General features: G+C 42.3%; 9 protein-coding genes, 2 long non-coding RNA genes and 81 other non-coding genes across 97 annotated transcripts; 4 read left to right on the top strand and 88 right to left on the bottom strand.

Annotated features, from left to right (window-relative positions):
- Window positions 1-1,480: 1,480 nt before the first annotated feature.
- LOC142970119 (plakophilin-3-like) lies at window positions 1,481-30,550 on the bottom strand. Its single transcript, XM_076110285.1, has 13 exons — window positions 30,223-30,550; window positions 21,902-21,990; window positions 18,867-19,495; window positions 18,424-18,547; window positions 17,999-18,203; window positions 17,661-17,820; window positions 16,256-16,364; window positions 13,669-13,833; window positions 10,044-10,223; window positions 9,711-9,864; window positions 8,848-9,043; window positions 8,381-8,468; window positions 1,481-2,287 (listed from the first exon to the last, which is right to left on the bottom strand). Exons 1-13 carry the CDS (start codon window positions 30,425-30,427, stop codon window positions 2,246-2,248), a joined length of 2,346 nt encoding a protein of 781 aa, XP_075966400.1. The 5' UTR covers window positions 30,428-30,550; the 3' UTR covers window positions 1,481-2,245.
- Window positions 30,551-36,453: 5,903 nt separating this feature from the next.
- LOC142969924 (CD81 protein-like) lies at window positions 36,454-61,737 on the bottom strand. Its single transcript, XM_076110037.1, has 8 exons — window positions 60,910-61,737; window positions 53,492-53,606; window positions 44,751-44,848; window positions 44,078-44,152; window positions 43,124-43,246; window positions 41,513-41,611; window positions 39,526-39,609; window positions 36,454-38,980 (listed from the first exon to the last, which is right to left on the bottom strand). Exons 1-8 carry the CDS (start codon window positions 60,973-60,975, stop codon window positions 38,918-38,920), a joined length of 723 nt encoding a protein of 240 aa, XP_075966152.1. The 5' UTR covers window positions 60,976-61,737; the 3' UTR covers window positions 36,454-38,917.
- Window positions 61,738-64,372: 2,635 nt separating this feature from the next.
- On the top strand, window positions 64,373-72,807 carry LOC142970082 (uncharacterized). Its single transcript, XR_012959166.1, has 3 exons — window positions 64,373-64,651; window positions 70,040-70,187; window positions 72,312-72,807. It is a non-coding gene; the product is annotated as an uncharacterized LOC142970082 (long non-coding RNA).
- LOC142970080 (tryptophan 5-hydroxylase 1-like) lies at window positions 66,468-74,153 on the bottom strand. Its single transcript, XM_076110244.1, has 9 exons — window positions 73,984-74,153; window positions 73,732-73,832; window positions 73,536-73,603; window positions 71,402-71,598; window positions 70,271-70,406; window positions 70,031-70,157; window positions 68,535-68,630; window positions 67,811-67,944; window positions 66,468-67,140 (listed from the first exon to the last, which is right to left on the bottom strand). The coding sequence occupies exons 2-9, from the start codon at window positions 73,828-73,830 to the stop codon at window positions 66,966-66,968; spliced, it is 1,032 nt and encodes a 343-aa protein (XP_075966359.1). The 5' UTR covers window positions 73,831-73,832; window positions 73,984-74,153; the 3' UTR covers window positions 66,468-66,965.
- Window positions 74,154-75,573: 1,420 nt separating this feature from the next.
- LOC142970081 (uncharacterized) lies at window positions 75,574-81,283 on the bottom strand. The gene is made up of 3 exons (XR_012959165.1): window positions 81,146-81,283; window positions 80,926-81,038; window positions 75,574-77,063 (listed from the first exon to the last, which is right to left on the bottom strand). It is a non-coding gene; the product is annotated as an uncharacterized LOC142970081 (long non-coding RNA).
- A 10,914-nt stretch (window positions 81,284-92,197) lies between these two features.
- On the top strand, window positions 92,198-115,052 carry LOC142969777 (AP-2 complex subunit alpha-2-like). 4 transcript variants are annotated; one of them, XM_076109782.1, is made up of 24 exons: window positions 92,200-92,426; window positions 93,501-93,569; window positions 95,988-96,130; window positions 96,288-96,481; window positions 97,485-97,614; window positions 98,245-98,346; window positions 98,435-98,543; window positions 99,704-99,854; window positions 100,139-100,307; window positions 101,369-101,506; window positions 101,596-101,778; window positions 102,096-102,193; window positions 102,662-102,893; window positions 104,223-104,393; window positions 104,716-104,805; window positions 105,305-105,438; window positions 106,833-106,915; window positions 107,117-107,205; window positions 107,363-107,487; window positions 107,708-107,824; window positions 108,705-108,774; window positions 109,620-109,754; window positions 109,992-110,085; window positions 113,464-115,052. In XM_076109782.1, exons 1-23 carry the CDS (start codon window positions 92,360-92,362, stop codon window positions 110,067-110,069), a joined length of 2,877 nt encoding a protein of 958 aa, XP_075965897.1. In that variant the 5' UTR covers window positions 92,200-92,359; the 3' UTR covers window positions 110,070-110,085; window positions 113,464-115,052. The 4 variants fall into 4 exon arrangements, with proteins under 4 accessions (XP_075965899.1, XP_075965897.1, XP_075965896.1 ...); XM_076109781.1 differs by lacking the exon at window positions 113,464-115,052 and having other exon boundaries at window positions 109,992-113,398; XM_076109783.1 differs by lacking the exons at window positions 104,716-104,805; window positions 113,464-115,052 and having other exon boundaries at window positions 92,201-92,426; window positions 109,992-113,398.
- A 593-nt stretch (window positions 115,053-115,645) lies between these two features.
- On the bottom strand, window positions 115,646-120,615 carry LOC142969778 (protein C19orf12 homolog). Of its 3 annotated transcripts, none has more exons than XM_076109787.1 (3): window positions 120,473-120,615; window positions 118,781-118,848; window positions 115,646-118,477 (listed from the first exon to the last, which is right to left on the bottom strand). In XM_076109787.1, the coding sequence occupies exons 1-3, from the start codon at window positions 120,568-120,570 to the stop codon at window positions 118,215-118,217; spliced, it is 429 nt and encodes a 142-aa protein (XP_075965902.1). In that variant the 5' UTR covers window positions 120,571-120,615; the 3' UTR covers window positions 115,646-118,214. The 3 variants fall into 3 exon arrangements, with proteins under 3 accessions (XP_075965902.1, XP_075965901.1, XP_075965900.1); XM_076109786.1 differs by having other exon boundaries at window positions 118,781-118,990; window positions 120,350-120,479; XM_076109785.1 differs by lacking the exon at window positions 120,473-120,615 and having other exon boundaries at window positions 118,781-119,504.
- Window positions 120,616-124,501: 3,886 nt separating this feature from the next.
- On the bottom strand, window positions 124,502-128,088 carry LOC142969973 (protein C19orf12 homolog). Its single transcript, XM_076110110.1, has 3 exons — window positions 127,956-128,088; window positions 125,766-125,975; window positions 124,502-125,450 (listed from the first exon to the last, which is right to left on the bottom strand). The coding sequence occupies exons 2-3, from the start codon at window positions 125,923-125,925 to the stop codon at window positions 125,185-125,187; spliced, it is 426 nt and encodes a 141-aa protein (XP_075966225.1). The 5' UTR covers window positions 125,926-125,975; window positions 127,956-128,088; the 3' UTR covers window positions 124,502-125,184.
- Window positions 128,089-128,824: 736 nt separating this feature from the next.
- Window positions 128,825-131,958, top strand: LOC142969910 (tumor protein p53-inducible nuclear protein 2). The gene is made up of 4 exons (XM_076110019.1): window positions 128,825-128,983; window positions 130,102-130,245; window positions 130,376-130,529; window positions 131,010-131,958. Exons 2-4 carry the CDS (start codon window positions 130,122-130,124, stop codon window positions 131,236-131,238), a joined length of 507 nt encoding a protein of 168 aa, XP_075966134.1. The 5' UTR covers window positions 128,825-128,983; window positions 130,102-130,121; the 3' UTR covers window positions 131,239-131,958.
- Window positions 131,811-136,100, bottom strand: LOC142969909 (uncharacterized protein F13E9.13, mitochondrial). The gene is made up of 6 exons (XM_076110018.1): window positions 136,018-136,100; window positions 135,590-135,672; window positions 135,317-135,497; window positions 135,028-135,178; window positions 134,151-134,278; window positions 131,811-132,234 (listed from the first exon to the last, which is right to left on the bottom strand). Exons 1-6 carry the CDS (start codon window positions 136,088-136,090, stop codon window positions 132,050-132,052), a joined length of 801 nt encoding a protein of 266 aa, XP_075966133.1. The 5' UTR covers window positions 136,091-136,100; the 3' UTR covers window positions 131,811-132,049.
- Window positions 136,101-136,918: 818 nt separating this feature from the next.
- On the top strand, window positions 136,919-144,460 carry ccne1 (cyclin E1). Its single transcript, XM_076110017.1, has 12 exons — window positions 136,919-137,053; window positions 137,607-137,658; window positions 137,884-137,971; window positions 138,298-138,360; window positions 138,693-138,859; window positions 139,231-139,366; window positions 140,092-140,238; window positions 140,455-140,550; window positions 140,663-140,797; window positions 142,115-142,226; window positions 142,326-142,483; window positions 143,236-144,460. The coding sequence occupies exons 2-12, from the start codon at window positions 137,645-137,647 to the stop codon at window positions 143,422-143,424; spliced, it is 1,305 nt and encodes a 434-aa protein (XP_075966132.1). The 5' UTR covers window positions 136,919-137,053; window positions 137,607-137,644; the 3' UTR covers window positions 143,425-144,460.
- Window positions 144,461-146,167: 1,707 nt separating this feature from the next.
- On the bottom strand, window positions 146,168-146,308 carry LOC142970189 (U4 spliceosomal RNA). Its single transcript, XR_012959208.1, has one exon. It is a non-coding gene; the product is annotated as a U4 spliceosomal RNA (small nuclear RNA).
- Window positions 146,309-146,700: 392 nt separating this feature from the next.
- LOC142970232 (U4 spliceosomal RNA) lies at window positions 146,701-146,841 on the bottom strand. The gene has a single exon (XR_012959249.1). It is a non-coding gene; the product is annotated as a U4 spliceosomal RNA (small nuclear RNA).
- Window positions 146,842-147,233: 392 nt separating this feature from the next.
- Window positions 147,234-147,374, bottom strand: LOC142970234 (U4 spliceosomal RNA). The gene has a single exon (XR_012959250.1). It is a non-coding gene; the product is annotated as a U4 spliceosomal RNA (small nuclear RNA).
- A 392-nt stretch (window positions 147,375-147,766) lies between these two features.
- Window positions 147,767-147,907, bottom strand: LOC142970200 (U4 spliceosomal RNA). The gene has a single exon (XR_012959219.1). It is a non-coding gene; the product is annotated as a U4 spliceosomal RNA (small nuclear RNA).
- A 392-nt stretch (window positions 147,908-148,299) lies between these two features.
- LOC142970201 (U4 spliceosomal RNA) lies at window positions 148,300-148,440 on the bottom strand. The gene has a single exon (XR_012959220.1). It is a non-coding gene; the product is annotated as a U4 spliceosomal RNA (small nuclear RNA).
- Window positions 148,441-148,832: 392 nt separating this feature from the next.
- LOC142970195 (U4 spliceosomal RNA) lies at window positions 148,833-148,973 on the bottom strand. The gene has a single exon (XR_012959214.1). It is a non-coding gene; the product is annotated as a U4 spliceosomal RNA (small nuclear RNA).
- Window positions 148,974-149,365: 392 nt separating this feature from the next.
- LOC142970196 (U4 spliceosomal RNA) lies at window positions 149,366-149,506 on the bottom strand. The gene has a single exon (XR_012959215.1). It is a non-coding gene; the product is annotated as a U4 spliceosomal RNA (small nuclear RNA).
- Window positions 149,507-149,898: 392 nt separating this feature from the next.
- LOC142970174 (U4 spliceosomal RNA) lies at window positions 149,899-150,039 on the bottom strand. The gene has a single exon (XR_012959193.1). It is a non-coding gene; the product is annotated as a U4 spliceosomal RNA (small nuclear RNA).
- A 392-nt stretch (window positions 150,040-150,431) lies between these two features.
- Window positions 150,432-150,572, bottom strand: LOC142970163 (U4 spliceosomal RNA). Its single transcript, XR_012959183.1, has one exon. It is a non-coding gene; the product is annotated as a U4 spliceosomal RNA (small nuclear RNA).
- Window positions 150,573-150,964: 392 nt separating this feature from the next.
- Window positions 150,965-151,105, bottom strand: LOC142970203 (U4 spliceosomal RNA). The gene has a single exon (XR_012959222.1). It is a non-coding gene; the product is annotated as a U4 spliceosomal RNA (small nuclear RNA).
- A 392-nt stretch (window positions 151,106-151,497) lies between these two features.
- Window positions 151,498-151,638, bottom strand: LOC142970168 (U4 spliceosomal RNA). The gene has a single exon (XR_012959188.1). It is a non-coding gene; the product is annotated as a U4 spliceosomal RNA (small nuclear RNA).
- A 392-nt stretch (window positions 151,639-152,030) lies between these two features.
- LOC142970171 (U4 spliceosomal RNA) lies at window positions 152,031-152,171 on the bottom strand. The gene has a single exon (XR_012959190.1). It is a non-coding gene; the product is annotated as a U4 spliceosomal RNA (small nuclear RNA).
- Window positions 152,172-152,563: 392 nt separating this feature from the next.
- LOC142970204 (U4 spliceosomal RNA) lies at window positions 152,564-152,704 on the bottom strand. Its single transcript, XR_012959223.1, has one exon. It is a non-coding gene; the product is annotated as a U4 spliceosomal RNA (small nuclear RNA).
- Window positions 152,705-153,096: 392 nt separating this feature from the next.
- On the bottom strand, window positions 153,097-153,237 carry LOC142970205 (U4 spliceosomal RNA). Its single transcript, XR_012959224.1, has one exon. It is a non-coding gene; the product is annotated as a U4 spliceosomal RNA (small nuclear RNA).
- Window positions 153,238-153,629: 392 nt separating this feature from the next.
- LOC142970206 (U4 spliceosomal RNA) lies at window positions 153,630-153,770 on the bottom strand. Its single transcript, XR_012959225.1, has one exon. It is a non-coding gene; the product is annotated as a U4 spliceosomal RNA (small nuclear RNA).
- Window positions 153,771-154,162: 392 nt separating this feature from the next.
- LOC142970207 (U4 spliceosomal RNA) lies at window positions 154,163-154,303 on the bottom strand. The gene has a single exon (XR_012959226.1). It is a non-coding gene; the product is annotated as a U4 spliceosomal RNA (small nuclear RNA).
- A 392-nt stretch (window positions 154,304-154,695) lies between these two features.
- On the bottom strand, window positions 154,696-154,836 carry LOC142970208 (U4 spliceosomal RNA). Its single transcript, XR_012959227.1, has one exon. It is a non-coding gene; the product is annotated as a U4 spliceosomal RNA (small nuclear RNA).
- Window positions 154,837-155,228: 392 nt separating this feature from the next.
- LOC142970209 (U4 spliceosomal RNA) lies at window positions 155,229-155,369 on the bottom strand. Its single transcript, XR_012959228.1, has one exon. It is a non-coding gene; the product is annotated as a U4 spliceosomal RNA (small nuclear RNA).
- Window positions 155,370-155,761: 392 nt separating this feature from the next.
- On the bottom strand, window positions 155,762-155,902 carry LOC142970197 (U4 spliceosomal RNA). Its single transcript, XR_012959216.1, has one exon. It is a non-coding gene; the product is annotated as a U4 spliceosomal RNA (small nuclear RNA).
- Window positions 155,903-156,294: 392 nt separating this feature from the next.
- Window positions 156,295-156,435, bottom strand: LOC142970198 (U4 spliceosomal RNA). The gene has a single exon (XR_012959217.1). It is a non-coding gene; the product is annotated as a U4 spliceosomal RNA (small nuclear RNA).
- Window positions 156,436-156,827: 392 nt separating this feature from the next.
- LOC142970176 (U4 spliceosomal RNA) lies at window positions 156,828-156,968 on the bottom strand. Its single transcript, XR_012959195.1, has one exon. It is a non-coding gene; the product is annotated as a U4 spliceosomal RNA (small nuclear RNA).
- A 392-nt stretch (window positions 156,969-157,360) lies between these two features.
- On the bottom strand, window positions 157,361-157,501 carry LOC142970175 (U4 spliceosomal RNA). The gene has a single exon (XR_012959194.1). It is a non-coding gene; the product is annotated as a U4 spliceosomal RNA (small nuclear RNA).
- A 392-nt stretch (window positions 157,502-157,893) lies between these two features.
- Window positions 157,894-158,034, bottom strand: LOC142970210 (U4 spliceosomal RNA). Its single transcript, XR_012959229.1, has one exon. It is a non-coding gene; the product is annotated as a U4 spliceosomal RNA (small nuclear RNA).
- Window positions 158,035-158,426: 392 nt separating this feature from the next.
- Window positions 158,427-158,567, bottom strand: LOC142970169 (U4 spliceosomal RNA). Its single transcript, XR_012959189.1, has one exon. It is a non-coding gene; the product is annotated as a U4 spliceosomal RNA (small nuclear RNA).
- Window positions 158,568-158,959: 392 nt separating this feature from the next.
- On the bottom strand, window positions 158,960-159,100 carry LOC142970172 (U4 spliceosomal RNA). Its single transcript, XR_012959191.1, has one exon. It is a non-coding gene; the product is annotated as a U4 spliceosomal RNA (small nuclear RNA).
- A 392-nt stretch (window positions 159,101-159,492) lies between these two features.
- LOC142970211 (U4 spliceosomal RNA) lies at window positions 159,493-159,633 on the bottom strand. Its single transcript, XR_012959230.1, has one exon. It is a non-coding gene; the product is annotated as a U4 spliceosomal RNA (small nuclear RNA).
- Window positions 159,634-160,025: 392 nt separating this feature from the next.
- LOC142970212 (U4 spliceosomal RNA) lies at window positions 160,026-160,166 on the bottom strand. The gene has a single exon (XR_012959231.1). It is a non-coding gene; the product is annotated as a U4 spliceosomal RNA (small nuclear RNA).
- Window positions 160,167-160,558: 392 nt separating this feature from the next.
- Window positions 160,559-160,699, bottom strand: LOC142970214 (U4 spliceosomal RNA). Its single transcript, XR_012959233.1, has one exon. It is a non-coding gene; the product is annotated as a U4 spliceosomal RNA (small nuclear RNA).
- A 392-nt stretch (window positions 160,700-161,091) lies between these two features.
- Window positions 161,092-161,232, bottom strand: LOC142970199 (U4 spliceosomal RNA). Its single transcript, XR_012959218.1, has one exon. It is a non-coding gene; the product is annotated as a U4 spliceosomal RNA (small nuclear RNA).
- Window positions 161,233-161,624: 392 nt separating this feature from the next.
- Window positions 161,625-161,765, bottom strand: LOC142970215 (U4 spliceosomal RNA). Its single transcript, XR_012959234.1, has one exon. It is a non-coding gene; the product is annotated as a U4 spliceosomal RNA (small nuclear RNA).
- Window positions 161,766-162,157: 392 nt separating this feature from the next.
- On the bottom strand, window positions 162,158-162,298 carry LOC142970217 (U4 spliceosomal RNA). The gene has a single exon (XR_012959235.1). It is a non-coding gene; the product is annotated as a U4 spliceosomal RNA (small nuclear RNA).
- Window positions 162,299-162,690: 392 nt separating this feature from the next.
- LOC142970243 (U4 spliceosomal RNA) lies at window positions 162,691-162,831 on the bottom strand. Its single transcript, XR_012959259.1, has one exon. It is a non-coding gene; the product is annotated as a U4 spliceosomal RNA (small nuclear RNA).
- Window positions 162,832-163,223: 392 nt separating this feature from the next.
- LOC142970190 (U4 spliceosomal RNA) lies at window positions 163,224-163,364 on the bottom strand. The gene has a single exon (XR_012959209.1). It is a non-coding gene; the product is annotated as a U4 spliceosomal RNA (small nuclear RNA).
- A 392-nt stretch (window positions 163,365-163,756) lies between these two features.
- LOC142970235 (U4 spliceosomal RNA) lies at window positions 163,757-163,897 on the bottom strand. Its single transcript, XR_012959251.1, has one exon. It is a non-coding gene; the product is annotated as a U4 spliceosomal RNA (small nuclear RNA).
- A 392-nt stretch (window positions 163,898-164,289) lies between these two features.
- LOC142970218 (U4 spliceosomal RNA) lies at window positions 164,290-164,430 on the bottom strand. The gene has a single exon (XR_012959236.1). It is a non-coding gene; the product is annotated as a U4 spliceosomal RNA (small nuclear RNA).
- A 392-nt stretch (window positions 164,431-164,822) lies between these two features.
- Window positions 164,823-164,963, bottom strand: LOC142970236 (U4 spliceosomal RNA). Its single transcript, XR_012959252.1, has one exon. It is a non-coding gene; the product is annotated as a U4 spliceosomal RNA (small nuclear RNA).
- Window positions 164,964-165,355: 392 nt separating this feature from the next.
- Window positions 165,356-165,496, bottom strand: LOC142970219 (U4 spliceosomal RNA). The gene has a single exon (XR_012959237.1). It is a non-coding gene; the product is annotated as a U4 spliceosomal RNA (small nuclear RNA).
- A 392-nt stretch (window positions 165,497-165,888) lies between these two features.
- Window positions 165,889-166,029, bottom strand: LOC142970220 (U4 spliceosomal RNA). Its single transcript, XR_012959238.1, has one exon. It is a non-coding gene; the product is annotated as a U4 spliceosomal RNA (small nuclear RNA).
- Window positions 166,030-166,421: 392 nt separating this feature from the next.
- On the bottom strand, window positions 166,422-166,562 carry LOC142970158 (U4 spliceosomal RNA). Its single transcript, XR_012959178.1, has one exon. It is a non-coding gene; the product is annotated as a U4 spliceosomal RNA (small nuclear RNA).
- A 392-nt stretch (window positions 166,563-166,954) lies between these two features.
- On the bottom strand, window positions 166,955-167,095 carry LOC142970191 (U4 spliceosomal RNA). Its single transcript, XR_012959210.1, has one exon. It is a non-coding gene; the product is annotated as a U4 spliceosomal RNA (small nuclear RNA).
- A 392-nt stretch (window positions 167,096-167,487) lies between these two features.
- On the bottom strand, window positions 167,488-167,628 carry LOC142970237 (U4 spliceosomal RNA). The gene has a single exon (XR_012959253.1). It is a non-coding gene; the product is annotated as a U4 spliceosomal RNA (small nuclear RNA).
- Window positions 167,629-168,020: 392 nt separating this feature from the next.
- LOC142970239 (U4 spliceosomal RNA) lies at window positions 168,021-168,161 on the bottom strand. The gene has a single exon (XR_012959255.1). It is a non-coding gene; the product is annotated as a U4 spliceosomal RNA (small nuclear RNA).
- A 392-nt stretch (window positions 168,162-168,553) lies between these two features.
- Window positions 168,554-168,694, bottom strand: LOC142970221 (U4 spliceosomal RNA). The gene has a single exon (XR_012959239.1). It is a non-coding gene; the product is annotated as a U4 spliceosomal RNA (small nuclear RNA).
- A 392-nt stretch (window positions 168,695-169,086) lies between these two features.
- On the bottom strand, window positions 169,087-169,227 carry LOC142970223 (U4 spliceosomal RNA). Its single transcript, XR_012959240.1, has one exon. It is a non-coding gene; the product is annotated as a U4 spliceosomal RNA (small nuclear RNA).
- Window positions 169,228-169,619: 392 nt separating this feature from the next.
- LOC142970224 (U4 spliceosomal RNA) lies at window positions 169,620-169,760 on the bottom strand. Its single transcript, XR_012959241.1, has one exon. It is a non-coding gene; the product is annotated as a U4 spliceosomal RNA (small nuclear RNA).
- Window positions 169,761-170,152: 392 nt separating this feature from the next.
- On the bottom strand, window positions 170,153-170,293 carry LOC142970225 (U4 spliceosomal RNA). The gene has a single exon (XR_012959242.1). It is a non-coding gene; the product is annotated as a U4 spliceosomal RNA (small nuclear RNA).
- Window positions 170,294-170,685: 392 nt separating this feature from the next.
- LOC142970227 (U4 spliceosomal RNA) lies at window positions 170,686-170,826 on the bottom strand. Its single transcript, XR_012959244.1, has one exon. It is a non-coding gene; the product is annotated as a U4 spliceosomal RNA (small nuclear RNA).
- A 392-nt stretch (window positions 170,827-171,218) lies between these two features.
- Window positions 171,219-171,359, bottom strand: LOC142970178 (U4 spliceosomal RNA). The gene has a single exon (XR_012959197.1). It is a non-coding gene; the product is annotated as a U4 spliceosomal RNA (small nuclear RNA).
- Window positions 171,360-171,751: 392 nt separating this feature from the next.
- On the bottom strand, window positions 171,752-171,892 carry LOC142970179 (U4 spliceosomal RNA). The gene has a single exon (XR_012959198.1). It is a non-coding gene; the product is annotated as a U4 spliceosomal RNA (small nuclear RNA).
- Window positions 171,893-172,284: 392 nt separating this feature from the next.
- LOC142970202 (U4 spliceosomal RNA) lies at window positions 172,285-172,425 on the bottom strand. Its single transcript, XR_012959221.1, has one exon. It is a non-coding gene; the product is annotated as a U4 spliceosomal RNA (small nuclear RNA).
- Window positions 172,426-172,817: 392 nt separating this feature from the next.
- LOC142970157 (U4 spliceosomal RNA) lies at window positions 172,818-172,958 on the bottom strand. Its single transcript, XR_012959177.1, has one exon. It is a non-coding gene; the product is annotated as a U4 spliceosomal RNA (small nuclear RNA).
- A 392-nt stretch (window positions 172,959-173,350) lies between these two features.
- Window positions 173,351-173,491, bottom strand: LOC142970161 (U4 spliceosomal RNA). Its single transcript, XR_012959181.1, has one exon. It is a non-coding gene; the product is annotated as a U4 spliceosomal RNA (small nuclear RNA).
- Window positions 173,492-173,883: 392 nt separating this feature from the next.
- Window positions 173,884-174,024, bottom strand: LOC142970182 (U4 spliceosomal RNA). Its single transcript, XR_012959201.1, has one exon. It is a non-coding gene; the product is annotated as a U4 spliceosomal RNA (small nuclear RNA).
- A 392-nt stretch (window positions 174,025-174,416) lies between these two features.
- On the bottom strand, window positions 174,417-174,557 carry LOC142970180 (U4 spliceosomal RNA). Its single transcript, XR_012959199.1, has one exon. It is a non-coding gene; the product is annotated as a U4 spliceosomal RNA (small nuclear RNA).
- A 392-nt stretch (window positions 174,558-174,949) lies between these two features.
- LOC142970162 (U4 spliceosomal RNA) lies at window positions 174,950-175,090 on the bottom strand. The gene has a single exon (XR_012959182.1). It is a non-coding gene; the product is annotated as a U4 spliceosomal RNA (small nuclear RNA).
- Window positions 175,091-175,482: 392 nt separating this feature from the next.
- Window positions 175,483-175,623, bottom strand: LOC142970187 (U4 spliceosomal RNA). The gene has a single exon (XR_012959206.1). It is a non-coding gene; the product is annotated as a U4 spliceosomal RNA (small nuclear RNA).
- A 392-nt stretch (window positions 175,624-176,015) lies between these two features.
- LOC142970164 (U4 spliceosomal RNA) lies at window positions 176,016-176,156 on the bottom strand. Its single transcript, XR_012959184.1, has one exon. It is a non-coding gene; the product is annotated as a U4 spliceosomal RNA (small nuclear RNA).
- A 392-nt stretch (window positions 176,157-176,548) lies between these two features.
- LOC142970183 (U4 spliceosomal RNA) lies at window positions 176,549-176,689 on the bottom strand. The gene has a single exon (XR_012959202.1). It is a non-coding gene; the product is annotated as a U4 spliceosomal RNA (small nuclear RNA).
- Window positions 176,690-177,081: 392 nt separating this feature from the next.
- Window positions 177,082-177,222, bottom strand: LOC142970181 (U4 spliceosomal RNA). The gene has a single exon (XR_012959200.1). It is a non-coding gene; the product is annotated as a U4 spliceosomal RNA (small nuclear RNA).
- A 392-nt stretch (window positions 177,223-177,614) lies between these two features.
- LOC142970165 (U4 spliceosomal RNA) lies at window positions 177,615-177,755 on the bottom strand. Its single transcript, XR_012959185.1, has one exon. It is a non-coding gene; the product is annotated as a U4 spliceosomal RNA (small nuclear RNA).
- Window positions 177,756-178,147: 392 nt separating this feature from the next.
- On the bottom strand, window positions 178,148-178,288 carry LOC142970188 (U4 spliceosomal RNA). Its single transcript, XR_012959207.1, has one exon. It is a non-coding gene; the product is annotated as a U4 spliceosomal RNA (small nuclear RNA).
- A 392-nt stretch (window positions 178,289-178,680) lies between these two features.
- Window positions 178,681-178,821, bottom strand: LOC142970240 (U4 spliceosomal RNA). The gene has a single exon (XR_012959256.1). It is a non-coding gene; the product is annotated as a U4 spliceosomal RNA (small nuclear RNA).
- Window positions 178,822-179,213: 392 nt separating this feature from the next.
- LOC142970166 (U4 spliceosomal RNA) lies at window positions 179,214-179,354 on the bottom strand. Its single transcript, XR_012959186.1, has one exon. It is a non-coding gene; the product is annotated as a U4 spliceosomal RNA (small nuclear RNA).
- A 392-nt stretch (window positions 179,355-179,746) lies between these two features.
- LOC142970241 (U4 spliceosomal RNA) lies at window positions 179,747-179,887 on the bottom strand. The gene has a single exon (XR_012959257.1). It is a non-coding gene; the product is annotated as a U4 spliceosomal RNA (small nuclear RNA).
- A 392-nt stretch (window positions 179,888-180,279) lies between these two features.
- Window positions 180,280-180,420, bottom strand: LOC142970213 (U4 spliceosomal RNA). The gene has a single exon (XR_012959232.1). It is a non-coding gene; the product is annotated as a U4 spliceosomal RNA (small nuclear RNA).
- Window positions 180,421-180,812: 392 nt separating this feature from the next.
- LOC142970228 (U4 spliceosomal RNA) lies at window positions 180,813-180,953 on the bottom strand. Its single transcript, XR_012959245.1, has one exon. It is a non-coding gene; the product is annotated as a U4 spliceosomal RNA (small nuclear RNA).
- Window positions 180,954-181,345: 392 nt separating this feature from the next.
- On the bottom strand, window positions 181,346-181,486 carry LOC142970226 (U4 spliceosomal RNA). Its single transcript, XR_012959243.1, has one exon. It is a non-coding gene; the product is annotated as a U4 spliceosomal RNA (small nuclear RNA).
- A 392-nt stretch (window positions 181,487-181,878) lies between these two features.
- On the bottom strand, window positions 181,879-182,019 carry LOC142970229 (U4 spliceosomal RNA). The gene has a single exon (XR_012959246.1). It is a non-coding gene; the product is annotated as a U4 spliceosomal RNA (small nuclear RNA).
- A 392-nt stretch (window positions 182,020-182,411) lies between these two features.
- LOC142970186 (U4 spliceosomal RNA) lies at window positions 182,412-182,552 on the bottom strand. The gene has a single exon (XR_012959205.1). It is a non-coding gene; the product is annotated as a U4 spliceosomal RNA (small nuclear RNA).
- Window positions 182,553-182,944: 392 nt separating this feature from the next.
- On the bottom strand, window positions 182,945-183,085 carry LOC142970173 (U4 spliceosomal RNA). The gene has a single exon (XR_012959192.1). It is a non-coding gene; the product is annotated as a U4 spliceosomal RNA (small nuclear RNA).
- A 392-nt stretch (window positions 183,086-183,477) lies between these two features.
- Window positions 183,478-183,618, bottom strand: LOC142970185 (U4 spliceosomal RNA). Its single transcript, XR_012959204.1, has one exon. It is a non-coding gene; the product is annotated as a U4 spliceosomal RNA (small nuclear RNA).
- A 392-nt stretch (window positions 183,619-184,010) lies between these two features.
- LOC142970160 (U4 spliceosomal RNA) lies at window positions 184,011-184,151 on the bottom strand. The gene has a single exon (XR_012959180.1). It is a non-coding gene; the product is annotated as a U4 spliceosomal RNA (small nuclear RNA).
- A 392-nt stretch (window positions 184,152-184,543) lies between these two features.
- Window positions 184,544-184,684, bottom strand: LOC142970184 (U4 spliceosomal RNA). Its single transcript, XR_012959203.1, has one exon. It is a non-coding gene; the product is annotated as a U4 spliceosomal RNA (small nuclear RNA).
- Window positions 184,685-185,076: 392 nt separating this feature from the next.
- Window positions 185,077-185,217, bottom strand: LOC142970242 (U4 spliceosomal RNA). The gene has a single exon (XR_012959258.1). It is a non-coding gene; the product is annotated as a U4 spliceosomal RNA (small nuclear RNA).
- A 392-nt stretch (window positions 185,218-185,609) lies between these two features.
- LOC142970230 (U4 spliceosomal RNA) lies at window positions 185,610-185,750 on the bottom strand. The gene has a single exon (XR_012959247.1). It is a non-coding gene; the product is annotated as a U4 spliceosomal RNA (small nuclear RNA).
- A 392-nt stretch (window positions 185,751-186,142) lies between these two features.
- On the bottom strand, window positions 186,143-186,283 carry LOC142970159 (U4 spliceosomal RNA). The gene has a single exon (XR_012959179.1). It is a non-coding gene; the product is annotated as a U4 spliceosomal RNA (small nuclear RNA).
- Window positions 186,284-186,675: 392 nt separating this feature from the next.
- LOC142970238 (U4 spliceosomal RNA) lies at window positions 186,676-186,816 on the bottom strand. Its single transcript, XR_012959254.1, has one exon. It is a non-coding gene; the product is annotated as a U4 spliceosomal RNA (small nuclear RNA).
- A 392-nt stretch (window positions 186,817-187,208) lies between these two features.
- Window positions 187,209-187,349, bottom strand: LOC142970177 (U4 spliceosomal RNA). The gene has a single exon (XR_012959196.1). It is a non-coding gene; the product is annotated as a U4 spliceosomal RNA (small nuclear RNA).
- A 392-nt stretch (window positions 187,350-187,741) lies between these two features.
- LOC142970167 (U4 spliceosomal RNA) lies at window positions 187,742-187,882 on the bottom strand. The gene has a single exon (XR_012959187.1). It is a non-coding gene; the product is annotated as a U4 spliceosomal RNA (small nuclear RNA).
- A 392-nt stretch (window positions 187,883-188,274) lies between these two features.
- Window positions 188,275-188,415, bottom strand: LOC142970231 (U4 spliceosomal RNA). Its single transcript, XR_012959248.1, has one exon. It is a non-coding gene; the product is annotated as a U4 spliceosomal RNA (small nuclear RNA).
- A 341-nt stretch (window positions 188,416-188,756) lies between these two features.
- Window positions 188,757-188,894, bottom strand: LOC142970192 (U4 spliceosomal RNA). The gene has a single exon (XR_012959211.1). It is a non-coding gene; the product is annotated as a U4 spliceosomal RNA (small nuclear RNA).
- Window positions 188,895-279,729: the final 90,835 nt, after the last annotated feature.

Genomic DNA, 279,729 nt, shown 5'->3' on the forward strand with positions numbered 1-279,729 from the left:
TTTATTGTCTATTTCACTCTAAAAGGGATCATAGTTTACTAAATGAACATCATACTGTATTGAATAAGACTTGAAACTAGTGATTGAGACCATAAACTCATGTTTACAATGTTAACTAAGGTAATAAATCAAGTGAGAAGTAGAGTCATTTTCTCATAGACTTCTATACAATCAGACTTATTTTTGCAACCGGAGGAGTCGCCCCCTGCTGGTCAGCAGAGAGACTGCGAGTTTTAAGACACTTCTGCATTGGCTTCACTCGGCAGAAACGGGTTGAAGCCCTGGTCTCCACTTTTTCCCAGTACACATCTAGGCCTTTGATTCCCCGGTCAGGCTGGGCCCCTCCCTTCCTCCATCTGCTAGTTAAGTGCCGCTGCTGGTCTGCAGTTTCCTCCAGCAGGTCCGAAGGTTACAGCGCTCTCCCCCACACGTCCTTCTAGAGAAATCCCCTTGCTGGCTCCTACTGGCCTCTCAGCAGACATTATTGTGAGGCTTCTCCTTATAATTTAACATTGTTTGACTAGATGAATTATATATGACAGAAGAAGAGTCTCTGATTTATTTCTTAAATGACACACTATTTTCTTTGATCCTATTCCATTGCACATACAGTATATTTTCTAGGTTATGATTTACCTCACTGTGAGCCTCAAAGTACCACACAGTGAAGACAGGCTAAATGCCTTGTTTTGGTTAATTTGCATTTTGACTCCACTTGTAGTGCTTTGGTGGTATTTCTGCGGTCAAATGCTGAACAAGCAGTTGTTTGGCCAATCATTTGTATGTCTGGTAAAGTGTAGTTGACGCTCCTGTCTTAGACTGTCATGGTGGCCCCTCATGCTGTCGTCCCAGTTATTCTTTTATCAAATGATAATCAAATGCATTAGTTCCAGTGCATAAGAGCATTCACAGGAAAGATAGAAGTAACAAATAGGCAGATAAACAAAATGCGAAACCTCAAATGAACAAAAGGTTCTCCCTACAATATTCAGAGCATTCGCAGCAAACAATTATTTGCTAAGTAAAGCTATAGTGGAGTAATGTCTAGCTGAGCAGAGAATGAAGTCACTCTCCCTCTGTGTGTGTTATCTGAGCTTCTTTGTTGTCATAGCGGGTCCAGCCGCGCTTGCATTTTAATGCATGCTATCGCGGCTAGCTAGCTAGCTAGCTCACGGCCACCGCTCCGCACTGCGCTCATGCTGCGGTTACGACTGATAACGCCGTCCCGACCGGCAGTGTCGTTCAAGAAGCGCAGCGCCCACCCTCCGGTTCCCCCACAGTTAAACACTGTTAGCTCTGTCAGTACTGTTGCTGTCGTTTGCACCGTTTGCTGCGAGCCGCCGGCTCAGCCGTTGCCATGTTGAGAGCCGTGTGGAGGCAATAGATATGCTCAACATTTTTTATTTTGCACCTTTTAAATGAAACCTGGAGCTGCTTCCTGTTCCTTTTTCAATGAAAATGGCTACACAACTGTAACGTCTGAAAGAAAAACAGGTCTGAACTTCTTTGTTTAAAAAAGACTCACAAACAGCCACACTAGCTTCTCTGTGAAGCTGTATTTAGGTACATTGGTGCTTTGAGCTAAATGCCAACGTCATTATGCAGACATGCTCACAGTGACAATGCTAACATACAGATGTTTAGCAGAAAAAAAGTTTACAACGTTCATTATCTCAGCTTAGCGAGTTAGTATGCTAACATTAGCTATTTAGCGCTAAACACAAAGTACAGCTGAGGGAGATGGGAAATAGTTTTTTATCTAGAAAGATACCATCCCTAGTATCTGCTAGCCTTCTCTAACCATTTACAAAAGCACATTTTGTCTGTCTCTCTTTCTCTCTCTAATGTGGACATCATTTATATAAATCAGCTATCAGCAACATTAATTCAAAGTAATTGGAATCTGTGTCAAAAAAAACATATCAGTCAAACCCTAATACACACAAAGAGTAGTAGTTTTGGGGGTGAAGTCCACTGTGTGGGTGGACACAATGAAGTTCTCGTCATCACAGGCTATCTGCTGCAAGCTAAGCTAAGTTAAACACACAGCCACCTGAAAGAGGACAAAAGTTTGAAGTCCATCGCTCCATTGGCTCTGGTCCATTGCTTTTCTCTCTTCCCGTAGGTCCATTACAGTTAAATCAGCTCTGCTCATTAAATCTGACTGTTGTTTCCCATCTTTTCCTCGTGGCAACCGTGACGCTGAGGCCAAAAACTCGGAATGAATCACATCACGTGCTGCAGCCTAGACGGTGACATCTGTGAAGTCTTGTCTGGCAAATCCTTTCTGAAAAACATGGACACAATGCAAACAAGATAAGATATATTGTCTTTATTATTTATCAAATAAATGGGGAAACACATTTTGATGCAACACACCAACCTACTTAATCGTGTATATTCTTGTCTGCCACCCAATTGTTTTTCATATTAAACAGAGTTTTTTGGTAATTTTCTGTTTAATCTACAGCTTGTTATTGGTTTGAAATTTTCATGTCTGCATTTTTAGTTTTTTTTAGATGAGGAAATATTTGGTCAGGAATGGGAAAGGATCCGCCTTCTGGGGACCATGGATAGCCACAAAAAGCAGCTGATTTCATGGCATGTTTGTACTGTGACTGTGTACTGTGACGGTGAAGACTTTTGTGAGAACTGCATGAGATTGGCTCGAGGACAGACATAACGGGATATCTACCAAATGTAATAACTTCACCATGGCCACCTGGCTGTCCGATAAACATGGCTTTGGTTTTGCTGTGTCAGGTTCAGTGTGTGGTGGTGGTGGTGGGGGGTTATACAGGGGAAACAAAACAGTGTTAAGGGACTGCCAAGTCCACATAACCAAACTCTCCTTTTATTCATCCCAGAAGGCACGAAATAGACAAAAGCAAAACATCTCGGGCCAGATCCTCAGCATTCCTGCTGCGAGTGGTCACTCAACAACTAAAGCTCTTCAAAACTCAGGCCAGGCAGCAGCAGTTGATGTCTTCAGGAGATAAAGCAGGGATCCTCACAAGAATGTAGAGAGAAGGAATGGGGTCACCGTGTTAGACCGCTTTCATCTTTCAAATTATGTAAGTGTAGTTTTGATAGAGTCAGGTTTTCTTTATGAGTTATTGCCATTTACAAAATACAAACCCTTAACATTTGAGGCATTAGAGGAATAAAGTGTTATCTAATTTAATCAGTGTGGCATTCCACAGCAGATTGGTAAAACACCCTCCATAAAAGGGGCCGCTCCTCTTGTTCTTGCCAAGGCCGCTGTAATCTTGTTAGCCACTCACTTTGGATCTTTATCAACTTCATGAACTTGTGAAAAAAACAGCTAGTGCTTAGTTGTAACATATTGTCTGATTTTTGAGTTCATTCCCAATTTAAATAATTGCAAACATTGCCAGGGGTTACATCCATACATGGTCTTTCAAAATGAATTGTTCACAAGAACAACATCTTAGTTAGAAAAACAATGAATTGGTTAGGTTGAGGTTTCTGTTGAAATAAGAACATTTATTATGCTAGGTTAGGTGCGCAATTTAAGTTAATTAAGTATTGCAATGTTATGTAACGTTACGTAACCCACATAATGTTACATAACATTACATAACATAACTTAAAATAAGTCAACACTTGACTTTTGCTTTCACACGGAACAGTGGTCTCCTGGGTGAAAGTCCTGTGTTTTTTGATCTATCCATCCCCAAACTCCTCCCTTCACGTACTTATACTACGTCACCTGACCTCCTCCTTTATTACCGCCATTAATATGGCCACGTAGAGCGTCAGTTTGACATAAAGGGCCACTGGTGCTGTATATTATTTTCAAAATATTCACAAACAAATGATTATCTATCTGCTGGATGTGTAAATAAACCACTGTTTGCTAATATATATATATATATATAAATGTCCTATTTACTTCATATGGTGTTAATATGTCAGTGTTGCGTTTGCAGTTTGTTGTGCTGCCAAATAAATCAGGTATTTTGTTTTAAATCTTGGGATTAGAGAAAAAATTTTCATCCCTCAAATGTGTAGCTTATTTTGAGGAAGTACTTAGAATTATAAATCAAGCATGAAAAACTATTGGTCTTTGGAGGATTGTCAAACTAACAAGAAAACATCCTTCTTCCCCAAGTATCCTGACATGTCTGACAGATTTTTCATCATTTCACGAGATACTTTCGAGTATCAGTGGCTATCACTGTATTCTCTCAATCTTTTGACAGAAATGATGAATCAAAGAATTTAAAACCGAATGTTTGGAGTAAAAAAGATGCATCACCAGTCACCACCACTGACTTCCCAATGTGTGGGACGGCAGATTGAGAGAAGAACTTTAGTAACTCCACAATCTAATTACCGTCAGCTGGAGAGAAAATATTTTCATTTGCAGAGCCAAGTATCCACAGATAAGTATCCACAGATAAGCCACGGCCAGAGGCTAAAAACAGGCTTTCAGGACAAAGAAAAGGGGGGAAGAAGAGGGCCAATGGGAAGAAAGGAGTGGAGGTCAAATGGGATATAAAACAGATGTGTGCAGACGTACACGAAGAAAACCATCTGGTGGAGACAAAAGTTTAGAGCACAATGTCAGCCAACACCCACACATTCTGCTCTCCATTTTAACTTCACCCTAATGAATTCATTCACATAAACACCAGCGTAAAATACCACATTAACATTGTTTTTGATACTGCGAGTTAAATGTAACACTTTTAAAGGGCTCGGTCCCACTGCAAACAGAACTCAGTACATCTGTGGGGGGGATTAGGGTTGTTGGTAACAATAACCATTTTATACAACAGCCATCATTCAGATATATATATATACCGAAATCAATGCAATATGTAAATTTACAATTTACACACAAATGTGTGAATTCCACTAGACTCCTGTGTGTTTGCAGGAGTTTTTCCCAAGGGCGTAGGTTTGCATAGGGTCCATAGGGACTAGTCAAGACCAAAGTTTGGGAAAGACACAATTGTCCCCACCAATATTTTGTTAATTTGAATTGCCTGTTAGAAAAAAATAAGCAGACACTCAGATCAGATTTTATCGAGCTGTATTCACTGTGTCTAGCAAGCCACACGTCGCTGTTTACTACAGCTGTACACACACACATTTATACACATAGTTTGGTCTGGTCTCTATTGATATGAGGTATCGTAGAGCTCTGGGTGAACACAGACGGCTACAGTATTTATTTCCTGATTCAACAACGGCAGGACGTCACTGATAACAGGGGGAGCAACTCAACGCTGATAGGCTATCGCGCCGGGGCGTAACGCAAATATTTCGCAGAAGTTGAAAAATTTCAACTCGCGCGTCGGGGCGATTAGGCGTTTGACGCGGATTCGCGTCCATCGCGCCGCAAATTCGCGTCCATCGCGACACGCCATCGCAGATTCGCGCCGCGACAGTCTCATCGCGTCTGTGCATAGACTTTGTATGTAATCTACTCGCGCGAATAATTCGCGACGCGTTCGGTGTGAATGCAGCATAAGGCTTGCTGTGGCTTGCTCCCATGCTTTAGCTGTCTAAACTACTACTGTGATATTGCTATGCTAGCTGTCAATTCTGATTTTGTGAGATTAAAAAATTATAAAATGTACCAATTGATTTGATCAAATTCTGTGAAGATCAGTCATCCAAAATATTCGTACGTTTGTTATTGTTTTGATATTAGAAGTCGAATAGATAGCCAGAAAAGACAAGCGCTCCCTCTGAGGACACTTTTTGCTATCTTGCACAGAAAAGTCTTGATGACAATCTTTAAAACTTTAACGGGAAAAAGGTGTTATGGATAAACAAGGTAAGAAGACATCAGTGGTGTGACGATACATTGTCTATTTAAAGCCCTGTTCAACCACAAAGTCAATAAGACAGCCCTAAACTTCGCTAGGCCTCTTCAAGGCTGATATAAAACAAATGGGTGTATACAGTTAACTAAGCCGAAAACTTTTGCCAGCAAAAATAGAAAATACCACAAACTAACATTATCACCTGAAGTATCAGTACCAAAGCATGCAGGGGTTCAAGTGTTTACACTCTCAGATACTAGCAAATAGACCCAGAACCGTAACATTACTATGTGCTTTCATTTATGTCATGATATATTTCTAAAGCAGTGTTTCCATTCTATTTGCAAGTTTATTTCAAGCAAACTTTGAAATGTCGCTAAAAAGGAATGTGAATTAGTCCCGTTTCCTTCAACTGCGTGGTTTCAGAGGTTGTTGCTTTAGGCTACGCATGGCTGTAATCCACCAGTTAACAAGGTAGAAGAAGAAGTAGAAGCTGGTAACCCGAGACAAAACAAGTCGCCATGGCCATCTAACCAATGTACGAGAGAAAGATTTATTGAATTTTGCCATTTCCATAGAGCTTTTCTATACATTGAAATTTGCATTAAACTATATCAATGGAAACATGGCTTGTATTAACTGATACAACATAACCATTGTTACCAACCACAGAATGGCAACAAATGACTCTTGACTCAAATGATGAGTTTATCTTCTTTCTAACAATCACCAACTCTGGTTTGGTCGAAACAAACCCTTTTAACGCTGTGCTGGATGTGAAAATATGCGGCTGAGCAGCTGTCATTCTTCAGAGACAGACGATTAGATTAGCAAAACATCGCCCAAAAACCTAACCGGCGATGTCCTCAGCCAATCGCCCATTTCTTCGTCTAATCCCCCAACCCTATCACCAACCATGCACAAACAGGACCACTACCAGAGCCATGTTGAGTGAATGTCCTTGAAGCCTCTATTACAACACTGGGGGGAAACTATTTTAATGAAGACTTTTGTAATCTGGTTTCTGAGCCTCAACTGATGTTTACCCAGAGCCACTCAATGAGGTGGCTCTGGGTCAGAGGGAGTTGACAGCACTGTAGAGCTCCCTGAAAGCAATTAGTGGCTTCCTCCAACGCTCAGGACCAAAGCCAAAGGCCTTTCAGTTACTGTAATCTGTCTCTTCTTATGATGGATGTACTTAAGAATGTGGTCCTTCTCTCAAAACACTGTAGAAGAGAAGACCACAGTGAAATCACCGGTGCGAGTAACCAGAAGCGCTGAGAGAAATAACAGCCCCCGCTGCAGGAACTCTTCAGCTGTTTACACTTTAAACAAACTGTGGTGCATTTAGGAGCTTCCAAGTTAGCTCAGCTGTGCTCCATTCCTGTGGTTGCTCCGCTGTCAGAAAGAGACAAAACACTTACTTCCAGCGCTAAAAAATTAACGACGATGTGAGGTCACATGGATCCGTAGGTGCTCTACGTAAGAAGCCATTATTTCAACCTCAATTTTTCCCTTTTCCAACTAGGACACAGATGTTCACCGTCTTTTAGTTTAAGTAGTATATTTTAAAGTTTTGCTTGCATCAACCCCCCGTTTCCAGATGAGGGACCTCATGAACTCACTCATTACATTACATTACATTACAGTCATTTAGCAGACACTTTTATCCAAAGCGACTTACAATAAGTGTATTCAACATCGGTTTTCGAGAGAACAACTAGTCACCAGAAGTAATAAGTGCATGTCCCTACCTCAAACAAGCATCTAAGAGCATAAACCAGAGCCAACGTACAGTGCAGAAACAAAGGAATGCAATAAGTGCCACAAGCTAATATAAAAACAATAAGTGCAATAAGCTAGTATGAATACAGTAGATGCTAGGTAAGTGCTAAGCGGAAGGGTAGGCCTTCTTGAAGAGGTGAGTTTTCAGCCTGCGCCGAAAGATGGGCAGCGACTCTGCCGTCCTGACGTCAGTGGGGAGTTCATTCCACCACTGTGGGGCCAGGACAGAAAACAGCCGCGACCGGGTCACTCCACACTACAGCCCATTACCAAGCAGCAGATAAAGTTAGCAACCAGCTAGCTGGGTGAGCATAGTTGGAGCATTTAGCAGCTAAAGCGCCAGATATTTCCCACAGGAGTTGGTGGAGACCAAAAGATGAACTACATCAAACAAACCATTCATACCTCTGTACTGTGTGTATCTTGTAGCACGTATCACTGTTTTTTAGACAAGACTACAGTAAATTCTAGTTTTGGTCTGAGCTGTACACAGGCCTGTAAACTCAAGAGAGAAGAGAGGGGTGACCGTAACTGTAAGTATCTTCGGTGACTAACAAAACAAGTCATTTGAAGACATCCCTTTGGGATCTGTGAATTTCCGGAGAGCATTTTATTGAGCAAACAAATAATCAACAAACTTTCTAATCGTTTTGTCTTTTGGCCTAAAGCAAGATTTCAAGTTCTTGTTTTTGCTGCGTAGCCATGTCCCTCTCCCTGACATGTCTGCAGCTAAGTATTCAAAATATTGATGATTTTGTACTGTGTATGTTGGCATCAGCAACAGTGGGTCTCACCAGTTTGTAGTCTCTGTGCAGTTTGTTGTACTGAAACATGTTGCAGAGGACAGTTGAGGCTGCTCTGGCAGCTTTTAGACTCCCAGAACTAAAACAAGACACAGTGGAAGATGGTTAGAAACAAGCAGGAAATACCAAAGCCGAGGCAGGGTGGAGTAATAAACACTCTAGGAAGATATGCGAATTAGCAAAATGTTGTATTTTTCCATGGCCAATGGCCAGAGGGGAGAGCAGTGACAGCTACAGAATGTGGAAAGTCATTGACAGCAAACAGAGGTCACAACTTACAAACTGAAAGATTGTATGGCCTAAAAAATATTGACCAATTATAAAGAGTGTGAAGTAAAGCTTTTTCCACTTTTCATAGAGTTAACATTCATGGTGAGTTAATAACTTTTACTCATCCTGCTTTCCATTCAGCTTTGTTTTCTCACTCGTCAACACTGATATGCAGAAGTCAGTCTTACCTGTTGTCATGGATTGTCTTGATGCCGATCAGTTTCGGCAGGCCGTTGAAGTACGAGATGTCGCGGGCTGCCAAGGAACTGCTGGTGACCAGGTGATTGAGGGCTCCGCAGAGGTTGACCACCACCTCGCAGGACGGCATTTTCTGAAGGCCATCACTGGGCAGCTTGGACACCAGAACGTTCACCATGTTCTTAGCTGTGAGGACAAAGATTGAGGGTGGTTGTCTCACAGGACGGTTTTCAGATAAAACCTCTGACCTTTGAAAGGTCCTCCTCTGTCGGTTTGGTTCGTTCAGATGGCACTCTTTCCTTTTGTAACGTTTAACATTTGGAAAGAGCCATTATGCTGTTACGTTTGCATTCCACTAGGGAGATTATCATTTCAACACCTACAGTACTGTGTTGGCTACACATTATACAAAGAAGGAGTTCTAACTAGTATTAGCTGTGTCCCTTTGATGGGTCCAGCCACCGGGCCTAAGTTGACTCTCAGCCGGACATAAGTTGACTCCCTACTGGATCTAAGTTGACTCCCAGCCGGGCCTAAATGGACTCCCTGACCCTGCAGGGCCAAAGGAACTTAGTAATTTTGAATGTATTTATTGGGATGCTTTTCAAATTTAAATGTGTTAATTTGTCGGTGGACGAGCTATTCCTATTTCAGTGACAATCCGCTCCCCTGAGTTTTGCTCAGCAGCACTCAAATAGCAAATAGCTTACCAGTTTAGATATCCAATACTCACAAGATACACTAGTGATCTGTCTCCATAGAACTGAAGTGTAATTATGAACCACACACGCAGACAGAGTTTCCAGCCCAAAGAGGGCAGAAACACCTTCAGTAATCCTTGGCTGTGTCTTACCCATGTAGTCTTTGCTGGCGGAGTGTCTGGCCAGATTTCTCAGCAGGCCGGTCAGGGGCCTCAGCTCCATGTCACTGTTGGTGTCCAACAGATCCAGCAGGATGGGCAGCATCCTCTCCTGCTCCACCACCACACCGCTCAGCACTGAGGCCCACTGGCAGAGAGGGGCAAAAGATCACACGAGTCTGTATTGAGTTCTGTTGATTGTTTGCTGTCATTTTGGTTTTCTTAAGGAAGAATCCAATTTAAAAAAATCTGACAATGTTATGATTTTAATTGTGGAATGTGAATATACATGCGTAGTTCACATTTCTGTGGCGTGTGAGATCCTACCCTGGCCTCTCCTGCAGTGATGTTCTGCAGGGCTCCTATGGCCGCCTCGCGGCAGTTGGAGCTGCTGTCGCTGTTCTGCAGAACAAGCTTGTACAGCGCCACCACATTAGGGTGCCACAGCCACTCAGCCCCCTTAGGCTGACGGGACACCTCGGACAGTATGGACAGATTCTGGTTACGCTGTGGGGGAGGAGGTGAAGGAGAGATCAATATTATTCACCACTCTCACCGAGTTAAATCTTTTAACCAACCAACAGTCCTGATCAACACAACCAAATATTCATTGATTTTCAGAATTGTACAGATTGTTTTTTATGACACAATACAAATTTGACAAAATTTGCTGCAAGCAAAACCATAGAAATGGTAATTTTTTGTCTAGATCTGTGCAAAAAGGATTGATTGAAGGTATCGTTTGACTGGAGAAGTTTCGATACTACTAGCTACTGAGCTATTTCGGTTGATACCTCAAAGGTATCGCGTACAGATACCCAGCCCTTGATGCACAACACAAGGGTTACGCTAATGTTAGCTGATGTTTCCAACTGACTCATTTTAAAATGAGAATCTTGTAAAATTGGCCTTAAATATGCACTCAATCGCTACATACAGGACATCGTGCTAATGCTAAAGCTACATGCCCCATGCAAAAAGTCACCATCCTCAACAGTTGCTGACTCATGTAGAAGCCTTTGTAAAACAAATAATAAGAGCACTGTTCTTGTATTGCTATCCTAGTATACTAAGCATGATAAGGCACCATGACAACCCTGTTTGGCTGCATAGCTTATATACTTGGACAAAAGAGACTGAGGTGACATTTATTCATCACATTTCAAACCGTAGGTTTCAATGAGAATGTTAGCACATGAACAGACAAACATACTGCTTTCTCTTGTGCTTTTGGTTTTGGGAAAGCTTAACAAGACACCGCCCTCCGAACTCTTTAAATGCAGAGTATCACTCTCAGTACAGCCCCCATGCGCATTGCGTCAGTTTGTGGGGGGAAATAAAAAGCTTGGCAGGCCAGCAGTGCCAGTTACCGTTGCTAAGCTATGATAGTACAATCACTGCTCCGGGGAGGGGCTTAGCACACGGTACATTTGCCCATTGGGTTTTCAAGATATTCTGTCTCGGACTAAAGGCAGGTCACAGCAGTCTAGTCAGGAGTTAAGATATCTGTGACTATACAGATCACTGTCCTCAGGTCCCGCTAAAGATATAAATCCTCCCTGTTCAGCCTCTATGTAAACTGGCTAATGATCTGCTCTAAACAACATGGAAAAGCATGTCTTATATTTAAACAGGTACTCTAAGGGTGACTATGAGAACATACACGTGACAGTGTGCCTCTCCATACTCCATACATACTCTCCGCAAGCATCCGCTGCTTGCCGTTGAAATGAGTAATGTGATCTGCCGATTGTGTGTGTCACACTGGAAACTGATCCTCCCTGGGGATCCGAGGCCACTTCTAGAGTTTCTATCTGCTGGGCCACTCATTATCTGGAGATTAATGAGATACCTGAGAGAGCCTTGACCTGCTGGATGTCACCGGCTTGACTGTTTCAGGCTCCAAAAGTGGAATATCTTTAAAATCACTTGTACGAAAATGACTCAATGTCTCATAATGATGGTGCATCTGACAAAGAGCGCGTGAGGTGAGGTAAGATGCATATGCACGGGCAGTGTGGTCTGTATCTGGCTACATCGTTTGAACAAGACAGGCAGTTAAATGACCTGGATACACACAATCCCAGATCCCCAGTGGCAAAATAAGTCGGTCTGACATGTAAACATTGAGTATGTTGTTGAGCGTGCGGGATAAAAAATGGTTGTGTGGATGCTGTCTGTAGGACACGAAAGAGAATGAGATCGGTAAAGAATCAGCAGAAAACAGTAAAGCAGTCATAAAGATGTTTTCAATATATATTATTCATAGATTACAGCCCTCATTAACATGTATAACTTTTTCGTTTTTTTTTATTTTGATGGAAAGCATTGGCCAATCACAAGCAGACAGCAGGATTAGCAGTGACATCCCTTAGAGCAGGGGTCACCAACCTTTTTTAAACTGAGAGCTACTTCAAGGGTACCGAGTAGTACGAAGGGCTACTTATTTGATACAAACTTCCTGAATAACAAAGTTGCACATATCACCTTAATAATAATAATATATGTGAAGAGACAGTTTGATCACATGCCAGTTAATTATTCCTCACAATAATTATTAAGAATTATTTCCACAACAATGATGGTATAGCTACACATACATATTTAAACATGCAACTTTTATTTCTGTTAATCTGTTTCAACATTTGAAAGTCAGAGGTATCACATCTCTGATATTTTTGTATCATCACATGATCAAAGCCGGTTACTTTTGCACATAGCGCCTGCTGGTGAATGATCCAGTGGTAATGTAGACATTTTGCGAAGTCTGGGTCACCTTTGCATTGCGCAATGAAGCCTGCATGCCGGCCCGTCATCGCGGGAGCCCCGTTTGTTATCACCGACACCAGATTTTCCAACGGTACCTTTTTCTCCACGAAGAAACTAGTAACCAGTCTCGTCTATAGCGGAGCGGGGGATCCAACCCTCCGAGGCGCGCGAGCGTCTCCTCGCGCCCGCGTTCAAACCTCTAGTCTGGGCCTTTTCGGTCGGATTGCGTTGCCTCGCCTCTACCCCCGCCACCCCTGAGTTGTTGCCCCGCGGACTGTTCTGAGGATTTACGGACCTGATGAAGGGGTGCACTCACGGCGCGCGTCTGGCGCCAACGGGAAGCGCCCGCCATTCGGAACCTGAAAACCTAGTGCGGTGCGGCGGCCTCGTCCTGGCTGTCCGCCGTGCGCCTCCGGGTACCCAACTCTCTTATGACAAGAAATATTGTCATTTTAAAATCTACACTAATGCAAGCATTTTTGATTAAAAAAGAACAGCAACTACAATTGTAGATGGAGATCCATGGTGACAAGTGCTATTTTTAGAACATGCCTTGCGGGCGACTCACGTGGTCCCTGCGGGCGACAGGGTGCCCGCGGGCACCGTGTTGGCTACCTCTGCCTTAGAGGGATGTGGTGGGTGTGGCAGACATGCTAGTAGGCTGACATATTATCCAACACGTTTCTGATTATATCAGCGTTGGATCTAAAAAGTTGATGCATTTGGGACAAACTTATAATCATGTTGATGGGTTAGTAATGCAAGTACAAAATTAAATCAATACATAAATATATAAAATGTAAAAAAACAGAAGCAAGACAACCCTTTTGGTAAAATCACATAATGTTGGATTTGCATGCATTTAACTACTTTAGCATCACTGACTGAATATAACCAATCTGATCATTTCTATAAAAAATTCTAGTGACATGAATTGCCATTAACTCTTTTCTTAGAGTTAATTGATTATTAAAGACTTTTGATGCAGTATTAATAGATGTTTTTGTGGCCACTAAGGGAAACGGAACAACATTGACATATTATCACCTTCTAAAGTTGTTACGTAGAACATCAACAGCACACGGTTGTCTATTATTTACCCATCTTGCTGCAGACACAGAGCATCATCAGCATTGAATTTGTGTTTCCGGTGTGTAATTTCATGACGTTTGATGAATCTTACCTCTGTGTTTTTTTTGTTGTACAGAGTGAAGCAGCCGATGGCCTCGCCCTTCCCAGAGGCAGAGGCTCTCGTTGGGCCCTCCAGACGGAGTCGGACTGAGGGAGGAAGCTCCGTGTACAGCTGGTAGGACAGATTCCTCATCACACACAGTGAATTCTCCAAACCCTAAACATGAAGACAGACGGAGAGAAGAGACGAACGGGGGCAGAAGTGGAAAATAAATAACCAACCGACCTGAGTGGACGCTGAAACATGTAAACTGCACAACTGGTAGAATAAGCTCAGAAGCTCATACTCAGGAATTGAAACATCTGTTTTGAAGTGGGGTTGTATGAGGTACTCATGCATAATCAGTGTACTTCCTACAGTAGATGCGGTCGGCACGCCCCCAGTTCAGAGAGACAGAAAGGAGTACCAGCACGGGAGCAAAGCAATCGAAGCGAATCAACATCAGTTGGAGTGTACACTATATTTAGAACATTTTCACAGCTTTACCTTGCCGTCAGACAGCTGTACAGTCTATGTTTTCGATGGGGAACTGTAACCGTGGTTTTCACCCTGTTTCCAGTTAGTGAAAGTCAACCGTAACATTTTGTTCGCCTAAGAACGTCTTGTTCAGCGCTCAATAGTAGTTCCACCCTCTCGTGTCACTTCTGGATAAATAACAAAATGGCGACAGCATAAATGCCAAACTCGAGTCTTCAAAACCGTAGTCCACAAAACACTGTGACTACTTCCACTTCTTATCGTGAATACTAGACTACATTAACCTTTTCCTGCTTCTCAACATTGTTCAGATTTTGGTGAAGAATTGAGATGAAGTGGGACATTTCCAGAACAGCCACCTTGTTTTCTCCCTTTTAAAACCAAGGACATCCCCCATGGAATGTTCGTCCAATCAGATGCAAGGGTTCATGTTGATGTTTAATAGAAGCAGTGCGTTTATCAATCATCTGCACGGTGGTTAAAAGTTTATCCAAGTATTTCCCAAGAAATTGTGGGTCTGTTTCCAGTTCACAGTGCTCCTTAGTCAACGCCTGATGAAACGAGCCAAACCACAATGAGTGGGGAAGAATGTAAGAGGAACAGTCGGTGACAAGTCACGCAAGGACTTACTGTGTAGTCAGAATCAGAATCCCCTTTATTGGCAAAGTACATGTGCAAATACAAAGAATTGTCTCTGTGCTGTAGAGCTCCATTGTCCAAAAACTATTAAAAACATTCAGTGAGCCACAACCTTGCACTGTGTGCATAACTACACACATTGTAGTTTATATTGACTCAACCTCACATATACCGTCCTCACTACAGCTGCAAATGTGGATTAAACTTGTTTTCTCCCGATTTAGAAACAGTTGCTAAAAACAACATTTTCAAGCGGTTTTAGGAAATTACTGAGAATTACTGAAAATATATTGGTGAGCTTTTAAAGATTCACATCCTCAGTAGTGTAGTATCTGTAGTATCAGTATCAGGCAGATCCCTACATATTTTAATGAATCGGTATCGGCTAAAATAAAGTGGATCAAATTGCGTTCCTTTGATCTCTGAGCTCTGCTATTCTGTCCACTGTGAGTGGAGGTGAAGTTTTTCTGAGTGCTCCGGTACGACTAACTCTGAGTTCAGACACAGAGGTTGGCAAATTACACGGATCCACTAAACTCCGACACTACAAGGAGCGGTCTCCAAAAGATTCCGATAGCAGCTCCTTGTTTTTAGGTGTCGCTGACGGTGGCAGGTCGTATCAGCTGACGCTAATCAACATTGATTCTGTGAGTAACTTGATGACGGGACAAAATGAAACCGGTCTGTTGGGGTTAAAGTGCTTTCTGCAGCCGGAGTCTTTACTTGACCAAAGATTGTTTGTGAGGGAAGTTCCCCCACTCTGTAACACCACTGCACCATGTGAGTGGACTGAGTGGACTTTCTGTCTGTCTTCTGAGACGTCATCTCGCAAGATGATTGAACCACGTCAATTTCTGGAGTTGCATTCTCCCAGTAAATCTTTCAAAAATACTATATTGACAATTTAAGGTGATCAACTTTATAGTACTGAACCGGGACCTTGCGTATTTGGATCTAGTAAGTACGGTTTGTCAAATTTATTAGTGGTAGCTATTATATCACTGTGTCAGAAACATATGTAGTCAACATTTATCTGTATCTGATTGGACTCGGCAGGTTGCCAATATTGAAGGACTTGGATCGGGATCCCTTGTAGGAACCAATGGGCTTGGGGTTGAGTCCAATGGACAAGGTAGGGTAGTCAGAAAGTGTTGAGAACATAATTAAACTTCACATTGTTGGTTTTGGTCTTGGGTCCTTCGTTGACAATAAGAAAAGCATATAAAAACATATTCCTTATTCTTTAACATAAATACGTTATTAAATATCCTAAGATGCCGTAAAGTCTTTCATTTGGTGTAATCTTGGCTTTTTGGTCTCCAGCTCTGGTGGCTGGTGCTCATAGCTACTGATGTTTTGAAGGGTGCCGTAGCCATAACGACCATTGTGATTTTCTAATCAGACATTGTTATTTACGGTGTGTGAAAATGTCACAGGCTATAGCGGTGCACGTCGGGGTTACCTTGTCGTCTGCCCTCTCCTCTTGTTGAATGTAGGACACCAGGGAGTCCACCAGGCCTCGCATGTCTCTCATCTTCTGCCTCGTCCTCTCATTCACTGAGCTCAGGTTCCTATGCACACAAACACACAGATAGAGACATAAACCCACGAGGCTATCCGAACGTAACACAGTAAAGCTGTCTTACTGGAATTCATCTCGGAGGGATTTTATGAATCTCTTCTAAGACCCTTCAGTAGTACCTTCACCACTTTGAAAATAAAAGGTACTTTTTGGATCTTACTGCACTTGCATGTAATTCTATCTCTTTCTATCTCTAAATTCAGAGACTGCATTCAGTGAAGTCAGCACAAAGCGACCCTCTATTCAAATGTACCTTTGAGGGGAGGCGCTTTAATGAATCAAGGACTGGTCCAATAAATTATGCTGCCGTTTTGTTCCCAATAGAAGCAACCCATTGCTGCCCCTATTCTCAACTGTGATTTGTGCCTCTGCCTAGCCAGCAACTCCATAGCAACGGCAGTCGAGGTTCATGGATTCTAGTATTTAGTGCCATTCAGCAGACCAAACTGAGGGAAACAACATGGAGGAGCATTAGAACATTGGTTTTTGGAGTATCATTGTTACTCTTCAATCTACACTAGCAGATCCTCAGACTTTTCATCTAGCTCCATCGTCACGTCAAGATTTTAATTTCTCAATACTTTGATTGATGACAAATAACTGCTAAACATGACTCTCCCATCAGCCTCTGAAGGTGGCGGACTACGCCATCGGGAAGTTAGGAAAGACCTACGAATAATTCCAAGCTGAACCGGCCAGGGGTTATAGATTTTTTATTTTTTTATTTCTGAAGTCAGTTGTTAGTGTATGGTCCTCGCAGACAGCACAGAGCCTGTCAGACTGGGCCAGTCTAACACTTTTAATATTTAGGGGGGATACGAGCGGTTCCTCCCAGTTTGGATCGAGCCTCGTTTTTGTTGTAATCTAATTGCCGTTTTCATCCTGAACGTGACAAACTGTGAGTACTAGTGTTTCGGCCCGCCTCAGCTTGTCTGACCGGTCTTGTTTTGATTTAGAGCAGTGATGACGTGTTTGTACAAACTGAGGAGGCAGGTGTCAGCAAGACATCCTAGAGTTTTCCCGAAGGTCTTCAGCATCATCTACCACAAAAACTGTATTAGTGCTAAAATGACTGCCAAAAGATTTGCGTCTCGCATAAAAGGCTTGTCCCTCTCAAAGTCCCGGTGCGTCTCTGAGCCTTGGCTGTATTTTGTGTACAGTGCTAATTGGCAAATTGGACAAATTGAAACTTTTGGTATGATGACACTGTCTAACCCATAGTGTTGAATCAGAGCCAGTGTTAGACACCAGGTACTGGGTTGAGCAGGCTCTCCCGTGGAGTCACCTGAGGCAGCCACTGGTGTTGTAGAAGATGTCTCTCTCAGGTGGACTCAGTGGGACGCTGCTGCACAGAGGAATCAGTACTTTCTCCGTCAGCTCTGACAAAGCTTCTTTGGACAGCTTCTCCTTCAGGTTGTCTCTGGAGGACAGATTCCACAGGACACCTGCAGTCAAAAACAAACTGGTTTTTATTCAGCTGTCTAAATACCTGAGTATTTTGAACCAGTAATATATGGATAGAGAGGACTCAGTTGCGACGCCTGGATTACAGGTGTACATCAATGCACGGACATAAGGTCATATCGGGGTTCGAACCAGTCTGAGGTCAAAGACCAGTACTACCTGTGATGGTCTTCCGAAGCTCCTCGTCAGGTTTGTCGAGGATGCTGACGAGGCGCATCACTCCACCGGCGTCTATGAGTGCCGCCTTGTTGTCAGTGTTCTCGTAGATGAGGTTCCGCGCGGCGCCGGTGGCAAAACACTGCACTTCTTGGTTGTCACTGGAGAAGAGCTGAACTAGAGCTGGAACGCCATGCAGAACACGGACCTGAAAGAGAGAGAGAGAGAGAGAGAGAGAGAGAGAGAGAGAGAGAGAGAGAGAGCATCAGGAACAACACACACCAAATACACACATATGGAGATGAGGTGCTGGTAATGGACACCAGGCAGACTAAATGAAAAAAGAGCAAACGGACAATTAAACACATAAATAAATTGCAGCAAATGAGGGAAATATGACCAAACGCGTCAACGTGCAACCGTGTTACCTGGTTTTTGGCTTCGTTGCAATGGTAACACTTGTGTTGTATGTATGCAGCTCCCAGAACTTGCAAGGCAGCATCTGACTCGGACAGATATCTGACAGCTGTAGCCATGTCCAGACCCAGCATACTGCACACACACACACACACACACACAAACATACACGTAATAAGTTGTATGATCATTTTCAGCATTGATTAATCTGTTGATTATATCTTTCCAATTATCAACTCATAATTTTGTCCATAAAATAAATCAGATAAACATAAACGTTTTTTCAAAATGTCATAATGGAGTGAGACTCCTTCAACCTGTCACCACCTCTGCATGGTAACAGTCTTATGTGGAAACAGCATACATACATTTGACAGGGCTACGATTGAAGACGACCCGAGCCAGAGGTAGCCCAGATGTTTACCAAGGTAAATTAATGAATAATGGGCCTCACCCTTCCAGTGGGTCATTGCTGTGTATCGATGCTCCGTCCAAGATATCCACTCCTTTCCCGACGCTCCTCAAACTGCGGAGTGAGGCGGCCCGGTGGAGGGTGGCCTGGCACTGCCCTGTCCCCATGCCGTGGCTGGCCCTGGACACGTGCTGCTGCCACTGTGTCCCCCAGCCGTCCCCTGCCATGGGGACCCCCCTGCCGGTCCCCACCCAGCCCTCCTGGCCGAAGGCAGAGCCCTGCTGCTGCTGCTGGTAGTGCTGCTGTCGGTTGGTGATGCGACTGATGGTGCGATGGGAGGGGCCCTTATAGGTGTACTGACACGGCTGCTCCTCCTCCTGCCAGTAGCCTCTTTCCTGGGCCAGTGTCCCGCTGAGGCTGCGCCTTAGGGAGCCGAGGGGAGGCACAGTTATCACGTAGGAGGCGTTCTCTGGAGGAGGCAACACAGTGATAGGAAGTGCCTCCTGGTCTGCTTGGCACAGTGACTTGGTGAGTCTGTTTCTGCTGTGTGACTGGTGGGAGGACTGGAAGCTGCTCTGGACCATGCTGGTTTGTTTATGGCCCGCCTTGGAACTGGTTTCCACAGCAGAGCGAGAGGAGAAACCAGAGGAGCGAAGTGGTACTGTGGGCTTCTGCAAGGTGGAAATAAAAGGGTTAGCAGACACACTGCAGCAGGGAAAGATGAATACCTTTTTCCCCGAATTTCTGATATAAAAAGACAAATTGGCATATAACTTCCCCTGTACTGCAAAAAGTAGTATAGAGAAGCTTTCACAGTACAAACAAGAAGAAAAAAATGTACCACTAGTATTTTCTTTTCTTAAAGGTGCTCAATATGGAATACGGAGAATATCTATTGCCTCCACACGGCTCTAAACGTGGACAAGGCTGAGCAGCTAGCAGCTAACGGTGCTAACTACGGCAACAGTGCTGACAGAGCTAACACTGTTAACCTGAGGGGGGAACCGTAGGGTGGGGACGGCATTATCAGCTGTAACCACATGAGAACAGCGTAGCGCCGCGGCCGTAAGCTAGCTAGTGGGGCACAACAGAGAGACTGACACGCCGGTCCCGGCTGCGTACACAAAGCACAAACTCAGATTAAAACACACACAGAGGGAGAACGACTTCCTCATCTGCTCAGGTAGACATCACTCCACTATGTCTTTATGTAGCACATAGTAGTTTGCTGCTATATTAGCACCCTTAATAGTTTTTTACAGGAAACCGTGCTTGAGGCTAGTGAAACTGTCCAGGACAGCACACAGGTGTTGTGAGACATTCCACAGTAAACAGCTCTTCCTTCTCTTCTTCATCAAAGCTTGGCTACTGTAAGCTGCAGGAAGCTCACTGCTGCCTCTGCATTGTGAGAGCGGCCTGTTAAAAGCCAAGAGACCAGCATCCTGTGTATACTTTACATTGTTCTGGATTTGGTCAGCCGGGTTAGACAATTAGAACAGAGAGGAAACGTTATTCATACACATTACTGGCGCATTGCATTCCAGTGTGTGTGTGTGTGTGTGTGTGATTAACAATATCCTACTCTTTTAGAGAAATGTTAATGTTTTAGATAGCTATAGTTAAAGTACTATTACGAATTACAACTTTGGTCTTATTTCATAGTAAACTGTAAACAAGCTGACAGTTTATCCAGATTGTAAACCACTTTATTTGGAGATAAAAATGAAGGTAATACACTGTTGTTAAGAATCCCTCTTTGCACAGGAAACCCTTCAGGAGACCTGCACTCAGTACAGTAGGTCAAAGTTTAAACCAGCCTGTAAACTGTTGGATGGTGTTTACAACAGACGGTTATTCATTTTGTCATTTTTCTCAACTCATTTTATCTACCCTGGGTGTGTCTGATAGTCTGACCGCTTGTGTTCTGTCAGACATAGCGATGCAGCTGCCCTCCCATATCTCAGCCAGGGTCACAGCTATCACCGAGGTCATGTCAGGATAGTCAGACTCACCAGGATGTAGACTGGGCTGTTTTTTCAGACAGAATTCTCCCCCACTCACTTTATCTGTTTGTTACCTTTTTGCAAGGGCACCAAAGAGTATAGAGGCAAAGAGACGAAACTCTGATGCTTTTTTGACAACTACATTTATATCTGGTTCTGCTGGCTTCCTGCTAGCTGTGTGCAGCTGTAATAATGTACATAAGCACATCCATGGGCTGTATGCTGTAAAGCCTGTGCCATGGTGTATGTAATAACGTCTCTGTTCCCAAACAACCTGCTATCGGCTAGAAGCTAGTAGCGTGTTCTTCCATGTATGTCCATTGCTCACTTTATGCTCCTCTGGGAAAAAGTAAAGTAAGTAGACAAATACGTAAGTTAATAGTTACAACAGTATGCATATATATATAATATTTAGACGTTTTACTGGCGTACTTTGATAATATGGTCGCTTTCCGTGCAAAATGGTGTAGCTCTGCTGCTTCACTTATGATCAATGTCTTGAATAGTACAAAAATACAAGACGCCGCCCAAGATGATTGTGTATCTGTGAAGAAATATAAACAACCCAGAGCGTTGTTTTCTTCCTTAATGTGGAATTTTGATGGGATCACCCAGACCTTTCTTCAGCACTGGTATAGAGATAAAGCAAAGTGACAAAGAGACAGTCATGCATTCAGTACTTGACATTTTTCGATACCTAATGCTACAAACACATAACAATTAAGCTGAGGGCATTGGGAGGGGGGGAGGACTATTTTCTTAAATCCTGGCTACGGACCAGATCTAACTTGGGTAGTTCAATCTCAAAACCAGGTTGCTTGTGTTGTGTATCTTTGGACTGCATGAGTAAACTCCACAAAGAAAACCATCAGTCAAACTTACAAGTCTCTGGCTGGGAGACTACAATGACTTCTCACAAGTCCACACAGAATATAATACCTAAACCATCCACCAGTTATTGTAGTAATATCAAAGAGCCATCCTTACAGGACACTGTAAGTGTAAAGTTTTAAGTTGTTGTGTTAATATGTTCTTGCATATTTTCAGTGTAAAGCAGTGGCAGGCGGTACTCACAGACATGACGTGGCTGGGTGTGTGTATCATGGATCTGGAACTGAAACCAAGGGTGTGGGAAAAGCTCTTGGCCTCAGGATGGTTGTAGTCTAGAAAAAGGAAAGAAAGAAATATTAGTGTTTTTGATCATTAATGAACTATTAATGATAGGAAGACGTAGAAGATTATTACTTGCAAGACTTCATACTCTCTTTCCAGCTGATGTTACCAGTTGGAAGGAAAACTTGCTTTTTTTTGGTTTCGGCTGGGAACCAACTTTTCCAAATTTATTTTTGATCAAAATTCTCATAACGTTTCAAAATTAGGTGTGCAAACCGTAACGGAACTCGTTGAATGTTGGTGGAAAAGGGATGTGATAGTTTGATCCAAACCCACATTTAAGTCTTTGTATATAACAGTGATTGGGCAGAACTACTGTAAAACCAATGAATTCCCTGAACTTCACAGATGATAATAATGTACACAGACATCAAGGGACCTTAATAGAGATTGCAGAATGTGTGAACACTCTCAGACTCATGAGCACATTATACTGTCAAACAATATACACGAGTGAGCTGCTATGAGTTGAGCAGAGAGAGGAAGGCAGGCGCTGCCTGAAGTTAACGGCTTGGAGAAAGAAACAACACACACCATCCAGTCCAGCAGGACGGAAGGAAAGGAGGGAGGAGATGCTTCTGGGAGGGGGTCTGGCCCTGCATGCCTGAACATAAGCATCATCGGGTCAGGGGTGAGGGAAGCTCAGACACAACCACCGCAGTAAGGAGAACACAGACACAGTTTATGTAATCCGGTTCTTTTATTACACAGCAACAGAACCACAGGGATGGCAGTGCACCTTTACATATATGGAAGATTTAATTTGCACAAAGTAAGCCAATTAGATTCAATGTATCAATATTTAACGGAACACTCCTCCATTTTTCAAATCTTATCCTCAGCCCTAACAAGAGCTATGGGCCCCGTAATTATAATTTTTTTTTTTTAGCTAGTAGTGATCCACGGGTCGACCCGTGGGTTCTGGGAAACTAAGAAAATACCACGAGTTTGGGAGGGCAGATCAAAAAGTGACAAAGCAGCGCCCCGAGTAAGTTAGAAACATTGCGTGCAATAGTCCACCTTCTCTTCCCTTCTCTCTTTCAAACACACACACACACACACACTCTGGACAGCTCCCGAGTTGTAGCTGCAGCAGAATTAGCATCAGAGCCGCAGCGCTCAGTCCTCGTCTCGGTCCGCTAATACAATGCATCAATTTGGCACTTGACGGGTCGGGTAGTTAATTGACATATATTGATTTTTAGGCGAAAAAAACAATCTAATCTGGCAACTCTGCTAGTGGATACGTTTGGACATGCATGATGATGGCGGACAGATCAAGTGTCTTCACGTGGAGATAGTCTCACTTCCTAACGTTTGTATAGCCTGCGTTGCTTAGTAGATCTCATTGACGTGATGTGATTACAAATGAAAAATGTGTGTCAAATTGAAAAATAAAACACGATACACTTTTTCAGATTCCACATATTGGAAATACAGCGTACATGCAATATACTGCTATATATGACATTTAGAGCATTAATATAGCAGCAAACAACCATTTGCTATGTAAAGATATAGTGGGGTAATGTCTACCTGAGCAGAGAATGAAGTCACTATCCCTCCCCTGTGTGTGTTGTAATCAGAGCCACCTGAGTGTGCCCCACTGGCTGGCTCGCGGCCGCCGCTCTGCACTGCTCTCATATGACGGTCACGGCTGATAACGCCGTCTCGACCGACAGCATATCATCCAACCTCCGGTTCCCCCTCAGGTGAACACTGTTTGCTCTGCCAGCACGTTTGTCATAGTTTGTACCATTAGCGCTGTTAGTAACGTTTGCTAGGAGCCGCCAGCACAGGCGTGGCCATGTTGAGAGCCGCTGAGAGGCAATCGAAGTGCTCCCAATCTTGTACAATGGACCTTTAAATTACCCCATCCATTTCTGTGTAGAGTCCCCTTATTACCCTGCCTTCAAACTTGACTGTCTTCTGATTTCAGACGTGGTCTCACAACACGCCATACAAACTCCTTCTGCTCAAGCATAACATGAGCTTTTCTGTGTATGTTTCTGACCTAGCTATCTATCTTGGTCATGATCCAGGAGAGTGGGAGTGTCTCCAGTGGTGGATCTATTGGAACCCCTTGCAAATATCCAGACTTCTCTGTCAGGGTGTCTGGCGTTGTCTTCAATCTACCCTACATGTGTCTTTTAGCTCTTCGTTGAAGGTTTGTGAATGACATATCCACTGTATTACTGCTTCAAATACTGAGAGACGTACCACTAAGTCAAATGGGTAGGTAACAAAAACCACACTCGCATGCCATGAGAAATCCAGATTATGGGAGTGCTGCTATCTTTAGTATGTTTTTAATCAACTCCTCTCTCAAAGTTTTATGACGCTGTTTAAGCCCAGATGGCTTCTACAAAACAAGAAGCCTCTCAGTGATTTATCTATGTGTTGCGTATGGAATGTGTGCAGCTCCTCTCATTCGCCAGTATTGGGTCATTGTATCCAGCCGAGCCTTTCTCAACCCTGTGTTCTCTCAATCCGTCCTTCGTCGCAAACTCATCTTCCGCTGTCCCATGACATCCAAAAAAACAACCTCCAACACCTTGGTCTCCAACACTCTAAACTCCACCCACAATAACCAGAGTCTTATAACTGCACGCAACATTAGTTACTCTCAACAATGCAAAAGCGTGGGGTGTAACACGCAACATACTGACAACCCTTAAGGCTAAAAGATTTGGGGTCATATGAGATTTGCAAGCATTTTAATTGTCACTCAACGGCTCTCAACATGGCAACGCCTGAGCCTGAGGCTTGTAGTAACGATGCTAACGGCGCAGTACAAACTATGGCAAACAGAGCTAACAAAGTTTACCAGAGGGGGGGAGCCGGAGGTTGGGCGCTACGCTTCTGCGACTGCACTGTCGGTCGGGACGCCGCGATTAGCTGTAACCGCACAACATCAACACACACAGAGGGAGAGTGACCTCATTCTCTGCTCAGGACATTAGGGGTTTTGCTGCTTAATTAATGCTCTAAATGTCGAATAGCTCCTTTAAGCAGAACAGTTGAGACAGGGTTGTGTATAGAATTGACTCTTGTCATTTCGTTGGATGGAAGGTTGGACCTTGGCCTTGGTGGTTAGGATGGTTACTATGTGCCCTTTGCTTGTTATCTCAATCAACTGTGAATCTAACTTTATTCACAACAGTTGAGAATATGGATGTTTTCACAAGCTGTCAAACTTGGTAGTTTTTATTACCTCAGGTTGTGAAATAAAATCTCCTGACTATCTTTTGGATGTGGTTACAAGAACAATCTAGGTGAAAAAAGACACGGCTCTGAGTTTCTGACAGTATATCCAACACGTTTTATCTTAGGTCTCAGGACAATAAAAGGCCAGAGGTGCTTTAACCGTTATCCAAACCGCTTATCCTGTTCAGGGTCGCGGGGCGCTGGAGCCGATCCCAGCTGACATTGGGCGAAGGTAGGGTAAACCCTGGACAGGTCGCCAGTTCATCGCAGGGCACATATAGAGACAGACAAACATTCATGCCCACATTCACACCTACGGGCAATTTCGAGTCTCCAAATAACCTAAGCTGCATGTCTTTGGACTGTGGGAGGAAGCCAGAGAACTCGGAGGGAACCCACGCTGCAACGGGGACAACATTCTGTCCACACAGAAGGACCACCCGGGATCGGGGATTGAACCCGGGTCCCTCTTGCTGTGAGGTGACAGTGCTAGCCACTACACCACCGTGCAGCCCCCCGTTATTGTGTTATCAAAATGTAAGTACATCCAATTTTCCCTGATGTTTAGCCCTTGAGTTTTTCTGACCCAGTGATAAATATGAGACAATGACAGCAGGCCTGACCCCACCGGCCAAAGTGCACGCTGGTCTAGAATAGACTCTGATAACGGGCTGTGAAGAGGAGATTGGAAAGGAATGTTCCACACACTGGGTGGTCAATGAGTTTAGGAGGGGTGATGAACCAGACAGCAGCTAACTTTTTTTAAAATTACAATTTAAAGAGTAGAGTTCATTCACACTCACCCACACTAGCGTCTCATGTGACTGCACTCATTTCCTTCTAAGTTTAGCATTATTCTGCTCAGCTCACCCTCTCCATCTGTTTCCTTCGCTTTCTTTTTTTTTGTTTTTTGCAGCTGGACTGTTCAGACTACAATGTGTCAACTTCATCCAACTTTTTTTCTCTTTCAGTGGCATCCAACTTGAAATGTCACACAAAAGAAATTCCAAACTAAGGTCACAACAGGTAATGTGCTGATTTCCTGACAGAATTTTACTTATTTGGACTATAGAAAAAAATAAACTAAAATATGCTTACCTAACTTCAAACCTCACCTCTTTACCGTAAAACACATTTAAAGTCAAGCTCACATTTCAATGCTCCTTACTTTTTGTGTTAGGAAATCTAAATTAAAGTAATGCTGCAGTTATTGTGCATGTTTATCAATTTTAAAAGCAGGATTTTTTGGCATATTTGAGGAAACAGCATCTCAGCCTCGAAACGCCGACTGGGCGTTTCCCATCCAGGCGCAGCAGATGACATGGAGTGGATGCCTAATGTTTGATTGAATCCATATTATAGTTATGAGCATTTTAATTTCATTATAATAATGACATCCATCAATCAATCAGTCTCTAACTTTTAGCGACATGGGAGGTGTGTGTGGAGCCACAGTCCTCCGTAGTTCCGTATTGCACTACATTCTAAACCCGCCCACTTTTGGGGGTCCAATAAAATGCTAATTATATCATTTAAATTCCGCTTGTAACTGTACACCGCTCAAATATTGTCTTTCACTTGGAAATACGTCACAGTACAGAAGCTAAAGACGCTTTGACTTCACTTTCCAAAGCTGCTGAGGGCCATTGTTGAGCGCCTGCACACTCGTCATTATACAAAAGATGGAGTGTAGCTTCCGTTAACTTTTTATAGGTCTAGATCGGGTGATGGTTAATCACCAGGCGGTCAAAACTGACAGCAACATGTGACCAAAGTAGCCGATGATGTCTGGCGTTTAACAATGCGTCTAACATGTTGGGCCTTCATCCAATCATAATCAACCAGTGTGAAGGCAATTTCAAATTAAATCAGAGCGGTCTGACTTTCAGCCCGACATCCAGCCGGCCACAGCTTCACCCCGTCTTGTTAACCGAGCTTTGTGGGTGGGACTTTTTGCCGTGGCATCAACATTAATATCTATACAATGTGTTGTGATTGCATCAATTACTAGAGCACAAAGTTGTTTACAAGAACATTAAGTTCTTTATTGATCTAGCCTCTTAAATTAGCTTTTTAAAGTGCACCAGATGGATGCATTTAACTTCTACAGAAAATGTACAGAATTTTCTTTAATTTTCTTAATTTTCTAAGGGATTTTTTTTTTCTTTTGTGAAATTTCAGTTTGACTTTTAAAAGTTAAATGTGTTTTTTTCACACAAATCTAAACATGTATTGTTTTTTTCACATATCTTCTTTATGTGAATGTAGCAGACATTTTGTCATCAATCACAGCGAATCAATTCCACAATAAATTCCATCAAAACTTGGTTATTATTGTGAGGTAGTGAAGTGCAGGCTTTTAAAGTAATTCCAGAGATGAACAACCACTGGCCGTCTAGAGTTGTGTGAAAACACATCGAACATCTAAACATATATTGCATGCCTTCAAAAATGGTCAGCGAGTTAAGTTATGTGTAAGTTATGCATGTTGTGTCGTTTCAAACTACTGGCGCTGTCCTTTAAACATCTTTAGGCTGTGTGTGTTGGAGGCAACGAGTCATTTGGTGTAAAACTCTACATTACAGAAAGAAAATAATATCAAATTGTAAAACTGTGTAATTTTTTGGTTTTGCCTTTTTTTCCACCTAAAACTGCGATTGCGTAATATTTCTAATGAAAAAGGGATCGGTGTTGGCTTGGAGTTATGCCGTTAGTCATTTTACTAGTGAAAGAACGCCTCACTCAAGCTTACATGCAGCTTTCAAAACAACATCCTGACCCCCGTGTTGGGTCAAACTGAGGTGCGGCCGTCTTATCAGACAGGAGAGGGAGTAGCAGTCCATTTCTCCTTCCTCTCCCTCACTTGTGGTGGTTGAGGTGGTTCTGTGTGCTCAATATTCACTTCTTAATTAATGGAGCAGCTGTTCTCATTCTACGTGTGAACAGTCATAACTATGAGACCATCCTGACCGGACCTGCGATGTCATAATTAAAGTTTCCATAGAGAGGGGAAAAAACAGGAAATGAGCAGGAAGGAACACACTCATGGTGCGGATCTCATAGTGCACAAATAACCAACCTGTGTAGCAGATGAACTACACACAACTATATATAAACAGCTATTCTGCCCTCTTTTACATACATTCTGGGTAAAACTGTGACATTTTATACATTTATAAATGTGTCATCTCCTATCAAAAAACTACGAAATGACTTTTTAAAGTAAAATGACAAGAATAAACTGAGTGGTCTTTCCACTAGAGTCCTGTAACATCAATCCTCTGGAGACTTTTGGAACAAACTGGACCACCATAATAACCGTGTGCATGCTTAGCTTTTAACACAGCGATGCTAACAGCTCTCTTGCTGCGCCCCTGTCATATTATCAGAGCCAAAGCTGGAGCCCAACACAGTCCTGAGGTCTCTATTTCATTCAAAATTCCACACCATGACGAGATCCTTCGTGACTGCATGCATAATAATGTTGCAGCGGTGCGCGTATAATCTCTCCAGACAGTTGGGTACGTGACATTCGATTTTGGTATGCGGCTCTGCGTGTCCTCAGAAACAAAATAATTAGCTGTTGGCTTAATTTGTCCCAATGACGTCTACATCTTCGAAAATTCAGGAGATACAATTCTTCAAAGCAACAGAAGCATTACATTTTCCCATAATGCAACTGTATGGCATCCCTCATTTGACCCTCCCTGCCTCCTAAATGCCCACTTCCATCATGCTTTCTTTCACCTCCGGTCTGTAATGCAGATCTTCTGTCAAACACGAGCTGAGTTGACCCCTGATGACGTCGTCGGGGTTGGAAAACTAAAGGTAGAGCATTGCTGACTTAGTGACTTTTTTCTTAGTCTTTGTTATCGACCGGGCGCCAACAATTCAGAGGCTTATCTTTTAGAGTAAGGCCGTTTAATGGTTACATTTACCCCCAAAATCCTTCCTGCCTCTGGAGCCAAACCCAGAAGCTCCCTCTTGTGTGTTCAAAGGGTGTACAGTTACACTATAGGAAAGTGATACGGTTAACCCTCAGAGTACTCAGATCAAAGAAAAACAGCATATATTATACGCTGGCCTAAAACAGATACCTGCTGATTCATCTCTAACTTACACAGAAAGTCACATCATTGTCACAACATTGTGAAGTAACGCTATAATGTAAAACACTGTAAACCCATGGACGCTCTTACTGGAATAAATAGGAACAACAGCCAGAGTATTAAACAATCAAATCAAGTTTGATTCAATAAATACAATACAATAAACTCAGGTGTTGGTTAAGCAAGAAAACGCACTATGGGGATAGTTACAGGAGCATTGTGGTAAATACGGTATCATAAAAGTGTTACAGAGCCAACGGTTCACCAAACACACAATTCAATCTGCAAAGGGTCTAACAATTCACTGGTTTCAGTTGGTTTGACCATCTATCTGTGAAATCACTCGCCTGTGCCCTGGTTTTTAAGTTAAAGTGTTTCTCATTGGAAAACAAATGTTGGACTTCAATATCGTTTATATTAATAACAACCGCTCATGTGACTATTTAATTCACACGGGAGCCATTAAGTGATCGGACGTTTGCTGGAGGAGATGGTGGAGACTAAAAACGGAGCTAAAAAGGAGACCGGACGTTAGACTTTACACCCATCAGGTGGCCAGACATTTCCAAAACCTAATGTTATTGGCTGATATTAAGTCACTGTTGTGTTTTCAACTTGTTCCATCGCCTAAGTGGTAAAACAAAAGACCATAGCAGCTGTAATTCTTCATTCTTAATTCTTCATCAACAGTCCAAATGTTGGTCTATCTGTGTGAGTACAGCTGCACCTTACATCACTCTGCTTTTTAATTCCTTATCAGTGCGTTTTCTACTAGTGAGCCTGCCCATGTTATTGCATAATATGTATGTCTGGCAGCAGCAGTAGGTGCTTCAACCTGCTGTATGTTGGCTGGAAAACAACATCTTATGAGGACTTTTTTTTTTTGAACGCGATGCGATGGCTCACCTGTTGATCCGATCAGCGCGTCGTCCAGACGGGGCAGGGAGGAGGACCTCTTCTCCGCCAGCCGCATCCGGACCTGCTCCCGGACCCTCCTGGCTTTGGCCACCGGGTCCGGAGACGGGCCGTCCGAGGGAACCACGTAAGTGGTGCAGGAGGTTTTGGGCTGAAGAGCGGACAGAAAACAGCCCTCCGCCACCGCCACACTCATTTTCAGTGTTTCAGTGTTTCAGTGTAAAAAAACAAGGTCACACTCGGGACAAGAAAAGTAAATGTAGAGGGGGCACGAGGTCCTGCAGCGGGGAGGGGGGGGCGCCTCGAACCGGTGTGAGGCTCCGCTGTCTGCGCGTCTGCTGCGAAATGGAGACCGGTCAGCGACTGTCTGGAGGCGGGACGTTCAGGGAGTGGGGTGTCTGGGGGGGGGGGGCAACAGCCACCCACCTAGTGACTGTCAGGACGAGCGCGTCTCCGAGAAATGACGTTCACGACTGACTTGCGACAGCAGATGAAATGTCACGCTGCCCGGTTTACGGTTTTCTTTTCAATTAACACCGGCTACTGATGAAATGTTGTTTATCGCCACATGCAACACAGGCAGGTCTTATTGCTGGTGGCGAGTTGCAAAAATAACCAACTGCAAAATGTTCTCTCGTATTTTATTTGTTTGTTTGCAACATTCTATCTGCTTGTAGCTGATGTAAGCGAACACGTGTCGCAATATATCAATATGAAAGATGTTTGAATTAATGGAACCGTTCTAAAAAAAAATGAGACGGTTGCACAGCCTTTTTTAAATATATTTTTTAAAACCATATTGAAGTTTGTAGCGCGTGTGTTGACGCTGGCCATGGATGAGTGATCAAAAACACCTCATATGAACTCAGGTTCTTTGCAAAGTAAACAAACTCTAAGCTGACTTGCCACATACACTTTCCCAGAGAGGAGGGCTGTTGCAGAAGTGCACGGTGGGTACGGCTTACCGGCAGGTCTGATGAAATCCAGATGATTGGAAGTGAATGGCCCTGGTGTCCTCACCTGACATTTTATTTTCTTCTTTATCATCTGTCAGCCTGAATCTGACTGCGAAGGCCTCCTGTGTAGGATGTGTGACTTTGGTGACTCCCAGTGGTGTGAGCAACAAACACAAAGTGGCAGACAATGCAAATAATAATAATAAAAACAATGTGTAGGGCCTATTTAGGATGATTTAAGTCAGACATTGATAGCCTAAAACTCTAGAGTGGAGACGGTCTATTCTGTAGAGATTCTCTGAGGTGACGTGAAAGCCAGAGGATCACGAGGAGTGCAAGAGGAGTGTCTAAAATTGGAAAGAGTGAATCCGCAGGTGAGCAAGCGTGTGCTGTGTAAACTCATCGGCACTCTTGTTTGAATCTCCAGTGATCTCAGGCAGAAAAAACGCGCGCTCACTGTGACCAGATGTAATAAATGTGTCATCAAATGTTAGTAAACCTCCATATTACGTCACACGTGTGCATATGTTGCGCAATACCTTAAAAATAATCATTCCTATCCCAACCGAAATGATGACTGGAGCCGTCGGGAGGGACAGGGTGGAGTCAAGTTCAGCTGAAACAATAAAAATAAAATATTCCTCTCAATACTCATGAGAAGCAGAGGAACATGTTTCCATGTAAACACAAAATGCTACTGGTGAGGTGAGGTTGTCATTCACCTCTGGATCCAACGCTTACATAATGTCCTTTTTTGGCCAACATTTCAAATGAATGACAGTTTTGCTAGAATAAGCGCAGCTTTCTTTGTTGATCAGGATTGGGTTAAGGGCTCAGGAATGTGGAAATAAGCTCACCACCCCGGAAGCTGACATGAGAGTTGTTGGGGGTTTGGTCTGAGGAACTAAGTCTGGGTCTGAGGAGCAACAATAAGTCAGGGGGAAGAGAGCCTCTTCCCTGGGAAACAACCCTGAGACCCAGAGGCTTTCACAAACCTATACAGAGAAAACCACTGACCCACATTGTGGGTGTGGATGCACTGAGGTCTGAGGACAAGCTATGAAAAAAATGTAAAAGTAAATTCATTCCAGCTGAATTTCCCCCCCTAATTGGATCATTTTGGGGTTAATCACAGGCTATTGTATTTTAATCGTCAGGATCCCACAGAATTGCAGCTTTAATGTACGGCTGTGCTCTCATGTTGTTTACTTGTCGTGCGTCCAAGAAGGTTAAGAGTATTTCTGAGTAAACAGTTTTAAACATCAGCCCCCCCCCCCCCCCCCAGCTATATCTTTATTCATTTTTCAAATGACTCCCGATAACAAAGAAACAAACGCGTCCTCATCCAGAATAACATCAAAGTCACAGAGATTACATTAACATGGGATCTTCCTTTTTTTGTCAGGCATTTTAAAGATTATAACAAATTGCCAACAACAATAATAATAATAAATAAGACATAAATTGATAAAAAAATACATTTATTTTCGAAAAACGGTTCCCAAATCGTTATATTAATTTCATACGTTCCTTATTTTTACACTGGGTTTGGGACCAACCTCTTCGATAAGCTTCCCTAAATCCTCACCCAGAGGAAAATGCCCGTAAGTGCTGACAGATTTGGTAAGATGGCCGTACCTGTCAAAGATATACGAACTCCCAGCATCACGGCTTATATTGACCCGTTGATTGGAAGCAACGCTCCCAAGATGTTTGAACCTTGGTCGTTCATTGGCAGCCATGGGGATGGCCCATGTGCTATAAGAACAGCGCTGGGATTGGTAACTTGTGGTCTTTCAGAAGTTGCCTCCAGGATTTCTTTGTGTCGGTTGGAAGAAACGCTGAGTAAGCAGAACAACCGTGCTTTCAAACGAAAGAGCTATATGGTTGAAGGAGAAATGGAGAAGAAACTGGCAGAACTGAAATTTGAGGAGGAGGCTGAGCTCAAACGGAAGAAGTGGAGGAAGCAGCGGGAGAAGGTGCAGCAGAGACGGAGAGAGCTGGAGAACAAGGCACAGAGGAAGAAAGTAAAGTTGAAAAGGAAGGAGATCGTCGCCTGTCTGATCAAACGGGTTCCTGAGGCCAAGGCCGGGAAGAAAAGGAGGAATCTAAAGCCTGGAGATATCGTGGTCAGGATGGATCCTACTGGCCCACAAGGGTCCGTGCCACTCGGACGAGTCATGGAGGCTTCCGTGATCAGACTTGTGCATTCAGCACGTGTAAAGTATTATGTCCTTGAAAGGCCGGTGAATGTGCCTCAGAAGCGGGTCGTCACTCAATCAAAACATCGGCGGTTCAATGCCCGGCTCCTCTAGCCCCTGTCGATGTGTCCTTGGGCAAGACACTTAATCACAAGTAACTTCCGAAGGCTGTGGCATCGGTGTGTGAATGGGTGTGAATGCTTCGATAGTCCTTGTGAGTAAAGGAAGTCCATTTAATATCATTTGCCTGCTCTATGAAACTTCAGGGTAGCAGGTCTCCCCAAGTATCCTGTGTAAATGGAACTGAAATGTGTTGTATTATTTTGATTATGGCACCTTAAATTGTAATTCCTAGAATTTTATTGTTGGCTGGTCATTACTATTTGGGGCTGGTATGTAGGAGCCATTTCTGGAGAGTGTGTGTAAGGACATAATTGGTCCAGTAGGTGTCCCCCTTGTGCTTAGAGCACCAGGATGTATCTGGATGATAGAACCCAATACTACCAAAGTGGATTTGGGGCACTTAAGACCTCCACTATCATAAGAGAGGTACAAGAGGGACAAACGCAGTCAATTATTCCAAAGAAATCGTACAATCTGTAACCGCCGTATGACAGCAGTGCAGAGCAGCGGCCGTGAGCTAACCGGTGGGGCACGCTCACATGCACCGAAAGCACACGCGGCCCGGCCGGATATGTTAACGAAGCAAGGAGAAGGTGGGAACACAACACACTGAGAGTGAAAAAAGGAGTTACAGCAATCCTATATATTTATAACAAGCATGATGTATGAAGCATGTGTAACGCAAGTTTACTTTGTTTTTTACGTTCAAATTCATGCGTTACTCTCAACCCGGCATGTACAAAATGAACATTGTGCAGGTTCTGATCTCCATCCAACACCCATCACATGCCACATGTGATGTGACTTGTATTTGCACTGTTGGAGTCAACAAAGGAACGGTTTCCAGGGTGTGTAGCTTCAAAGGCATAACTAGCGCCAGATGTGTTGTAGAAGCTCACCTGGATCCCATTGTCCATGGTTCTGAAAAGACAGAACGCCCTCTGATTCATCCGATCATTGTTTGATGTCGAGCTCTATCAATAATGTGTTACTTCACTTAACTATGAATTATGAAAAGATCACATATAGCTAGTGTTTCGTGATGTTAGGTGTCGTTACAGAAATCATTCTACATTTTGGGAAATTTTCTTTCCTGCCTAGAATTACATGAGAAGATTGATAGCACCTACATGTCTGTTGGCTAAATATTACGACAGCCAGGTGACAGTTAGCTTAGCATAAAGAGCGGAAACAGTTAACCTGGATCAGTCCAAAGATCAATAAACGACATATAACGTGTTATTGGTAAGCTTTAGGGTACATTTCTTTTACCTTTGAAAAAAAAAAAAAAAAAAGTTTTATCTCAATCATCTCTTTTGCACAACATCTGTTTAATCAAGATAATAATAGAATATTAATTTATCTAATAACATTAAATGATGAAACTAGAATTGTTGGCGAGCGTCAATTTCACTCACAATGGTCATTGATTAAGGCTAAATGACAAAATGCGTTTCAAAATCCATCACTAACGCAGACAGAACAGAAAACAGTCTTCTTCCTAACTGTCTCTGTCCACACTCCCTCTTGTGCACCAGGTGACAAATATTTGTGTATATATATATATATAGTAAGTACAGTGACAAGAGATTTGAGAGAGCAAATTGTGAGCACTACTCCGTGTGCAGGTCGACATTTGAGTGTGGATCTGCACTGTGGCTTGAAGTTCTGTAAGATAACTGACACCAAATACAGCTCTCTGTCTCCATCTGGTGGTTAAAAAACGCCACTGCCGCCGCTAAAAGGATGACCCTTCACTTCCTGGTCAAATTGAGCAGGTGACACGGCTCTGAGGAAGTTTGTGCTCAGGGCCCTCCGACTGACCGGTACACGATTCCTCTTGCTGATCAAATCATCACATTTCACTCACAGTTCTGTCCCGGTACACGCATGTATTTCTACTGTGATCTGCGCATGTGCACTCGTAAACGTTGATTCACAGACCGAGTAGTGCTTAAACTTTGTTTTGTGCTCTTTCAAATCTTCTGTCATCACTATACTCCCATAGAAGCTTCTTGTCCTGTCAGAATAAAGCTATGAGAAGCGTACACGCCAAAGTCACCCACGTCTGAATCACTTTAACAGATAGATGAAGCAAGCAGTGTTTTGTATTCCTTGTCTGGAGAAAGGGCTCTACTTTGTATGGAGGACTTTGTCTGACAGTAAAAAAAAAAGCCTACTCAAGTTTAAATGATTAGCCCTATCCACATTATACTAGTATTACCTGGGGATATATAGTTTGTATTCATTGTAGAGGTCGGCTTCTTATGAATTCTATGAGAATCTGCCCTGTCTGTAATCTGTCATGTAAATAATTCCACCATATTTCACCAAACACAGAGGTCATGTGATACCATTAGTCCAGTGTGCATCTTGGTTTGGTAGAAGTTTTGACGCCATCTTTGGTGCAAATTCAGGAGGCTAAAATTGTCCTATATAATATAATATAATATAATAGGAATTGTCATAGTATATATAAATATAATATAGCATTATATTTGTGATATAAGCAGATGTTATGCAGAGCCTTTGTAAAATGCAGACGCCACTTATCCCATGCGAATGGGTCACATGTAACACAGACATGGGGGGTCATTTCTAAATCCAATAAAGTCCCGTTAATACTAGTCTGGAGATAACAGGGCTATGGTCTATGATGGCATCTACATCTTTGCCCCAACTGAACAGTTTTGAGAGTCAGTGTTTTAATTCAGTTAAATCCCTAATAATAAATTAACAAAACCTTTAGAAATATTACTCTCATTCACCCTAAGATGCAAGAACAGGCCTCGTTAGTCGCCTTGTTACAGACATCACTGGCTCCGGTGATCCTCGGCGAGGATGGCCGGTTTCCATTTCTTTTATCATCATCCTTGTAATTTAAGTCGCAGTTCCTACTTTTCACGATAAGAAATCCTAAAAACAAAAGACAAGACCACCAGTTTTATTTGTAAAATACATTTAATCCCTTTATATTTGGGCAAACCGAAGTCTACAAGAGTAGAAAGGGGCTGAGATCCAAGTGGCAGTGGGTCCCGAGTGTCAGTTCCCAAAATTCTAAAAAAAAGGGCGGCAACACGGACAGCAGTCGGAGAAACACAGCTAGCGCCCTCGTTATTGGGGAACACCGCACTGGTGGCTGTTGTCATAATTCTTTACTTTATTTCCAATGATTCCTGGGGGAGAAGCTAGCTGATGCTTTGAAAGGTTTGACTTCTTCTCAGTCACCACTGCCACAAAATATCTCCCTTTCTTTCTCGACTCCTTTGACGACGTACCAAACACTGATATCACAATACAAGAAGAAGAAAAAAAGGCATACATTGTCTTTCTACAGCCTTCATGATTTTTGTTAGTACGTCAGAACTGTAAATATTACAAGACACTATTTATTTTACTGTTTCTCGGTTTAAGTATGAAATGTTAACGAGACATGTTTTTTTTAAATTTAGTCGACCGACAAAAAGCTGCGATGATACGTGAGGTTACACGAGACGATCTGACTTAATGTGCGGTGTGGCAGACCTCAGGACAACAATATTTTGCGGTGGAGTAAAAAAAAAAAAAAAATTAAAAAAAAGAAGCACTACTGGACTAGATAAACGGCACGTTCGGTTGACCGGGTGGGAGCGATCCGATTGGCTGAACTTCAGCAGGCAGGTGAGACCGACCTGTGGTCGGTGGTCAGTATCATCAATGCAATCAGCCTGCGACAGTCACAGAAACAGAATCAAGTGACCACTTGTGAAATTAAATGCAATCCAATACGAGATAATTAATCACGAGATACCACGGATAGGTTTTGCATTTTAAGGGGAGCTACACGCTGGAACTACTTCTTCTCCGAATGTTGTGACTTCCAGGAGTCTCCGTTCTTCGCCTTGCAACAGTTACCACCACGAGCGGGGACGAGGAGGGATAGTACAACGACACAAGCAGGTCAGATGAGACGGGACTAGTCAGGACTAGACTTAACCAGATCGAGGCAAACCCAGATTTTCAGAGCGCCAAACCAAGGCTCTTTCTGCGGTAGCGCTGGCTACGAGCTGGAGTCTCACCGTGCGCTTCCTCTACGAGCATGTAGTCAATTAAGTTCCTACAGAGCTGAGCAACCTGGGACAGGTGGCTGATGTGTCGACGGTCAACAAGATTGTTGGGAAAAAAAACACGCGGCCAATACATGGATGCATCAGGAGCACCGCTAGATGTGAGGCAACCTGCTTCAAGTGAAGATGTTACAGGTCATATTTCAATCCGAGTCCTCTGATTTAAGAGATTATAGTGTTAAGCAAATTGCCTCCACAAAGAAGTGCAGAGTTGTATAAAACTTATAAGGTTTTTTTTCCTCTTTTTGATTAATCATAGTTATTTAATGAAGATTGCACCAAAGGGGCGGGTTTCCAGAAATATTTCTACTCCTGTTGTCGGGAGAAAATCGTACAAAAAGATAACACTCAGAAGGAATGGCCTTTTGTTTACCACACAGTTGAAACTTTTTGACTAAATTTGTGATGCAGGTGGTGATTCCTAAGTCTGGGACCAGGCTAGGTCAAACTTTCCTTCAAGGTTTTCATACAACTGAGCACTTGAGACAATTTTGGACACAATGAACAACAAACGGCCGAAGACAAATGGTCAACAAAAACCTCCACGGGGCCAAAACGACAGACATCGGGTCACTTTGACTTTGGTTCCAGCTTCCAAGAAATAACTGAGACTCCTTCTTTAGTCAGTTCCTGCAGACATCACACAGCGGCGTGGGTGTGAAGCAGGACAACGGTCTTGTAGGACAGGGGCTGCGTGTGTGTTCGCCTCTCGTGTGGCGCGGCGAGGCCGACACTAGCGCTTCACTGGTGCCGGTCACGCGCGCCATCATCTGATTTAGTCTAGAGCAAGACGGACAAGCAGAGAGAGCAGGAAGGATACAGGAGAAGGATCTACTGCAATGCAATTTGCATGCTTCGGCAGTCATAAAGCACTGTTAATATATATATTTATATACAGTTTATACATAAAACAGTGAAAAAACATCCATTAAATCCAAGAATATAAGACCATGTTCATAGGCGGAGGAAGCAGTAAAACCACTAATGCGTCACTAAAGGATTAGAGCACCAGCGGACGTCATTCATGTGCGACAGTGTGATATAATATCTACATATCGGGGTTAGGATAGCACTGGTCAAATATGCATAACAGCATCTGTCACTAACAAAAAAAAAAAAAAAAAAAAAAAAGACAGTGTAATTAAAATGCTCAATGGAGGATGGTCTACGTTGTCTTCTCAAAGAGCCGACTAAATCCAGCAAGCAATATATGTAACGTTTCCTGCTTTTATAAAAGAAAATGAAAAAGAGCGAGACGGGAGACGCTGCGTGCTCGTCCGTCCTTCGGCGGCCCGTTGCTTTAGTACACCGGGCTGTTGCGGATCCCGCAGCACAACACCATGCTGAAGATCATCTCGAAGATCTAGGACGACGAAACACGGGACAGAAGTGCCGATTAGAAACCACCGTCCTCAATTAAAACAATGTCACAGTGTTTTAAAGACTACAGTGCCCAGCTGTTTAAGAGCCTTTTTAAAAAACATGGAACACTATATGTTTTACCCTTTTAGTAGGAACCAATTAGCACGAGTCCCTTTAGCAGCGTAGCGCAGTCAGAGTATGAAAGGATGGACTAACACATTGTTGGGTTTGATCTTGTGCGATTTGTTGACAGCAGTATAGATTTCAAAGAAGTCGCATCCTTTAATCCAGACCAAGTAGTTTAAAATGTCCAATAGACAGACAAAGAGAAACAGAGAAACTTACCTTACATTCAGGAATATGAACATGCTCAAAGTCTAAACACTAGCAGTCATACAAATAAAACATGGTCTGATCAATAAATGTGTCTTGGCCACAGCTGTCAGCCTCGACGTAGCTGCAGCTACTGAACTTGTGTTATGGTGGTTACGTTATGGCTCCTTCTGTATGCTTTTGGATTCATGGAATAAGTACACCGTGTCTTACCATAATAATTGCGACCACCAGGGCGGCGATACCAATCAGGTAGATCTTATCTGTGAACAACTCATTGATCCTCTTGTGGCAATCCTGCAAAGGAGAACCGAGAAAACACGACATTTATAAACGCTTCAAAGCAGCAATCATTTATTGATTGCCTCCTGTACTGATTTTGAGGTCAAGATGACATTTTACTTTAGCCTATTAGTATTTAAGTACTATTTCATAGTTGTACCAGTGACCAGTTAGCCCTCGAATTTGTTCGTCATTCCAGCCATTCCACTTTAAACTAATGCTGCAAAGTGTGTGAAATCAATGGTTGCAGCCTTCTATAAACCTATCCCTTGTATTTAGTCACACAGTCAAAAAATAAACGTTTTTCAGTCCATGTTTTCTGTCACCCGATTACTTTTGGTGTAAAGGCCAGTGCTTTTATTTTGTAAAGATATTGGCTACACGCGCTGGAAAAACACAAGTTCCAAATAACGGAACACAAGACAGCCCTGGCACACCGGGGAGTCTTGGATGGGACTCCGGTTCATTTCAGTAATGTTGATGTGCTGCCAAGAAATCAAGTTTAAGGCCCCCGTGCAGCACAAGTGGTGAATACAGATAACTTTCCCCCCGCATATCTTTCCAAGAAGACGTTGCACTGAAGCAGCCCTCGGTGATTCTCCACACCGCAGAGTTCTGTTGGAACTCTATACTCCCATTGGTTTAGCCATCAACAGACGACGACGTCATGTCAGTGTTTCTCAACCTTTTTCAGGCCCCCCCCCCCCCCCAGAGCTTCCTCACAGCAGAGTAACAGAAAACACCAAAGAAATAGTTAGATATTATGGCAAAATACGCTCATTCACCTTCTACATGACAAGATTGATACCGCTCTCATATCTGAGTATGAAGCTGGAGCCAGAAGAATATATAACACACAGTCTTTTCTTTTAAATTCTGTACGACCCTTTTCAGTTGGGAGTTCTGTATTAACAGAGTCAGTCGAGGGCTTTGCTGTCCGTGACGTAAGCTCTGTCGTGTGTGTGTGTGTGTGTGCGTGTGTGTTATTTTGTGTGATTCAACAAATGGGTTGATGGGAGAACTTCACTCTTTGTCTCCGACCCGTCAGTGGAACATTACAAATGTTCATTCAGTCACTCTCTCTGTGCCGACAATGCATTATAAACATGCTGACAATGCGATACAATCTGCTTTATAGCGCTGTATAAATATAATATATAAGTACTCATGAATATTCATGTTTCATAACAATAATCACAACACATAATAAAGCATTTTAGAATGACTTATTGTCACTCTATTATATTTTTTGCAAGAATCATAGTGTATTGTAATTCTCATAGTTGTAATACATTACAATCTTCTTCACAATGCACTTTAATCACTGCAGTGATGCATTATGATGTGATTATAAGTTACTATAAGGGTCATCGTTTGCTTTAAGTTAAACAAATATTAAATATCTATGCAACTAACAAATTGTAGTGTAATAATTTGTACTTTACTTGCAGCAAAGAATAACCACTTACAGTAACTTGTAATCACATTATAATGCATTATAACAGTGATTATAATGCATTATAATGTATTACAACTATGGGAATAATAACACACTCTGATCCTTGCTAAAAGAAAAGGTCAGTGACCAGCGATCATGAAGTCTTTTGATACGTGATATAAGTCATTATAAAATGCTTCATAATGTGTTTATGATTAAAGCATTATGAATATTTATGTGTGTTTATAACTATACAGAGCTATCAGACGATCATGGAGTATTTATAGTACCGTCTAAAATGCATTATAGACAGAGGCGTGTTACATTTCATTCTTCTCCAACGCTCCATTACATCTTGATGACATGAATAATAAATGAATAATGAATAATGATTCGTGTTAACTTTGACTATTTGATCTAACTCAGAATATCTTGTGACGGTCGGAGCGTGACAGTGTTGACGTGGACGATCACACTTACAACTGACGTCCCAGAGGTGGGGCAGATGTCAGTCAGGCCGAACTTGTCCGACAGCTGCGTCAGGATGGCGCTCGCGTAGCCTTTACCGCAGCAGCTCAGCTGAAACACACAAAGCAACACAGTGACGATCCCTGTCCTCTACACGGTGCCCTCTTACTCAGTTTAAAGCACTTCACATTGTCAGGTTTGTCTTTTAATAACTTCTATTATGATTATCAATAAGCTCCTCAGGTGGGGGAAACTGGTTTGCAGAAGTTCTCCCTATTTTCAATTCCTCTTTCAAATGTTTCTTGCGAGGATATAACTAAGTCTCCGATATAATGTAACAATAGTTTCGGTTTATGTTAGTTCAGCTGTTTTTATGAGAAGTAGGGCTGGGTGTCGGTATTCCATATATATATTTTATTTTTGGTGTCAACAGAAATAACCCAGCACCAAGTAGTATCCAGACTTCTCCATTCAAACGATACCCATATTTCAATCTTTTTGTACCCAGATCTAGAAAAAAAAAAAAAAAAAAAAAAAAGACTTATTCGTATGGTTTGGCTCACGGTCCATGCAGATTGTGGTGTGTTGAAGTGGGGCACGGCGTATTTGACGGAGCTTGGCGGTTCAACGTGCCAGGATTCCACCGGAATGTTGGAAAGCACGGCTTTACTACACGCCTGTGGCGTCTGATGGAAATAAATGCGGCGGCGGTGGCGGCGGCAATCAACGCAACTGAATGGTTCCATTCACGGGACGGGTATCGAATGAAGTAGTATGAAAATAAAGTACTCTATTGGTATCAATATCTCTTTATGGGTACAGGTATTGTCATTTTTTTAAACAACACCCAGCCCCGGTCATGTGGAACGGCAGATATCTCAAAAAACTACATTACCCATGTATTAACAAAACAAGATGGCCTAGTTTAAATGAATAAAAAGATAACCCCCGAATCTGAGAGTGAATTGATTTAAGCCGCAAACATACGATCTGGGGCTTTTTTTCTCCCGCAGTGCATTTTGGGATTCTTGCTTGACTTTTCACCTTACATTATTTTTAATGAGCTATTTTCTAACAGATCTTTTGTGCTGATAAACCTGAGTTTTTATCTCCATAACAGTGGAAGCGCTCCAACTGTGAGTCAACGAATGTCATCGGTCTCAACATCATCCGTTAAATCACGGAACACGCACCTCGTCGTGTATTCCACAACGTCACGTCAGTGGAGAGTTAGGCTGCTAACTCTCATAGATATCCTTTATCATTATTTCAGTGAGTGAATATGTGCTGAATCAACGTTTGAGTGGAACATTCCATTCAGGATGAATTAAGTTCTATCTCAACAGTAACAAGGAAGCCACTCAAAGATGATTCTTTGACCTTTAGATATTTATCATGTTAGTAACTTTCAAAAGTTGAATGCTAAACATAAATAGGTTCACAAAAAAGTTGAAAGGATTCAAATTAAATTGCCGACAAATCATTTTTCGACTCTCCGATGTCCTTTGTTAGGACAAGTTCATCTTATGTTTCTCCTAGTTAAAAATACACACAAAAAGTAACACATTTACAGTACAATTGACTTGAACACAAAATGATACATTTGAGAGTGCATGTTCGTACCGTCTCGTGGAAGACCTTGAGCACGGTGGCGGCGGCCTTTCTCTTGCTCAGTTCGGTGGTCAGGCTCTCTGAGACGGCCTTTTCGTACACGGAGTCATAGTAGCTGATCATCTCCTCCGACACCTAAAACAGGAAACAGAGGTTTCTCCGGGCTCAGCCTCAAACTTAAAAAAGCGTCCCGGGACAGAGACACTAAAAACAATAAGCATCGCATGACATGAAAGGGCATTCGTACTGAGAACCACTGCGTTTTAAAACAGGCGGCAACCTCCGGGTCTGACAAGTGAAGAAGTGTCTGAAACCTGCATTCTTTATAGTAGCCCAATAGTCGACGCCTATGATTATAGTCTATGTTTAGAAGTCTATGAGAAAATGACTCTACTTCTCTCTTGATTTATTCCCTCAGTGAACATAATAATAATAATAATAATAATAATAATAATAATAGTAGTCCGTGTTTCCGTCTTCCATGTTGAACCCTTTCACGGTGCGTTTTCAGCTCATGAAGGTTCATTGTAACATTCTGGTCGTGAGCAGTGTTCGGTTGTACTTAGCTCCAACCTCTCCCGTCACTTCTGTTTGCTTTTTACATTCAAAGCTTATATTGAGGTATTAGAAATAAGCTTTCAATATCTGTTTGTCATATCTTATGACGTCGTCACCTTAAAGAAACAGGTTTAAAAAATAGATTTTGTGTTATTGTGGTTGTATAATACAGGTGCACGCCTCCCTGTGGGTGCGGCGTTTTTTTAAATTCATGTCTATTCTTCCTGTTTAAAGCCGACCTGTATTTTTGCACAGTTGCAGATAAAGATCCGGCTGCACTAATATTATTAGTATTAAACTATTTGTAGAATGAGATTCCAGTGGTGACTGCCTTTTGGATCGTTTCTGACTCATGTGAGAAATTGCAGAGTATTGTATCCTGTATCCTGTGTGTGTTTGCAGTCTTACGGTGTCTTTGTGCATGAAGCCCCAGATTCCGGCTGCCACTTCGCAGGCGAACAGGATGACCAGGCAGGCGAAGAACTGCGGGACAGAAGAGAAACGTCACATTACCGGAGGGATTTAGCAAACAACGGTTTTACTTTTGAAACAAGAGATGAAATAGGGCCCCGTGGAGTTTTCACAATCAGCGTTACTCACCAGAACACACTGTGTGAATCCCTCAGCTCTAACAATCATGTTGAGTGCATTTCCATCCTCACAGAACATTTGCACAGACGCTTTTTCTAAAGTAAAGTATTTTAAGATCCAGCATTGTTTACATTAATGTTAACTGGCTTGCAGTCTTCTTCTTCCCTGCTCTTGCTGACACACTGCAGCATATCTTGGCATGTTTGCCGCCACCTGTTGATCAGTGGAACAGCGTGAAACCATTGGTAGGGCCGAGTACGGCGTCAACCGCATGCGCACGGGTGTACATGCGTGTCAACAACAAAAACTGGGACCCACCTAAAATGTCAAGAGAATTTTTATTTCTTTACAGAGCGCCAAATCATAACAGAGGTTACCTCACGACACTTTTCAAAAAAGAGCAGGTCTAGACTCTTTAGAAAAAAAGAAACAGCTCCATGCCGCTGCTTGAGATCTAAAACTCCACAGGGAACCTTTAAATGTGACTCACAGTTCCCAAAAGACACTGGGACTCTTGGATGGCGCCGTAGCATCCGAGGAAACCGACCACCATCATCACGGCGCCGACGGCGATCAGGATGTGGACACCTGGACAGAAAGACAGACTGATTAATATCCGTCGGCATCACACACACACACACACATTAACAGGTTTGAAATAAGAGGGCTGACAGGAATGCTGCGGTGACAACCCGGCGTTCTTGACGAGCTTTCAAAGTCCCTCCTCTTCTCAGAGGCAAAGAAGTTACTGCAGACAGCAGTCACAAGAATGGAAACCACTAAAAGGCTTTCAAACCGCTGTGGAAGTATTTCTTAATACCTCTGTGCATGCAATAGCGTCTGACGGGCAGCAGACGGCACAATCTTGTTTCGGTGCCAGTAGTTTAAAGTGAGTCATGTTCCAGTTATGTTCACAGGAAGAGTATTTGTTTTTTTTGCTGGCTCCCTAATTCAACCTGTTATTTTTTATTCATCCTGGACATAAAACAGGTGCTGCACTTGTTTCTTTTTTTTTTATTACTCTCCTCACCCAGAGCGTGTTTCCTGTGTTAGGCTGTCAGATGCTTGCAGGTTAATATTGGACTTATTCATACAAATATGTATTTTTTCTGAATGTCTTCCATATCAATTGCTTTGGAAAAGCCTGTGAGGAAAAGAAAAAAATCACTTTAATCAGCAGAAAATCACTTCGGTCTTGTTTTTTCCTTTAAAGACCAACCTTTTTTTTGGGGCGGGTTTCAGTCCAATACATATAAAAGACCTTCCTGTGTTGTAGATGGTTGAATGTCTTTTTCCATACAGTCGTTTTAGTTTCCATTCACTGTGGTTTACATGAAAAAAAAAAACCCTACGTGCAGGCAGAGATTTGTTTTGGGTGAGGTCATTTATCATGGTGATTACATCTGGTTTTAACCGTGTGGTAATGCTGCTGGAAGTGCGGACGCATTTCAGAAGGAAACTGTTAATTGGTGGTGTGTTCGTGTGCAGATGAAAGGCCCGGAAAGGTCAGATATTAGTTGATTAGTTGATGCTTTCACAGACCAAAGAAAGCAAACATGAACATGGTGAAAAGGAAAATGAATTTGAGGGCTCCTTGTTTTAAAATGGTGTCACTCGTCTTCACCACATCACACGCCCCCTGCCGCTTTTAAACAAGCAGCAACTGCTTCCAAATGAATCCCGTTAACTACTAATTAACTCAAGCAGCTGCCGTCAACACAGTACACGGACACAACAGCTAGCCTAACAGCTAACTCGAGAGCCAGTGTTAAAAGCAGCAACTAGCTGGTTAACTGTGGTGTTCGCTGTCTTGATTTTCACTGTTTTGATTGTGAAGATGTTCCTCAGAGAAAGACGCACAGATCTGTGCCCCCCCCCCCCCCCCCCCCCCCCCCCCACCCACCCCAGCCAGACCTTTCAGGTCTACGTCCACGTCGTGCTCGTGTTGGGCGTATCGGGGAGTGCAGCTCTTTGTGCGCTCAGCCCCACCATCATTACTCCTGCTTGTCAGCTCTCACACATAATTTGATTCTGGACCACTAACTGCTCCCATACACCCCCCCCCCCCAATCCCCCAACTCTTTCTCTACCCACAGAGCCACTCACACACACAAAGGCTAATTTGTAAATCGATATCTTGGAGACCGACCAAGTGCTTCCCCTCCATCTCTTACATTGTGGCCGTCCAGTCTGACACGCCCCCCCCCTCCCCTCCCTGGGTGCCGCTCGGCCCTCCCGGTCGCTCCCTCTCTTCGCCACCGCCCATCTGTCCTTTCTATTTAATGCATCTGCTCGTTCGAAATGATGCTCTCAATAATTCCATTTACTTAAAATGTCTTTTCCTGTCTGCCTTGATTTAATCTTCCCGTGGATCCTCTTCCATTATGCTCTCTCTCTCTCTGCTTCCATTCACCATCCAAACTGAGTCCGCCTTGTTCGGTCCGTAGAGGAGCTGACGGGCTACGTGACTCTCAGCGTTGCAGCACGGCCATGAGATGTGGAAAGATCATCTCAAATATATCCTAGTCTTGACCATTTTCAGCGACTTCGTTTCACATGTTTTGGATCTGCCCCAGCCTTCCTGGGAGACAATGTTTGGATCTCTAATCCACACTAATTATGCGTTTTCTTTGTTTTAAAATAGGCGTGCCTCCTGCGCATTTAGGCAGTAGCAGCATTGTAAAATGCAGAATGTATTTGCCCAACAGCTGCTGGCGAAGACGACATGGTCAGCAGCGGCTGTGATTCGTTGTCGTTTGTTGAATTAGCCGCTGGTAATCATGGCTGACGTCGTTTTGTTTTCTTCTGGAAGGTGATAGGGTGTGACAAATCAGGGAAAGGCACGCTGTGACGGTAGACGTATGTATATGTATATAAGAAGTATGGGCAAGTTAACGCGTTAACGCATTCATTAATTAACACCGACAATTATTTTATCGCACGTTAACGCATTTTTTAAATTTATTATAATTTTTTTTTTTTTTATTGAAAGACAAGAGACAATACATAGACATAACAACAAGAGGATGACAAGAACAGTGGGATAAAAGCCAGCAAACATCCTATAGTCAGTTGTGTATGTATGTGTGTGTGTGTGTGTGTGTGTGTGTGTGTGAGAATGTCCTTGAGCCTTTTGAGATGGGAAAAAAATTTATAATAATAATAATAATAATAATTAAAAAAAAAAAAAAAAAAAAAAACAGGTAAGTATTTTTAATTTAATATTATTGTAACAGACTATTATTGTCTCATGTTTATCGTTTTGTATTGGAGATATGATGTCCCTTCAGGGTTGCCGTAGAGAAAAGGCGACTTCCACTTCTGGTCGAGGGGGGCAGAAATAAAGAGAGAAGCTGCACCAGCTGTTGCTCTCCCTGGAGACTACTGGACATCGCTGCGGTAAAGTCAGCAGACACTCAGATCTCCGTGGTCAACTCAGCAGACACTTACATGTTAGTGCACCTATATGCTGAAATTCCCGGTAAACGCATTTAAACGGCACAGATCGGGAGCGAGCGAAGGACTTTCAAAGTTAGTGGAAAGATTAACATGAGACAACATCCGGTTTCTTCAGACGAATAAGATGCCAACAAAGTATGAATTATATTCACATTAAGTATAAAACATGCTACCTGCATCTCGTGAACCAAATGTTATTGCCCTTTTGTTCATATAGCAGTACTTTTAAAATAAAAGTGCGCAATACACTACTTTTTAATTCATTATTGAACTTTGCCATAACAATGAGATTAATCGCAAAAAAATCTATGCGATTAATCGCGATTAAATATTTTAATCGTTGCCCAGCACTAATAAGAAGTAGACGTAGCCATCGTGGTGTCACCCATTTGTTTGTGGATTGCCGCTTTGAAGCCTCGAGTTCGGCGCTTTGGAATACAACCGTCGCCATCTTGGCTTTTTTGCATCCGATGAACATCAATTACTATATTCGGAATGCGAAAGAGTGACGTAGAGACACCGTATACGGCTCTAGTAGTGGCAGCGTCCTGTCAATCCCAATAAGCACGCCCTAAAGCATACTCCTCTTTATGGTCTATTTGACTCCAAATGGAACATAATTTACTAAATGCTGTATTCAAGAAGACCCGAAACTAGAGATTGAGACCGTAAACTCATGTTTACAATGTTTACTGAGGTAATAAATCAAGTGAGAAGTAGAGTAATTTTCTCATAGACTTCTATACAATCAGACTTATTTTTACAACTGGAGTTGCGCCCTGTTGGTCAGCAGAGATAATGCAAGTTTAAAGACACTTCTGCATCTGCTTCACTCGGTAGGACCAGAGGTTGCCGCCTGGTTGTGACTCAAAAGACCGAGTCAAGACGTTGGCGTCTCCGTCTCGGCCCCGTCCAGACTATAACGCAACACGGGATTTTAAACTAAAAACGGCAACCGCAGCATTTTTGAAACGTCTCCGTTTTCTCAACTTGTCATGACCATTGGAGTAGTGTGGACGCGTAGACATAAACATAGCAAAAGTTATGAGTTTCAGTGCAGATGTGGCCTTAGTGAGACATCTGGTATCACTATCGATGTGCAACCTATTTGCCCTGCCCTATTTGGTGTTGATGGTAATTGGTGACCTAATATTCATTATGCGATTGCGTTCACAACACATCTGGCCTCATTCTGTTAAACTGGAAGGAGTCTAGACCTCCATGTCATGCCAGATGACTTAAAGATGTACTGTTTTGCTTAAAGCTGGTTAAAATGCGGGAGAGTAAGTCGAGATTTCACCGAGGTATGGGGGCCATTTTTTAAATATTATTTGTAAGCATGATGAACAATACTAGAAAGTAGGTTACACATCTGGATTATTTGTCTTCTGTGTCCGTAAATGGATTATTACGGTAGCTGTAGCTCGATCTGAATAATGTTTACTGTATATTGTTTGTCCATTTGTTTAATTGCTTTAGAATTAATTTTTCATCACCACATGAGGATGACGGGGAGGGCTGTGTTGGGATTGTTTTTTGTGTTATCTGTTAAATACCAATAAAGAAAATGGAGAGGGAATTAACAATATATACTTGAATCTAATACTTCTATTATTATTTAATTATTTGTAGAGCTATTATTGTTATTATAGAATTCTATGGGAAAGAAACGATTAAGATTAACATTAAATAAATGCTTCCATGTACGTTCCTGAAATTCAGCCCATTGTGTTTCATCCGCTCACTGCTCCAAACAACATGTAGACCAGGTGGGGTTTCCCTTAAATGATGGAAGCTAACGGAACAACGCACCTCCAAATATTTTATCCAGATGCGTTCAGTTGCTGCGGCGGAGTCATCCGACTATTGTTTCTTATACAATGCCAGCCTTCCTTTCTGCTGTTGGTAGTTTATTATTAATACTGTAATCCAGCCATGTAAGGACACCAGAAGGTCTTGACTTCAGACTGGTGCCAACGCTGTGGAAAAGAACCTTTTTAAGATGGAACTTCACGGAGGACACCGAAAGACTCGTCAACCTGCAGACTAAACTGTAAACGCTCGCACACAGCTACTTTGTTTTATTCAGTTTTTATCTGTCTTTCAAGTTTTTATTTTTATTTTTTTACTTTACTCTCTTGTCTTCCAGAGGACCTAACAGACGTGCAGTTACACGTCCGTGATGACAGATATGGTGGTTTGTTTGTAGTATGCACCGCTCTATCTGAGATCACCATCCAGCGGCATTCCGACTTCAAATGTAACACAATAAAACACAGCGACCCTACAGCTTAAGAGACCAACAATATCATCTATACACACGATTGTATCTGTGGTTGTTTATCAAAGTTTGTAGCTTCTTGCTCGTCAATAATATGTGCGGTCAGTTGGTTTTTTGTTTCTCCTTACATTATAATAAGACCATTTGTTCTCATTTTACCCACAGATGGTGATCCTCTAGTCCTAGAAATGTGAATCTGTGGTTTAATGTTGGGAAGAACAACCTATGACAATGAACACGTGGAGCACAACTCTTGATCATGAGCGGAATATACAGTTGAATACTTTAATCTGAAGTTTCAGTACCTTCCTGTACGAGTCTATTACACCCCCCCCCCCCCCCCCAAAAGAGCCCCGCCCACATGTGAAGAGGGAAAGCTCCTCTGACTCTGGTTCTATTTTTGGTGAGGTGGTACCAAACGCTGCAGATCTGGTGCAGCTGTGGGACTTCCCAACAGTGAGTCACGCTGGTTTCATGTTCTGGGAATATCAGTTGTCCCGGCGATATTAAAAACGTGTCAGCCAGTTCAATGCGTTTGCTGCTGAATAAGAAAGTGAGAAGTGGTTGAAGTGATAACTTCCTGAAGCTCCTCCAGCCTCGGCCACTGTATGCAGTATGTGAGCCCAGAACCCAAAACCACATGTGATCATCTGTCATGAACTTAATGTACGTTTTAACGGTTATAACCACTCTGTTACTTATAAGAGTTACAAGCTCCAGTCTTGTGACTTATTTAGTTTATGAAATTAAATTGTTTTATTTGTTGAATGACTTTAAAGGGCAGCACCGTACACAACTAAGACAGGTATGGTAGGCCCAAGTTAAACCATGAAAATAGTCTTTCATCTGTAGGGCTGACACGAACACAAAATAACTAATTCAGACGAATTAATGTGAACACATCCCGCGTGGCCGACAGGGCTTGGTGTGTGTTTTTAGACGCATAACAGAGAGTCATAAGTCTGCTCTCTGATAAAAAATTCAGCTGCAGTTCAGCTCCTTTTCTGTTCAGTTGAGATAGTTTAGAGAAAAAGTGATCCGTCAAACTCACGGTGCGGTTAGTGCTGTAGAGAGGTGAGAGGCAGCCCCCGCCATCGGGCTATTGTGTCTGCGTCTGCGAGCGGGTGTGGGTGAGAGAAAGGAGAGAAGCAGATGTGGGGACTCCATATTGAAACGTTCCTGGCAGCAGGGGACGAAGAGGGGAGAGGGAGAAAAAGGGCAGACGGAGATAGACTGAGGGAGGGAGGGGAAGGACTAAAGGAAAAAATAAGGAGAAGTGAGACAGCGCGACTCGGACACTAACCACAACCAGATGGGCTTGTAAGAGGGGGGTGGGAGGGGGCGGAAAGAAACCAGGCGGAGTGAGGGAGAGGAAAACTTTCACAGAGGAGGGAGGAAGAGGGTGGGGCCGGTGAGGAGGAGGAGGAGAAGAAGAAGGGAGGGCCAGTGAGGAATTTTTTCCGAGACCGACGAGGCTTTCGCTCCCTTCCTCGGGAATGAGAGGGAGGCTTTATGTAACGGGGAGGACGCAATCATTGAGGCTGGAGAAGAGAAAGTCCCTAATGTAGTTCCTCTCTGATTTTTTTTTTGTTGCATCGAACAACCACAGCTATGCTGCCTCGGAGGACGGCGACGAAAACAATGACTCAAACACACCCTCCATTTTCTTCTGCTTCTGGTAGCTGTGTTTCAGAAGGAGACGGGCGAGCGCACACTTGTATTTAGTAATAACCCCGTCATCCTATCATCCTCCCTTTTAATCTCTCCTCTTCCTCGCGAGGCAGATGACTAATGCTGGTTCAAGCTGGTTCAACTTTTAACAGAGTCAGATGACGAGCCGCGTGTCCTCAGTTAGTAATGGTCACAAGTCGCTGGTGAAACTGGGCGAGGCGGGGTGGCGGCGACTCATCGTCCTGACGCATTTTAACACTAGTTTAATAATGTAGGTCCACTTTGTACGTCCCAAGCTGCACGTTATGTGCGAAGCTGTGATTGACGGGACTCTGCTCAGCTGAAACAATCGATCAATCAACACAAAATATGTCTGATGTGAGAATTTTACGCATTTCTTTATTTTATATCGCGGGATACTTGTAGGCAAAGCAGGTAAATAATGAATAAAAAAAATATTTGATAAATAATTTTAATAATTTGTTAGAACTGTTCAGTTCAGACGGAACAATATCTATTAGAAATTATTTGATTTTGTGATCCTAAAATGTTGTGGATCAGAACAACCGATAGTAACATAGATGGCAAACAAACCTTACTAGAAAACTAAAACTTTTTTCCATCATGGCCGCCCGACTTTTCACCACACAGAAAGAAAAACATTGTAAAAAGGTACAGGAAAAAAAACAACACGCAAATCTGAGCGAGATGTAAGTTGTTTCTTATTTTGCCTAAATTTCCTTCTCTGCATTTTCTGGTTCAGACGCGGAGTTTTAAACCCGTTTGGCTCCATTTTGTCAAAGAACACGAGCGATTTAGATTACAACCAATGGGGAGCATATTTCTACTCTATTTAACATTTCAGGGTAGCCTATTTCGTTTTGTTTTGTGCTGCAATAAACCATGACAGCCTACAGTTTGTCAACTTAAATTAAATGGTGATTTTTTTTTTTCCATTGCTCAGATTAATCGACTAATCCCTAAAATAGTTGATAGATTAATCGATAGAAAGTTAGGCGGTAGCGGCAGCCCTATTCATTTATGTGTTAAAGTCCTACACTCCATCTCTAACCTTTTAATAATTAATATCATATTCATCTTAATCATGGCGCTCTAAAGGAGATCCACCTATTGTGGCCATTAATAGTCAGATACATTATCACATGCTTTTCTTCTAATGACATTCTTTTTCTTTAAGCAGCATAGTGAAAGGGAAACCTGCTGAAACTCTTTTTATTTGACTTTGACAGAAATCGACGATCAAATCACGCTACAATAAATATTAAATGTAAACTTATATTTTGAAAATTCAGGCCAATGTCACATCCTGTGGTCTGAACTACCTAATATGGGCGTGTAGTGTATTTTGTGCTATATTGAGCATAGCTCCAATTGTTTTACCTTTTCAGTAAAGTAGACAGACATAAACATAGAATGGGTTGTTCGTGCAATACGAGTTTTTGTTTTCAGACGGCTTCCTGTCTCCATGCTGTTGTTTTTTTTAACAGATTGGATAATTCAGACTTTATGGCTTTTTCTTTGAGCTCGTAAAGCGGTCTTTCCACAACCAGAGCAGAATGAGTCTAATGAGAATAAATAAAAGACTAAAAAGCATAGGGGAGCATTTCCATTTGAATGAGTGACATGTAACATGGGTCTTGTTGGCAGACAAAGGACAGTGTCATTGTGTGGAAATAACAGAAATGAGCAGAATCACAGACACATTCTGCATGTGGCAACAGATGTTTTTTTTTACTGAGGCGTGTCCAAAGGTTTGAGCAAGAGGTTTCCCACCAGACAGAGACAGATGAGGTACGTACTGATGTAGAAGGTGCTGGGGGCGGGGTCTCCATCAAGCTCCAGCTCCAGCAGGTTGCTGGTCTGGGGGTCGTGTCTCAACCACAGGGCCACGCCCAGGATGACACCTCCCGCGAGCTGCAACACAACACAGACACATCCTGGCTTCAGTTCACTACATTGTGCTGCTTACATTGTTAGAATCAGCTTTTTCTCATTTTCACACTTGAGTTCTTGCAAAAGCAGTCATGATCGACTGGGGCTCCAGTCGAACTATTCCACTGGTAGCATTCCCAGTTTCTCTCTTCTTGACTGGCTCAGTCGGTCTCTCTCTCCCTCAGTGTCTGAGGTGGACCCTCTCGTTGTCTCTCTCCCTCTCTCTCTCCTTATTCTGTCCCTATTAACATTTGTGGGGGGGGGGGGGGGGGGGGCTTCTTGGCTTTGGTAGTAATCAACGTCAAAATATTCAAACCTTCGGCAGGAGATGGGTGCGATCCCCCGGTCACTGGCGGGGAGTCGCCATGACCAGAAAGATCACCACCGACCCTTTTTTTCTAAAATGTGTTTTTGTACTTCCTCTTCTAACCGACTTCCCGGGGGAAAGTCCTGCACATACTGAAATGTGTCCCCGAGTAGCTGCAATGTATTGTTCTTCAGGGGCGGTTTACATTGACAGACGTCTGCCGGAGCCCTCTTGTTTGGCCCGGGACAAAGACGTCCTAAATATAACTATATATAACATACACCTCAGCAGGCACACAGGAACAACCAGTAAAATAAACCACAGACGGACGTGATAGAACCCCCCCCCCCCTCTGGTCCACATGGGTTTTTATAAATACTTCGATACGTTCAAAATAGAGAATGTGGCCAAAGAGAATATCTAAATAAAACTAGTTTCTGTGAATAGATTTGAACCAAAACAACCTCAGCCCCCCTCCTCCTCCTCTCTTAGTGAGGTCCATTCCTGAGCGAAGGCCAGCTGCTGCCAAGCAACCAGATCAACACCATAACTGGCAGGAGTGCAGCAATTCCACACCCACACACCCCCACACACACCCACACACACACACACACACACACACTAACTTCAAGAGAATCCCGCCCCCCCAGCAAATTACTCGTTACTGAAATGTCTGACGGTTTCAACAGATTTCTGAGAGGCTTTCATTTACAGCGTTTCTATGAAGTGATGAGTAGAGGGGGGGCCCGACAGAACATGTTTAGTACCAGGATGTTTATGCTTTGCCTGAGACACGACCGAGGCTGGAGCAGCTCCAACTACCGCTAACTGAGGTCAGGAACAGTGCTGGTCCCAGGTCAGCCACGACCTTGAGGACACGCTAAGGGGTGTGACTCGGTAACTCATCTACTAGCTGGTGGTTTAGGAGGAAGTAATAAACGAGGCATTTGGGCAAAAAAAAAAAATACGGTATCTGGGATGTTTGAGTCAGAGGAACTGGCGGCTTTTTGAGAAGATCAACCACAGATCTCAAACTGTTTCAGACCAAATGTAGAGAATCGCTGAAACTTGAGGGATGTTCTGCTGGAGTAGTTAGAAGACTCAAGATTTTAAAAGAGGAGCCAAAGAGGTCCTCTACCGGCCACTTATGACTGAGTGGTTAAGTACAGCTGAAACGTAGCCTCGCAGCTAACTGTGCTAACAGTGTCAACGACGGCAACGGCGCTGAAAGAGCCAACGGTGTTAACCTGGGAAGGTGAACCTGAGGGGGGGGGGGGGGGGGACGACTGTGCTTCCGCAACATGGCGGTGATTAGCTAACCAGTGGGCCACGCTAACATGTGCTAACATGCAGCAAAAAAAAGGCGTGCACGGCCGACCCGGCTACGTAAACAAGGCACAGAGAAGCTCGGATTACAACGCACTCAAGAAACAGATGCCCCTCCATTATATTTTTACAGAGACAATAGTTGTTTGATGCTATATTCATGCTCTGAATATCAAACCTAGCATGTTTAACGTCATTTTTGAAGCAGGGACATCGTGGCTACGGCTTCTCAAATGTGAATATTTGGTGGGTTTTCTCAGACTATGATAGCAGTCTGAACACCACAAGGTTTTCCGTTTGGTTTAGTGTTGGCCAGACAAAACCAGTCAAATGAATCTTTAACTTAGTGTGTGTTTGGGCTCTTTTCTTTTTTTGGGCAAATGAATTACACTCAAAATACGAGTGTAGGGATTTCAGATTCCTAAAAGGTCCTAACAGCTGTGACTGTATCCTCACACTTAAAGAGAAACTCTGAAGGTGCTTCAGGTATCATCCAGTGTGAGATCAGCACAGATCAGCCCCCCCCCCCCCCCCCCCCGGTGTCAATTTCTGCCTGATGCCCCCACGAGTACAGGGGGGTTGTAGAATGCTGGGCATGCTGGAGGTCTGCTGTTCCCATAAGTCTGCTATATCACCACACTGATGCTCTCCCCCATTCCTCCCCCCTGTAGCCTCTTAACCCTCTCAGTGTCTTGTGTGATTTATGGAAACAGGAGGTCCACCCCCCCCCTTTTTTTTATTTTTTTAAAGAGACAGACTCCGTGGGACCGCACACCGCAGTTGAAAGTGTTTCTTCACATCCACCGGACTCGTCCACTCTGACGGAACCCTCTCTCTCAAGAGCTCTTTAGAAGCAGTCAATAAAAAACTAAAAGGGTTAAAGTGGAGTACGTGTTGAAAAGAAAGGAGGAGACACCGTGATGCATTAACGGTCACGTTAAAAGTCACTTCTCAGGAGTGTTGCCAACACTTCTTTATCGGTGGCTAGTTCGAGTCAGGAGGACTCGGACCCGTGTCGCAAATTGCAAGCTTCTCAACTCCCGCTGAAGACCTTCAACACTGACGACTAAAAGTGTGTGTGAGTGTGTGTGTGGCTGCGACATTACCATATGTACGACGTAAAAACCATCACGCTGCCCACGCATGTGTGCATTTGACTGATCGGTGCAGCTAGACTGGAGTCGTGTGCCGGACTGAGTCTTTGTGGAACAAGAACCTCTTTTAACATTAACACCACTAGAAGGTCGGGTCCACTTTCTCATCAGAAGTCGTCGATGACCAACACGAAAGGCTGGTTCTTTGTTTCTTTGGCCTTCTTAAGCAGAAAACAAACCCAGAGTAAGGGTGCTTCCATTAAAGAAAGCCTTTTAAATGTTACATTGCTTGTCATATTGTGACTTGGCAATTCATGAAAAGTAACAGAAATCCTTTTAAAGACAACTTTAAGGTGTTCAATTTGGGAACACAATTTGGTGAGGTGTTTTTTTTTTTTTTTTTGGTCAGTAACTTCCAAAATAGTCTTTAAAACCCAACAAGAAAAATAATTGTAATAAGATTGTGGATTGTGATCCTGCCTGAAAAATAAATAAATCATGATTTGATATTTTTGCCATATCGCCCACCCCTAGCCTCTAAGGACCCTCGTTTTAATAACCGATACTAGCGTATTAAATTTACGAAAGGTCTCAATAGCAAAGGTAACAGAAGCTAGAGGTCAATCTACTGACACTTTACACACAGGCCTTTAAGATGCAAATTAAGGAAATGAGTCCAAAAAAATACATCTTTGAAGGGGACATTTGTTGTTCTAACATGGACATGGTACCTGAACGCATCGTGTGTTGACGCAGACAGCTGGAGCTGCTGACTGAAGGCCTGTTATCTGTGTGAGATAGTGGTAGAACTGTGGCTTAATCATTAGCTCTCTGGTCCCTGAACAGTTAGACTGAGGGAAAGTGCAGCCCACTGCTTCCTTCTTCAACACCAGCACTTTAGTTGTCATTCATAATGGATGACGGCAATCAGCTGTGGACGATAGTCGCAGGTAACAGCATTTCCTATTGGGGTTTCCTGGGCCTTAAAGAGTTGGCGTGTGAAAAAACCACCAACATGAAAAAAACAAGTGTTGTTCAAGCTAAACGTATCACATCTCTATTCAGATTTCGCCATACTGACCTGACCATGACAGTTCATTGTAACATGGTAGAGCTATGTTGCCTTCAGGTGCCCGCTGGAAATATCAGAATTACAAGGTTTAATGTATTTAAACATTATAAACATTGCAAATAATACATGTATAATACATGTTATAGAAATGTATTTATTTTTGATCTGGAAAGGCCATATAAATGTGGAGACATTTCGAAAAAAAAGTAAAGCACAAGACAAATAAATGTGACATTTAACAAAAGCAAACAAGGATAAATCAACAATAAAAAATGTGATGAAACATGACAAAACTCTGCCTTTCAATTTGATAAAATCCTAAATCCGACACCGAGTCGAATAATTTATTATTCAATTGACAGAATATTAATCTGCAACATTTTCTCTAAAGGAGAGCTCTGTAGAAGTGACCCGGTGGCTCTCCAAACCTGTGACTCATCACTACTTTCCATAGAAAATGAATGCTGTATTTGACAGAGTCTACTGCTGCGTGAAACAATGACACAGCAAAGGTTATGCACGTCTAACTGGACAAAGAAACGCAAATATCTCAAGAAGCATTACAGGGGGGGGGGGGGGGGGGGGTACAATTGCACTTCTTTTTTTTTACGTGGAACCAATGTTGACTGCAACACTTTAAAACTTTCACCACTAGCTTGCTTACGGTCTGCAACATGTCGGCCTGTACTGCACCTACTTAACATCCTCTGTTGTGTCTCCATTTCTCTCTGCAAAGAGGCTGGAAGTGTGACCTTTATCAGAGTGATTGATGAGTGGGCGACACCCCCCGCTTTAATCTGAAAGTTGCTATGGAAGAGTGTATATTTAAAACGAATAGAAACGACCAACAAAGACATCGTCTGCTCTTATAATCACCTTCTGTTCACCCTCCTCATTTCTGCTCGTCCTACAGATTACTTTATCTTTTCCTCCCCTGAAATTCTTTGTCTTGTCATACTATTGTCACGTTGTGTGTAAAAGGGTTTGTTGACTGCCATGAAATTTCGTTCAGATATCATGGTCCCCAGAAGATGAACCCGACTGATTTTGGTGGCATTTTTGGCTTGACAACTATCAGATATTTCCATGAAATATGGTAAACACATTCTGGTGCCCTTGATGAACATCTTCATATTGTCTTTGATTCTTTAACTTATCTAGAGCCACGCACGAGGTCAATGGACTCTAAGGCCTTGTTTAAAGCGGCAGTAGTCCCTCTCATTTATTTTAATGTAGCCAGTCAGTCTGGGTGCCAACACAGGCTGGCAAAAAAAAGTAGAAACTACTGGTTAAACCTTTGCTGCAATGCAATGTGACGCCATCCAGCAAGCCGCTGCGTTAGCCAATGACATTTTTGGATGGGCCTTCTAATTACAGAAGTAAATACTGTTCCTTTAACGGTTTCCGACTGGTAGAGTATCATACCCTGGCAACTAGTGCGTCTGGTTGATTGTGACACTTTTTAAAGATTTTTTCTTTCTTCAAATGGCACACATATTGCGAAAATGAAACATGGTATCTGTGATGTTTGGTCCTTGCTGTGGGTTTAGTAGAACAAAACGTCCATTCACTGACAGTTTAGTTCTATTTGAGGCGATGCCATCTTGTTTGGATGATCTAGCTCGATGAATATTCATTCAACGTGAGTCGATTGGAGGGAGAGAGAGGAAGACATTGACTGCTGGTCAGATTGACTTTAAATGAGAGAGAGCGGCGCACTGCGCTGTCAATTCTTTCTAGGGAACATAGAAACGGTGATCTCAGGCTTCTTGGATTTTTTCCCCAGCTCCCATCTTGCCTACAATGTTTACAGCTTCTTGCTATAACATTAGACAGTGACTGCATGTGTGACTGCATGTGCACTGTAAACACATTCTACACAGCTGGAAAATGTAACCAACACAGAACGCTTTCTGAAAGCCTAAATAAAAACCCACAAAAAACAAATATTTTATTCGCAGGAGACGCATTTATTTACAATTTTTTTTAAATTCTGAACACGACTGATTTTTTTCTTTGACTTTTTGTATTCTATACTAAAATATCTAAACTACCGTAGACGCCACGTCGACGGCCTGTTGCGATTGGTCCAGACTCCACACGTGTCTTTTACTTTGTCTGAGTGGGGAAACAGCGTTTTAGTCTTTATTGTGCATCGTAAATATGAATTCTAATTATTAAAATGTAAAAATGTAAAAATTTGTTCTCCCAGTCATTTAGGATGGGCCGGCTGTACAAGTGGGCGGGCCTAGACCCGTAAGGCCCGCCCACATTCTTGGTCGATCGTGAAAGTGAACCACGTATTTCTACCGTTTACCGTCTGACAAAAAATATGGTTACCGTAAAATTCAGTGTCAGGGTATTATAAACTGTTAAAGGCATTCATTTGCTACTTCGCCTCGAGATCATGTTTTACTGTCTCAACAACAACACGCCCCCACCCATGCACCACCCTTGTCTTCCGTCCGACACCCTGCTTAAGATCGTTTACTTCGGCTTCGTCCCGATTGACACGAGTTGGATCAACCAATCAGGTTGCTTGACACTCGGCTCCACGCAGATTTACAAAATAAAATAAAAAAAATTAATATATATATATTCGTTTATATTTATATAGTGGCACTCTTTGATTTGTAAGGACAAAAAGAAAAGAAAAAGTAGAGCGGATGAAGGGAAGGAGCCTACAGCAGCTCTCACACGGGAAGAGCGAAAGCTAAACACACGCACATTTTTTCCACGAGCCATCACCCAAACACGGGGCCTGGACTCAGGAAATGGAAACCACCACGAGAGACACCCCCCCCCCCCCCCCCCAACCCTACAGAAATTGGGTGGAGGATGTAATCCAAACAAAGCCATTCTCCAAACCCGAGCGAGGCAGTCTTCACCGCAGACCCACTAACTAAAAGACGTTTCTACCGTCTTATTATCGGCCCATATTGTTATTAGAGCCTCCGTCAGGGATTCTAAAAGGTTCAACCGTGAGTTTGATTTCACAACAAACAAACTATCGCGTGAACTTATCCTTTTTGGGGCTAAACGCACTATTTTTCTCCCGTTTGCTTTTTTTTCTTAATGCTGATTTAACACGTGAGGCGGCTCTACCTCGGCACGTTAGGGTTTTGCTGTATAAACTATGATATTCACCAGCTCGTGGATGTTTATTATAGTTATGTAAATTAACCACACACACGCCTTTTCTACCTATTTATTTTGGCCAACCATCATTTCGCCATAGTTTCCCCTAGTGGCGAAGGAAAAAAGAAGCCCTCACGCGGTTATTCATGCGGTAGAACGGTTGAACGTACTAAATCCACGAGATGGAACGTTAACGTGGATGTTATCCCGGTGTCGTTCATTCATACAACGGGCCGGCAGCCTAAACAAACCAATACAGACCGCTGAGCGCAGAGAGAAGGAGGCGGAGGCACCGAAATGAACGCCTAATGTGTTAAAATAAAAATGAAACCAAGGCTTGCTGCTCACCCAGAAGATGAAGTTGAAGAAGAAAAGCAGGTACTTGATACATTTGGTGCAGCCTTCGACTCCCATGTTGGTCCGTTTAGTCAAATGTATTCGGAGAACGAGTTTATACGGGACGGTGGCAGTGTAGTGGGCGGAGTGTCTCACGACGTGTGTAACAGGGACTGAGTCTCGACTGGGAATCCTGACTTCAGCTCGAAGACCGAGGCAACACCCAACTCCTCCTCCCTCCCTCACTCACACACAATCAGTCCAGTCCATAACGCAGTGGACTTCCGGTAAACGCCTTCAAAATAACACATCGATTTGCTAACACGCTTCGACACTTTTGCAGGGAGAGGTCTGCTTTGCTTCTGTAAATGAATGGTTTCTAATCAGGACATTTAGAAACCGTTAAAAAAAAAAAATAAAAAAAAAACTTCTGTCAGGTTGGTAAGGAAGACTATTCACACCAAAAGATGTGGAGAAAAAAAAATTAACTGAGTTTACACACGCTGTAAACTCATTGCTATATTACTTATAACGGCGCCCTCAGCAGCATTATGGAGGTAGGTGGTAAATGTTGGTTCCCATGCAAACAAGACAAAGAAGAACTGAGTATCGGGCATCAATAATACCTCATACATGGACCCGATCGTACATGGCTTTGTGAGCTGTAAATGTATTTGATAAAACATCGATGAAATGCCCTCCCCTCACACTCCTGACCCTACTCACCACGTTTATGATTTAATATTTGATAATGTATACTTTGTCTTATTATTGAACAACTTGCCAACTCTATAATTTCAAAATCACAAATGTGCACCAATTACACAGAGTGTCTCATCATTTCAAGTATTGATTGTAAAAAGAAATGTTATTATGAGACATCAGCAGAATATTTAATTGGCTTATAAACCTCAGGGATCACTATACGTGTAGTCTGATGTGTACTTTCAGCAAACTCTGGCTTCTCAGTCAACTGGTACAAATCCTAAATCTTAAGTTTTTGTCTCAATATTGCTGTTTGAAATGCTGAGATCAGAAAACTTCCAGCATCCAATATTAAGAGATTTCAAAAGTAAAGACTTTTGAACTTTACACCATTATGGCAGCCTTTCAAGAGGACCCAGAGAAAAGGAGCAAATTACCACTTTTGTTCCATCTTGGCTGCATCTCAAATGTAAAAATTAAAATACTCCCAAATATCCTTTACACTATTTGATATGACCCCCGTTTCACTACCAGCACAGTGGTTCAATAAACTAGGCAATGTCTTTACATAATTATATTGGAAAAAAGAAAGAAATAATAATTAAATTGATTAGAGAGCAACCATTGTTTTCTTTCTATACTATGCAACACTGGGCAAATGTAACCACATAACTCATATGTTTGGACACATGGAGATCATATCCATTACCGAAAGATCTATCATTCATCAACTCCTGAATTAAGACCATGCCGCTCTATCAAAACCCAACAAACGTCACTCTTCAACATACACCTCTGTATACCATTTTCTCTGACATCCCATACTCCCCTCTAACATCAGCCCAGGTTCAAAACAAATCACTTTATATCAGCCATTTTTCCGGAGCAGCATGGCGACTACAGAATCTCTTTCAGGATGGCTGCTTCATGACCTTTAACCAACTATCTCATAAATTACTACTCGTCTGATAATATGTATCACACATACAGTCTTATTGGTTGGGGTTCATTAGGTGGCTGTCCTACAGTTTATTCTAGAGTCTGCTTGCCATTTTAGCAATCATTACCATCAGTTCGGTCCAATGGGACCATCTCACTAACAAAAGCAACAATAAATCATCTTATTTCATTGGTTTACAGTTGAACAATGACTCACTCACCAAACTCTCAGCTCTGGTCCCTGGTTTGCAAATAGATTGCTGCATGGACTACATTTTCTCTTCATTATAACAATACAATCTACAAGGTTAAGTAGTACTCAACATTGTGGGATGTCAGGGTTAAAGGTTATCTGATGGCCCAGAGAGCCGCCCGTCACCTACATTTGATGGGAACAAAACTTTGCACTCTGTCAAAGTTATTTCAGTTTCACTATTACTTTTACTTTCTATGTCACTTCAGGATGTCTTGGAATGTAGATTATAACTTTCAGATATGTATGGTGTGTTGAAATAATTTTAAAGTATGATTAAAAAAAGGATATTAACAGTTGGGGCATTTTATATTTTCCATATATTTCTATATGAGCCTGTATTTTCCCAAAGTTAGAAACTGACATTCACTCATAGGACTGGGTCTTGATTTAATGACTTGTTGTTATCGCCTTCAGCAGACTTATCTTCTAGAAACACAACAGATGTGAAGGAGAGTATATAAAACAGATTGCTCTGTCACAGGGCCCAGAGACAGTCATTAAATAGAACATATATACAACTTGTAATATAATATAATTACAGTAAAACTTTATTTCATGATTCCGTGACGTTTGTGAGGAAAAAGGTCCACTGTGTAAGAGCCATTTTGTTGTTTTTGTTTTCGTACAACCTCCCACCACATGGGGGCGTAGTGCCGGTGTGATCCTGGCCACAGGTAATATAATCAGTGGGTTCATTGGGCACAGGTTGTTGCTAATAGGTGGAAGCAAACAGTTTTTGACCGTGAAGATTTAACAAATGCAAATGTTATGATTTATTGGTATGAGGAGAAAATGGATAACTGAAGAGAAAGTGGTGAACTCTGATTATGTGAGGAATAAAATGCCTATATTCGAAACTGGACTTTGTTATTTATGGCACGCGTCAGAACAAGCATTACAGCAACCGTAGTGACTTTTTTATTGGGAAGCAACGGTCACTACACATTGTTAATGTGAATGCATGGCTACAATGTTGTTACTTTGCAGCAATCATTCAGGTCAGGATGATAAAAGCACTCTACTGGGCATACATCATAGAGATCTGGACAAAGCAACTTAAAGCCTGTGTTGCTTTGCACAGATTGACTTTTTGTTGTTAATGGGAAAGATGAGAAATAGGCTTTTCACACAGAAGACAGAAAACCACCATTGTTTATGACTGATATGTCACCCGTTCATCTGTAAATACTTTAAATCACATATCAATACAATTTAATGTCTATTCGGCCATTAAAGATAATGCTCGCTTTATTACATATTGGTTGCTGGTCATTCTAATTAGGCCCACTTACTTGCAACTGAGTGTCTGCGGTGTTAGCTTACCTGTGCTGAGCCTGTGCTTGATATCAGTAACATACATTCAATGTGCCCTCTTTCAACCATTTCTCATGCGTAAACGAGCTTGTTGAATTGCATTCACATGTTATCTACAAGTATGTTAATTGTTACAAGCAGTTACTGTGCCTTGGCCTGCTAATATCAGTTGGATACAAACACCATAGGCACGGATCTTCATTGTAAATTGCTGCCTACTGTAACCAAGTGGAACTGACGGGGTGAAACTATTGGGTCCGCCGTACCGGTAATGGGGTGCACGGGCCCTGATTAGCTAAAAAGATGCACCTGCTGGCAAATCGGGGGCTTTGTCGTTCTCTCCGGTGTCACGAGCGGGTGTGCTGAGTCTGCTCGCTGTCTTCGCCGCCACGAGTGGGGGTGCCGAGTCCAACTACTTGCTCTCCCGCAACAAGCGGAGACGTAGCGTGAGGCTGCATGAGAAGGTGCGTCGGTAGCGCAGTGTCTGGGAGGCATCCGTTACGGAGAGGACAGCGTGTGTTTGGGGGATGGCTGATTCGGGTAAATATATTTAGAGTGGAAGGGTTTTTCTTTATGTATGTCGTATGCTGGGGGGAATTGGGTATAATTCAGAAAGATGTAATGTTGTATTTGTGTTTTTTTTTTTGAGCTTCCTGAGCAGTGCACCCAATGGTAGCTGGGGGGGAATCCAAGTGGGGGTGGCTGGGTTGCTGAACATTCGGTGGGTTGAATTACAATCTTCTTGGGTTTGTTTTCTGTTTATTGGCAGTTGTTTGTGATTACTTATGTTTTCATTTATTTTCTAGTTAGTGAGACGCTGCCTTGGTCTTTTGTTTTGTTTCTGTTGCTTTAAATTGTTTGTGATGCCGATCTGAGCACATGGTCTGTGAACTCCTCCTGCCCACTAAACCAGCTGTCACTGGTTGCTCCACACAGTTAGATTTGTACCAATAAAAGAGTTATATTTTCATAGCACTGCTTCCTGTGTGTACGTGCCTTTACGGTGTTTGAACCGGGTTTCTGTGGTAACGGGGTGCTACACTACTTTGATAAAGGAGTGGTACCTCTGCTCTTCAGCTGTCGAAGGGATAATTGAGTGTGGATAGTTGGCACCATAGTGGTATCACGGTTCCACCTTGTGGCAAAGTTGTGCATTGTAGTAAATCAAAATCCGACCGCGTGACAAGACTTAATCCAGTCCTCCATTTTCCTAAGTGTAATAGTCTTGTAATCAGTACACCAGGTCTAAGATTAGGAGTCATTTTGATCCGATGCTGCACAAACCACACACACGCACACCAGTCAGACAAAAATGGAAGTGAGGAAAGCAAGCAGATGACTAAAATCAATATGGGAACGCACAGACAGGCTTGTCTCATGTTTCATCCTCTTCTCATCTGATTCAAGGGCAACGTTTTAGCCCAAACACAAGAGACGTGAGGCTGTCGGTTTTATGTGTATACGGGCCTTTAGACACGCACCCTGTGTGACTGCAAGGTTACCGGTTTGAACGCAGCTCGGGAGCATCGGTGTGTTGTCTGAATCCTCCGGTTTCTCCTAACTGAACTCTGTTCGCACACTCTGACACTTGTGCTTTAAAAGTTGTTTGACGCGTGCTCCACACCCGTTTAACAAACGACGTTGTAATCCATTGTCGTCAACAACGCCTCATAGTGCTCCATTAACAGAGGAAAGGTACAAATGAGCAGCGGCCAGCAGAAACACCAAGGATCCATCTTTACAGTGTGAATTGGAGACATTAACCTTCACATTGTGGCAACAAAGTTGGGATTTTGGTGTTATATTTATAGTGCTGGGCAAGTTAACGTGTTAACGCATTCATTAATTAATGCCGACAATTATATCATCGTGCGTTAACGCAGTTTTTTTAAATATTATTAATTAAGCAGACATTTTTAACACAAGAACCGGGCAGTGAGCGGTGAACAGCTGTGTTTGTGTGGCGTCACTTCCTGCTGCTGCTGCCGCCCCCCCCACCCCCCGGGTGACACGCCCGGTCCGGAACCGCCCTTCACTCCGTCACCGTCGGTCCCTCCTGTCTCTCACACACACACACGCGCGCGATCGTCTTGTTACAGGATCAAACGTGACAATATCAAAATACATATTAATACATATAAGCACGTGAGAACAAACTGCTCTTAACTGCAACTCTTTATTAGCATAACTTCCTCATGCAGGTTACTGCCATGGTACAGACCCCCTCCAGGTTCCCTTGCTTCACCTACATTCCCCTGGGTCCTAAGTTCCTCCAAGTACAGCTTCTTATCACCCTCTATGTACCAACGTACATTTATAACAAATACCACACATATTACGGTAATCAGCGTTGCATACATGTCTGACCAAAATACCAAAAAAAAGCAAAAAAGAAATGATTCATTTAAATAATTTTTTTAAGAGTTTTTAAAGTTGTTTTGTTTGTAATATGTATAATAAGCATATCATTTAGTTATCGCTACTGAGAATTTAACAAACATAAAAAAAAGAAGAAAAAAACATGATGTAGATTTCAAATTGCATTTATTAAACATGAAAGTAAAGTTGTGAACACCGGCTGAATATCTATTATCAGAATCATATCTGTATTTTAACTGCTACTGTGTGAAGGGAATACTGCTGTTAAAAATAACCTTATTTGTTTAAAGTGTTTGCAAACCAAATGTTATTGCACTTTTGTTCATATAACAGTACTTTTAAAATAAAAGTGCGCAATATACTACTTTTGAACTTTGCGCATAACAATGCGATTAATCGCAAAAAAATCATGCGATTAAAAATTTGAATCGTTGCCCAGCACTAATTTTTAACTTTATTGTACATTTATACAAATTCAGACTCGTAGGTGTTTGTTGAGTCGGTTCAGGGCGTCTTCTACAATGTCCAGCTCATGCCGGATGTCTTTCAGCATGCTATTGATGCTGTTGGTGTCCTTCAGGACATCCACACTCTGGGTGTAGGGGTCGTAGCGTACTGTGAATGGCCGCCAAATGGTCTTAGCAAACTCCCTGCAGACACACAAAAAGTCAGTAACATCAATAGCCCAGTTCAACCTTTGACATCTCTGAAACATTGCAGCTACAAAATCATTCAACCAAAGTTTTGTGTGTGGTCATTTAAAAACAATTCATAAACATGATCTCAAAAAGAACAGTGAAATTCCAGGATCCATCACCAAAGTGTAAACGACTTTAGGACTTTAACACACTCGGAAGTTTAACTGACTTGGATATACTGTATATACATGCTGGTGTAATGACAGAAGTGACCCTTTGCTATGCCCCGCCCCTTGCTACTACTCTGCCAAGCTACCATCGAGCCCACACTGTCACTAACTGCACTCCCTGCATAAATATATGATAAAAAGTGAAAGCAGCATGTATACAGTCAGTATACCTTCACTAGCTTGTGTAACATATATATGCTAACACTAGTTACTAGACATTTTAGAAACGTATCTTCTTCCAACCTCTCTGGGTAACTAGTAGAACTATTACACGTTTAACCATGACCAGCTCCAAGTCCACATAACCAGCCTGCAAATAAAGCAAATCTGAAATTGCATGAGTCTATGGAGCGGCGCTGGCTAGTTGTTAAATGCTAACAGTGATGTTGTAAAACCTCAAAATCAGGGAGTTGACCAGAGCTACATTATTAAGGGAGGAGACTTCTACTGACCTCATTTTGTTCTTGGCGTCCTCAAAACTCTCAGAAACAAAGTACACGTCCTGAAACGTAGTTATCATGCACTCCTGATTACAGGTCACCACGGGGTCAAAGGGAAGGATATGGGCCTTGTCAGACAAAGCATGCTGAAAGAAAACAGAGACATTGTGTGGTCACATTCACATACCGAGAGAATGCCCCTCATGACCTGGTTGGTCAAGTAACATGGTTTTGGCTGACTGCATGTCAATGCAATTACAGAATTAAAGTAACCTGGATTGCCACATAGGAGAAATGTAAAGTGTTTTTTTTTTTTTTATTCTCATAAGTGGTAGTGAAAGCTAGATAAGAATTTCCTCTGAAAACCTTTTGCTGAATATGAGCTGATGCTACAGAAATGTGATTGGTTTAGGTCAGTATTGGTTTATTCATTTAAATCACGAGACAAATTCAGATGTACAATTAATGTGGCTATATCAACAATCAACGGGTTTGCGGTAAACAAATGAACTGTCATGGGAAAATAAAATGTTTCTCGGCCCAGGAGATACGATCCAAGATCTCAAGGCATTTATAAATGTCAACAAACTTCATTGAAATATTTAATTCATGACATATGTAGGAAAACCTGAGAAGGATCAATTGGCAGCTACTCATACAGAAGTTCACAGTGTAAGCAACAAGTGCAGCAGATGCACATGCACTGTGTAAAGCTAGACAGCAGGTCGAGTGTTACCTTGAGTTCACTGATGGAGGACAGGAGTCCAGCTCCATAGGCCCTTAGCCTGCCATCCTGCTTACATAGGCCAAACTCCACTGTGAAGAAATAACACTAGAACAAAACAGGTTTTCATTTGTACATCATCCTTTTCAAACACAGTATGAGAATGTAAGTAATAGATGTCACTAACTGAGTTAGGTGTGAGTTTGTGCCTATGGTAGGGGTGTTATTGTCTTCATCAATACTGCGTTGTCTCGGTTCTTTTTCAGGTGTATTGATAAAGGATTCACTTCATCAATACACCTGAACCTTTGGTTTTATTGCATTTACAGTACAAGTGTATTGTGTGCACAGTGTTTGTGTGTGTGTAGTTGGAGGATCTCAGCTCCGACACAGAGAGCAGAGGAGATGCTGCAGCATGAAGATATTCTTAAAAATAATTAAGAACCGGGGCCCGTTTAATACCGTGTTTTGGTACCCATCCCATTACACAGTTCTATATCATTATAGCAAATTATACTTGACAAAGTTCATATCGACACCAAAAAGAAAAAAAGTGTAATGACAAAATACCCATCGACCTCTTTAGTTTTAGTCTCCTCGTTGGTTCCTTTTGGTTGTGTGTTCCTTAAGCTTTGTTAAAACTCGCACGAGGCACCGTGGTGCGAGCCCCCACAGAGCTACCTCCTGTTTCTAAAGCAACTAATAACTAATTAGCCGTCTTTGGAAAGTCCTCGTGTTGATAGTGCTTTTATCAAATAATTATTCGTGTCAGTCCTGTCTGAAAAAGCCCTGAGCGGGTTTCCAAATATTCAGAGGTGCGCGACCAAGTGCAGTGACAACTTCGCTCGATGTGCAAGCTGTGATGACGTCGTCATTAGGGGTCGTTGGCATGCCGCACTTTTTCCGTCCTCAAATCCTTTGTTGTCCATGTAGATGCGCAGAACGCACGCCCCAAAGCGCTCTCCTATTATTCAGGGTGCGACGGCTGCACACCGAGATAACAATAGTTAAAACGTTGTCATGTGACGAGAAACAACCAACCACAGCTGGCAAATATCTTTTCTTTCTTCCATAAATATCAGTCCGAGATGTTTCAGTGCAGGGCTACCCAGAGCTTTACGATCTAGTTTACTTGCTTCACCCTTTCTGTCCAAGGACGTCACAACAACCAAACTGACGCAGTAAAGCTAACATGATCCAGATTTACAGTACTGGAAATCCATTTATCTTTGTTTTGACTTTGTTTAGTGTAGTCAGTGAGGCTTACTGCTCAAGTACCGCAACTTCAACGTCGTCGTCATCATCGTAGCACGCAAGTTTTGGTTGCTTAGGAAGGGCAGGTGGGACATGAGCGCGACTCCCCAAGCACCTTGGGTACAAGCTGAGAGTGGCACGGTTTTTAGACGCAACATGCGAGAGGACCCTTAGCCTAAATGAATGTAAGGCTATGTAATGTCACCAAAAGAGACCTGAGTAAATGTGTGAGTGATGTGTGTGTATTTTCTCACTGTGGCCAGTTTCTGCACAGCATCATCTGAAGCTCCCAGCGATGCTAAACCAATTTCTTGAGAGAACTGGGCGAAGCTGGGCTCAGCGAGCAGAGGAACGTGACCCAGCAGCTCATGGCATGTGTCTCTACATCCAAACATGAAAAGGCAAATGCAGGTATTGCTTCACTGAAGCGCTTAAAAAAAACAAAAACAGTAGTATGAAGTGAATGCCTTTTGTGCGTACACGTGTGTACTCACGGTTCAGGTGTGTACAAAGGCTCGGAGCTGTGGCGGACATACTGAGTGCAGTGGAACACTCTGAAGGCCAGGCCCGCAAGGAAGTCCCTGGGGGAGAGGTACCCAGCTACTGGCCGAATGATGAAGCCTGAGTGCTCTACACACACACACACACACACACACACACACACACACACACTGCATGTTAGTTTCTTTGGTAGAGAGAAGTTCCGTTGAAAACTGTCGACAGCGAAGTCTATAAATTACCAAGATAACTAGGATCAATTGGCCCTTAATCAAGAACCGTGAACAGATTTACACTTAAGTGACACATACAGTACAAGTGATTTAAAGGTCATATTGATAACATTATTACGTCGATGAATAATAATAGGCGATGTAACCTCTCTATGGTGAGAAACTTTAGCCTTTTCCTTGGAAAAGTTTGGCAGAAAATAATGTACTTTTTAAGATTGTAAATAAAATAAACTATAAGGCACGGTAGAAAAAAAGATCATATTCATGTTTTGTCTTTCAATCTTTCAATCTCTTGAAGATTTTGAGGAGCTGGCATCTTCTTGTCATTAGATAAACTGATGTGTAAGCACTCGGCCCTGGCAAATGCTGAAACACACTTGTCCACAACTTTGTCCACACTGAAATGCGACCCACCTGATCGGAAAGAGATCGGATATAAGAAGCGGCTGTAAAAGGCTGGATAAACAGTCTGTCATCATTTTCTGTCGTCTTCCTCCCTGCGGTATTAGTAAACCTGTTTTATTGAAGAATAGTCGCTAAGAAAGCTCCGCTTATTCGTTTTTCCCCCTATAAAATCCCTAAAAATCTTTTAATTTGAAGCAGCAAAATTGGGAAATGTTGAGGTTTTATCGGCCGTAAACAGGCCTCAGCTGGGCTCCAGCCCCAGTTTATTTGATTTGGCGGGAGGACGATGTGAGACCTGCGTTTGATAAATTGTCCGGATTGTTCCCACACGCTGTGCACACCTCACTCAGTTTTTGAACTCCATGCGAGCCAGACCACCTCAGTGCGTTTGTCTGACCGAGCAAACAGACTTGACGGTCAATGTGTCCGTCGGGCGTGATCGGGTCGCATTGAAGAGACAAGTGTAACCTCGGGATTCAAACAGTTTACCCTTGAGGAAGTGCGAGACGTCCTCCAGCTGGGGGATGTTGTCTTCGCTGTAGTTGCAGTGTTTGGTCAGCAGGGGGAGGTTCTTCAGGTGCTCCTTGCAGGCGTGGCTCGGGTACAGCTTGTTGAGCTCCCTGAACACCACTCCCCAGGTACGCACCTCCTCTGTTGTGAAGTCGATACGAAGAATAGGATCGCCACTGACCAAACACGAAGAGGTAGTTAGCTTATTGACATCATAAAATAGAACTTTGACAAATCGAACATAAAGATGGGAGAAACAATGTGAATTACTTTACACCATCATTTTGTGGTACAGTATTAGCATATCTCGACAAGCGTTACTGTGATTTAACTCTTAACTTCTTAACAGTGCGTTTCTTTCATCTAGTTGGTCAGATTAACACCATTACTTCTTTATTAGTATTATTTTACCATTTTCCAACTGAGAAAACTAGTTCGATAATTCATTCCAGAATTATTTCCGATCATCGGTGACATTAAAAAAGCAACTTCAAAACACATCTTCATCCTTCAAATGTAGTTTACAATCAGGGCCGGAACCAGGGCAACCATTTAACCAGCGGCAGCGGTTGTATGATGATGCATTTAACTGGTTCCCACTTGACTCTGAGGCATTTCCATCGGTTACTTTTTGTTTTTAAACTCATTTTTGTCAACAATTCTTCATATTATTCCATTTCGCTTATTATACTTAGACACACTAAATGACCTTTCTTTGTTATTTTTTCTGATTTCTAAAGAAATTGGGGGAAAGCCTTTTCAAAAATCACACATTACTATTAGCCTTCTTATTTTCCTGACTTCAAGACTTTTTGGCTTGTTTACCCAAATACGTGTGACATCATTTTATTTGGTCTGGCAGTTGTTAATTAATTTTATTTCTTGTCAGTTTTGTGCAGATGATGCTGATAAAAGAGATGTAGCAGATGTGGCATTGACTGCTATTGTCCATGATCCCCCTCCAAGACGAGATGGCACAAATCCTTTCTCTCCTCGAAAGACCTGGAGAAAGTTATTCATGCTTTTATCACCTCTAGACTGGACTATTGTAATCCTGTGTATGCTGGAATCAGCAAAAATCTTTTATCACGCCTTCAGTTGGTGCAGAACTCTGCAGCAAGACTTATTGTAAGAGCCATTTTGTTGTTTTTGTTTTTGTACAACCTCCCACCACATGGGGGCGTAGTGCCGGTGTGATCCTGGCCACAGGTAATATAATCAGTGGGTTCATTGGACACAGGTTGTTGCTAATAGGTGGAAGCAAACAGTTTTTGACCGTGAAGATTTAACATGCAGATTTAACGAACGCAAATGTTATGATTTATTGGTATGAGGAGAAAATGGATAACTGAAGAGAAAGTGGTGAACTCTGATTATGTGAGGAATAAAATGCCTATATTCGAAACTGGACTTTGTTATTTATGGCACGCGTCAGAACAAGCATTACAGCAACCGTAGTGACTTTTTTATTGGGAAGCAACGGTCACTACACTTATAACTGGTGAACACATTTCACCGATCTTAAAATCCCTTCATTGGCTACCAGTCGAGTACAGAATTAATTAAAAAATTTGGAGCCGCCCCAGTCTATCTGGTGGACCTGCTGCAGCCCTATACCCCACCTCGCTCACTAAGGCCTATACCCCACCTTGCTCACTAAGGTCTCTCGACCAACAGCTTTTAGAATGAAAATGACAACCCGGGCCGACCGATCTTTCTCTGTTGCTGCCCGTAAGCTCTGGAACAACGGTCCCCTTCATATTCGGTTGTCATCCACCTTACCAATGTTTAAAAGCTGTTTAAAAACCTATTTCTTTTCCCTGGCCTATCACCTTTGATCTTAACTTGGCACTTTTGTGTGATTTGTGTTAGTTTGTTTTGATTTTAAGGTTACTTTTAGTAATCCAGTCTTTTTGAATGTATGACTGCTTATCTATGTGCAGCACTTTGGGCGACCTTTGTTGTGTGTTAAAATGTGCTGTACAAATACATTTTGATTGATTGATTCCAGAGGGTTTCACCCTTAAATTTTGAAACATGTCCCCTAAATCAATTTTATACATCAAAGCAAAACGAAACAATTTGCATCAGTCAAAGAAACAGTGGAACTCACAATTTGTAGCTCATAGCCAAATCAGCAAAATACTTTCTTCTTTTACGGTAGATGTTGTCTTTAAATCCCTGCAAAAAAAAAAAAGAAAGAAGGAAAAGACAGACTCGCAATGTCAGTTTTCACAATTCCCCTTATTATAAAAGTAAAGAATGAATCAGAGCTGCTCTGTAACTGTGTAAGCTGTGTATGTCCTTACGGGATGGTCGGCATCTAGTTCAGAGCCATACATCAAAACCCTGTTCGCAGACTGATCCAAATCAGAGATCTTCTTAGGGAACCAGGGCACATCAGGCATAACTGTAACACAATTCAGGTTCAGTTCAATTAGAGGTCTGCTTGCATCTCATTACATTAATGTCTGCGCTTGTTGACAGGCCTTGGTTATGGTATTTACTGCTATTTAAGCATGAAAAGATAAATTCTCTTATTGTAAATCATGTGGGCCTACTGTCGTCAGGTAGAGTGGAGTTCTCAAATGGAGTAATCTCAACAACATCGGTGTGTGTCCTTAACAGCTGAGTCAGCTCCTTGAGCTGTTCATTGTCAGTGTCGCAATCCACAAAGATCTCAAAGTCTGAATTCCTCCGCTTGGACTTGCGGGACTCGATATGAACGAGGTTGATGTGTTTTTCCTGCACACACATGCAAGATGAACAGAACATGTGGAATAAGCTTCCGTGCATGATCAGACTCATCCAGGTTAGATCACTACAACAAACAAAAATTAAACAATTTGAATTTAAAGATAACAGCATGCGTTTTTAAAAAACTTTCAAAATAAAACACCCACCTGAAAAAGCCGAAGTGCCCTGACTAGACCACCGACTTCATTTTTCAGTGAGAATATGATGGTTGCAACTCCTTTCGCAGAGCTGGTGGGCCTTCCAGTGGAGATGCTCCTGTTGTCCTGCTTCTCACCAAATTTACCAAACGCAACCTCAAAGGAAATAAGACATATGCATCAGTGATTTTCCTACAGTCTGAAAAAAACCCCATCTTCAACGCTTACTGAGCTACAGATCAGATCACTCAGCAGCAAGACTGTAAATGTATGCTAGCATGGGTTCGCAAAGAGTCAGTGAGTTTCCGGAGATTTTCCAATGTGAGTTAAGTGGGGACTGCCCATTGTTCTGAAAATACACACTCTCCCTGCTACAAACAGAAGCACATGGCAAATGATTATGCAGAATGAGGACATCGGAATGATATACGTTAGGTTTCGGGTAAAAATATCAGGGTATGCCTACCAGAGGCAGAGTAGGGCGGGTCATGGCTTCGCAATGGTTGGAGGAAAACAAATATTGCCACTGCAACAGCCTTTGGCGTAATAATTAGCCATGCGCTGTTGTTTGTTGCAGGGAGAGTTTGTTTTTGTGGCATTGGGCCTTCCGAACAAAGGTTTGTTAACTTTGGGATAACGGGCTGTAGGACAAATGGACTTTCCGATGGGATCGGTGTTCAGGAATAATGGTTCAGGAATAATGGGCTGTCGGAATAATGGCATGGCACCAGTTAAGCTGGGGAATTCTGCTCAAATATGAAAATCCTACGCTGTTGTCCGGTTTGGATGTTCGTAACATCTTGGTCGCCTTAAAAATGTCTTGTTCAGCGTTCCGTTGAACTCTTGTGTCACTTCTCTTTCAAAAAAACAAGATGGCAACGACCAAAAAGCAAGATTGTGACGGCCAAAAGCCAAGATGCCCAAACTCAAGGCATCAAAACGTTAGTTAACATACCTATGGTTGTCTTGACGGTGACTACATCCGCTTCTCATATACGGTCTGTGACTACGTCTTGATTAGCTTTGTTGCAAGTTGTAGTGAAATGAATCAACACAGAAAAAAAATGGCTGAAATGATCCCTTAAAGTCCAACTGAATTTAAAGGTGCAATCAGAGCAATAATATAGCAGCCAACAACTACTTGCTATTTAAAGCGTAGGAACACTCTTTTAGTGCATGTCAGTGTGTCCCACTGGTTAGGTCCCGGCTGCCTCTGCACTGCTCCCATGCGGCGGTCACAGCTGTTAACGCCACCCCGACCGTATGTACACTCAAAGAAATCATTATACCTAAAACATTGACTTTAAGTATTTCAATTACATATACAATTTCCATTTAATTGTATTACATAAGTTCAATGTAAAGGGTCCCATTAAACACTATGCTTTTCTATCACGTTGAGTCAGTCTGATTAAATTGACTAATCCTAATGTGATTTTATTAAATAAAATGAATGCAAACTTTTACATAAACCTTATGTATTAATTCAAGTATTTGTAATAAATCACTAAATGCATACAAGAACAGTTCTGAAGGCTTTATTGCCGGATACATTCAAATTGATAAAATGCACTATGACATGCGTAGACCAACAACTGAAAATGCAAATGTTTAAAATGCATTATGACATGGTGTTGGGAAAAATCGAAATAACTAATTATTGTGCAATAATAATTAGTGAATGTTACACATTTAACATAGGCTCATGTCCTCTGTAAGTGTTTAGAGCTCTGTGCTCAAATGGTTTCATGTGAACTTTCTGTAACACCAGTCTCAGCAAATGTTTAGGCTATTAAGAAAAAGTTGACGGTCGAAAGGACATTTCAAGCTGTTTACCCTACATCAGCCATAATAAATGTGTAGAGGCGTCAAAACTTACGCCTGGCTGATTTGCAACCATGACTTCCTGATTACGATAAAGTGACCCTAAGACTTGAACAAATTGTTCAAGTGATGTTCCAGACTTTGTGATAATTACACTGCGTGAACGTGTTTGTGTGTTTTCCTTAGTGACAAATGCCTTATTATAAATTACCCTGTGCCAATCCTACATGTGTTTACAAGTATACCAGAGGCTCAGAGTCAGAACTCCGAGCGGTCTTGATGTACATTCTGTATGTGAATCAACCCTGTCTCCTTCTTGCAAGAATAAATGTCCTGTGATTAATGATTTTTACATCGGCTCAAGTGAATTTTTCTAACACATGGGTAGACCAACAACTGAAAATGCAAAATGCAAAAGTTTAAAATGCAACACCGTAAACTTTTGGAAACATGTATAACACAAACTAGTCACAAGTGGCTTCATTACAGTCTTTAACAGTTGAACAAACTGTCAATGTCCAACAGGCCAACATGTGGCTAGCTCTGTCCTCAATGAAGCATCTTCATTTTAAGTGCTTGGACCTTCGGGGACAGTTTCTTGTCATCCAAGTTCATCAACACTTTCTGGAAGAACTCAAATGTAAATTTGAGTTCCTTAGGACAGCTCAGGTTGAGTGTGTAAATCAGGCCAAAAAGCATGGCACATCCAAAGGCAATGCTTCTCGGATTGCTTAGCAGCTCCACACCCTCGATCACCACTCCAACATCCTCTGGCTCGTCCTCTTTATCAGCACCTTCTTTGCGAATCACGTAAAGCCCCACGGTGGTCTGTGCAATCTCTCTTTCAGAGCATTGCTGTCCTCATTGAGGTAGACTCTCAGACTTCTAATGACACAGTCCCTCTCGAGTTCAATGTCCTCACTCTGCAAAAGAAGGCATAATAAAAATGACGAGTCTCCACTTTAAGACATTTTCCTGGACATTGTTCATAAGCCTCTTATTCTCACCCAAGGGGTTACTTTATTGACACGACAGGAGGCATTTGTCATTATGACACGTTCTGGCAAATTAAAAAGTAACCTACACTTGAAACCTTTATCAACGGCGTCACAGTGCTAAATCCAACTTGTATTTCATTAATAATAAGCTATATGAAAAAGTGATTAACATATTATTTTATGTCATGTCGAGCTGAGGCCAGTGTTGCTTCGAATACCGTTTCCCCAACAATATGAGTTACCCCAATACCTAAACTAACCCCCGAGGGCAGTGGGGGGCGCTGCCATTTTAACAGAAGGGAAACACTATTCGACAGCAGAATACACCGGCAACATGGAGATGAAATTTCAGTAGAGGTGGGGAAGAGGCTCACGGCGCACGTTGCCTTTGTTTACAAGTGTTTTTTGAAGACGAGACATTTTTCCATCAGCCTATGGCAAGCCATTTTAATATTTATTAGCTAGACTGGATATGCATTGCAGATACCCGTAATAAGATTCTTCCTAGTCAAAAAGAACATTTCCGATATCCACAACGCCATTCTTCCTAGTGTTACGACCGGCTCGGGAGTCGCAACATATAGGAGGGACACAACACCAAGTTAGGTTAAAAACAACCACAGCTGCCAGTTTATTTACAGGACACAAGTACACTGTAGTGTGCAAATCCCACTGCAGACCAGGGTCTGGTGCCAGGCAGATGAGAGAGAGCGAGGGCGGAGCAAGGAGGCGCTTATATAGATAAACCACATCCTCATCCAGGTGCCCTCAATCACTCGTTAGGGAGCTGCACCTATAGAAGTCAAAAGACACAGAATACACACACATGCACACAGACACACCCAAGCACAAACATTCACAGCAGGACATAGAACCATACGTAACACTCCCTTAAGATGACAGACATAAGGGTGTCATCCAAAACCATGCTGTTTTAACAGAATAAACCCTCTTACGCATGAGGATACCAACCTCCCAGTAAAAGTGGCATGAGTAGTACCACTCTCATCCTTAGGCAACACTGCTGCCATACACTTGGCCAAAGGAGGGCCAGCCTTCTGGGCTGCTCTCAGCTGTTCCTTGCCAACCTTCAACTGTGTGTCAGGCCCAGCAGGCACAGTGACAGGACAGGTCAATTTAACTTCAGTAGACTCATTTCCAACAGAGTTAGTGGACAGCTTATCTAGAGGCAACTCAGAAGTTACAGAAGGATCAGGATCAGCCTCTAGACTGTCAACAGGTGGAGCCACTTCAGATAAAACAAATCTCTACAGGTAGCACACCCAAAAATGGGCTCCCCTTAAGTAAGCCAAACCACTAACACAAAGTAACACTACCACACAGAAATAGTGCTACCAAACAGCACAGCTTATCTACACAAAATCAGAGTGTAATTGAAATGCACCAATCACTAGGCTGTGATTGGTGCTGTGACTAGGCTGTCAAAGGAAGATTTCCTGGGCCGGCTTCAATCGAGATGGTCAGGAGGGAGAGGGAAGTATCAGAGGATTATTTTTGATGAGACGCTCTGGGATTTATACTGCCTACTGTCACTGTTTGGAATCAGATATGCTAAAAATCTTTAGCAGAACTAAATGAAAAGACTGTGGCTGTACTTTTTCTCACATAGTGAAGCAACAGCTCAAACAATGTGTCATTTTCTCAAACACTTCTCCTTGAAGGGTAACAAGCTCAGCTAAGATCATGAACAAATATTGTACCTACATAACATTAGCATGTTAATATTGTCATTGTGGGCTTGTTAGCATGCTGACTTTAGCATTTAGCTCACAGCACCACTGTGCCTAAGTACAGCCTCACAGAGCCACTAATATGTCTGTAAAGGCCTACTCTGGTTTAAATAGCTTCTATATCAGCATCTTCACCAGACGTCCTCACAACCAATGGCAACTTTCAGTGAGTGTGATGTTGTTACAGCACCACAATAAGGAAAGGTTTGATGGTCAGAGTGGTGGACAGGTTTAAACTGGAGGTTGGGGTTTATTGCTCCTCATTTCCTACAAACAGTCAACATCAGGTTGCTTTAATAATCACAATGACCACGATCATTCTCTAACCTTAAGCTACTTAACTATTTCAGGCCACACAGTATAGAAATAGTGTTAACAATACTCTTACCCCTACGATACACTGAAATTCTAAACACTACTTTTCTACCTCGACTGAGAAGAAAGTAGGTTCCACAAAATGTAGTCCCGGCAAGAAGCATGCGACTACCTGAACACGAAGCTCACACAGAAAATAGAAAAGCATGAGCACTGGCTTACTAAGCCAGCCAGACGAATCAGGGTTCAAAGAAGAACAAAACTACAGCCTAGCATTTAACCAAAACTAGTGCGCACAACAATATTTCTCCACCCTTACTACTCACAAAACGTTCAGCATGTGTGAAGAACAAAGGCCAGCAAATGCCACCACATACTATCCTGAGGAATGAACATTTCAAACTGACCTATTCTTGAACTTACCTGGTTTCCTCTCTACCTAAGAAACTGTAGTTCTATCTGGCTAAACCTCAACTAGTCTTCGTCGGCTTTCCCGGGCACGCCAGGGGCCACCCCACGGTTACCGCACCAAAAACAATAAAGTGGTGCTTGTCTCTCCAACACCCGCAGGCTTTCTTAACCAGGCAAGCTCAAAAAGAGAAAAACTAAAAACTCTACCTTAAGTGGTGACATCAGCCTGAACCTACTAACTAAGTCTAAGAGTAAAAAATTACCTAAGGCTAACTGAGCTTCGGACGAGCCCCCATTATCTTACGACCGGCTCGGGAGTCGCAACATATAGGAGGACACAGCAGGACATAGAACCATACGTAACACTAGGACTTTAGCCATTGATCTATTGGGCTTTCAAGTTCAGATATATAACATTTGGATATACTACAAAACTCAAATAATATCCAGTTGTTACTTTTAATTTAAGATATCCATAATGTAATTTTGAATTGTAAAAATATATTATGACTATTAAAAATGTCATTACAGATATTCACAATTGACATTATGACTAGTCGATATCTACAATAAAATAAGCCATTTTATTCCAAAAGGGTTCACTTCAGTTAGGACTAGTAACAACTGGATTGTAGATATTTGAAATGTGAGGTTTTCCAAGTAAGACTATCAAAAAATGCAATAATGGATATCTGAAAATAAAAAGCCAAAAACACATGAATGGCAAAAGTGAGGTAATTTTTCCTAGGAAGAACGTAATTGTGGATATCTGAAATGTTCTTTTTGACTAGAAAATAATTAAATTCTGCAATATATAGATTCAGTCTAGCTATTAAATATTAAAACAATTTGCTTGAGTGAGAGAGAAGTCAGCAGTAACATTATAGCGTTGAACATAGCAGTGCAGTGGGTATAGTTTATTTGTCAGTTAATAAATGATACTCAAGCCCCCCTGTTTAAGTTATCAGATTTGAGAAACAAAAGACATATTGCCTGCTTGCTTGATGTGTATTACCTGCTAGGAGTCTGTCATAAAAGCCCTTTAGACATTACACTTGTCCCTGGGCAAAATTTGTCTTTTTTCACACTAGTAACTTAAAATGTAGAATATCTCCAGTTTTAGGTCAGGGCTTCTTAAACCCCACTCCAGAGTAATTGTACAGATTTGTAAAAAATAATTGTGGAACTGCATATAAAAAAATTCTAAGTTTTCAAAGATATGGGAACCGTGTTAAAACCAGTGTTACAAGGATTTTATTTTGTCAAAAGATTTTACTTGGCTAAACAACGCAACCATTCAATGCACTTGCCTTAGCTGTCGGAGCCATGAGGAGTCGGATCTTCCTTCCAGCAGCTCCTCCTCTATTGCTGACCACCGTCATTATGTTGCCTGTGTATTTGCCAAGCTGTGCCAGGAACGTGGCTTGAAGCGGCAAAGTGGTTATACTCATGAATTCTGCATTTATCTGAAAATTTGAATTGTTTTAGCTTGCAATGTTTAAGCAATTCATCATATGTTATGTTACTCACCTAAATTGAGAGCTTGCCTAGACAAGATGTGAGCTACTTTGTTGATTTGGCCCCATAGTGTTGTACCTGAAAGTAATGGGAAAATATTACAAGGTTAGTTTTCAACCAGGATGAGAAATAACCAGCTGCAGAGGGGTGTCTGTCTGATCTTGCATTGTACATATTTTATTGTATATTATTCCATATTTATTTGTCATTTGTTGTCAATACACCAAATCACATTCCCTGCACATGAAACCCTAACATTCATTGGCAATTAATCGGATTATGATCTTAAGTTAACATGACATTTATTTTATTTATATTTTCAGGCCACCACAGTATAACGAGCAGTTTAGCTAGTGCCGAGCTCGAGCAGCAGGTGCCAGCTGGTTAAGATGTAGCTAGGTAGCCTGTGTTAGCAAATGACCCAGCCTGAGCGGCATTAGCATAACCGGCGGTAGCCTAACCATTAGTAGCAGAGGGGCGTTCCGCCTCGGGGCATCGTGAAACGAAGCCTAGTATCAGACGGTTGCGACAATCCCCGCAGTGCACTACAACCAGTGTTGTTACCTTTCAGGCGGTCAAGCGAGTCAGCACGTAAAACTGTGTTTCTAGCTAGTGCTGAGCCAGATAGCAAGTGCTGGCGAACCATGGTGAGACTAGCCACATGGTGGAAGTTAGCTATTGACGCACGCAGCCTGAGCGGCAGCAGCATGGCATGCAGAGTGGTCTCTACCGTAGGTCTGCTTCGGAAGCAACGTTGCGATGAAGCGAGACGTATTTCACTATCAGCGCAACTATGCTAACCGGCGCCAAAGCCGCTAGCTCGTGCTAAATCACATAGCAGGCCATTCTGCATTCTCGGACACGTGCTAACCTAAATTCACCAACCTCTCAAATATAATTGCCAAAAGAGCCATATCCGTCTTCGTAAAACAAATACTTCTAAAATAACATATTACTTATAATGGCAAATGATTGGACTTACCTTATGACTTGGTCCTGCTCAGTCGGTCAGAATCTGATTAAAATGCCAAGTCCACGCTCAGAGTTCACGTGTCACGTCGGTGAAGTGACGTTTCCTTACGCAGAGCGTCACTTTATGATTCAGTCAAGTAAAATGTACTTGATTTGACTACATTCAGGTTATACTAAAGCATATTTACATAATGTTTAAGTGTTTGAATGAATAAATGTTTGATTTCAGTTACATTTTACTTAAAAATATTATTTAATGTTTATGAGGGCCAAGAATCGTTTTTTAGTTGTTTTTTTCAGCTAACGGTGAATGCAAGCCGCCGGCTCAGCCTTCACCATGTTGAGAGCCATTGAGAGGCAATATCATTTTTTTTTTATTATACTATATTGATCCCTTTAAGGGGGAAATTTGTCTCTGCATTTGACCCATCCCTGTATATAGGGAGCAGTGGGCTGCCAATGACAGGCGCCCGAGGAGCCTGGGGTTCAGTGTATTGCTCAGGTACACTTCGACACGTGACACGTTCCAGTCGAGGATCGAACCTTTGACCTTGCAGTCTGAACACAGTCGAGAGGTTTATTTTGAAGCCTGGGATCTTAGTTCATCACTGGAGAGGGGCTGTGAATATTCACTCTGTAGATATAATTCACCAGACAACCCTCTTAACCCAGTGAGCAACCTTGTATATAAGTATGGTTAAACAGCTTGTTTTGTCTGCTACAGCATACATATCTCTGTAAATCACCAACAAACAAATTCATGAACCAAAAGAGAGAATTTTAAATTTTTTTGCATTGATTTTAATTATTTTTGATAAGGCGTACATCTTAAAGATTTAAACCACAACACATTAGCTTTCCTGCTAAAGTCTTCTTCTTATCTAACTTACAAACATGGACACTCTTGTCCTGCACATGATAGCTTGTTGATCAAGGCAACAAACATTCCCCGGGGAAATGTATACTGCCAATGCCAGTTTGCGGGCTGAGTGGCTAATTAGATGGTCAGCTGCAGCACATCAAACATCATGTAAACATATTGCAAATGTAATCTGAGTCTGGTTAGAGAGCTGCTGTGGTCCAAACTCTTCAGCACTAACAACACTTTGCCCATGACATGTCAGCTACAACGTAACTTTAAAAAACAAATCTGTCTCTCTTTCCCTACGGTGTGACTCCGGCACTCTTGTCAAACACAGATATTGAAATGAAAAAGGCACTTCTGATATTTCCTCAAATACCTTTTTTCTTCCTTTTAATAATCAAAAACCATTACCAATAATACCAGTGATATAAAAACACGTTGACATTATTTTTGTCTTCAAAAAGCGACTTAATTTCTGTTTTCACTTCAGAGAAATAATAATATAACAATAAATATTAATTTGACAATTTTGATGGGCCACCACAGAGCCATGCCAGCTCTAGTCGTCAACTAACCAATCAGGAGGTCACCTCAAAGTAACATCTACTTAAAACCGCTACTGGAAAAAAACAGAACACAAGCATTATCAGGGCTACTTACTTCATTGTTGAGCTGCTTCTCCTCATAAGCAGGATTAACCGAGTCAAAAGACCCTTCTCTGCGTGACTCGTGTTCTTCGGAATTCGTGGCGTACATGCCTGTCTCCAGATCAGTAGTAGAACTGCAATTCTGTTGCTTGGTCAATTTGTGTATTCTGCCCAAGCTACAGCTCAGCTTGAAACTGGATGCGTTCTCTGAAAGGAAGACGTCTCTTTTAGCAGCAGAAGGCTTTCCAGATCAGCTCCAGTGTGAGTTTCCAGCCGTACTGTATCACGGAGTAAAATGCTGTGGTGTTTATGAGGCTGTAGTGGAGGGGAGGGAGCAGCAATTTATTTCAGCAGGAGGGAGATTAGTACAGGTCGTTATTGACTTCAGGGCGGACCCATCACATGGCCTGACACACACACACACACACACACACACACACACACACACACACACACACACACACACACACACACACAAACACACACACACACACACAAACACTGTGGGTTCTGAAGAGTGAAGCCAATGCGAAAGTGTCTTAAACTTGCATTCTCTCTACTGGCCATCAGATGGCGACTCCTCTGGTTGCAAAAAGAAGTCTGATTGTTTAGAAGTCTATGAGAAAATGACTCTACTTCTCTCTTGATTTATTATCTCAGTAAACATTGTAAACATGAGTTTATGGTCTCAGTAACTAGTTTCAAGTCTTCTTCAATACAGCATGATGTTCATTTAGTAAATTATGGTCCATTTAGAGTCAAATAGACCATAAAGCAGGGTATGCTTTAGGGCGGGTCTACTGTGATTGACAGGTCACTACCAAAGGCATATACGGCTACTCTGCCAGTGCCTCACTCAGCAACAGTCCAAATATGGTCACTTCCGTTAACTGGTTGCAAAAAACCAAGATGGCGGCGGCCAAAATGCCAAACTTAAGGCTTCACAACTGCAGTCCACAAATCAATGGGTGTCGTCACGACGACTATACGTCCACTTCTTATTTACTGTCCACGCTGCTACATTATGAGGCTGTGAAGCAGTTATTGAATTATAAGTTAGTAGAATAAGAATCTTTATATACACACACAACACTTTTCCTTTTTCCAAAGTTACGAGCTCCCAAGGAAAGAGATAAACTCAACCACCGAGGGAGGAATGTAAAAGAAGCTCCGGTCGGTCCGGTCACAGCAGAGAGTGGCGTCTCCAAATATGTGGTTCAAGGTTTAGGGTTTATTTGAAAGTGAGAAACTCTTGACCCTTCATGAATGACAAATGATGATGAATGATGAATAAAAGTTGTTCTAATTGATGCCCTATGAAGGAATTTTATTTTACAAACCATTAATGATATCATTAGTTAGAAAATATGAGACCTTTGTAAAGGATGACTTATTAGACGTTAGACTTATTATTGTTCCAATCATTAGTTTTGCCTAATGTTTTTTTATGTGTGGCATAATTTCAGGTTGCTGTCTCGATGAACTAGGCAGGAAGGCTGAGAGACCAAACCTTGCTTGCACATTGTCACTTATAGTTGCATCGTCAATTTTTGCATTTCACTTACATGTAAAGTTTTGCAAAGTTGTAGGCAACATCGAGGATTGTTGAGTGTGATTGTACATTCTGTTGGTCAATGTTGGTCAATTCCTTAAAAAGGGAAGTGATTTTTGTCCCCATGCCCATATCCATACTGATGGAAACTGTGTGTCGCTTCACTTAATAAGTTCTCTATAGAGATGCACCGATCTAAGCCGGACGGTTTTCAGCTGATCGGCCACAACCGGCGACCGATCGGTCTCATATTTCCAATTTTTAGTCGCATTATAGTTTTACTTTGGAACACAGCAGCACAGACGATAACGTTCCAGGTCCAAAATAAGCTGCGGAGGAGCATCCATAAAACATTTTCAACAACTAACTTCATCAGATATTTCTGATATCACTTATGATAATGTAATTCGTATTCACAGTGACTGCTTAGTACTACTCAGTAAAATGAGTATTGAGCAAAGGTTAATTTTAACGTTAGCGTGACGTGTTCAAATGTAAAATGTTTTTTTTCTGTTGAGAAACTTGAATAGATACAGTTTAAAGGAGATGTTTTCACGGCAATATAAAATAGGTATCGGAGAGGGAATTATGACGGGTTTAACTTCTTAACACTAGCTGTAAACTGCTTATAATACTTCATTAGTGCTACTAATGCTTGGATTAAAACAAAAATGAAAGCAATTATTTAAATAAAAATACAATAACGTATATTCCAGTGATTTAAATTGTGTCTTAATGCAACTAACTAATATAGATGACAGTAACAAAATAAAAGGATAACATTTAGAAATTCAAGACGGTTGAAAAAAAATTTTTGGATGGTTCCGGGATGTTGGTAAAAAAAGGTTCGTCTGGAGCCTTAATGTCAATGAAAGTTCGTAGAAAGAAAATCTCAATCGTCGAATCAGACTTTTAGACAATCTGATATCGGAATGGGCCAAAGAAATTGCAGTCTGTGCATCTGTGGTTGTTTTTTGTTACCAAGTAAACCGTAACAGCTTTAGTGGGTGACTCCTAAAAATGTGTTAACGATGTTGCTATTATGTTCAACCAACATGTTTACGAGCTCTCACCATCGGTAGCCACATTAGGGGTGAAATTAATGAGGTTTCCCCTATCGCAAAAAAAACCCCGGACTAATGAGTGAATCAGACATTCTCCCTGAACAGCTTCACACATGTCAGACCTGCATATAAACTGTATTTCTAATTGATCACAAAAGGGCGTCGATTCCCGAAGTTCAAGAGACGAGTAAAGCCATGTGCTTGCTTCAAAGAACTGTTCCCAGCAGTATCGGCTGTTACATGAGTCAGACTGAGGACGTGGCGTCGTGATGTGCTCGCACACGATGAACGTGAGTTTCTGAAGCACAGGGATGTCAGAGGGGGGTAGGCCACACAGACTTAGTTCTTGAATAGAGTTCTGCAGGAATGAGTCCTAAAGTCCTCAGCATTTTTGCACCTCCGGATCCCTAGCATCAAAGTCAATGGGTCTTTTCAACGTTTTTTTTAAGATGCCTGAAATAAGATCTGGGATTAACGCAAATTTAACATATTTTAACGTTTTGTTCGACAATATGATATGTCACTAAATACCCCTGTAGTGATTTTTCTTTAAAAAGGCGTGGCCAAGTGAGACTCCTGAATGTCATCATGCCAAACTCTAGTCCTCCTTCAGCTTAGTGGCGGTGACGTGAAGACATGCCAGAGTGGTGTTGTTGGTTTCACTAACTAATCCAATGGAACAATCCCACTGGCTTTTTGTTGAGGGGAAAAAAAGAAAAAAATATCCCTGCACAACTCTATAGTCACAATATGTATTATAGATGCTCTTATTTTTGATCTTAATCTTATTAAAGTCAAACCGAATGTACATTTAGAATATTCTTGATTTGTTTTGACTTGTGTACTTGTTTGGTTAAAATTACCAAAAGAAAGAAAGCTATATTTATTCTTTCCTGCAGTGACAGCAGAAGACGTATATCGTTAACAGTGACAGGACTTCTGTAGATATCTTAACACTCATAACACTCCACGGGGAACCTTTAAACAATCCGCTGTTGCCACTCAACTTTCAGAAATGTGTATTCATTCCTTCATTGTATTTAACGCACTACACTCGTGACTTCTGTGTAATTCCTGGTCATATTATTTCATAATCTCCCTCTCCACATATTGCGTATTCTAGTGTGGACACAATAGATATGGCTCAGAAGTTTTCTTTGTATAGTGAATAACAAATCAGTGAATGGGGAAGAATAGCTTAATTTTAACATATTTTAGGTTGTTCCTGAACTAGGAGACAATTCATGGCATCTGAGGCTGTCAAAGCATACGAACAAATGCACAATGAGCAGCTAAGTCTTCAGTATTCAGCAGTGGCCTCGTCCTCCTGCCCTGAGATGATGTGCCTTTTGTTGAGTTGGGTGCTTGGACCCCGATTCAAGGATTCAAGGATCCTTAATTGTAATTAAGCAGCACAGGGATGGGCAATGAATTTCAGTTGTAGCTCATTTGTAACGCAACAAACACATGACAAACCAAACAAAAACAGTAGTACATTCCTGTAGTGCTTTTTAAAATTTAAAACAGCTGTGACAAAAAAACTCTTCTCTGGGCCGATAATATGGTCGACATCTTCAAAATTCAACATGAGGAAAAATACATTGTCCATCAACTCTGACTGTTTGAGCACCAAGCATCATGATGTAAACACAGAGTCCAGCTCCTCTCGTCCCACCGGAGTCCTGCTCTCTGTCCTGCCAGGCTCAACAGTCACCGACCTCCCGCTGCTTCCATCCATCTTATTTTCCTGCGACGGGGCATCAGACAGCCAGGAGCATGCTGGGTAGTGGAGTAGCCTCAGGTCCTATAGCTAGGTTAGCTTAGCTCCTATCTCTGCTCTCCTCCCTCTCCTCCCAGGGCCAGGTTGGTGGCGTTTGGTCCGGCAGGTCTGGCTGGTTGGTCGTCTCAAAGTCCCCTGCACTTAATCCCACTTCCTTTTCAGATGTTGATGAATGTATTCTGTCATATGTCATTACTGATAAACACGAAGAAAACAACAAAAAAGGACGAAAATGTAGAGAAATTCATGGGAGCTACCAGCTGCAGCATGTGCCGCCGTTGCCATAGCTAAGAGGTCTTACAGGTCTATATTTTATTTTTTTTGCTTAGCTGACTCAAACAAGTTTTCTTTTCCATGTTGAAATCTCAGTTGACACATATTTTCCCTTCAGAAAATGATTGAATCGGCTACTTTGCGTCACAACATTTTCATTTCGGCCTACTCCCATATAAGAAGGGGGGGGAGGTCCCTTGGCCTTTCTTCTATGGCCAAGGACCCCCCCACATCTTCACTCCAGGGCCCTGGCACATGCCCGCTTTGCCCACGCAGTTATCCATCTATATGATGAGTAATTGTAATTACAGCAAGAGACAGGAAGTCTCCATCTGGTTCTTTAATTTTTGTCTGTAAACGGTAGCCTGTCTCTAGGAGGCCTCCATACGAGACCTGGTGCATTTAAACACATTTACAGCCGGATATGACCTTCAGCAACCCTCTTGACAAGAGAATCACTGGTGCAGGTTTGTTCACTTTAGTAACAAGTTATCAGCAGCCAGGAGGTTTTTTTCTTCTTTTTTTCTGAGAGGTAAATCTGACCATCGGTGCAGCTCTCCTTTTGAGAAGCTTAATGAAAAGCGATCTCAGAGTGCGATCCATCTGCTCTCTGTTTACACAATTAGAGAGCCCAGGCCCTTTGTGGTTGTGGCAGGTAAGATTTAGACAACTGGTATTGCGGTCAGAGTCGGATTCATACCGTACTTTTAGCAAGAGATTAGTTGCACTCTCACTGCAGGTGACCTAGACTGGTGACCTATCCAGGGTGCATCTGTCTCTTGCTCAATGCATGATGGGTTGGCAAAATACCAGGGTGGTGGGGGACCAATATGTATAACCATAGCTGATAGAATCACAGGTTAAGCCCCGCTTACCTCGTTCTTATACTCCCTGCCATTTTGGTTCAGCTAATTGTGTGTCCCAAGTATGCAATAATGTTATTTATAATACAGTGTTTTCTTGTTTTCCCTCTGGCTTACTTCCCCATTTACTGTATTCAAATATATTTGAATGTTTGACTGCCTCCTGAAACCGTATGCCAGTATCTTTCTCATGAAGACTGACGTACTACATAAGGCATGATCACCTTCTAGAATTTTCAGATTTAAATGTATCTTTTAAGAAAAAAGAAGAAATGATAGAAAGGTTGCTAAAAGGTTTTCCTTGTATTAACTTTAGATGTAGTTGCCCTTCTCCATCACTAGGCGCTGCTAAATTGCACATGCATGCAGTTCCAAATAAAAGCTCAACATATTTGCATAAAGTACTGTATAACAGACCAAATCATTATCACCACCATCATATTATTCAGAGACTCATTTATTCAGTGTGGAAAGTTTTAGACAGTACATGGACTTGTGTCCAGTCGATTTTTAACCAATTAACTTCTACTCCCTCTTCACTTCATATCAAAGGCAAAGATTGTACTTTGTACTCCACTACATTTATTTGCCAGGAATATTTACTAATCACTTCAATTTTACGTACAAAATGTGCTTATGAAATATAAAATATGATGCATTCTTATAGATTAGATGACACACATGCCCACATAAGTATTTGTTTTGAATGCAGGGCTTGTATTTTAAAATTTGTGTCATTGTAACTTTTACTTAAGAAAATGATTTGAATATTCCGTCTCAGGATGATTTGAGCCCCACTGGGTAATCTCTATGGAATTTCATTTCCTCTTTTACATATGAAACATGACATGAGTCTTAAAAAAATGTATTACAAATGTATTGAGGATGAACCCTTTATGATTTCAAGTATGTCTTGCTGCATTGTGCTCTACTGTGGCCACTGTGGTTTGAATTATAATTTATAATTTATTAATTATTATGACTACAGGACCAGATGAGAAGGATGGAGGACCACAGGACCAGATGAGAAGGATGGAGGACTACAGGACCAGACGAGAAGGATGGAGGATTACAGGACCAGATGAGAAGGATGGAGGACCACAGGACCAGATGAGAAGGATGGAGGACTACAGGACCAGATGAGAAGGATGGAGGACTACAGGACCAGATGAGAAGGATGGAGGACCACAGGACCAGATGAGAAGGACAGCATTTCTGGCAGTTTGATGACTTTGCACCATGTTTCATGGGAATTAAAATATTAAAGGTAGAGGGGGTTCAGGAGGTTTTCTAACTCTAACTTACTAAAGACATACAGTCGAATTAAATATTCCTAATGAGGTTGTAGTGACTAATATGTTTGGGTCTTCAATAGGTTCCAATGAAATGATCTGCTCTGGTATTTCTTTACTTCAAGGCGTTTTGGCCTCTGGGTGTGCACCAGGTCAGTGACTGGATCAATCAATTATCTTAACTACGTAATCCCTTGTAAAGTCATTTGTCATGGCTCATCATAAGTTCAGGAGGAAGAGCAAAGGAAAGTCAAAGGAACACTGTTGTGCTATCAGGAACACAAATGAATCGAAGCAAAGTTGTCAATATCTAAATGCCAATAATAGCATGTGTTGAGGCAATGACAAAGACAAAACTGCAAACAATGGAGAGATGATCAATACGTGGAATTGGAATCTATTGCTGAAGCAGTGGTTGGGTCAAAGACTTGAAGCTGGATTGAGATATTTGGATCTGACTCCTTTGAAGTTAGACCCACAGGACCTCAGAACATTCTGCCCAGTCAGTGTTTTCTCCTCAGAATTAAATATGGCATCTCAGACATCACCAGTTGTTTGCGTACTGCAAAGTGTGACCAGACGCAGTACATCCTGGTATTTGTGGCAAACTGCATTTGATATACTATGTATTAGGACATACTAGATATTTTTCTGGCATATTAATGGAGGTATGGTTATTGGAACACACATACATAAACCTTCACTAAACTGATCAGTGTTTAGGAAAAAAATGCAACACAAATGAGCTTTTATGTTGCTGGTTTGGGAGTTGATCAACAAATCCACTAAAAGAGGAGATGATTGTTTCCACAACTCTGCACTACTACATGTGATATCAAATAAACGCAAGTAAGTGTGCAAACAAAGTAAAGGACATAATGCCGCTCAAAATGCTGTGTGAATAATTACAGCGAGCATAACATCATTATATTCTACAATAGTAGCCAGTTGGGCTTTCAGTGTTCAATAGATCTGTTCTGTTATGAGACACTTTGCCCAACAACACATGTACCCATGTGAAAACATGACAACAATTGTAATGGTGGAAATACTGCACAAATAGAAACCACCGCTTCCTGTCCTGACTTTCAAAATAAAATCAGGGCGAACCCTTCTTATATACAGTATACTGGCAAACACAATAACGTTTTGGTTTGTGAGTAATGCTTGTGTACTTTTGCTCGAGTAAAGTTCTGAATGTGGGACTGTTACTTGTGGCAGAGTGACTCTGCAGTGGGGCGTTGCTACTTTTACTGAAATAGAATACCTGATTTTTCTGTTTCCATATTCGATAATTAATGTTTTGCTATTTGAATTATGGATGCTGCTGGACACAATACGATTTTAAGACAATACAGTTTTAACGACGATTGCAAATGACAAATTCTTTGAAATATTTTTCCCTCCAAAATGTTGCTGTTGAGGCATTCAAGGAGGGTCTCAAGTGTCAATCAAGGGATTGTCTAAGTCAATTAATCCTAGCACTCCTGTACAAGGCTCTCAGAAACGCTCAGGGAATTAAGACAACTGCTATGTCCATTCACACAGCATCTGTAATCTTAACTACATATTATCAATAATTTATATATTTAAAAGTTGTTCAAATGTACTCAGTTGCCATTATCTTACATTTCCATCGCACATGTGGTTAACTATCCACCAATACTGCTTTTATCGTGGTTGACAAACACCACATGTACGGAACGCGGCCCTCCTGTAGGTTGTAGTAGGCGTAAACGCGATATATGGAATGCGGCCGCAGCCTGTCTGGTTCCTGTCTCCGTCACATATCGGGGCTCCCTATCGGACACAGCACTTTACGAGCTGCCTTAGCAAACTTTGAAACAAAGTTACTCTACATAGCTAGACTGTCTGAAATATAAAAGAGTACGTGCCCCATTAGCAGGGAGTGGACAAAATGCCTGCGGTTTCTAAAGGCGATGGGATGCGTGGCCTAGCCGTGTTCATCTCTGACATCAGGAACTGTAAGTTTTGTTTATCACCTTCACAGACCGCTCTTGGTCAGGCTAGTGACAAGCTAGCTGGTGCAATGTTGACTAGCTACGCGACCGGCGGTTTCCAGAACGCGTCAGAAAAGCGTGTCCCTTTGCCCGTTAGCCGCGATGGCACCTTTAATTTATCAAAGTGGGGTTAGACGACCACTCAGCTGGGCTAGCACTACACGAGCTAACCAACGTTAGCCGCTAGCTTCCAGTTGCTAACGTCACGTCGAAGGGCGTGGACGGCACGGCTAACCGGAGATAACGTCTAAACGGCCGTTTGTATTTTGGAAGTGAGCGTTTGTAGTTTACAAACAGGTTCCTGCGAAAAGCCGCTCACACAATTCACATATTCTGTTGTTTTTAAACTGACAGTTTAGTCCTTGTGAGAACTATTTCAGGTGGCGTTAGCGTCAAGAGGACGTGCACATGTTTTAATGATGAGCAGCTGTGGTGTGTTTGACGTGGTTTTTTGCCCCAGTTTTTTTTAATCCTAAAGTGGGCCTCAAACCCGCCCAGCACGCGCTTAAACGTTCTCATTGGGTTTCAGCGTCCAAGCCGGAGACCTCCAGAGGAACTAGCTGTCAGTTTAAAGTCGCATACAAATATTACACATTCAAGAGTATTTCTAGAGGGCGGAACTGTTGCCAAATACGTTGCTCAACATTTCCCTTCTCACGAAGTGCTTATCAAGCATTATAGAAGTATTCACAGACTCGTGCTGCTCAGAGTACCAAATGTATCCAAGCACATTGCACTCTGATATTATCACAAGTTAGTTTAAACGTCCCATAATCATGATGTATAATCTTGTTATTAGGGGGAAAAAACGTAAACAGTTATTCCAAATAGAAGTTGAAATTATATGGCGTTATAATAGCGATAATACTATTACTACTAATTCAGGGACAATGCAAAAAGTCATCATCTGATACTACACTGATCTATGGTTCAGCTCGACAAAAAGAAGCAAAGCAGCGAAAACAAGGAAGAAGTATTGTATTCAAATGGGTGATCGCAGCACTACGTAACATAACAAATGTCTTCATCTGTTTGCAGGTAAAAGTAAAGAGGCAGAGGTTAAGAGGATAAACAAAGAACTGGCCAATATCCGTTCCAAATTTAAAGGTAGGTGAACAATTCTGACAAAACAAGCTAAACTACAGTGTATGGCATGTTATGGTCACTGGTTCTCCTTCCAGCCAAAGACTGATTTGTAGTACCTGGTGTGTTTTTTGTTGTTTTTAATTGGAATAAAACTGTTGCTTTGCATGATGCAAGTTTTGCAGTTGCTGTTTAATCTGCTTCGCTAACTCATCTTGTGACCGAAGGTCTTTCTCATTTCCTAGTTTGTACATCCTCGATTTCTTTCCTTGCCTCCTCTCAGCCCTTCCCACGAAATATGTGTGACGAGGAGAGCGGACACGAAGCAACTGGCATTTAACAAATAAGACGTCCTCGTCCCGTATCCGTCATTTTAACGCAACGTCAACTAAATATGACGCGCGTCACAGCTGCATCAGCTGTCCCATTGTTTCATTATAACACTGTATTCTATGATTTCTGTCAGATGAGCATAACAGTGTTCATGACAACTTATATATTTACTTTTAATTCAGTTCACAATGTGACAAGAACATTGCACTCCTGTCTATACGTCAACGTGAAATACAACAAATTAGTGCTAATTGCAAAAGATTGTTTTTTAAATAGTAATTTGTCGTAAGCAGCTGTTTGCACTAAACATCATGTAACGATTATAGCAGTTGAATTGGATTCAGCCTTCATTCCAGATAAAGACATAAGTATTATCAAGGTGAAATGTCTGTTAGAACAGAGCCTTCCGAGGGGAAATGGTGAAGGCAGTTTGGTGAAGAAAGTTTGATCGTGCATCTGAACGTCTGAATATCTACAACTTATGAATTCAAAAGGAAGTTACATTTGAGTCCCGCCGTGGTTTGAGACTATCCCAGCTGTGTGTCACGCCTCTTTAATATGTCACGGGTGCCGGAAAGACTTCTGGCGTATCCTCGCCTAAAAGCTCCTCTAACAAGCCTCCTTGCTCTCTGAGATGCATGTTAGGAATCGGGCCGTTCGTCAAGGCTGAGCCCTGAGATCGATCCTCTGGACCTCACACTGGACCTCACACTCTGGATCTCTGCTTCACCCCTTTTCAGTTGCTTCATAGTTGTTGTTTTTTAATGGCTGTCGCTGTGTCGGCACTTTTAAAAGTTCCCACACCTCACCGTCTATGTCTGCCTTCACGTTGTGTTGGTGGTGTTCCTCATGCCACCTGTTCCACGCTGCCTATAATTAGTTTGCTCCGGAATGAAGCTGCCTCCTCTGCCTCACAGTGCCCACTCATTCTGGCCTGTGCAGATTCTAACATATTCCCTATGTGATCCCTCCTGCCCCCCCCCCCATATTATGCCCAGGTTTGACCCAGTATCATTAGCAGTGATTGTTCTACCTATGTGCTCTTTAAAAGTATAAAAGGCCAAACCAAATCCAGCGCTGGAAAGCTATGGAGGGAGGAGGTTCCAGACATTGTTTGACGATCCATCGAGCACTCACTTTCAAGCATACTGACCCTTTTACTAAAACGTTTACGATTGTGTTTTAGTGCCCCGTGGAGCCTCTGTAATGCATTTGCACTTGGGCTGAACAGTTTAAAGTGTTGTATGGGGTCTGATATCAGTATGACGAGCAACACTACTGTAGTCTCTGAATACATGCGTCCTGTGTGTAGAAATACTGCTGTTCACTGTGTAACACTTCACGTTGATTGTTTGACACTTCCTCTGAACAGAAACTGTCTGTCCTGCAGTGAGTTTAGCTCCGTTAGCCGTTAGCTCTGTTAGCCAAACACAAGGCAGGACTCTGCTGCTCACCGGCTGCTAACAGCTAGCTAGCTCTCCTCCAATCAACATGAGAAGACGCGCTCTGTTGTAGTCAGTGCTCGTTTCAGTTTGTCATTTGCTAAGATTTAGTTATACATACATACATATATGATGCACCGTGTCAGACCAAGTACAAGTACTTACTTTTGGGTACTTTCTAATACATATTTCCATCAGATTTTCCTCACTTTCTGACTGTAACAAATGAAATATACAGCATGATGCTGTTTTTTAAAGTTCACCTTCGTGTTGTGCTGATACAAACAGCATAGTCTGCAGTAGGGATGTTAATAATGAACCGTTTAACAGACATTTTGACTTATTAATGCAATTGAAAGAAAAATTAAAAAAGCTAGGTTAAATTCAGAGGAGCACCTAGTCACTTAAAGGAGAACAGGTGGTCCACCTTAAGTGAGCCTGGGCTTAAGTTGTTGCTAGCTTCGGGGCTAACCCCCTTCACTTTGATCAGCCTGTGGCAAGCAAGACACGGGAACCTGCCCGGGCTCCTCAATAACAAAAAAACCATTACTCACTGGTTTGTGTAAAAAGAATGAATGTACTAACTTCAATGTCAGACCATTGAAATCCCTGCGTTTTTAACTTCGTGTGTGTGTGTGTGTGTGTGTGTGTGTGTGTGTGTGTGTAGGAGACAAGGCTCTAGACGGCTACAGTAAAAAGAAGTATGTCTGCAAGCTGCTCTTTATCTTTCTTCTGGGCCATGACATCGACTTCGGACACATGGAGGCTGTCAACCTCCTCAGCTCCAACAAGTACACGGAGAAACAAATTGTAAGTTTGTCCTTGCGTTCCTCAAGGACAAAAGTTGTCACGCAAATATGTTTGTGCAAAGGGGCGGGGGACTAAGGGGCATACAAATAACCTGACGTGTATTGTTTCTCCTGTGTATGGTGGAACTGCGCTTTGAATGCATTTCCTGCTTTTCTAGGGTTACCTGTTCATCTCGGTGCTGGTGAACTCGAACAGCGACCTGATCCGTCTCATCAACAACGGCCTCAAGAATGACCTGAACAGCCGCAACCCGACCTTCATGAACCTGGCCCTGCACTGCATCGCTAATGTGGGCAGCAGAGAAATGGCCGAGGCGTTTGCTTCTCAAATCCCCAGCATCTTGGTGGCAGGGTTTGTACATGAATGTTAATGCATCGATGTTTCAGCTGATGTGACGTCTCTGAGAAAACACAAAGTTGGGACTGTTGGTCATAAAAAAGAAAACAACAACATCAATACAGGCTTGTGTGCACCGTCCATGCGAGGTGTAAAATTCCGCATTCATGTGCTCATCATTGCACATTTTGATAAAATAATACGAACTGAAATGTTAAATTGCTCTTTCATTCACGCCGTTTTTTACCGCTTTGCCTTGCCAGCTCTTTTCTTCCCCACGGGGAACTGAAGCAGTCATTTCCATCTATGCTCTCTTCAAAGACAGTAATCTGAGTTTGCAGAATACAGGAGTGGGTGGTTTGTGTTATTGTGTGACTTTGGTGTTTTAAAGGGTTCAGATTCACCACGGTCAACTGTAGACGGTCATTAATACACTAACTATGGATAAGTACCTCTTACAAACCCACTTTCAAAAAATCCAAACCATCACTTTAAGTTATAATCCTTAAGATTTCCATTATTTCAGACCAAACTTGTGTTTATTATCAGCATTTCTTCTGCAATAGCTATCCCACTGTATTTACATTGTGTCATTGCCTCTTATATAGCGTTTTTCATTGTGAGTGGTGCGGTTTGCCATTTAAATCATAATCATTTGAATATCAATTACCCACCCCCTGTGTTATTTGGAGTTCTTGTATAAAACTTAGTGTTTCTCACACGCTGAATGGAGAATCGAGAGCGGAGAAAAGTCTCGATGAATTGCAGTAAATGGGGGCCGCGTTTAACAACAGCATACCGATATCAACTTAATCTCTCACACAACTCGTGCAGAATAATCCAAGTATCCTTTATCTGGCTCTATGCTCGCTATTTAAAACACTTTAGACTCGTCTGGACTGTGGATGAGATTAAGATTACAGGACTGAAATCTTAAGGATTATAACTTTTAGTTTTGACCTTGACCATTCGTGATGGATTAGGATGAATCAAGTTGTGTTGTGCTTGGCTCCGTCAGGGACACAATGGACAGTGTTAAGCAGAGTGCGGCACTGTGTCTGCTGCGGCTCAACAGGACGTGCCCTGACCTGGTCCCCATGGGTGAATGGACAGCACGAGTGGTCCATCTGCTCAATGATCAGCACCTGGTAAGACTATATATATATATATATATATATATATATATATATATATATATATATATATATATATATATATATATATATATATATATATATATATATATATATATATATATATATATATACACTTATACTATGCAATACATACCGACTCTAAGCGAGTTTTGAGTGTGTAGGTGTGTGGCAGTACACAGAGGTCACGGTTGCGTTCGTCCTGCTGATCAGTACATCTAGGGGATCCCATTGACATGCAGCTGCATGCCGGACAGTGGTGGTTTGGCATGAATGCATGAGCAGTGTTCATTCTAGGGATGTGACAAAATAGAGGTTACTCAAAGCAGACTGTATGCATACTAAATATGTTTTCTGGGTGTGTTGTGGATGCACACTATTGTCCCACAATGAAATGTACAAAGGAAGTAGAGTCGCTCACAGCTGGAAAAACGTTGCACGCACTATCATTTTACTATCATGTACTAGCTGCTAAAGCAGTACACTGTGACGATTAGTACGTAGTACATACTGTATAGAATTAGTATGTAGTATGTATTTGGGACGCAGCGTCAACACCAGGTGATGAAGCAATGTGTCGGTTGGTCTGTGATTGATGTGTGAGGTGTGTCCGTCTGTTGTCAGGGAGTGGTGACATCAGCCACCAGCCTCATTACCACTCTAGCCCAGAAGAGTCCCGAGGACTTCAAAACATCCATCGCACTGGCGGTGGCCCGGCTCAGTAGGGTGGGTGTCTCTGTAACTTCACATAATAATCTTCATTTCACTGAGGTCAGCGATGCACTGATGTGTTGTGTTGTTCTTGCTGGTCCAGATCGTGACTTCGGCGTCCATCGACCTACAGGACTACACGTACTACTTTGTTGCAGCGCCGTGGCTGTCCGTCAAACTGCTGCGCCTGCTGCAGTGCTACACTCCACCCGGTGTGTGTGTGTGTGTGTGTGTGTGTGTGTGTGTGTGTGTGTGTGTGTGTGTGTGTGTGTGTGTGTGTGTGTGTGTGTGTGTGTGTGTGTGTGTGTGTGTGTGTGTGTGTGTGTGTGATATTAGAGTTTCAGAAATCCTCCAATAGAGACCAATGACATTCATCCTGAGCTTACAATTCTTGGCATAATTCAACATTTTGGAAAATGTATTTTAGTATATATATATTTTTTTTGTTCTGAGAGTGAAATGATAAGTTCAATATTAATCTCATGCAATAAGTTCAGAGCAGGAATATAGAATGTGTATAGCCTAGCTTAGCATAAAGACGGTGGGGGAACAGCTGGTCTGGCTGCTCTGTCCAAAATGAAAAACACACAGACCTACACATCTAAAGGGCAACTCATTGTCACTCATTGTCACAATGACCCATGGTGGTATCTGTATTATTCATCTGTTAGTCTCCTGTTTCCTCAATGCTGATTTTGGAATGCTTTTCACCTCTTACTGCTGGACAGAAGTACTTCGTGGATGGATAAGATAAATCCACCCCAAATCACAAAAGCTTCTTGTTTTTTTTACAGTGGCTCTTCTCCAAAGTGGAAAAGATGCTTTTTAACGCAGCCTTACTTACAAAATGTATTTTGTTTATTCAACCTGTCCATAAACAGATTTCTGTTTATGCACAGGTTGAATAAACAAAATACATTTTGTAAGTAAGGCTGCGTTAAAAAGCATCTTTTCCACTTTGGAGAAGAGCCACTGTATGTACCACTACTTCCTACCCCTAAAACAAGAGTCATCATTTCATCTTTAAGCATATAGTTGCAGGAGGTGATTTTTGACACCAGATGGCACCAGAGTAGACAGTCAAATGGAAAAAACAACGAATGCTGTGAGCTTTGAGATAATATATCACTTCATCTAATTATCTTGGATAATGAGGTGATAAAAACATCGCCTGAGTTATTGAGACATCCAGCAGAAAACCAGCAACATGGGCATTTGTCTCTCTTTGTAATGTGACATTACATAGAGTGATTCCATTCATTGCTATTTTATAAAAAATGACGCCCTCATACTAAGAGTTTGTGGACGTTATTATGTGGTGAGACTGAGTCCGGGCTATGAGGTGTTCAGAACATAATCTTTGTCGCTGCAGAGGATGCGGCGCTGCGAAGTCGTCTGACGGAGTGTCTGGAGACCATCCTCAACAAAGCCCAGGAGCCACCCAAGTCCAAGAAGGTCCAGCACTCCAACGCAAAGAACGCCGTTCTGTTCGAGGCCATCGCCCTCATCATCCACTACGACAGGTTGGCCACCTCCACCGTGAATTCCCCCATTGGGTCACTAGATAGGCTTTAAGCTAACCGTATTTGCCTCACGACATGTTGCATTGTGTGTTAGTTTTCAGTCCTTCTGTAGACGCCAGACTGTAACACTGCATTAAAAACACTAAGCTTTATGAACCTCTCATCTAGGTCACAAGGCAAACCCAGCCATCATTAGTTCACATTCTAGTGTATTTCTTTTGGAAGTTGAAATGTGTGTTGGCATTCGGACCCTGCAGCTAGTCGTTGTATCTCGTCTGTTGCAGCGAGCCCACCCTGTTGGTACGAGCCTGCAACCAGCTGGGCCAGTTTCTGCAGCACAGGGAAACCAACCTCCGTTACTTGGCTTTGGAGAGCATGTGCACGCTGGCCAGCTCCGAGTTCTCTCACGAGGCAGTGAAGACGCACATAGACACCGTGATCAACGCTCTGAAGGTGAGTCAGGTGGAGGTGTGCCTTTTGACAAGCTCTGGCAGGTTAATGTGGAAATGATGAAACCTGGTGGGTGTTTGGGTGTTGTTGTTTTTAATCCATCTGATCAGTGGGGAGCTTGAAAGTGCCCCTGGAATTGTTATGCAATTTTTCAGTGGTTATTTATGATCACTTAATTGATAGTTGCCTCTAAAGACAACTTATCGAGTGTGGTTTTTGCTCAATGAAGGATTCATAAAACCTTTTAGTATTAAAATAGTGTCGAAGAGAAGTTAGAGAAAAGCGCCTTTCGCCCTTAAACAGGAAGTTGTTTTAACAATCTGCTCCATTCCGCCCTCGGCACGCAGGAAGGTGCGAGGTCCCGTTCATTCTTTAATTCTGTTTATTATAATTCTGTTCTCATTCCGTTAAGGCTCATTGTAACTGATAATAATAACAATAATAATAGTGTAATATCATATACCGTGGAACATTTTCTGAGATGGTTATCATACCGTGAACATCTTAAACATTACAACCCTAGAAGTTAAATCATGCAAATTATTTTCCCAGATCGCTCTGCCATAACAGTTTCACATAAAATGAGTCATTGCTTATAAAGTTGTTGGTCAATTTATAGTTATTTATGATAATTCAACATAATCCACACTGGTTGTCTGTGACACTAATGAACCGAGACGTCGCTCAAGCTCCGCTTTGTAAACGTTTCCAGGCTTTCTCTTGAACCTTCTGACCAAGCTGATTAATTCAATCTCCACGGGACATAAATACACCTTCTTTACACAGATGTATCATTGGTGCTGTGGATGTATTACTCAGCAGAACTGTGTGTGCGTCCACCACCAGCTCTTCTGGTTCTAAGTACTTCTGAACGATCAAAAGATTCTGTTCATTTCAGTCTTGGAGTACTTAAAGGCATAATTTACCCCAATTTGCAACAGCCTGGATTTAACTCAGCAATTCGGTCAAATCGATCGGCTGCATTGGGATTTAAGTAGCTCCAGCTGATAAAATCTGGCAGAGACATTTGTCATGCATTCTGTTCGTGTTTGTTTTCCTCACAGACGGAGCGAGACGTGAGCGTCCGCCAGCGAGCCGTGGATCTGCTCTATGCCATGTGCGACCGCAGCAACTCCAAGCAGATCGTGGCAGAGATGCTGAGCTACCTGGAGAACGCCGACTACTCGATCAGAGAGGAGATAGTGGGTCACCAGCGCAGGCCTGTTCACCATTTCCCCCCCCCCTTCTGTGTGCGGCTCCCACCCTCAGCCGGTTGCTTTTTCTCCCTCAGGTGCTCAAGGTGGCGATCCTGGCGGAGAAGTACGCTGTGGACTACACCTGGTACGTGGATACCATTCTCAACCTCATCCGCATGGCCGGTGACTACGTCAGCGAGGAGGTGTGGTACCGCGTCATCCAGATCGTCATAAACCGAGACGACGTCCAAGGCTACGCGGCCAAGACCGTCTTTGAGGTGAAGATTTATCGAAGTCAAGCTGGGACGCATCTTTGTCTTAATGCACTGTGAACTACATTGATTTTGTGATGACTAAGGTCAAGTTTTACCAGTGGCAATCAAAAGAGACCCTTTAGCCCAATAACACTAAGAAATCCTCAAGGAGCCTTCACATTGGGAAACCAGTGAGGGATTGTATCCTAGTTGCTGGACTATGTGAGGTCCACATGGACATGGTTGGCTGGCTGGTTACCACCTGTTCCATTGTAACGGCATACTTGCAGTAGGTAGCAGTGTACATTCCTCATGTCGTCATGCTTTGTGAACCCTCGTAGGCGCTGCAGGCTCCCGCCTGCCACGAGAACCTGGTCAAGGTGGGGGGTTACATCCTGGGAGAGTTTGGCAACCTTATTGCCGGTGACTCTCGCTCCAGGTAAACAGCATCCACATATAGGACATACAGGACAGAGCAATCCATGCTTTTGAAAGTCTAATTTCAATATAGAAGGTTGGTTCTCCCAATCTACAAAGAAAAAAACGAGTTTTGAGAAATTTCTTTTTGGTGCTCAAAGCATTATTAAGCAATTCCACATCAATGTCTTTTGTTACCCTTATTTTTAGACCTATTTTTTTTTTGTAAGAAGTATTTTTATGAAGCCAAACTATCTGCATGGCTAGATACAACCAGCCTTATGTTAGAAAATATGTATTTGGGTGAACCAAACCTTTAAAGAAATGCTACTGACACCAATATGCTGTCTTACAACTAAACATGGTGCTGTGTTGACCACAGGAAACGAGTAGAATATTATATACAAGAGCAATATTGACTTCATTTTGTGACCGGAGCTGAATGTGAACGTCCAGAGGTTTCACCGCTTCGTGTCGTCTTCTCCTTCAGCCCGCTGGTCCAGTTCGACCTCCTCCACTCCAAGTTCCACCTGTGCTCCGTGCCAACTCGGGCACTGCTGCTGTCGGCCTACATCAAGTTCATCAACTTGTTCCCTGAAGTGAAGGCCACGATCCAAGAGGTCCTGCGCTCAGACAGCCAGCTCCGCAACGCCGACGTGGAGCTTCAGCAGAGAGCCATCGAGTACCTGAGGCTCAGCTGCATCGCCAGCACCGACATACTGGTTAGTGAGTTATAAATGAAATGCTGATCACGCTTAACTGTCTCACACACACTCGAGCTTTCACGGACACACTGTTAGAATAATTAATTTGGTTTTGCTTCTGCTACTTCAGTCACTTGGTCGTTCTGTGTTACTCTTCCTGTGCCAGCTATGTGAGCCATTATTCCATGACTTTCTTTGTCAGGCTCACTTTTGGAGATACAAATACTTTTCAGCTTCCCGACATATACCCACATTAACTCACACACACTCTTTACGGTAACCTGCTACATAGAATAAATCTGCCGTCTGAAATCAATACAAAGATTGTAAAACTAAAACCTTCAGGGAGAAACGGCAGAGACGCTACATCACTCAGTAAAAGCCAATGCATTTAATGAGTGAGGACAAGATCTGTCACGTCCAGTTTAAATACGATCAGCGGATTACAATGGTTGAGTGAGCGATCACGTCGTGCAATTGCTTTCGCAGTAATTAGTAGTTAATTAGAGCAGCATGTTGCTCTGGCTCATTTATTTTCTGTGAAGTCGAGACACAAACACACAATCGGTCACAATAAAGTTAAGATTGGGATTAAAATGCAGGTCAAAGTCTCTGCAAGTCTGGAAAGTTTGATAACCACCAGCAGGGACACATTTAGCCGAGTCTGCATGAGTCTCATCCTGTTTGCTAAGGGGGCTCCGATTGGGATTTTAAGGGCCAATCGCTGGAACCAGCCTCAGCTGGTCTTGATCACAGGGGTCTACTTGCAGCCTCCTATTTATTGTGTAGCATTATTTATTTATTTTTACCAACATTGTATATTATTTATTCAGTGGTTTCTTTACATTTACCTGGCAGTCCTTTACAAACGCCCAAAAAGCATAGCTATGCTCCGACCCGAGGTGTCTGAAAACCGCAAACGCCCTCGAGGACATTTGAGCCATTCTTGCGTCTCCCCCTCCTCCCGCATGCTTTTCCTCCCTCTGAGTGCAGCCATTTGGAACAGCCATAAACATTTTGTTGCCCTCAGACGTGGTCATGTGACACGTTGCTTGGAGCATCAACGGTGTAATAAAAAAACATTAGCACCCTGCCTATCTCTACTGTGGGATGCACTATGATGTACTACTTGTAGGTTTTTAATAAGTTATAAAAACTTAAAAGTGAATTGTAAGTCACACTTGTGAGTCGAGAGAACCACTCTTTGTATCATGCTGTGTGGTGCCATATGATTTTATGCGATTTCTCTAGACCTGTGAATCACCATTGCTATTTGCTGTTTGTATTGCACAGGTTTAAGGCGTTACAGTATTGTCTCTCTCTCTCTCTCTCTCTCTCCCTCCACAGGCCACGGTCTTAGAAGAGATGCCTCCGTTCCCAGAGAGAGAGTCGTCGATCCTGGCGAAGCTGAAGAGGAAGAAGGGCCCGGGCAACGTGCCCGACATCGACGACGCCCGTTGGAATGTCAACGGCAACGGCAACGCCGAGCAGAGCGAGAACGCTGAAGGCACCAACAAGGTAAACCCCACAGTGGAGCTGTAGAAGTAGCTGTGAAGGAAATCTGGCCAGCAGAGCTTTTTACCAAAGATGTTTTTAATAGAAACCCCACCCAGGAAAAACGTTCACTCCTAAAGTAAAGAAATGTCACCAGTTTCAATGTGTTCGACTGGAAGCATTCATCCCTAAAACAAGCCTGCATCACACTAACAATATTCTTAAAGTCATGTTCTTTTAGCATTTCCTTGTTCTTCACCTTTACTTGTCTTCTCTCCTTCCTTCCTCCCTCTGTCCTTGTTCTCCTCTTTCTCGTTCCTTTTCTCTTCTTTTCTTTCTCCATCAGTTCTCTCCTTCACTGATGGCAGACCTTCTCCCTACCAACAGACCCCGCCCTGCCTCCTCTAGTCCCACCATGCTCTCTGCTGGGACCATGGTACACCGATAGCTAGAAAAGACACATCGTATGATCAGTTATATAATTATTCATTATCACTGGAGTGGCAGGCAGCCGCTTTTGTCTCTCATATATCCCACATTATATTAGTCATGTTCCTTCCCCTTATTTTGTTCTTATTTACACAAACCAGCACTGAAGAGGTTTGGGTTTTGTTTGCTTCCAATTATAAGGTTTTGACAAATCTTATTTTACTTTCTTTGAAATCCCCACACGCTACACTGCATTAAAGTCAAACGTAAATTCAATGTTGAACCTACAGAGGGCTGAAATCACAGGACGACCAAAGGGTTTTGATATTCTTCTATCCATCACCAACACACCTTCTCATCTCCATAACGTGGGACCAACGAACGCAACGCACGAGTGTGCTGGCTCTGCTGATCAGAAAAACTATGCACTTGTGTTCAGACGTTGATGGGCTTAGTATGTAGCTTCTGTATGTTAAAGTGGATATTTCTTGATGTTTCTCTGCCAGGGTTCCGCCCACCCCTTCACAGACCTGCTGAATCTAAACTCCAGCCCTTCAGCAGGAGCCAGCCTGCTAGTGGATGTGTTGTCCGACAGCTCCACCCCTGCATCCGCAGACGTGTCTGAGGAGAACTTTTCCAGGTGGGACCGTACTGTGAGCTCAGTTGATGAAATCAGCAGAAAGCGCGGTTTCACGTACTGTAGAGTAATCCACATTCCATTAAGTATTACTGGGACAGTTGGATGACACACAAGAGACACGTAAAACAAAAAGAGAGGTCAAAATCCAAACCGCAGTGGTATCCTGACTTTCAATCAAAACACTTAAAACACGGGATCTTGCGTTCCCAAAATGGAACTGGATGGTGTCTTTTATTATGTTTTAGGGGTTGTACGTACGTCTGATGTCTCAGGAACGTCCGGAGGGAATTCCTTCCAATTTGGCACAAACGTCCGCTTGCACTAAAGGATGAACTGATTATAATTTGGTTGTCAAAACACGTTTTTTGGCTTTGAGAATCCATACGCTAATTATGACAATTTCACACAAATGTCTTAATAGGATAAAGTGATGAAGTAATGACATTTTGGACTGACATGGATGTAAGCTGCAACTTGATTGGTCGGCGGAGGCGTACAATCACAAGGTGGTGTTAGGGATGCTCAACTTGCTCTACCTTGGGGGCCAGTTAAAAAACAACTATCAGGGGTCTGGTGGATCCTTTTTTGTTGTTGCTTTTTTTTAATGCACTCTGGCACCTTATTTACATCAAAGGTACAAAAAATAAATTGTCATCGTGATTCAATTTATTTTCATAGCGTATTAGAAAATGATCTGCGGTCAACCTGGCACCCTACCTGACCCACAGGGCATCAGTTAGGCATCACTGTATTAGACCCACCTTGCCTGGTAAACACTCCACTTCCCCAGTTTGTAACAGAGGCTTAAAGGGATAGTTCAGGTGTTTTGAAGTGAGGCTTGAATGGGGTTTCTATCCATAAGCAGTGTATTATCTACAGTAGATGGCAGTCGACACGCCCCCAGTCTGGAGAAACGGACGGGAATACCAACACAGGAGCAAAGCACTGCTGTGGACCGGGGCAGCAGCAAAACCTATTTTAGACACCTAAAAAAAATCAATATCAGTTTAAGTGTACGCTACGTTTAGTATATTTTCTCTGCTTTACCTTCACGCTGGAGAACTGAAGCTGTTATCTGTGCTCTCTTATCTGCTTATTTCCAGCATAGATGGAAACAACTTCAGTCCCCCATCAGAAAGGGCTGTCCGACCTCAGAGTAAAGAGGTGGAAATATTCTAAATATACACTTAAGCTGATTTTATTCAAGGTGGGCCTTTCTTATAGGTGTCTAAAATAGGTTTTGCTGCCCTCATCCTCAGCAGTACATTGCTTTGCTCTTGTGCTGGTCCTCTTGTTTCCGCAGACCAAGCCAACATCTACTGTGGGGTAAAACCACGGCAAGTTCTCAAGAGTTCTTTGTTGTAAATTTGTAATTGTGTGCTTGTGAATTCCAGGTTCGTTTGTAAGAACAACGGTGTTATCTTTGAGAACCAGCTGTTGCAGATTGGACTGAAGTCCGAGTACAGGCAGAACCTGGGTGAGCAGCTTTACTATAGTATTCGTCTCCAATGTGCTTGAGTTCTGCATCTTTTGCTTTTGTGAAATCTCATCACACCTCATCAGTTTTTAAAGATGCTTCTGACCGGCTAGCATTATTTATATCACTTTAAATGTTGTGGTCAGATGTTGTTACTGAAAGAATGAACTCAAACATAGTTTCCCTGCTGTCGTCTCACAGGTCGCATGTATGTGTTCTTTGGCAACAAGACCTCCACCCAGTTCCTCAGCTTCTCCTCATCGGTCACCAGTAGCGACACCCTCAAGATTCATATCCTGACCACTGCTTGGTAGCTTCTTGTCACAGACTTGACTGTCCCTGTCACGCCCACAGGAAAGCCCTGCAGTTTACTTAAAACTGAATCAACAACCAGATGTATGCTAGTGTCCTTTATGTATCTGTAGAGTCCTTGACCCGTCGTCTCCACAGCTGAATGTCCACACCAAGCCGGTCGACCCCACGGTAGAAGGCGGAGCTCAGCTCCAGCAGATCCTCAACATCGAGTGTTTGTCAGATTTCACAGATGCACCGGTCCTCGACATCCAGTTCAGGTTGGTGTCTGGATGCGTACTTTATTCTTCACGTCTTTTAGTTTAGTTCCACGTGCTAATTTGTGTGTGTGTGTGTGTGTGTGTGTGTGTGTGTGTGTGTGTGTGTGTGTGTGTGTGTGTGTGTGTGTGTGTGTGTGTGTGTGTGTGTGTGTGTGTGTGTGTGTGTGTGTGTGTGTGTGTGTGTGTGTGTGTGTGTGTGTGTGTGTGTGTGTGTGTGCAGATACGGCGGAGCTCTTCAGAACATTGCCGTGAAACTCCCCGTGATGCTGAACAAGTTTTTTCAGCCCACGGAGATGGCATCCCAAGACTTCTTCCAACGCTGGAAACAGCTCGGAGTGTAAGGCTCACTTTACATTATCAACGCACCACTGTGTCCTGGTTCCTATCATTTGTCCCTGTCAGAAAACAAAAGGCAGATCTCTTTAATTAATCAATATCATTGGATCGACAGTGATCTGAAAGTATAAAACACAAGTATTCAGTGTTTAATGGCTGAATGGTCTTTAGTTAGTTCTGTCATACAGTATGTCAGCAGTGGCTGCTATCAGAAGGTCAGTTCTTAAAGGGACGGTTCACCCGTCCTCTTCGGCTGAGCTGTAACGTTAGCTAGCTCAGTGGTGCTAGGTGAGCTAGCAGTGTCGGTTAGCTTTAAACTATAAACACGAGCCTCAGATGGCTATTTTAGATCTGGTTCCAAGTCGATAAAATACCTTATTGAATCTTTTGTCTCTCCTCTCGCTGTTTCTTAACGTTGTTCATCACACTCTGAAAGCAGGCTTCCTGTCTTTAGCTAGAGTTGCATCCTCTGGTTTTGTCAGTGGCAGATTTATTCAGCTGTAACTAATTCAAAGTAAATAAGGTACTAAGTAAAAGTGAAAGACTACCTCCGAGCTGGCGTCTGTACTCGGCCAAAGATCATATGTAAGGTTGAAGAAGCAACGTCTTGAGTGGAAGGGGAGTTTTTGTAGTTCAACAAAGCAGACAGTGTGCTACGTCTTCACTAGGGAAATAATCTCTCTGAAACACGGAGCAGTGTGAAGTGCTTTGGACTGCTCGTGGCATTTAGGTCATGTATAAATGTTAAACTATTGACAGAACGAGGTTCAAACAGGTCATTTATATTGTAAGTAGGCTATCATTCTGTAGTGACGTGTCCTGTTCCTGTCCTGCTGGAGATAAGTGAGTCTCTTCTCTCTCTCTATTCTCCGTGTCCTCAGTCCTCAGCAAGAGGTTCAGACGATCTTCAAAGCCAAACACCCAATGGACACAGATGTCACCAATGCCAAGGTAAGAACACTCACTTCTTTAAGGGTAACTGCTCAGCATCAGCCATTCACTGAGATTTGATGGTTCATAATGCTGAATTTATAGCAGCTTTTCTCAAAAATGGCGACGCTGTTTTGGACAGTTTTTTTTGTTGTTATTTTGCACGACACTACTGTAGTTTTTTTTTTAAACAAAGTGGGGCATTTAAGTAACTCACAGATTGTCTTGAATCTATTTAGTTCCCATAAGAGAAACCTGTACAAATAGAATGAATGCTATAGTTTTATATAACTTACTAACTCGTCAACATGAACGGATTGTGACCGTCCCTTTAATAGTTGGTGGGTGATGGTCTTCGTCAGCCACGGTGAAGGCGTTTTCCGGTGGGTTCATAAAGTTGCGACAACACAGGTTTTTTTTTCCGTCTGAATCCCTGATAACTTGCTTGTTCTGGACCTTTAAACCGTATCAGCAGATAGGGGTTTTCTCCGTTAAAATGAAACCTCTCAGTATTTTAGCCCTTTTAGGATTTCTCAGTCATGTTGGCTTAAAAGAAACCGAACGAGTGAACCTTGAGTGAAGATTGTTTCGTCACCGGCTGTTTCCTGGGTCAATAAGGAACTGTCCGGCAGCGGACGTGGATGAGGAAGTACAAACTGTATATGTGCACTAAAAGTACAAATTCAGCATTCAGTCGCCAACTTTAAGATTTAAATTGGTGAAGTTGAGGTATTGAAGTGACTGTGGTGCATTGAGACTTGGTCTATGATTTCCTAAAACCAGATTATTCCCCTCATCAATCTGCGGTTCTGTCTACATACAATCATGATGTTTGTTTAATTTCTCTTTTGTAACTTATCTCGCAGATCTTAGGTTTTGGTGTAGCTCTGCTGGATGGGGTGGATCCCAGTCCTGCCAACTTTGTCGGAGCCGGAGTCATTCACACTAAGAACACTCAGGTGGGCTGCCTGCTCAGACTGGAGCCCAACACACAAGCACTGGTAAAGAGAGACACACACACACACACAGACTCATCCTTGTATTGAACCTTCATATATCGTGTGTGTGTGTGTGTGTGTGTGTGTGTGTGTGTGTGTGTGTGTGTGTGTGTGTGTGTGTGTGTGTGTGTGTGTGTGTGTGTGTGTGTGTGTGTGTGTGTGTGTGTGTGTGTGTGTGTGTGTGTGTGTGTGTGTGTGTGTGTGTGTGTGTGCGCGTGTGTGTGTTTCTCTCCTGTTCAGATGTACCGTCTCACCCTCCGGACCAGCAGGGAGTCTGTGTCTCAGCGACTGTGTGATCTGCTCTCTGACCAGTTTTAGACTCAACACAGCTCCAGTATTTCTACACCTTTTACTCTCCTAGTCTCTCTTTACATAGAATTGATGTATTGTACAGTGTAAATTCTTTTTTTTTTTTTTTATTTGACTAACTCCACATGTAAATGAAGTGAAATGTATTTTTCGCACATTACTAATATATCACTGCTTTAAACCTGCCTTCATGTACTCACACTGAGCACCTTAGCCGAGGGGGGAAAGGCTCTGGATGCTTCTCTGCAGTGTTCCGCAGCTCCACACTTCTGAACAGTTCATGAAATATTGTGTTTTATTGCTCGGGTGCTGCCTCTCTCATCCAAACCAAGAGTTGGTTTAGACGCATTAATGAGATTGAGTTAGTTGAAAATCTCAGTAGCATTGTAAACTTACCAGTGATCTCAACAATGACATCCGTTGTTCCGGCTGCCTTCCTATGACACTTTTGTGTGTTTAAAAAAAGAAATGATGCACAGAAATGGGAAGCTTTCCTCGACTTCTCGGCCATTTTGCACTTGATAGTTAAAAAAACAAATTGATCACATAAGTAGAACTACGGTAGTCCTGAGAGGGAAAAATTAATTTAGGGAGGAAAAAGTTCCTGAGATCCATTTTCTAAGTCTGATCTAAATTGTTTTCTCTCCTGTGCTTGAAAAAAAGTTTTGGCCAAGATAATCTTCCCAAGTTCCTTAATTATTCCTGATTCAACAGGTGAAAGAAAAAAAAAAAAAAAGTGTGTTTTTGTAATTCCTGTTTTGGTCACATGGGGCAGAAGTGCACCACTTCCTCATGTTCTAAATAGGACTTAAAGCATTGTTTTCCTCGAGGTGAGTTTTATTTTGCGTAACTTGCGAACACACAGTAAATGTACCTTATGTTTAGAGTGCATAGAGACATTAACACTCACCTGGAAGAAAACATGAATGCGTTTGGTGAAGACTGCCGAAATTAAAAATGATTACTGAAAACTATTTCAGATCAGACTTGGGAAATCGATCACCAGAATAATTTATTTTTTTTCCTCACTTTCCTCTCGGGGCTTCCGTACTGACAGATTTAGACGAGGTCATCTTTACTTCAGTGTCAGAATTCTCAAATATTTCACTAATTTTACACGTCTGTCATCTCAGGAGAAAAAAGCTAAGCTTTTTGTGGTATTGTGGTATTTTCTAGCAAAAGAAAATCTCTTTGGATGCTACAATTTTTGATGGTGGCATTTTTTTTGAGCTACACTGTGCACGAAGTTTACACGTTGAATTCAGGCACTCCGATAAAACGGGAAATAAAATCAATACAGAACACTAGGCAGCACACGGATATGAATGTCTGATTCTGTTTCCAGAATATAGTAGTCTGATTTTCACGTAGCATTCTCCTCCCCTCTCCGCTATCTGCGCTTTCTATTTGTGAGGGCGACGTCGCTGCATCCTGCGCTCAGTGCCGCCATAGACGACTGTGATCGGTGTAACGAAGTGCAAACAAGCCGGAGTGTGTTTGTTCTCCCAATAGCAGAAGGATGAGAGGTGACACCAGACCGTTCTCCAGTGCTGACACAAGGCTGTGGAGACAGGTCCACAATATCTACTGAACTCCACACAGTGCCTGTGAACAGAACGAACCTTCAAATAGTAAAGAGTAATATTTCATATATATATATATATATACTTTCACCTAAATGCATTTATTCACAGAACACTGCCAAACTGTTAGAAGTTCTACATTTCAATAACGTATGGTGTATTTTCTGTTTTATAAAATGTACTTTTATCACAATCTTTGATTGCGTGTTTGATGCTTTACATGAAGACCGGCTCAGTTCAGAGGTGATTTAAAAACGATCGTCCTACCGCCGCCTCGGTAGCAGTGTGTGAACGACAAGCAGTTGTTTCGCTGGGGGCGGGGGGGTTTATGTTCCACAGCAAGACTTCAGAAAGTCTTTGTGCCCGACGATTAGAAGTAGTCATAAACCCAGTAAAACGCCAGCTTGTCACTTTTACGCTGCTTTTTTTTGTACGTATTAAACAAACAAGACATAGACAGGTTTGTGACATTTTTTGATTGGCTTGTGCTACACTAGCTTAATGCTAAGCTAACCAACTCATGGCTTTAGCTTCATATTCACTAGATGAGAGCGATATTGATCCTCTTATCTATCAGCAAGAAAAGTGAATAGGGGTATGTACCAAAATGTTAAACTATTCTTTAAAGAGCTTTTGTTCAAAACATTTTGAAGAAAATTAGTAAGAAGAGACAGAATACGAGTAAGGGTACTTTAATCTGGACCCAAAGAAGCTTTACTGCGGTGTTGGCATGTTTTGACAATGGCTATGGGCCCATATCCAGTTCATGTCTTGTATGTTCCTTTATTAAAGGTCAGTGGACTCGGTCCTTTTGGAAGTTTTGAGATGATCTGCTTACTTTTGTCAGGCCAAGGAGTGTTCAAGAAGACCAACTATCCCAGTGTCACGCTGTGTTGCACAATGCAACAGTGCATTTTTATGCATTTCAAGGGTTGAAACTTCATATCTCTTTAAGTACAACAAAGTGCAGCTGTAAACCACTTGATACTCAGCACTGATGTACTTTCTGGCCTGTTGTGGATACAGTACCATGAAAACGGTTTAATGTCCGAGCTGTTGCTCGGTTGCTGGAAACACGACTCCAGTTAAAATGCTAACGTTGCTCAGAATTAGCTGTAGCTAAGCTACTGTTGGCTAACACATTTCTACAAGGTGATAGGTCAGTGTTGTGTTTACAGCTGGTGTCCGTGGCTCACTGGTGGCCCAAAAAAAACGTAGAGGTGTAAAAGCAATTGTGTTTTATAACCTGGGTCTTGTTTTCATATGTTTTGTCTGGTAAACTCCTGTTCTGGTTTGGTGCGCAGCTTTATACCCGGGTCCATTAAAATACAAGCCACAGATGGCTTTTCAGTCCAATCTTAACCACTCACCAGCCTCCCGGCTTCTGCCATCAACCTAGCTGGGGTAAAAAATATATATAATATATATTTTTATTTTTTTTATTGTTCACCTCCACTTAAAAGCTTGACTCTTAACAGAGCGGTGTTCAAGTAGAGAACAAGATGATGCTAAACTATACTGTGGATATTTGGGCCCTAAACCATGACATTAAGATGGTACTACATCCAGCACACACTCAGTGCTTACTATCAGTTACTGTACTATTTTAACTTTACAAATTGTCACAATGCTGATGTTTTTTGTGCCTTCTAACAAGTATTTCGGTCTCTGTGCCAGATGGCTGGATATCTTGTTATTTAAATGTAATGTCATTTCAACATCCAAACAAATTAAAACATGATTAATTATACTGTATCATTATACAATTAATATGTTCACTATAACTCAACTCACAAAATCCATCATTGTCCTGTGTACAGTTGACCACCTGGATCTCTACCATAAGCCTTTCTGCTGGACGGCTTACCGTGAGTACTACAAAGCACTCCGTCTAGTGTAAAGAGTGCTGTTTTGCTTTAGAAGATTCAAAGATGGCTGCACCAGTTTCCATTCCTGCAATGTGTCACCTGTGCTTTAGAAACGCTCCAACACCAAAGGGAAAGTGAAGTGGGGACATTTTTTGTCACAACTTATTAACTTATACACAATCTTGAGATATATATACTTTTTTGTCGTGATTGCGGACGCATTTATATTTTAGAAATGTTTTCCCAGCAGCAAAGTTTAGTGTCATTCAATTCTCACTTGGGTCATGAAGCGCGTCCCTCGTCTGAGAAAGAGTAAACTGTCAACATGTTGGTCCTACCCTCACGATCTTCATTTCAGAATGACATCGCTTAGAGAGATTAGTATCTACGTAATAATAACACTGGACTGGTTTCCATGTCCCACCTCTACATCGGCCTCCATCCCACATGTTTGCACAGGTGACCTCTTTCATCTGTCTCACTGTAAAGCTGTAGAAAGACATCGCCACTTCAGTTTTATTCAGCGCTAAGAGCTCAACTTCATGCAGCTCCTCCAGTTATCTCACAATTTGGCGTTGTTGATGTAAAAGACTCAATGTAGCAGCAGTTCTAGTTATTGAACACCAACAGGAGAATCGTTAAAATAATACTTGAGTTTATTTTTTTTCCACTCACGACCATGGCAAATAGGTGACAACCAGTGCAATACATAATGTGATTATAAAACAAATCTACTTTGAACTTTAATTTAGGAAATATAAATTATGAGCTACCATCATAATTTTGACATTGGCTCACAGTGAGTATCTTTTATATGCAATAAATGCAGTAATGAGCTTCCATAGAATAAACTAAAATGTACTTGTTTAAATAAAATGAGCCACTGTCCTGGAAGACACCACAAGACAGTGGAGCGGTATCAAACAAAGTCTCTCACAGAGACGGTAAAACTACAGTCGGTGAGATAAGATGAAAACCAGTCTAACGCCATGCCAGATCTGACGACCCAATCAAGCAGCCTCTTCATCAGAATACGATGGTCTACAGTGTTGAACGCAGAGCTGAGGTCACGAAGTACTAACGCAGAACAATTGCCTACATCAGAAGACGGGATGTCATTAGGAACCGTCAGATGATTGGTAGAGTGCAGTTTACAATCCTGGACTGGAGCTGGTTGGCCACAACCTTCAATAACATTTTTCACAGAAAGGGAAGTTTAGTTCATGGGCGAGGCTGGATATAAATTCATTATTGTTAATATGGGCTGGATAGCTTACAGATGTGTGTCTATTTTTCAAAATGTGCCCTTACAATCCAGGGAACTTTGAAGGTATTGTGCTTTGATTGATTTGCATTTTTAAAGGTTTATTTTATTTGAAAATCCTAAACAGAGGTATATTAAAAACCAGTGGTGGGCTGTCAGGGCCAGCTAAGCCTTCTCTGCTGGCCTAAACAGAATCACAAAGTTATAGCTATTTTATCATTTAATAATTTTTCACAAATACACTACATGTATTCTAATTATTTTTCCCATTAGCTTATTTTCTCATTGCACAGCTCCTGTCTTCCTCAGTTGTTCTGCTTCCAGCCTGCAGCGCTGTTTCCAGCACAGAGCTTTTATCCAATCAGATTCAGCCTCTATGTCTCTATGTAAGGAGAGAGGCCCGATGCCCTCTAGGTAGACCTTGCAGTTTAAGTGAATGGGGACAATATTGTTGATTGGCATAGTCTTCAACCAATCAGATCTTTAGTTTGACATGTTGGGCGTATTCTTTGACGTGCCACTGCTACCCAGGTAGCTATATACGTCTGCATTAACCTGGCTTTGTTTTTTTAACACTCAATGGCTGAAGGAGGAGAAATGGATTTGGGAGTTACTGACTTTGTTAACAAAGAAAGGAGGATGGACTTTGTCTTTAAGTGAAGGCAGCTGTGGTAAGTGAACTGCTTTTGTTTTTTTGCAGTAGCATTACTACTGTGTTCATTTGTCTATCGTGTCGTTTTTATGAATAATATCAATGGCTCGTGCTCTAGCGCTGCAGTGTTGCTGGATTGATTTGTCATGCTTGACATTTTATGTTGTCTGTTACGACCTGGCTCAAAGGCTGCAACATAAGGGAGACAAGAAGAGTGATAAATGTAATAAATATACCTTTTATTTAATGAACCAATAACCAAACTTAAACTAAACAAACAAAGAATCAATCAAATGAAGCAGCTGCCGTGAGAGGCAGAGAGGAGGGGAAGCGAGGCACCCCGCCATGTTCAGGTGGTGCATCTTTATAGCTGGCCATTTCCAGCAGGCTCAGGTGGGGCTCGTTAGCTGCCGATCAACATCCTGAAAGACAGAGTAGTCAGCAAACAGGACACAGCCATTACCAGCAACAGCACCGTGGATACTTCCTGATGCAACAGTAGACTTTACGTTATTAAAAAATAAGAACAAGGGTAGAACGGATCATTTCAATTGGCATACAATACAGGCACATCGACAGTTACCACAGTTATATCCAGGTTTTTACAGATGCATCAAAGAATTTAGGAAACAAGGTAGGAGTGGCATTTATTGTCCCAGAATTTAATATTAAAATAGATAAAATGATCACTGAGGGACTAGCAGTGTACACAGGGGAAATGCTGGCAATAATGTTAGCACTACAGTGGCTAGAGGACACAAGACCATTGAGGACAATCATTTGTTCAGACTCAAGCTCATCATTAGCCAGCTTACAGAACAGCCATTCAAACAGTAGACCAGACATCCTTATAGAAATACAACAAACATTATACAGAATTCAAATGATGGGTCTGACAGTCATATTCCTATGGGTACCAGCACATATTGGGGTCATAGGAAATTAGATGGCAGATAAAGCTGCAAAAGAGGCCACAAAAAATAGCTGTACTAATGTTGCAGTCAGCTTCAGTAAATCAAAAACAAAAAGTATCATTAAACAGAGGTTGAAGGAAAGGTGGCAGAAGCAATGGGAAGAAGACAGGAAAGGACGACGGTGTTACCGAGTTCAGAGGAAAGTGGGAGAACTGAGATGTGCAGGAAGGAACAGGAGAGAGGAAACGGTGATATCAAGGCTTAGATTTGGACATACAGGCCTAAACGGTATGCTTAAAAAAAAATAGGTAAACAGGAAAATGTGAAGGACTGGAATTTTCATAATTCCCGTAGGCCAAAAAGCACAGAACTGAAGACCATACAAATTACCATAAGAACTACCATAAAAAAGTTCCTCTGAAAAAGGCTCACTAGCCTAGAGTTTAAAAAGCAGAGGAAATTCTCTCGTACAAAACATCTGTGCCAATGTCACCATCTGTTCATTATTAAGCAACACAGATGGCTCAGACCTTTTACTTCAGGAAAGTGAGCGAAGTATTGACAAAGTACTGTTTCAAGCACATCTTTAGTTTTATAATAATACCTCATTTGTTCATTGATTTACATTTTTTGTTAATAATTTGAACCTGAAACTACATGTAGTGGAGTAAAAAAAAAAAAGTACAATATCCACCTATGAACTGTAGTAGAGTAGAAGTATAAAGTAAATGGGCGACTGTGGCTAAGTGGATAGCAGGGCCGTCCTTCAATCAGAGGATCGGCGGTTCGATCTCCGGCTCCGCTAGTCGCATGTCGATGTGTCCTTCAGCAAGACACTTAACCCCAAAATAAATTGCTCCCGTAGCTGTGCCTACGGTGTAGAGATGTGACCTTAAGGGATTAGCATCCCTCAAAAGGGTCGGTAAAATACCTTCGGCCTTTTATCTCACCCCGTAGTCGTTAGGATTTCGGAATAATTGTCTTTCTGAGAGTCTTGTACGGCTACGCCCTAGGCGCTCTCAGTGAGATGTAACCCTAACACCCGGTATATAAGTAGCTACATAGAACATCTGTACCTTACTACTGCCTATTTTATGTTTCTCACCATTTTGACTAATACTGCCAAGTCTTCACCCAGAGGAACTTACCTTAAGTAGAAGGTAGAGTCGGTCGTCACCTGTGTATCACACTTTTCATGGACAGGGGAAGAGGGTTCAATTACTCTAAAGAAACTCTTTAGTTTGAGTCCCAGACACTTTTTTTTTTTTTTCACGTCACTTACAACAATTTCAACTCAATGAAACAGTCTGTGGTTAAAAACAAATACGAGCAGTCCTGATTTAACAGGCTTCTCCAGTCAGCTTTTGCTGTTTTTTTTTTTTTTTAGCTGTCTACTAATAGCAGACACTAAAGCTGGAGACCCCTCATCCCAGTTATGCTGCTGCTTATATGCTTGTCTGAGACCGGTAACACCCTTGGTTTCATGCATCACTCACACATGAGTCATCCTGTTTCTAAGTCAACAGAATGTTTTCACCTTATATGGTAACATTAGCTAGTTGGTCCTGTTTGAACAGGAAGGATTATATAATGCTTGAGTGACTATCTTACATAAAGCTTTTCATACAGGTTATATGTTTAATCACTTATATCATTGAATCAAACAGGTTATATGTTATAGCTGGTATACTTTTCTACAATCTTCTAACACTTTGAAGACAGCAGAGCTAACTGCTCCATCTGGCACAGACATCAAAGTGAAACATCCGCGATTCAGAGTTTTTTTATCCAATAAGTACAAAGATAAGTGGTGAGGACTCTGGTTGTGCTTGTCAGGCCCGACGGCCCTGAAAAGTCCACGTGTAATCAGAACTCAGTCCCCAAAGCACACCTTCGATCCGAGCTCCCTGGTGACGTAGTTGAGCAGCGCGGCGGTGACCTGCTGCTGCAGCGTGGCATTGCCCATCACCAGGGTGACGAGCTGGGCCTTGTTCGTCCAGACCAGGTTGATCAAGTAGAACGTGACTTGATCGTAGAGCTTCTGTCGCTGGTCGGGAGACAACTCCATCAGGATCTGAGGCAGAGGCCGGAACTGTCCGCTGGTCAGCCAGCCAAAGAGAGCGCCCAATACTCCGCCTGGTAGACACACAGAGGGGGGGGGTGTACAGGGTCAGCTACAGAACACAGAGGACACTGTTCTGGGGTACGAGAGGCCGGAGTAGCTCCTTTTGGTCTTCCTTATTTTTAACGTCTGGTTCACTCTCACCTCTACAAGGTGTCCTCACTTAGATTTGTCCTCATCTGTGAATGAAGGCCGACTCAGAGGTGTGGGACCCAACAATCTCAAAGCAACCCTCTGTCAGCGTTGGTTACATTTGGACCTTTAATCAGGCAGCTGTTGATAACGGTACACTTAGTTTGTAGAGTATTTAGTCTTACCAACAGCAATCCCTGGAGGTCCACCGAGCAGCCCGCCTACTAAGATACTTCCTCCTGCCACCAGCGCGCTTGTGGTGGAGTTATTCACTGCCACCTTCATATGATGAAGAGACGATATTTCGCAGCACAGATGCGCGACGTCATCCGTTTGTACAGCCATCACTGCGTTGAGACACTCATGGAGGACAGTCGACTCTACTTTGGTGTTGCCTTTAAAAAAAAATAAAAAAAACATCTTTGAACCTTAGACCACATTTTGCCCCACAGTTGAAGAACAGAATGAGTTTTCTGAGCAGAGTATTCACACGGATAAGACGGTACAGTGTCTACCAAACCTAATCTAGTCGCTCAAATAAACTAGTCACATTTTGTATTGGTCTAATTGTTAGGGACAGTGCACGTTAATAAAACACTCCTGTAAATGCGCCAGAGTTAGCCAAGAGGCTATTTTTCATCTATAGTCCCTGGGCAGATGTTATATAATAATATATGATTACATTTACACAGTTATGCATTATTGACCCTTTACAAAGCATGCAGAAACAATAAAAGAAGAGCATATTACTATAAGTAGAAACATCATTCAGGACACTCTTATACTAATGTTACATTGTCAAGTACTAATAAGACATGCAACACAGAGGCTCATAAAACAACACATACGAAGCCAATAAATGAGGGATAATTATGTCAAATAGAAACATGGACTATATACAAGGTTATGTTGCATCGGTAAGATATTGTTAAATCACATTTTTCTGGGATCAAAATTATTTTAGTGGCAAATTTCAACAAATTTGCAAATAACAAAATGACCAAAACACACAGACATCCAAGGGACCCTGGGGGCCTTTGGGCAGTTCATACAAACTGTATATTATTGTTCATGCAGTAGTCTACAGACAGAGAGAATGTTAAATCATCTGATCTAGAACTGATCTGCTTTCAGCACGACTGTCACAATACACGTGGTTTTACTTGTACATGTTCAACATAGCCTAAACAGCACAAAACAACAAATACAGTATTCAAATATTTCAATATATATAGTATGACTCTTAATTCTATGTCTGAACAAATATAGATTTTTTTAACAAAAATGACGTAATGCTTTTACACTGCTGGTACCTCGTGGCTGCTGTTAATTCATAAAATATCTCAAGTCAAACTATTCGCATTATTAATGATTGGTAACATCCACCGTTATGTATTTATTTAAAATGAGCTGGTTTCTGAACGGAGTTTGGCGGGAGAGGTTTCCTTGGTTTAATGCTCGCTAGTTGAACGGGGTACAAATAAACTTAATGTAACTAGGTGGGCATGATATGCCACCATGCTTTCACAATGTTTTTTTTCTCAAAGATAACTCAACGACAGTGACAGTTGGTTAAATCGATAACGGTTTGATTTGAATGCAACAGACGCTCAAGTTTCGTTTCTATTTTAATACCGAACAAAATAATTCTTCAAGTACCTTCGGCTTTCTTCGTCTCTATTTAAGCAGAGACACAAGGTAGAAGACGGCTGACACCACCTTTCCCTCAATAATTGTCCAATTGTTACAAATACCTTCAGTCCCGTCCTGAATGTGCTGTGAAGTGGTAGTTTTTGCTCTTTGCGAGCATTCGGCTTTGAACAAAATGCGCTGTCACCAAACTTCTTTGCTGTTACTGCACTCTTCCTCCTGCCAACATCGCTCCTTTGGTGGAGTTTTTCACTGCCAGCTTGATCTCATCGTGAGCTGATGTTTCGCGGCACAGACGCATGACGTCATCCATTCGTGGAGCCATCACTGCGTTGAGACACTCATGGAGGACAGTCGACTCTACTTTGATGTTGCCAAAACAAAAAAAAGAAGACAGACAAAACTGAAAAATAAACGATTGGTTTAGTTCAATGAAATCCATGCAAATGTGTTGAAATGGATATTCTGGTAATTTACCTCTAGCTGGTCTTTGCTGCCCTTGAGGATTATGTTTTGCACATACAGTACATGCTAGACAAACATTTTTTGAGTAGTTTGTGAAGCCATATGCTGTAAAGACTCCGTTTATCATAGTTTATCCAATAGGCACACGCTTGTTGTGGTGCATGTCATTTAAGATTTCATGATCTAAGTGCTGCACTTCAAAAGGAGGTTGGTCATGTGGTTTCTGTGCAGCTTTCTTAGCCTTCTCATCTGCTCTGCGATTTCCTGCTGAAATGGGGTCAATTCCTGTTGTATGTGCTGGCATTTACAGACTTTCCTCGGCAACTGTAAGAACTGTAGCAAGCGTAAGATCAAATCTGTGTGATAGGTTTGTTAGTTGATGTTACCATGCCTCTGTTTTTCCACTGTTGAGCAAATGTATGAATATGCATAGTTACTGTCTGTGTAGATATTCACAACCTTATTTTACCTAATTTACATGACTCTGTCAGAGCAATGAGTTCTGCTGCTTGTGCAGATAAGTGTGATGGTAAAGGTTCAGCTTTCAAAACTTTATTACTATGATTAGCCAGCTGCAGGGAAAGGCACTCGACAGCGACGTAATAGGATGTGACGCACATTTTAGTTGACAAAATATTAAAACATTTTTTATTTTCAGTGACACAGTATCACCTCAAACTCCAAGATAAGAGGTGCTCCATTTGAAAGATTGTCCACTGTGCAACCGTTATTTATTTCAATGTCATTGTCAATTGTCAATTATTTTTTGTCAAAGCCTGAGCCCATGTCCACACGACTACGTTTCCATTTGAAACCGCATATGTTTTGCGACGTTTACACTGAGCATCCACACTACGCCGGAGTTTTCAAAGCACCGAAAATGGAGGAGTTTGAAAACTATGACGTCGACACCCGCGTTCGCTACTTGATTGGTTCTTAGCAGTCACGATGTGTCCTTCCCTGATTCGTCACACCCCTATCACGTGACCCTTACCCGGAAATTTACCAACAACAACAGCCTTGATTACCGATCGACTACCAGGTTAATTGAATTCGCTGACCTTGTTGTCTTTACTAGCAGCTGTTGTCCAGTTAAAGTCTGCATTTCTGCGGAGGAAGCTGCTGTTATTGGAGTGATTAGTGAGCAGCGTGTCCAGCGGCATTATCAGCCCTACGGAGCAGCCATCTGAAGTCACGGTTAGCGGCTTTGAGCAACCAATCTGTTCACTGTACGTGAATAGTCACGTGATATTCGTTTTCAGGCGTTTTAGTCTGGACGGAGATCATCTCGAAAACTATGCTGAAGGCCAAGAGTCAGGTCACAGCCGGGTGGGTGGAGGGGGTCTGGAGGAGGGATGTCCGGATCCAAAGGCTCAGCGGAACCGGACTGGGGAAACTGATAACGAGACTCTAGAGGCTGGGCGTCAGGAGGGGAACTGGATTCAGACTCTCGGAGACGGGGTCAGGAGGGGAACTGGATTCAAACTCTCGGAGACGGGGTCAGGAGGGGAACTGGATTCAGACTGGTCGCTGCGGCTCGGAGGCGGCAGGAACTGGAGGTCGCTGCGACTCGGAGGCGGGAGTCGGCCAAACAGACACGGGGAGCTGGAGTTGGCCAGACCGCCGACTGGACACGGGGAGCCGGAGTCATCTGTGGCCCTGCGGAGGCGGGAATGGGGGCTCGCTGCGGAGACGGGGGCTCGCTGCGGCCCAGCGGAGACGGGGGCTCGCTGCGGCCCAGCGGAGACGGGAACATGACCATTCAGGAGAAAAGCGTGGTCTGCCGGTTTTTAATGAGTAAAGAACAAGACAGGAATCTTTACCGGAACACAACAGGGAATCCAAGGACGAGACAAGAGACAAGGGGGGAAATCCGGCAGGAGGATGCAGGGCAGGTAGACTGGGAAACCGGGAACAGGACGAGCTAAATGGGTGGGTAGACATGGCAATGATCTGGCAAGGAGTGACTGAGAGGCAGGAGTTTATATAGTGGCTAGATCAGAGGCAGGTGAGGGGAGTTGTGCTGATGAGGATGGAGGCTCACAGGTGCACTGAATGAGCTGATAGGTGAGTGAGAGATAAAGTGACAGGAGAGAAGGGGCAGAGCTGTGACAATAACCATAGATAAAACTTTATAAGATGTGATATCAAATAGCTTTTGCAGCTCCAGACAAATTTTATTTGGTGGAAAATATGGCAAAATGGCTCTTTGGATAGTAAAGGTTGCCGACCCCTGGTCTAAGGGTTCAAACTGTATCTCCAACGAACGCCCCCTCTCAGGGTACTGAAACTCCTCCTCCTGCTACATCTACATCAGGTGAACCACCCACACAGTCAAAAATGGTGACCTATTTGAATGTAACAACCTTGAAGGAGACATTAGCGATGGAAACAGGCTACAATGAACAAAATGAAATGTTTAGCTGGATAATGTATTCAGCTGAACAAATGCACTTGTCTAACTGTGTAGTCTGCTCTCAATCTAGGCCTACCCTAGGAACGATTCCATTCTGTTTGACACCACATACAGACCCAGCAGGTTTAAAATGTGCCTTGCAATTGTTCTCCAAACCGCCTAGCAACCCAAATTGCACTTCTCTGCATTATCTGTTGCCAGTTATTGCGCCCAAGGTACCTCCTGTATTCAAGCCATAGGCAGCCAGCTATACTTGTTTCACTAGACGTGTTTCAGGAAACGGCGTTAACGTGGGGACCCTGCCATGGTGTAACACCACGTGTGACATCACAGAGACAACAGATGGATATTACAAATCTTGGTTTGATAACCAGAATCTGGCCAGGGCTGACATCTGGTGGTTCTGTGTAGGTAAGAGACTTCTGTCTAAACTCCCTAAGCAATGGAGCGGAACTTGTGCCCTAATACAGCTGGTAATGCCTTTCTATACACTACCCATGGATGGCACTTCTCTGCGTACCCTCCTAAAAACAGACCACCACCATAGGAGTAAGAGGTCAGCGCCATCTGGCAGTTTCAGTCCGTCTGTGTACAAAAATGACATCGGGGTCCCCAGGGGAATGCCTGATGAATACAAGGCGCAAAACCAAATTGCTGCAGGGTTTGAATCGATATTTTTCTGGGGGCAACGATCAATAAAAATGTCGATTGGATAAATTACATCTACTATAACCAACAAAGATTTATCAATTATACTAGAGATGCGGTAGAAGGGTTACATGGTCAATTCGACAAGACCGGTCTGATGGCCTGGCAAAACTGAATGGCATTAGACATGTTGCTGGCGGAGAAGGGAGGGGTCTGCAAAATGTTTGGCTCATCTTGTTGTACTTTCATACCTAATAACACAGCACCTGATGGCTCAGTGACGAGAGCACTGCAAGGCCTAACTTCACTGTCCAAAGAATTACCAGAGAATGCTGGAATTGATGACCTTTTTGGTAAAATGCTGGAATCATGGTTCGGCAAATGAAAAAGCTGTGGCAGTTGCTGTCCTCGCCGTTTGTGGGTGTTGTCTCATACCTTGTACAAGAGGCCTCCTACAGCAATTGATAGACACTGCACTAACTAAACAGTCCCTAGTGTACCAACAGATTCCCCAAACCGACGAAGAATACGACACTCCAGGGGACCCTCCAGGTCCCCCACCTGACTACTATGATGACGCAATCGTGTCGTTGTTTGAACAAAATGCTGACACTGGACTGTAAAGCAACTATGATTCACATGTCGAAAATCGAGAGAAGTGACATATAGTGATGAAGAAGTTTTCTGAACTATTGCTGATAAAGACAGGACACAGCTAATCCAACAATGTTGTTAACAGAGCTTCAAAGGTTTATTTGATTTGAAAATCCTAAACAGAGGTGTATTAAAAACACCCCGATAGAGTGTGGCAATTAAGAGATTACCTTCTAATCCAGAATAAATGTGTAAAAAGCAGAGGAAAGTTGACGTCAACATCGTTCTCTCGTACAAAACATTTGTGCCAATGTCACCATCCGTTCATTAAGTAACAGATGCAGTGATTTCTTTCTTGTTGGGCGGTGGTCGATGAAGTACTCTGATCCTTTAAAAGGTAAAATGAGTGAAGCACTGACATTAAAGTACTTATGTACCCTTTTAAGCAGATCTTTATTTTTACAATCATACCTCATAATTTATTGGTCGATTTCAATTTATTCATAATTTGAACCTGAAAATACATGTTGTGGAGTAAAAAAGTACAATATCTGCCTCTGAACTAGAGTATAAAGTAAATGCTCAAGTAAAGTACAAGTACTACCTTCAAATACAGCACTTGAGAACATTTCACCACTGCAGTGAGGATGGACACTTTGAAGACAGCAGAGCTAACTGCTCCATCTGGCACAGACCTCAAGGTGAAACAGCCGTGATTCACAGTTTATTTTCCAATAAGTACAAAGATAAGTGGTGAGGACTCTGGTTGTGCTCGTCAGGCCCGACGGCCCTGAAAAGTCCACGTGTAATCAGAACTCAGTCCTTATAGCGCACTTCCGATCGGAGCTCCTTGGTGACGTAGTTGAGCAGCGCGGCGGTGACCTGCTGCTGCAGCGTGGCGTTGCCCATCACCAGGGCGATGAGCTGGGCCGCGTCCATCCAGTCCAGGTTGTTCAGGACGGCCGCGACTTGATCGTAGAGCTGCTGTTGCTGGGCGGGAGGCAACTCCATCAGGATCTGAGGCAGAGGCCGGAACTGTCCGCTGGTCAGCCAGCTGCCCAAGAGACCGCCCACTGCGCCGCCTGGTAGACACACAGAGGAGGGAGGGAGGGGGTAAAGGGTCAGTTACAGGGTCACAGAGGACATGTGTTCTGTTCTGGGGTACGAGGGTGGAGTAGCTCCTTTTTGTCTTCCTTCTTTTAAACATCTGGTTCACTCTCACCTCTACAAGGTGTCCTCACTTAGATTTGTCCTCCATCTGTGAATGAAGGCCGACTCAAGAGGTGTGGGACCCAACAATCTCAAAGCAACCCTCTGTCAGCGTTGGCTACATTTGGACCTTTAATCAGGCAGCTGTTGATAACGGTACATTTTGTTTGTAGAGTATTTATTCTTACCAACAGCAATCCCTGGAGGTCCACCGAGCAGTCCGCCTACAAAAGCGGTTCCTCCTGCCACCAGCGCTCCTTTGGTGGAGTTTTTCACTGCCACCTTGATCTCATCGTGGGCCGATATTTCGCAGCACAGACGCATGACGTCATCCATTCGTGGAGCCATCCCTGCGTTGAGACACTCATGGAGGACAGTCGACTCTACTTTGGTGTTGCCTAAAGAAGAAAGACCCATCTTTGAACCTTAGACCACATTTTGCCCCACAGCTGCGGCACAAAATGAGTTTTCTGAGCAGAGTATTCACACGGATAAGACGGTACAGTGTCTACCAAACCTAATCTAGTCACATTTCTTATTTATTTATTGGTCTATTTGTTAGGGACAGTGCACATTAATAAAACACTCCTGTAAATGCGCCAGAGTTAGCCAAGAGGCTATTTTTCATCTGTAGTCCCAAGAGGCAGATGTTACATAATAATTAGGGCTGGGCATTAATTAACGCCGACAATTATTTTATCGCGCATTAACTCAGTTTTTTAAAATTATTATTATTATTTTGAAAGTCCGTTGCTCACTGGCTCTGAATACACAGACAAACCATGGGTCACAGGAGGGGTGGGAAGCTGATCAGTATTGGCTTGGGGTGGACATCATCACGCGTCTTAACCAATGAGAGCATTTGGGGGGGGGGGATGGATAATACAGTTAATATCCACCCCCCCCCCCCCCCCCCCCCAAATGCTCTCATTGGTTAAGACGCATGATGACGCCCACCCCAAGCCAATACTGATCAGCTTCCCTTTTTTGACTGAGATTCTCCAAAGGAAATCCAGTACAAACAGACTAAAAGGTCCCCTGCACAGTGAATCCCAGCAGTGTACTTCACCTCACCAACAGGGACACCTGCTACTGAACATAGACTGGTTATGCTGCTCCCTCATAACAGTTGTAATGTTATGATGGTGGCTCTGGACTCTTGTTTTTCTATAACAAACTAGATAAAGCGTTAATGCCCTGGCAGTGTCACATAGCTTTGCTTTTATATTTGATTACATTAATGATTAAGTTGAGATTTACAGGAAATAGTTTAACTGCTACTGTTTGAAGGGAATACTGCTGTTAAAAAGCACCTTATTTGTTTCAAGTGTTTGCAAAACAAATGTTATTGCACTTCCGTTCATATAGCAGTACTTTTAAGGTAAAAGTGCGCAATACACTACTTTTGAATTCTTTATTGAATTTTGCGCATTACAATGCGATTAATCGCATTACAATGCGATTAAAAATTGTAATCGTTGCCCAGCACTAATAATAATAATAATAATAATAATAATAATACAAGATTACATTTACAAAGTTATGCATTATAGGACACTCTTATACTACATTGTCAAGTACTAATAAGACATGCAACACACAGGCTCATAAAACAACACATACGAAGCCAATGAATGATAATTATGTTAAATAGAAACAGACTATACACAAGGTTATGTTGCATTGGTAAGATATTGTTAAATCACATTTTTCGGGATCAAAATTATTTTAGTGGCAAATTTCAACAACAAATTTGCAAATAACAAAATGACCAAAAACACACTGACATCCAGGGACCCTGGGGGCCTTTGGGCAGTTCATACAAACTGTATATTATTGTTCATGCAGTAGTCTACAGACAGAGAGAATGTTAAATCATCTGATCGAACTGTCACAATACACGTAGTTTCACTTTTACTTCTACCTGTTCCACATAAACGCCACAAGACAACAACAAATACATTCAAATATTTAAATATATAGTATTAATCTTCAATTCTATGAACAAATATAGATTTGATCAAAAATGAAGTAATGCTTTTACACTGCTGGTACCTCTAATGACAACGTGGCCGCTGTTAATTCGTAAAATATCTCAAGTCACACTGTTTGCGTTATTAATGATCGGTAACATCCACCGTTATGTAGCGTTATTTATTTAAAATGAGCTGGTTTCTAGTTTGGCGCGAGAGGTTTCGTCGGTTGATTGGTTTGATTTGAATGCAGTCAACAGATCCTCAAGTTTCGTTTCTATTTTAATACCGAAAATAATTCTTCAAGTACCTTCGGCTTTCTTCGTCTCTATTTAAGCAGAGACACGAGGTAGAAGACGGCTGACACCACCTTTCCCTCAATAATTGTCTAATTGTTACAAATACCTTCAGTCCCGTCCTGAATGTGCTGTGAAGTGGTAGTTTTTGCTATTTGCGAGCATTCGGCTTTGAACAAAATGCGCTGTCACCAAACTTATTCGCTGTTACTGCACTCTTTGTGCCCCCCCCTCTCCACCCCACTTCCTGCTTTACAAAAAGCTACCAGAGAGTATATAACAGACAATCGAGGCGAGATGAATGCTTTCATCAGAATGCTATTGAAAACAGAATGGCCGCTGGCATTGTGTCATATAACATCTGATGTCTTTGCTTCTCACCGTCTCTCTGCCGGTCCAGTTAGAGTATTTCCATATTTGTCAACTAATAGGCTGCGGCAAGGGGCTTACTAAATGAATGATTGTCTTATATTAGCACATTTTGCGCATGCGCGCTACACAAACAATGGCTGGTTGCTTGGTGGTGAATTATCTAGAACTGGGGGGTCTTCAAACTCTTTGAAGATAAATTAGCTAGCTTGTCCTTACTTTGTCACTTACTTACTTACTTACTTACTTTGTCCATAGCCCATTCGCTAGTTCACTTACATTAATACATACTAAATAAGTATTTAATTTGAGGGAATGGTTACTGTCCAGTTTTACAGCAATGAACGGAGGCTTTGAAACTATTAGTCCACATTAGATAACTCTTGTTGTACATCATTCTCGGTCGGTTACTGTTCCACTGTTACAGTTCGAGAAGACCGTGAACATGAAAATGTGTATAAAACCATAGACATAAGAAGGATAGCACATGAAAAACAAAACGTAATATTTCCGTCGACATTGACGTTTCAAATGTCACTTCTATATTACATCCGTGACGCAGAGGAGAGAGCGGGTTGGTTCGTAGATATGTGACGCACGCCCGCCCCGCCTCATTTGGGCGGGATTTGATGACGTTTCAGGACGCGGTGAGGACTCTCGCCGATAAACAACTTTGACATCAAAACAATCTCTGAAGAACAGCAACATAGCGGGATCCTCTGCGCGACGGCCACACCCGAAGACAAGCATACGTCTATTTTAAGTGAAGTAAGTCAAAATGTACATCTCTGAGCATTTACCGGACTGTTATGAGAACTGTGTTTAATTTGTCTTTTGTCATATAAGTACAGTACAAACCTCCGTGGCTGTGTGATGCGTTTGGTGTGATGCGTTGGTGTATGTAAATAGCAGTACTAATGGTACCTTTTCCACTCCATAAAACTCACCCGATGCGAGCAGCTGTGATTACATGAAATAACGCACATACAGTATATCTGAGCAGGCGGTCAGCTGTTTCGCTCTGTGGATATCAGGTTATTATTGGCCTGCTGCTGGGGGATTATGTCTGTTTACAGGGAGACGTCTGGTGTTGACAAGCAGCCGGTAAGGGGGGAAAACACCACTCGATTTTATGAATCTATGTTTTGTCTCGTACTAATAATTATGGCCATAATATTTATTTTGTGATATACCCTGAGGGTACTTTAAACAGATGAGGAAACGCAGGTCTCCTGCTGTCTGCATGGGACATTCCTTTGCGATCAGCTGACAAGGGTTTGACAAGTAAACATTGCACCTTCACACACTATATTAGATAAAAAGGATGATGTCATTAACTCACGATCACTACTTTGTCTACTTTTCTCTTAGTGTGACAGTTATATTGCTCACAGGGTGAAATGCTGCCTCACAATAGCAATAAGTGATATTTAAAAGAGACTAAAATATCTTTGCCCAACAAATGGCATGATGGCAACCTGTACCAGGGACTAAAATAAAAACAAATGTTACATAATGCTGGAGCAGGGAGCTACAGGGTCATCCGTTTGGGACAAAAGGTCAGTCAGCTGCAGTGTGAGGGTCAAAGTGACTTCCTCTAATATGGCAGCGATCGGTGTAATTTAAGCCCCTGTTAGCACCCTGTTCCCACAGCTGTTTCAGCTCTAAACTGACCCCCTCACTGGGCGTCATAGCGACGTAAACAACTCAGGCCACTCAGGTTTCCGAGCTTGGCGCAGTGGAAGCTGTCGTTGATGCTGAGCAGGCAGGTGTCCACGGAAGACGGGTCGTTATTGGGACCGCCTCAAGGGGGAGCACTTGCATTGCTAATGTCTTTGGTGCATTTCTTGTGATTCACCTGCCTACCTGTTGTTCCTTTTTTTCAGATTGCAATAGAGGCACAAGGATGATCGGTAAGCTTCTTTCTCATCTGCTCTGGAACACCGGTGAGGACTTTGAGGCAGCGGATGACACTTACGAGGAGCTGATGGAGTTTGAAGAGGGAGGATGGGTCATTGTTGATCTCCCAGGTGATAAATAGACAGTGCAACACAGTGCTTTATTCACATCTGTAGGATTTAAATGTGTCCTCGGCTCAGTGAGGCTGCAGCTTCTACTGGGATGAAAACAGATGTTTGAACTGGCGTGTGGTTTGTACAGAGAACGGGCTGCTGACGGCCTCTGAGGTGGATCCCCTGGAGAACCTGCTGATCGAGCACCCCAGCATGTCCATCTACCAGATGAGATGCGGGGCGGGCGGAGCGGAGGAGAAGCTGGACTCCGAGGAAGAAGAAGAAGAGGAGGACACCACCAGGTTAGTCTCCATTGAGCTTACACGTCTGTTTTATACCTCGATGTCTTAATAGTCCCAGCGCCTGCATGCCATCCTTCTCTTAAAAGCATCCCGCTTTATGAGTTTATTTGACTCTAAATGGACCATCATTTACTAAATGAACATCATGCTGTATTGAAGAAGACTTGAAAGTAGAGATTGAGACCATAAACTCATGTTTACGATGTTCACGGAGGTAATAAATCAAGTGAGAAGTAGAGTCATTTTCTCTTAGACTTCTATACAATCAGACTTATTTTTGCAACCAGAGGAGTCGCCCTCTGCTGGTCAGTAGAGAGAATGAAAGTTTAAGACACTTCTGCATTGGCTTCACTCGGGTGAACCGGAGGTTGCCGCCTGGTTTTCACGCAGAGCTGGCTTGCAGTAATACTTTCATCTCTCTCATGTTGCACCTAATATTTCATGAACACACACTGTAACACTTCCGCTGTGTCTGTCCAGGCCGGTGGCAGTGAGGCGGCACGTATCCTGGCGTCTGGCTGCCTGGGGAATCCCGCTGCCCTGCAACGTCCAGCTGCTGGCGGTCCAGAGGGCCAGGACCCAGGCCGAGCAGAAGAAGCTGGGCCGCAGCGCCCTCCACAGGCAGAACCTGGCCAAGGCGCGTTTCTCCCCGGCAGAGAGACGCTACGTCCACTTCAAGAAGCCCTGCCAACGCCTCTGCAACTACTAAACACAGGAGCGACGCAACTGCTTGTGAGAGGGTGTGCGTTTCAAGTTGCAGCACGGTGCCTTGACTCTGAATCACTCAGGTCTTTCTCGCCATTGTTTCACCTCACAGTTAATTCTGCACATCCACCGAGGCAAACCACTTCCTGTGCGATGAAACGATCGAACAACTGAACCACAGCAAGTTGTTGTTTTTGATTTTAATAGAGGCAACCTGCATTGCATCTCTCACGTCCGAAACCCCTGAGAACAATGAATCTTAATCTCCTAAATTACCGTGTGACACTGATACAAAAATATGAAAACTTCAAACAATACTTTGCTCTATATGAATTAAAAAAAGTATGATGCAGTTGGATTACAGCATCTTTTTGACTGGTTGGTCGTATTCAGTATGTTTTATATTATGTGCCTTAGCTTTAGACATTCTTGTGAATGTGAGTGTGTTAAAATTGAATTTCATACCGCGGTGTACTGTATTCATGTCGTGCGAAAAAACATCTGTGAATTTGCTCCTTTTGTTTGACTCTGCTTCAGGAATAATTACAAAACCACTGTTTTGCATTGAGTCTACCATTTTGTTCTTTCGAGCGGGTGGGTTCTCATTTTATTCATGTCACACATATTGTTTTTTGAATGTAAATACAGTTGAAAATTATGCTTTTCTATTTGCGTGTATTTATAAAAATGTACAAAAAAAATGATTAAAATCTTGTTTTCTTAAGATGGCTGTATGTGTTTAATGTGGCACTACGCACAGTGGTAGTACAGGTACAATAAAACGTGTTTAAGGCAGAAAATATTCTCTCTCATTGTCACAGGTCACGTATCTTTCCCATGAACCTCTTCACTTGCTCCGGGTCGACTGCGTTGGCCCAGTGGCCGCCCTCCTTGAAATGAGAACCGACGATCATTCCATGCGCATCGAGGTAGCGTTCGATGTTGTCGTAGGTCACTCCAGAACCTATCAGCACAGGGATTCTCACAGACTGGGAAACCTCTGCAAAAAGACAAGAAACAGCTTGTTTTTAAATACATACAGTTTATGGTTCCACAAATCCATGATAAGAGGAAAAAAAAGCAAAAATACCAAATGGTAATAATACGTCTTTCAAGGCATACAAAACACTTTGTATCCTTCCCTTCTCTCACCAGCATGGATGCATCTTCAGTACATTCTAACTGAATCTACACAAAGCAGAGCGTTACAATCAAGAACATTACTAATATGCTGAACTGCATCTTTAGGTTTACGGTTATGTCGATGCAGCATGCACTTTTTAAAACTCTGGGCTGGTCAATGGATGCTAATGTTCAGGATTTATTTTTACGTCTAATCTTCCTCAACTGCTCGAGGGTTTGAAATTGAAAAGGTCACAACATAGAAGTATTCCGGTCAGAAGTTGTCAATCTAATCCGGGCTGAAACTAAAATTTAGTTTCTTTAAAAAAATAAATAAAAAATACTGTTTCTCCCTCCTGCATTACTGCGTTGTTTTTTTTACTCGCCGACTCACGTTTTCTCAGTCTTGGATAGGGGGGAGTGAGCGGAGGGGTATTCATTGCATTGCAATCTGCAACCACACCGCTAGATGCCACCTAAATCCTACACACTGTCCCTTTAAGTCCATTTTAAATGATCGGGAAAAACAGCAATCATTGGTCAGTGTGATTTGCTCTTAAAGTTTTCACTGAAATCGTGACAGAAAACTGTACCTGTTTCTGCATTTAACTTCTTTTTTTGTACAGCACACTAACTAAATATTGTTTCCCCCTTTAGTGTGTCACAGTTGTATTTGTCTGTTTCTAATTTTTGTATTTATTGTTGTAGCAAAGTTTATGCTGCCCTATATATATATATATATATATATATATATATCTCACTCACAGTCAGAGGAGCCTAAACCAAGAGAGGCTGTGATACACCCGGTGAACATTGGACAGAGGAGTAGGCTGACCTCCACACTGACATGTGAGCTCCAGTATCATTCTGTCTGACCAGTGTCAGATATTTGTGTTACCGAGATAGAGAGTGCACGTGTGTGTGTGAGGGAAAGAGAAGGAGATGGGGGAGTGTGTGTGTGTGTGTGTGTGTCAACACACATACACTCACGTCGCGTGCATTAACCCAGGCTGAGTGCCTGTTTAGCTCCAAGTGTTGACAGTCTTGTATGTCGTGTTGGAGACTGTTTAAAATAGCAGCCCTGGTGTTGCTATGAGACGGGCATGGTCGGATTAAAGACCCACTGACTAATTCTGGTAGACCACCACAATGTAAAAAATACTCCATTACAAGTAAAGCTAAAAAAATGTACGAACGTAAAAGTACAGAAGTAATACCAGCTAAACGCAGTCAAGTATTGAAAGTGCAGGTACTCGTAACAATGTGAGAGGGGCCAGTTTGTATAATAGTATTGGATAAAGAGGTATTTAGATAAGTGTGAGTCTCAATACCACAATTTAAAAATACTAACTTACTCCAAGTCCTGCATTGAAAATTATTTTTTCCAGAAGTTAAATGTTCTTAAAGTATCAAAAGTAAAAGTAGTCTTATGTTTTTGGATCAGACTTTGTAAAAAACATGTGTTGTATGGAAATCTTAATCTCCAAAGTAACTATAGCTGATTGGTTTTGTTGGCCAACAAGCTGTGAACATATTGACATATTATACACCTTATGAAGTAGATATGACAAACCTGCCAGCAAACAGAACACATCCAGTAGATATGGAGCAACATTAGCAAATCTCAAGAGTTACAATCTTCTCTCGTGGTGTGTTATTGTTAATTGGTTAGTTTAACTTTAACTTTCTACAAACCAAATGATTCATTGAAAAGATAAATGTTGAATCAATCTAATCAAAGCATTCACATGGCTCCTGGTTAAACGGAGTAGGAAGCTGTTAAGCGGCACTTACCTCTAAGTTCCCGCGGGTCAGCCTGCGCTCCGGTGGCCGCTCCCGTGACGATGAGTCCATCTGAGAGGAAGAACTCTGCGGCACGTGCCGTCTCCTCGATGCTCACGTCCGACGTCAGGGCATGGGAGCTGGGGACGACACAGTATGCACAATTATGCACAGGCGGCGCAAAACTAGTCTGGGACAAAACCGAGATTAAGTCTGGACACCAGGTTTACATCAATCCGTCAGTCTGTCCCACACAGTCTTATATGACTTCGTATTTCTTTACTTAGTCAATATATTTGTGTGGAATCCTTCATATTTCTATATTAGAAATTAACAAATAAAGTAATATATTTACGATATATAAATAAGGAGAATCAAATGAAACCAGGGACGTTCTGGTTATAGGGTACGCACCTTAACCATTGGAACTCTCTTAAATTTAAGAGCATATTTTGAAGTCAAAAGAAATGATAGATATGTTTTATCCTTACGTTTGAGTACCAATGAAGGATTTGTACTTTAAACATAAACTTAATTTTACTTTCAGCAGTTTGACAAATATGGGCCTTGATGTGATATCTTTTTTTTTTTAACTACAAATTTAAAACCCTGCCCGACCCAATCGACAGCCACGGTCAAGCAAACTACTGACGAACTTTGTCAAGTTCAAAGCAATTGCTATGAATCTTCATCTACTAGCAGTAAACGGGAATGGATCAGCAGTCAGTCCTGCTGTTGCCAATTATGTCAGTATCATGAGAGGAAAAAGTAGTTCCAAGTGAACCACTACAGAGATATGAAGTGTCAAATATGCTTTCAGGCCTTTTTTGTATATCAGTGGCTCATCAGGTTTGACTTACTATTCAATCTGTACAGATGGCGATCTCACCTGTGCTTCTTTTTGATGTCGGTGAAGATCTGCACATGCTCAGCTCCGATCTGCTTGCGATATCTCAGTAAGTCCCCGGCGCAGGCATTCAGGAGACCCTCATCGGCCACGTGAGAAAAGACGAAACCCTCCGCCCTGATGAAATCCAGACCTGTGACCACACAGTGACATTACAATACTATGGTTGTCCTACCGACCTTACCAAGTGTGACACACAAGTGGCTGACCTTTGACCTTTTGTAGCCTCATACACAGCACAACAACAATGTAACTGATGTAAAGACTGAACCTGAAGCCAGAGCTACGGCCAGGGCCTGCTGGTTGGCAGAAGACAGTATTTGCACTCCGAGTGGCAGGCGAGGACAGACGCTCCTCACAGCAGCGCATACTGCGGCCATACAGGCGGACACCTCAGGGCCCACAGAGAAGGTGTACGGGATATCGTGCATGTTCTCAATGATCACGCCATCCTGAGAGAGGGGTTTACGGGGAATGGTCACCGGCATGCCCTGGAAGACTTTAAAATGTGTAAGGAATGTACACACGATGTGACATGACTTACAATCCCTGCATCACGGTAGATTTCTGCCTCCCTGCATGCTTCTTCAGTGATTTGGGACATTTTCATGCAGCCCAGGGGGGTTCCTGAGATATCAGAAATTATAGCTCCCAAAATATGCAGTGATGCAATGCAACTAAGTACATTTACTCAAGTACAAATTGTACTTTACTTGAGTTATTCCATTTCATTCCACTTCACACTTTTACTCCTCTTTTTAAAGATAATATTGTAGGTTTTTACTCAGCTATGTTAATTTGTTATAGTAAATAGTTAGTTACTTTACAAATTTGCCACACAAAACTACAGGACAGTTTTTTTACAGTGTGGTTTTGCTGCTTACTTGAGTTAGGCAACTGAATACTTCCTCTGCCACTGCAAAATTTACATTTGAACATTGAAGGACAAGGGTCAGTGCAGTCTTAGTTTACCTGGTAAGGCTTTAACATGAACCATTCCAATAACCACGGGTTTTAGGCGTCCAAAAAGATCCAAAAAGTTCATGATCCCGTTTTGTGGAGCAACCAGAGAGCAGAAAAAGGAAAAAAAAAATATTGTTTTCGTCTTTCTAAACGTGGGGATCACATGACTGGCCAAGGGTCAATTTTAGTAAATCAAACAAAAAACGATTTAAACAGTCTCCAAAAGATAGTGCAGAAAACAATTGTTTCTCTTACATTACCGCACTGCAACTGGATTAAAAACATTTTTTTCACTGCATCAAGTTCGTTAATAGAAAAAAAGGGTTTACGTTACGTGATTGCGGTGGGGACGTATAGATACGGCGACCCATGCTGGAAATGGGCGCCCTAACCCGGCAGAAGCATCGGCGGGCTAACATTGCTGATTTTTAGCTAAATAACAGATGCGCCTACGGTGACAGTGAGAGACAACAACGCGTGAAGTCCACACAACGAATAGGCCCTATTACTTCGCCATAATTCGGTCGCGGTAATCTTTATTTTAGATTTAATCACAAGGACTACGGCTTTGTTTACATCCGCCAGACTAGCCACGCGGTTCCCGGGCACTTCCTCTTTGGAAGCCCCGCCCCCTGCAGCTGTCACCGTAGCGGTCCCGCCTCCTCGTTTTGCTAACTTTATAAACGTATTTTTCCTTTTATTTAGCGCAATATACGCGGACTATATATAAACTACGTGCTCTGCACGCGATATAGAGTCGAAACTGGGGTGAATTGAGTGGAAATTGGAGCATAAAGAGGCGGTGGAGCTGGAGATTTAGCGCCAAGTTAAATCCACTCCTCTCTGACGTTGACGCTTCAAGTCATCTGTTCTCTACAAGGCGCCAGCTCAGAGGAACTAGCCCGGCCTGGATGCACACACACAAGTAGAGAGACAGAGAGAAAGAGCACCCTCGAGTCTGAGCAACAAGTCCGTGAAGTTACACACTATCCATATTTGTTTTTAAGACGTGGGTAAGAGTGAACTTCAAGGGCGGAATCTTGAGGTGAGTGGTTGAAACGCTACGTTTACCGTCGAGTAAGCTATGTCGAGCTGCAACATTTTGTAGCTGCTCCGACTTAAATGTTAACTTAACCAAACACCGCAACAAGTTGGACAATGAGTTAAAGGTTTGTTCGGATGTTCACACTTTATACGACACATTGTTTCAAGCCGGGTGTTCGGTGTTGTCGCTGTTAAACGGTGAATTGAGACAACACAGGCCGCCTCAGCTGTGCCTGTCGTTAGGCCATTATGTGGCGAGCCAGCTGTCCAAAGTTATTGGGGGGAAATAACCAGCTTACCCTTAAAAATACGCGAAATAACTACGTTGAGCAGCTAACATAGTGTCTGATGTTAATCGGTGGTTAGTTTCAGGAGTGTACTTGTGTTGTGTGGTGCTCTTTTTCGCGACTTTTAACACCGAGTACCGTTTCCATTTCCCCGCGCCAGGCTGCGTTGGGCTTTGTCAGAAGGAGGGAGTTGAGAGTGGGGGTTGGGAGTGAATTAAATGTTTGTTTTAAACCCTAAAATATAACTCAAACATGTCTCATTCACAGGTTTACTCCAAAACGGACACATACTCCAACTATATATAATGCGAGGAAAACGGTGAGTTTCGTATTTGATTCATTCATGGCTCTTTTAAAGCGCGTCAATCAAAGTGTGCGACTGTGAAAAGCAAAGTTGAGTGGATGGAGCTTTAGCCATCCGGCTAGTTAGCTCGATGCTATGGGATCTTATTTTGGCCACATTCACATATTGAACTTTTTAAAGTGTTTTGTGTCAACTCTGGAGACTTACGGCTTGTACGTGTTTCTTCTGTGCCGTTTACAGGGAAGAGACAGAACCGACGTCTGTTGCTCCCGAGGCGCCCACAGAAACTACAGTACGACCGAGAAAGAGGAAGGCAGATGTTGCCATTGTAAGTAACATTGTTGTGAAAAGGCTTGGAGACGAGAAGTGGCCGACACAGCAACTTAGCCGTGGCTAGGTTGCTAATGTCCAAGTAGGGCCTACTTGAATAACTCAAATATAAAACTGCTGTTACATATAATCATCATTGCTAGCAACTAAGTGAAGTGCAGCTGATATTGTATTGCATATGACTACTGCGTTTTTTTTATATATTGTTCGCTTATGAAGCCAAACACTGAACAGGATTTCTGTGATTTGACCGAACCAGCTCTGTGAGGTTTGTGATCTGAATCACACACGATAAATGAATGTCCTCCTTTTCCTATCCTCCAGTATTTACAGGATGTGGATGAGGAGGTAGCAGCGATGACGAAGAAGAAGCAGCGTGAATGCGAGGTATGCTTTGTGATCTTTCCACCTTCGGCCAAGTCTCTACCAGCGCCTCGGTTCTCTTAACGTATCCGTGGCCCAGTGGCATTTTTACTTCTTGGTTTGTATTCTATCAAATGCAACACAACTATGAACTTGGTTGCTCATTCCAAGGGTACTTATTTGCCGATCTGTTGTTATTGCTGCCTCAACTAGCTCTCCACTCTTGCTAGGATTCAATGTTCGCAGTCAGCTTAACACAGAGTTTACCTCTGCCGGAACGTGTTTCAGTACTGTGACTTCACCCTCCACGTTTTCTGTGTGTCATCGCTCTGCTCTCCCCTCTCTCTCCTGTGAAGGTGGACTGGAGTCCCGATGCCAGTTACACAAGTCCCCAGAGGTGGATCCCCACACCTGATCAGGAAGAGGACCAACCAGTCGCCCTGATAAACGTGGGTTTCCCCCACTACAACTTCAACAACGTGTTTGTAACACCCGTGCGTTGCGCACCGCTTCCTGCACTGTGGTGAGTACTGTTGATTTTCTCAGGTTAGGCTCCACATCATGCCGCCACCGGTTCTACCTAATCACACACACACACGGGAGACAAATTAAGCTCAGCCTGTTGCCAAAGCTTAGCTTGTCTTCTTTCACTGCGTTCCCTTTTCTGTAGTTGTGGCTAGTAGTTTTCTCCTTTTTGCCTTTTTTAATCACTACCTCCTTAACTAGGGCTAAAATACAGCCCTGTAGGAACTAGATTGAAAAGTGTCAACTCCATCTTTTCTTTTGATCTCGTGGTCAATGTATCTGACTGTCCAAGGAACATCCTACTTCAAATGCAAGTGATTGTTGTATCATTCATTTTTACCATGCTGTCCATCTCTGTTTTATTCTCAGCTGGGCCAGTAAGGATGTGGTGTGGAACAACATGTTGGAGAAGGATAAGACCTACACCAGGGACGTCCACGTGATGGACAAACATCCTCATCTGCAGCCCAAGATGAGGGCAGTTCTCCTGGACTGGCTCATGGAGGTCTGTAGCGTGTGTCTTATTGACCAGTTCAACATCTCTCTTTGTGACAACACCATTGTAAACAAAGCATGTAATGCTGGTAGTTTCAGCTTTGGGGGGGAGGGGGAGTAAATGCTGCATAACCATCTACTGACTTACACATTATGGTTCATTTGACTGTCATGTGTTCAGTTTAAACAAGCAGAACCTCACACTAAGTTTCATGACTGTAGAACTAACTCGTGCTCGTGGAAACGACGATGAGGACAACAACACGAGGCTCTTAAGCTTTCAGTCAAGTAGTACGAAAGAGTCTCCTGTGTGGCAGTGAGGAAAAACACACTTTGAGTTCTAAACATTGTAAGTCATACTGTCAAAATGTACAACATGGAAGCAATTTGTGACATTTCTAAATATTGATGGTAAGACAAGATACACAAGTAACTCCTTTTTAAGCAACACATTCACAGCTTAGAGTTTCCTCTGTCTTCACCTCTTCTGAATCTTTGCTCCTGGCTCAGTAAAGGAGTATAAAATAGGAAAGACAGTAGTTGGCAGGGATATAAATGGCTGTTCCAAGTAGCAATAAAGCTTTCCCTGAGACAATGACATGATGTTCCATCATTACTGTGACCGTCCTGATGCCTTTTTAATGTCCATAGTGCACTCTCTTATGCGAACCTACCGGTGAATATGGTTTGAAGTCGCGTGCGTGCATTGATGTCCTGTTTGTGTGCATGTTTTAGGTGAGTGAGGTGTACAAACTGCACAGGGAGTCATACCACCTCGCCCAGGACTACTTCGATCGCTTCATGGCCACGCAGAGAAACGTCTTCAAGTCAACGCTGCAGCTCATCGGCATCACCTGTCTCTTCATTGCTGCCAAAGTAGAGGTAAGAAGTGTTGGAGACGCACAGAGTGAGACGACAAAGTACAAATCTCTGGTTGTTGCGTAGCCTGCAGTTCTGTCTGGTCTGTGTTGTGGGCTAGCTTGCTTTAGGAGCTTCATCATAGTTGCTCTACTTCTTTCTTCTACAAACATTTTACAATATGTGGTTTGATTGGTTGTAATAATGCTCATCTCCTTCTTTTTTTTCTCCATCCCCCAGGAGATGTATCCTCCCAAAGTCCACCAGTTCGCCTATGTTACAGACGAAGCCTGCACCGAAGATGAGATTCTCAGTATGGAAATCATTATAATGAAGGTAAAGAACGTGCACACATCAATCCTATAAATATCACAGAACCAATCTCCAATCTGCTGTTTTACTCCAACACTGCAGGTTTGTCTGCTCTTTCTCTCCGTTTCTACCACAGGAGCTGAAGTGGAGTCTCAGCCCCCAGACTCCCATCTCCTGGCTCAATGTTTACATGCAGGTGGCCTACCTGAAGGACACCGAGGAGCTGCTCATCCCCAGATATCCCCAGACCACCTTCACACAAATCGCAGAGGTATGTCGTGCGTGTCTTTTTTTTGCCTCACTGATAAATCAATGAGGTACTCCAGTAACACAAAGCATTGACCTAAACAGGAGGCTTTGAGTAGATTTGTTCAGTTTAATTTGACACGCGTTTTAACCGTGTTAGTTGTCGTCATGAGGGACATGTGTTTAACTGTGAACCCCCCCCCCCCACAGACTGGTGTCTTGCTGTTCTTTTTCCATATCCCACTCAATTACCTTAGAGAACAGTATCTAGTCAGCAGTGGTTAAGATGCTTTAAATGCACAGCTGAAGGTGTCGGTTTCGCAGCCTTTTCTTTTCTTCTTCTTTTTTGTCCAATGAAGTGACAAAGTTAAACTTGAGGGTGAAATGCGGTCTACTTTGAGTGACTACTTAATTCAGAGAGAGACAGTTTTGGGCCTTAATCTCTCCACGATATTACTTGGTCAGATTATTCTACTTTAGTCATGAATTGTTGCCGTGACATGACACCTGCGCGTTGGTCCCAGAACAGTCTTAGCTTGCCGTCTTTCAGGATGCGCATGATGTCATAGAGAAGGAGGTCCTAGAAACCGACTTCCAGGAACAAGAACGTAAACAAACTATAAGATGAAGTAATTGTTCATCATAATATCTCTATTATTTATCCGGATCTGATTCTGTTGAAAGACAATAAATGTTAATATTGAATTATCACACAGGCCAAGTATGATGCTGGCTGTCTAAAAAAACTAAACGACGAGAGAGAGAACACAACTTTATAGTTCACAGTTCCACCTAGCAGCACCAGCATCGTTCCTCTTTCGCGTCGCCATGTTTACAGTTGAAAAGCGCGCTCTGCTTCTATTGGTCAAAGTCACGGAGGGGACGTGTCACGGAAGGCAAAATAAAAGGAATTTAAACATGCTGGTCTTTCTGCCGGGAGGTGGCGAGGAGTCCCACAGACGCCGTCAGTTGGCGTCGACTGTGACGCTCTACATGAGAGAGAGTGATTGATTATGGTTCCCAATCCGAGCAGACACCCTACGTCTCCTATAGGCTGTAATTCAGGCTGATGTGGTGTCATCTGAACCCATCTCTAGCACCATCCAGTTAACACCAGTAAATACTATGACATCAAAGTTCCACTTGTTGCTGCCCTACAGTTGCGAGCGCCGCAGGTCAGCTTTCAGAGAAAATAAAGTCTTATTTATTCAGAAATCTATGATGCACACAGTATTTATGTAGATACCACAGATGATTTTGTCGTGGCTTATGAGTATTTGCAGTACTCATTTTGAGGTATGCTCCGATATTTATAGTTGTTTTTCTGTTTTCTTTTCTCTAGTTGTTGGACCTGTGTATGCTGGACGTGCGATGCCTTGAGTTCTCCAACGGCATCCTTGCTGCTTCAGCCCTGTTTCACTTCTCCTCTCTGGAGCTGGTGGAAAATGTCTCGGGTAAGAACAATGTTTTTTTTATTAAAGAACAATGTTTTTCATATTTCCTGGTTGTGTTGCCCCCGAGGTCTCAATCTGCTCCTCCTTGTGTCCTTGCAGCTCTGAAGAGGGTGGAGGTGGAGCAGTGCGTGAGGTGGATGGTGCCGTTCGCCATGGCGCTGCGGGAGGTTGGTGGGTCGGCCATGAAAACATTTGCAGGAATCCCCGCAGATGATGTGCACAACATCCAGACCCATGCGTCCTACATCACGTGGATGGTAAGTGAAGTTATCGCAATAAATAAGAAAATGCTGTTTGAGGCATTTATCCATAGTATAGTGAATTACCCACAGTAGATGTTTGAAGAAACGGACGGGAGTATCAGCACAGGAGTGAAGCAAAGTACAAAACCTATTTTGTAGTTTTCTTTTTCATTAAATCCATATCTGTTTAGGTGTACGCTATATTTAGAATATTTTCTATCAGAGAGCACATTCCAACACAACCTGAAGCGGTTATCTAGACTTTCCTCAAAGCCAGCAAATAGTATTTTTACCTTGCAGAACATGTGGGTTACTGGTCTACCACTGCTCCGATGGTTTAGTTTGTTTTTGTCATTGTGTAACTTAAGTGTTTTAAAGGGTTAGTCGCACATTAACAAACAAACTAATCGATCGAGGGAGGGGCAGATCAGCATCCCCTGTGTTCTGTAAAGTGAAAGGAGTCTGGTGTCTTTTTGAAGAGAGCATGGATGGATATGGTGGCTTCAGAAAGGTAACGCGGTGAAGATATTTTAAATGTCGTGTACACTTAAACTGATAGTGATGTAGTGATCATTTATAGGGAGGGTTGTAGTGGAGAAGTTAAAGATCCCCTCAACACAACATCTGTATAAATACTCAACCTTAAATATTTTCACAGGCTTCCAATGGTGACGTTACAAAATCCTGCGATAAGCACGAGTAAAACTTAGCCCCCCCCCTCAGTCTAATGACAGCATGGTTAATCTGTGTATTTCTGCTGTGTACAGGACAAGGCCTACTCTTACCAGGATGTGGAGTTGGAGCGTCACGTCAACTGCCCTGTACCTTCAGGTGTCCTGACTCCGCCCCAGAGCAGCGAGAAAAGCGAAGAGTCGATCCAAGTGGATGCCGCAGTGCTGAAGATCCGGCCCAGGATTCATACTCCATCCCCACAGCGGCACCTTCCGAAGCAGTGAAGCAAACACTGAAACTGACGAGACGATGACGATGAAATCCTAATTTAGAGTTTTACGTTTTAGCTGTAAATCTCTCTGCCGTGGGTGCACACATGGACTTCGACTAAATTGGAGAAATACTGACGCACAATGAGCAAATGGATTGGATGGCCCCTGTCCTCACAGGAATGGTACCTATTTAACCCTCCAGTTAAAACACACAGTGAAGGGCTGTTAGGGATGGCACAGCCCAAAAGGAGATATATCTATATATGAATGGCATTGCACCCAAATGCTTTCATTAATTACCAATAACACCTACATTTTGTGGTTGCCATTTTTATCTTCTATGCAGACGCCAAATTGAATGGACAGTTTATGGAGTCTCTACTTGATTTATTGTGTGTGTGTGTGTGTGTGTGTGTGTTTGTGTTTGGGGGGAGGGTGATTGCTGTTTTTAATCTATTAGTGGCTTAATTTGCCCAAAAACTATTCCTAGGGTCATATTTGGCTCTTTGTGCTGCTATAAAAGTGGGCTTTGCATAATGGAAGGGGAAGAGTGTGTGTGTGTGTGTGTGTGTGTGTGTGTGTGTGTGCGCGCGCGCGTGTTTTTGTTTCTACTCTTGCCATTTGATTGGACAAAACACGGCCATGTTTTGCTGAGGGACCAGTAGCTTGGCTACTTAAATGGACAAGTGAACCAGCCAGGCTTCAGAAGCTAAAATATTGATTGTATTTAACTTTTAATTGTTTTTAATTTTTTTTTATCCCAACCTGCATTTTGTTCTTCCCCACCAAAATGTAAGATTTTTATTTGACTTTTTAAAATAAAATGCTGCTACATATTTTTCATTTAAAGACAGTGTCTGAGGACTTTGTTTAATTATATCTGTTTTTATGTAATGACTTTTATCTGACACTTTTTGAACAAATCATTTTGACAAATGTTTTCATGAAATCCCAATAGTGTCAATATGTCATTTTAGTGTGTAGCTTCCATGCAGTCACGTTATGATAACAGATGCACGCTGACTTCATTCCACTAGATGTCAGTATGACGCTGTCAGTTTGGATGCCTCTTATATGTTCTCACCAAGAAAAGAAGCATAACACATTGAGCAGATCATGTGCGATATAAGAAACTGAAAATATATAAAGACCACTCAGTTCGGGGTCCAGTTATCATCGGCTAAACCGTAATTCATTTGTAATTTAATAACGGAAAAACTGAAATGTTAGACAGTACGGTTTTAGTATTTGTTTTGGTCAGAATCTTAAAAAAATAAAAATAAAATTACAAAGTTCAGGCCATCACATTGATTTGGAAACTAACAATAAGAGTTGTGCGGTAAACCTAAAGGTGAGGTAAGGTGTAAAATGCATTATTTTTATTTTTTTTAAATACTATAACGGTGTGTAAAAAATATACATTTTATTGCTTTTATACTTTTGGAAATATATCAAAAATATAATTTGAACTGCATTTGACACTATGTAGCTCAAGATTTTTAAAATGTATGTCCTCTTATCAAACACTAAGCTTCAATACAAACGATACTGTTACCACTTTTAAAATATAATACACAATCTGCCAGGGCCCGCCGAGCATGTCGGGAGAAGGAGCGTGGGAATTCGGCGGGGTCCGTACCCACGGCAGAGCGCCTGTCCTTCAGTGTTCACGCACCCCTGCATGCGGAGCCTCCAACAGGCCCTGGCTAGAGTCTCATAACGTCAGGACTGCCTCTCCAGCTCCAGCCTCCACATTTTTACAGAAAGTGCCAATAATTGAAATCTACACGGTTGACATCTCGCCTCATAAAAGCTAAGCTGATGCGTCAATCGTTCAATATTTCTGTAGAACAAGTTGCCCGCATAGCGGCATCTTATTTAAAATATGTATTTACATGTTTAGGATACTAGTTGGTGAATGTATGGGTCAAGGGATGCAAACAACTTTCCATATCAGGCCATATGTGTGCACGCATGTAACGATCTGTAAATGAATACAAACTGTCACAAATTTCTATATTATTTTTAGGGAGCTTTTCGAAGGCGAACATGATCAGATCTGTGAAGTTGAAGTTAAAAAATCTGTACATAAAATATTAATATTTATTCTAATTGAGATTTGTGTGTTCATAAAATGTTTTTACACATGTTCAAATTAAGCTGAAAGGTCAGAGTATCGTATGCCGTAAAAATCAGTGTAGTATGCCTTGAAGATGTTGAAGAAATGATACTGTGTATATATGTATATATATACTATACCATGCCCTTTTTATGACTTATCACATTCTATACCATGACTATTATACACTATACTACACTTTTTCACATTCTATACCTTGTTTTTTAATGTTTTAAATTTTTTGTTTACATTCGACAAAGACATTCAACTCTATCTGGGCCGACACTCACAAAACACATGGTGCAATCCTGGAACCTTACAGGGTGTATGGACATGCTACTTGTGCATGATGTGATTGGCTTGTTGACTGCAAACCACGCCTTCTTCATGTAATGGCAGTCATGGCTGGATGAAGAAATAACACACCCTTAGGATAACCTACTTAGTGAGAGTACTTTGGTTAGCAAAGATAGCAATGGACAGGCGTATTTGATCATGAACTCTAACCTGTTGAAAAAGCTGGTAGACTGTAGCCAGACAACCCGAAAAAGTGCATCTCTTTAGTGGATATTTGAACAAGAACTTTAATCACTCTACCATTGAACTCTGGCTTTTACATATACAGAAAGTCTTAAGTGTCCTTAGAGACAGACAAAAATTGCCATAGCTGACTATATTTCAAGTCATCTCGGCGGGGTATTGGGTTAAGTTTTCAACCAGCAACAATCATGTCTCAGTTGAACTTCATAGACTATGCAATTGCCTCTGCGAAGGGATGCCTATGGCCCCAAAGACATTCAACTCTATCTGGGCCGACACTCACAAAACACATGGTGCAATCCTGGAACCTTACAGGGTGTATGGACATGCTAATGGTGCATGATGTGATTGGCTTGTTGACTGCAAACCACGCCTTCTTCATGTAATGGCAGTCATGGCTGGATGAAGAAATAACACGCCCTTAGGATAACCTACTTAGTGAGAGTACTTTGGTTAGCAAAGATAGCAATGGACAGGCGTATTTGATCATGAACTCTAACCTGTTGAAAAAGCTGGTAGACTGTAGCCAGACAACCCGAAAAAGTGCATCTCTTTAGTGGATATTTGAACAAGAACTTTAATCACTCTACCAATGAACTCTGGCTTTTACATTTACAGAAAGTCTTAAGTCTCCTTAGAGACCGACAAAAATTGCCATAGCTGACTATATTTCAAGTCATCTCGGCGGGGTATTGGGTTAAGTTTTCAACCAGCAACAATCATGTCTCAGTTGAACTTCATAGACTATGAAATTGCCTCTGCAAAGGGATGCCTATGGCCTCAAAGACATTCAACTCTATCTGGTCCGACACTCACAAAACACATGGTGCAATCCTCGAACCTTACAGGGTGTATGGACATGCTAATGGTGCATGATGTGATTGGCTTGTTGACTGCAAACCACGCCTTCTTCATGTAATGGCAGTCATGGCTGGATGAAGAAATAACACGCCCTTAGGATAACCTACTTAGTGAGAGTACTTTGGTTAGCAAAGATAGCAATGGACAGGCGTATTTGATCATGAACTCTAACCTGTTGAAAAAGCTGGTAGACTGTAGCCAGACAACCCGAAAAAGTGCATCTCTTTAGTGGATATTTGAACAAGAACTTTAATCACTCTACCGATGAACTCTGGCTTTTACATTTACAGAAAGTCTTAAGTCTCCTTAGAGACCGACAAAAATTGCCATAGCTGACTATATTTCAAGTCATCTCGGCGGGGTATTGGGTTAAGTTTTCAACCAGCAACAATCATGTCTCAGTTGAACTTCATAGACTATGAAATTGCCTCTGCAAAGGGATGCCTATGGCCCCAAAGACATTCAACTCTATCTGGTCCGACACTCACAAAACACATGGTGCAATCCTCGAACCTTACAGGGTGTATGGACATGCTAATGGTGCATGATGTGATTGGCTTGTTGACTGCAAACCACGCCTTCTTCATGTAATGGCAGTCATGGCTGGATGAAGAAATAACACGCCCTTAGGATAACCTACTTAGTGAGAGTACTTTGGTTAGCAAAGATAGCAATGGACAGGCGTATTTGATCATGAACTCTAACCTGTTGAAAAAGCTGGTAGACTGTAGCCAGACAACCCGAAAAAGTGCATCTCTTTAGTGGATATTTCAACAAGAACTTTAATCACTCTACCGATGAACTCTGGCTTTTACATTTACAGAAAGTCTTAAGTCTCCTTAGAGACCGACAAAAATTGCCATAGCTGACTATATTTCAAGTCATCTCGGCGGGGTATTGGGTTAAGTTTTCAACCAGCAACAATCATGTCTCAGTTGAACTTCATAGACTATGAAATTGCCTCTGCGAAGGGATGCCTATGGCCCCAAAGACATTCAACTCTATCTGGTCCGACACTCACAAAACACATGGTGCAATCCTCGAACCTTACAGGGTGTATGGACATGCTAATGGTGCATGATGTGATTGGCTTGTTGACTGCAAACAACGCCTTCTTCATGTAATGGCAGTCATGGCTGGATGAAGAAATAACACGCCCTTAGGATAACCTACTTAGTGAGAGTACTTTGGTTAGCAAAGATAGCAATGGACAGGCGTATTTGATCATGAACTCTAACCTGTTGAAAAAGCTGATAGACTGTAGCCAGACAACCCGAAAAAGTGCATCTCTTTAGTGGATATTTGAACAAGAACTTTAATCACTCTACCATTGAACTCTGGCTTTTACATTTACAGAAAGTCTTAAGTCTCCTTAGAGACCGACAAAAATTGCCATAGCTGACTATATTTCAAGTCATCTCGGCGGGGTATTGGGTTAAGTTTTCAACCAGCAACAATCATGTCTCAGTTGAACTTCATAGACTATGAAATTGCCTCTGCGAAGGGATGCCTATGGCCCCAAAGACATTCAACTCTATCTGGGCCGACACTCACAAAACACATGGTGCAATCCTGGAACCTTACAGGGTGTATGGACATGCTAATTGTGCATGATGTGATTGGCTTGTTGACTGCAAACCACGCCTTCTTCATGTAATGGCAGTCATGGCTGGATGAAGAAATAACACACCCTTAGGATAACCTACTTAGTGAGAGTACTTTGGTAAGCAAAGATAGCAATGGACAGGCGTATTTGATCATGACCTCTAACCTGTTGAAAAAGCTGGTAGACTGTAGCCAGACAACCCGAAAAAGTGCATCTCTTTAGTGGATATTTGAACAAGAACTTTAATCACTCTACCGATGAACTCTGGCTTTTACATTTACAGAAAGTCTTAAGTCTCCTTAGAGACCGACAAAAATTGCCATAGCTGACTATATTTCAAGTCATCTCGGCAGGGTATTGGGTTAAGTTTTCAACCAGCAACAATCATGTCTCAGTTGAACTTCATAGACTATGAAATTGCCTCTGCGCAGGGATGCCTATGGCCCCAAAGACATTCAACTCTATCTGGTCCGACACTCACAAAATACATGGTGCAATCCTCGAACCTTACAGGGTGTATGGACATGCTAATGGTGCATGATGTGATTGGCTTGTTGACTGCAAACCACGCCTTCTTCATGTAATGGCAGTCATGGCTGGATGAAGAAATAACACACCCTTAGGATAACCTACTTCGTGAGAGTACTTTGGTAAGCAAAGATAGCAATGGACAGGCGTATTTGATCATGAACTCTAACCTGTTGAAAAAGCTGGTAGACTGTAGCCAGACAACCTGAAAAAGTGCATCTCTTTAGTGGATATTTGAACAAGAACTTTAATCACTCTACCGATGAACTCTGGCTTTTACATTTACAGAAAGTCTTAAGTCTCCTTAGAGACCGACAAAAATTGCCATAGCTGACTATATTTCAAGTCATCTCGGCAGGGTATTGGGTTAAGTTTTCAACCAGCAACAATCATGTCTCAGTTGAACTTCATAGACTATGAAATTGCCTCTGCGCAGGGATGCCTATGGCCCCAAAGACATTCAACTCTATCTGGTCCGACACTCACAAAATACATGGTGCAATCCTCGAACCTTACAGGGTGTATGGACATGCTAATGGTGCATGATGTGATTGGCTTGTTGACTGCAAACCACGCCTTCTTCATGTAATGGCAGTCATGGCTGGATGAAGAAATAACACACCCTTAGGATAACCTACTTCGTGAGAGTACTTTGGTAAGCAAAGATAGCAATGGACAGGCGTATTTGATCATGAACTCTAACCTGTTGAAAAAGCTGGTAGACTGTAGCCAGACAACCTGAAAAAGTGCATCTCTTTAGTGGATATTTGAACAAGAACTTTAATCACTCTACCAATGAACTCTGGCTTTTACATTTACAGAAAGTCTTAAGTCTCCTTAGAGACCGACAAAAATTGCCATAGCTGACCATATTTCAAGTCATCTCGGCAGGGTATTGGGTTAAGTTTTCAACCAGCAACAATCATGTCTCAGTTGAACTTCATAGACTATGAAATTGCCTCTGCGAAGGGATGCCTATGGCCCCAAAGACATTCAACTCTATCTGGGCCGACACTCACAAAACACATGGTGCAATCCTGGAACCTTACAGGGTGTATGGACATGCTAATGGTGCATGATGTGATTGGCTTGTTGACTGCAAACCACGCCTTCTTCATGTAATGGCAGTCATGGCTGGATGAAGAAATAACACGCCCTTAGGATAACCTACTTAGTGAGAGTACTTTGGTTAGCAAAGATAGCAATGGACAGGCGTATTTGATCATGAACTCTAACCTGTTGAAAAAGCTGGTAGACTGTAGCCAGACAACCCGAAAAAGTGCATCTCTTTAGTGGATATTTGAACAAGAACTTTAATCACTCTACCGATGAACTCTGGCTTTTACATTTACAGAAAGTCTTAAGTCTCCTTAGAGACTGACAAAAATTGCCATAGCTGACTATATTTCAAGTCATCTCGGCGGGGTATTGGGTTAAGTTTTCAACCAGCAACAATCATGTCTCAGTTGAACTTCATAGACTATGAAATTGCCTCTGCGAAGGGATGCCTATGGCCCCAAAGACATTCAACTCTATCTGGTCCGACACTCACAAAACACATGGTGCAATCCTCGAACCTTACAGGGTGTATGGACATGCTAATGGTGCATGATGTGATTGGCTTGTTGACTGCAAACCACGCCTTCTTCATGTAATGGCAGTCATGGCTGGATGAAGAAATAACACACCCTTAGGATAACCTACTTCGTGAGAGTACTTTGGTAAGCAAAGATAGCAATGGACAGGCATATTTGATCATGAACTCTAACCTGTTGAAAAAGCTGGTAGACTGTAGCCAGACAACCCGAAAAAGTGCATCTCTTTAGTGGATATTTGAACAAGAACTTTAATCACTCTACCAATGAACTCTGGCTTTTACATTTACAGAAAGTCTTAAGTCTCCTTAGAGACCGACAAAAATTGCCATAGCTGACTATATTTCAAGTCATCTCGGCGGGGTATTGGGTTAAGTTTTCAACCAGCAACAATCATGTCTCAGTTGAACTTCATAGACTATGAAATTGCCTCTGCGAAGGGATGCCTATGGCCCCAAAGACATTCAACTCTATCTGGGCCGACACTCACAAAACACATGGTGCAATCCTGGAACCTTACAGGGTGTATGGACATGCTAATTGTGCATGATGTGATTGGCTTGTTGACTGCAAACCACACCTTCTTCATGTAATGGCAGTCATGGCTGGATGAAGAAATAACACACCCTTAGGATAACCTACTTAGTGAGAGTACTTTGGTAAGCAAAGATAGCAATGGACAGGCGTATTTGATCATGACCTCTAACATGTTGAAAAAGCTGGTAGACTGTAGCCAGACAACCCGAAAAAGTGCATCTCTTTAGTGGATATTTGAACAAGAACTTTAATCACTCTACCGATGAACTCTGGCTTTTACATTTACAGAAAGTCTTAAGTCTCCTTAGAGACCGACAAAATTTGCCATAGCTGACTATATTTCAAGTCATCTCGGCAGGGTATTGGGTTAAGTTTTCAACCAGCAACAATCATGTCTCAGTTGAACTTCATAGACTATGAAATTGCCTCTGCGCAGGGATGCCTATGGCCCCAAAGACATTCAACTCTATCTGGTCCGACACTCACAAAATACATGGTGCAATCCTCGAACCTTACAGGGTGTATGGACATGCTAATGGTGCATGATGTGATTGGCTTGTTGACTGCAAACCACGCCTTCTTCATGTAATGGCAGTCATGGCTGGATGAAGAAATAACACGCCCTTAGGATAACCTACTTAGTGAGAGTACTTTGGTTAGCAAAGATAGCAATGGACAGGCGTATTTGATCATGAACTCTAACCTGTTGAAAAAGCTGGTAGACTGTAGCCAGACAACCCGAAAAAGTGCATCTCTTTAGTGGATATTTGAACAAGAACTTTAATCACTCTACCGATGAACTCTGGCTTTTACATTTACAGAAAGTCTTAAGTCTCCTTAGAGACCGATAAAAATTGCCATAGCTGACTATATTTCAAGTCATCTCGGCGGGGTATTGGGTTAAGTTTTCAACCAGCAACAATCATGTCTCAGTTGAACTTCATAGACTATGAAATTGCCTCTGCGAAGGGATGCCTATGGCCCCAAAGACATTCAACTCTATCTGGTCCGACACTCACAAAACACATGGTGCAATCCTCGAACCTTACAGGGTGTATGGACATGCTAATGGTGCATGATGTGATTGGCTTGTTGACTGCAAACCACGCCTTCTTCATGTAATGGCAGTCATGGCTGGATGAAGAAATAACACACCCTTAGGATAACCTACTTCGTGAGAGTACTTTGGTAAGCAAAGATAGCAATGGACAGGCATATTTGATCATGAACTCTAACCTGTTGAAAAAGCTGGTAGACTGTAGCCAGACAACCCGAAAAAGTGCATCTCTTTAGTGGATATTTGAACAAGAACTTTAATCACTCTACCGATGAACTCTGGCTTTTACATTTACAGAAAGTCTTAAGTCTCCTTAGAGACCGACAAAAATTGCCATAGCTGACTATATTTCAAGTCATCTCGGCGGGGTATTGGGTTAAGTTTTCAACCAGCAACAATCATGTCTCAGTTGAACTTCATAGACTATGAAATTGCCTCTGCGAAGGGATGCCTATGGCCCCAAAGACATTCAACTCTATCTGGGCCGACACTCACAAAACACATGGTGCAATCCTGGAACCTTACAGGGTGTATGGACATGCTAATGGTGCATGATGTGATTGGCTTGTTGACTGCAAACCACGCCTTCTTCATGTAATGGCAGTCATGGCTGGATGAAGAAATAACACACCCTTAGGATAACCTACTTAGTGAGAGTACTTTGGTAAGCAAAGATAGCAATGGACAGGCGTATTTGATCATGAACTCTAACCTGTTGAAAAAGCTGATAGACTGTAGCCAGACAACCCGAAAAAGTGCATCTCTTTAGTGGATATTTGAACAAGAACTTTAATCACTCTACCATTGAACTCTGGCTTTTACATTTACAGAAAGTCTTAAGTCTCCTTAGAGACCGACAAAAATTGCCATAGCTGACTATATTTCAAGTCATCTCGGCGGGGTATTGGGTTAAGTTTTCAACCAGCAACAATCATGTCTCAGTTGAACTTCATAGACTATGAAATTGCCTCTGCGAAGGGATGCCTATGGCCCCAAAGACATTCAACTCTATCTGGGCCGACACTCACAAAACACATGGTGCAATCCTGGAACCTTACAGGGTGTATGGACATGCTAATTGTGCATGATGTGATTGGCTTGTTGACTGCAAACCACGCCTTCTTCATGTAATGGCAGTCATGGCTGGATGAAGAAATAACACACCCTTAGGATAACCTACTTAGTGAGAGTACTTTGGTTAGCAAAGATAGCAATGGACAGGCGTATTTGATCATGAACTCTAACCTGTTGAAAAAGCTGGTAGACTGTAGCCAGACAACCCGAAAAAGTGCATCTCTTTAGTGGATATTTGAACAAGAACTTTAATCACTATACCGATAAACTCTGGCTTTTACATTTACAGAAAGTCTTAAGTCTCCTTAGAGACCGACAAAAATTGCCATAGCTGACTATATTTCAAGTCATCTCGGCGGGGTATTGGGTTAAGTTTTCAACCAGCAACAATCATGTCTCAGTTGAACTTCATAGACTATGAAATTGCCTCTGCGAAGGGATGCCTATGGCCCCAAAGACATTCAACTCTATCTGGGCCGACACTCACAAAACACATGGTGCAATCCTGGAACCTTACAGGGTGTATGGACATGCTAATTGTGCATGATGTGATTGGCTTGTTGACTGCAAACCACACCTTCTTCATGTAATGGCAGTCATGGCTGGATGAAGAAATAACACACCCTTAGGATAACCTACTTAGTGAGAGTACTTTGGTAAGCAAAGATAGCAATGGACAGGCGTATTTGATCATGACCTCTAACATGTTGAAAAAGCTGGTAGACTGTAGCCAGACAACCCGAAAAAGTGCATCTCTTTAGTGGATATTTGAACAAGAACTTTAATCACTCTACCGATGAACTCTGGCTTTTACATTTACAGAAAGTCTTAAGTCTCCTTAGAGACCGACAAAAATTGCCATAGCTGACTATATTTCAAGTCATCTCGGCGGGGTATTGGGTTAAGTTTTCAACCAGCAACAATCATGTCTCAGTTGAACTTCATAGACTATGAAATTGCCTCTGCGAAGGGATGCCTATGGCCCCAAAGACATTCAACTCTATCTGGTCCGACACTCACAAAACACATGGTGCAATCCTCGAACCTTACAGGGTGTATGGACATGCTAATGGTGCATGATGTGATTGGCTTGTTGACTGCAAACAACGCCTTCTTCATGTAATGGCAGTCATGGCTGGATGAAGAAATAACACGCCCTTAGGATAACCTACTTAGTGAGAGTACTTTGGTTAGCAAAGATAGCAATGGACAGGCGTATTTGATCATGAACTCTAACCTGTTGAAAAAGCTGGTAGACTGTAGCCAGACAACCCGAAAAAGTGCATCTCTTTAGTGGATATTTCAACAAGAACTTTAATCACTCTACCGATGAACTCTGGCTTTTACATTTACAGAAAGTCTTAAGTCTCCTTAGAGACCGACAAAAATTGCCATAGCTGACTATATTTCAAGTCATCTCGGCGGGGTATTGGGTTAAGTTTTCAACCAGCAACAATCATGTCTCAGTTGAACTTCATAGACTATGAAATTGCCTCTGCGAAGGGATGCCTATGGCCCCAAAGACATTCAACTCTATCTGGGCCGACACTCACAAAACACATGGTGCAATCCTGGAACCTTACAGGGTGTATGGACATGCTAATGGTGCATGATGTGATTGGCTTGTTGACTGCAAACCACGCCTTCTTCATGTAATGGCAGTCATGGCTGGATGAAGAAATAACACACCCTTAGGATAACCTACTTAGTGAGAGTACTTTGGTAAGCAAAGATAGCAATGGACAGGCGTATTTGATCATGAACTCTAACCTGTTGAAAAAGCTGATAGACTGTAGCCAGACAACCCGAAAAAGTGCATCTCTTTAGTGGATATTTGAACAAGAACTTTAATCACTCTACCATTGAACTCTGGCTTTTACATTTACAGAAAGTCTTAAGTCTCCTTAGAGACCGACAAAAATTGCCATAGCTGACTATATTTCAAGTCATCTCGGCGGGGTATTGGGTTAAGTTTTCAACCAGCAACAATCATGTCTCAGTTGAACTTCATAGACTATGAAATTGCCTCTGCGAAGGGATGCCTATGGCCCCAAAGACATTCAACTCTATCTGGGCCGACACTCACAAAACACATGGTGCAATCCTGGAACCTTACAGGGTGTATGGACATGCTAATTGTGCATGATGTGATTGGCTTGTTGACTGCAAACCACGCCTTCTTCATGTAATGGCAGTCATGGCTGGATGAAGAAATAACACACCCTTAGGATAACCTACTTAGTGAGAGTACTTTGGTAAGCAAAGATAGCAATGGACAGGCGTATTTGATCATGACCTCTAACCTGTTGAAAAAGCTGGTAGACTGTAGCCAGACAACCCGAAAAAGTGCATCTCTTTAGTGGATATTTGAACAAGAACTTTAATCACTCTACCGATGAACTCTGGCTTTTACATTTACAGAAAGTCTTAAGTCTCCTTAGAGACCGACAAAAATTGCCATAGCTGACTATATTTCAAGTCATCTCGGCAGGGTATTGGGTTAAGTTTTCAACCAGCAACAATCATGTCTCAGTTGAACTTCATAGACTATGAAATTGCCTCTGCGCAGGGATGCCTATGGCCCCAAAGACATTCAACTCTATCTGGTCCGACACTCACAAAATACATGGTGCAATCCTCGAACCTTACAGGGTGTATGGACATGCTAATGGTGCATGATGTGATTGGCTTGTTGACTGCAAACCACGCCTTCTTCATGTAATGGCAGTCATGGCTGGATGAAGAAATAACACACCCTTAGGATAACCTACTTCGTGAGAGTACTTTGGTAAGCAAAGATAGCAATGGACAGGCGTATTTGATCATGAACTCTAACCTGTTGAAAAAGCTGGTAGACTGTAGCCAGACAACCTGAAAAAGTGCATCTCTTTAGTGGATATTTGAACAAGAACTTTAATCACTCTACCGATGAACTCTGGCTTTTACATTTACAGAAAGTCTTAAGTCTCCTTAGAGACCGACAAAAATTGCCATAGCTGACTATATTTCAAGTCATCTCGGCAGGGTATTGGGTTAAGTTTTCAACCAGCAACAATCATGTCTCAGTTGAACTTCATAGACTATGAAATTGCCTCTGCGCAGGGATGCCTATGGCCCCAAAGACATTCAACTCTATCTGGTCCGACACTCACAAAATACATGGTGCAATCCTCGAACCTTACAGGGTGTATGGACATGCTAATGGTGCATGATGTGATTGGCTTGTTGACTGCAAACCACGCCTTCTTCATGTAATGGCAGTCATGGCTGGATGAAGAAATAACACACCCTTAGGATAACCTACTTCGTGAGAGTACTTTGGTAAGCAAAGATAGCAATGGACAGGCGTATTTGATCATGAACTCTAACCTGTTGAAAAAGCTGGTAGACTGTAGCCAGACAACCTGAAAAAGTGCATCTCTTTAGTGGATATTTGAACAAGAACTTTAATCACTCTACCAATGAACTCTGGCTTTTACATTTACAGAAAGTCTTAAGTCTCCTTAGAGACCGACAAAAATTGCCATAGCTGACCATATTTCAAGTCATCTCGGCAGGGTATTGGGTTAAGTTTTCAACCAGCAACAATCATGTCTCAGTTGAACTTCATAGACTATGAAATTGCCTCTGCGAAGGGATGCCTATGGCCCCAAAGACATTCAACTCTATCTGGGCCGACACTCACAAAACACATGGTGCAATCCTGGAACCTTACAGGGTGTATGGACATGCTAATGGTGCATGATGTGATTGGCTTGTTGACTGCAAACCACGCCTTCTTCATGTAATGGCAGTCATGGCTGGATGAAGAAATAACACGCCCTTAGGATAACCTACTTAGTGAGAGTACTTTGGTTAGCAAAGATAGCAATGGACAGGCGTATTTGATCATGAACTCTAACCTGTTGAAAAAGCTGGTAGACTGTAGCCAGACAACCCGAAAAAGTGCATCTCTTTAGTGGATATTTGAACAAGAACTTTAATCACTCTACCGATGAACTCTGGCTTTTACATTTACAGAAAGTCTTAAGTCTCCTTAGAGACTGACAAAAATTGCCATAGCTGACTATATTTCAAGTCATCTCGGCGGGGTATTGGGTTAAGTTTTCAACCAGCAACAATCATGTCTCAGTTGAACTTCATAGACTATGAAATTGCCTCTGCGAAGGGATGCCTATGGCCCCAAAGACATTCAACTCTATCTGGTCCGACACTCACAAAACACATGGTGCAATCCTCGAACCTTACAGGGTGTATGGACATGCTAATGGTGCATGATGTGATTGGCTTGTTGACTGCAAACCACGCCTTCTTCATGTAATGGCAGTCATGGCTGGATGAAGAAATAACACACCCTTAGGATAACCTACTTCGTGAGAGTACTTTGGTAAGCAAAGATAGCAATGGACAGGCATATTTGATCATGAACTCTAACCTGTTGAAAAAGCTGGTAGACTGTAGCCAGACAACCCGAAAAAGTGCATCTCTTTAGTGGATATTTGAACAAGAACTTTAATCACTCTACCAATGAACTCTGGCTTTTACATTTACAGAAAGTCTTAAGTCTCCTTAGAGACCGACAAAAATTGCCATAGCTGACTATATTTCAAGTCATCTCGGCGGGGTATTGGGTTAAGTTTTCAACCAGCAACAATCATGTCTCAGTTGAACTTCATAGACTATGAAATTGCCTCTGCGAAGGGATGCCTATGGCCCCAAAGACATTCAACTCTATCTGGGCCGACACTCACAAAACACATGGTGCAATCCTGGAACCTTACAGGGTGTATGGACATGCTAATTGTGCATGATGTGATTGGCTTGTTGACTGCAAACCACACCTTCTTCATGTAATGGCAGTCATGGCTGGATGAAGAAATAACACACCCTTAGGATAACCTACTTAGTGAGAGTACTTTGGTAAGCAAAGATAGCAATGGACAGGCGTATTTGATCATGACCTCTAACATGTTGAAAAAGCTGGTAGACTGTAGCCAGACAACCCGAAAAAGTGCATCTCTTTAGTGGATATTTGAACAAGAACTTTAATCACTCTACCGATGAACTCTGGCTTTTACATTTACAGAAAGTCTTAAGTCTCCTTAGAGACCGACAAAATTTGCCATAGCTGACTATATTTCAAGTCATCTCGGCAGGGTATTGGGTTAAGTTTTCAACCAGCAACAATCATGTCTCAGTTGAACTTCATAGACTATGAAATTGCCTCTGCGCAGGGATGCCTATGGCCCCAAAGACATTCAACTCTATCTGGTCCGACACTCACAAAATACATGGTGCAATCCTCGAACCTTACAGGGTGTATGGACATGCTAATGGTGCATGATGTGATTGGCTTGTTGACTGCAAACCACGCCTTCTTCATGTAATGGCAGTCATGGCTGGATGAAGAAATAACACGCCCTTAGGATAACCTACTTAGTGAGAGTACTTTGGTTAGCAAAGATAGCAATGGACAGGCGTATTTGATCATGAACTCTAACCTGTTGAAAAAGCTGGTAGACTGTAGCCAGACAACCCGAAAAAGTGCATCTCTTTAGTGGATATTTGAACAAGAACTTTAATCACTCTACCGATGAACTCTGGCTTTTACATTTACAGAAAGTCTTAAGTCTCCTTAGAGACCGATAAAAATTGCCATAGCTGACTATATTTCAAGTCATCTCGGCGGGGTATTGGGTTAAGTTTTCAACCAGCAACAATCATGTCTCAGTTGAACTTCATAGACTATGAAATTGCCTCTGCGAAGGGATGCCTATGGCCCCAAAGACATTCAACTCTATCTGGTCCGACACTCACAAAACACATGGTGCAATCCTCGAACCTTACAGGGTGTATGGACATGCTAATGGTGCATGATGTGATTGGCTTGTTGACTGCAAACCACGCCTTCTTCATGTAATGGCAGTCATGGCTGGATGAAGAAATAACACACCCTTAGGATAACCTACTTCGTGAGAGTACTTTGGTAAGCAAAGATAGCAATGGACAGGCATATTTGATCATGAACTCTAACCTGTTGAAAAAGCTGGTAGACTGTAGCCAGACAACCCGAAAAAGTGCATCTCTTTAGTGGATATTTGAACAAGAACTTTAATCACTCTACCGATGAACTCTGGCTTTTACATTTACAGAAAGTCTTAAGTCTCCTTAGAGACCGACAAAAATTGCCATAGCTGACTATATTTCAAGTCATCTCGGCGGGGTATTGGGTTAAGTTTTCAACCAGCAACAATCATGTCTCAGTTGAACTTCATAGACTATGAAATTGCCTCTGCGAAGGGATGCCTATGGCCCCAAAGACATTCAACTCTATCTGGGCCGACACTCACAAAACACATGGTGCAATCCTGGAACCTTACAGGGTGTATGGACATGCTAATGGTGCATGATGTGATTGGCTTGTTGACTGCAAACCACGCCTTCTTCATGTAATGGCAGTCATGGCTGGATGAAGAAATAACACACCCTTAGGATAACCTACTTAGTGAGAGTACTTTGGTAAGCAAAGATAGCAATGGACAGGCGTATTTGATCATGAACTCTAACCTGTTGAAAAAGCTGATAGACTGTAGCCAGACAACCCGAAAAAGTGCATCTCTTTAGTGGATATTTGAACAAGAACTTTAATCACTCTACCATTGAACTCTGGCTTTTACATTTACAGAAAGTCTTAAGTCTCCTTAGAGACCGACAAAAATTGCCATAGCTGACTATATTTCAAGTCATCTCGGCGGGGTATTGGGTTAAGTTTTCAACCAGCAACAATCATGTCTCAGTTGAACTTCATAGACTATGAAATTGCCTCTGCGAAGGGATGCCTATGGCCCCAAAGACATTCAACTCTATCTGGGCCGACACTCACAAAACACATGGTGCAATCCTGGAACCTTACAGGGTGTATGGACATGCTAATTGTGCATGATGTGATTGGCTTGTTGACTGCAAACCACGCCTTCTTCATGTAATGGCAGTCATGGCTGGATGAAGAAATAACACACCCTTAGGATAACCTACTTAGTGAGAGTACTTTGGTTAGCAAAGATAGCAATGGACAGGCGTATTTGATCATGAACTCTAACCTGTTGAAAAAGCTGGTAGACTGTAGCCAGACAACCCGAAAAAGTGCATCTCTTTAGTGGATATTTGAACAAGAACTTTAATCACTATACCGATAAACTCTGGCTTTTACATTTACAGAAAGTCTTAAGTCTCCTTAGAGACCGACAAAAATTGCCATAGCTGACTATATTTCAAGTCATCTCGGCGGGGTATTGGGTTAAGTTTTCAACCAGCAACAATCATGTCTCAGTTGAACTTCATAGACTATGAAATTGCCTCTGCGAAGGGATGCCTATGGCCCCAAAGACATTCAACTCTATCTGGGCCGACACTCACAAAACACATGGTGCAATCCTGGAACCTTACAGGGTGTATGGACATGCTAATTGTGCATGATGTGATTGGCTTGTTGACTGCAAACCACACCTTCTTCATGTAATGGCAGTCATGGCTGGATGAAGAAATAACACACCCTTAGGATAACCTACTTAGTGAGAGTACTTTGGTAAGCAAAGATAGCAATGGACAGGCGTATTTGATCATGACCTCTAACATGTTGAAAAAGCTGGTAGACTGTAGCCAGACAACCCGAAAAAGTGCATCTCTTTAGTGGATATTTGAACAAGAACTTTAATCACTCTACCGATGAACTCTGGCTTTTACATTTACAGAAAGTCTTAAGTCTCCTTAGAGACCGACAAAAATTGCCATAGCTGACTATATTTCAAGTCATCTCGGCAGGGTATTGGGTTAAGTTTTCAACCAGCAACAATCATGTCTCAGTTGAACTTCATAGACTATGAAATTGCCTCTGCGCAGGGATGCCTATGGCCCCAAAGACATTCAACTCTATCTGGTCCGACACTCACAAAATACATGGTGCAATCCTCGAACCTTACAGGGTGTATGGACATGCTAATGGTGCATGATGTGATTGGCTTGTTGACTGCAAACCACGCCTTCTTCATGTAATGGCAGTCATGGCTGGATGAAGAAATAACACACCCTTAGGATAACCTACTTCGTGAGAGTACTTTGGTAAGCAAAGATAGCAATGGACAGGCATATTTGATCATGAACTCTAACCTGTTGAAAAAGCTGGTAGACTGTAGCCAGACAACCCGAAAAAGTGCATCTCTTTAGTGGATATTTGAACAAGAACTTTAATCACTCTACCGATGAACTCTGGCTTTTACATTTACAGAAAGTCTTAAGTCTCCTTAGAGACCGACAAAAATTGCCATAGCTGACTATATTTCAAGTCATCTCGGCGGGGTATTGGGTTAAGTTTTCAACCAGCAACAATCATGTCTCAGTTGAACTTCATAGACTATGAAATTGCCTCTGCGAAGGGATGCCTATGGCCCCAAAGACATTCAACTCTATCTGGGCCGACACTCACAAAACACATGGTGCAATCCTGGAACCTTACAGGGTGTATGGACATGCTAATGGTGCATGATGTGATTGGCTTGTTGACTGCAAACCACGCCTTCTTCATGTAATGGCAGTCATGGCTGGATGAAGAAATAACACACCCTTAGGATAACCTACTTAGTGAGAGTACTTTGGTAAGCAAAGATAGCAATGGACAGGCGTATTTGATCATGAACTCTAACCTGTTGAAAAAGCTGATAGACTGTAGCCAGACAACCCGAAAAAGTGCATCTCTTTAGTGGATATTTGAACAAGAACTTTAATCACTCTACCATTGAACTCTGGCTTTTACATTTACAGAAAGTCTTAAGTCTCCTTAGAGACCGACAAAAATTGCCATAGCTGACTATATTTCAAGTCATCTCGGCGGGGTATTGGGTTAAGTTTTCAACCAGCAACAATCATGTCTCAGTTGAACTTCATAGACTATGAAATTGCCTCTGCGAAGGGATGCCTATGGCCCCAAAGACATTCAACTCTATCTGGGCCGACACTCACAAAACACATGGTGCAATCCTGGAACCTTACAGGGTGTATGGACATGCTAATTGTGCATGATGTGATTGGCTTGTTGACTGCAAACCACGCCTTCTTCATGTAATGGCAGTCATGGCTGGATGAAGAAATAACACACCCTTAGGATAACCTACTTAGTGAGAGTACTTTGGTTAGCAAAGATAGCAATGGACAGGCGTATTTGATCATGAACTCTAACCTGTTGAAAAAGCTGGTAGACTGTAGCCAGACAACCCGAAAAAGTGCATCTCTTTAGTGGATATTTGAACAAGAACTTTAATCACTATACCGATAAACTCTGGCTTTTACATTTACAGAAAGTCTTAAGTCTCCTTAGAGACCGACAAAAATTGCCATAGCTGACTGTATTTCAAGTCATCTCGGCGGGGTATTGGGTTAAGTTTTCAACCAGCAACAATCATGTCTCAGTTGAACTTCATAGACTATGAAATTGCCTCTGCGAAGGGATGCCTATGGCCCCAAAGACATTCAACTCTATCTGGTCCGACACTCACAAAACACATGGTGCAATCCTCGAACCTTACAGGGTGTATGGACATGCTAATAGTGCATGATGTGATTGGCTTGTTGACTGCAAACCACGCCTTCTTCATGTAATGGCAGTCATGGCTGGATGAAGAAATAACACACCCTTAGGATAACCTACTTCGTGAGAGTACTTTGGTAAGCAAAGATAGCAATGGACAGGCGTATTTGATCATGAACTCTAACCTGTTGAAAAAGCTGGTAGACTGTAGCCAGACAACCTGAAAAAGTGCATCTCATTAGTGGATATTTGAACAAGAACTTTAATCACTCTACCGATGAACTCTGGCTTTTACATTTACAGAAAGTCTTAAGTCTCCTTAGAGACCGACAAAAATTGCCATAGCTGACCATATTTCAAGTCATCTCGGCAGGATATTGGGTTAAGTTTTCAACCAGCGACAATCATGTGTCAGTTGAACTTCATAGACTATGAAATTGCCTCTGCGAAGGGATGCCTATGGCCCCAAAGACATTCAACTCTATCTGGGCCGACACTCACAAAACACATGGTGCAATCCTGGAACCTTACAGGGTGTATGGACATGCTAATGGTGCATGATGTGATTGGCTTGTTGACTGCAAACCACGCCTTCTTCATGTAATGGCAGTCATGGCTGGATGAAGAAATAACACGCCCTTAGGATAACCTACTTAGTGAGAGTACTTTGGTTAGCAAAGATAGCAATGGACAGGCGTATTTGATCATGAACTCTAACCTGTTGAAAAAGCTGGTAGACTGTAGCCAGACAACCCGAAATAGTGCATCTCTTTAGTGGATATTTGAACAAGAACTTTAATCACTCTACCGATGAACTCTGGCTTTTACATTTACAGAAAGTCTTAAGTCTCCTTAGAGACCGACAAAAATTGCCATAGCTGACTATATTTCAAGTCATCTCGGCGGGGTATTGGGTTAAGTTTTCAACCAGCAACAATCATGTCTCAGTTGAACTTCATAGACTATGAAATTGCCTCTGCAAAGGGATGGCTATGGCCCCAAAGACATTCAACTCTATCTGGTCCGACACTCACAAAACACATGGTGCAATCCTCGAACCTTACAGGGTGTATGGACATGCTAATGGTGCATGATGTGATTGGCTTGTTGACTGCAAACCACGCCTTCTTCATGTAATGGCAGTCATGGCTGGATGAAGAAATAACACACCCTTAGGATAACCTACTTCGTGAGAGTACTTTGGTAAGCAAAGATAGCAATGGACAGGCATATTTGATCATGAACTCTAACCTGTTGAAAAAGCTGGTAGACTGTAGCCAGACAACCCGAAAAAGTGCATCTCTTTAGTGGATATTTGAACAAGAACTTTAATCACTCTACCGATGAACTCTGGCTTTTACATTTACAGAAAGTCTTAAGTCTCCTTAGAGACCGACAAAAATTGCCATAGCTGACTATATTTCAAGTCATCTCGGCGGGGTATTGGGTTAAGTTTTCAACCAGCAACAATCATGTCTCAGTTGAACTTCATAGACTATGAAATTGCCTCTGCGAAGGGATGCCTATGGCCCCAAAGACATTCAACTCTATCTGGGCCGACACTCACAAAACACATGGTGCAATCCTGGAACCTTACAGGGTGTATGGACATGCTAATGGTGCATGATGTGATTGGCTTGTTGACTGCAAACCACGCCTTCTTCATGTAATGGCAGTCATGGCTGGATGAAGAAATAACACACCCTTAGGATAACCTACTTAGTGAGAGTACTTTGGTAAGCAAAGATAGCAATGGACAGGCGTATTTGATCATGAACTCTAACCTGTTGAAAAAGCTGATAGACTGTAGCCAGACAACCCGAAAAAGTGCATCTCTTTAGTGGATATTTGAACAAGAACTTTAATCACTCTACCGATGAACTCTGGCTTTTACATTTACAGAAAGTCTTAAGTCTCCTTAGAGACCGACAAAAATTGCCATAGCTGACTATATTTCAAGTCATCTCGGCGGGGTATTGGGTTAAGTTTTCAACCAGCAACAATCATGTCTCAGTTGAACTTCATAGACTATGAAATTGCCTCTGCAAAGGGATGCCTATGGCCCCAAAGACATTCAACTCTATCTGGTCCGACACTCACAAAACACATGGTGCAATCCTCGAACCTTACAGGGTGTATGGACATGCTAATGGTGCATGATGTGATTGGCTTGTTGACTGCAAACCACGCCTTCTTCATGTAATGGCAGTCATGGCTGGATGAAGAAATAACACGCCCTTAGGATAACCTACTTAGTGAGAGTACTTTGGTTAGCAAAGATAGCAATGGACAGGCGTATTTGATCATGAACTCTAACCTGTTGAAAAAGCTGGTAGACTGTAGCCAGACAACCCGAAAAAGTGCATCTCTTTAGTGGATATTTGAACAAGAACTTTAATCACACTACCGATGAACTCTGGCTTTTACATTTACAGAAAGTCTTAAGTCTCCTTAGAGACCGACAAAAATTGCCATAGCTGACTATATTTCAAGTCATCTCGGCGGGGTATTGGGTTAAGTTTTCAACCAGCAACAATCATGTCTCAGTTGAACTTCATAGACTATGAAATTGCCTCTGCGAAGGGATGCCTATGGCTCCAAAGACATTCAACTCTATCTGGTCCGACACTCACAAAACACATGGTGCAATCCTCGAACCTTACAGGGTGTATGGACATGCTAATGGTGCATGATGTGATTGGCTTGTTGACTGCAAACCACGCCTTCTTCATGTAATGGCAGTCATGGCTGGATGAAGAAATAACACACCCTTAGGATAACCTACTTCGTGAGAGTACTTTGGTAAGCAAAGATAGCAATGGACAGGCATATTTGATCATGAACTCTAACCTGTTGAAAAAGCTGGTAGACTGTAGCCAGACAACCCGAAAAAGTGCATCTCTTTAGTGGATATTTGAACAAGAACTTTAATCACTCTACCGATGAACTCTGGCTTTTACATTTACAGAAAGTCTTAAGTCTCCTTAGAGACCGACAAAAATTGCCATAGCTGACTATATTTCAAGTCATCTCGGCGGGGTATTGGGTTAAGTTTTCAACCAGCAACAATCATGTCTCAGTTGAACTTCATAGACTATGAAATTGCCTCTGCGAAGGGATGCCTATGGCCCCAAAGACATTCAACTCTATCTGGGCCGACACTCACAAAACACATGGTGCAATCCTGGAACCTTACAGGGTGTATGGACATGCTAATTGTGCATGATGTGATTGGCTTGTTGACTGCAAACCACGCCTTCTTCATGTAATGGCAGTCATGGCTGGATGAAGAAATAACACACCCTTAGGATAACCTACTTAGTGAGAGTACTTTGGTTAGCAAAGATAGCAATGGACAGGCGTATTTGATCATGAACTCTAACCTGTTGAAAAAGCTGGTAGACTGTAGCCAGACAACCCGAAAAAGTGCATCTCTTTAGTGGATATTTGAACAAGAACTTTAATCACTATACCGATAAACTCTGGCTTTTACATTTACAGAAAGTCTTAAGTCTCCTTAGAGACCGACAAAAATTGCCATAGCTGACTGTATTTCAAGTCATCTCGGCGGGGTATTGGGTTAAGTTTTCAACCAGCAACAATCATGTCTCAGTTGAACTTCATAGACTATGAAATTGCCTCTGCGAAGGGATGCCTATGGCCCCAAAGACATTCAACTCTATCTGGTCCGACACTCACAAAACACATGGTGCAATCCTCGAACCTTACAGGGTGTATGGACATGCTAATAGTGCATGATGTGATTGGCTTGTTGACTGCAAACCACGCCTTCTTCATGTAATGGCAGTCATGGCTGGATGAAGAAATAACACACCCTTAGGATAACCTACTTCGTGAGAGTACTTTGGTAAGCAAAGATAGCAATGGACAGGCGTATTTGATCATGAACTCTAACCTGTTGAAAAAGCTGGTAGACTGTAGCCAGACAACCTGAAAAAGTGCATCTCATTAGTGGATATTTGAACAAGAACTTTAATCACTCTACCGATGAACTCTGGCTTTTACATTTACAGAAAGTCTTAAGTCTCCTTAGAGACCGACAAAAATTGCCATAGCTGACCATATTTCAAGTCATCTCGGCAGGATATTGGGTTAAGTTTTCAACCAGCGACAATCATGTGTCAGTTGAACTTCATAGACTATGAAATTGCCTCTGCGAAGGGATGCCTATGGCCCCAAAGACATTCAACTCTATCTGGGCCGACACTCACAAAACACATGGTGCAATCCTGGAACCTTACAGGGTGTATGGACATGCTAATGGTGCATGATGTGATTGGCTTGTTGACTGCAAACCACGCCTTCTTCATGTAATGGCAGTCATGGCTGGATGAAGAAATAACACGCCCTTAGGATAACCTACTTAGTGAGAGTACTTTGGTTAGCAAAGATAGCAATGGACAGGCGTATTTGATCATGAACTCTAACCTGTTGAAAAAGCTGGTAGACTGTAGCCAGACAACCCGAAATAGTGCATCTCTTTAGTGGATATTTGAACAAGAACTTTAATCACTCTACCGATGAACTCTGGCTTTTACATTTACAGAAAGTCTTAAGTCTCCTTAGAGACCGACAAAAATTGCCATAGCTGACTATATTTCAAGTCATCTCGGCGGGGTATTGGGTTAAGTTTTCAACCAGCAACAATCATGTCTCAGTTGAACTTCATAGACTATGAAATTGCCTCTGCAAAGGGATGGCTATGGCCCCAAAGACATTCAACTCTATCTGGTCCGACACTCACAAAACACATGGTGCAATCCTCGAACCTTACAGGGTGTATGGACATGCTAATGGTGCATGATGTGATTGGCTTGTTGACTGCAAACCACGCCTTCTTCATGTAATGGCAGTCATGGCTGGATGAAGAAATAACACACCCTTAGGATAACCTACTTAGTGAGAGTACTTTGGTAAGCAAAGATAGCAATGGACAGGCGTATTTGATCATGAACTCTAACCTGTTGAAAAAGCTGATAGACTGTAGCCAGACAACCCGAAAAAGTGCATCTCTTTAGTGGATATTTGAACAAGAACTTTAATCACTCTACCGATGAACTCTGGCTTTTACATTTACAGAAAGTCTTAAGTCTCCTTAGAGACCGACAAAAATTGCCATAGCTGACTATATTTCAAGTCATCTCGGCGGGGTATTGGGTTAAGTTTTCAACCAGCAACAATCATGTCTCAGTTGAACTTCATAGACTATGAAATTGCCTCTGCAAAGGGATGCCTATGGCCCCAAAGACATTCAACTCTATCTGGTCCGACACTCACAAAACACATGGTGCAATCCTCGAACCTTACAGGGTGTATGGACATGCTAATGGTGCATGATGTGATTGGCTTGTTGACTGCAAACCACGCCTTCTTCATGTAATGGCAGTCATGGCTGGATGAAGAAATAACACGCCCTTAGGATAACCTACTTAGTGAGAGTACTTTGGTTAGCAAAGATAGCAATGGACAGGCGTATTTGATCATGAACTCTAACCTGTTGAAAAAGCTGGTAGACTGTAGCCAGACAACCCGAAAAAGTGCATCTCTTTAGTGGATATTTGAACAAGAACTTTAATCACACTACCGATGAACTCTGGCTTTTACATTTACAGAAAGTCTTAAGTCTCCTTAGAGACCGACAAAAATTGCCATAGCTGACTATATTTCAAGTCATCTCGGCGGGGTATTGGGTTAAGTTTTCAACCAGCAACAATCATGTCTCAGTTGAACTTCATAGACTATGAAATTGCCTCTGCGAAGGGATGCCTATGGCTCCAAAGACATTCAACTCTATCTGGTCCGACACTCACAAAACACATGGTGCAATCCTCGAACCTTACAGGGTGTATGGACATGCTAATGGTGCATGATGTGATTGGCTTGTTGACTGCAAACCACGCCTTCTTCATGTAATGGCAGTCATGGCTGGATGAAGAAATAACACACCCTTAGGATAACCTACTTCGTGAGAGTACTTTGGTAAGCAAAGATAGCAATGGACAGGCATATTTGATCATGAACTCTAACCTGTTGAAAAAGCTGGTAGACTGTAGCCAGACAACCCGAAAAAGTGCATCTCTTTAGTGGATATTTGAACAAGAACTTTAATCACTCTACCGATGAACTCTGGCTTTTACATTTACAGAAAGTCTTAAGTCTCCTTAGAGACCGACAAAAATTGCCATAGCTGACTATATTTCAAGTCATCTCGGCGGGGTATTGGGTTAAGTTTTCAACCAGCAACAATCATGTCTCAGTTGAACTTCATAGACTATGAAATTGCCTCTGCGAAGGGATGCCTATGGCCCCAAAGACATTCAACTCTATCTGGGCCGACACTCACAAAACACATGGTGCAATCCTGGAACCTTACAGGGTGTATGGACATGCTAATGGTGCATGATGTGATTGGCTTGTTGACTGCAAACCACGCCTTCTTCATGTAATGGCAGTCATGGCTGGATGAAGAAATAACACACCCTTAGGATAACCTACTTAGTGAGAGTACTTTGGTAAGCAAAGATAGCAATGGACAGGCGTATTTGATCATGAACTCTAACCTGTTGAAAAAGCTGATAGACTGTAGCCAGACAACCCGAAAAAGTGCATCTCTTTAGTGGATATTTGAACAAGAACTTTAATCACTCTACCATTGAACTCTGGCTTTTACATTTACAGAAAGTCTTAAGTCTCCTTAGAGACCGACAAAAATTGCCATAGCTGACTATATTTCAAGTCATCTCGGCGGGGTATTGGGTTAAGTTTTCAACCAGCAACAATCATGTCTCAGTTGAACTTCATAGACTATGAAATTGCCTCTGCGAAGGGATGCCTATGGCCCCAAAGACATTCAACTCTATCTGGGCCGACACTCACAAAACACATGGTGCAATCCTGGAACCTTACAGGGTGTATGGACATGCTAATGGTGCATGATGTGATTGGCTTGTTGACTGCAAACCACGCCTTCTTCATGTAATGGCAGTCATGGCTGGATGAAGAAATAACACACCCTTAGGATAACCTACTTAGTGAGAGTACTTTGGTAAGCAAAGATAGCAATGGACAGGCGTATTTGATCATGACCTCTAACCTGTTGAAAAAGCTGGTAGACTGTAGCCAGACAACCCGAAAAAGTGCATCTCTTTAGTGGATATTTGAACAAGAACTTTAATCACTCTACCGATGAACTCTGGCTTTTACATTTACAGAAAGTCTTAAGTCTCCTTAGAGACCGACAAAAATTGCCATAGCTGACTATATTTCAAGTCATCTCGGCGGGGTATTGGGTTAAGTTTTCAACCAGCAACAATCATGTCTCAGTTGAACTTCATAGACTATGAAATTGCCTCTGCGAAGGGATGCCTATGGCCCCAAAGACATTCAACTCTATCTGGTCCGACACTCACAAAACACATGGTGCAATCCTCGAACCTTACAGGGTGTATGGACATGCTAATGGTGCATGATGTGATTGGCTTGTTGACTGCAAACCACGCCTTCTTCATGTAATGGCAGTCATGGCTGGATGAAGAAATAACACACCCTTAGGATAACCTACTTCGTGAGAGTACTTTGGTAAGCAAAGATAGCAATGGACAGGCATATTTGATCATGAACTCTAACCTGTTGAAAAAGCTGGTAGACTGTAGCCAGACAACCCGAAAAAGTGCATCTCTTTAGTGGATATTTGAACAAGAACTTTAATCACTCTACCAATGAACTCTGGCTTTTACATTTACAGAAAGTCTTAAGTCTCCTTAGAGACCGACAAAAATTGCCATAGCTGACTATATTTCAAGTCATCTCGGCGGGGTATTGGGTTAAGTTTTCAACCAGCAACAATCATGTCTCAGTTGAACTTCATAGACTATGAAATTGCCTCTGCGAAGGGATGCCTATGGCCCCAAAGACATTCAACTCTATCTGGGCCGACACTCACAAAACACATGGTGCAATCCTGGAACCTTACAGGGTGTATGGACATGCTAATTGTGCATGATGTGATTGGCTTGTTGACTGCAAACCACACCTTCTTCATGTAATGGCAGTCATGGCTGGATGAAGAAATAACACACCCTTAGGATAACCTACTTAGTGAGAGTACTTTGGTAAGCAAAGATAGCAATGGACAGGCGTATTTGATCATGACCTCTAACCTGTTGAAAAAGCTGGTAGACTGTAGCCAGACAACCCGAAAAAGTGCATCTCTTTAGTGGATATTTGAACAAGAACTTTAATCACTCTACCGATGAACTCTGGCTTTTACATTTACAGAAAGTCTTAAGTCTCCTTAGAGACCGACAAAAATTGCCATAGCTGACTATATTTCAAGTCATTTCGGCAGGGTATTGGGTTAAGTTTTCAACCAGCAACAATCATGTCTCAGTTGAACTTCATAGACTATGAAATTGCCTCTGCGAAGGGATGTCTATGGCCCCAAAGACATTCAACTCTATCTGGTCCGACACTCACAAAACACATGGTGCAATCCTCGAACCTTACAGGGTGTATGGACATGCTAATTGTGCATGATGTGATTGGCTTGTTGACTGCAAACCACGCCTTCTTCATGTAATGGCAGTCATGGCTGGATGAAGAAATAACACACCCTTAGGATAACCTACTTAGTGAGAGTACTTTGGTAAGCAAAGATAGCAATGGACAGGCGTATTTGATCATGAACTCTAACCTGTTGAAAAAGCTGGTAGACTGTAGCCAGACAACCCGAAAAAGTGCATCTCTTTAGTGGATATTTGAACAAGAACTTTAATCACTCTACCAATGAACTCTGGCTTTTACATTTACAGAAAGTCTTAAGTCTCCTTAGAGACCGACAAAAATTGCCATATCTGACTATATTTCAAGTCATCTCGGCAGGGTATTGGGTTAAGTTTTCAACCAGCAACAATCATGTCTCAGTTGAACTTCATAGACTATGAAATTGCCTCTGCGAAGGGATGCCTATGGCCCCAAAGACATTCAACTCTATCTGGGCCGACACTCACAAAACACATGGTGCAATCCTGGAACCTTACAGGGTGTATGGACATGCTAATTGTGCATGATGTGATTGGCTTGTTGACTGCAAACCACGCCTTCTTCATGTAATGGCAGTCATGGCTGGATGAAGAAATAACACACCCTTAGGATAACCTACTTAGTGAGAGTACTTTGGTAAGCAAAGATAGCAATGGACAGGCGTATTTGATCATGACCTCTAACCTGTTGAAAAAGCTGGTAGACTGTAGCCAGACAACCCGAAAAAGTGCATCTCTTTAGTGGATATTTGAACAAGAACTTTAATCACTCTACCGATGAACTCTGGCTTTTACATTTACAGAAAGTCTTAAGTCTCCTTAGAGACTGACAAAAATTGCCATAGCTGACTATATTTCAAGTCATCTCGGCAGGGTATTGGGTTAAGTTTTCAACCAGCAACAATCATGTCTCAGTTGAACTTCATAGACTATGAAATTGCCTCTGCGCAGGGATGCCTATGGCCCCAAAGACATTCAACTCTATCTGGTCCGACACTCACAAAATACATGGTGCAATCCTCGAACCTTACAGGGTGTATGGACATGCTAATGGTGCATGATGTGATTGGCTTGTTGACTGCAAACCACGCCTTCTTCATGTAATGGCAGTCATGGCTGGATGAAGAAATAACACACCCTTAGGATAACCTACTTAGTGAGAGTACTTTGGTAAGCAAAGATAGCAATGGACAGGCGTATTTGATCATGAACTCTAACCTGTTGAAAAAGCTGGTAGACTGTAGCCAGACAACCCGAAAAAGTGCATCTCTTTAGTGGATATTTGAACAAGAACTTTAATCACTATACCGATAAACTCTGGCTTTTACATTTACAGAAAGTCTTAAGTCTCCTTAGAGACCGACAAAAATTGCCATAGCTGACTGTATTTCAAGTCATCTAGGCGGGGTATTGGGTTAAGTTTTCAACCAGCAACAATCATGTCTCAGTTGAACTTCATAGACTATGAAATTGCCTCTGCGAAGGGATGCCTATGGCCCCAAAGACATTCAACTCTATCTGGGCCGACACTCACAAAACACATGGTGCAATCCTGGAACCTTACAGGGTGTATGGACATGCTAATTGTGCATGATGTGATTGGCTTGTTGACTGCAAACCACGCCTTCTTCATGTAATGGCAGTCATGGCTGGATGAAGAAATAACACACCCTTAGGATAACCTACTTAGTGAGAGTACTTTGGTAAGCAAAGATAGCAATGGACAGGCGTATTTGATCATGACCTCTAACCTGTTGAAAAAGCTGGTAGACTGTAGCCAGACAACCCGAAAAAGTGCATCTCTTTAGTGGATATTTGAACAAGAACTTTAATCACTCTACCGATGAACTCTGGCTTTTACATTTACAGAAAGTCTTAAGTCTCCTTAGAGACCGACAAAAATTGCCATAGCTGACTATATTTCAAGTCATCTCGGCAGGGTATTGGGTTAAGTTTTCAACCAGCAACAATCATGTCTCAGTTGAACTTCATAGACTATGAAATTGCCTCTGCGAAGGGATGCCTATGGCCCGAAAGACATTCAACTCTATCTGGTCCGACACTCACAAAACACATGGTGCAATTCTCGAACCTTACAGGGTGTATGGACATGCTAATGGTGCATGATGTGATTGGCTTGTTGACTGCAAACCACGCCTTCTTCATGTAATGGCAGTCATGGCTGGATGAAGAAATAACACACCCTTAGGATAACCTACTTAGTGAGAGTACTTTGGTAAGCAAAGATAGCAATGGACAGGCGTATTTGATCATGAACTCTAACCTGTTGAAAAAGCTGGTAGACTGTAGCCAGACAACCCGAAAAAGTGCATCTATTTAGTGGATATTTGAACAAGAACTTTAATCACTCTACCGATTAACTCTGGCTTTTACATTTACAAGAAGTCTTAAGTCTCCTTAGAGACCGACAAAAATTGCCATAGCTGACTATATTTCAAGTGATCTTGGCGGGGTATTGGGTTAAGTTTTCAACCAGCAACAATCATGTCTCAGTTGAACTTCATAGACTATGAAATTGCCTCTACGAAGGGATGCCTATGGCCCCAAAGACATTCAACTCTATCTGGTCCGACACTCACAAAAGACATGGTGCAATCCTTGAACCTTACAGGGTGTATGGACATGCTAATTGTGCATGATGTGATTGGCTTGTTGACTGCAAACCACGCCTTCTTCATGTAATGGCAGTCATGGCTGGATGAAGAAATAACACACCCTTAGGATAACCTACTTCGTGAGAGTACTTTGGTAAGAAAACATAGCAATGGACAGGCGTATTTGATCATGAACTCTAACCTGTTGAAAAAGCTGGTAGACTGTAGCCAGACAACCCGAAAAAGTGCATCTATTTAGTGGATATTTGAACAAGAACTGTAATCACTCTACAGATGAACTCTGGCTTTTACAATTACAGAAAGTGTTAAGTCTCCTTAGAGACCGACAAAAATTGCCAAAGCTGACTATATTTCAAGTCATCTCGGCAGGGTATTGGGTTAAGTTTTCAACCAGCAACAATCATGTCTCAGTTGAACTTCATAGACTATGAAATTGCGTCTGCGAAGGGATGCCTATGGCCCCAAAGACATTCAACTCTATCTGGGCCGACACTCACAAAACACATGGTGCAATCCTGGAACCTTACAGGGTGTATGGACATGCTAATTGTGCATGATGTGATTGGCTTGTTGACTGCAAACCACGCCTTCTTCATGTAATGGCAGTCATGGCTGGATGAAGAAATAACACACCCTTAGGATAACCTACTTAGTGAGAGTACTTTGGTAAGCAAAGATAGCAATGGACAGGCGTATTTGATCATGACCTCTAACCTGTTGAAAAAGCTGGTAGACTGTAGCCAGACAACCCGAAAAAGTGCATCTCTTTAGTGGATATTTGAACAAGAACTTTAATCACTCTACCGATGAACTCTGGCTTTTACATTTACAGAAAGTCTTAAGTCTCCTTAGAGACCGACAAAAATTGCCATAGCTGACTATATTTCAAGTCATCTCGGCAGGGTATTGGGTTAAGTTTTCAACCAGCAACAATCATGTCTCAGTTGAACTTCATAGACTATGAAATTGCCTCTGCGAAGGGATGCCTATGGCCCGAAAGACATTCAACTCTATCTGGTCCGACACTCACAAAACACATGGTGCAATTCTCGAACCTTACAGGGTGTATGGACATGCTAATGGTGCATGATGTGATTGGCTTGTTGACTGCAAACCACGCCTTCTTCATGTAATGGCAGTCATGGCTGGATGAAGAAATAACACACCCTTAGGATAACCTACTTAGTGAGAGTACTTTGGTAAGCAAAGATAGCAATGGACAGGCGTATTTGATCATGAACTCTAACCTGTTGAAAAAGCTGGTAGACTGTAGCCAGACAACCCGAAAAAGTGCATCTATTTAGTGGATATTTGAACAAGAACTTTAATCACTATACCGATAAACTCTGGCTTTTACATTTACAGAAAGTCTTAAGTCTCCTTAGAGACCGACAAAAATTGCCATAGCTGACTATATTTCAAGTGATCTTGGCGGGGTATTGGGTTAAGTTTTCAACCAGCAACAATCATGTCTCAGTTGAACTTCATAGACTATGGAATTGCCTCTACGAAGGGATGGCTATGGCCCCAAAGACATTCAACTCTATCTGGTCCGACACTCACAAAAGACATGGTGCAATCCTTGAACCTTACAGGGTGTATGGACATGCTAATTGTGCATGATGTGATTGGCTTGTTGACTGCAAACCACGCCTTCTTCATGTAATGGCAGTCATGGCTGGATGAAGAAATAACACACCCTTAGGATAACCTACTTAGTGAGAGTACTTTGGTAAGCAAAGATAGCAATGGACAGGCGTATTTGATCATGACCTCTAACCTGTTGAAAAAGCTGGTAGACTGTAGCCAGACAACCCGAAAAAGTGCATCTCTTTAGTGGATATTTGAACAAGAACTTTAATCACTCTACCGATGAACTCTGGCTTTTACATTTACAGAAAGTCTTAAGTCTCCTTAGAGACCGACAAAAATTGCCATAGCTGACTATATTTCAAGTCATCTCGGCAGGGTATTGGGTTAAGTTTTCAACCAGCAACAATCATGTCTCAGTTGAACTTCATAGACTATGAAATTGCCTCTGCGAAGGGATGCCTATGGCCCGAAAGACATTCAACTCTATCTGGTCCGACACTCACAAAACACATGGTGCAATTCTCGAACCTTACAGGGTGTATGGACATGCTAATGGTGCATGATGTGATTGGCTTGTTGACTGCAAACCACGCCTTCTTCATGTAATGGCAGTCATGGCTGGATGAAGAAATAACACACCCTTAGGATAACCTACTTAGTGAGAGTACTTTGGTAAGCAAAGATAGCAATGGACAGGCGTATTTGATCATGAACTCTAACCTGTTGAAAAAGCTGGTAGACTGTAGCCAGACAACCCGAAAAAGTGCATCTATTTAGTGGATATTTGAACAAGAACTTTAATCACTCTACCGATTAACTCTGGCTTTTACATTTACAAGAAGTCTTAAGTCTCCTTAGAGACCGACAAAAATTGCCATAGCTGACTATATTTCAAGTGATCTTGGCGGGGTATTGGGTTAAGTTTTCAACCAGCAACAATCATGTCTCAGTTGAACTTCATAGACTATGAAATTGCCTCTACGAAGGGATGCCTATGGCCCCAAAGACATTCAACTCTATCTGGTCCGACACTCACAAAAGACATGGTGCAATCCTTGAACCTTACAGGGTGTATGGACATGCTAATTGTGCATGATGTGATTGGCTTGTTGACTGCAAACCACGCCTTCTTCATGTAATGGCAGTCATGGCTGGATGAAGAAATAACACACCCTTAGGATAACCTACTTCGTGAGAGTACTTTGGTAAGAAAACATAGCAATGGACAGGCGTATTTGATCATGAACTCTAACCTGTTGAAAAAGCTGGTAGACTGTAGCCAGACAACCCGAAAAAGTGCATCTATTTAGTGGATATTTGAACAAGAACTGTAATCACTCTACAGATGAACTCTGGCTTTTACAATTACAGAAAGTGTTAAGTCTCCTTAGAGACCGACAAAAATTGCCAAAGCTGACTATATTTCAAGTCATCTCGGCAGGGTATTGGGTTAAGTTTTCAACCAGCAACAATCATGTCTCAGTTGAACTTCATAGACTATGAAATTGCGTCTGCGAAGGGATGCCTATGGCCCCAAAGACATTCAACTCTATCTGGGCCGACACTCACAAAACACATGGTGCAATCCTGGAACCTTACAGGGTGTATGGACATGCTAATTGTGCATGATGTGATTGGCTTGTTGACTGCAAACCACGCCTTCTTCATGTAATGGCAGTCATGGCTGGATGAAGAAATAACACACCCTTAGGATAACCTACTTAGTGAGAGTACTTTGGTAAGCAAAGATAGCAATGGACAGGCGTATTTGATCATGACCTCTAACCTGTTGAAAAAGCTGGTAGACTGTAGCCAGACAACCCGAAAAAGTGCATCTCTTTAGTGGATATTTGAACAAGAACTTTAATCACTCTACCGATGAACTCTGGCTTTTACATTTACAGAAAGTCTTAAGTCTCCTTAGAGACCGACAAAAATTGCCATAGCTGACTATATTTCAAGTCATCTCGGCAGGGTATTGGGTTAAGTTTTCAACCAGCAACAATCATGTCTCAGTTGAACTTCATAGACTATGAAATTGCCTCTGCGAAGGGATGCCTATGGCCCGAAAGACATTCAACTCTATCTGGTCCGACACTCACAAAACACATGGTGCAATTCTCGAACCTTACAGGGTGTATGGACATGCTAATGGTGCATGATGTGATTGGCTTGTTGACTGCAAACCACGCCTTCTTCATGTAATGGCAGTCATGGCTGGATGAAGAAATAACACACCCTTAGGATAACCTACTTAGTGAGAGTACTTTGGTAAGCAAAGATAGCAATGGACAGGCGTATTTGATCATGAACTCTAACCTGTTGAAAAAGCTGGTAGACTGTAGCCAGACAACCCGAAAAAGTGCATCTATTTAGTGGATATTTGAACAAGAACTTTAATCACTCTACCGATTAACTCTGGCTTTTACATTTACAAGAAGTCTTAAGTCTCCTTAGAGACCGACAAAAATTGCCATAGCTGACTATATTTCAAGTGATCTTGGCGGGGTATTGGGTTAAGTTTTCAACCAGCAACAATCATGTCTCAGTTGAACTTCATAGACTATGGAATTGCCTCTACGAAGGGATGGCTATGGCCCCAAAGACATTCAACTCTATCTGGTCCGACACTCACAAAAGACATGGTGCAATCCTTGAACCTTACAGGGTGTATGGACATGCTAATTGTGCATGATGTGATTGGCTTGTTGACTGCAAACCACGCCTTCTTCATGTAATGGCAGTCATGGCTGGATGAAGAAATAACACACCCTTAGGATAACCTACTTCGTGAGAGTACTTTGGTAAGAAAACATAGCAATGGACAGGCGTATTTGATCATGAACTCTAACCTGTTGAAAAAGCTGGTAGACTGTAGCCAGACAACCCGAAAAAGTGCATCTATTTAGTGGATATTTGAACAAGAACTGTAATCACTCTACAGATGAACTCTGGCTTTTACAATTACAGAAAGTGTTAAGTCTCCTTAGAGACCGACAAAAATTGCCAAAGCTGACTATATTTCAAGTCATCTCGGCAGGGTATTGGGTTAAGTTTTCAACCAGCAACAATCATGTCTCAGTTGAACTTCATAGACTATGAAATTGCCTCTGCGAAGGGATGCCTATGGCCCGAAAGACATTCAACTCTATCTGGTCCGACACTCACAAAACACATGGTGCAATTCTCGAACCTTACAGGGTGTATGGACATGCTAATGGTGCATGATGTGATTGGCTTGTTGACTGCAAACCACGCCTTCTTCATGTAATGGCAGTCATGGCTGGATGAAGAAATAACACACCCTTAGGATAACCTACTTAGTGAGAGTACTTTGGTAAGCAAAGATAGCAATGGACAGGCGTATTTGATCATGAACTCTAACCTGTTGAAAAAGCTGGTAGACTGTAGCCAGACAACCCGAAAAAGTGCATCTCTTTAGTGGATATTTGAACAAGAACTTTAATCACTCTACCGATGAACTTTGGCTTTTACATTTACAGAAAGTCTTAAGTCTCCTTAGAGACCGACAAAAATTGCCATAGCTGACTATATTTCAAGTCATCTCGGCAGGGTATTGGGTTAAGTTTTCAACCAGCAACAATCATGTCTCAGTTGAACTTCATAGACTATGAAATTGCCTCTGCGAAGGGATGGCTATGGCCCCAAAGACATTCAACTCTATCTGGTCCGACACTCACAAAAGACATGGTGCAATCCTTGAACCTTACAGGGTGTATGGACATGCTAATTGTGCATGATGTGATTGGCTTGTTGACTGCAAACCACGCCTTCTTCATGTAATGGCAGTCATGGCTGGATGAAGAAATAACACACCCTTAGGATAACCTACTTCGTGAGAGTACTTTGGTAAGAAAACATAGCAATGGACAGGCGTATTTGATCATGAACTCTAACCTGTTGAAAAAGCTGGTAGACTGTAGCCAGACAACCCGAAAAAGTGCATCTATTTAGTGGATATTTGAACAAGAACTGTAATCACTCTACAGATGAACTCTGGCTTTTACAATTACAGAAAGTGTTAAGTCTCCTTAGAGACCGACAAAAATTGCCAAAGCTGACTATATTTCAAGTCATCTCGGCAGGGTATTGGGTTAAGTTTTCAACCAGCAACAATCATGTCTCAGTTGAACTTCATAGACTATGAAATTGCCTCTGCGAAGGGATGCCTATGGCCCGAAAGACATTCAACTCTATCTGGTCCGACACTCACAAAACACATGGTGCAATTCTCGAACCTTACAGGGTGTATGGACATGCTAATGGTGCATGATGTGATTGGCTTGTTGACTGCAAACCACGCCTTCTTCATGTAATGGCAGTCATGGCTGGATGAAGAAATAACACACCCTTAGGATAACCTACTTAGTGAGAGTACTTTGGTAAGCAAAGATAGCAATGGACAGGCGTATTTGATCATGAACTCTAACCTGTTGAAAAAGCTGGTAGACTGTAGCCAGACAACCCGAAAAAGTGCATCTCTTTAGTGGATATTTGAACAAGAACTGTAATCACTCTACAGATGAACTCTGGCTTTTACAATTACAGAAAGTGTTAAGTCTCCTTAGAGACCGACAAAAATTGCCAAAGCTGACTATATTTCAAGTCATCTCGGCGGGGTATTGGGTTAAGTTTTCAACCAGCAACAATCATGTCTCAGTTGAACTTCATAGACTATGAAATTGCCTCTGCGAAGGGATGTCTATGGCCCCAAAGACATTCAACTCTATCTGGTCCGACACTCACAAAACACATGGTGCAATTCTCGAACCTTACAGGGTGTATGGACATGCTAATGGTGCATGATGTGATTGGCTTGTTGACTGCAAACCACGCCTTCTTCATGTAATGGCAGTCATGGCTGGATGAAGAAATAACACACCCTTAGGATAACCTACTTAGTGAGAGTACTTTGGTAAGCAAAGATAGCAATGGACAGGCGTATTTGATCATGAACTCTAACCTGTTGAAAAAGCTGGTAGACTGTAGCCAGACAACCCGAAAAAGTGCATCTCTTTAGTGGATATTTGAACAAGAACTTTAATCACTCTACCGATGAACTTTGGCTTTTACATTTACAGAAAGTCTTAAGTCTCCTTAGAGACCGACAAAAATTGCCATAGCTGACTATATTTCAAGTCATCTCGGCGGGGTATTGGGTTAAGTTTTCAACCAGCAACAATCATGTCTCAGTTGAACTTCATAGACTATGAAATTGCCTCTGCGAAGGGATGCCTATGGCCCCAAAGACATTCAACTCTATCTGGTCCGACACTCACAAAACACATGGTGCAATTCTCGAACCTTACAGGGTGTATGGACATGCTAATGGTGCATGATGTGATTGGCTTGTTGACTGCAAACCACGCCTTCTTCATGTAATGGCAGTCATGGCTGGATGAAGAAATAACACACCCTTAGGATAACCTACTTAGTGAGAGTACTTTGGTAAGCAAAGATAGCAATGGACAGGCGTATTTGATCATGAACTCTAACCTGTTGAAAAAGCTGGTAGACTGTAGCCAGACAACCCGAAAAAGTGCATGTCTTTAGTGGATATTTGAACAAGAACTTTAATCACTCTACCGATTAACTCTGGCTTTTACATTTACAAGAAGTCTTAAGTCTCCTTAGAGACCGACAAAAATTGCCAAAGCTGACTATATTTCAAGTCATCTCGGCGGGGTATTGGGTTAAGTTTTCAACCAGCAACAATCATGTCTCAGTTGAACTTCATAGACTATGAAATTGCCTCTGCGAAGGGATGTCTATGGCCCCAAAGACATTCAACTCTATCTGGTCCGACACTCACAAAACACATGGTGCAATTCTCGAACCTTACAGGGTGTATGGACATGCTAATGGTGCATGATGTGATTGGCTTGTTGACTGCAAACCACGCCTTCTTCATGTAATGGCAGTCATGGCTGGATGAAGAAATAACACACCCTTAGGATAACCTACTTAGTGAGAGTACTTTGGTAAGCAAAGATAGCAATGGACAGGCGTATTTGATCATGAACTCTAACCTGTTGAAAAAGCTGGTAGACTGTAGCCAGACAACCCGAAAAAGTGCATCTCTTTAGTGGATATTTGAACAAGAACTTTAATCACTCTACCGATGAACTTTGGCTTTTACATTTACAGAAAGTCTTAAGTCTCCTTAGAGACCGACAAAAATTGCCATAGCTGACTATATTTCAAGTCATCTCGGCGGGGTATTGGGTTAAGTTTTCAACCAGCAACAATCATGTCTCAGTTGAACTTCATAGACTATGAAATTGCCTCTGCGAAGGGATGCCTATGGCCCCAAAGACATTCAACTCTATCTGGTCCGACACTCACAAAACACATGGTGCAATTCTCGAACCTTACAGGGTGTATGGACATGCTAATGGTGCATGATGTGATTGGCTTGTTGACTGCAAACCACGCCTTCTTCATGTAATGGCAGTCATGGCTGGATGAAGAAATAACACACCCTTAGGATAACCTACTTAGTGAGAGTACTTTGGTAAGCAAAGATAGCAATGGACAGGCGTATTTGATCATGAACTCTAACCTGTTGAAAAAGCTGGTAGACTGTAGCCAGACAACCCGAAAAAGTGCATCTCTTTAGTGGATATTTGAACAAGAACTTTAATCACTCTACCGATTAACTCTGGCTTTTACATTTACAAGAAGTCTTAAGTCTCCTTGGAGACCGACAAAAATTGCCAAAGCTGACTATATTTCAAGTCATCTCGGCGGGGTATTGGGTTAAGTTTTCAACCAGCAACAATCATGTCTCAGTTGAACTTCATAGACTATGAAATTGCCTCTGCGAAGGGATGTCTATGGCCCCAAAGACATTCAACTCTATCTGGTCCGACACTCACAAAACACATGGTGCAATTCTCGAACCTTACAGGGTGTATGGACATGCTAATGGTGCATGATGTGATTGGCTTGTTGACTGCAAACCACGCCTTCTTCATGTAATGGCAGTCATGGCTGGATGAAGAAATAACACACCCTTAGGATAACCTACTTAGTGAGAGTACTTTGGTAAGCAAAGATAGCAATGGACAGGCGTATTTGATCATGAACTCTAACCTGTTGAAAAAGCTGGTAGACTGTAGCCAGACAACCCGAAAAAGTGCATCTCTTTAGTGGATATTTGAACAAGAACTTTAATCACTCTACCGATGAACTCTGGCTTTTACATTTACAGAAAGTCTTAAGTCTCCTTAGAGACCGACAAAAATTGCCATAGCTGACTATATTTCAAGTCATCTCGGCGGGGTATTGGGTTAAGTTTTCAACCAGCAACAATCATGTCTCAGTTGAACTTCATAGACTATGAAATTGTCTCTGCGAAGGGATGCCTATGGCCCCAAAGACATTCAACTCTATCTGGTCCGACACTCACAAAACACATGGTGCAATTCTCGAACCTTACAGGGTGTATGGACATGCTAATGGTGCATGATGTGATTGGCTTGTTGACTGCAAACCACGCCTTCTTCATGTAATGGCAGTCATGGCTGGATGAAGAAATAACACACCCTTAGGATAACCTACTTAGTGAGAGTACTTTGGTAAGCAAAGATAGCAATGGACAGGCGTATTTGATCATGAACTCTAACCTGTTGAAAAAGCTGGTAGACTGTAGCCAGACAACCCGAAAAAGTGCATCTATTTAGTGGATATTTGAACAAGAACTTTAATCACTCTACCGATTAACTCTGGCTTTTACATTTACAAGAAGTCTTAAGTCTCCTTAGAGACCGACAAAAATTGCCATAGCTGACTATATTTCAAGTGATCTTGGCGGGGTATTGGGTTAAGTTTTCAACCAGCAACAATCATGTCTCAGTTGAACTTCATAGACTATGAAATTGCCTCTATGAAGGGATGCCTATGGCCCCAAAGACATTCAACTCTATCTGGTCCGACACTCACAAAAGACATGGTGCAATCCTTGAACCTTACAGGGTGTATGGACATGCTAATTGTGCATGATGTGATTGGCTTGTTGACTGCAAACCACGCCTTCTTCATGTAATGGCAGTCATGGCTGGATGAAGAAATAACACACCCTTAGGATAACCTACTTCGTGAGAGTACTTTGGTAAGAAAACATAGCAATGGACAGGCGTATTTGATCATGAACTCTAACCTGTTGAAAAAGCTGGTAGACTGTAGCCAGACAACCCGAAAAAGTGCATCTATTTAGTGGATATTTGAACAAGAACTGTAATCACTCTACAGATGAACTCTGGCTTTTACAATTACAGAAAGTGTTAAGTCTCCTTAGAGACCGACAAAAATTGCCAAAGCTGACTATATTTCAAGTCATCTCGGTGGGGTATTGGGTTAAGTTTTCAACCAGCAACAATCATGTCTCAGTTGAACTTCATAGACTATGAAATTGCCTCTGCGAAGGGATGTCTATGGCCCCAAAGACATTCAACTCTATCTGGTCCGACACTCACAAAACACATGGTGCAATTCTCGAACCTTACAGGGTGTATGGACATGCTAATGGTGCATGATGTGATTGGCTTGTTGACTGCAAACCACGCCTTCTTCATGTAATGGCAGTCATGGCTGGATGAAGAAATAACACACCCTTAGGATAACCTACTTAGTGAGAGTACTTTGGTAAGCAAAGATAGCAATGGACAGGCGTATTTGATCATGAACTCTAACCTGTTGAAAAAGCTGGTAGACTGTAGCCAGACAACCCGAAAAAGTGCATCTCTTTAGTGGATATTTGAACAAGAACTTTAATCACTCTACCGATTAACTCTGGCTTTTACATTTACAAGAAGTCTTAAGTCTCCTTAGAGACCGACAAAAATTGCCATAGCTGACTATATTTCAAGTGATCTTGGCGGGGTATTGGGTTAAGTTTTCAACCAGCAACAATCATGTCTCAGTTGAACTTCATAGACTATGAAATTGCCTCTACGAAGGGATGCCTATGGCCCCAAAGACATTCAACTCTATCTGGTCCGACACTCACAAAAGACATGGTGCAATCCTTGAACCTTACAGGGTGTATGGACATGCTAATTGTGCATGATGTGATTGGCTTGTTGACTGCAAACCACGCCTTCTTCATGTAATGGCAGTCATGGCTGGATGAAGAAATAACACACCCTTAGGATAACCTACTTCGTGAGAGTACTTTGGTAAGAAAAGATAGCAATGGACAGGCGTATTTGATCATGAACTCTAACCTGTTGAAAAAGCTGGTAGACTGTAGCCAGACAACCCGAAAAAGTGCATCTATTTAGTGGATATTTGAACAAGAACTGTAATCACTCTACAGATGAACTCTGGCTTTTACAATTACAGAAAGTGTTAAGTCTCCTTAGAGACCGACAAAAATTGCCAAAGCTGACTATATTTCAAGTCATCTCGGCAGGGTATTGGGTTAAGTTTTCAACCAGCAACAATCATGTCTCAGTTGAACTTCATAGACTATGAAATTGCCTCTGCGAAGGGATGCCTATGGCCCCAAAGACATTCAACTCTATCTGGTCCGACACTCACAAAACACATGGTGCAATTCTCGAACCTTACAGGGTGTATGGACATGCTAATGGTGCATGATGTGATTGGCTTGTTGACTGCAAACCACGCCTTCTTCATGTAATGGCAGTCATGGCTGGATGAAGAAATAACACACCCTTAGGATAACCTACTTAGTGAGAGTACTTTGGTAAGCAAAGATAGCAATGGACAGGCGTATTTGATCATGAACTCTAACCTGTTGAAAAAGCTGGTAGACTGTAGCCAGACAACCCGAAAAAGTGCATCTCTTTAGTGGATATTTGAACAAGAACTTAAATCACTCTACCGATGAACTCTGGCTTTTACATTTACAGAAAGTCTTAAGTCTCCTTAGAGACCGACAAAAATTGCCATAGCTGACTATATTTCAAGTCATCTCGGCGGGGTATTGGGTTAAGTTTTCAACCAGCAACAATCATGTCTCAGTTGAACTTCATAGACTATGAAATTGCCTCTGCGAAGGGATGCCTATGGCCCCAAAGACATTCAACTCTATCTGGTCCGACACTCACAAAACACATGGTGCAATTCTCGAACCTTACAGGGTGTATGGACATGCTAATGGTGCATGATGTGATTGGCTTGTTGACTGCAAACCACGCCTTCTTCATGTAATTGCAGTCATGGCTGGATGAAGAAATAACACACCCTTAGGATAACCTACTTAGTGAGAGTACTTTGGTAAGCAAAGATAGCAATGGACAGGCGTATTTGATCATGAACTCTAACCTGTTGAAAAAGCTGGTAGACTGTAGCCAGACAACCCGAAAAAGTGCATCTCTTTAGTGGATATTTGAACAAGAACTTTAATCACTCTACCGATTAACTCTGGCTTTTACATTTACAAGAAGTCTTAAGTCTCCTTAGAGACCGACAAAAATTGCCATAGCTGACTATATTTCAAGTCATCTCGGCGGGGTATTGGGTTAAGTTTTCAACCAGCAACAATCATGTCTCAGTTGAACTTCATAGACTATGAAATTGCCTCTACGAAGGGATGCCTATGGCCCCAAAGACATTCAACTCTATCTGGTCCGACACTCACAAAAGACATGGTGCAATCCTTGAACCTTACAGGGTGTATGGACATGCTAATTGTGCATGATGTGATTGGCTTGTTGACTGCAAACCACGCCTTCTTCATGTAATGGCAGTCATGGCTGGATGAAGAAATAACACACCCTTAGGATAACCTACTTCGTGAGAGTACTTTGGTAAGAAAAGATAGCAATGGACAGGTGTATTTGATCATGAACTCTAACCTGTTGAAAAAGCTGGTAGACTGTAGCCAGACAACCCGAAAAAGTGCATCTATTTAGTGGATATTTGAACAAGAACTGTAATCACTCTACAGATGAACTCTGGCTTTTACAATTACAGAAAGTGTTAAGTCTCCTTAGAGACCGACAAAAATTGCCAAAGCTGACTATATTTCAAGTCATCTCGGCGGGGTATTGGGTTAAGTTTTCAACCAGCAACAATCATGTCTCAGTTGAACTTCATAGACTATGAAATTGCCTCTGCGAAGGGATGTCTATGGCCCCAAAGACATTCAACTCTATCTGGTCCGACACTCACAAAACACATGGTGCAATTCTCGAACCTTACAGGGTGTATGGACATGCTAATGGTGCATGATGTGATTGGCTTGTTGACTGCAAACCACGCCTTCTTCATGTAATGGCAGTCATGGCTGGATGAAGAAATAACACACCCTTAGGATAACCTACTTAGTGAGAGTACTTTGGTAAGCAAAGATAGCAATGGACAGGCGTATTTGATCATGAACTCTAACCTGTTGAAAAAGCTGGTAGACTGTAGCCAGACAACCCGAAAAAGTGCATCTCTTTAGTGGATATTTGAACAAGAACTTTAATCACTCTACCGATGAACTTTGGCTTTTACATTTACAGAAAGTCTTAAGTCTCCTTAGAGACCGACAACAATTGCCATAGCTGACTATATTTCAAGTCATCTCGGCGGGGTATTGGGTTAAGTTTTCAACCAGCAACAATCATGTCTCAGTTGAACTTCATAGACTATGAAATTGCCTCTGCGAAGGGATGCCTATGGCCCCAAAGACATTCAACTCTATCTGGTCCGACACTCACAAAACACATGGTGCAATTCTCGAACCTTACAGGGTGTATGGACATGCTAATGGTGCATGATGTGATTGGCTTGTTGACTGCAAACCACGCCTTCTTCATGTAATGGCAGTCATGGCTGGATGAAGAAATAACACACCCTTAGGATAACCTACTTCGTGAGAGTACTTTGGTAAGAAAAGATAGCAATGGACAGGCGTATTTGATCATGAACTCTAACCTGTTGAAAAAGCTGGTAGACTGTAGCCAGACAACCCGAAAAAGTGCATCTCTTTAGTGGATATTTGAACAAGAACTTTAATCACTCTACCGATGAACTCTGGCTTTTACATTTACAGAAAGTCTTAAGTCTCCTTAGAGACCGACAAAAATTGCCATAGCTGACTATATTTCAAGTCATCTCGGCGGGGTATTGGGTTAAGTTTTCAAACAGCAACAATCATGTCTCAGTTGAACTTCATAGACTATGAAATTGCCTCTGCGAAGGGATGCCTATGGCCCCAAAGACATTCAACTCTATCTGGTCCGACACTCACAAAACACATGGTGCAATCCTCGAACCTTACAGGGTGTATGGACATGCTAATGGTGCATGATGTGATTGGCTTGTTGACTGCAAACCACGCCTTCTTCATGTAATGGCAGTCATGGCTGGATGAAGAAATAACACACCCTTAGGATAACCTACTTCGTGAGAGTACTTTGGTAAGCAAAGATAGCAATGGACAGGCATATTTGATCATGAACTCTAACCTGTTGAAAAAGCTGGTAGACTGTAGCCAGACAACCCGAAAAAGTGCATCTCTTTAGTGGATATTTGAACAAGAACTTTAATCACTCTACCGATGAACTCTGGCTTTTACATTTACAGAAAGTCTTAAGTCTCCTTAGAGACCGACAAAAATTGCCATAGCTGACTATATTTCAAGTCATCTCGGCGGGGTATTGGGTTAAGTTTTCAACCAGCAACAATCATGTCTCAGTTGAACTTCATAGACTATGAAATTGCCTCTGCGAAGGGATGCCTATGGCCCCAAAGACATTCAACTCTATCTGGTCCGACACTCACAAAACACATGGTGCAATCCTCGAACCTTACAGGGTGTATGGACATGCTAATGGTGCATGATGTGATTGGCTTGTTGACTGCAAACCACGCCTTCTTCATGTAAAGGCTGGATGAAGAATAATTAGGATAACCTACTTTGTGAGAGTACTTTGGTAAGCAAAGATAAGAATGGACAGGCATATTTGATCATGAACTCTAACCTGTTGAAAAAGCTGGTAGACTGTGGATATCTGAACTAGAACTTTGTTCACTCGACCGATGAACTCTGGCTTTTACATTTACAGAAAGTATTTAGTCTCCTTAGAGACCGACAAAAATCGCCATAGCTGACTATATTTCAAGTCATCTCGGCTGGGTATTGGGTTAAGTTTTCAACCAGCAACAATCATGTCTCAGTTGAACTTCATAGATACATGGGTCAGTTTGTTTGGCTAGTTCAAGACTGGCATTTCACAATAATCCCTGCCTTTCTGAGCCACATGTTTGATCAACTGCCACTCAAAAAACAGCTCTACAATCAAGACGGGAGACTATAAATAGCCACACAGAAACTAAACTGGCAACCACATTAAGGGTTGTTGTTAACCAGATCGAGACTTGTTTGTCTCCAGTGGTTAGTTTCTTCTCTGTATGTTGATGCTGCCAGTGGTGTTGTTTGCTTCAGTTGAGCAGAGTTAAAAACCAGGCCAGACCTCCCTCAGGGCCTTGCCACCGTCCCATGTAAACAAGTTGCAACAGTGTATATTAGCAGACAATTTGATGTCACTGCTGACTTAGTTTCTCTTCTCTTACTCTTAAATATTTTATTGACTTAGGCTAATTCGCGGCAGGAGAGTGAGATATTGACTATAACAAGGGCTTTGGTTGCTGTTTTTGAGGAACTCAAAGGGATAAGTTTATCTTATGTCGTATGGTAATCATTAATGGTGTTTCAGCAGCACGTACTGTATGAAAATCCTGCATGATTTCCAGTTCAGATCATCTTGAGTTTCTGAAGGGTCTGTGATTGTTTAGGGGCCTCCAGACAACCTGAAGTACCCTTAGACTGTGAGAAACATGCCTGTGTTCAAATGCTCAGCGACTTTTCATGTACAGTACATGCCGGGTGTTCTGCAATGCTCTTTTAAATGTGTGACTGCCTCCCTCTTGTGGCTACTCTAATTAAATGCAGGACCACTTGCTGAGCCACGGATTCCCCCACAGGAGCATCAGGCTCTCCCCTCTGAGAGGGCACACGGAAAGAAAAGGAATTTTGTACTATTGGTATCTGATCCATGTGTGTCGGAGAGAGAAATTAATGTCATACCATTAACAATCCCATAACTGAATGATATCCTTCAGTCACTGGAGGTCCCCTCTGAGTACTTAAAGATATTTGATGGGACGTGTAAAAATAATTGGAATGGTAAGCGTCCACATATAAATCTAGGGAAGTTACAGCATCCAGTCCAGAAGAGAGGTTTAGGGCTCCCGAAACTTCAGTATTATTATTACACGCTTCGTCTGAGACTCCTTGCACACTGGGCGCTGGATTCAGTGAGGGCTGAACCGTGGTGCACTATAAACTGTCTGTCTCAGCTCCTCTTCCTATTGTACCGTTTGTCCACAAAACCGTCTAAACGTCTTAAAGCTCAACCAATTATATCTCATATTTGGAGCGTATGGAAAGGGATTGCAAAGATGATTAAGTTGAATCCTTATTTGAAAAAAGTGTTTGGTTGAATCCAAAGCTTTGCATTGATAAACTCCCATCTTTAGTGGAAGGAGTGCTTTGACAAGGCAATCCTTACACTGGGAGTTTTGTATTGTGAGGATACACTAAAAAACTTTAATAACCTATCACTACAATATGGTTCGTCTAGATCTCAATTCTGGAGATACTTACAAATAGGTCTTGCTTTAAATATGGTTTGGGGGTCATATCTTCAGGTCCCACAAGCAGCAGAGATGACAAATATCCAAATATTATAAAATGTTATTGTCCTATAGGGAAATAAAAACGTGGCAGCTCTGAAAAATCTTTGGGAAAGTGATCTCGGTGTATCATTTGATGAAGAAGATACATGGGCTCAAATTTGGGGACAATTCTCGTACAAAGTCTTGTGATTTGAGGATCAAATTCTACATCGTTACTATTGGAACACTTGCTTTTCAGGATCGGGTAACTGAAATGGGAAAGGCTGCTGCATATGAAAGGACGTCATGTAAGAATTGTAATGGGGCAGAAAAATGTTGGCTTGCGTGGGAAATTTCTATTGCTTTTATAAGTGCACCAGAGAGTGAGGGTGGAAGCAAAGTCTTAATTTGCTCTGAGGATTAATGCATTTATTATTTAATTTTCTATATACATATTTTATTTACATGTTCTTTGGGGTTACACAGGGTGAGGAGGAAGCAGTGGGGAGAGATATAATGTGAATTTGTACATTGGATTGTTGACTGTTTTGCATATTGAAAAACAAAAATTGCATTTAATTGCATAAAAAAAACATACCATCAACGAAACATCTCTCTAACAAAGTGGACTTAAGTTTATCAAATGCACAATTTTGCAGAACTGGTGCATTTTATTGCATGGATTGAGGTCGTATGCACAAGATGACTCGTGTTGGTTGATTTTTATCTGACTGGCCTGTTTCCAATTTTTTCCTATAGTTGCACACAAAATTACAAAAAATAAATAATTTGAGTGATGTGAATATGGTCCACAAAACAACCATTGTTATATGCATTTCTTCACATTTCTCAATAACTAACATGTCAAATTCAGAAGCTAAAACAATGTTTCGTTGCCCGTAAAACTGTTCTGGAAATCCTGTGAAAGTTTTGCAATAGAAACACATATGAAGTTTATATAGAACTTTTTGCGTTTTAGTCATGCTGGTATTAGGTTGGTATGCTAAACACACACTGAGACATCCTTGAAGGCTGTGCAAAATACTTTACATTTGGCCGCAGCTAAGAAGGTGCAGTACATCAAAAATAACATCTGTCTGAAGAAGGGAAGGTATCATGATGTGATGATGATGTGTCGCCTCTGGCTTGTGAGGTCCCTTGTTTTGAATGAGTATGGATACAGTGTATATACCTGTTTCATAGCAGATATGTGAAGCTGTCAAAGCAGATGTGTAACTAATGGCACTGATGATGGCTCTGTTCCATTCAATTTCACAGTAAGCCTTGCCAGCGAGCCACACTAGTGTCCTGGACTGAAACTGGCACACCCAAATGGAATACAGTCATTAATAATGTTATCAGTAACACCTGTGCTTTTCCTGCTATGGTCCAAATGTCTGCAGTATAAAAGGTCAATTACAGTATGTGTGCTCAGGTTATACTATTTTTGTGTACTGCAAAGCATTTCAAATGTTGCATTACAAAAGTATATAATAATAACCACCATTAAGTGAAACATGGTTATGTTTCCCTATTGAATCCATTATGCACTTTCCAGTCTTTTGTGATTCATATTGAGGATTAATAGTAAAAAGCAGATTTACAACAGCTTTAAATGGAACAGATAATTAGGCTTCACAGCTGTGTCCTGTGAGTACCATATGATCTGAAATATTAAAAGACATTTGTCAATGAGGAAATGTATCCCACCAGAAACACGATTTGGATCACATTTTCATATATTCATGTATTATTTATTACTATTATTGTTTTATTGAATGAATTGTTTTATCTTCACGACGCCATTTAAATGACCCATACCTTGTAAGATGACACATTATATATATATATATATACATATAAGTTTGTAAACCATGGAACATCTAACAGCACAATATCATGGCCCCATGCAAATACAAACAGGCGATATTTAATGTCCCAGGAGATCTCCAACAATGGAAATGAAATAAAAATCACTCAGCCTTACAACTATCAATATAATTTAACCATGTAAAGTTTGAGGGTTTTACCTTTTGAAAGTTATTTCTCTCCTTCGTGGTATTCAATCATCCTCAATTACAATCAAATTGAAATCTGGAACATGAACTTTAAATGCAAATCATGACATAAAAGGACTGTTCAGTTCACAATAGTCACAGATTCTTCAACCACACCTTTGTAAATTCCGGTCTTAATATGCAATGGCAATATACCACATTCTTTATCGGTGAACAGAGTCTAAAAGTATGTCACATTTATAATATTTCTTAAATAAACATTCAGTCCTCAGTTGTATTAGCACTCATTTGATATTTGAACACCTCCACATTTGTTATAATGAAGATAATGTTTCTCACAACAAAATGATTCAACATGCATTATAAACACATCATGCCTTACTCTGTTAGGAGTTGGGGGGGGGGGACCTTTCTTTGTTCCATATTATATCAAGTGCTGTTCAGAAGCATCTGATGTTGAAAATATGACATAATAATGTAAATCAAATCTTCCAGTTGCAAGTGCATTCAAATGAAGTGAGTACAATATATACACGTTGCCCACATTGCATATTCTACATATCACATTGGAAGGGAATAAAACATATTATCACAGACTCATACTTTGTTGTCTCTTCATTCAGTCTCTCAACAGCAACTGTTTGACATTGTTTCTGGGGTGTCAATGGCGCAAAATACTTTGGTTCTGCTTCTGTAAGTTGGTCTCTGGCAGACACATGATTTCCAAAAATTTCTTGGCAAAGTGCTCCATTCTCCCGTGACGCTTGATAAAAGGTTTATAGATATCGTGGAGTAATAACTGCCTTGGCAGAGAATGATGTAGAGGTGGGAATCACCAGAGGCCGCACGATACGATATCATCACCACAATCAAGTCGAGATGTTATTGCGATTTTACATTTTCTTTGCAATATGCTGACGATTTTGTTATTTATATTTTGATATATTGCGATTTATTACAGTTTTCAAGTGCAATTTTTTTTCAAAATCTGTTTTATCTAATAAGATGAAATCCTTTCTCGGTTCAGCTCACTTCAATTATTTTTATTGGAGGATAATGTGTTTGTCAGTCAAGTAGAAAGACTGTCATAAAAACCTGCCATTATGCACCTGACATACTGAACTGTTAGTATACAGTGAACTACGGTTGGACCCAAATATTCGACTATTCAGTTATGTGTTTGTTGGGTAGGTAGCCTATTAGGTTTTCAATTTTGGTACTTGGACATTCGTTTTTTAAATTTTCATTAACCCCTCGGGATAACAAAATTGCATTAACACCAAACCTTTGGGAAAATGGTTGTTATTCAGTAACAAGTACAAGCTTTGACTATTTGCCGTTGATTACTACCAAAGCTCCGGTGGCAAAAAAATGGTATTTGGGACAGTCCTGCAGTCTACATTATCCAATCCTGCTGACTCCCGCTGACAGACACAGATAAAAAACTCCATCTAGTGGACTGAAAAAGCAAATTTTACCAAAAGGTTTAATTTGTATTAATAATCAATAGATTATGTAATCAAATAATGATACTTGGCGTCTGTGTATCGATACAATATTGCCATGGAAAATATCGCAAATACTGCTGTTAGCACCGTCATCTGCAAGCTGCTGGCACAGCCGTTGCGATGTTGAGAAAAGGCGGCAAGTGAAGCCAATTTAAAAGTGTCCTAAACTTGCAGTCTTTCAAAAGGCCATCAGGGGGCGACTCTTCTGGTTGCAGAAAGAAGTCTAATTGTATGGAAGTCTATGAGGAAATGTCTCTACTTCTCACTTGATAAATTACCTCAGTAAACATTGTAGACATGAGTTTATGGTCTCAATCACTAGTTTCAAGTCTTCTTCAATACAGCATGATGTTCATTTAGTAAATGATGGTCCATTTAGAGTCAAACAGACCATAAAGCAGAGTATGCTTTGGGCGTGGCAACTTTGTGATTGACAGGTTGCTACCGCTACCAGAGCCGTATACGACGTCTCTACGTCCCTCCTTTGCAGTCCAAATATGGTCACTTACCTTCACTGGTTGCACAAATTCAAGATGGCAACAGCCGTAATCAAAGACAGCAACGGCCAAAACGCCGAACTCGAGGCTTGAAAACGGCAGTCCACAAACCAATGGGTAAAGTCATGACAACGACGTCCACTTCTTCTTACAGTCTATGGTTTAGAGCCATTGAGAGGCAATAGAAACGCTCCCAATCTTGCATATAGAACCTTTAAATACATGTAAAACCACTCTTATTACCATTCCCCCCCAGACGAACCAACAGTATCATGTATTTGCCTGTATTAATTTTGTTGTCCCTGCTTAAGCAAACAAATACCTTATTAAATTGTATTTAGGGATTTGTAATTTGTTCAAGACACATTTGTAATTGTTCTTCAGTGGGTGTCACGCTTCCAGACGTTACTTAAGTATCTGTATCTTCCCCTACAATTTAGACTGAGGGGGACATATTTGGAGTAAATCTTAGAGCTGCATAGTACAATAGAGCATGTGTGGATTAGGCCTATTTAATAATGCGAGCACAAAGGCACTCTGTTCTTTTAAGTCTTGATGGGATTTCATAATGTGTAAATATATGTGTGTGTGTGTCACACATGAGAGGCCGCTTCCTGTCGATACTACTCCACACATCCCCGGTTCCTTTTCCATTGTAATTCCTTTAATTAAAGTGATTTTATTCACAGGCACACAGCTGGCACCGGCTACTTTCCATTAGCCATCTGAGTGGACGCCTCGTTCAGTGGGAGGACCCGCACTGGGGCTGCTTCCTATGGAGCGCACAATACTATTTTCATCTCCCAGCTGAGTTTGTTGTGTGTTTTGAATTTATTAATCATTGATTTTAATGTGCTGCCTCTTGACAGTGGCAGCTACCCACGCATTAATTAATTCCTACTTCCCGCCCTTACAAAATGGCATTTAAAAACAATGAGAGGTCGGCTGGTGTTTCCTCTGACCTATAAATGGAAGGCGTCAAAAAAAGCAAAATGTCAAAATTTGCTTTTATTTGTTCTTCTCTTGGCAGATTTTATTGCCTCCTTTTATTTGATAGAGCAAGATAGAAACAAGGTTATTTTAGGTCTATTGAAATGATGTGTAAATACAGTTGTGTCACCTTTAATATTCCGCTCGTCTTTTTGGGAGGTTGTGAAATGCAATAATGTCTCTTTTGTCGGGCATGTTTCCCTCGGTGCACCTGCTTTGCATACGGCATCTGCCAGGAGCACTCTCAAAGGAACTGTGGGTCTTAAGTTGGGGATAAAGGTGCATTGCCATCAACAATAGGTAGTCTGTGTTTATCCTTTGAGGTCTTAAACAACTATGTGTACAAAGATTTGCCTTCCTCGAATTGGTGGAAATAGAAAAAGGGAGATTAGATCTTAAATTAAGCATATGGTGCTGGAATTTGAATGGAGTTGGGATTTGAATGTATTTATGGAAGTACATTCTTTTTTTATTTATTGAGCAGACCTGAATTGTTCATCCATTTAAATGAGTGACTGGTCTGTGTGTTTGAAGAGATAAAAGCTGGCTCCTAATCCTTATTGACACTCCGGGATGCGTAAAGACAGCTATTGCTAAGTCCCTGCAGTGCCCTGCCCCATGGAAAGGGCCTCATCCCTATTCACACTGGGTTGTTTAAAGCTAAAGATTTCCTGACAGATTGCTCTCAACAGATTGATTAGCACATGTTGTGAGACAGACAACTAACCAAACTGGGTGTGGTGTACGTTTTGCATGCCTGCACGGCGGCGGCGGTGGTGGTGCTGCTGTGTGTGCATGCAACCCCCAAGTAAAGGGGGAGTCGTGGAGTGCTTATCGCACGCTTCAAAAAGCATTCCCGCTATAATTAAAAAAGCAAACAACCACAGTCGTAACCTGATGGCGTTTAGTGGGAGCCCCGTGGAGCTTCGGCACAAAAACTGCAAACAGTGCTGACAGCTGCAAAAGATAATACACTTGCTCCTCTCGGCTCACCTCTATCACACTCGAAAAATGACTGTTATGTAGGAAGAGGAGAGGTAAATAGATACCGTGTGCATACACACAAAAAGTGCTTATGCGTCACAAACCTACAGTACAGTGAGGCTGATCTGTTTGGATTGCAACACAAAGACATCTGAGGTGCCCGGGGTTTTGGCGGGGACACGAGTCGTTTTTTTTGGAGACCGCTGTAAAATAATCAGCCATATTGGTTTCGATGCAGAATCCACAACTGGATTCGGGAGCGCTCGCACATTCGCGCCGACTTGCATCCCCTGCTCTGCCCCCGTGTGAGCGCTGAGTTGCTGTTCTCCTGGTACAGATGCGAAGCCTCTGGCTCAGCCTCGCTACAAAGTAAGAAAAAAGAAAATCGTTCCCATGCAAATGTTGCACTGTTTGACATGTTCAATTAGACCCTTGTGAAGAAAACGATCGGCGCTTTTGAAGAGAGACAGTTCCCACTGTTAGTGCACCTATGAAGCCCTAAAGCTGCTTGGCCTTTCCTCCCCCCCTTCCTCCTCTCTCTCTCTCTCTCTCTCTCTCTCTCTCTCTCTCTCTCTCTCTCTCTCTCTCTTGCTGTCCTCCCTGTTCTAGCCTCCCCTTCCTGTGCCTGGCCTCTAAAGGGAGAGAAAGAGAGAGATCCATCGATCAGTGGCGATCGTTGAGCGCCCGCCCCGCCTCCTGCCTCCTGCCTCGCATTGTTTTTATCTCATCTCTCAACCCTGTTGCCATGGCACTGAAGATGGCACTTCAACCCTTGTGCTTAATGATCTCTTGGATGATAGCCTACTTGTCAGGCATTCATGCCCTGTTCTGTTGAAATGCAAAGACAGAGAGGAATGAGCCGCCGCTACTAGTGGAGGGGAGGGGTGGGTTATTTGAACATTTTATTCTAAGCTTAACTGGTAGTGAACATGGCGTTATGGGTTATTTACCAAATGAGCTGTCTTAAACAGCTGTTTTGTTTCCTCTTCCTGGCCGGCTGAACCGTGTTCCCCGAGATGGACATCCAGAAAGACAGAGAAGCCAATTTGCATTCATTTAGTGTCTCCCTTTTGTTTTGCGGCATTACTTTAAAAGCCATCCCTCTTTTCTGGCAGTTCAGCGCTGGGTGAGGGATTACCGCTCATATAAATAGCTGCCATTGATTTGACTAAGAGAATGCTTTGTGTCATTATGAAGGCAGAAAATCCTAATTTGGAAATTGGAACACACAAAAAAAAAAAAAAAAGAGCTGAGCGTTCAATTCATATCGGTAATCCACCACATTGCATGAAATCAGGGGTGTTGCGCTACAATGCTAGATTTTAGTCATCGCCGTGATGGAGACAAAGGTAGCGCCTGGAGCCATCGTGGTGGTGCTACTCAGCAAGGGAATGTGTCATTTTATTATGTTTTTAATCTGGCAACCTCCCTCTGCGCTTCGCTGTGTGGAAGGCCTGTGCAGGGAGAGCTCAGGGGTTGCGATCCTGGAAGAGTGGGGCTGAAGACGTCAACAATCGTCACGAATCCGTGACGGAAAAGTCAATAATTAACAGCAAATATGTTCAAATTGCGAATGCAGTCATGCCTAATCACATATAACTTGGGGGAGATGATGTGTGCAACAATGATTTAAATATGGATTCAGGCATCTCACTGAGTCAAACACATTAGTGACTGCTTATTGATTGAGATTCCTGGAAAAGAAGAGATTTGCTGGCTCGCCGTCGCTGGAGATGGAGCTGTTCGATCACATCTGACCCATTATTCATGTAAGGCAGGGCTACGGTTGTTGCTTTTGTCTTGGCGTGATTCCCCTCTCTGCATCTTTAGGGATTCACGCTCATCTGTGTATGGAAAGGATCACTTTCTTGATTATCAAAATATGTCTATTAAAAGAATGAGTTGAAGATAGGGCTTTAATTTAGAACAACTCAAGGTTCAAAACACTGGTGGTAGGGCCTGATAACTTCTTGGTGGAAGTTTGGTGTGCCGTCACTTTGAGAGTATGAGGAGAAGTCAAATATAGCCCTGCTGGTCCGACTTTAGTTAAATGTGTTAGCTTGTGTTTTTGTCTCCTGAACACAGACAGGCAGCATTATAAAGCGACTTAATCCTCTCCTCCCTTACAGAACAGAACACAATGAAAAACACACTCCTCTTTTTATCTGCTTTTATCTCCTTTTGTGCCGAAGAGCTTTAAAGAATCAGCGTCTTTATCTCTCCCCCACTCCCCATAATGCAATAGGGTGAATGCTTCCTGTGTGTCATAAATAAGGTATTGAAAGGTCCAATTGAATTAAACTAAAAGATCTGGGAAGAAAATGGGAAGTACTCTCACTTTTTCCCTCTCATTTTTAGACGGTGGGAATTGCTGTAAATTGACACTGAAATGGTCCGTCTCGCCTCAGCCGCCCTCCCTTTAACCCCCACCCCCTCTCGTTGGCTCCATACGCCCCCTCAGCGCAGTCGGATAACGTGCATATTAACGGGCTCTGGGCAAAGTGTGTTGAAATGGGACAGAAATGCAGTAAATGAGATATCCATTGTCTATAGCAGATAGCATTTCCCCTCATCAGAGCGGCTTGCTTGATTTCCTCCCCTACCGATGCCTGATGGGTTTATGACGTAGCCACTTCAAATTAACTGACCTTGGCCTTGCTGTCTGCACACACACACACACACACACACTCACACATTGTACCCCAAAAAATATCTAGAATCCGCACAATTTGCACACATAGAAATAAAGGTGCTAACTACAACCACATAGCGTTCTTTCTCAACCCTAACATTGTTTTTTGTTTAACACGTTAGCTGTGCGCTAACCCTTTTTTGAACCCTTTCTCCAAAAAAAGGGTTTCTCAGAAGGAAACTGGTCTGGGTAGAACATTTGGAACTCTTATTTCTGTCTGTTTCATTGTACAGTTGTATGTCAAAAACAAAAAAAGGATGTCAAAAGTGCCATTTGTTCTGAGTGACAGGTGCTTAAAAGCAGCAATTCATATTTTTATGTTAGAAATGGATCAAAGGACTATGTGGGCTGTAAGGACAGACGCCAGTTAGTGACGAACCCACGAAGAATTTATACCCAACTCTTCATTTCGCCTTAATGTTAGCATCTTTTTTTATGGCCTGCAGTTGTACTGTTATGGTTCACTCTTTCTGCTCTCATGAGTGCTGTCCTTCAGATTAAAAAAAATTCAACCCATTGTGCCTGCCCAGCACCAAACAGCAGACAGACAAACTTAGTAACGATTAAGTTAGCCACAAAACATAGTGTAGCATGTAGATCCTAAAGAGCCAGAGGTTTTTAAGAAGAGTTGGCGGAGACCAAAATAGAGCTTAAAGGAGAGTTATTGGACTTCATTTGGGCAAATTAATGCTAATGCTGCTCTGTGTCTGCTGGATGTGTAGGTGGGCAACTGCTTGCTAACAGTTTTATAATAATAAAAGGTTGATGCTGTGTTTTCAGTATGTTCAACAGCCTCAAAGTGCTAAAAAAATCTGTATGTTTAGGTAGAGGAAAGACGAAATACCGTACTTCTGAACTGCGTGTGAATCGACAGATGTAAAGAAAGAGGCTGCCAAGATATGTTTGGACCATTTTCATGCTAATTTCATACTATGCTGGAGTCTGGCCTATGCTAAAACTGCTTGTTAACATGTATGTGTCAGTATAACGCATACACCAAATCTGAAGAGCAGGCAGGACTTCAGCTTTCTCAGCTGGGAAGAAGAGAGCGCTGGTGAATTTCCCAACGATACCTGTGAAATGTAGGTTAGATGTTTCGTGGAACTTGCATCAGTGTTTAGTGATTGTCATTTCTGCATCAGTGCGGCATTATGGGGATTCTCTTCCTTCGAGTGGCAACTGTCGCAATATTTTGGTGCGTCTGAAAAAAAGAGAGAGATGCCTTGAATACACACGCCATTAATAATTAACTCTGTGCTTTATTCCCCTTTGAAAGTTATTATGCAAAATTAATATTTCATAAGGGTACAGGCTGTACATGACAACTGTGCTAAGACAAAGGATAGTAATGGCACAAAGTTTGACAAGTCTTTCTGGGCTTGCTCAAAAATCATTGGGCCTTCATCTTATATTTAGCATTCAAGAGACGCCATGAGATGGATCCCTATTTTTGTTCACTTTCCTATTCATGAGCTCTTCTTTCCCACCCTATGTGCAAAATATAAGAAGTGTTCCATTTTGCATGAACATGCACAGTGGTGGGCTTTTCTGTTTGGAGATGGCAACTGTCATTAGCCCATCAGGATCTGGAAGCTGCTCTTGTGATCTACATCAGTCCTTAACACTAAGACCCTGCAGCCACTTGGAGATCTCCAGAAACAGGGCACAGCAGGTCGATGGCAAGCACCCCACCCCTCTGTGGCACTTGAGGGACAATCAGCCCATCATATCCTGGGCCTACGGTGTCTATTGTGCTTTAGCAATGATTGTCAGCCTCCTACACCTGAAGGGATATCATATAACTGGTGATTCTGTTATGTGTGTTGGACTACATTTGTTTTCTTGGCAGATCTGCATCAAACAATTGCTGTGCTCAAGAGCCTTGTCTCACTCCCAAGGTGTAAAACACAGACGCTTTGCTCTGCGCCCCCTCGGCGTCTCGATACCCTTTATGCATGAGACGCACCAGGTTTTCAACCAACTCCGATGTAAACCCATCCGTGTCAACGTTAGACGCAGAGCTAAGGGCAGGAGGGACAAACAAACACAGGACTTTGACTCGGGGGAATGGCGTTCATGTCCCGCATGAAATCAAAAAGTTAGATTTTCACTGACGTTATGTCCACGCGACACTACGCCACTGAGTCACATGGCGGTTCCTCCAGAGCTTACGTTAAGCTACAAGCATACTTTATGCCAAACCATGATTTTCTTTACCCTGATCCTAAGTGGTTTTGTTGCCTGAACCTAACAGCCACCACCTCACAACGTGAACATTAATCAAACTGATATCCGATAAATCGGTTAACTTTCACTTTCAAGGTCTAAGTATGCTGAAAAGCATAGTACATTATACTGTAAACTGCCCTGCTGTATAAAAGCTATCGGCTGTGATTACAACACAAATCCCTTTTTTAATTTTGTACATCTCTTTGTCTCAACATTTCCCTCTCCACCCCCTTCTTTCTCTCATTTAGACCCTCTCTCTTTACTCCCTCCTCCTCTCTCGTCTGACTCTCTTGTCCCATGATATGCCACAGAGAGACACAATTATCCACTTCATTTGAGTCGTGGTGCTAATGGTTGAGACTGGCCTCTTGGGGAGTTTGGGGGTGGGGGGGTGATAGGTAGCAGTAATTGTAAATGGTGTAATGAGTGTGGAATGGCCACAATCTAGCGCTCCGCCATTACAGGTGACCCACTCCTGCCCCCCCCCCTTCCCTCGAACATCACACCGACAACAAGTGAGCACCCCCACCCCACCCCTCCCCCCTCTCCTTCAGGGTTCAGCAGAGACAGAGGAAATATTAGCCTCACAGACCATTACTCCCAAGTGGTTTGGCTGTTGCTCCTTCTTGCCTCGTTCTGTGGGTGGCCCCCTCGCCTTTTCTTTCACTTTTCCCCTGATTTGACATTTGTTTTTCTCTTTTTCGTCCTAACTTTTGTCTTTTTCCTGACAGATCAAATTAACCCTGTAGCTCTGCGCTGGTTTCAGTATTTGTACAAAGACGTCTCTTCGAGCCATGACATAGAGAGCATTGCTCATGCTCACAGAATGGATGTCTCTCCCGTCTTTTTTAATCTTTAACACCCTATTTATACCTTAACTCTATTTAGCTTTGTATCTTGTGACGGTATGAGACAGTTTTTATCCTTTAATCAATAATGTGTTTGGTTGATCGGTCCGTCTGCCAACTGTCTGTCTGTTTATATATATGACACGGTGGCAAAAATTGGGGAGGACAGGAGGGAAGCCAATTTACGGCATCATGTTATTTTGTTTTATGTATGGACTAAGTGCTGCTTGATGTATGAGCTCTCTGTTCATAATTTGATATGATTGATATCATGTTCATATGATTTTCTATTTTTATTTTGTATATCTTTTAACCTAGAAAGCACTTTGTGGCTAGGCTTAAAAAGTGCTATATAAATCCAATTATTTTAATTATTACTATTGTTATTATAGCTCTTTGTTATTGCTACTTTCTTATGTTGAATGAGAAAAAGAAAGCAGTAAAACAATCACCTACATGATATCTGAAACACAATAACAGCAGGCTCTGGATGAGAATGAACCTTGTGTGTGTAATGTGTCTCTAGAAGTCAGTACACTGCTGTCCCACTGTGGGTCCAGCACGGACAACTCACCCAGGACCTGATCCAGGTCTGGGCGGAGGACATCTGCACTGGTCCTTTAGGGCTGCTCCTAAAAGCTAACCGATGCGTTGGCTAACACAAGCGGATAACTGCTGCTCGATAAAAAAGGGAAACGTAAATCTGAAGAAAGGAAAATTGGAATGAGTTATAAATTTTGATTTGATTTGTAGTGTAGTTCACAATTTGCATGTCAAAATTTATTTTCTAATATGCAAGTATCTCTGTACTGCCATGTTCGTCACATACTACATATACAGAGGTAGAGTATTGAGGAGGGCATTTGGAAATCATCAATGGATCAACAAGAGTTGATATTGTATTCTGGATGTTCATTGGTAACGACCTCAAGGGAGGACGTCCTCCCTTGGAGGCTCATTTTTGGCTTGGCCAAAACATGTCACATGAAAAAATGTAATGTAATCAGAACTTCAATCATGGATTTTCTTTCAAACATACAGAATGTACTGTAGAAAAATGGGATGTCACCCCTGACACCCCAGTGCTCCCACTACAATCCTCCCTCCTTTAGAGCAGTTTGCTCCATCTGTCGGTCTAAGAATAAGTGAATATTAACATTCAATAACAAATCTCCAAAAATATACCACTGAGCTTTGGCTTTGCTGCCTGGTAATTAGTCCAGTCCTTACAATACTTATGTATAGAATTAGCTTTGGCTATACTATGTGAACATAAAGCTATGGCTGCATAGCGCCTGTTAATTATAGGTAACGATGCTATCATTAATTTGATCAGCTGCATCAGGTCCATTCAAACTGGCTCTCCCACTTATCCTTTTACATGTTTTCAAATACCAAATACTATTGATACTATGGCTTAGCTGGACACTTAACGGTTATTTTTTACTGAGAGATGTGCATCCATATTGCCCAGCTCATCAACATTCTAAATATCAATCCATTGCTTTACATCTTCCATTAGTCCAGAGTTTTAACTAAACATTGACTGAGAGACTACATAATCCTTGTCTTGTTTTAAAACTATGTTTGCCTATAAGGAGAGTTATCACACCCATATCTTGTGTGCGCTCCTCTCAGAGGTTGCTGCTGGAGTTTAATTTTGTGGACGCGCAGGCAAACATACATTCATGTTGCAGGCATCTTTTCTGAGTTGCAGTTTACAAAGACTGTTGCCTACCAACATTGTCAACATTGACACCTGCTTTTGACATTATTCGGAAGGTCAGACAAAGGCGGCTGTACGCTGCTCTTCATCGGAGATGGAAAATCAAAGCTCACAGAAAACACTTTGGATCAGGCATAAATCAGGCATAATTAAAGCGGAGTATGCTTTACTGTGAATGACAGGTACACTGTAACGAATTACTGTAAATTTACGGTGGATTTTCAACGGTATCTTACAGTATTTCATAATAACTGTAACATACAGTTAAATGTTCATCCTCACATGTAAATTAACAGTCAATGCTGTAAATTAACAGTTAATGCCGTCAATTAACAATAATAGCAGACTACCGTAATTTAACAGCATGATACAGTATTTTTTGTGAAGAGGTGGATACACGCTTCTCTATACAAGTTGAGTGAATCACGATCCATCTACATCGTACTGTCTATTGTAGGTTAATGTGTCTGTAATGACGATAGAATATTTTTATTATTCAAACTGCTCATTGCCTAAAAGTCATTTTTGAATGACAAGACGTGACCGACTGCTCCTGAACGTGACTTTGGACACAACAGCTTCAGTTCATCCTTCTGAGCGACAGCCATGTGAACCGAGGAGCCAAGGTAACTTATCATCCGAAATTCAAATTCAAAGTCTCTAGTATTGTTTTGTCTTCATGATTATTGAATTGTTGACATCTCAGATAATGTTTCACTTGGTCTGTTTCATGACCCTCTGCCTCAGCGAGTCCCGTGCCACGTCGCCGCCCAGACGCCGCCGCACACACCGCCTCGCTGCTCCACCTGCATGCTTCACCTGCATGTTCCACCAGCTCCACAGACAAGCAAAATAAAACTGTTTTTTCACCTACTCTGCTGTCCCGGTGTCTGCGTTTGGGTCCAGGATAAACCGACCATAACAGTTTTCTTCTAAACATGCAGTACATTGTGAGTTTAGGATGTAATACAAATGTCCCTTTATTATTTGAGAACATGTAATAAACTGCAACTATTATGTATTGAATGTCTATTGTTGTTCTTTCAATTTTTGGGAATTAAATGCAAAAGTAGCGGGTTGTATTACCCTTTGTAAATAAACGGTAACATTCTGGCATATACCGTAAAATCACGGTAAAACCCAATTATCCTACTATCACGTACCGTAATCCAGTATACGGTATGATACAGTAAAAGTAAATTACGGTAGTGTACCGTAAAAAACAGTAACTTACTGGCATCCCTGCTGCCAGTAAGTTACTGTTAATTTACGGTGAAATAATTTAGAGTGTAGCTGCCACTACCAGAGACGTATACGTCTCTACGTCACTCCTCCGCGTTACAAATATGGTGACTTCTGTTCATTGGCTGCAAAAAAAAACACATGGTGACAGCTGAATCGATTATGATGACAGTGAAATTGCCGAACTCGAGGCTTCAAGACAGAAGTCCACAAACCAATGCTTGACGTCACGATGACTACGTCCACTTCTTATATGCAGTCTATGCGCCCAACCCATCTACCGACACTTGGTCAGTGGCCCTAAGCTTCAAACGGTGATGTTCTTACTCTTGCTAACAGTGGAAAGGTTCACCTAGTTTTACTAGTGAGTATGAGACCAATCTGTGTCACTGATTGTAATAGAAAGCAGCAATTTTGGCAAACAGAAAGTTTGCAGTGCAGATGCCAGATGCGCGCTGCTTAAAAGGAGATGTGGCCGTCACTCTCAACAATCTCCAAACCCCGTAGGAGAAAACACAAGCAACCTTGATGTAAGTCTTTTGTTTGATTTTTTTTCTCTTTGACAAATAGCCACTACACAGCCAATCACAGTTCTTGCGGTCGTAACATTGTATCTCCATAGCCGCCGTAGCCCCGACGTGTAGTTACATTTTTAAGGAGACGCCAGGCGGCATGGTTTAACAACAGTTCGTTTTTGCCACTCAGTGACCAGGCGGCAACCTCCGGTTCTGCCGAGTGAAGCTGATGCGGTAGTGTCTTAAAACTTGCGTTCTGACCAGCAGGGGGCGACTCCTCTGGCTGCAAAAAGTAGTCAGATTGTATAGAAGTCTATGAGAAAATGACTCTACTTCTCACTTGATTTATTACCTCAGTAAACATTGTAAACATGAGTTTATGGTCTCAATCACTAGTTTCAAGTCTTCTTCAATACAGCATGATGTTCGTTTAGTAAATTATTTAGAGTCAAATAGACCATAAAGTATGCATCGCTGCCGCTACCAAAGACGTATACGGTGTCTCTACGTCACTCCTCTGCATTCCAAATATGGTAACTTCCGTTCATTGTTTGCGAAAGAAACAACATGGCGACGGCCGCAATCCAGGATGGTGACAGCGAAATTGCCGAACTCGAGGCTTCAAAACGACAGTCCCCAAACCAATGGGTGACATCATGATGACTACTTCCACTTCTTATACACAGTCTATGGGAGACGCATGTCTGTTTTGACATAGCTAAAGAGGCTATGCAGGCTCTGTAGCTATGCTTTAACACCGCAACGCACAACTATAAATCAACCTTAAATTGCATTGTTGCACACAGATAATAAATTAATAACACGGCTTTAAATGAGCTTCCCCCCCATCCTGTCCCTCACTCAATCACATAAACAGCAGCTGTTTGGGTGGTGGGGAAGCAAAAGGGGAGGAGGAAGAGGAGGAGGAAGAGGAGCTGTTCCTCTCACCGGTGGGCGATGACATCCCAGCACCTGCGCGGAGACAGGTGAGCGAGCGCGCTGACGTTCCCCAATTATCACAAGTGACACAGTGTCAGCGAATTACCTCCCTGCTCACCGACGCCTGGAGTGCCGGGGGAGCAGCGGGAGGCCCGGGCGAATCTCAGGCAACATTCATCGCACAGAGTTTGCCCGGCCGCCTGTGGAGGAGCAACACGCGGGGCAGGTTTTTATTACTGCTCCCTCTCACGTGATCCCAGTCTTATATTTCTCTCTCACACATAAACACACACTGGTGGACATTTCCTTCCTCGCATTGACTGCCTCTCTCTCTCTCTCTCTCTCTCGTTCTCTCACACACGCACGCATATTCACTCTCCTGGTGAAGTGTGTGTGTGTGTGTGATAAGCTGCTCGTCATGGATTCCTGCTGTTTCCTGGAGTACATAGGAGCGATATCTGCTCCATTTAAAATTCCTCTATTAATTAGCCAACCCCTTTACTCCCTATTGTAAGAGCTGTCACTGTCCACGTGACTCAAGTCCTTAAATGGCTGCTTTGGTTTTGTTCAACAAGCAAGTTGAGTCGTTTTTCCTGAGTGATACTGTGGAAGCAGGAGCACCGGTCCAATTTGCTTCGTATGGCTTATGACAATCACTTATCTGAACACTTGTGGCTGAATGGGCTCTCTGAAATATTATATAACTTCGTTGAGTGTAATCTAATTGTGGTGCCTTTAAATGTCTTGAGTGAATCAGTTCAACTAAATTTGGTTGCCAAATGAAGCTCTAGCGAAAGTTCAGTCAAGAAGAGTTTCATATATATACTGCCATTCACTCCTCTCACTCCTGCTCACTCATAATTTCCCTGCTGTCATTGTCCGGGGCAGTCAATCCAACATGTTCTCAAATGCCGCAGCTTGGTCAGTGCTTCTCAGAGCAGCTGATGTAGTACTGAGTGCAAGATAGTCCACATGGGACGGGTGGATGGGTCTAACAGACCGCTGGTCATGTCTGAAGTGAAACTAAAAGTAAACATTGACATTTTGTCATGTCAGTCACATGACTCGCTAGTCAAGTTAAACGTGCTCTTTTCCTAAACCTAACTAACTGATTCTGTTTCCTAAACCTAACTTCCTGTGAAGACAGAAGTTTAATTTGAAAAGAGACAAAGGTAAGCTGACAGGCCGTACCTCACACGTCCAAAACGGACCAAAGATGGGTACCTAGAGCGTCATAGTTTGTAGTGTAGAGGCGCTGACAGAGCTGCAGTATTTGATGCATTGGGGTGAAAATGTTTTGGTCAATACGGGTATCAGCTGTTCTCATCAGCTGGTCACATTTGTCCATTGGCCCAGCGACACACCTACGTATCAGCCTATCCTGCTGTTTAAAAAAAATAACATTCTCTGCATACGTACGGTCATGGTGCTGTTACGTGTGCCCATCGTCCTCCCCATCAACACCCACTCTTTGCAGATTCACCAGCTTCATCAGCTGACCACTCTCAGCAGAATCATCAGCCACCACTACCAGTGTCTGGACTTCATGGGGGGATTTATCTTCGTGCTGCTCAGGGCAGACGGCCCTCGATTACAAGTAGAGTCTAAGCACCAAAGACTTTTTGTCCAGACCTTATTATCACATATCTGTTATAATAAACAATACTTTACTTTACTTCATTCACTTGTCTCTCCTGATTGAAATACTTCAACAGACTCTTAAAGGAAGGAAGATGACTGCATGATTGAGAAACTTTGCACTTAAAATCGTTAAAGCATGTTTGGGAAAACTAATTCTAATAATCTATTATTTATAGTTGCTTCTCAATCACAATACGAGGTAGTGCTATGTGCATTGTTACACTCACACACAAACACACACGCACACACACACACACACACACACAAAGTTGCAAAGTTAAAAGGACAGTGCCAAGTAGTCATGGTCATTGTGACGTCCCCCATTGGTTTGTGGATTGCCGTTTTGAATCCTTGAGTTGTGAACGGAAGTTACTATTTTTGGACTTAGGAGGAGTGACGTAGAGACGCCGTATACGGCTCTGGTAGTGGCAGCGACTTGCCAATCCCAGTAAGCCCGCCCTAAAGCATACTCTGCTTTATGGTCTATGTTACTCTACATAGGACCATAATTTACAAAATGAACATCATGCTGTATTAAATTAGACTTAAAACTAGAGATTGAGACCATAAACTCATGTTTACAACTCACAGCTTCTTCTAGGTACAAGGAATTTGGAGAGTTAGCATTAGCAAATGGTAACATGATATAGTCACTTCTTATGGATATAAGAAAATGACTTAATGCAACTACTAAAAGATACATCCAGCTTGGAATCGGAACCAACACAAGTTGTGGGAGGAGGAAGGGACGGAATTCACGATGGAAGGCTAAGCAAACCACCGTCATCAGTTCGCGGGGGATCTGGTGTGACTGTCAGTGAACCACAACCTCCAGATTATCTTGGAAATGAGAGAAACTTGACCGTCGGGTCCATGCGCCATGCACGCTGGCTTCGCTGGCCTTCGAGAGAGACCTCACACGCAAATGCCTGAGAACCAAGTGACCCAAGTGAGGCAGCGATTGGCTAGTTTATGCCACAGACCGGCCATGTTTTTTTGGTTTCGCGATACCATCAGACCAGAAATAGTATGTTGGGTGCAGGTAACGAAATGTTCTGTACCTAAATTGAAGAATCAATGTAAAAAAAAAAAACACACTGTGTGTAGATGTGGCAGTGCTCGTGGAGCTGATGCTGGGGTCTTGCTTGCTTATCCACTGAGGGACCAGAATTCCAGGGACGAGAGAAGCCATGAGGCGCTCCGGGAGATCTTTGACTCATGGTGGGACTCTGGGAGAGGATATTAAAGGCTTCATTGCCAGAGAGACATCTTGTGTCACAGCTGAGCCCTCCTCCCCCAGTAGCCTCCAGCAGCTCCCCTCTCCTTTGTCCTACAAGTCCCAGTGGCCTTTGCTCTTCCTGAGAGCGCACTGAGAGAAGCGCAGTTTCACAAGCGTGTCGGAGAGCTACGGTGGCCTTCGGGTAACGTTAAAACGCAAAATGCCCCCCTCTAGAGCTAGTGTGGTGTCCTCTGTCAAATATAGGCTCAAATACGTATTAAAATAATGCTATAAGTCCTTGTCCACCCTCAAACGCCCTCACTGCTGAAAGACAACCATTGTTTCATTTCAAATCCAAATATGAGGAAAGACAAATACTGACATTGGTCTAGTTTAAGGAGACAAAAAACTGTCTAACATCTAACAGACCATGGACATTTTTCTCCTTTCAGCTTTTAACTGTGGCACATTTGTTTTTAATAGCCTATTATGTATTTGAATATAGCTTTGCATACTAAAACCTTATTACAGACATTACTATTTCTTTGTACTTATTGTATGTGCAGATGATTTCTCATTGTCTTATGTGTATAGCTCTAAAACGTATTGAAATCACCCCTTATTGTCTACTCGTGTGGAATCTGACACGTGTGGAATCTGACATCTCTTTACATGGAGTAAACAATCTATCCTAAATACTTGCCTGAGTATATATCTCAAGAGTTTTGTCAGTATATTTAAGTAAATTCTGAGATGAATAATATGAAGTTCCAAGGCTGAGTTACCAGGGGCCCGGTTATTTACAACATTTCGGTCCACAGACTGTAACGCGGTCAAGTTCATTTAGACAATCAGCACCAGTACCATAGATGTAAACGTAACAGCGGAAACTGCTTTATTTACAGTTTGTCTACCTTTTACCTGATGAGGGTCTTAGAAAATAAATTACACGGAAATACAATATCAGCTGACATGAAAAAGCCATGAGAGAAAGTCCACGATTATTATTAACTGACTATTATAAGGGGCTCTGAGTTAAGACAGATTTGATATTGTGCTTACATGGTGAGCGTTCTTCAATAAAGTTGTCTTTTTTAATAAGAGTAATTGACACACATTAAACCTGGACACGTGCAGGTAGCGCTGGTTGTTTCGTGGGTCTCCAGTAGTGGGTATTCAGAGGTGACAGGGCACTCACACAATGCACAGAGAGCGTGAGAAGCAGTGCGTCACTGGGGGGGCTTACATTCCCACAGCTCCATACTGGGGTAACCCGGCCGTAGGTTCACATGCATTGCTTTTCTGGTATTGTACAGCACATATACAGTACAAGGGGGTGGACAAAAAAAAAAAAACAGCAGTGGCAAAGCGATCTGATATGAGCCAGTGTGGCCCCTGTTCTCCAGCAGGGGGTGGTATTAGCACTTGTTTCTCTCAGCTGGGGCCTTTTGGGAGAGACAGCTGAAATGCCAGCACTGCCTACAGAGGCAGAAGGATAGAAGAGTGATAGCAGAGACAGCAGAAGAGAGGGTGGGGGGGTTCTAACCAACGCAGCAGTATCAGGCATGTAGTCTTAACGGAGTCAGGAGAAGCTGATTGTTATTCAAAGTTCTGTGTGTGTCGGGGTCGTTAAACGAGTCGATGACAGGGATTTCTACCGCAGCCCGCTGCTCGATCCCACGCCGTACCGGGAGCTCGCATCCATCTCAATTCCCTCAACATATGTGTTTGAACAGGAAATAAATCATGGTTCATCATTGGTGTCTCAAAACGCTGTCAGTCACTCCTGCTCGTCGGTCTGTCTTCTCCTGCTCTGAGCTGCTTAATTCTATTTCATTCTATTCTATTTTTAAGAAAGGCATTTCTCAAATCATGCAGGCATTAAATCACCCATCCCTAAAATCACCTCCTTTACAGCCTAATCTGGATCTGGTCAAGTAAAAAAACCCCCCCCCCCCAACTGATCCACAGTTAAAGAAGCTTTTTCTCTTTTCTTTCCTTTCTTTCTGTCTTTTTCTTTTTTTATATTCCAGTGGATTTAAAGTCAGTCAGGAACATTATCAGTGCTGGGCCCAGCCGAGCAGAAGCATTCCATAACCCCCAACCTTCCCCGTCTGACCCCTCCCTTGCTTTTAACAACTGCCGACATAGTTTGGCTCTGTTATGTGATCATGCTTGGATGAAATCTGTCAAACAGCTCCCTGAGTTATTAGGCTGTCTGCGCCTGACCTTTCCGCAATCAAAGATATATGACTTAAGGGCTCGGATTTGCCATGGCAACGGCTCCAATTTGCCGCCGTGAGAAAAGGTCTAATTGTTGCAGAAATTTAATGATCTAGCCCCGACATCAGGGGCTGTGAGATTTTATGAACTGTTTACGCTATAATTTTCTTTTGTTAATGCATTCTGCCTTAACCCCTTCCCCGCCGGCTGCCTGCAGGGAGGGGAGGAGAGTGCGGCTGTGTGTGTGTATGCGTGTGTGTCTGCTGAAGTGTGTGTGGGGGGGGGCGACGAGGAGGCGGAGGGAGGGTGATATTTCTGCCCCCCAACCTGTTAGCTTGTGTGTCTGGCGCCTCTTTAAAAAGGGCAGTTTTGTCTTTAAGAAAAGCAGCTGCCTGACGCATTATCTGCTCTCAGCGATGTAGACATCAGTAATATATTCTACAAGGTCAAAGACAACTGAGATTAAAATGTCTAATCAGTTAATTTGTTTTATTGAGAAGGACTGCCGTGTGATTGGACACACAGAGAGATAGAGAGGGAGAGAGAGAGAGAGAGAGAGAGAGAAAGAGGGAGAGGCGGAGCAGGGGGTGGAAGGAATATGGAGCGATGGAGAGATGGAGGTGGCTCGGATTTGCACATTGGTATTTTGACTGATCTCGGTGGTGGAAAAAAATATGGCCGTGCCACTCAGTTATAGCATGTTGATGAAGCTCTGACACCCTTTGTCTCCCCCCCCCCCCCCCCCCCCCCACACACACACACATTAATTTTCTATCTATGGCACATTCATACAAGACTGATTTTATTAGTTGCCAAAATAGACTTGTATTTTATATCTCATTAAATATTCAAAATAAATTCAGCATATTTCGAGCTGTTCATACATATTCAGCTTCTGTAACAAGGATCAGACTATTTTGATTGAGCCTGTACAGCAGAGACATTTTTTGAATTTTCTTTTTTGTGTGCGCAGATAATTCCATTCAGGGGGAATGAGTTGAATCACAATTGATCTCGTTGTTTTCTTCCCCTCCATCACCCCCCCCCCCCCCCTGCACCACCCACTTACAATTAAATGTGGAGGAATACATTTCTGTGGATGAAGTGGGCGACAGAGGGTATTGGTTTGTGCAGGCCGGCACATTTAGCAGTTTGAGGCTTCTGAAGAAAAAAATGTCTCTACAGTGAAGACAGTGGCGTTACATCGTTAGTACGCTGTAATGTATATATATATATATATATATATATATATATATATATATATATATATATATATATATATATATATATATATATATATATATATATATATATATATATATATATATATATATATGGGCAACCTGACTTAACACATGATATCACAGGATTACCGTGATGACCTTTAATGCCTCGCGATGACCTATATTATCTTGTAGTTGAGGACTGTGATGGAGCTCTAATTCATTTCATGAAATAAAATATATTCTAATTGGTTGTATGTTACTGCACTGTGCTGCTGTACAAATGTAAGCTACAAATTGAGCTTTACCTCCATAAAAAAAATTAAAACGGTGCACTAGATGGCAGGACAGTAAAGGTGGCTGTCGCAGATTTGAGACATTCGTGTGATCTTGAGGGGAAACATAAATAAAAGTGTGAACCAGAAAAGTGAGATTGTGTGGTGAAACAATCCATTGATTTGTTAATTGACTTCATGTCGAAGTTGTCTTTTTTAAAAGCAAAAAATACAAATATCTGAATTTAAAGACGTCTTCTTGTGCTTTAGGAAACTGTGACTGACATTTCCCCCTGTTTTCAAACATTTTATAATCCAATTGGTAAATCAATTATTGAAGACATTTTTGTAATGATAATCAGCTTCAGCTCTGGTTAAAACTCTTTTAAAGCAAAGGCTTCAAAAGAGTTCGATAAGGAGCTGATTTTATTGAAGGATGTGTCCACTAAATATATCTCAGTTAAACAAAATGTGCAAGAAACTGAATATGAGCTTACATAAAATGCACTCAAGTTCACATATGGCATTCAGTGCATTGCACAACATGTGAAAGGGTTTTTCTCATGGCGGAACACTTCCTCTACCTTGTGCCCAGCATCGCTTTCAGTCAGGGCAACATACGAATGTGTTTGTGTGCATGCTCTTTTTAAATAAAGTAAATGTGTCTCTGTGAATGTGACCTCCATTAGGAGCAGCTGACGAGATCCATCTAGGACCAGTTTGTTTTCCGGAGAGGAGCAGCGATGGCGTACGGCCCTTGATTTATTAGAACCATGAGCCGAGTGACCGTGATGAAGTGCATTTCCATTAAAAAAAAAAGAAGAAAAAAAGAACATACAGCTTCATCTGGAGAAGGAAGGAAGAACGCTTCAAGAGAGGAGGAGCGCAGGCGAGGATGGGCTGATGACAGAGCAGACCGCCGAGCTGCAATAATCACAAAGACGGAATAGGAGACTGTTTTTGGTGTATCCAATTTGAGATTTATTTTTTTAATTAATGCACTAGAATGAGATATATTATTTTATGTTCCTAAACCTAAGGTGGGGATGAGCGTGGCTGCTGGGTGGAAAAGAAAGAAGGGGGTACGCAGGAAGAGAGAAAGTAAACGATTTACAGACGGAGAAAAATATGTTGTTTAGAAGGGACATTGATATTAGACATTTAATCCTGTGTGAAGTTGTTAACATAGAGTAATGCCTCATACTTAAGCGGGAAAACATTTTGGGACGGCCGGTGCCAAACCTTGCAATCATGCAAGGGTTGTGTAATGAAAGCAGGGTTTTACCACTGCACGGGCGGCATGTTGCATTTGGGGATATTGCTTCTTTTTTTTTTAAGTGTGTCCGCCGTTATTAAATCTAAAAACATCTCAAATAAAATCAAACTGAACACCCCCATGGATGTGTTCCGTGTGCGTTGCGTGCCTTCAGATGGAGCGTACCGAACGGCCTCCCATCCCGCGGAAGTGATGGAGTGTTTCTTAAATGAAAATACACCTGTCTTTCGGACAAATATGTGCCACTAATTACCTGTCTAACCTAAATCTCTGGGCGCCAGATGTTGCTAAAACACAGCGAGGCAGAGACAAATTGCGGCATGCTGTCGGAAGCCCCGCACGTAAATATAGTCGGGGCTTAAATCATCTTTTCCTTGACCCTGTTAGAGAAGTTGCTCAATGTGATTTTGGGAGTGTGCGGCACCTGTAGGAAAAAAACAAATTGTAAAGATAGGGCAGAGTGTCACATAATCCCTCCCTCTCTCTCTCCCTTCAGCCGGGCCATAAGAAGGATTACATTTTGATCTGTATCCTTGCTTCCAATTCAGATTTCTATTTCAGTTATGTTGCCTCCCCATCTCCTCCTCCTCCTCCTCTTTTTCTCCTGTCTCTGGCCAGATGAGAAGAGGTGGACAAAAACTGTAGCTTGATGACTTGTGCAAAGCGATGAAGACTTTTCAAAGGTAGATTCGTAGAGGACACTGAAAAACTTTCCAGGTCGAAGTTACAGTAACCCTTTCATACAGCGCTCCCACTCAGTCCTCTCGATGCACCCTCCTTATCCTCATCTTCATCATCCATTGATTTTAGGGTTCAAAATACCTTTTAATGCACTTTCACATAACCAATAATGCACAAACCAAAATAAGACTGGGTCCTTATTCACAGAGCATCTCCTGGAAGCAAAATTAAATTGTGCCAAAACTTTTTTACACCAAATTAAATCAACAGAGCACTGCTACATGTTACATTCCTGCCAATTAACAAAACTTTGCGTCAAAATAAGACTTATAATAAGATTCCTCCTCACCTGAATTCAGTGTGTTCTTGACATTTTTTGACAGTATATTACTGTTCTACTCTGGACTGCAGCGTTTAAAGGTTTAAAGTTTTTTTGGAGGCTGCCATTAAAGGGCGCGCACAGCGGCATGACAGCTCCCTAAAAAGTGAAGCCGAGACGTCTCGATCGCCCCCCGGCTGGCTGGCTGCTAGTTTAGGATTTGATATGCAGCGGAGTTTTCTATGAGAGCAGCGCACATTTTAAAACGTCAAAATAGCAGCCGATCACGTTCATATAATTGTGGGATTACTGAAAACCTGTAAGTTAAAGGGGATAAGCAGGCACAAGCTCAGGGGGCCCAAGGGGTCAGGAGGCCCCTGAGCCAGAGCCTTTGTGATGTCGGTGAGGTAAAGAGCTCAGTTAAAAGAAGGGATGTACCGATCACAATGTTTTCTCTGATCCAGATTCGACGCTGAGGTTTTATTTATTTTTATTGTATGTATGCATATATGTATAAATGTATTAATGCATTAATGTAAAAATGAATACAGCGGCTGTGGCAGCTTTGGAAGGGATTTAGGCAGCCTTTCTTTTCAGCGTGAAGAAAATACTGAAGTTCAGGTGCAGTTTTCATCGTTAACCTGTAAGAACCTTTGTCAAACATAGGGGGGCTACTGCTTCAGTATGTAGGAAAGGGGGCCCTTTATGTTTTCTGCACCGAGGGGACCCATTCCCTCCAGATCCGTCCTTGGTCTCATGCTTCATATAGTTTGCTTGCTTGTGTTGCGCTGAAAACTCACGTCAACGTGATGACTAGCAGACCTGTTGTCAAGAAAATTCTCAGATTCCAATGATGTTCTCCTATATGAGGTTTATGTTAGATTGCTCAGCCATTGTACAGACTGAATAAAAACATCAGTCCTGATGTTGCTAAGCATCTACTCTTCGAGCCAGAAACTGAATCACTTCCCTGACCTCTGACCTCACTATGGATGGGGTCAGAGAAAACCTCTACTCCACTACTTAATGTGAGGCCCGGCTGTTCTTCTAACATGTGTCAGATACCCCGTAAAGCTGTCATGGCTCTCTATGTCTGCGTTAATACCCCCTGCACATTTTTCCCGTGCACTCAGCAAAACAAGTGCCTCCGATTCTTCTTCGTCTCTCCCCTTAAATCCCCTCTTCCCTTCCCTCCGTGCTAGTGTCTCCCTCTCTTTCCCCGACCGTCCGTATTTGAATTAGAAGTGAAGGGGTAATAATAATAGGGGCACCACAAACAGCCGCGTTCGGCCTTTCCTTAAAGGACAGGATAATGAGACGGAGTATCTATTTGCACAGCGTAATGTGTGTGTCTCCAGACGCCGTTAAAAGACACGTGGACCTCTCTCTCTCTCTCTCTCTTTCAGCCCGCTCAGCGGTTCGGGAAGGGTAGAGGATCTCACGGAGCTGTGTTTTTCAATGTTATTTTTAACACCCCCCCCCCCCCCCTTTCCCCACCCACTTCCACTAAACTGCCCCTTCTAGCAGTAGAGGAACTCTGGAGATTCAGGTGGAAGTTTCTGGGTGGGGAGTGTCGGGGGTTCAGGAAAGTGTAAAGTCATTGGTGCAGCTGCATGCCAGTCTTAATCACAGATAACCAATATGCAGCAAAGGTAAATATGTCCATTAAAGAGCCCCCCCCCCCCCCAGAGGCGGGATAAGCGACCAGCAGCCTATGAAATGCAGATTCACCCCATTCAGAATGCTACACACACCGCTCTCCTGTGTGATATCAGCCATGAGCGCTCATTCTAATTATTTGGGCAAATGTACTAATTAGCTATCAGGTGCCCCCCCCCCCCCCTCACACCCTCACCCCCTCCATCCTCACTTATCTTCCTCCCCTGACATCTTTTGTATTCAAAATAGGTTCCCAGCATGGTTGGAATTTTTCAGGCCATCAGCAAATATTTACCAGTTCCATCTCATTATGTTCCGAGCTAAAATGCTGGCTGTGAATATCTTAAGGCCCCTGGTACACGGCATCTAAACTTTGCCTTGACCTTTTACTGCTGGCCGCCCGCGCTGCCAATGTAGCTGCAGTTTCAGTATGTGGGCACGCATGCACAGGCGGCCCACGCATACACGCTCACGCGTTATCTGTGTCATCGTGTCTCAGTGTGCTGTTTTCACTGTGGACTTAAGACTAAAGCAAAGTGATGATTATGCATATGCACCTTTCCTCTGCATGGTTTAGCCTCGCCGCCCCTGCCTCCTGCTCTGATCAATCCATTAACTTACATCCTGTTGTGTATATATATATATATATATATATATATATATATATACAGTATATACGTACACATATATCTGGTTTAGCACGACATACGGAAATGCTGACGACTCCTATTTCTCTTGCTTTGGCGATTAGCAACTTGGTCCTTGTCAATACACAGTAATGAATGAGCCAGATAAATGCAATTTGGGGGCATAATCATTTTTTTGTGATAGTTTGATATTGCTGGTCTGCATTTTTGCTTAAAAAGCAAAGTGATTAATCAATAATTAATTTTGAAGCAGGGGCACTGATAGAGGCGAAACGATGAAAACATTTGCCATAAATCTGCACTTTATTGCTGCGGCTATTGAAGGATTCGCGGCAAGTATGTTGTGAGCATTTTTCTGTATGGTTCGCAAAATGACTGAGAGAAAATATTCACGTGTCTTATTTACTGCCAAATGTCTTTTTATGCGAGGGATATTTGTGTACTTATCAATTTTATTTCAGCAGGGGAGCTCATCTCGGCAGAGTCTGATGGCAGTAAGTCAGCCGGAGGATCACAGAAGTGAGGGTGCCTTGGATGTTAGAATATAATCCTCTTTCCTGAAGGCTTTTGGGACCACGTCCTGTATTCTTTGTGACTACTTAATGTATGAACTGGATGTCACTTTGCAGGTGCTCATCCGCATGTTTGTGGTGCGTTGTCCCTTAACATTGGACCTTGATGTGCTATTTAAGGCCTCAACATACTTTAAACTCCAGCGGAGGGTGATTCCATTGAAGGAAAATGTGCTCATTCACTTTTCTTGCCAAGATTGACAACACTCTGTTATTTGTGAGTTAAATATGAAGTGTTAGGAGACTGTTAACCTAGCTTAGCATAAAGACTAGAAGCAGGGGGAAACAGCTAGCTTGGCTCTGTCAAAAGGTTAAAAAAGAGAGCCTTCCACCATCTAACCCATTACATCTTGTTTGATTCATCTGCACAAAAAACTAAGTGTAAAAATGACAAGTTTACTATTTTACGTCTGTCCAAGAAAGTCCGACACAAGTCTGCCACACAACCTCCGTGAAACTACATCTAGCTTGTATGGATTAAACAAACTAGATATAAGGCTCAATAGTGAGCATTAGCGGCGCTGCCCTACAACACATTCTCACTGTCAACTCGTCAAATACTGACACTATGCCAGTAGGACTGCAGTTACATGGATAGTGTATTTTCAAAATAAACTGCCCTGCTTACAGAAAATGGACGGTTTCTTCTGTTACATGCATTCCGTGTCATTTTGAAATAAACTTTTGTGCTCGCAGGAAATGCAGTTTGCGCTCTTTAGATGCAATCAGCGTCTTTTCAAAATAAACTCCCATATAGGTTTACTCAGTTGTTAGATTTACCTGGTTAGGTTTAGGAAACGTATGTAGGCTGCGTTAGTTAAGTAGGTAAGTTATGTAACAAAAGTAAGGTAAAAAAAACTACTTGGTTTTACACAGGACACAAACAGCAATCTCGTGGGTGAAAAGTGTGTGTACGTTTGTTTGAATCACCCATCCACCCCAACCCCCCGAAGCAGACTTTCTCACTCTTTACACTACGACAACAATGTTTTTTTTCTTCTTTATTTGGGAACAATAAGAAGTGGCCCTTAAATCACAAAAGGCAGAGAACCCCTGGTATAGATCTCATCATCAAACTCTCAGCAAGAAAGCAAATACATAGAAATATTCTTTAAACATTAAACACAACTTACACAACATCTAATTGCATTGACAATCTGTGCTTATTGTAATACCCTTCTCCAATATTTTACATACATCCAATACCAACCCTGATCTTCAGCAGCTTATCGTTCTGCTTTTATGAAGGCATCTCTGACTCACAATCCAGAGTTACGAAACAAAAAAGGGTTTTAGCCCCAAAAATATCCCTCTACATCATCATAGATGTATAGAGGTGTGTAAGTGTGTGTGTGTGTGTGTGTGCGTGTGTTTAAAGGAGACAATAGTGTGAATTTAAAGACAATGCTGTGTGCTTGCCAGGGCTTTGATGGCGAGCCAAGCGCCATCGTTCCCAGAGGTATTTACCCCCGTCTCTTCCTACCACATTGTTAAACACTACCTCTGTACGTTTTTATAACACCATTGTTAAGCTCAATAGATTTTTATTTGGCTGCTTTACCCCTCCCTCCCACCCTCTCCCCCCTTCCCCATACTCTCTCTCCCTCTCTCCGGCTAGCTGTGTTTGTGTGTTTGCGTTGCCCCGTCCTTTCACCTGGAAGTGTCTAGGTGTGTATTTATAGTTCCTTAGACAGCAGACTTGGACAAGACCAAACATCCTCTTCCTCTCTGGAAATCGCAGAGACTGCAACGGCAAAAATGTTGACTCTAAGATGTCTTCTGTCTCATCTTAACACAGTTTTGGTTTGTGTGTGTGTTTGTGAGAGACACTCTATTATTATTTTACCTAAATTATATCCTTTATTAAAAAAAAAAAAATCTATCTCATTTTTTTTGTTGTGTTCTCATACACTTATTTTGTAGGCCTACCCAGTAGTTAGCTTCCACCAAATCTAACAGTACGTTTTCTTTCATTTTTTCAATGTAATTCCATTAAATTCCATTACACGTTTGTTTTATTCGTACTTTTTCTTATCTATAAAATGTAGATATATATATATATATATATATATATATATATATATAAACAAAAAGTTAGAAGGTACAGGCTATCCTGTGAATAACTTACTGCTGTGTTCACATTGCTCTAATGTCACCAACAACCAGCCACAGAAATGGCCTCTGAAAAGCTGCAGTTCTGCTTTACTTTTACTCAAATCAACGCATGCATGTGTTCTCTGTCTCCTATTAAACACATGTAAACTGAGAGCCACTTACTCAGTGATGGAGGGCATTAGCTAATAGTTAGTTTAGATCACTAAATTTCTCAGGTCATGTTGCCGGCTGCCGTTGCGTTTACAGAGCCGGTCCTGACCCGTGAACCATGTAAAGCATTTGTCGTCGCCACACAGTCACACCTGACACCCCAGTGCTCCCATTACAACCCTCCCTCCTTTAGAGCGGTTTGCTCCATCTGCCGGTCTAAGGATAAGTAGACCAACACAGAACAGAATGCGGTCTGAACAAACACTATCGAATAGAGTATTTTCTATCAAATATAAGATAAGTGAAAATTAACAATAAATAAGAAATTGTTGAAAATATAACACTGAGCTTTGGCATGCTGCCTGGTATTTAGTCCAGTCCTCACAATATTAGCGTATAATTAGTTTTGGCTATACAGTGCAAACATAAAGCTGTGGCTGCATAGTACCTGTAAAATATATTAACAATGGTACTGTCCATTTTATCAGCTGCATCAGGTCCATTCAAACTGGCTCCCCCTGATTTCCTTTAATACATTTTCAAATATAAAACACTACTGATACTATGGCTTGGCTGGATACTTGATGGTTTTATCAAGATATTTACGGAGAGATGTGCATCCATACTACCCAGCATGTCTATCAATATTTTAAATATCAATCCATTGCTTTCCATCTTGCATGAGTCCAGAGTTGTAACTAAACCTTGACTGAGAGACTATATAATCATTGTCTTGTTTTTAAACTACGTGTGTCTATGAGGAGAGCCATCCCGCCCATATCATGCATGGGCATGATCGAATGACAAAAGTCACATATAAAAGACGAAGAAGTATAACCACGACTGTATGCTGCGCGAACACCAAACGCGGCGCGAATTATTCACGCGAGTAGATTACAAACAAAGTCTATGCACAGACGCGATGAGACTGGAGTGACGGGCGAATTCGAGTCAAACGGCCCAAACGCGTGAGTTGAAATTTCTCAACTTCGGCGAAAAAATGGCGTGACACTGTGGCGCGATAGCCTATCAGCGTTGAGATGTTTCTCCTGTCATCACTGACGTCCTGCCGTTGTTGAATCAGGAAATAAATACTGTAGCCGTCTGTGTTCACCCAGAGCTCTACGATACCTCATATCAATAGAGACCGGACCAAACTATGTGTATAAATGTGCGTGTGTGTGTGTGTGTGTGTGTGTGTGTGTGTGTGACCTTGCGGAGAGAACTAACTTAACATGAATTCAGACTTTTTACAAATCGGCATCATTACGTAGTTATTTCGGAGTCCCTTTTTGTCGGTTTATTGCCGTTAAATCACAATAAAATCTGTTTATTTTGTGTTCATACAGCTGTAGTAAACAGCGACGTGTGGCTTGCTAGACTTGCGAAATCGGCGGCACGAATGACGCGTTTGGTGTGAACACAGCATTAGTCGGTATAAACACACATTTGTCATGTGCAATGTGCGAAGAGGTTGCACTATTGCAGGTGGATTGTGAGAGGGCACATTTTGTGACTTTGACTTGAGTTTAGGTTTTATACAGTTTGAGGTACAATTAAAGAGATCTGTGATTATTACTTTTAATGTGTCATAGTCTCGTATTCTCATTACATTTGCCCTTTTTAGGTTCACGCCAGACTTTGTGTCACTTTTACGTCGCCCGCGTCGAAACACTCGATGGCTACTCGTCGAGCCGGTAACGGAGAGAGTTCAGGAGTGAGTGAGTGGAAGAATGGATAGATACGGGAGGAAGGAAAAAGAGAAGAAAGTGAGAAGGGGAGTAAGGAGAAAGGCGGTTGTGCTTCAGCCATCTGTGGTGTGTTCCACAGCAGCGGCAGAAGAAGGTGAAGTCTGTCCACATCTATCCTCTGGCTGCACATCACAGGCCCTGCCGTTGGCCCGGCGTTGGCCCCGCTGTCTGTGTGTGTGTGTGTGTGTGCGAGCGCAAATGTTTGTTTGCGTGTGTGTGTATGCATTATGTGGCCAGCATCGACCCCAGACACGAGCTGCTCTGGCTGATTTAATGAGAAGGGCTGGGTTGCCATGGCTAAGGCAGGCCCTGTCTCTTTCTCACACACACACACACACACTGCTCGACATGCCCGTCCGATTCCCCGCGGTCATGTCACTCCCCTCCAAAAAAAATCACACACACTTGTCGAAACTCACACGGCTCTCCTGGAAAAAGTCACATTGTAAAATATGAAAATGAAAACAACAAAAAAGAAGGCCCGTCCTGGAAGCGTCACCACTTTCTGCAGTTCCCCATCTTTGCGGAATTTGGGAGAGCGTCGAATAGAATGGGGGGGGGGGGAGAATAGCAAAAAAGCAAAATGCTAATGTAGGTGAATATGAGTGACTTGCCCGGTCTCTCGCCTGGCCAGCAAGTGTGGCAATGTTTTAATGATGCATCTGCTTGTGTCAAATGATTCTGGGCACATGGCTAAAATCAGGGCTGCTGGCCCCCTTTGATGTCACCGTGCACAGACACACACACACACACACGCACACATTCTCGAAAACGCTCACACAAGCACTCCCCCCCCCAACACACACACACCCTTTCACGTACTCCCATCAACACACACGCACACACTCCCATACAGCGATGTACCGGGCAGCGGTTCACTCGGGCCCCCTCTGGTGCTGTGGTGGCTGGTTTTAATGTCCCTGCCTAATGATCTGGCAAGCGTCGAAAGGTAAATGATAATTTGCTTTAAGTGGAGCCTTTAGGCGGAAAAGCCTTGTAGGGCTTAGCCGTCTCCCTGACATGACAGTGTTCAACACCAAGCAGCACCTCGACAGATTCCATTTCAAATACGATTTCCTTATGAGAATCCATCGGATCGACTCGCACGGACTGACTGTTGCACGAACAGACATGCATCTGTATTTGTGTGTGTGTGTGTGTGTGTGTGTGTGTTCGTAATTCTGAGAGATCCTCCGTGAAGGCATCCAAGGGTACGATTGAAGACAATTCAGTTGGAGACGGACGGCGGCGGATGGACACAGCAAGAATTACCCACAGAGCGACAGAGGAGAAAATCAGTGTTTTTTTTATGTTAAAGGCTGTGAAAGCACATTCTGAGGAGACAGCGCACACATCCAGCCTTGGTGTCGTGTCTCTGTAGCAGAAATCTGGGCAGTTTCAAATGAGTTTCTCATCACTGAAAAGGGGACTCATTATCACTTTTGTGTACTTCCTCCCTTTCCATTCTTCATCAGGCTTTGTAAGCACAAAAAAAGTGCTAAAGCTGTTGTGTGTGTGTGTGTGTGTGTGTGTGTGTGTGTGTGTGTGTGTGTGTGTGTGTGTGTGTGTGTTGCCCGATTCTTCTCACTTGTAAATCAGCCAGGAGTTACTGATGTTATGAGCGGAGTGGAGAAACTGCTGAAACGTAAACGTCTTAATGCCACGACATGTTGGCATCGAGACAGCTCTCTTGTATTTTTTATTGTTTTGTAGAACTAGAACTGATCACGCATTTGTTTGTCGTGCCAGACGCGCAAAAGCGCGCCACCGTCTATTTTCAATTGGTCGGAGTACTTTTAACTCATCGACCACAAATCGCCAAAACGGAAAAGAAAAAATTCTCTCTCAATGAGACGCCCACCAAACATCGCCAACCATGTTGCTCCGCCAACGAACCGATCTCAGACGAGGAGATGTGAAGTCAGTGTAACAGGAGCGGAGAACGGAGAGGGAGGTGAGAGTAAACATCAAAGGGCAGGTGAGGAAAAGAGACGACAGCTAAATCAAACAGAAGGCAGTTTAGATCAGCGGGAAACGAGACGAGGAGGTGAGCGCTTGACAGCTGGCGATAACACGTGGCTGCAGGGCGGATGTCTTGTCCCCTCTCCTCCCCTGACTCCTACTGTACTTTCATCCTTTCCCCCTTTTATTCATCCACTCTTCAACAAAAGTCTTCCTTCATCTACCCCTCCCACCCCGAAAAATGATCTGTATCCTCTCTCCACACCTCTTTCTCCACCGACTGAAATATTGCATATTGAGAATCATCTTTCACACATCCACACCTTCAACCTCTCAACGCCTTTACCATTCCGTCTCTGCTGAAAAAACAATGTCTTTGTAACACGGAATTTCACCTATTCAGCAACTTGTTCACTCTCATCGCCAAGCAGCAGTCAGAGAGTCTGACTCCCCGGAACTGTAGTGATGTCGGCTGGTCTGCACAGGTTTAAACCAACTCTGTGCATTTAGGTCGAAAATTTTTGTCATTTCCCACGAGTGGAAACGTCGCCACGCACGACAGCAGAAAAGAGTGCTTTGATGACGTATTTTTTGTCGGCCAACCCGGGAAGTTAGCATCACACTGGCACCCTCGACAAAAAGCAGATGGGGTTTTTTAATCCCATTTTAATTTTGGATTACTGCAGAAAATATGCTCTGCGGCAAACACAATTTACACGTTTTGTTCGGCGAGATAATCTTTGAAAATGAACACCACTTTTTTGAGTTTTGAAGCATATGAATGCAATCGACAGAAGTGAAAAGCTATGAACGATCACATGGCTTCACCTCACCACCGCTAAGCTAAAGGAGGACTAGTTTTCGGAGTGTTGACATTTAAGATTTAAGATAGAATAAAATAATGTCATACAGACTTTAGCAATTTAAAGGTTAACTTTTTTTTTACAATTTAAAGGTTTTTCTTTTTGATTGTTCACGGTACATTTTGTTTGTACGCCCTCTGGCGTTTCAGAGAATAATGCAGCGCATAGAGTATAAACACCTCCGCTGTGACGCCAAGTGTGAGTTTAAACAAAGAATTAACAGTGCAATAATTTAGTGCAATAACTCAACTGTGCAGCACTAGAGTTTACGCTCAAGCAGACAGTGTTGCGCGGGCGTAGTAGCCTCTTTCAAACACTTGTTAACAACCACCGTTGCCACCTTTTATGTTGCTGTCCAACGATAAATAAAGAACAATAATAAACAATAAACTCACAAAAGGTCAAAATAAAAAATATATTCTTACACCTAAAATGAAAAATACAACTGTCGGCTACTCCTGCATTCAAGTTTCTCTTTTAGCTAACACGGAGCTTAGACAGGCTTTATTGCCTCGTTTACTCATCAAAACTCGTCATTCAAACAGGAAAGAAACAACATTTTATTTTCCAAACACGTCTTGGTTAGTGTCTCCACTCTCCGATAATCAGCAAATCTGGTTTGGTCGAAATAAGTCCTTAATTCATGCATGTGAAAATATGCCGGCTCTACAAGCTGTTTTTCCCCCGCTGCATCTCTCTGCCGTGCGGCTCCCCGTGGAGCGGCTATCCCGGCGCAACGGCTTGTTGGCGAGCGGCTCTCACTCCTTCAGAGGTAAACTATTCAATTTGAAATGTACAGTGACACAAATCGCCCCAACATCGCCCTCCTGGTCTTGGTTGTCATTTCCTGTTCATCTTCGGGAGCCCAAGGAAGGTCTCCGGCACATCTGTCCCAGGATCAAAACTTCCAGGCATAGTAACACACTGCTAGCTCTTTTTGGGTTGTCCTCCGCAACAGCATCAAACAAGGCACCACCATCCGGTGGTTTACGCTCGGCAGCTCAGGTTCTGGAGTGTCCCCGTCAGCCATATCTTCCCGGCTGCAGCCTCGAGCGGCCTCTCTTCGGCTGAATATCTGAGTCAACCAAAACACCTACATGGTCATATTAACACTGTAAATAGTCCTCGTCCATAACATCGTCTGCACCGACTTACTGGGATGACATTTTCGCAAGCAATGAGAACACGGATGTTTGTGAGCGGCTTTGCGCCCCACAACTACCGAAGCTGCTTCAGTGCTTCCTTCAGTGCTTCCTTTTTGAGTTACTCTTGCATACTCTGGACCATCCTTTACCAAAGGAAATGAGCAGCGGCAACATTTAAAGTGACTTACCATGAAAACTAATGATATGCCTATCTTGCACAGGTTTAACAATTACTTTCATACAGTCATATACTAATACATGTACATGTTGATGAATATGAATAGACATTGACAACCATTTAGTTAAATATGTATATATTTAATTCAAACATGTAACAAATTAGTAAAACAATAATACAAAATTAAATGTAAACAGGACATCCACCAAAGTGTCAAAAAGAAGCATCAGTAAGAAACAACAAGCTAAGATTTATTAAACTGTTAAAAAGCTAAATTCAAACGAACGGTTGAATCTACATTATTGCACAGAGGAAATATTGATATTGAACAGTTTCATTGATGTTGCACACGAGTGAATTGTCAGCTTCTACTGAAGCAGTGTTGATTGTTAAGTGTGACAGCTGCAGAAATGAAGGAGCTCCGGTTTCTGTCCTTCACACCACGAGTGAAGCAGCCTCTCACAAAAGAAGCTCTTTAAATAGCCTGCATGCAGCAGGGTGATACATTTCATGGGGCCATGTTTTAGTTGCGCTTGTTGTAGCCCTTCTCCATTGTAGTTTAGCTACGAAACATAATTACGTAGTTCAGTGAAAGTGGAGTCGGATTCTCTGAGCTCCAATTCTCCATCACTTCTAACGTCTGATCCTAACCACTTTTCCTTGACCTCGATGGAAAACGTTGCGAGGTCAAGGAAAAGTGGTTAGGATCAGACGTTAGAAGTACATTTCTTTGACTTTTCGACCAGTTCTTCACACGAGCCTATACATCTAGCTCGGATACGTAGAGATAAGGTTCAAAATTGGCTAATTTTCAAAGCTTCAAAATTCACGAGTGGGATATTTACCGACATATTTAATGCCAACGAACGAAACGATAAGCATGAATCTGTGCTTAAGTCTATGTGTGTGTGTAGTTGGAGGAGCTCGGCCCGACAGAGAAAGCAGAGCCAATGCGCTCTGCAGTGTTTTTATAAATGACACCAAAACATTAGAAAGTACTAATATAATGCACCGAAATGTCGGAGCTTATCAATACTACGATCTATAATTATTTAGCACCAGGGGCATCCGTATACTTCAGATAATGTAAAGACAGACAGAAATACGGCGGTGCAAAATGGCGGACTCCGTGGTAGACAGGTGACCCGCTCCCATACGTAGATAAATGGCTTTTTCTAAGCTAAGGAAAACATAACTATTCTTAGTTTCGGGTGATTATACACTGATTAAAAGCATAGTTAGATACATTATATTCAATATCTGTCAATTAATCCCCCTGAATGTTACACACTGCTCCTTTAAAACCTCTTAAGCACGACGCCCCCAAATTTGGGGGCACTCGGGCTCAGAACCCCTCAAACTCACATGCGGAAAATAGCATGATTATTAGCCAGTAGCATGTATGTGGCTAATTTTTTTTTTTTCGATGAAAGAGCAACGTATGGACAACAACATCATATAAGTCACTTCTAACACACTCCCAACACAGTTATAGGGTACTCACATAAGCAGATAAATATCGTGGCATAAACGCACCAAATCCGGGCCAGAAATCGGCGCTATGAGTACAGTAAATCAATGTTTGTACCCTCATGCTAACGGCTACCCAGTCATACAAAGCATGTAATAGCATTAGCACACGTGGCGGAACACGTAACTAACTTCTGTTTTACGATCCGTAGAAGCACTAAACCGTTGTGGGCGATCAAACGTACCTTCATGCTGAACTTCGCCGAAACAAATCGTGGGTATGCGCCCAAGTTTTATGAAAATATGGATAATACCGTCGCGGAATTTCCGTTCCAAAGCTGTAGTCATTGCTGCCAACTGCATACTGTTGACTTCCGACTTGTTTCCAGAATAAGAGCGGTCAAGCAGGCTTGGGCGAGTGGTCAGACTGCCTGCGACCGGAAATTTCTGCCGGGGTACACGCGTCACTTCTGGAAACTTTATTGTATGAAATCTTTTGCCGATCGCCACCAAACTCGACACAGGTCTTCCTGAGACGATGACGCGTCTAAGGAGGGGTTGTTTTTTGAAATCGACCGAGGATAGGCTGCCATGCAGCCACACACACACACATGAAATGAGAAAATCCTACAGATGACAGCCAAAACTGGCTCTGATGATGTTATGAATATGAATATGATTCCTATTATCTGTATTTGGATGTATTGAATCATATGAGTGATAAAGAAAGTGAAATATATAGTTATATAGTGTATAAAAGTACAATGTAAGCGCTGCAACAGCTGGTTCGAAAATGATGTCCTCGCCTGACTAAAACCTCTTATTCTTAACTTTATTCCACTTTATTCCACTTTAACCTTTTTTTAATAACTACTGATCAGTTATGCTATGACTTGGGAAAGTGTCAGGGGGCTAGCTGCATTATTTCAATAACCTTTTATCACTGAAAGTGCATTTTTCCCAGGCGAGGCTGAATATTTTCAATTTCAGCTGTGTTATGTCTTATTTTCTATATTAACCAGCAACATATTCACAATATCACCTATGTAAACTATGTCACAGGTGTTGTGATCTGATTATATCAACAAAAATTATTAAAATCGACCTTGTAGTTACAGAGCTATGGTCAGTTTTGTAGGGCTATGCTTTTTCGCTCAGAGACCTCAAAAACGGCTGCGAGATTAAGAGGTTAACTACAGACCTTATTTCAGTAAAATAAAAAACATGGACTTCAAGCAGTGCAAAAATGCTGACTCATTTCAGGGCACTTGCATCGAACAAAAACTGTTCTCTAATGTTTCTCAAACTTTCAAATCCTCTTGTTTTTCTTAATAAAAGGAAATATTCATGACTGAACACTGAACTAAATGGGCAACTTAACACAAATAGGCAATTCAAGTTTCAACTTTAATTAGTTGAAGTCTGCAACAAACAAACACACAAACACACAGTGTAAAACCCTTCATTAGGAGTGTGTGGATGTGGTTCCATCACATTTGATTGGCAGCTGCCTGGTGCTGTGGTCTACTTTCTTCTCTCAGTGTGCCGACAGTTGACCGTGGCAAATATCCTGAAACATGTCAAACTGATTTGGAATCAAGTGGAAATATTTGTTAATTTTGTTGAGGAGATTAATAATCCATGACTAAACAAGCAGGTGAATGCTCTAATGTTTGAATTGTCCTTTTATTTTTCAATAGTTCAACATAATGACGATCGTTCCCTCACGTTAAAAAAAGTAGTTTTAGTGACCCTAAATGAGTACAGACCTACTTGCCGTGAAGGATATTGTAGGAATAACGTTTTTGAGACAGGGTAACAGATAGAAAAAAGGGGGAACAACACAAATAGACAGGATGAGAGACCGAGAGGTAGACATATGATCATACAACACAGTTGGGATGTCAGCCCCTCACTCTATTTCTCCTCGGGCAGACTCGTCACTACCTAAACTATTCTCTCAGTCACTCACTCAGAAATGTCAAGTCGGTGATTTCCTTTCCAGTTAACGAAAACAACAAACCCAAGGAGTATACAGGAGTGAAAAGATTGTGTGATGAGTTGAATGTCTGTTAAAAAAATGGCAATGTAATTGTGTGTTCCACATTGTGATCTTCAAAGTAGTTTTTATCTTAGGTCGGGATATTTTATGCGTTTTCTAAATCGTTCTAGCTGACATAACACCAACTCTTGTGATGATTCCTCCTCGTTTTGTGTAACAATTGTATCTCTTTTCTCCTTTAAAAAAAAGAAGAAAAAAGATTCTTGACAAAACATCTTTCTCCCGGGCTGCTCTTTTTTTTAATCTCTTTACTTGTCTTTAAACTGGTGGAGAAAAAGGCATGCTTTTAAGACAACTGGGTGGCTGGTAAAGTGATGGGAAATGTGATTTCCAGGCATTAGCAGTACATGTGTATGGTTGGAGTAGCCGCGGGGAAAAGGAGATGCTGCTGCTTTAGCTGCTGATTTCTTTCCTGCTAAGGGCGAATGGAGGGGAGGCCCTGGGGGCACAAAGCCTCGGGAAATGTCTGGATATCTCTTAAGAGGCTGTTTCCCCCTCAGCTGTAATGGAGTGTGGAACATCGAAAAACGGTGTATTTGTAGCAAAAAGTTCACTTCATGATCACTTAACTGTGCGGATCAGGAGAGAGAGAGAGATGGTGGGGGAGGCTGGGCTTCCACACTATGCTTGAAGTAGTGCTTTCGAGGCATTTAATGGCATCAGAAGCCTATTTACGCTATTGGCCACGTATCTTATATGGTATTATCCCCCTTCCACTATATTTTGCAAAGGCACCGTTGCTGCATCCCGTGCTTAGATGGTTGAGATTGATTTAAAGACATGTAAACAAGCCAGGGCGTTTTAGTTCCCATACTACCAGAATGATGATGTGTGGAGCTAGACCTTTCTTCAGCGCGGACACAGCATTATCGAAATAGGTCTGCGGCTATGTGAGACTACTGTCCACCTGGTGAACATTTGTCTAATATTTAATATTCTAATAGCTCAATTTGGTCTGCAACTCATATTCACTGAGGGAATAAATCAAGTGAGAAGTAGGGTCATTTTCTCATAGACTTCCATACAATCGGACTTGTTTTTGCAACCAGAGGTGTCGCCCCCTGCAGGTCAGTAGAGAGAATGCAAGTTGTAAGACACTTCCGCATCGGCTTGACTCGGCAGAACCGGAGGTTGCCGCCTGTTAAAGACGTGTAGAGCTGAGGGAGACTGCAGAGAAACTGACACTTCTATGTGGAGTCATTACAATGATCTGTAAATTGATCAATAATTCATGTAAAAACATTGCAGCTTTAATGGCTGATGAACTGATCATTATGCATTAACGTGGTGGACATCTGCATGGTCAAAATAGTTTTCTTTTCCAGCTGCAAAGTTCATTAATCAAGTGAAACTTCTTTGATAAACACTTCTGCTGATGGCAGACGTTTTGCTATAGTGTGTATGTTCCCGCGGTGGCCTCCGCCCAAGTCAATTCATTTAAAGACACCGGCTGACTCCAATTGCGTGGGACCCCTCCTTTGATACGCTGTTTTCCTTTCTTCGCCAGCCATCTTTGATTCCTGGGCCGATCCGCCTCCTCTTGCACACAGCTGCCTCCTCGCTTGTTGTTCTTGGCACCACATCCAAAAGTCCTCCAAGCCTTTCTGCGGTCCCCCTCAAAAAAAGAAGAGGGACATCAAAAGGGCTTTCGCAGGGCTCTGTCGACATGAACATCGCTGAACCTTTGCTTGTCTCTCAGACGGGCGAGTGCAGTCGATGTGTGTTAGTAGGGCTGAGTGGGGGTGGTGGAAGCCTCAGACCCCCCTTTGGCTTTGTGTGTGAACGCAACAGAGGAGGCTAAGGGCCCTCTCCTTTTTCCAACACAAAGAGCCCCAAGGTTAAAGCTCAGCCACTGATCCCCTTCCAGCAGCCACGTTCCTTCCTTCTTCCCCTTCCTCCTGTCTCATTCCGTGCCATTCCATGCCCTGCCGTGCCATGCCGTTCGCTTGCCATTCGTTGTCGGCCGACACAAACAGGTGCTGTTTGTCTAACCTTGACTCCTGGAAGAGATCTTCTCCTTTTTACTTGATTAGCACTGTTCCCCTTTCCTCACCTCTCTCGACAACATCATTTGTTGTCATTTGCTCTGGCTTGTTTGTATTTCTTTAAACCAAACACAATCATCTTGGGCTGCGCCAAGCACAGGATGCAGCAACGATACCCTCGCCGTATAGACGCACCCACAGTCTACGTCTGGTGAATCAGACTAATTTGGGTATGGCTATATATGTTCTGCTCTGCTGTCGAATTTCACCACATTGTCCTGCTGTTTTTCATGTTTGGTAATCATCTCAGGAAGATGTTTGAGTTCCCGAAAGCCTTGACTAGGTACCATTTACTCCAAATAACACACACAGGCAGCAAAAAATCGTTTTCTCTGACAAGCTACAGCAGTTTGCCTTTTTTTTCTTTCTCTGGAGAACCACTGCAGGTTCAATATTTTAACAGAGGTTTGGTTTAAAGCAACATCCTGCCACTGGTGGGCATCAAGGTGTTTAATCTCAAGTTTTCCCCCAAAAGGTAGACCTTTAAGGAGGATGATTGATCACGGTGACAACAGTTATTATCGTCTTTAAAAGTAACTTCTGACAGCTACGAGAAAATGACGACAACGGCACTCGTGGAAATAGCTTGACATTGCGAGTGTGAAGGCTGTCCTCATTTGCGACATTAACTTCCATTTTTTTTCACACCACACGTAAGAGCCGGACCACCCAATGAAACACTTTGTCCTCTTGACTTTATTTATTTTATAATAGTTCCATCCATTTCGTCCGGGCTCAGCTTAAGAAGGGGATAGCGCTGTCAGTGTGTGTGTGTGTGTGTCTGGGTTTTAAATAGAACTTTAAAATAGAGAATAGAGCTGCAAGCCACAAACAGCTTTTTTTACGAGCCTCCCCCCTGCTGATTTGGAAGAGAATTGTTCATAATTTCAATCCCCAATCTGCGAGTGCTACGTTCTTATGTGAGTGCTCTGATTTATAAAAGCATTCTTTGATTTGGAAACAGTCGCTCTATGTTGTTGTTATTTAGCCTCCCTGTGGCTATCGCCGAGGTGTTGCTCCAGTGGTCCACATTTAGATAGTGCAACTTACCCTGCTTATTTATGCAAACAAACTAAGGAGTTTGATTGAAAGCACATGAGTTATTTACAAAATCTTTAACAGTGTTGTTAATGGGCTGATATTTATATGAAATTAGGATATATATCATGATTTATTGGGAGAAACCAATCTTTTTTATGTAAACTCTGATATGTAAAAACACATTGTATTTACCAACACATTGGTATATGAGTCATATTGTACATACTGAAATCACATTCAAACACCCCATTTAGTGAATACACCAGGATCCTAACAGAGGCATCTGGTCTTATACTAATTCCCGATCTTGATTTTACATATTTATTCTAGGCAGGATTGTATATACACATCTTGAGTATTTTGAATTGAATCTGACTTTTTCAAGGTCCATCTCAGGGCTCTCATGCAAAAGCAGAGGTGACATCTTGGGTCCTGCTAATCGGAACAGTGGACTGTTCGTTGCATATGTCTGGTAACTGGGTGTAAATGTGTCTAGCTGTTGTGTTTTGCCCTGCAACGCATCCCGTGTGATAATAGACCTGGCAGCAAACAGGGCAAAGGGGGGAGGCATAGGAGGGTTTTGCATGGAAGGGGGGAAGGCGTTGACGGGGCACCGTGCGCGTGCGTGTGGCATCTACATATTCACATGGGTGCATATACATGTTTATATGCAGTTCATCCCTGTCTCTGTGTGTGTGTGTGTGTGTGTGTGTGTGTGTGTGTGTGTGTGTGTGTGTGTGTGACTGGGCTCCTCGGTTACCAGGGAAATGGATGTGTTGGCCTCATCAGAGAGTCTCCAGCTGGTGGAGAGGCTTCGGAAGCGGCGCCTTGGCAGCCGCACGGTCAGGGGGGAGTTTGCATCTGTGCTGCCTTGGCACTGGACTGGATTGTGGTTGTGGTGGATGGAGTGTGTGTGTGTGTGTGTGTGTGAGAGTGCGTGCGTGCGTGCGTGCGTGCGTGTGTGTGTGTGTGTGAATAGGGGATTGTGCATTGAAGGTTGAGGGGGCTAAGGGGCACCCCTTTTCACCTCTTAACAACCCCATCACCTTGCATGTGCGTGTACACAACCACACACGCACACATACACACACTTTTCTTGTTCTATAATTGTGAGAACCCTCATTGACATAATTTGCACACTGAGTATTTATGGCACAATGTTATCATTTATTTAAAATTGTGTTCCTGGTCACCTGATATAAGTCCAATTTTCCCTCTCCTTTTTCCCTCTTCAGCTTTTAAAACAGTGAAACGTTGCAGCATTTATATGGTCATCTATATGGAATTGCAGCAATTAAAGGATACGTCCACGAGGGCAAAGTCATTTCTGCTTTGATGAACAGGGAAATTCCCAATGTTGACCTTTGCAAGTTGTCTTAACGGTGCAGACCTTTGGAACCAAAAGTGGGTAAAGGCAAAATAGAGGACGCTAACGTAGCTTGTTAGCTGTGTTGCACAATCCACTTTCATTCATTTCATTCATTTAGGGTTTATTTGTTCATGACAGATACAATAGACCAAGACAAACTGAATCCAATGAAAGTATCATAGTGTTCATAGCGGATGCTAATTTGCAGCACCCTTTCCCTGATGGAGCTTTGAGAGCTAAGACAGTTGAAGAAATTCTAGTAGAGTATCTGTTTGAGTCTGTCATATAGTCCCATCACAGACCAAAGGAAAGATATTTTTACACAATAATATCAGACGGCTCACCTTCGCAGCCATTGTGTCGACGGTTTTGCCAACAAGATGACAGTTAGCGAACTAGCTAGCTCAAAGAGAAACCCCCCGCCCCTCTCTTTTTTATGAAAGAATTTAACAATCCTGAGAACAGAATACCAGCTCAGTACAGAGGAAATAGCATTACACACGGTGACCTACTGACTTCGTAGTGCTAGTATATTCCCTAACGGGCTAACGTGTTAGCTGTCAGCCCGCCAGCTACAATTCAGTTCACCGACTAGCCTCGCGAGAAGTCGCTACTTCACCAAGCGACCGGCTCCAAATGTTTTGCAAAAGTGCACAGAATACTTTTGCAGTCACGTAACTTAAATCTACACTCGCCTGGTGTTGTGTTGAAGAGACACACATTATCAAGGGAGTGTGGATTTCATCCTAATCTCATACAGATAGAGACAATGATAGATACAAAGAGACCTCTCTCTCCACATTTCCTGTGTTACCTCTTTATCCCCTCTCCAGCCACAACCCCCCCCCCCCTTCTACTCCTCCTCTCAATCTGGCCTCCCCCTCTATTTTTTCCACCTCATTTTTCTCCCCGTCGCTCCATTATTCACTCTTTCTATTGACCCTCATTTATCCTTCTTTCCCCTTTGTCTACTGTTCTCTCCTTCTGCTCTTTTGAGCCTCCTCTCCTTGAAAACTTCCCTTCTGTCCTCCTCTTTATCTATCTATCTATCTATCTATCTATCTAGTCTGCAGTCTATTTGGATCCTCCACATGCACACACACACACATACACACAGTATTTATTTCAATCGAGCGTCTTATTCCTTGCTCATTCATCCCCGTCCCAGCTGTTTTCATCCGCCAGTGACTGTCGTTAATATGTCTTTCCCGCCACATGTGCTGTGGATTATAGAGCCTAATGACAGCGATGATAGCAGGAAGTTGCAGGACGAGCGTTTCAGTCGGACTAGACAGCCGTGGTGGTTTGGACGGGACCCACGTAATCACAGGTACCGGGTGAAATGAACCTCGACGCGACCGGCCCGGCCTCCGACCCCAAGCTGCTTCGCTTTGCTCCCCGATGGCGGCCTAGCGTTGAGGTTACGCAGTTGCGTGTGCACGTGTGATTGTTTTGGCGGGTCTATAAATATGTTGTCTTTGAGAATGGAGCTGACACTGCAGTTGGAGGGGTGTGAGTGGGGGAGCGCCTCAGACTCGGCGCTCAAAGTGGCTAGTTAAGAAAAGGCATCAAATAGGCAGCATGTCAGTTTTCCTATAATCCCTATATGCACATAAACACACATATCATATCATTATCCCCGTCCTCCACCCCACCGCTAATCACTCACTCGCCCTGGATCAGACATATTCCAGATTTTCGGTACATTCTTGGTGTGGCTGTCCCTTTTTGTTTCATGTCACTGTGGCCGTGTGATAAAATAAAGTGTGCAAAGTCATGATGATAGTCATCTGTGGGAAAGATGAAGGAGAGAGGGGGTGGTTGGATCTGGACCAAGAGCTGCGAAATGTAGGAAATTTGGGTTTAGAACTATGTTTTAGGAAATTATAATAGAAGTGTTTAATGATTAATAAATAAGAAATCATAATTAGAAGTGTCTTGGAATACATAATTAGAAGATTCATAATTGTAGAAGTGTTTTAGAATTTGTAGTTTCAAGTGATTTGTAGTTAGAAGTGTATCTTAGAATTTGTAGCACCTTTAGCTCTATGCTTGTGAAACGTGTGAAGGTTTTTGCCAAAAGTTGCAAATCTTTATCTTTATATAGAATGTTTACCATAGAAGTGTTAAGCCATAAAAGACAGTCATTGAATGTTTTAAACTGTAAAGAATAGTATGTTGGGAGTAAGGGACAGATATATTTCTAGACAGGCAATTACAGGTCATACCCGTGCGAGGGTCCTGCGAGGAGGAGGAGCCAACTGGATTTAGCCAATAGGAACTACGGACATTATGGGAGGTTTTTTGAACTATGTAAGGCGGCGGATAAAGAAATTCCGGCCTCTTGCTCCTGTACCACTGGGTGGGTGGTAACGACTATTGGGGTGAGCAGGTCATATTCGGTGTAACTGTAAATGATGATTTTAGCATGAGAGGTATTAAATGCTTTGTTTATAATTGAAACCGGTTCTCTTTGTGTAAGAGGCTGGATTACATGCGGTTTCCACACAGTCTAGAGGTTCCATGAACCTAACAATTTGGCACCCCAGATGAGTGGCCTCTTCGACTGGTTTTGTGCAGGCTTACGGTCATGAATCACGGACATTTTTGGAGTGGCCACGAACGAGAGGTACGCAGAACCGTTTCAATAAAATCTGTGTAGGTAGATATAGGAATCTTAGCCAGAAATGTCCGTGGTCTGCGACCAGAAGCTGAACACGTGATGAGTCGCATGAAGCTGAGTAGCGTGTATTGATGCTATGCTATGTGAAGCGTTTGCAAACTTATTTACGGGTACTGACAATAAGGGGGAATATTATGAGTAAAGAGAATGAGAGTAAGTATTGAGAATACTGAGAGTAAGTATTGAGAATACTGAGAGTAAGTATTGAGAATACTGAGATTCAGAGCGTTTGGTAAGCTACGCGGACTGAGAGTACGTAATCGGTAAGCGTTGAAGGGTGGCGGCCCTTCAGGGCCCGATCGGGGTATTCTCGGGTGTGGTGAACCAAAACTGCTCGGTATAGGTAGGACCGGCGGAGTTAGACCGTCGGGGGTCGGGGATTCCTGCACTAAAGGAGCCCGATGTACTACCTCGCCGGCCTTGCCTAGAGATTGAGATTTTGAATGGTGTGGTTCAAAACGGGATAAAGAGACGAACAAGAAGGGTCTGGTGAGCCAGGACAGCTTCGGTAGCATTTGAGAGCTTGAATGCGAGATATTAACGGACTTTTGGGGTGGGTAAATGAGAAATAAGTCCGGTAGCAGTTGTGTTTTGTCATGAGCGTTGTTACCGTGTTGGCGATAGCGTTGTGGGGAGATACAATTGTGAGTACACACGGGGGTGATTGTAAAGGAAATAACCGGTGGATTGTTAGAGGGGACAAAGCACGTTCTAGTGGCAATGAAGTGTGTGATTTTGGTGACACGTGTGGGGGGAAATACGTTTTTTTAAGAGTCGTTTTGTCGTTAGCATGCTGACGATTAGCTACCGGAAATGGTATTATTTTGTCAACATGGGATTTAAGGGTGAACTAAATTAGGGTTCTTTGAAAGGGGCAATATTTGCCTATGAATAAATGTGATTAACTTCGAGTGTTTGGAGCAGAGGAAAATTAATTGATGCAGAGGTGAGTCACACACACACATCTAAGAATTGGATTGTAAAGTTTTGCATTTTATCCCTACATGAGAACTTTGTACCCAACTACAGATTAGCAAAGATGTATTCTAACATTTACTGCTGAGTTAACTTTAGATTATTTGGATGACGAATCTGTACATTTAATACACACATTAGAAAATAGACAAACACCACTCACACCCATGTAGCACATGTATTTGAATGAGATTGAAGGATTTAGAAGGTTACAGCAAGTCACGTTAACTATTAAGGTAAAAATGTTTAGAATGTCACATGCAGGCTGATTCACTTCACGTCACATTTAGAGAGTTTATTGGTCTAAATATACTGCTGCTGTTTCTGTCCCCACAAAATCTGAAGTTGTCAAGGGGGGAGATGCCACATGAGTTCTGGTACGAGGCCCAGGAATGGTGTGAGAGGACATGTCTGACTGGCAGCAACTCGGACTCACTTCACTGACTAGACACACCGAGGATCCTGGTAATCTGTACAGTAACAAGGGGATTCAATTATTACAAAATGATGTATGGAGGCACCTACGCAATTGCCACGTGATCTCTTACAGCAGAGATAGCGTGGCAAAGGGGGGGATATGTAGTGTGTGATTTTGTTGTAGAGATAGATCCACATTTAAAACGGTTTTCGTATAGGTGCTACTCACATTTTTTGGTTTTTAGTACTGTGGGACTACCAGAGGTCCTGAAAGAGACAGACTTCAAACCCATCACCACTCCCAGACCTGACAACCCTGTCTACACACCAGTATACCCGTCAGTGCTGACAGAAGCACACGGGCAGACGGAGCTTCCCTCACCTCCCCTGCCGTATGGAAGGACGGAGTGCAGAATAATCTATCCCTCTTTGTTAAAACCCTCAATCCAGGCACCTGTGTACAGAGTAAAGGGGGAGAACATTGGATATGGACGTGGATACTCCAGGGAGCTGCCAGGACGAAGCAGGGCGAATGGGGTGCAGAGAAGAAGAAGAGGGAAAAAAGATAAAACAGGAGTGGAAGATGGGGAGTGGTGAGTATAAGACAGACGGTTATTTGTTCCTAAAACCCAGAAACAGACAGAGCGCCGCCACAAGTGATGATGACACCCTTGACGACACTGATGAGGACAGAAGAGAAGAGGTAAGTGGAGCAGCCGGAGGTTGTCCACTTCCCAGACGGTCCAGCAGGAAAAGGAAGGAACCAGAATGCTATGCAGACTGGTTTTGTCCTGTAAGAGGTGAGATGCCACCATTAGCCCTGACCCAACAGTACCCCTTGCTGGTGAAATCCAATGGACAAGCTGAGTATGTGCCATGGGGACATCGAGACATGGACACACTGGAGAAGGCACTGCCACCGCTGGGAGGAGGAGCCAGCTCTTGGATCCGTCTCTTTGAAAAACTCACGGCAGCGGACAAATTGGCACTGGGAGACATACGGGCCATGATTATCCGCACAGAGGGGACAATAAAGTTAAATGCCCTAGAAGCAGGAACAGGAACGGCCCGCAGAGTGGACCAGACCCCATTCGACAACTTCCGAGGAATCTACTGGGAAACGATGAGAAGCATCTGGCCCACGAAACCAAACATGACTTCCCTCAGTGGATTGAAGATAAAACCAGAAGAAGAGATGCATCAGTATCTAAAAAGAGCAGAAGTGGATTGGCATGTGGCCACAGGGGGGAGACATGACGGCAATGAAGCCACCACTGCAGTATGGCGACACACTGTGCAGAAGGGCCTGCCCCTACCAGTACAAACAGCGCTGGAAGGAGTAGTAGGCTTGAGCAACATGGGAGATGCCATGTGGAGGGAACACCTCACTCACCACAACCAGAGACATCAAACTGAGGAGACAAGTGGACAGGAAGATCTGAAGAGAATGAAGCTGCGCCTGCTGAAACTTCAAATAGCGGAGGCGGACAGAGAAATAAGTAGAAAACATCAGGCCAAGAAACAGATGGCCGTAGCCAAGGCTCAGGCCTCTCAACAGCCCCAATATCCAGCTGCACCCCCGACCTCATACCAACCAAATCCAGCAGAACCGGCCCCCACAGTGGTGTACTACCAACCTCTACCACATTACAGAGGCAGAGGACGTGCACGTGCAGTCACCAGAGGGAGAGGTAACTACAGAGGGGGGTACGAAAGACCTGTAGGTAGAGGGAAGTGCTACGTATGCGGGAGAGAAGGTCATTGGGTGAGAGATTGCCCACATAAAAGAAGAGGAAGACAGTCCAGAACACCACCACAATGGGCTCCATTCCCACCACAACATCAGCAGTACTCAAGACCAGGTCTGGCAGGACCACCTCCCTTCATGAGACCCCCACAGCGACAGATGCCCGTGCTGCCACCAGGACCATGGGGCGATGCCGACCAATAGAATATACAAGGGCGCTAACTAACATGAGTCAAGTTTTGTTTTCACAGGTGGAGAACACAGAGGCATCCGCTGACGGGAGAAAGCAGTTGCCTATTGTATCACCAGGCAGCTGGCTGTGGATGGGATCCACAGGTGTAAGTGGTGCTGACCAATAGGGGGGACTGGACCATGGGAGGTTCATTTTATAGCCAAGATACATAGATGACATAGGGGTACCAAGTGGGGTGTCTAATGAATTTAAAGCCAGCAATCAAATAGCTGCAGATTTAGAATCTGCTTTCTCTCAAAGAGTGTCAATCAATAAAAATGTCAATTGGATCAATTACCTTTACTATAACCAACAGCGTTTTGTAAACTTCACCAGGGACGCCATATCAGGACTGCATGCACAGCTAGCGAAGACTAGTTTAATGACCTTGCAGAATAGCATTAGATATGATTTTAGCTGAGAGGGGCGGAGTTTGGATCCGCCTGTGGTACTTTCGTTCCAAATAACACAGTTTCTGATGGGTCGGTGACCAAGGCGCTGGCCGGATTGACGACGCTCAGCCAAGAGCTAGCAGAGAACTCGGGTGTCGATAATCCAGTCACCGACTGGTAGGAGGGGCAATCAGTTACGTGTCGACGATGAGGAAGAATTTGAACTTCTGATGGCCACTGTTTAGTTGAGGCCACCATCGGTGCCATAGCAGGACTTCACAAGCAGCTCCTGAACATCTTCACTGAGATCCTGAAGGACCTGATTAGGCCCAGATGGACTTCTAAACACATCCGGTGAGATACTGGAAATTTGGAAAATAGACTGAGTGATTGTTTTGTTTGATTATTTTGAGGATTGTTTTTGTTTTATTGGGTTATAATGGGATTTCAGGGTGCAATAATTAAGAAATGTAATTTTGTCAAGTAAAAAGAGCAGACAAGGCTTCTCAGAATTTTTTCTCTAGCCCTCAGGATGGAGCCTGGACTCGATGCAGGACCATTCCCACCTCCACCATCTACAGCCCCACCACCTGGACACCAGAGGACTTCAACCGGAATCGACTGTTATTGTGTGTAGAGAGGCAAGCGTAGGGTGATCAGATAGGGGTGGATGATGAAAAATACTTGAACTGTTGTTTGCTATTGTTCAGATAGGTAAACTCAACCTCGAATTGCTGAGGGGGATTGTGATTTCCAAGGTATTATTTAATCCGCTGTGAACAGCGGAGTAGGGGGGAGTTGTAGGAAATTTGGGTTTAGAACTATGTTTTAGGAAATTATAATAGAAGTGTTTAATGATTAATAAATAAGAAATCATAATTAGAAGTGTCTTGGAATACATAATTAGAAGATTCATAATTGTAGAAGTGTTTTAGAATTTGTAGTTTCAAGTGATTTGTAGTTAGAAGTGTATCTTAGAATTTGTAGCACCTTTAGCTCTATGCTTGTGAAACGTGTGAAGGTTTTTGCCAAAAGTTGCAAATCTTTATCTTTATATAGAATGTTTACCATAGAAGTGTTAAGCCATAAAAGACAGTCATTGAATGTTTTAAACTGTAAAGAATAGTATGTTGGGAGTAAGGGACAGATATATTTCTAGACAGGCAATTACAGGTCATACCCGTGCGAGGGTCCTGCGAGGAGGAGGAGCCAACTGGATTTAGCCAATAGGAACTACGGACATTATGGGAGGTTTTTTGAACTATGTAAGGCGGCGGATAAAGAAATTCCGGCCTCTTGCTCCTGTACCACTGGGTGGGTGGTAACGACTATTGGGGTGAGCAGGTCATATTCGGTGTAACTGTAAATGATGTACTCCACTATGCAATTGTTTTAGCATGAGAGGTATTAAATGCTTTGTTTATAATTGAAACCGGTTCTCTTTGTGTAAGAGGCTGGATTACATGCGGTTTCCACACAGTCTAGAGGTTCCATGAACCTAACAGAAACACCCTGTCCCTTTACACTCTTTTAGGGATCACTGGCAGAAGGATGGAAGGAAGTTGAGGTCTTCACTCTTTCACCTACTTTTCGTCGCACTCTCCTCTCCTCGCGTTCTGCCTCCGTTAGCTTTGCGGTTAGGTCATCAAGAAGTGTGCGTACACATTCCACGCGTGTCCGTTGCGTATGTTCCTCTGTGTCCCACACATGTTTCTCGTGGAATTGGTTTTCACTGTTTCACTGACTGCCGTCTAACGACGCCAAGAGCGGAACCACATAAAGATGTGAACCGTGTCATGTCTGATGTTAATACAGAGCACTCTGCACAGCTGGAACGAACCTTATGCAGTACATCTGTATCTGAAGTCCTTTTTTAGACAGCTTTTTTAAATTTAGACTTAGCCGTGGAGATAAAAAAATAAAGAAGGTAAAAGCAATTATTATTTGTGAATAATTCATTTTATGCCTCCTTTAGACACCACCGGCTTTGATTCTAAAAAAATATATGTATTGCATTGTTGTGTGTCAGCCAGGGTCACGGCATTGAGGATACTGAGGTCAACTGGGCAGACATTAATTAAGGCCCATAATAACGTATGCATCCACATCTTGGTCTGAATCTGCATGTAAGGTGTATAGCCTCCATTACCTCACTGCTTATTCTATCATTGGTTAAAATAACCGAGGTTAGCTGTAGAGAGTTTTTCTTTGTTGCTTTCTGGTCGGTGTCTGACTCTCTGTATCCAAAACATGTCCAAATGACAGAAGCAGCAATATTTTTATAGCATTTTGCCGAAATATATCTTTGTATTGCCCAGCCCCTAGTTGTCAGCCTAAAAATAATATATTGTGCTACTAACAGATTAAATTCTACAAGTAGAAAAATGTGTAAATAACATTTAGTTGGCCTGTAAAAAAGAAATGACACTGCAATGGTCCAATTAGGACCTAATTATCTTCCAAATATCATTATGAACACTATTGTCCCCTGCTTTTAAAGGCAAGGTATTTAAATCAGTAATGACTTCAAACATAATTTGCAAAATGTTGTTTTAGCTATCTCTGTTTTTCAGAAAGACAAATACATATGAAGAAGACGGCTGTGCAGCAGTTATTTAAAATGAATACAAATTGATGTTTTAACCTTTACTGTCTATTGAGTATTGACCTTTTAGTCCAAGTTTCATTGAATCTGCCTCAAAGGATAATTTGGGATATTTTCCCCCAATGGCCTCTCGATTTCCTGCCTTTAAAAATTCCGATGCTAACTTCACTGTAGAGCCGATTCATTTTAAGCAGACGAAGTTCCCGAACACACACTCCTGTATTTCACATGTGCGTCCACGCAATTGTTTGGTACTTCATTTCCCACGGCACACCTTTGTGGTGCTCACCCATCTGAAAGTGAGCTTCTGTAGTGTGCAGCACTCTCTGTGTTCTATGTGTGTGTGTGTGTGTGTTGACTGGTTGGGGAAGAGAGTTTCTGGTGCTTCACTTCCATGTTCGACAGCATGTTTGCGTGTCTCAGCTCAGAGCGTCTCTCAGCCTAATCCGTCCTTATCTCCCAGCGCGACAACACAACAAGAGGATCTTTAAAGAAGACATTTCTCTTTTTCCATGGCGCTGAGCCGCTCCAGCGATACTGTTGCAGTGCCGATTGCTCGTGCGCTATGTCTTTTCTCTTCTTACAGATTCATTTGGTTTGAGCACACACACACGCACACACACACACACACACACACACACACACACACACACACGCACGAGTGCCTTTAACTCGGCGGGAAGAAGAGGAAGTGTGTGCTTGAGTCTGAGCTTGTGCATGCCGGCGTGGGATGTGAGCGCTGTTGTCATTCCAAAGCTCCTCCAACATCAAACTCAGACTAAAGGTTGTCTGCACGTCTTGACATTAGATAAATGCCTGGTCTGGTTGTACATACAGCTTTACCAATTCTCCGATAGGTCTCTCTCTCCCTCTCCCTCTCTTTCTCTCCGTCCAGGCTGATCTAATGACTCATAGGAATGCATCGAGCCGCTTGTCAGAGATCAATCATCTTCGTCAGGTCGTTCTACCGATTGTTTGAGTAGCGGGCCATTAGAGAGGAGCTGTTTGGAGGTGTTTTGTGAACCTAAGCGGCTCCAAAGGTCAGCTGGAGAGAGAGAGAGAGAGACGGAGGCAAGGGGTGAGAGGGAAACATACAAAAAATAAAGTGTTTGTGTGTGTGTGTGTGCGAGGCCGCTCCAGACAGTGGGAGGAGGAGAGGCTGCAGACAGGTGGAGGTATGTGGATAGAAAGACAGGCCTTGTCAGCCCCGTTGCGTGACTTGCGCTGCCCTTTGTTAGTATGAATCCTTAAGCAGCTCGCCGCAAGTACAGAACCTGAGATTAATAATTCCCACGCACCGCCTGACATCCACGCCTGATCTGAAATATGCATGTCGGAGAGAAGAAGAAGAAGAAGAAGAGAGACGGGTGGGGGGGAGGGTGGGGGTGGGATGAGAAGGTAGAGGGAGCGGAAAGCAGAGGGAGACCAAAAAAGGGCCTCAGCCGGAGCCGAAGACTTTTTTTTGGAGGTGGCGACGGATTCTGTTTTATGTGGCCTGTCAATAGCCACCTAATGAGGGAACCCACCTGTGATTTCGCGTAGCACAATGAGAGAAACCCCTGGCCGTAAACTGCTAACACGAGGTGCCGTCAACTTTTTCAAAGGTCCTCCCTCCTGAAAGAGCCACGTCTTTTCTTTTGAAATGAAGTTGCGAGACGGTGTAATTTAAAGTTGTTCAGTAGCTGGATGGAAGACGTTTCCCCTCTTTTTTCTTCATTTTGAAAGAGATTCGCCGTGTGTGATTATGTCGATGTGAGTGTGTTTGTCTCTCACTCTATCTGCGTGTGTGACACCTTCTGTCCTTTGAAAAAAAAGAAAAAAAGAAAACGGACTGGGATTTCAGCAGAAACAACAATTGATGATTAAAAGGTTTTTTATTGCCAAGCTGTCTGCAGAGTTACAATCATAATGCTGAGGTCATTTGAATAGCCTGAAAAGTTTGCTGCTCATTCGTGCGTGGCTGCAGGAAGTAAAGCGCTGTGGCATCTCATTTTAAAACAGGGGGAGGTGAGCAAAGCTGACACCAGATATGAAACCCTGGATTCTTCTGTCGAGGGGGGGGTTTGGCTTCTGAACCTGCCGCTTTTACGGTAATCTGACCGCTGCGGTTGAAGTTGTGTTTATAAATGGGAGCTGATTTAAGGCGGTTGCTTCTCGCCAGTAATTGGCGGTGTGGCGGGGACCTTTGTTGCAGACTCGTCTCCTATCAGAAAACACTTCATAGGGGAAAGCTGAATTAAAATCAGCTGTTTAGCAGATAATGTAAAGGCAGGTTTCCGTTACTAGGATGCGGGTGATGAATAGTTTCAAGTTTCAGACGCCGAGAAAGGGACTAAAAGAAAACGCCAGTGTCTTCTGCTAATAAAAGTCTCCTGCCACACACAACTGCATCCGAAAGCCATCAAACTCAAGGCCTGAAAGTCGTCATCTGTTTTGTGTGGAATATGATAAACAACGGACATGATAAATACACGGCAATTATCTTATTTCCTTTAGCTGCTAGTTTATATTCTTAATGATACTTTAATCTGCTTTTTTAGTTTTTTGTTTGTTTATTCATTTTTCTCCCTTGTTTTTCATTTTTTGGTTGTTCCTTTCCCAGTTCTCACAAAGCGAGGGGAGAGGAAAAGTAGGGCGCTCACTTTGCAATTACTTCTCAACCCCAGACTACGTCTCTTTATAAGGCACTGAATTATTTTGTTTTAAAAACAAACAAACAAAAAAGCGACTTTCAACCCGGGGAAGAATATTTAATTGTTTTTTGATTACTTAGGAATGGGCCATGGGAATAGGCCTTTGTAAATATTTAAACAGATTCAGCGTGATGCCATGATTTCCATTCTGCCATTAATGCTTTTAAATGATTGTTGCTGTCATCCGGGTTTGACATTCGCAGTGAAAATGATTTACCGAGAAAAGAGAAGACGAAACAAAACAAAAAAGTAGACATTGCTTTTCTTTTTTCTTCTTTGTGTCGGATCAGGCGAGGGCAGTAGAATGAGATACAGAAGTGAAGCTGCTGCACAACACCAGTTAACAGCACGCTCCACACAGCCATCATGTCGGGTCCTGCAGTTCCCCTGCCCGCCAACGGGTGGCAGCGGCGAGCAGGCAGCAGCGAACAGAAGGCTGCCACTCAGTGATTATAATTTATGATCCATTTCTATTATAGGTGGGGTGTACGGAGACAGTTACAGTAATAATTATCTGGACTGAAGTGTTTCCAAGGCAACCAACATGCCCCCATCCCCACCCCCCGCCTCACCCCCACCCCCCCTTTACATGGAGAGAGGGAATGTGTTTGTGTGTGTGTACGCATTGCTTGACATGGTGAAATGAGGAACGCATGGGGCCTTGCTACTGAGCTTAGCATCGCTCTGAGCCACACACACACACACACACACACACACAGTGACTTTGCATCGTTCTCTCCCGCGGCCTGTCTTTTCACATTGAAGAAATCGTTGACTTTTAGTTCTGAGGAGGCTTTTGTTGGAAAGAAGAAGAAGAAAAAAAAACCTGCTTGTTTAAGATCACAGTGAGTAGTTTTTTTTGTATTTTTGCTTTGATTCTTCAGTAAATTAATTACCAGGAACAAAGACGTGAAACTTACAAGTGAACAACATTTGAATTCTTATCTAATAGATTTGAAGTGCGATTGGAGAACAGCAGTATCTCAAGACATTCAATGTCCGCTTTTTATTTCAACATTTTGCCGTCACTAAATCACCCTGCCTCTGTTCCTTGAAGGATAAATCCTCGTCTGTTTTGTGTGTGTGTGTGTGTGTGTGTGTGTGAGGGTCCACGCCTGATTAAATGAAGGATTATGTTATTTCCTTAACAGAGCCTGAGGAACATCTATTCGACTCTCCATCTCTCTTAAATATATGCTTTGATTCCCTTGAAAGTGTCACGCGCAATTACTAATTACAATGCTACTGCTAAAAACGCAGGGAAGCAAGTTAGAGGACACAATGCTCGTCACAATGCTCGTTCTGTGAAGAGACCCCATAACAGGCATCTATGGGTTTAACCTTCACCCCCATGTGCATTCAATGCGCGGGAAAATTAGCATAATGTGCGCTCAGCCGGCCAACGTGGAGCAGACCTGTGAATATGAGTCCTGTAAAAGGGTCCGTTTACCAACCACTGCACCCGCCGAAGTTCAGCATGGAGTGACAGGTCAGTGTGGAGTGACAGAGCTCCCTGTGTCTTTATATAATTATCAAGCTTTTCAGACACAAAATAGGCATCTATATGGTAAAGTGATGGCTTTATGATATTCAGACACAGGGGACTTACCTTTATGTTTCTTACATTCTTGAATAGCCCTTATTTAAATCATTAGGTTCTAAAAGTTGTGAAAGAGTTTTTATTTCCTCCGTTCATGTGAATGAGCTTCCTCAGTCTCACGCCGTCGTCGCCGTCGCTGTTGCCGCTATCTTCCCTCTCTGTGTTGTCCTCCCTTGTGTTGTTCTTTGCTTCCGTCTTTATTTCCATATTTGGAGGTCGGGTCCCTCCTCCCAGCCACACCATTGATTCAAGTGACCATATCCTCATGCCCGATTGGTCAAAAGCAATGCCTGTTAAAAAAGTGAGACCTCAACCAGGTGCAGGTAGTCCGTGGTAGTTATCGCATGCCCGGCGACAGGAAACAAAGATAAAATGTGAAGCAGCAAATGCATTTCAAACTAAAAGCATGCACATAAAACCATTAAAAACATTTAAACATTTAAAACACAATACATACAGCTGCAAAACTCAAGCTACAAACAAGACTCCGTTGGGCATTTCATATCACCGGGACAGCATCATATGTGAGTAACAGAGACTAGACTTCCTTTTGGAGTGCTGCTGGTGAACTTGTCTGCATGCGGACGCATGTCACATAGTAAAGTTCACGTTACTCCGGATACTGCAACCCCAAAGGTGGACTTGACCAAGCTCACCAAAGGCTACGTTAAGTAGCATAAGCCCATTCTGAACTTTCAATGCACTTTTAAGAGCCGTGCCTCGGCCAGTTAAAAAGGTGGCCAGTATGAAAGGAACATTCACGACAAGTTTTGCAACAAACTGCCCCTTTCATCGGTTATTGTAAAGGACATGTTCCTCATGTTTTCATGGGAGATGGAAAAGAGGACTTTTTGAAATGGTGCAGATATTTTGAGGTCGATGAAGGGGATACTACTAATTATGATGAGGACAGTTGAGCTAAACTGCTGCCTACATGCTTCGGTGGTGCTGCTTTTAGTTACTAGGATAGCCTATCTTATACGACAACTTCTGACTAAACGGCAGTGAGAGAAACACTTGTTTCTAGACAGACTGCCTATCATTACAAGGTTATGTCAATGCACTCATTCCCAGTATTTTCTGCTGAAAATAGCCGAAGCTTTTTCCCACATATGGACAAAATGCTACAGATCTGAAAAAAAAATTCTGACGCTTTGTTGCTAGAATGGAGCCAGCTGCACTGTCGTGACCAAGGTGTAAAAACATTGGATTCCTCGCTTCAGTTTGCACTACACAGCCAGACCATCGTACTACTGTAGCAGGGTGTCCAAACGCTCAGGCTCCCGCACCTGCTGTCTCTCCCTTTGACACCCACTTACTTTGCTGTATCTCCCACTTCCGTCTGTGTCCGCTCTGCCACCTCAAGCGATCTCTCCGGTAAATGCAGAGAGCGCCAGCGACAGTTTTAGAAAGACACAACATGGCTCAGTCCCGACAGTGGGCGAGACATAACTACTCCTCAGACACAAACACCTGCCTCTTCCTATGGCCGATACTCAGCTCCAGACAGCTTCTATAGAACTCCAAAGCATGAAAGAGACCGCTTAAAGTTGGACTTTGCGTATAGGAGGAAGTTGGGGTGGATTTGACACGCAATGACAAAACAAAAGACAAACACACACTCTTTAATTTAAGGAAATGTCATTTTGGTTGAACAACTGTCTCACCCCCTTCGCTCAGGAGTGCACAAATGAGCACAGCAAAACAAACAACCTTGTGGACACACATTGTCAGTTTTTTTTTCGTGTCGCTCTGGATGAAAACAATGCCAATGGAAACGACAATTAGGATCCTTTTTTTGTGGAGGACGCACCGATTAAACGCATCCACATGTGGTGAATGGGTCCAACAAACACGCTCGACTTTCAACGACGAGACTGGTATTCGACACTGCGTGTCCCAAAGTGTTTGCTGAGGTTTTGTGTGAGGAAATTGTTTGTGAGAGTTTTCCTAAACCTTACCAGGTGGTTTTGTTGCCTGAACCTGATATACATTTTTTTACCTTAACCTAACTGTGCGTATGTATTCTAACCCCAACCGTGATGTTTACCTCAACCTAACTATGTAGTTGTGATGCCTAAACCTAACTTTAATTTTGTAATATTATGTTGTATAAGATGTTCTGATCGACACAAAAAATCCCCAGACAATTTGTGTCCCTGTACACGAAACCAATAGAGTTTGTGACTATTTCATGAACTGCCATGAGACTGTGTTGGATATTAATGACCTCCCACTCACCTCGCAGGGACATACATATGTGCTTTGCAAGATGACTTTACAAAGTATGTCAATACGTTTCCTGTGTCAGACCAGATCAGGAAGCAACTTCAGTAGAACTACTTTGTGAGAGAGTATCTATCACGTTTCTAACCAGCGCTACACTGTGATAGCAAGGAGGAGGAGTGTTTTCTGTTCTCTCTCAGGCTGCGTCACTGATGGATTTCAACACTTATTTCGCTGTTGAAGCCTTAATGACCGTCATGAGCGCGAGGGACTCTCGCTCCCTTTTCTAATAGCGAATGAAGAGGGAATGATAATAATTTTTTACCTCAGAGTCATCATTTAATGTTCTGCTGCCTGCTTTATAATATCCAACAGCAGGGACGTGCAGACATTTAGAGGGGCAGCGGTTTAGTTTAAAAAAAATCGCACCCACTGAATTGGAATATATCGTCCAGATGTAGGCACACAAATACGCACACAGAATAAACTGTGAAGACTGAACACTTCTTAGTTTGCAGACGATTACGATTGTGTATCATTAATGGGTCATCTATAAATGAACGTCCTACACTTGTCTTGCTGACCTGCTTTTGTTGATTCCATTTTCTCTCTGGTTTTGTCTTTAAAGCAGAATCTTGATGACCTTCTCCTCTTTTATAATGAGGATGAGTGTGGTTTTCACCAGCTTTAGTTTTGAGGATTAAAAAAAAAATCCCATTAAACTCACACAGAGTACAGAGCAGCATTCTGTGCTTAAGGAGTCTGAGCTGTACTTCCACCTTGATGGATCAGTCCAGCAGAGACAACAGGATCTTTCTTTCTGTCTTTCCTTTTCCTTTAAATTGTCTTGTTGTCTTAGTTTTACTTTGTTTTGCTCTGCACCTCTACAACACCCACACACACATATTTCATGTTTGACACCATTGACTCCCACACTGTAAATATTCAGTTCAGCTTTTAATTTGGTCTAATTAGGTTTAATTTGTTTACAGCTTGCTGTTAATTTATCTTATGGTGTGTCTCCCTATTTTCCTATGGCCACTTGTGCCAGGTTGTAACAATTGTTAATTATCAAAACTTTTTTAGGACAACCAAAGCACAACTGTTGCTCTTATTAACACATCTGATATGAGTTAACCCAACTTCTATAAATTGATTTCATGTTTTTATGTTCCATAAAAAAACATTCTCGGAGTAAACAGTTTTTTCCTCGGCACTGAGCCTGATGCACAATGGTGCAACATGATTCTCCGGTGCCCATGGGCTCTCACATGCCCAGGTTCCTTGAACACGCCATAATCGCGCCTGAGCATGTGTTTTGCATGTGACCTCTCACTTCTGCTGAATCTTTCTTATGTGCTCAGCACAGGCCCCAAGAAGATGCACGTGCATTATTGTGAACAATACCCACTGGGCCAGCTAATGAAGAGCAGCTTCCCTCTCAGGTCCCTTTCCGGGAAGGAGACGGCATTGGCTGATGAGCAGAGTGGACACAAAGCAGTAGCACTGTCCTACCAGACATCAGCTTCAGAGGGATTCAGTCAGCGGGTTGAAAAAGATCCTAGATAAGGTCCTTGGTAGCATATGCAACTCCCACTTAGACCTGGCTGAATGTGTCATTGGTCCTGATCACTTGAGCCCTGCAGAATGAAGCCGATGCGGAAATGTCTTAAAACCTGTATTCTTGCTGACCAGCAGGGGACGACTACTACGGTTGCAAAAATAAGTCAGATTGTATGGAAGTCTATGAGAAAAGTACACTTTGTGACCGATAAGAACCAATCAAGAAGCGAAGGTGGGTACCTGCGTCAGCGTTTTCATTGATCTCCGTTTCTGCCGTCCAGACGAAAAACACTTCCCCCCCAAAGTTTTCAGTTCGGTTCCAAAATGCCAAAGTAATGTGGATGCTAGGAACTAATGTAACATAATTATGCGTTTTAAAACCAAAACATATTAATGTGGATGTAGCCTAAGGGAGAGCAAGTGAGAAGCAGCAGGGGAGGGATGAAAATGAAGGGATGTATGATAATGGATAACAGGCAGATTTCTGACGGCTCAGATGAGGGGGGGTAATAAGTGCAAATTAAGACAAGGTGAAAGCAAATTATAAAATAGGACTTGATACAGCACAATACACATATCTAGTAGTATACACAATCAAACAACGTGCACCCAAACAAATTGTATTTTATTTTTAGGAATAACCAAAACAAAAAAAGTTGTAACCATGTCGGAGATATATTTATAAAGCACCAATAACACACATTACTTTTGGAACAATCCATGCAGTAGAAATATAGAACAAAATCAGAGAAAGGGTTACTGTGTTTATTAAATCAAATGAAGAGGTAAATCTGTAAGACAAGAGCGTTACAAAATAAAATGAAGCTTGAGATGAAAACAAGACAAATCACAGTTGCATCTATAGCTTTGTGCAGTCAGTAGATATTACACATTGTCCCTGTCGGTGCGGGGAGATATAAGGTCTGGAGCAGGATGCTAATCACTATGCATAGGCCGGGCCAGATTATTGTATGTGTGGGTGTCGGGCTGAGCAGGGCCGGGCAGTCCCCTGAGCAGATTGTGTGGTAACTGGTAGTGGCTGGCATTAGTGGTGCCAGCAGGGGTGAATTAGAAACAGGATCAGTGGCACGGCTTGGCCTCAGGCATCGCAGGGTTAATGCCGCCTGGCCAGACCCTCCCCTCTCTCCCCCTCATTCCGCCTCCCTCGTTCTCTTACACTAACACACACATACACACACTTTTTGTCTCACCCCCACCCTCCGGCCCTCATCCCCCCAAGTGTGTGTGTCACTGATGGAGGCTCTCGGCTGATGTGTCACCGGCGGGCATGCAGATGGATGCAAGTCAACACATCCCGATATGAGAACGCGTTGGCACTCATAAACACAGACAAACCAGTTGCAAAAGCATGCGCACACAAACACGAGTGTGATAATACCTATACATGTGTAAAACAGGCGTTTGCACAAGCACACACATGCAGGTCAACAAACATGTCCACATCAAGATGTAGTGAAAGGATGTGTGGTTTGACCAGACTTCAGTTTTAGAGTGGATCTGTTACTGATATTGCCAATAGCTGGTATGTATTAGCACATTTTTCATTGTTTCAATTATTATACTGAATTATTGAAACTTGAAACAGCCTCATGCATTAAAATAAGTTGCATCTTGTCCAGGGATCTGTTGTGAGTAAGGGGGAACCCTACTTCTACCCTGCTGACGACCAAGATAGCGGGTTCATTTTGTTCCAGTGTAGGGAGGGGAGGTCTGCTGCCTCCTGAAGACACTCAGGGCCCAGGTAGCTACCTCCAGGTCTGAAAAGTTGCATTCTTTCTAACGGCCACCAGGGGGCGACTCCTCAGATTATGTGGAAGTCTATGAGAAAATGACCCTACATCTCTCTTGATTTATTACCTCAGTAAACATTGTAAATATGAGTTTATGGTCTCAATCTCTAGTTTCAAGTCTTCTTCAATACAGCATGATGTTCATTTAGTAAATGATGGTCCATTTAGAGTCAAATAGACCATAAAGTAGAGTATGCTTTAGGGCGGGGCTACCTTGTGATTGACAGGTCACTATCATGGTGTTGTCCGGTCTGGTAGTTGTCCGTGTTTTGGCCTTAGAACTTTAACCCTTTTCACAGTGCGTTTTCAACTCATAAAAGGCAATTATAAAGTTTAAAAATGTCTTGCTGAGAGTTCGGTTGTACTTAGCTCCACCATCGCGTGTGGCCAAGATGGCGACAGCCAAAAATGCTGAACTCAAGGCTTCAAAACAGCAGTCAACAAACCAATGGGCGACGCCACGGTCCACATCTTACATACAGTCTACGTTTGTGATACCTGACATTTGCATGGCTTACACAGAACTGTAAAACACACCGTAACTGAGCTATAGATATAGTTTGTGGTAAAGTTGAGTATAAGAATAATTCAAAATGGCTACCGTGGTAACTAGTATTTCTCTGCCTTTTCTTCGTTCCTTTTTCCGACCTCCTCCTTGTTTTTTGCTCCATCCTTTCCCCCCTCATGTCGACCCCCACATTCCTGTCTCTAGGTGTTTGTGTGTGTATGTTTGTGAGATGCTGTGCCTTTAAGAGAGCAGTGTGCCAGCTACTCCGGGCCTAATGTCATTACTCTGTACAAACTTGGTGTGACAGAGGCAGGAGGCGCCCACAGATTGATGACATTTTATTGTTATTGCAGTGCCACTATTAACTGTTCACCACTCCTGCTTCTGCTGCTGAGGGCTCCTACCTAGTGAGAGAGAGAGAAAACACAAAAACAGCAAATTGAACACATCACCGCTGTGGTACAGAGAAAAATGATTAATTTAAGTATAAAATTGCTATTTTGATGTTATATTTTCTGCTCTGCATTTCGATGCCATAATATTACAACCCTCCGCAAAGATCCGGTGTACGTTATAGCGCACAGGGAGAAATATTTTGTGTGTACAAGGCTGGTTTCATAAATGTGTTGTTGTTTGAAAAAGCCTGGTGGTCAGAATGGCGGCTGATGATGTGGTTTAAATGGTACACGGTGTGCTATTAAAATGCAGCGACATAATTGTGTCTAATGCATGGGCCGTTGTGTGACTGACAGAGATAGATGAATAGGCTTAGCACTGTAAGTTTGAAATATGAGTTGCAATAATAATGACAGCAGTCAAGGAGTTGTTTACTTTGAATATTTCAGCATTTCATTGCAACCAGATGTCTGATTTCCAAAGAATATCTGGCTTCAGGTCTCTCAACAGACCTATACGATTCATACGTTTGTACAGCCATTCTTTTGTGTACTCATCTATGATCCACTTGTCTATCTCCATCTATCCATTCTTGATATCACTTAGAGGAGAGGCCAGGGGCTCCCAACCTGACTCCACGTTGACCCCCTTCAAATAATTACACGGGGGTTAATTCCCACTCTGTGGATCGGCAGAGAAGGACGGGGATCAGAAAGAAGACGAGTACTAAGAAATAAAGGAGGAAGCCTTCAAGAGAAACGCCGATGATAACGCGGTGTAAACTGAGTTTGTACTATCTCTAATCCTGCTTTTCCATTTTCCTGTAAAAGCTGCATGGTCCTCAAACTAAATCCATCTTAACACACTTAGGGTGCTTTCACACCACACCTGCTTTTGCGAGGTCGATTTGTGTCTTTTCTTTAAGACTGTCAATTGCACTGCAGCGCAGACCAAAAAACGAATTCAAACTGTTTAAAGTGGCCGTGTTTTTCTGGTCCTGGTGTGGTTCTTTTGTGGCGTGGAATAAGAGCAGACAAACCACAGGATTTTTTGACAGCAAATATGTTTATCTGCACGGTGGTGTGTTGGCTATTACTGTCACCTCCCAACATGATTGGCTAGGGTTCGATCCCAGAGCTGGACGGCCCTTCTTTGTGGAGTTTGCATGTTGTCAGCGTGGGTTCTCTCCGGGTTCTACGGCTTCCTCACACAGTCCAAAAGCATGCCCATTAGGCTATTTGATCACTCTAAATTGCCCGTAGGTGTGAATGTGAGTGTGAGTTGCTATGTGTCAGCCCTGCAAATAGTCTGGCGACCTGTCCAGGGTGTACCCCGCCTTCGCCCAATGTCAGCTGTCCAATTAATAAAAGTCTTTATCGTTTATATCCTTGATGCGGACTAAATGAACTGAACTACAGGTGTGAAAGCAACCTTTGTAACAATACATGACAAATTAAGCCCCGGAATGAACTAAATGTATTATATCTAACAGCATGAGTGTCTTTAAACAGCCATTGGAGGAACAATAATGAAACAAAACACTAGTTCAGATGGTGGCAAATGCTGCTGACGTGTCGACTTCCCAGCTCCCTCCAGAGTGCACCTGCCATGTTCCATCGTTGTGCCTCCCCTCCTTGATTGGCTGAGTGGCATTGTTGCCTTGGCATCTGGTTGCTACGGCCACCCGCAGCCTGGCACTGATCCACCGCTCTGATCAGGATTGGCACTTGTTGATGACATCATCATTGCCCATCAGTCAGCCCTGCTGTTACGATGAGTGTCCCTCTGTATGCCACTCTTTAAGCCAAGCAGTGGGGGGGGGGAGGGTTCAGGCGCTGATGTAGCGGCGAATAAAAAAGGGGAGCAAACGACCTACGACCAATCATCATCTTACTGTAAAGAACAACAAAAATCAACACAGTTTAACAGTTTTTACACATATCTTCCAGACCTGAATTCACAAATTTTCACTCATAGCAAAATGAGGGTTAATCTAAATTCAAATTAATATCTTTATTATATTTCTTTGCATGTCCACTATGATGAATATTTTAACCGAGACAGATCTTTTTCCATTAATGGTGGGTTTAACCATGGAACTATATATCTGAGTAGGCCTGGACTATGTGTTGGTTTTGTATAAATTGTCACTTAATGTCATTAAAAATTACTATTTGTTGTTAAGTATTTTGTATATGCCTGCATTTACAGGATTCACTAGTAAGGGGCATGGAGCTCTCCGCCTCCAGCCGGTGCATCGAGACGGCAGCAGAGCCGGATCTGGGTCTGAGGCCCCTGCTGGAGTCTGAGTTGGAGGAGTTTCTGGTGATCCTTTAATAATTTTGCGTGTTTGTTTCAGATAAGACAATACAAATTAATATCAGGAAATCGAGTTGGTTTTGCAGGACACCATAGGTCGCAGTCGAACAGAAAGAAGAAGAAACTCAAGGTTTTTAACCAGGTAAAAGCAACAGAGGCTTTTCTTATCAACTCGTAGGACCTGCAGTAGCAGAAGCACTAATACGACTACTTAAGGCTTGTGCAACCTTTCGTCTCTGAGAAGATGCTGATTGGACTCAGAACATTTCCTTAGCTATTTTTGGCAGGACAGATATTAAAAGCACTTCTGGCTAACCATTCAAGGGATGATTCCAGACAACAAAAATGCTTTCATCCAAACTTAATTTGCCATGCTCGGCAATTCTGTGAACCTCTGTCTGACATGCACAATGTGATCTTCTGCATTACATCTCTTGATCTCGGAAGATTCTCTTTATTCAAATATTAATCTGTAGTGTTATTGGCACTGTCCCTTCATTGTTATGACTCAATATTTGTTGCATTTACTCCAAATAATCTACATCTGTCCTGCTCTTATCTAAAGTATACTCTTCTCAACCCAATTTCCTCACAAGGATCTTTAAAGTCCGATCTTATCTAATCAAATTCTTGTTTATTTGCTGAGGAAAATGTGAAAGTTTTGCAGAAGCTCAGAGCAGCGCTCAGAGAAATTAGCAGCTAGCCTCCATTCATTCTGCCGTCTCCAGATAATACTGTCCCGTCCACTTGTTTCTGTCAACGGAGATTTGGTGAGTGAATAACTGTCAGGTGGGTTATTCTACGTGGAGCTTGTATAAATGACGCTGAAAAGTTACAAAGTTTGTAATTGCAGTTTATGAGCAGCATTTAGAGCAGAGGGAGACAGACGGACAAAGAGAGAGAGCCAGAGACAAAGTGAGGTGTAGGCCAGGGACAGACTTGATGGGATTTTAGAAATCTATGAGGCTGATGATGAATGTCTGAAATAGGTTTGTCTGCCCATTGAAAAGCCATTTGTTTTCATTAGCTCCCAATGCTGGGGCAAGTCTGCAGTGAGGGAAGAGGGTGGGTGGCTGAAGCTTATGCTGAGGATGGTCATTATGGGATGGACCTCACTAGCTAAAGGAATTAGCCCAAAGCTTTGTCGGTCCTTGGCCGAGTGATGTGGAGTGGGTGAAGCATGGCCGTCACTCCACTGGCTCCATGTAACAGCTACCAACAAGACTGTGCTCACCAGAAAAAGCAGTGCTCAAAGTACAGCCTTGATTGACTGTTCAAATGCCTAAAATGATCTATGTTTACAATTTTCCAATAAGAAACCTCTTGTGGCTCTTCAAGTTATTACTTTTGTCTCCCAAAAGCAAAAGCAGAAGTAGAGGGACTTCGTTAGAGTGATCCTGGTGATCCATACAAAGCACCTCTTTGACACCAGAGACTGCTTTTTCATCCCTTTTTGTACCAACTGTCAAAGTGATTGTCTTTTAACCATGACCACAACCTAAGTATTTTATCAACCCAAACCACTATCTTTCCCTGACTTGGGAGAGTTAGTACAGTATGCTTCAGAGCAGTGTGCCCTGCCATTATTCCGACAGCCCATTATTCCAAAAAACCCTCATAGCTGAAAACCCATTTGTCCCACAGCCCAATATGCCGAAAACAAACGTCCAGAAAACCTAAGGCTCATTGCAAAATGCAAACCCTCCCTACATGGCTAATTATTATGCAAAATGACGTCATTGGACCTTGCTGCTCGCCCCACTCTGCCTCTGGTTGGCTTATCCTGATATCCTAACCCTAAATCTAACTAATCTCATTCGTCATGCTAAAACCTAACCAACCCAACCAACGAACCCACCGGCTAACAAGAGGCAGAGTGGTGGGTCATGCCTTTGCCAGTAGGTAAACAAATCGGTAAAGTCCAATGACGTCATTCTGTATTTGTATTTTCGGAGCAAGGGGCCTTTGGAGCATTGGACGTTTGTTTTCTATGTAACACGCTGTTGGACATATTAGTTTTCGGGCCAATGGGACATTCTGCCCTTGACGTCGCCTCTCAAGTCCATTCTGACCTCTAAAGTTGCTAATTGGACTGTACACAATGACCTTAGCCTGGATATCTGGGTAACACTTTATAATAACTACACACTATGAAGCATTAGTTAAGTATGAGTTCATCATTTATAAAGCATTGTTCCTACATTAACACTCATTAGTATGCAGTTCATAACAACAGATATAAATGTTTTATTCTTGATTTATAAGCTCGTCTATTATGTGTTTCATGATTGTGTTTTCATACTTTATAAATGATGGATTCCCCATCTGTAAATTAAGTATTATATATATATTACAAACCAATTATTGAGGAGTTGCAGATGATTAATAAGCTTTATAAAGTGTTAGTAAAGGATTAAGCACTTATTTAGATGTACATTATTCATGCATTTATATATATATATATATATATAATGATTTAGATATGCACTAATGGTTAGGGACTATGTTAATATATGCTTTATAAACGCATATTAATACTGCAATTCATGATTAATTAGGTAGTTACTATTCATTAGTAAAGTATTTTGTGTCATCTAAAGTGAGGACTATTTATGCCTTATAAAGCATTTATTAATGACATTGAAAGGCCAGCAGTGCCTCAAAACCCATAGTTTTTCAACAGAAAAGGCAAATAGACACAACACAAAATGATAAAGAACATATCAATATTTATTGCAAGATGCAAACAATATATTCGTAAATACATCCCTCTCAGCCATTCATTCATGTAAAAAACAAAACATACAAAGACATTGTCTTTCAGGAGAACATGGCTGGATACAAAACATTTGTAAATGTACAACTGGAGCTAACCAGGAGCTTTGCATATTAGTTTACATTTACTTATTTAATTATTCATTTCATACCAAGCATATCAATCTCCACTCTTCGCACTTTTCTTCAGTTGCATGTGCCAGTGGCAGCCGGCTGAATCTGCTCATTGTTTGCAAAAAATAATGCTTTGGACGGTGGTGGTTTTAAGAAGACATCCATGAGGTTATGATCTGATAGAAATCCCACTTTCAATACGTCATCAATGTGGGACAAAGTAAAATCCCGCTTAATACGTCATCAACATTTTGCTAAGGAACTGATACGGAAGTGCACTTACGCGATGGAAAACTCCGACCTAAGTTGATAGGGCACGCGGACCCGGGCCAGAAAGAAAGACTGCTGACGGGCCTCCAATGTCCGTCAGTGTGTTTCTTAGTTTACTGGCACGTAACGTTGCACATTATGGACGATGAGTATCCAGCTAGCCTTCCAGCTAGCAAATCACTAACTAGGTCCTGAGACGGCGCACGCTACCCCGTCACCTCCATTGTAAATAGAGCAATCCAAGAGACAGTTGGCTAACTATATGATAATGACAATGTTAGATGACCATTTATCTGTTCATATGAGTGGAGTGAATGTGAACGTTTTATATCCAGCCATGTTTTCCTGAAGGAGAATTTTTTTTTTTTTTTTACATGACTGAATGGCTGAGAGGTTTGTATCTAAGAGTATATTGTTTGCATCTTGCAATACATATTGATATGTTCTTTATCACTTTGTGTTGTGTCTATTTGCCTTTTCTGTTGAAAAACTATGGGTTTTGAGGCACTGCTGGCCTTTCAATGTCATTTATAAATGCTTTGTAAGGCTTAAATAGTCCTCACTTTAGATGAGGTCACACAAAATACTTTACTAATGATTAGTAACTATAATTAATCATAAACACAGGAGAGGAAACAATTAATATCAGACATAGAAAATGGATCACCATTTTTTTTCTCACTCTCATGCTCTCAGGGCGTCCATACAAACCAGATCAGAACATTGTCAGAATTGACTTTGCATTGGTCGTTTGTGCTTCGGAAGGCATTGCACATGACGTTGTCCTGCACTAGCTCAGACAACGCTCATATGGGTGCTTTTATAAGGCAATGTTAAAAAATGACATATTTTGTCATTTAGTTTGCTTCATACACACTCGAGCCAACATGATGTATGACAATATTGCAGTAGTTGTCTGGTGATGAGATCAATGCAACAAGACTGCATTGAAACCCCCTCCATCTCTCACACCTAACAACTCTTGACTCTTGATACATGCAGTGTAGAATGGATGATAGTATATGAGTCATGCCTTAGAATAAAACACCAGCCGATGGTAATGCATACAGTATCCACCTCTCAACACATCTACACATTTATCTATCAAATCTGATGTAACATCTCTTATAATATAGCGAGATCTGTAAGTAGGCAACATGAACAGCTCTGGATTGGCCTTTCCACGGTCTGAAAGGGTTTATTCATGTGGAGCTGAGAGTGGCCAGAATCAATAAGAGAGAAAAATAGGAAAATGACATGGCTCTCTCCAGATGAAAGATCTAATCTCCAATATCCATTTACAGCTCAGGGCCCTGCACTAAGGCAGCAGCACAGCATCCCAGTTACAGCAAAAAAAAACACAGATCTCATGGCCAGATCACTGTCCGCACTCCCTCCTAAACAATGCTGGTGATTCCGAGGCAATGTGCTTAAAGCAATTTCCTACTTTTGCTGTTGTCGCTTCCTTATATATATATATTTTTTTATTTCATAAGCTCCCCATTCCGTCCTCGATAATGGTGTGACTTGTGACTTGTGAGTGTGGATTTGCATTCGCGTCCCGTTTCCGACGTAGCTTTCACTTAGACGCGGTGACAATTTAATACCCTCAATATAGTAGTCAAACTTAAAGTATTTCATTTTCATTTGCTCTCCATTACATTTGCGCTGCTCTTTCTTTTCTCTCATGGCAGTGAGTATTAAAGTGGAATACTGGTGCGTCGCAGGCTCGCTGGGTCCCATTAACAAACACTGACACGCATGTATTAAAACCACGCCACATTTCTGGGGCCGAGACTTTTGCCTGCCGCTTGGTTTCTTTCTTTCTCTCCACTCCCTCCCTCGTTTCCTTCTTCATCCCTTCCTTCTGAAGGAGAGGCGCCTTTGTAGTTTCTGTCTGCTCTTATCAGTCCTGGCATGAAGCACTTGCCTCTGCCACTGTCCTCGTGTTCCCGGCAAGCTCCCACTTTTGTGTTGCCTAATGAACTCGGACCAAAATTAGATATACTCTTCAACTTTTAAACTGAAGGAGCCCCTTCAATGGTTCCTTTGTGAAGCGCTGCCACCGCTGTGAAGGGAGGATGTGTGACTGAATGTGTGTGTGTCAAAAAGTAGTGGAATGCTGGACTGTTTTATGGTAGACATGAGGAATTTAGGCTTGAGCTTCAGTCAGCCCTCAGGCAACTGGAGGAGCCTGTGTTGTCTCCCTCTCTCTTCTCTATCCACACACACACACACACACACACACACACACACACACACAAACATATTCAAGCGTGTGATTTTGAACATCCGTTCCTGTATGCATCCATTTCTTTATTTGAATGGTCACTGGTAAAAACAAACTTTTAAGGAGCTCAAATAAATATAAAATGTTTTTATTTTTTATTGAATTCTTGCATTTTTTATGGTTTCATTGGCTCATGAGGTCCTTGGCCTTTAGTCACGCTAGCAGCTATGTGAAATATCTCAACATCTACTAAATTATAGTGAACATAGCAGTCACAGAAAATATGGGTTGGATGTATATGAAATACATTTTTGGACACTAAGTCACTCTTCTGGCTAACCTCAGGGAAACGGTTGATGATTTGAAATTAATTAGACAATTTCTAGCAAGAAGACTTTGGAACACTCCATGTACATAATATGATGAATGAACAGTACCCATTGTAACATGCGGTGAAGAATGATGGACGACTGTGCGTTCCGTAGGCACTCATGGTCCATCGGGCCGGTCAGCTAAAGGAGCTCTTGGTAGGCCATGAACAGCGTTCCACGTTCAGGCTGGTGAAGTCTTAAGACAGATGTAGCTGATGGACGTAGCGAGTAAAGCAGATCTCAAACACAGCTTTTAGTTGGGGTAAAGTTGGCAAAAAGGTGGTTGTTAAGGTCGGTTGCCGGGGAAACTGCAGCATGAGGAAGGATGAACTAAAGGTGTCATGGTCAAACAGGAAGAGACAGAGTCTGAGTCTTTGCTGTAGATAGAGTTGTGACGATACCGATACCAGTATCAGAAATGCCTCCGATACAGCCTAGAATGCTAGATAGCTATGCTATCCGATATCACGTTATTATGTCATTTATCATGTAATTTACACTACACATGAACAATAACAACACATGTCACTCACTACCCGATCTGTACATCCTGCCCGATTGGTACTGCATGTGTGCAAACTAGCACCACACACCTGTGGTTAAACACTCTTGTGCACCCTATTTGTCCCTAATAATGTTACATTGTGAACAACAAAACTGGCAGGAGGAGAGTTAGTTAACGATAGCTGTTCGCAGCACAGTCCTGCTTGGCTAAATAACGGAGCTAAGAGCTAACGTACGGAGGTTGTATTGCATTATAATGCGCTCAAGCTCTATTCTGTAAAAATGTGTACTGGCCAAAGCTGGCCAAAGGCCAAATGACTTTACTTGACTTAACTTTATCATGATGTGTTCACATGTGCTCTTAAAAAAACTGGAACTTGAAGTTGAAGTACAGTTTGAAAGAGATGTTTTCACAGCAATGAAAAATAAATATTAGAGATTCTAGAACATGACCTGTTTAATTTCATAACACCAGCTAAAGGCAGCTTATAATACATGATTTAAACTACTAATGCCAAGATATTTTAAATCAAAGCAAATATTTAAGTAAAATGCAATTATTTATTTCCCAGTCATTTTAATTGTTTGTTTTAATGGCTCGGTGTTGGGCAGCCAAGTTCATTTGGCCAAAAGTTTTGAGGGGTCGGCAAAGTGCAAGCTTGAAAAGTTACAGCAAGTCTTTGCTGTTTCAAGTGTGAACACACAACATACTCTAAACCTGAGAACGCCAAAATTGGCGTTACAAGGTGTCTGCTCGACAACAGAACAAACACTCCCATATTGATCGATTCATTCATCCTCTATATTATGCTTTATTTTTCATGGTCTAATTAATTTCCATTGTTTTGCTCTGTCTTATCCTATCTCTTTTTTGCTCCCTCACCCTCCCCTTGCAGTCACGCCTCACCCCTCTGTGTGGGGAGTATGGGGAAGAGTAAGGGAGGAGGAGAGGCGAGGGGAGGGGGAGGATTATAAATCAAGGTAAACGGTGGCTGTTTAACCCCTGCTATGATGTCATTTCCAGCAGAGCAGCGACATGCTGGCTTCCTCTGCTCTCCTCTTTTCAAAGCCCCCACAGTACACTGCACTCGCTACCGTGCATGTCACCTTTGTGTAGCTGCTTATGCCCCCACAGACACACACACACACACAGGGCTCCCTACATACTACTCCCTATGCACTTGACATGTGGCTATTAAGGCAGGCTGGGGGCATATTGGGGATGAGAGGAGGGGGAGAGCCGACAACTTACAGCTGCAGAGAGAATGGTAGCACACACACACACACACAGAAGAGCGAAACAAGAGCACAAATATTAAAGGTGCTAGAACCCATTCACATAGTCATGGACCATGTGACATCAGTCTTCACTAAAGAAAATAAAGTAGGGGGTGAGAAGAGTAATCAAAATACAACATGCACATACATTTGTGTACTTTTACTACACGTCAGTTATTTTCTGGGATATAACAAACACAATTTCCAGAGTACATCTTTTTCACATTAACCGTCAATACGACACGTCTGCACTGTGATCAATATACTAGCTGATGTCACCTATCGACACTGTGAAGTGGCACCTCTTCCTAGTGACTGGGCATATGTTGGTGGGGGCACAGGGACTCCCCTCTCTCTCTCTCTCATTTACAATTTTACCATATGGTTGAGCGTTGGTAGAATTTCAGCTCACACCCGTTAGCCTCCAGGAAAAACTAATATTTATGACTGTTGATAGAAGTCTGAGGAGATTTACATTCACTCCACCGTTATGAATGGTAACATCACATGCATTAGATGGGATTGTGATGACTTTATGTTGTTCTCTTGACGTTGGATGACGCCTTTTTATTCATGTGAAATCTTGAGCACATTTAGACGTAAAGATAACTAACTTTGTAAATTAAACAAAACTAATTATTTATATCTAGTGGGCCGCGGTACATCCGCTAGATGGCGCTCTGATGGGTTTACATCAGCTGCCTCGGAATACATTTTAGTGGCTTGTTTAATCCAATCCTGAGTCTGTGTGCATGAAAATAAGGCTGAACGTGAAGTTTGTTATTGATTATGCCTAATATGCTTCTGCGTCGTTAAGGGAGCGTCGGATGTGTTAACGCCTGTAATTCAGCAGGACCGCATAAAATATTAAAGCAAAGCAATATTAACAACATCCGTTTCTGTTGTAGCTACTCAACAGTTAGTTCTTCATATTTCCTCAGTAGGCCTGTTGTAAAATCAGTCCAGCATCAGCACCTGGCATTAGTGGCGTTATCTTTCTGTGGAGTGAGTAAATGTTGAAGGGCGATAAAAAAAAAACTGATATTGGCATCAAGCATGTGGTGTTTCTGCATGATGCCTCCCAGAGATCACCGGTCAGTCTGAAAGTGTGTCCACTCACAAAGAAATCCAAAAGTCCAATACGTTTATCATCATCCTGAGCATGTCCACTTTACATCACACTGACATGCTAGTCACATGACAGCAAAAGAGCAGTGACTGATGTGGGAAAGTGCGACGTGTGAATGTCATGACAGACTGATGTCAGCCATCCCTTGAACCTTTTATTTTTTTCTCTCTCTACTGGATGTACCAACCCAATGGCCCGAGGTCTCCACCAATCCACTTACGACAGAAGGAAAAGGAAGGCAGGAAGGGAGGGAGGACGGGAGGAGACAAGGGAGCGAGGAAGCCCATTGAGACATGATTAGCGTGTTGGTATGTGCCCTAGCGGAAGACTGATGTGTACTTGAGATGGTATGTGCTTCGCCCTCAGGTCAATGACATTTAAAACACCGGAGAGTGTTTAAAAAAAAAAGAGTAGCAGGATGTATGTGTGTGTGTGTGTGTGTGTGTGTGTGTATTCCCATAGACCTATTTAGGCTGGAGGCCCACACTGCCACTATTCTGTAACAGTATGATAAGGTTGTGTATGGTAATTAGAATCAGGTTACTATAACCTTAAAGGACATCCAAAGAACAAATGAATGGTATTGCATGTGAGTAATCTGGTCGCACCTTTTGGAAAAAGGCATGTTTTTCGAACACATTTTGCATTTTGCAAGTCCTATTACGAATGCTGTTCATCATGATCGATAATACGATAGAGGGCTAGATTTATCAAGGCCTTTTCACCTGATTTCCTGGCGCAGGTGTGATGCTCTCTGCTCCAAATGCATTATTAGAGAGTTATATTTCTCTCTATATTTCTTTGCATATGCATCAACCGGTGAATCATGGTAACAAAAGTTGATTATGTATCCTGTTGGATTTACTAAGGTCTCGCAATTTGCAAACGGACGGTTTTGCAGGAAGGAGCTTCCACATCTGAAGACCAGGAAATAAATAATTGAAAACACAGATTATTCTAATAAACATAGGGCAATGGTTATTTATGCATACAATGTCAGATTACTGTAACAGTGGACGGGGAGATGTCGTTTGTTTTCATTAAACTTGAATTTGAGCTTGACCATAAGTGAACTGTAAAACCACTGAAGGTTTACAAATGCACTCTTCTTTCTTTTGATAAGACATTTAAGTGAGTGTACATTCATCTCACTACTAACAGCTGCCATATTATCACCATCCCCACCTGCTCCACCCTCAGCTGCTGCAACCGCTGCCCCGTCTCTCCTCCTCTCTCCACCAGTTGTGTTTCCTTCACGCGTCCTTAATTTGCCTCATCGTATCACCCTAACTCCTTTACATTTCCCTCGAATGTGTTTGATGTCGCTTACTGCATTAGCAGTTAGACATAAAGATTGTGATATTATACTTTGATAAATAAATAATATTTTGAATATTTGTAGTTTTTTTAAGGTGGTGTAAATACACGAATACAGCATTTGCATATTCCATCAAAAACAATGCAGCGCATATTTGTGCAACAGTAAATCTGGCCCGAAGACACAGCAGCCATTCATGAGACTGTAAGCGAAATGCTAACATCAGCATGCTAACATGCTGACAATTACAATGCTAACATGCTGAATGAGTCCATGCAGGACGGGAATGGACAGTGGACGCACATGTGTTTCTAAACATACTACAATCGATGGCGTGGCACATGCAGACGTTCCAAAGATATGCAAAACATGATGACAAACCTCCTGACAGCAAGAAGGAGAACTTGTTTGTTTTATTTTTGCTAAACAACATGAAAAGGTAAAAAAAAAAAAACACCAAGAACCTCTTAACTCATGAATGAGACCAAGGATGGGGAATATAGCACATACGTACAGTGCAGGAAACAAGAGTAGATCAGTTTACGAGCGCATGTCCCTTGTGAACTTGGGCAGATGGTGAAATTTACATCACGTGAACCGTTGAAACATTGGAACAATGAATTGCCCTTTAGTTTAGCATGTTAGCATGATAACATTAAACCAACGTATTGGACAATGATGAAGCTAAACACATTGATAGTGTATTGATTGATGGTGCTATATCAACATTCATAATGTTGAATATGACCAAGCTTTTGACTTAAGATGCAACATGTTTAACACAACGGAAGTCTTGCTTCCAAAAATAAGAAGAATGATCAATTTTTGTCACAATTCTGACATCGTAATGAGTTGGTGACATCAGTATAAATTAGAGAAATGTCTTTCAAATGACACTGTTTAAAATACTTGCATCAATGTTTAAATGTTTTCAACTAATGTTTGGCTGTTCTTCTGTTAGTTACATTTACCAAGGACTTTGGATTACCTCTTTTCCATTCACTGCATGAACATCTTATCAAGTCCTTTATTGTGACATTAGTCCTTGTGATATCATTACAATTGTTTCCAGTGTAAACAAATCTGACATTAGTGGATTGGCATTGTGAACAAATATATTCAAAGATAAACTGGTGCTCTGGCACACTTTTGTACCGTGTAGTGGTGGAGGGGGGCCCAGCCGCATGTGGTGGGCCCCCAGCCCAGGAAGTTCTCTAGTGTGTAAGGCAGCCTATATGCCACTGCATTGCGTTTTCTCCACTGGTAGGGCATCTAGAGGTATCTGCATCAAGTTTTCTCTATTGAAAGGACATCCTAGAGGGCTTTGCATTATGGTTTCTTCATAGAAAGGGAAGAAAATACTTTTTCATACGGTCTCCACTGCAAGGGCACCATAGAAAGCCCTGCAGAATGTTTTCTCCGATGGAAGGGACCCGACATCACATGTTCTCCAATGGGATGGCACCCAGAGGGCCCTGAATCACGTTTTCACTGGTAGGGCAACCTAGAGGGATCTGCATCCTGTTTTGTCCACTGAAAGGGCCTATAGAGTGCACTTTATCACATATTTACCACTGAAAAGGTCCACAAGGGTACTGTGCATGAGACTTTTAGGATACACAGTAGTGTTGAACTTGACAGGGACTTTTCTTGAACTTGGAAGATCAATGAAATATTTGCATCAAGTTGCTCTATTACCAGATGTTTCTAAACTTTTCTATAAAACCTTCATTTGCAGTATTTATTTGGTTGTCTCTCATTCTTAATCTGTCATTCTGTCTCTCCACAGAAGGATACTACTATCACCGCTGCCAGGGGCATGGAATGCACACACACACACACACAGACATACAGTATGGACAGCATACACAGGCCGCTGCTACACACATTCCCTGGCTGGGCTTGATGAATGGGCCTAGTTTAAATTATTTTGTGCAGATCTCATTTAGGCCCTTGAAGAAGAGATCCAGCCTGTTTATTCATTTCACATTTGCACCCGGGCTTCAATATCTCTGTCTATGCCTGGAAAGGATTTACCCTCCTCCCATCCAAGAGGAGAAAAAAAAGCCTGTAAAGAAAAGACAGAAAGAGACAGAGAGACAGGGAGGGAGAGAGAAAAAAGCAATTTACACAATGTACATAAAATGATGCGCTCAGAGTTTGATAACCTGCATAAATTATAGAGTATAATTAAATATTATACCCCGTGAATCACCAAGGAGAGAAGATGGTGGGAGAACAGACAAGAGGATAAAAGCAGGGAGTGGGGAGAGAAAGAGAGAGAGGGGAAGAGAGAGGAAAAAAACTAAAAGATGAGAAAGAGGAGAGGAAGAGGAGAGAGCGTTGGTGCTACACTTGGATCTCATAATTGTTTTTATTGATTATTTCTTAAGGTGAAATAGTTCAAAGATAGATAAGAACAGCGAGTCAGGTGAGGGAAGGGCAGAAATCAAGGCGATGGAATTCCTGTGAAAGACTCATTTTTTTTACAAAAAAAAGAATCAAGGCCGCTTTTTGCCGTTGTCAGATTGCCTCAGTGGTGGCCCATATAAATTAAATGGAATATTAAAAATTTAAATTGTTCGGCAAAGGGTAGGCGTGGAGGCCGTTTCTGGTGAGCGCACAATTGACCCAAAAATATATTCAAATTAGCAAAGCTCACTGAGGGAGGGGGTAGTAAGTGTGTGTGTGTGTGTGTGTGTGTGTGTGTGTGTGTGTGTGTGTGTGTGCTGTAGAACACGGACATTTTTGTTCACTCCCTTGTTCTTTTTTGACCCCACAAGAGAGAGTGAGAGACAGAGATAAGGAGAAGAAGACAGTGATATAAAAAGGAGAATATTTGTTCAGTATAACAGCTGTCATTGTTCTCTATGTGGAATGGAGCTGGATAAAGACAGAGGTTTCACTGACATGATGAATACAACACATGCTACTCTACTATTCGGGATATATGGACTAGGATAACAATGTACCGTTTTACACGTCATGCAACTCATAAACTGGGAGCTGTAATGGCAGCTGTATTTGATAATGTATAATCTGGAATAACTATTGCAATTTTGATCGGCCTAAAATCCAAACCACAGGTTGTAATGAAGAGACACATGATGAATAACAAGTTCATGGCATGGCTGGTAGTCACCAGCCATGCCAGCTCCTTTTTGAGTACTTATGCCTCATTTCTAATGCACGCTTAGGTTCAACTCGACTCTACTTGACTCACTTTTGGTAACAGGTGCTTAAGTGAATTTTGTTTTCCACTGCCGATACTACCCCCTGAATGTAAGTGAGACTCTTAGCTGACCATCATAAATGACGCCACATACTCCATCCAGCTTCCACTGGATCCTTTTATCTTCAACCAAACACAGATTGCCATTGAGTGAATAAAAAACATTTTGCTCGCTATTGATGGTCGCTTGGCTGTTTATAAATGGTTAATGCTGGATGTCCCATGCTGCGCTAGTGACGGTAAATGGTAGTGCTTTTCTAGTCTTCCAACCACTCAAAGCGCTTTAACACTACATGTCCTCATTCACCCATTCATACCCTTTCATACACGGCATGGTTCCATCTGACCAATCAGTGGTCAGAAGTGTTTTAACTCCACAAAAGAACCAATTACCAGGTACAATCCGCAACTTCATGCAAAGAATTGCCTAATAAAGGCCGGTCGTTTGTCATTAGTTTTGCAGGTATTCGGCCATGAACCAAGTTGTTGGTAAATGTGAGTTTTAGCAGACAGATGAAAAGTCATGGCATCACCAATGTTATTACAATTAATCTTGAGGGGAACATGGACGTTTTAAGTAGAATTATTTTCAATCCATCCAATAGTTATTGAGACATTTCCCTAATCCACAAATGACAACCTCATGGTGGCGCTAGTGGAAAAGTCTGGGGGTCACAAAAGTCGTTTCAATTCATTGTCTGGTAACCAAAAATATACACAACTTTACAGCAGTCTACATTATTTCAGTCCAGTACAAAGTGGTAAAGTAACTGACTGAGCAACCTTGCCATCCCTAGAGCGACGCCTGCCTGAGCATGGCTAGAAATTGGAAGACTTTTAAAAGGGCATTTGGTTACAATTTTGCCAAGATCTGGGGACACAGTAACATGGCTACAACCAAGTCTAATGTGGCAAGAAACACTTGAGGTGTACAGTTTCATGACGATCTTCAAAACTAAAATAAAACAAAAGTTTTATTAAACTGGAATTCGTCATTAAGTGTGAGCATTTTGGATCAGATGCTGCCTGTCATAACTACATTATCTGCACTGACGTTGCCATGTTAATTAGATATGCTTCTTTGAATCAACAATTGCTTTAACACAACAACCCAGTTCATCAATGCCTTTGCAATCAGAGCACCGCAGGTGATGTGGACTGAACTGGTTATTTATAAGTAGTATTGGTCACCAGGTGAACACACGAAGAAAAGCGCAGAACACAAACTTCATGGAGTGACAGTTGATCTGACCGCAGCCTTGAAACCCCTGCACCAATGATGGAGGGAGTAAGGAGCAGCATTAAAACCACAGTATGGAGAAAGGAAATGTCTCACAAATGAGAGTAATTGAGTAAGTTCTTCTCCCATGGGCCATGCAAACTCATACACATACATCAAAGAAGCCAGAGTTCAAAGCATACCATTCTTAAATGACGGCTCCTTTTAAATCTACATTGACACGTAAGTGACGGCTGATAACACGAGAGATGACAGCACAGGACCAGTGTGCGCCGAGCAAAACGACAGTCTTTAGCTCTCAAGTAAAAACACACCATCTAACGGCCACTCCATCTTTGTCTCTCTCCCTCCCTCGCCCATTGTTTATTCAAATTTTACAGATGGGGTACTTTTTCCAGTTCAGCACCTTCACCAGTTTTGTGAGAGAGAACGGCATTATGCCTGTGTTATTATGCAATTCATCACCAATAATAGATTTGTTTACGGGGGCCCCCCGTCTCTCGCCCGCTCTCAGCGCTGCATTTTCAAAATAATAATAATAATACATAGTGTATAATGACGGTAATGGTACGAAGGCTTTGATAATAGATGTGCTGGGAGGGATAAGGGAGCCCTGATCAGCCTGGGTCTCAGCTCAATTGTCTTCAAAGCACTGTTTAATGTAGAATAGGCATCCAGGGAGATTGTCTCGAAACCAAGAAAAAAGGTGGGTGTACGGATAAGAGAAATGAACGCACCGATGGGAGTATGAACGCGCGCGCTCACACAGCGCACGCGCAAGCACACACCAAAGCAGACGTACACTACTAACTCAAATAAGCTCTCACACAACCACCCACTGGTGCGTCTCTCCTCGGAGGGATCTCTGGTGTAAATGTGTTAAAACTCTCCCTTGGTCTTTGGCTTCTGCTGAATAAATCTGTGTTTTAGTCTTCACTTTAGCACTTTAAACTCGGGGTATTTCCAGCATGTTTTCTCTCTGCCTCCCTCTGGGCTTTAACTGAGATCTCAAGCTGCCGACGGATATAGCAGCATCAGTTCTGCGAGCGTGGCGTGGTGCATGTAGGTGAGAATGTTTTATTACGTTCCCGAGGAAAAGCACACTTCAACCGCTTACTTCTTCATATTCAAGCAGTAATAAAAGAGTTGAAAAATACGAGTTTAACTTTCATTATCACCTTCTCTAATTCTTAAGTTGATAATGAAAACACTATGTCTCACCCCTAGCCTCCAATTTAAACAAGCATTATTGGGGGAGAACAAAAATCTGGTTAGGAAAAGGATAAAGCACCAGTTACAGGCTCTACAGAGAAAACAAATTCATACGACCACAAGTTTTTTATAGCTTGTTATTTAAAATAGATAATGTTCATAGAGTGTTTAATAAAAGTATGTATTATGTCTCTGTGATGAAGGAAAGCAGTAAAGAGCTAAGCTAAGTTATAGGGCAGACAAGACCAAAAACAAAATGTCCATCAGCCCATCTGAGGTCATTTAGAAAGGAACCTTTATTAATAACCATAGACTGTATATAAGAAGTGGACATAGTCACCGTGACTTCACCCATTGGTTTGTTGAACACGGTTTTGAAGCCTCCAATTTAGAATTTTGGCCATCGCCAACTTGTTTTTTTGGGAACCAGAAATGACTCAAGAGGGTGGAGCTACGTACAACTGAAAGCTTTTTAGGTGACCAAAATATTACAATGAACTGTCATGAGGTCAAAACAAACCGTGAAAGGGTTCAACTTCGGAGACGAAAACAGTCAAACTGGACAACGCCGTGGTAGCGACCTTTCAATCACAAGGTAGCCACACCCCAAAGCATGCGCTGCTTTATGGTCTATTTTACTCTAAATGGACCATCATTTACTAAATTAACATCATGCTGTATTGAAGAAGACTTGAAACTGCTTTATTTTAAATCCCACTGCATTATTTGGCAAGACCTACCCTCCGTAGGTTTCAAGCACTAGGATTGGTCAGGTGTCCATGCTCGCCGAGCCACCGGTAACCGGATTTGTTCAGGTCCTGAGCCATGACCAATGTTATCTCCTGAACCTAACTACTTAAGGTCAATGCCTAATCTTAACCAGTTGTCTCTGCCTCAACCAGCTAAGTAGAGCGGGTCAAGAGATGCAATAGGATTCATAAATACTGCTTGATATGTGTACATGTATGAGTACTGGTTACATGTCAGATGCAGCAAACTCCTTTCAGCCAGTCACTGGTTTTCATTGGGGCATATGCACAATCATTCTCAGGTGCATACTGAGTTGATGTCAAAGCATCGTAGCTGTATTCAATAAATCTTTTTGGGAGCAACAAATCAGTGTGCGGGCATTTTTTCCTTTTCCAATTCTTTCTATATTCAAAAGTGTTCGCTTCAAAATAATGACACTACAGTCACATAAACAGTCTGCAAATAAGGGCTTTAAACCTACATTAATCAATATCATTGATATCCAAGCCACTAAAATGGTTGTGTATAATGTTTAAGTGTCTTACTGTGATGAGACAGCAGAGGATTAACACCCAACGCTGCAGCTCTACACAGCTCTGGAGCCTGTTTTAGTTCCTTGCTTTAATTCCATGTCACATACTTACTGTTTGGGTCAGTGTCGCATCCTATATGCTATTCTGTGTCCAAATATTGGTCTCACTGGTCCGGTCTGCTGGATGTGTAACCAGGCAACTGTTGGCAGACACGTTTTACAAAAACATTCTTTTAAGTTAATATGCCAGAACTCGAGTCTGTCAACTTGTTTTGATGTTTTTCTAAACAAAATATTTATCAAAAATAACCCTACTAATTATGAAGTGTCCTTTTCAAGGGTTTTGAATAATAACTATTCTTTTTTGATAGTCTATAGAGATATATTTTATTCTCTAATTGTGCTTCAACAGAAAGTTGAAATGGTAGGTCTAAGCAATGGTCCATTACTTTGATATTATATTATATTATATCACTAGTATTGTTGCTGTTGCCACTCCAGCTGCTGTTCTTCTTCTTATTGCTCTTGTTGATGCTAAGCTCCCGTTTATCACCGCCTTCGGGGTCAGTATTTATTTGAAACAATAACTGAGTTAAGAGGGAACTTTTTTTCCCTTTCTTTCTTTTCTTTGTAGGTGTGTCTCTCTGCGGTTATGGTTGGTTTGCAAATGTCCCTGAATCCAAAGGTTAAATTGCATGGCTTTTTCGTTCTTAATTGGTCGTCATGGAATCAGTTAATAAGCATAGAGTGCGCCACATGTTGGCTTTTTTGTGTTTGGTTTTGTGGTGAAAAGTGTTAAAAAAGATAAATACAGAGATAGAGGGATAGAGTTTCCTTGCTTCTTTAATTTCTACATAGGTATCCATGCTCTCTATTGAACCTGTTTAAAATGTTTTCATCAGGTTGCATTACATATCTTCCATCTATTCCGAGGCACAGAGGGCAATATATACAGTATATATATATATTACCAATAACAAAGAGTTTTTTTGTTGTAAAAGGATGGAAATAGCTGTTCGACTTACACTTAATGTGAATTCAAAATCTCAATTCAAGAACAATCAAGACGCTCCTTAGGTCCAGATTGTAAATGCATTACATTTATTAATATTCATGTTTTAAGTTTAAAATTGTAATCTCGCAAAAAGTTATTTTTAATGATTCTTTAGTTTTTCAGTTTTTAGGGTAAAAAACATTTTTTTTTGATCTTTAACCTTTCAGACTATTTTAAGTAGTTGAAATTAATTTTGATGGTGTTAAAAGTGATGGAATGTAACTAAGTGCATTGACTCAGTTACTGAACTTAAGTTCAGTTTTGATGACTTTACTTGAGTATTTCCATTTTGTGCTATACTGACAATTTTCATAAGACAATGTACTTTTTGTCTCACTATATTTATTTGATAACCATTACTAATTACTTTAAGAAATAAGTCAATGAATGAGTCTGTTCCAGGATCAGCTTTCATATGACTACAACAAAAAGATAATCTGTGAAGGACACACAAACACACTGTGCTGTGACATATTTATGACATGCTGGTCAGCTTCCTGAGTCCTCTCTCTCTTGTGTGTATGTGTGTGTGTGTGTGTGTGTGTGTGTGTGTGTGTGTGTGTGTGTGTGTGTGTGTGTGCGTGCTTGTGTGTGCATATTGCATACATAATTTCTGCAAATATAAGTCAATATAGAGTTATCTTTCTTGGTGTATATTGTCACATACGTACGCAAACACACAAAAACGTCATGAATGCAGAGGATGGACAGAGGAGCAGAGCAATGTAGGACAGGTATGGCCCATTATGACATGTAATAGGAAATCACTGAGACACACACACACACACACACACACACACACACACACACACACACACACACTCCATATGTCGCCAGGTGTGGCTGTCACATTCTCCTGCCCTGTGCACCACTATAATCAATTAAACAGGATAGTTTCATCATCAAATATCCAAATGATGATTGCTTACTTACCTAATCTCCTAATGCTAGTGACCTCTAAATACGTGGAGGGTAAATCATGTTTTCCCTGCTTGTTGGGACGCTCACGCATGTTTGTGCTTCAAACTGCCTGGATGGGTGCACGTTGCCTGCTTTATTTTGGTAAAACACTGGGGAATGCTGAAGCACCGCAGAATGCCTCTTGTAATCAAATTTCTTTGTGTGTCTGTGTGTGTGTGTGTGTGTGTGTGTGTGTGCTCTTTTTTTCTGCTGTTTGTGATTGGCGTTGAATGCAAAGTGACTGTCAGTGATCCTCATGAATGCCGAAGTAGCTCATTGACTGTGAACTGGGTCTTGTTAGCAGTTCGGTAAGCAGGAATAGAAATATAAGCACTTAGACTATTTATTCATGCCGACTGCCTTCCCCTGGCTTTTTGAAGGTAAAGAGGAGTGTTTTGTGTGTGTGTGTGTGTGTGCGTGTGTGTGTGTGTGTGTGTGTGTGTTTATGTGTCTGTCTCTTTGCATGTGTATAAGAGAGAGAGAGGGGAAGAGAAAGAGAAGGATAGAGATTGACTAAGATGACAATGTGATAGTAGTGGCGGTGTGAAGTTTTTGCCATTTAATCAGTAGTGTCTTGCCTAGGAAACCGATTTTTTTGCAGGTGAAAACAGTTACTGATTTGCCATCATCATCGAAGTCTCTGAGGATACAGTGTTTTGATGCAGAGTTTTATTCGAGTAAGAAATTATACACTAAATAGCAACAATGATGAATCGGACAAAAAAGGAATGCAATAGGCTTGGTTTGGTATTATTTCAGTACCGTTCAAAAGTCGGCTTTGGTTTCTCTGAAATGTAGCACTGGTATTTGTTCATCCCAATTCCCATGAAACTTGCATTTGCACTGCACTGATGATATGTAGCCTAAATGCTGATCTTAACCCTGTGCCTATACGTAGCACTGGAAATGGCTTGTTTTGACTCTAATATATTGTCTAACAGATTAGTCATAATGCCTGTTCCTCACTTTAATTAAATAATAGTGTAAGTTCAATCACATAACTTGTCTACGATACACTTTGCAAATCTTAAGCTCTTTAGTAAGCCGATCTTGCACTACTGCAACTTTTCAGTTGTGGTGTAACTGGTGCATGACAGGGTATTGAGTTTTAAGGAAGTTCTTCCTTGCCTACAAGTTACCTGGAGACTATGGTCTGAGTACACCCAAAACAAGCTACCAAACTACCAGTGTATCTGGAGTTCTTTCTGTATTTATACCAGACGCAGAAAAATTGATTGGCGCAAGAACTTTCAACTTTTTTTTACTTCATTGATAATCAGGAACGTGAGGGCTCACCTCAACGAGATGGATAAACGAACTGCTTTGGTGAGTAGCCAGTGAGCGTACAAAGAGTGCAGTTTGCTCTGCTTGACGGAGACATGGCTGAATGGGAATATACCAGACAGCCTGCTTGAACTAGACAGCTTCATGGTAGACAGGGGAACACAGAGCAGAAAATAGAGAGGAAGAGGTCTTGCTGTCTTTGTTAACTCTAAGGGGTGGAACCTGGATATGTAACTGTGAATGAATTAATTTGCACTGCTGATATTGAGCTGATGGCGGTAGAATTGAGACCTCACTATCTTCCACAGGAGTTCTTGCTGCTGAGAAGACCCTCCAGGACTGTTTTCATGTCACATACTGGGAACTGTTCCAGGAGGACTACAAGGACTATGATTACTGTATGTTCGTTTCTATGGGGACATCATTGTACCATCCAAAAAAGATTGGCGGCTTTCTGAACAATAAACCTTTGATTGATAGGGAAATCAGAGGCAAGAGGGTTTTTATGGCAATTGATTGGGAAGAACTCTGGGCAGTCCAAAAGGAGCTAATGACGAATGGCCAGAAACAACCACGGGGGGTAGATTTAAGCCAAAATGGGACAGAGCAGTAAAAAGGAGGTGTGGAATGGGAACGAATGGCAGGCTACAGCAAGTCTGCCACCATAATACAGGGGGACCCAGAACTTCTACTGATCTGAGTTTATTTTCAGATAGGTTTGACACAATCACAACCTCTGTGGGCTCAGACAGCATGTCTAGTTCCACATCCATCATCTCTGCCCCCATTCACACCACTGCTGGGGTTTCTGCTCTCCTCACAATGGAAACAACCAAGACCATCAAGGACATGGCTACCATCTCCTCTCTCGATAAAGCCCAAACTTCAGAGTACAGTGCCCCCTCGCCCTCCATCTCTTCCCCATTAAACATTCCCATGACGCTGGATGGTATATATCGGGAACCCCTAACTCCCCCCACTGGATTACAACTTACTTTACCCCACACCCTTCCCCAGCACTCATCTCCAACTTGCTGGAAAAGGAACAATCCAGACTCAGAATAAACAAACTAAGTGGGCCAGACCACATTGATCCTAGGGTACTTAAAGCATGTGCTGGGTAGCTTGTAACAGTCTTTCAGCACCTCTACAGATTTTCCTCGAGGTTGACGAAGGTGCCTGAACTATAAGACCTCATGCATCGTTCCAGTGCCAAATAAAGGCCATCCCAGCACTCTCAATGACTATAGACCTGTGGCACTTGCGTCACATGTCATGAAGACCTTCAAGAGGCTGGTTCTGGTGCACCTAAGCACTTTGCTAACTGCTTTCCTGGACCCCCTGCAGTTTGAATACCAGCCACACACTGGGGAAGAGGATGCTATCATCTTGCCGACACCCAAGGTCCACTCGCACCTGGAGAAGCAGGGAAGCACTTTGAGAGTCATGTTCTTTGACTTATCCAGTAGTTTTAATACAATACAGCCTTTTCCCCAAGGGAAAAACGTCAACTGATGCAACAATGACCAGCCTGAGTATGTCAGAGGGGATGGCTGTCCCTCTGAGGTGTGATAACCAACATCAGTGCACCTTAATGAACTTTACTGCTGCCAATCCCATTGATGCCTTCCGTATCACACTTCCTGCCACCTTCAAAAGTTTTTCGGATGACTCCTCCATTGTTGCATGCATCAACAAAGACCACAAGGAGGGGTACACAGGACCGATAGCGCTGTCACATGGTGCAACAATAACCACTTGAAGCTCAATATTCACAAGAGCTAAGAGCTGGTGGTGGCCCTCTGTCCTGGTTATCATCTAGGGATAGGAAGTGAAGAGGGTGGACACAAGTGCCTTGGGGTCCAAATTAATAGAAAAAAAACTGGCTTAGACTGAAGCACTCTTAAGGAAAGGACTGTTCTTCCTGAAGAGTCTGCACGTAGCAGTGTCTGACATACTGTATATCTTGGTTATCGTCACCTCATGGTAAAGTTTGCTACTTTTTTTTAAAGAAAGATGTACTATTGTGCTCATCTTTTGTCAGTCAGTTAATTTAACATTACTTCATTCTCTTGTGATTTTTGATATGATTCAATTACTTGACTGCAAAACTCTTTCTTCCATTTCTGACCTATTCCTCCGCTCTCAAATCTGTAAAATAACACATGGACTATTGAAATTAGAAGTATATGCATGCACATTTCCAGTTGGCACTCTAATCATCATCATTGTAGGCTACCCAACTTAGCTTGAAAAAGGAAACTAGATAGTTTATAGATTTAGCTTATCACCAAGTTAGTTCTGAAGATTGTTAACAACAAAGAGAAAATGGCAATAAAAAGACCTAAATAGTTTTTTTTTGTCAAATGTCGTAGTAATCCAGATTTCCTGCCTTTGGTATCAAAGGGTGGTAGAACATTGGATCCCATGGGTAGCTGCTGTCCTTATTTAAGTTGTCACTTGTATCCAAACTCAACATAATTTGTCGGTGGTACACAACCTATAAGTAAGTGTGAAGGACTCTTAAGAGGTTCTGTGAATATTTCCTACAAACCTTTTACTTTGCAAGTTACCTAAGTTAATTACTTCCTGCTAGCTCTTATTTTGTAAGTGCCTTTTTACGTTTTGGATCCTTTATTTTGAAGTCCTTTTGGCGAAACCGGAATCAGATCCAAATCTCGTCAGAGTATGGTAGCTTGACTTCGCATCAAGAAAAGTACGAAATTGACGGTACAGACTAAAAAGAAAAGTATTATAAAATATATTCCTCTGCAATACCAGTTTCCTAATTAAGGGTTAAGCACCTAGCTGGAACGGGAACAAGGTATTGTGTTCATTGTGTGTTTGATGTATTACTGTTTCAACTGGATGCTAATGT

This window comes from Anarhichas minor, unplaced genomic scaffold, assembly GCF_050575085.1.
Source record: "Anarhichas minor isolate MPS153535 unplaced genomic scaffold, ASM5057508v1 ptg000042l, whole genome shotgun sequence".
NCBI classification, from domain to species: domain Eukaryota; kingdom Metazoa; phylum Chordata; class Actinopteri; order Perciformes; family Anarhichadidae; genus Anarhichas; species Anarhichas minor.

Coding starts and splice junctions, on each gene's coding strand:
- LOC142970119 (XM_076110285.1), bottom strand. CDS start 30,427: ATGAGTGTGGCGGTGGCGGAGGGCTGTTTTCTGTCCGCTCTTCAGCCC. Junction 21,991..30,222: donor CGCGCTGATCGGATCAACAG/GTGAGCCATCGC, acceptor TCCTTTTTCTAG/ACTACAACCATCCTGAGGCC. Junction 10,224..13,668: donor ACAACAAAAAAAACACAGAG/GTAAGATTCATC, acceptor CCTCCCCCACAG/CGTAACCAGAATCTGTCCAT.
- LOC142969924 (XM_076110037.1), bottom strand. CDS start 60,975: ATGGGAGTCGAAGGCTGCACCAAATGTATCAAGTACCTGCTTTTCTTC. Junction 53,607..60,909: donor TCTTCAACTTCATCTTCTGG/GTGAGCAGCAAG, acceptor GTTGTGTTGCAG/CTCGCGGGAGGTGTCATCCT. Junction 41,612..43,123: donor TCAAGGTCTTCCACGAGACG/GTACGAACATGC, acceptor TGTGTGTTTCAG/CTGAGCTGCTGCGGTAAAGG.
- LOC142970080 (XM_076110244.1), bottom strand. CDS start 73,830: ATGCCTGATGTGCCCTGGTTCCCTAAGAAGATCTCTGATTTGGATCAG. Junction 70,158..70,270: donor CCTTTGTACACACCTGAACC/GTGAGTACACAC, acceptor GTTTGGATGTAG/AGACACATGCCATGAGCTGC. Junction 67,141..67,810: donor GACGCCAAGAACAAAATGAG/GTCAGTAGAAGT, acceptor GTGTGTCTGCAG/GGAGTTTGCTAAGACCATTT.
- LOC142969777 (XM_076109782.1), top strand. CDS start 92,360: ATGCCTGCGGTTTCTAAAGGCGATGGGATGCGTGGCCTAGCCGTGTTC. Junction 99,855..100,138: donor CTCATCATCCACTACGACAG/GTTGGCCACCTC, acceptor CGTCTGTTGCAG/CGAGCCCACCCTGTTGGTAC. Junction 100,308..101,368: donor CCGTGATCAACGCTCTGAAG/GTGAGTCAGGTG, acceptor TTTTCCTCACAG/ACGGAGCGAGACGTGAGCGT.
- LOC142969778 (XM_076109785.1), bottom strand. CDS start 119,015: ATGTTTTTTTTATTTTTTTTTAAAGGCAACACCAAAGTAGAGTCGACT. Junction 118,478..118,780: donor ACCTCCAGGGATTGCTGTTG/GTAAGACTAAAT, acceptor TGTGTCTACCAG/GCGGAGTATTGGGCGCTCTC.
- LOC142969973 (XM_076110110.1), bottom strand. CDS start 125,925: ATGGCTCCACGAATGGATGACGTCATGCGTCTGTGCTGCGAAATATCG. Junction 125,451..125,765: donor ACCTCCAGGGATTGCTGTTG/GTAAGAATAAAT, acceptor TGTGTCTACCAG/GCGGCGCAGTGGGCGGTCTC.
- LOC142969910 (XM_076110019.1), top strand. CDS start 130,122: ATGATCGGTAAGCTTCTTTCTCATCTGCTCTGGAACACCGGTGAGGAC. Junction 130,246..130,375: donor GGTCATTGTTGATCTCCCAG/GTGATAAATAGA, acceptor TGGTTTGTACAG/AGAACGGGCTGCTGACGGCC. Junction 130,530..131,009: donor GAAGAGGAGGACACCACCAG/GTTAGTCTCCAT, acceptor GTGTCTGTCCAG/GCCGGTGGCAGTGAGGCGGC.
- LOC142969909 (XM_076110018.1), bottom strand. CDS start 136,090: ATGAACTTTTTGGATCTTTTTGGACGCCTAAAACCCGTGGTTATTGGA. Junction 135,498..135,589: donor TCTACCGTGATGCAGGGATT/GTAAGTCATGTC, acceptor CCCCTCTCTCAG/GATGGCGTGATCATTGAGAA. Junction 135,179..135,316: donor GGCCGTAGCTCTGGCTTCAG/GTTCAGTCTTTA, acceptor GTGTGGTCACAG/GTCTGGATTTCATCAGGGCG.
- ccne1 (XM_076110017.1), top strand. Junction 137,972..138,297: donor GGAAGGCAGATGTTGCCATT/GTAAGTAACATT, acceptor CCTATCCTCCAG/TATTTACAGGATGTGGATGA. Junction 140,798..142,114: donor CCTTCACACAAATCGCAGAG/GTATGTCGTGCG, acceptor TCTTTTCTCTAG/TTGTTGGACCTGTGTATGCT.